The sequence below is a fragment of the Mytilus galloprovincialis genome, chromosome 7 (assembly GCF_965363235.1).
Source record: "Mytilus galloprovincialis chromosome 7, xbMytGall1.hap1.1, whole genome shotgun sequence".
In the NCBI taxonomy this organism is placed as follows: domain Eukaryota; kingdom Metazoa; phylum Mollusca; class Bivalvia; order Mytilida; family Mytilidae; genus Mytilus; species Mytilus galloprovincialis.
The window spans coordinates 11,863,677-12,152,034 of NC_134844.1; the positions used below are offsets into that span (position 1 = coordinate 11,863,677).

The 288,358-nt window shown below is 33.2% G+C and overlaps 6 protein-coding genes and 1 long non-coding RNA gene across 11 annotated transcripts; 2 read left to right on the forward strand and 5 right to left on the reverse strand.

Moving 5' to 3' along the window:
* The first annotated feature begins 21,950 nt into the window (after nt 1–21,950).
* Nucleotides 21,951–43,506, forward strand: LOC143082318 (ecdysone-induced protein 78C-like). Of its 2 annotated transcripts, none has more exons than XM_076257964.1 (8): nt 21,951–22,542; nt 26,452–26,570; nt 31,029–31,170; nt 31,951–32,159; nt 32,567–32,711; nt 33,708–33,871; nt 35,146–35,251; nt 38,866–43,506. In XM_076257964.1, exons 1-8 carry the CDS (start codon nt 22,248–22,250, stop codon nt 39,123–39,125), a joined length of 1,440 nt encoding a protein of 479 aa, XP_076114079.1. In that variant the 5' UTR covers nt 21,951–22,247; the 3' UTR covers nt 39,126–43,506. The 2 variants fall into 2 exon arrangements, with proteins under 2 accessions (XP_076114079.1, XP_076114080.1); XM_076257965.1 differs by having other exon boundaries at nt 21,953–22,485.
* Nucleotides 43,507–44,593: 1,087 nt separating this feature from the next.
* On the reverse strand, nt 44,594–64,796 carry LOC143082319 (transcription elongation factor SPT5-like). Of its 2 annotated transcripts, none has more exons than XM_076257967.1 (25): nt 64,688–64,796; nt 62,093–62,248; nt 61,242–61,337; nt 60,908–60,986; nt 60,269–60,407; nt 59,383–59,514; nt 58,980–59,079; nt 58,358–58,492; nt 57,853–57,969; nt 57,198–57,299; nt 56,658–56,722; nt 56,223–56,328; nt 55,627–55,702; nt 54,869–55,179; nt 53,849–53,946; nt 53,444–53,513; nt 53,062–53,187; nt 49,596–49,721; nt 48,998–49,205; nt 48,692–48,797; nt 48,057–48,284; nt 47,437–47,624; nt 46,438–46,709; nt 45,874–45,969; nt 44,594–45,534 (listed from the first exon to the last, which is right to left on the reverse strand). In XM_076257967.1, exons 2-25 carry the CDS (start codon nt 62,237–62,239, stop codon nt 45,394–45,396), a joined length of 3,264 nt encoding a protein of 1,087 aa, XP_076114082.1. In that variant the 5' UTR covers nt 62,240–62,248; nt 64,688–64,796; the 3' UTR covers nt 44,594–45,393. The 2 variants fall into 2 exon arrangements, 1 of the variants encoding a protein (XP_076114082.1); XR_012980342.1 differs by having other exon boundaries at nt 44,930–45,534; nt 46,398–46,709.
* A 9,409-nt stretch (nt 64,797–74,205) lies between these two features.
* On the forward strand, nt 74,206–92,933 carry LOC143082320 (uncharacterized). 3 transcript variants are annotated; one of them, XM_076257969.1, is made up of 15 exons: nt 74,206–74,606; nt 77,393–77,958; nt 78,689–78,864; nt 79,178–79,455; nt 80,078–80,201; nt 80,701–80,886; nt 81,769–81,877; nt 82,691–82,800; nt 83,238–83,334; nt 83,699–83,876; nt 84,476–85,227; nt 85,672–85,896; nt 86,167–86,252; nt 86,655–86,725; nt 88,826–92,933. In XM_076257969.1, exons 2-15 carry the CDS (start codon nt 77,439–77,441, stop codon nt 90,171–90,173), a joined length of 4,260 nt encoding a protein of 1,419 aa, XP_076114084.1. In that variant the 5' UTR covers nt 74,206–74,606; nt 77,393–77,438; the 3' UTR covers nt 90,174–92,933. The 3 variants fall into 3 exon arrangements, with proteins under 3 accessions (XP_076114084.1, XP_076114083.1, XP_076114085.1); XM_076257968.1 differs by having other exon boundaries at nt 74,206–74,383; XM_076257970.1 differs by having other exon boundaries at nt 74,206–74,383; nt 83,238–83,307.
* Nucleotides 92,934–101,000: 8,067 nt separating this feature from the next.
* Nucleotides 101,001–161,300, reverse strand: LOC143082322 (retinol dehydrogenase 14-like). The gene is made up of 7 exons (XM_076257971.1): nt 161,173–161,300; nt 159,438–159,578; nt 158,127–158,318; nt 157,127–157,288; nt 156,426–156,545; nt 112,902–113,109; nt 101,001–103,103 (listed from the first exon to the last, which is right to left on the reverse strand). The coding sequence occupies exons 1-7, from the start codon at nt 161,243–161,245 to the stop codon at nt 103,007–103,009; spliced, it is 993 nt and encodes a 330-aa protein (XP_076114086.1). The 5' UTR covers nt 161,246–161,300; the 3' UTR covers nt 101,001–103,006.
* Nucleotides 136,628–155,862, reverse strand: LOC143082323 (uncharacterized). Its single transcript, XR_012980343.1, has 3 exons — nt 155,645–155,862; nt 154,341–154,448; nt 136,628–136,779 (listed from the first exon to the last, which is right to left on the reverse strand). It is a non-coding gene; the product is annotated as an uncharacterized LOC143082323 (long non-coding RNA).
* A 4,436-nt stretch (nt 161,301–165,736) lies between the features above and the next one.
* Nucleotides 165,737–183,456, reverse strand: LOC143082324 (receptor-type tyrosine-protein phosphatase gamma-like). The gene is made up of 19 exons (XM_076257972.1): nt 183,201–183,456; nt 182,639–182,759; nt 181,982–182,070; nt 181,461–181,627; nt 180,928–181,015; nt 180,639–180,712; nt 179,221–179,257; nt 178,293–178,390; nt 177,365–177,493; nt 175,097–175,248; nt 174,586–174,721; nt 173,823–173,972; nt 173,382–173,481; nt 171,602–171,675; nt 170,294–170,422; nt 169,347–169,469; nt 168,948–169,084; nt 167,921–168,056; nt 165,737–167,553 (listed from the first exon to the last, which is right to left on the reverse strand). The coding sequence occupies exons 1-19, from the start codon at nt 183,268–183,270 to the stop codon at nt 167,482–167,484; spliced, it is 2,082 nt and encodes a 693-aa protein (XP_076114087.1). The 5' UTR covers nt 183,271–183,456; the 3' UTR covers nt 165,737–167,481.
* Nucleotides 183,457–191,168: 7,712 nt separating this feature from the next.
* LOC143084127 (uncharacterized) lies at nt 191,169–211,853 on the reverse strand. The gene is made up of 5 exons (XM_076260535.1): nt 211,739–211,853; nt 205,558–205,824; nt 197,193–197,375; nt 194,423–194,590; nt 191,169–191,416 (listed from the first exon to the last, which is right to left on the reverse strand). Exons 1-5 carry the CDS (start codon nt 211,788–211,790, stop codon nt 191,169–191,171), a joined length of 918 nt encoding a protein of 305 aa, XP_076116650.1. The 5' UTR covers nt 211,791–211,853.
* Between the last annotated feature and the right edge of the window lie 76,505 nt (nt 211,854–288,358).

The window sequence follows — 288,358 nt, forward strand, 5'->3', positions numbered from 1 at the left end:
CCGATACCTCTGATAACTAATTGCAACACAAACAAACGCCAACATACATAGAAACGGAATATTGCAACTGCCCTATCCCGGTCCTTATTCAAGACATTTTAAGAAAAAACTGGCGAGTTGAACCTGGTTTTATGGCTGGCCAAACCTCCAACTTATATGCCAATGTTACAAAATATCGCATAATTAAGTGACATGTACACCATTTAATGACAATTAACATCTTTCATTAACGACAGCGCATGACTCTACATACAGTGATGCATAATCCCTCTATTAAGGTACATATTCTACCAGGTATTTTTCTCACTGCATTATAATGAACATGTTTTCATTGTTTTAAGCGAATTTGTTTTGAAACATTCGTTTGGTTTGAATAGAGTAAATTTGGAATGACAGATACAGTGATGTCCGATTCAGAGCAGAGAGAAGGGAGGAGCGTAACGGAAGCTGATTACGATGACGTAATGTCCATCCGATCATCTGTTTATGATGAATATGATTATCTCCCCTTCAGTTCAAATCATTAATCAACCAACCAAGACAACGAAGGATATGCTACAATTTTGAATGGACAATTTGTAAGTTATGATTTAAGAGTCGAGTAAAGCTTCATTGAAATGACAAATCAATTCGAGCGTCACTGTTAAGTCTTTTATAGACAAAACGCGCGTCTGGCGTGAATACAAAATTTAATCCTGGTATTTATGATGAGTTTATTTGTAATACAATTTTTTTTTAATTTAAGAAGACGAAAGAAGGATAATGGAAAATAATTATCTGCATTGAGAATAATGTTTTACAGTGATAGATATAACCAGCTTGAAAATCTGATACCTGGTTATTGAGAATTGATATCTGGTTATTGAGAATGATAACATTCGAAATTCAGCTTTAATATAGTTCTATATATAAGGAACAATCAGGATTAACACTGTTAATAGTTCTTGTCATCAATGAGAAGAGTAAAATATACATTATTGAAGCTACAAAATACGGAATATTAAATATAATGTATGTCTTATTTTCCTGTTTCATCTTATGGCGTTTTCATTGCTTTATTGTTACGTGACGCCCACGTTTGATAATAAAATAAGGAGTTAATATGCAAGAGTAAACTCCTTGTAAAGGAACTGATCCAAATGGGAAAATGATTAAACTTTTTGCAAAACCAACCATTCCACAGATAACACAACCTAGAACTTCGAGTGATTTTAACTTTTTTTTATATTTATTTGACACCATCTTAACACTTAACATGTCATGTCCGAACTGATGTATTGGCTACTGGACTGCGGTATCGACTGATTAGTTACAAAGATACAGAACTTATATTTCAATCTGTTACATTATTACAAGACTCATAAATGGGACTCGAATAAATCCAGTCATTAAACGGTTTAACATACTTCAAAAAGATTATTCAATCAGCTTTTTATTCGACATTCGTATTTTAATTAGTTACTAATTTCTTATTGAAAGCGTACCATTGTATTGATACTTAAAGGGGCGGATACGTTTGTTCTGCCTTGATTGAAAACGACGCTATTGTTAACATGGTTAATATGTCGTCAGAAAATAGATATATTCAACTTCAAAATATCTAGTTCTAGGTTTAGTCCAACAAATTTGTTTTTGTAAAATCGTCAGTAAATACCAGTTTTATGTAAGACATGTAGTGAAATTGACATTACAGACATTTTTTTTTAAAGATTTATGTACGTATTTCCACAGGTAAAATAATGATTCTGTACGTTTTAATTCACTTAATTCAAGCCAATTTATAATATGGTGATTTTGGTGGTCGGGCATTTGGATGGTTGTAGTGGTATAGTGAATATAGTGGTACCTATTTATGTAACTAATTCCTCATACATTTTTCACCAAGACTCCTAAACCGTTTCAGAATAATTGGGCACATTAAGAGGCTGTACCCGAGTGTTATGTAAGTTTTAGTGAATTAATCCCTCATTTCCCAGACCTGATTGGAGGATATAAAATTTCCACTTTATTTTACAAATGCATAAAGTGTACATTTTACTAGCGTTGGCAAAACTTAATCAGTGATAAAGCCTTACATAAAAAATGAAGCATTAGCTACGATTTAGAAAAAATGTGTCTCTGTTATGCGTCAAACATATATAAAACCAGAATATTGAAATCATTTTTCCCTACTAGAAGTCAGTATGGTTCAATTTGTCAAAAATACACACCCAAAACATCAATACAAAAATCGTTGATGTATTATAGGCTTCCAAGTCATTAAAGCAATTAATTTGAACCTGTATTCATGCGATCTTTATTCTAACCTTACATGGAGATGGGTTTTGTATGTCTCTTTGTTAAAAAGAAAAGAGTACCAACAAGTGATACAAGGAATCATCAGTTAGAAACATTTCATTGGCCAATTCAAGTAAAAATCATTCTTATAAGACAAAACGATAATTGGTTATTTTGACATTTTTACCTATTATGTCTGTTTGTTCATTCATCGTAGTCAATATAATGGAATTTTATGCGACTGTACCAAGTCAGGAATCTGAAGGTTGTTAACAATTCGTTTTTGTTATCAATATTTATAGATTCCTATATCGGGTCATAGCATTATTAGAAGGTGATCCCGATGGTTAATTAGGTGGCGTCAAGTCTAAAACAACGCATGAAATGCTGATACAGTATAACTTATTTAATTATCATTAATCGTTTATCTTGCATATTTTGTAATTTGATGTACGTTTTAAAATATGTTATATAGCAAATATGAACATGTGAATCATATTTGTGAACATGCATTTCACAGGTCATTCCCCGTTAATATCGTTTTTGATAGATTTTGAAAATAAATTCATTTAGGGTAAGGCTGCGACTCATATTGAATGATCAGATCTAAAATTGGGACTAATTTGTATGATTTGCAGTTATGTATCAATGTATTAAAAAGTTTGAACCTTTGAAACAAATTTGCAAAACAAGAATCTAAATATGATATTCGTATCTAATAGACAAATATCTTATATTTTTTATTACTATTGGATTTTCGAAGTCAATGACTTATTTTCGTACTTATAGGTGGCGTTCTGTTTGGTTTCCAAGGTTGATGGAGGGGAAACTATGGTGACTAGGGCAGGTCGGATCAACAAACAGTTCGAAGGACATGGCATATACAAAGCACTTAAATCATTTATTAAACAATGCCAATGCAATGGTACCGTGTGCTATCATGCTTATATTGCAGCTGACACAAATCAACTGATTTCGGGCGCGATTTCTAGAGGGGAACTTGCTGTGTTGGAGAAGAACGTACGTTATTTATATTTTTATGAACAGGAACTATTAAAATAGAAGTTAACATTGGGTCATGTAAGCTATTTCTGCCACCTTGCGTTTGTCGTCAACCATAGGTTTAAATATCATCAGTAATCTTCTCTTCTAAAGCCACTAAACCAATTCCATCTAAACTTGGCCGAAACGATCATCAATGAATCTTATATAAAATGTGTGTCCAGCTCCAACCAACCAATCAACATGGCTAACATAAAGCATAATGGTAAAATGAATGTTAATGTTTGATGTCTTCAAACCATAAAAGACGCAGAATATATGACGGTTTGTAATGCTCACATTGTCAAGATCAGTAAACAACGTTACATTTCTACCAAACTTATCTGATGTAGCCTTGTGTTTGTTATTGCATTAAATGAGATTTTTGATCAATTTAAACGTTTTAAAATTATAATAGGAAGAAATGGTAAATTAATAAATATATAAGTAATAACTAATATATATAATTACTTACAACCCCTTCATTTGATCTTTGTTCGGTAGTTGTCTCATTCGCAATTATACCACATCTGCTTATTTACATTACAAAAAAAAACAAACAGTAAAGCTTTTAAAAGATGCATGCACTTACTGATAACTACTAGAAGTTCAAAACACTTTTCCACCTGATAAATACAGGTGTATTAAAAGATAAAATACAGGACTTATCATTAATGTTTGTAAGTAACTGGCAACACCATGACTCGTTAGGGGACGACCATTTGATATTCAGGGGGAGGAGGATTTTGAAAATAAGCTTTGATAATCACAAAAATAAATGGTTTGTTCTGTGATAGTTTGAAAATTAATTACCTGACTTGTAATGTATTCTAAATAAATAACTCACCAGGTCTAATCGAAAGTATGAGATGGCACCAGATTCTTCAAAAATTCATTTTTTCCAAACAAAAATTAGTGAAACTCTTCCAAAATATTTTAATTATAAAAGTATAAATATTATTTAAATATACTTGAAATGTCTGAAAACTGATTTCACTTAAATTTTCTCAGGAACTCTTACCCCTCTTTTATTTAACAGGGCCGTAACTAAATCGAGGCAAATGCCTCATGTAGGAAATTTCAAAACCAAACGCTTGTCTCCATATCAAATATTGTGTTCACGGCGAGTGCCTTGCAAGAATCAAGTTCTGTTCTGCCTCATGCAGACGCAGCCCCTGATTTTTCGGGATCAATGGGTCTTATTTATTTGTGTTTTGTTCATTGATTGCCCTTCTGTATTTTGTTAGTGTTGCATTCCTTTAGTATTAAATTTAGTAATTTTGTAATCAACTTGATCATGATTTAAAAGAAAAACAGCAGCCACAGACTTAACTATGTGAAGTACATTTTTGCTTTATCATGTATATTAGTCTTTTGATATTGTCCCAAGAAACTTAAGTCTTACACATTTTTACATTTTTCTTTGAGATCAAAATATTTTCAAAAAAATATTAAAACAGAACTTGAATTTCAGAAAAAAGAAAGAGTCTGTGGAACACCCAGAAAGCATGATTTAGCATCATTTCTTCTATAGCTTCTTGGTCCTTCAGAGGCTCCAAAACCTTAAATTTTGTTCCCTCGCTCCGCTCGGCTAAACATTTTTGACAATACTTATAAAAAAGCTAGTTATAACCATACTTTAATAATGTGTATATATGCAATACATGTATATGCAGTAGGAAGTATAGGAGATTAAATCTGCAGAGGACGATGATTAATTCTGATTAAATGGTACATAATAATTTGACTATACATGTATTATTTATAATAAACAAATAATTAACAAATTGTATGTTTCAGAATATTAAAAATATAGTTGTGAAAATAAAGAATCAGTTCCGAACTTTACTGAAAATGTAAAATCTTGCTTCAAAAGTGCAGAAAATAGATTATGTGTTCTCTTAGTTTACAAAAATAAATAACCAATCCAAATCAAATCCTCCTGCCCCCCCTTTCCGCCCCCTCCAGAATATCAAATGGTCGTCCCCTTACTACCAAATACGTTCATAGTCCTACTGTACACTTAATGTTAAAAAAACAGGAATAAAGATTCGCCTCACGTTTAACTACAGTATAACGTTCTAAATGTGATTACATTCATGTTTTGAAATATAACTCATGGGTATTTTTTTTATTACAAAACACTGTTTTCTACAAGATAGAGGATAATTTAAGAGCTCTCATAGAAGGGATGAACACACCACAATATTCTCGTATCATGTCACCGGCGGATATGGAAGATGTTTTTCAATCTAATGAAGCATGTATAAAACTATTTCCAGAGACGAGAATAATCTGTAATGTAGTACCGTATAGACTTAAAAAATAGAATATTCCATTGATGTTTTCGGACCTTACCTTAATAGTAGGAAGTTATGATTCCGAATGGCATCTTATCACTTGTGGATCATATTCAAAATGTGAAAAGGGGCATGTTTATGAATTGTATGTTTATGGAAATAGCTTTTTCATGAGTGAACACGTAATTATTCATTTGAAAAATAGCTTGAAATACTGTCACATTCATGGAAATCGGAGTATCTGGTTGAAAGCAAATTGAAGTAAAAATATCATATCCGGAACTAAAGAGTACATAAAAGAGAAAATAATATCATATTTACTGCATTTTTATTGATTACAATTACTTAAATAAAACATTGCATTACTTTGGTTAGTTATTCTCTTTTTTTCAATCTGACGAATATCCCTCTTGGTAACACTTAGATGTCGCCACAGTGAAATTGTGTCAACATTTCCAACCTTATAATAATATTTTGAACAACCTTATTCTGAAGTGAAATATATTTGATCTTAATAGTATACATTGTAAAAGAAAGTACTACGAGTTAGACGACCAGTGTTTAATATATATTTAATTCGTTCACCTAAAAAACAAAATAGTGTATATAGCAAAAATATCTCAACAAATATAAAAATATGTCGAACTCCAAGGTCATTTAAAAAAAGGTGGGAGCAGAAAAACTCTGCCAAAATCAAATCTCGACTATATCAAGCAACAGAGCAAAAAAAAAAAAACAACTGTCATATCCCCGACTTAGAAAACATGTAAATGTATTTTCCGAGGAGAAAAAAATGGTGGATAAATAGTATTTTTGCATTATTCATAAGTGAATTGTTTGTAACGAGTCTTTGGGAAATATGACATTTAGCCTTAATCTTATTTTCAAGCTCCATTTTACAGGCCTACGTATAAGAGCACTAGCTGTCAAATTCATGGTCACCGATTTGACTCAAATTCTCATATTTGATTTATAACAATGTAAAACATTTATCCAAACTGTAAAAAGTCTGAAATAAACAGTATACAGAGCATGGGGTAGATAATATATAGGTTCGTTTCGTGTGTATTTTAGTCCAGACGCCATCTAATTAACTATCGATTTGACCTCAGATGACCATATAAGCGATGTAAACATAAATAAAGATATGAATAGGTTTAACCAACACGTGCAATTGGATTTTTATAGGTCTGTTTGATTTTATTTTATAAATTAAAAATAAATGTTTCTCATTGTTTTTAACCGTATAAGAATGATTTCATGTGCATCGAATTAGTAATCAAAATAATTTACCGTAGTTTCACTTTCATTGTTGACATTCTTTTTCTTTAAATAACCAGTACACGTACAATGCATGCGTTGTCAATCTCTAGCTAGGGGTTAAATTGAAGTTCACATGAATACGGATTTAAAGAGGTCGACTCATTCACTTGCAAGTGAATTACTAATTATCAAGTTTTCTTAGCGTAATTTGACAAAATTGAACCTTTTTGGCTGCAAAAAGCGAATTGTTATTTCACAATTTCACTTTCATTATTGATTGAACAGAAAAAAATCAAACTTTAGATTTTTTATGTATCTCGTAGCTAGTGCCTCTTTAAGGACGAGATCATATCAAATTTTATTATGTCAACAATATTTCGTCTGTGCATAGGGTGCAAGAATAGTTTGTCCATTTGAATGTTCTATATTATATTGATATCTATGTTATTCTCTTATGATCTTGATAACGTTGGCGGTCTTCCTTGTAAAAGATAGCCTGCAGACATATTGTAATGAGATATATTCACCTAATGGAATTAATCAGATATGGATTAAAAATTTAAAAGATCTTCCCAAAATCTTCAATCACAGGCTTTACAATTGCATTTCTAAACTACTTATTACAAGAATAACTACATCGGTTCATCAAACAGAGCCTTTTTACAATTCCTTGTATAAAGTAATGCAACATCTTACTTAGCAAGAAACCACACTAATTCCCACAACAAATACATAGAAGATAAAATCATACAAAGAATACTTTTTTTCATTTGTTGAGTTTTGTTGAATTATATTTCTACAAACAGTCAAATGGGTATTATTAATGCACCATTACTTTCCAACCTGCTCTAGTAATCATAAAGCAGAATTCATACAGAACATTTTGAAAGAAAACAATTTAAAGCATCTTTCATAGTTCTTTAATTTTACTTTCACACATATTGATGATGTTGAGCTACTCAACAACTAATTATTCAATAAGTTCTTACTTCTAATACATTCCAGTGAACATGAAATTAAGGATAATAGCGAAAGTTGTATGTCTGCTTCATTTCTAGTTTTCCTCAATATTGATTTAGGTGGGCAATTTAAAACTAAAATATTTAAGACAAACTTTAAAATTTCAACTGCCAAATATCAACTTCCTTATCTAGCAGCAATATGACCTCTCCTCAATCGTATAACATTAACAAAATTCAGTAAATATTACCTTGAACTGACTCTTCCTAATCGACGTATTTTATTTTGCCTTCGGTAAAGTGTTTTAATGACTAGCATGTTGTCCTTCGTAACGGTTGCCATATGATTTGAATGACAATATAAAATATCTGCCTTATTAATGAGTGACAGGGGGTAGTAGTGTATCCTGGTACCTTTGATAACTATTTACCGATGATTAAAATTCAAAAATTCGTTTTCGTTTTTATTTTCATTTTTTGCCAAACAAGGAAAAGATTAAGGGACTCGCATAAAATCCAAATAAGTATTTGACAAATTCAAATTCGTTTTTGCCAGTAAAAATTTCAAATTTGTGCTCAGTGACAATGAAGTATCGTCTTTGAACACCGGCTTTGTCTAGTTCATCTTTAGTTTTCTATGAAATTGTGTATTCATTCTTTGACTTTTTGTCATCACGTTGTCTGTTTTCGACTCGTTGTTTTATTGCATCTTTAACAATTTGTTACATTAAAAAATTTACTAAAACACTCTCTATCAATTTTCATTATTGAATAATTGTTTTATTTTCAATTTATTTGCAAATATTTAAGCAAGTAACCAGCCTGCAAAGGTAGATCTTCGCCATGTATCACCATAAACGATACCTGTTTGTCCACATACACCATCGTTCGCTGTTCTAACAAATACAGTATCACCTTGATTGACATGTGCGACAACTGTAGACGTCGAAGTTTGATGCACATTTAGGGAACCGCTATATGCGTATGCATGTCCATATATTGCCTCGTTGATAAGCAAATTTGTGCATACCTCATGATCGCTTCCCACCATTAGGGTGTATGTAAAAACGTAAACACCAGATGTCGGAACGATAAATATACCAGTGTGTCGATTGTACCCATTTCCTTCGTTGATCTGTACAGTATCAAATGTTAAGATATGGTGGTCGACAACGTGAGCCTCGTTCCTTGACATGTATGCACTGAAAGCGATTACAGACGATACTGTAGTTACTATAAAAATAAACAATAAACATATTAAGAAATGATACATTGTAGGATTTTTTAAAACTAAATATTACTTGAGAAAGTTTTTGTTTCCATGTTAATTTGAAAGTAGGTACATGATTTTTTAAATAAAAATATGGTGTTTAAAGTCAAGTAGGTGTTCAATTGTTCGAACAGAAAAAAATGGGAAATTCGCCAAGATGATTAATTTTCAGTTGCCCACACATAATACATTGGCTAGGTAGACAAGAGCTTACTCCCCCAGGAACATTTTTATATACCTTTTGGTTCTATAGCTCTTCGCATGTTTCGGTTCTTGTATATTTCAATTGTTGGGCTATGGGCAATCCCGATGAAGGTTAATACAGAAAAGTGCATTGGACGCTTACAATCTTCGCTTTTTGACAACTGCAAAAAAAAAAATACTTTCACTGTTGCATGCGTAGGAACCACTCTTAGCATAGTCCCGAATTGTAATTTACCTTTACCAATATGTTATTACCGAGAGTATAGAATTTGTGATAGCACTACATATTTACGAGTACAGATCAAGGAAGTTCACAGATCCATACGATTTGACGCAAATGAACTCTCACCTAAGTAAATTCGTAAGTGTGTCAGTGAGTTGTTGCGACGAGTTTTGGCGAGTTTTTCTACAGATACTTGCGAATGGCTACGATTTGACAACCCGTTAGGACTCTTGAAGAAAATTACGTGTATTTGGAGCATTGCATTAGACTAAACTATCAGTTTAAGCTTGAAAAGAAGAGAAAAACATAAACAGATATCTACTATTACCCAGCAACCTCTTCTGTATATCGCCTGTATTTATTTCTCCGGTCTGTAAGCTATTTGGTAACCCTCCTGTAAAGACCTTTGGATAATTTTCTGGTTTTCTGCTGCTTCCTTCATTATTATTTTCTGCTAATCCATCTCTACTGTCCATCTCAGATTTTTCACATTTAAGTTTCAAACCACAGGTTAATAATTTAGATTTTAAAATCTCAATAATTATGTTTTGCTTGCTGTTTTCTCTTCTCTGACTAGCAAGATGGAATTTAACAGCTTCAAGTTCGTTACCAAACTCATTCAGACGTCTGTTCTGTTCAATAATCAACAACTTCAATTCTTTTAAATCATGGCCGTCAACGATTTCAAATGTATAATGGGTATGAAAACCACACAATGCAATAAAAACTATTATTAAATAAGATCCTAACATTGTTCTTGTATGCCTACGTACATGTAAAGATAACAAACATGTACTAAATGTAGCACACTTAGATTAAAGGATAAGAATATGTGAGGTTAAAGATTAAAATGTGACACTTGAGTATTAAAATTTCCCTATACTTCCATCAGACAAAAAGATACTTTAACTTGCACCACATTTTTTATGTGCATATGCCAGGCTGAATTCCAACGGGTGCCTTTACATTTCCTTTAATTATTTGAATTAAGCTTTTTTTAATTTCTGTCAGTTAAATTACACTAAAATTGCGGTTTGAACTCCTGCATTTCGAGGTTAATCCGTTGATAATATATACCACTAGCGTTTGTGTTCGATTGCATTCAAATACTCGCTTTTTGTTTGAGACTCCTTAGAGAAACGGTGAAGAAAATGCATATGTATTCCATAAACAATGCAACACTGAAACAGTCTTGACTCATTAATAAAATTCTAATCCGGATTCCACTCCTACATACGAGTATGGTGACGTCCTAGAAGATTTAATATTAACTGACGTAGTATATATACATAGATTGTTTAGGGGCGGGATTTTCTGAGTCTCGATGCGTCGAAGACCCATTGGTGTCCTTGTGCTATATTATTCATTTTGGTCGGGGTTTGTCTCTTTGACAAATTTCTATTTTTCATTCTGTATTCTATTACTGCCTCATATCTTGAATTACATCTAGATATTGACAATGAGGGTCAGTTGAAAACAAAAAATTACGATTCCCAATTGTGAACTTTCCATTTCTATGTAGCAACATTCCAGCAGCGCCTGCATACGATACGATATTCCCGGGCTTGTATTTCCTATCACGATTTCCTTAATAGAGGGTTGCTGCTCACAAGGAAGCTATTAAACAAAGAAAAAAGAACATGGTGAAGTTGAGATCGTTCCTTCGTAAATTTTACGGACGCCATCATGAGTTGGATGGCCTTTAATGAATAACCGTTTAACAGATAATATCGGATATGTTCCTTATGTCGTAACTAAGATCCCCAACTTTTTCACGAATGTGACCAACTGAATTAAGACTATTTATATAATTACCGGGTTTGTAATAACATGAGCAACACGAAGGATGCCACGTGTGGAGCAGGAACTGCTCACCCTTCCGGAGTACCTGAGATAATCCCAAGTGTTTAGTGGGATTCGTGTTGCTTAGTCTTTAGTTCTTTATGTTATGTCTTCTGTTCTATTATTTGTCTGTTTGTCTTTTTCTTTTTTAGCCATGGCGTTGTCAGTTTATTTTCTTTGTATGATTTTGACTGTCCCTCTGGTATCTTTTGCCCCTCTTCTATAATTTATATTTTCGTGGTGTTGTTTGAACTATAACTTTTTATGTCTTTTATAATATTTCCAATGTGATGATGTGGCCAGATATTACAGAAATACGCCATATCCTTTTTGACTGTCCTAAATATGCAAATGACCACAATGTTCAAGTTGTCAAACAAGTACAAGCCTTTTTAAAGATATCAAAAAGATTCCTAGTGGTATAATGTTAAAATAGGTCAAACATATATTGTTATTATCATCATCCCTGTCTTTATTACATTTCCTTAATACATTCTACACTCATGTACCATACTACCTCAGTATTTCAATCATAATTGCAGATTCTTTGTCTTTATTTTTGAATATTGTCAATATCCAGTTAGAATTAACTTTGAAATAAAAATAAATCTGTTTGGGATACGGAACACGAAGATAAATAACAGCACAACAATTTTAGATCTAACGCAAATTTTTGGTTCTTTCCTGGCCGAGATTCGAACTCATGCTACTTAGATCTCGTGTCATCAAATCGCCTTGCACTCTGCCTGGCTCGCTAGACCACATGCACGACAACCTAGGCTTAGTGAAACTATGAAATAAAAATGTATATCATCATGTTATTATTATTTATTAACGCATATTACGAAAATAACAAAGAAGGTGTTGATTCATCTTTATTATTTTTTTCTAACCGAGTAACCAGCCAGCAAAGTTGGTTCTTCTCCATGTATCACCACGAATAGAGCCCGTTTGTCCACAACGACCATCGCTGGCAGTTCGCACAAACACAGTGTCACCTTGGTTGACACGTGACACGACTATCGAGGTCGAAGTTTGTATTACATGAACAGGACCGCTAAATCCATATGCATGGCCATATATAGAATCATTTATTATTAAATCGGTACATACTTCTGAACTGCTGTCGATAAGTAAAGTGTAGGTGAAGACATAAACACCCGTTTGTGGAACTATAAAGGAACCTGTATGTTTATTGTAGCCGTTTCCCTCATTAATTTGTACAATATCAAATGTTAAAATTTTATGGTCAACAACATGGCCTTCAGTCTTAGACATGTAGGCACTGAATGCTATTACAGGAGGTCTAGGTGTTACCGTCGTAGCTGCTGGTACTGCAACAAATGAATATAGTAAATATTAGTGAAAAGTGCAATATTACACATTACAATGGTACTGGTGTTAGTGCGTGACTGTAGTTACTAAAACTAGGTGCTCCCCAGCAGATGTTTAGTTACGCGTGTGTGTTTTGTCATATCTTTAGTTTGTTTTTTTATATATATTTTGAACATTTTGTGTTTGAAAGTAGAACTTTATTTCTATTAAATTCATCATATGTTCATATGCTAACCATATCGTAGATGTTTGCTTTTCTTAACAGTGTGGCTATTTCTTCGTGTCTTTTTTTTATTTTTTTTTTATTCATGTACGGTTTTTGTCTTAATAACGATTATCCCGTGTATTCTTTAATCTCCAACGTATAACGTTTAAAAGTATGGAACATAATCATAACAGTTTAGAAAATCTTGAAAAAAATGTAATCGTTGAATGCGGTAGTTGCATCCTTTATATCAAGCAATGATCGAAGCATAGTCAATCATACTATTGGAAGAAGCTATATACATTATTACTTTGATTCATTTGTCGTTTTTCAGTGCTTGTTAAAATGAAAAATACGTTATTTCAGGTTAAGAATTTCAGAAGAACAATCAAAAGACTGTTATCGTATATAAACTAGTTTCTTTACCTAATAACCGTTTTCTGTCATCATCATTGCTTCGTTCCATTCCATGACGTGTGCCGGACAGTCTATAATTTGCCCTTACTGCCTCTGTGTCATTGACGTATCCTTCCCATGACGGAATTTTCTGAATTTCCATTTCTTTGTGTTCCTTAACTCTTGCATCCGATGTCTGCACATTAAGAGCTTTGTCACTGTCGTTCGAATATTCATGCTTGAGTGAGTATGCAGCCAACTTTGCTCTCAGTGCCACTATTTCTGTATCTTGTCTGCTGTTTTCGGCTATTTGTTTTACTAGTTCCTCGACAATTTCATCCAAACGTCTACTTTGCTCAACTATTAAAAGTTTAAGCTCTTTTAATTCATGACTCTCGTGAAATGCATATGAAGTGTATGCCTGAAAAAGATACAAAACAGCCAAGTATGATAAATTCATTTTGAAGTAGATTACATTAAACTTGGCCAATTCAATCTTAGTGCAATGATAAGAGATGTTCCAATTAGATATGGTGTTCTATTGGTAATAATTCAATCTCGTTCGTGGGCCTTCTTAAAAAATATAAAAAAAGAAGATATGGTATGATTGCAAATAAGACAACTCTTCACGAGAGACCAAATGACACAGAAATCAACAACTATAGGTCAGCGTACGACATGTAACAATGAGCAAAGCCCATATTGCATAATTGTGAGCTATACAAGGCACCGAAATGACAACTGCAAAACAATTCAAAACCAAAACAACTAACGGCATAATATATGTACAAAATAATGAAATAAAAACAAATATGTAACAGCAACAATTAAACGACAACCACTGAATTACAGGCTCCTGACTCGGGACACGCACAAACAGAATGTTGCAGGGTTAAACATGTTAGTGGGCGCGAAACCCTCCGCTTATCCTGGGACAGTGGTGCAACAAAACAATACAATAACTGTAAAAAAAAAAAACAATAAACCAACAACGCATCTGATCAACAGCAACAAACAACAACCACTCAATTACATGCTCCTGACTTGCTAGTTGGGATCAGCACACACAGAATGTGCCGCGTTTAAACATCTTAGCGGACGTCCAATCCTTCCCCTAAAATGGGGCATAAGAACAAACTAAAAAAATCAGTTGAAATAGGCTTAACTCATCAGATTCAAATAAATAGAAATGCATCCAACAAAAACACAGTGGACGTGTCCTGGTACTTGTATAACCCAACAACAAAAGGACACTTAGTACAGATCTGAGAGTACTCGCAGTTACTGACATCTAGTTCAAAGCCAATAACAACGTATAGAATAATCATGCATCTAATATTGAAGCATATATATTCATCTATAGAAAATATTTGGTACCGTAATTAATGGGAAAGAAAACACGTTAATTAGTATCTGCTTCTGAATTATCTGAATTTCTTATAATACATAAATAGTCATTCATTGTGTATGAGGTGCAGCCTGATGAAGATATTTTTTTTTATGAAATTGTGATTTTATTTCCATAGATTTTAAGGGCACTAACATTTGATCGCAATGTTTGCCATCGATGCTGTATTCAAAGGGGTGAAAGGTATTTAAATAAGTTCATCCTATGAGATTGAAAAGTTGACGGATTGGTATAGTGTTCCCCATGTCCATGAAAACACTTGAAATCTGTGGAATTCCTTCGTTTTGTTCACATTCATTTTTTGTTTTTCTTAAAACCTAACCACTCCGAAGCACCGGTTTTGTGTTTTTTTTTTTTTTTTTTTTGGTTAGGGGAGGGAGGGGGGGTGTAGATGAGGCTGTAATTTTCGCCTTTTTTCACATGAATTAAATTTATTTTCACAAATACAAATTGTAAGCTCTCATTCACGGAAATTGTGAATTCTTTTTACATCAACACATTTTTCATTGAAGCTGCCACGAAGCCAAAGTTTAAGTTATTGTCTATTATTCTTGCCCATACTTTTTCGGTTTTCTTACTGAAGTGGTTTTGACATAACTGTGGTTAAGATGAAACTGTTATGCGACCCTGCAGTTTGCGTTCTGTAATAATCCTTTAAGATTTAGGACAGTTCGTATTTGGTTTTACCAGTACTCAATCAAGTTTTCATGTTAAAAGTCTCAAATTTTATTACCTTAGGTTGAGAGTTACCATTGATAACTCGAAACAGTTGATGATATGTGCATACCCATACAACAATATAGAGAAATCTCAGATGTTACCTAACATATAAAAGGGACAACTCATGACAGGGATGGGGTAATTAAAAATGTAATGGTAATTAAGTGTAATGCATTACAATTTTCCATGTAATTGAATGTAATGTGTAATTGAGCATTTTTTTAATTACATGTAATGGTAATTTAATTAATTACATTGAAAAAAGTATGTAATGCTCAATTACTTTTGAATTACATTTCAATTACATGTACTTTTATGGTGTTACAGTTAAGGATTTGTGTTTTATAATATAAATTGTAAAATTATATATATTTTTCAAATATTACTATCAATTCTTTTTAATGTATGAAGTCTGTAATTTTTTCTTAAGTTTTTATATATTTTATTTGACCTACAGATTTTTTTTTAATAGTCTTATAATTTAAAAAATGTGATAATTATATATATTAGGGTTGTTCAGTTTTTAAGAAAGATCTTTAACTAAATAGATTGATAAGTAATAAACACCTTGTTAAACACAAACAATGAAATGTGTCACTGTGAAACATCTTTCTGAGACAGTTCATTTAGAATTTAAAATCACTGCATACAATCATTTTGTCAAATTAGTATACACAAAAGGATTATAGAAATAAAAATTAACAGCTATAAAAACAAACAGCAATTAACCAGATTAAAATGTCATGGGGCAATGCCACTATTACAGATATTTTATTTAATTAGCAAAATATTGCTAATATTGAGACATTATATACATTGTTTGTACTAAAAAAAAATTTCAATATTGTGACAAGCACTTTTTTATATTTTTAAAGTAAAATAAAAAAAATTTTTAAATTAATTTATAATTTCTTTATTCATATTATGTTTAATTCAAATGAGTTCATTTCTGAGATGTCAAAATACCCCTCGATGTATTGGCAAGTTAATAGGAACAAATTCCCTCTCCTATCAATATAATGATCTTCTAATCAAAAAACTTCCATGTCCCGATCAAACAATATCTTGTACCATATTAGCTCCTGTCGAAAGACTATTTACAATTGCTGTTTTCAGACCAGAGAGATTCAGAATAATTGACAAAACATTAAAATAACTATATTAAATGATTATCAAATGCAACGCTTAAACTCTGCTTATATGAAAATTTTACACATGCATTATATAAACATGTAAATTATTGTTAAAATATATCATGATGAAATGTAATGTGTAATTTAATTAATTACTTTAGTAAAGTAATTGTAATTTAATTAATTACATTTCAAAAACTGTGTAATGTGTAATTAGTGTAATTGACCATTTTTGCAATGTAATGTGTAATTTAATTAATTACATTCCAATGTAATTGACCCCAAGTCTGACTCATGAGTCTGTTTGGAATAATATCTTATCCAATACGTATTGAGCAAATACAATTTGTTTAAAATAACCGCAATTAGTCATTCATCAAGGTCGTTCAATGTTGAATACTGAATTCATTTTTTTGTTTTTCTTAAAACATAACCACTCCGAAGCACCGGTTTTGTGTTGGGTTTTTTTTTGGGGGGGGGGGGGTGTAGATGAGGTTGTAATTTTCGCCTTTTTTCACATGAATTAAATTTATTTTCACAAATACAAATTGTAAGCTCTCATTCACGGGAATTGTGAATTCTTTTTACATCAATTTTGTGACTATCAATACCATAGCTATATGTACATAGCATACCACCCTCTTTGATGATGACAAAATACTTGACACTAGTTACTTTATAAGAAACATACAAATAAACGTATTTTAGCAATTAACCTATGAAATATGCACAACAAGGCATTGATGTAATGATGATGTTTGCATCGTAAAGCTCAGGATAAGATTATTATAAGTAGATATGTGAAGTAATTCAATCTAAGCGTCAAAACACAATTTCTCTGGTGAAATATCTTTCTCAAACACTGAGGAGTTTGACCAAACGTAATATGCACACAGTGTGTTTGTTTTTATGTCTAGGTGATGAATTCGAGATTCATATTGTTGTTTGGCAGAATCAAAAGGAGAAATAAATCAAGGTGCTTACAAAGACTTATGTCTCAAGTATACAAAGTCATTTCCTTTATCGGATAAACTAGGCCAAGTTTGATAACAGTCAAAATTCCGGATGCAAATGCTATTTAAATCTCAATTTCTCTTTTTCGAACTGATAAAAATCCTAATGACCCTCTATGTTTCATAAAACTTAAGACGTGTTACGTGATGCATTATCATTCTCGGATACATTTAAAACTACTGAATTTAAAATTTAATCATGTTTTATACGTTTTAAATATGCATATTCGCTTTCTATTAGAGTAAAATCTAGCGTTAAGTTTAGTTTCAGATTCATATTTTTATGTTCTTTGTATTCCCACTAAAAAAAATTAATACCAAAGTTGAAAAGTATAAATGCTTGTAAACAAGTTATCTTATTTTACCATGTATCCTTTTTATTGTCGTCATTTGTTTTTTTGTTTTGTCTTTTGATTAGTCGATTGGTTTTATTGGGATTTTTTTAATACTGAATCTTTCAGTCAATAATGAATAATGGTTTTTGGTTTTTCTAAGATGTTGTTTAGGAGATATATGCGAGTATTGAAAAGCTTTATTCATCTGAAATTTGAACAAGACAATCATATGTTGGTGATCATTGCGGTTTTTTAACCCAAATCTCCTTTTTTTTCATATTTTCCGTATTATAACCTTTAATTTGTTGCTCTTTTCTTGACTGACGTTCGTTGATAGCTCACAATGACAGGTCGAATTGTAGTTAACTTCATTTTATTCAATTTTGGACGACATCCTAATGGTTAATTGTGTAGAAAAAAAGTGATACATGTAAAACAGAAAAAAGTAACAAAAACCGCGTATTTCGGCAAAAATCTGTCAGAATAAAATAAACAAAATAAATGAAGCGGAAACTACTGCGGTATCGTAAATATCTTATTCATCAGGAAATTTATATTTGGATTCAAGTTTTTAGAACAGTTAAATTTCCTTATTATGTACATGTTTAAGTTCCTGAATAGTATATATATCAAACCAACTTTCATATTCATTTAAAAATAATAAAGTTTGTATTTTAAAACCTGATAATTCTAAAATTATTTAGTCTTCAGTCTGTTGTTCTCTTTTGAACCATTTTAAGCCATAATTATCAAGTTAGTATATTCAAACGCCCTTGAATTGCTTAACTACATGTTAAAAGTTGGTATAGACGATTAGTGATATAGTTAGATTTGAAATGAATACAAACACATGATAGAAAAGTAACATTAACATGGCACTGTAATAATTTGGAGTCAGTGATTTTTCAGTCGGAAGAAATAACGCTTTATGGTTGTATATAAATACATCATGGTGTGGTGAATTTGAATTAGTTCCTACGTCACAAGATATTTGACTTCTGACCCCTCAGTCGTACAAAAACCGATAGTGATAATGCAAAAACATTATATTTGTTCCTATTCTGGCAATGATATTCTTGGGTGACAAATTGGTCTATTAATCAGATACATGTATAAACAATGCAGTTTTAATTGGAAAACGAATTGGCAACGATTTATCACTTTCTTTTCTGCTTTTAAAACGCCCTCCGTACACCCATTTACTCATGCAATTAATTATATAATATATGCACTTATTTATACAATTTTTAAATAAATGTCTGGTAATTTTCAAGCATTAGGTCGACGTCTATTTACACATTACAACCATTTATTCTGTCGCGAGCCATAATTTTACAGATTTAATTAAGTAAACATTGAAATTTATCTTTCCATTTTAATTTTGTGAAGAAACAATGATTTATCAAACTGAAGCTAATATCAAAGAGAGAGAAGGTCATTAAGGTTGACAAATGAAACAAAATAAATGGTTGATGGTGTTTATCCACCCCCATCTTTATAGTATTAGAGCTTGTTCTGTCCAATAACTTTATTATCTCTCCTTGTTCAAATTACTGTTAAAGTCACCTTCTCTATGTATATTTATATAATGTTATCTTGTTAGTGATAAAGTAATATTTGCTCTGTAGGGGATAACTTCGCGTCTTCACTGATCATTTTTCCGATCCATACTTCATATGGGGAAAAAAACAATGAATCAAATATATATAAACAAACAAATAAAACATTTTTCGATACCCAAATTGTGGGACGTAAATTGGCAATAGCTACGATTTGGACAAATTAATAAGATACCGTACTATTCTTTTTGTTTCACCTGATAAGCGGTACTGAAAATATATTTCGTTATGAGCAGACTGTTCAGCCCAAATTTGTAAAAACAAGCTACAAATCATCGCTGATGCATTATTCACTTGCAAGTGAATAATTAACCCTCAATTGACTTTTCATACAGTAAGTAAGGAAGTAAGATTTTTTTTATTATTAAAGTGACATGTGTAATAACGTTACAGTTTGATAAAGTAAACAAGTATATTATATATATATAATAAAATACACCCGACCAATTGTGTCTACAAGACACTTTAAATAAATAATATGGGGACGTTTTTTTCATTTTTTCATATCAATGAATTATTAAAAATGAAATTGGTCTTGCGTTCTTTCCTATTTTATACTAGACTGATAAATATATATTTTACTCAAAGTTTCATACAAAGGAGACCGGAAAAAGGAAGTACATTGTAGATTTCGGGAATTCAAAACATGACATCAAAAAAATTGAACGATTTTGAGTTTAATAGTACAATGAAAATTTCGGGGAAATTTTCCCGATTTTTTTTTTTATTTATTTTTACATTGAATATGACGTCATAACTTAAAGAACGTCACAGCTAAATCCCTAACATCAGAACCAAAATCGGGAACGTTATGGTATTTCCGTTTCTTTTATCAACATGTTTGAATTTAAAAAAAATAATACATACAGACATCGTCCCCATTCACAGGTTATGCCTGCCTCATATTGATAAATAAGCTTTATTTAGAGTCGGCAAGGTATACAAACATAGACAAAACATAAGCTCTAATGAGCTTTTAACCGACATTAAAGTATTAAATCATAAAACGTTTTTGTGACATTCAATTTAACCCATTAGTGAGCTACCATTTGATTTTTATGGGGGGGGGGGGGGGCAAAGTGTCTCATCCTGCCTTTTTTTTTTACTCAAAACTCCTGTCCTGCCTATTTTTTTCAAATTTCATCCTAGCCAACCCCCACCCCCCCCAAAAAAAAAAAATCAAATGGTAGCTCCCTTAGCTGGAGGTGGGTTACGCATGCACTAGATATGGTTATCAGAGGGACACGAATGACAGTATTAAACGAGACACAAGGGTGGACCATTGTTTTAACTGATTCAATCCACACAAAAGAAAATCATTCGTATGTATACAGGATAAACCGATCATTTACAAATTTTTGGTACAAACATTTTGAAATCAAACAGACCTAGAAAAATCCAATTGTACGTGATCGGTATATGTTTATATATTTATATTCATATTTATGTCGGGGTATATGACCGTCGGCAATCTTTGGAAGTCTTCTCCGGAGGTTAATCAATGGTTAATTGGATGGCTTCCAGACTGACGAAAAGACACACAAAATGCTGCTACATATTATCGGGTCCAGGCATTGTTAATTGTTTATTTTAGTGAATTTGGTATACGTTTTAGTATGTTATAAATCAAATGTTAAAATTTGAGTCAAATCTGTGGACATGAATTTAAAACTATAGATATATAATGCCCCTTTGATAATGTTAATGTGAACAACTAATTGTAATGGTTACTTTCATTTCGTAGCCAAATTTCAATAGTTTAATGAAAATTTATTGAAAACGCACATGTTCTCCTAAAAAAAGTCACATACATGCCAACGATTTTGAAATATTAAAATACACGCTTTTATATGGAGACGAAGTCCCCAATTACGGCAGAAAAATTAATAAAAAAAAAAATCAAAAATTTCAGGAAAATTTCCCGAATTTTTCATTCTACTAATGAACTTTTTTTTCTTTAAATCTACTTCCGTTCCCGGTCTTGTTTACACGAGACTTTGAATAAAATGTATATATATCAACATATCAACAAATATAGGAATGAATTCAACACCCAATCATTTTTAATAATTGTTTGATATGAATAAAAACGTAACCTGGATAACAGCGTTTCTTTGTTTTCATTGAATATGACGTCATAACTAAAATAACGTCACAACTAAATCCCTAACAACAGAACCAATATCGGAAACGTTACGGTATTTCCGTTTCTTTTATCAACATGTTTGAATTAAAAAAAAATACAGACTTCGTCCCCATTCACAGGTAATGCCTGCCTCATATTAAGATCTGTAATGTAAAGTAGTACTTTATACTCTTCGGTTTTGGGATAAGTTTTGTGGGCATTGTTTAGATCCTACTTTCAATTTCAAATGCTTGCGTCATTGAAAATAAAGAATTGCACCCTGGGATAATGTGAATCGCCATGTTGAAAGAATTTACATACACAATTAGAGAAGATAAAAACATAGAAAACAGCGTTATTTTGAATTGAATTGATGAAAGGAATGATAACAAATGATTCTTTATGAACTTCTGAAATCACTCACTCCTAAAAGCATTAGTTCTTTATTCAATTTATATGTGCAATCAAAGGTAAACCGCTGAAGGGTTTTGGTGGTAAAAATCAGCTGATCTGATAAAAAAAATAATAACAATTTTATATAGAACTGATGCAGTTTATTAGAACAGTTATGTAGTCAGTATGGATCAGCCTTCATACAGTGCTGCTAATGTGGCAAGCAGTAGTGAATGCACAAGAGACCAATTGCCATCTATGTTCCTTCATCGTCAACAAAGTATTGAAAATCGGAATTTGTTGTTCAATCAATCTTTCCATCAGCTACAACAGCATGACAACCAACTTTCACAAAGCACTGAGGCATTACATGTAGGATATGAAGATATTGATCAAAAGCCAGACCTTGCCAAAATTTCTAAAGGTATCAAATGTATTGTTTCTGGTGTCATGATTGACATGAATAAAAAGAGATGTGTAGGTAAACATTAAACAATAGTCCAAATAATTATGGCCTCTGTAAAAGTTATTATATTTTTTTATTTGTCTTTGACACCTTACATCACAGGAAGGCGACAAAGCAAAAATATAAAATAGCCTTCGAAGATGTCATAATTATTTTGACTAGGTAAACAACAGCATTGACAGCAGTATGCAACATTACCACTAGCCCGATGCCCCAGGCTAGTAATTTTCAGCTCGGACTAGTAAATTATATTTATGGCTAGCCAGACTGGACTAGTAAGAAATATAGATCCTTTCTATGTTATTTGAAATTTGAACATATTGACAAGTAATGCAGAAAATATTGTCAAATCAATGTGTTGCGAAGTCTAAACTATAGAGATCGATAATTGCACAATTATCCTGAGGAAGTGAAACAGAAAGGAAAACCAGTTGCAATAGTTCAGGTAACTCGATCTGTCTTATGACCAGTAGAAAGTGGACCAACACTGACACATAAGGACGGCAATTGTTTATAAAACGAAAAGACTATCAAGTTTTTCCCCGATTAATTATATATCTTTAATGTTATAAAAATGTTTAAGTTTACTTCACATAATCAATAAAGTTATTAAAATAAATTTATGTCATTATGAGTTATCTCAACAACATTGTGTTGGTACATTTTTTTTTTGGTAACTAGAAAGACCGGAGACCATGTGTATTCAAACGTAAAAATGCTTCAATGTACCGAAGGCTATAAAACAAAAGAGATCAAATGATGACGTTTCTGAACAAAAAAAAATCTGAGGTAACCAGGACCAGAGGGTTTCAACCCCATTGGAAGAATGACCGTCATCTTTAATAAATAAACTCATACTTCAACAACCTGGTGATGGATAAGTTAAGATCTATTGATGATAAATGTAAATTAAATTTGTATAAAGGACTTGATCCAAATCTATTGATCAAACCTTACTTCTCTAACTCAAACTTTGAATTTAGAAAATTAAAGACAAAACTTAAAATCAGTGACCATTCATTATTAATTGAAAAAGGAAGGAATTTTCAAATTCCTCGAGAAGAGAAATTTGCAAATAATGCAAAGTACTAGATGATGAGAAACATTTCTTAATAAATTGTACTCACAATTCAAATATTAGATTAACATATTTTAATTGCATTAACCATGTTAACAGAGAAAATAATTCCTTTGGTAATCTCACTGACAATGACAAAGTTATATATATACCTTAACTTAACCCATCAACACCAACACAAGTGAATAAAGTACATGTAGTATCCTTTATAAAAAAGTCAATGGACCCTGAATTAGTATATATATATTGAGCTACTTAGTTATTTTCTTTATTTGTTATGTTGTTATATTATATGTCACAAACTGTAAAGTTTATATGGCAATAAAACTTTGAATTGAAGTGAATTTTTAATGTCTTGCACGTACTGCAAACTCTGACATTGCTTTTATTATCATTTATGTACACATGACTAAAAATAAATAGTGTCAGAAGTTTTCCTTTTTTAATCATTTTTTGCAAATGTAAAATCCTTAAAATCAGCAAAAAAAAAAATTCAACCAGCTTAAACCCTTTCAGGTAATCAAGGTATGCTCAAAATGCTCAAAATTTTTTTAGGGGGGACATGCCCCCAAACCCCCCTAGTTAGTTCGGGTTGCTTCACGCATGCGTATAGTTGTCTTGACTTCAAGGGGTATTAGATTGAATGGTTGCTCTGGATCAGGGATGGGGTAATTAAAAATGTAATGGTAATTAAGTGTAATGCATTACAATTTTCCATGTAATTGAATGTAATGTGTAATTGAGCATTTTTTTAATTACATGTAATGGTAATTTAATTAATTACATTGAAAAAAGTATGTAATGCTCAATTACTTTTGAATTACATTTCAATTACATGTACTTTTATGGTGTTACAGTTAAGGATTTGTGTTTTATAATATAAATTGTAAAATTATATATATTTTTCAAATATTACTATCAATTCTTTTTAATGTATGAAGTCTGTAATTTTTTCTTAAGTTTTTATATATTTTATTTGACCTACAGATTTTTTTTTAATAGTCTTATAATTTAAAAAATGTGATAATTATATATATTAGGGTTGTTCAGTTTTTAAGAAAGATCTTTAACTAAATAGATTGATAAGTAATAAACACCTTGTTAAACACAAACAATGAAATGTGTCACTGTGAAACATCTTTCTGAGACAGTTCATTTAGAATTTAAAATCACTGCATACAATCATTTTGTCAAATTAGTATACACAAAAGGATTATAGAAATAAAAATTAACAGCTATAAAAACAAACAGCAATTAACCAGATTAAAATGTCATGGGGCAATGCCACTATTACAGATATTTTATTTAATTAGCAAAATATTGCTAATATTGAGACATTATATACATTGTTTGTACTAAAAAAAAATTTCAATATTGTGACAAGCACTTTTTTATATTTTTAAAGTAAAATAAAAAAATTTTTTAAATTAATTTATAATTTCTTTATTCATATTATGTTTATTTCAAATGAGTTCATTTCTGAGATGTCAAAATACCCCTCGATGTATTGGCAAGTTAATAGGAACAAATTCCCTCTCCTATCAATATAATGATCTTCTAATCAAAAAACTTCCATGTCCCGATCAAACAATATCTTGTACCATATTAGCTCCTGTCGAAAGACTATTTACAATTGCTGTTTTCAGACCAGAGAGATTCAGAATAATTGACAAAACATTAAAATAACTATATTAAATGATTATCAAATGCAACGCTTAAACTCTGCTTATATGAAAATTTTACACATGCATTATATAAACATGTAAATTATTGTTAAAATATATCATGATGAAATGTAATGTGTAATTTAATTAATTACTTTAGTAAAGTAATTGTAATTTATTAATTACATTTCAAAAACTGTGTAATGTGTAATTAGTGTAATTGACCATTTTTGCAATGTAATGTGTAATTTAATTAATTACATTCCAATGTAATTGACCCCAAGTCTGCTCTGGATTCCCCACTCAATTGATTAATTTAAAACTCATGGGATCCTTTCTATGTATGTCTGCTATTGAGGGTTATTGTTGTTGCATAGTTTTAAATCATATACATCATTTAAATTAAAATAAATGTAGTCCACATCGTAGAAGTATAATGGAGTCTTCTATATTATTGTTTCGAGTTGTCTTCCTTCAGGAAGTAACTTTCATCAATTCTGAGAGATAAAAAAAGTCCAGAAAAATTAACTTGTTCCGTCGATAAACGTCGTATTCTATTGAAAACGATCGCAATTTAAACCGAGGAATGTGTACGGAAAGGAGTCATGACCACTGACCCAAAGGAAATTAAATATTTAAAGAGTTAGGAATGGGGTTCCTCCAAGAAATAACGTAGGAAAATAGGTGATAAGATACGAAGTGAAAAATGAGGGATATCCTGATAAAGATCATTAATGATAATCACTTGTAATGGTAGATCAACACACTGGACAGGAGAACACTTGATCAAGATACATGTAGAGGATTGATTGCATCATTTAATTATGTTTACCAAATTAAATGTCAATGAAAATTTACTTTAGATTAAAAAATAAATGTTAAATCTAGTAACAAGAAACAGCAATTATCAATAATAGTGAATCACTTTATTAGTTTAAAAAACAGAAGATGTGGTATGATTGCCAATTAAAAGACTCTCCATGAAAGACCAAATGACACAGAAATTAACAGCTGTAGGTCACCGTAGGTCTTCAACAATTGATTAAGTCCCATATCGCATAGTCAGCTATAAAAGGCCCTGAAATCACAAATGTAAAACAATTCAAATGAGAATGTTAATCTTCTGACATCTTGTTGATATATATTAATAAAATATTAAAGTTTGATGACTTTATTTAACAGAAAGTGTTATACAGCCAGCAGACTCCAACACACCAAAACAACAGTTTGTACCATGTAAAGTATGTGGAGATCGAGCCTCAGGGTTTCACTATGGTGTAACTTCATGTGAAGGTTGTAAGGTAATAACAACAGATTGTAATATAAGAGTGGAATTCCTAGACATGATTAACTGCTCATATAAAATAAGCTTGTCAAAAAAAAATATATACAAATATAAAGTCTCATGTACATCGAACAAGCTATATGTTAATGGATTTTCAAATATTTGAGCTTGAGCATCACTGAACAGGGCCGTAACTACATTGAGGCAAATGCCTCAAGTTTTAAATTTCAAAAAAAAAAAAAAAAACTAAAACAAAAGATTGTCTTCATATGATTGTCTTCAGATCAAATTGTTTTCACTGAAAGTGTCTTGCAAGAAGCAAGTTCTCTTCCCTCTCTGATGTCGCCCCTGCATATTTTTCGTAATCCATGTTTCTATTTTACTTTTGGTTTTCAGAGTTGATGGTCTATTGTTTGTACTTCTGTGTCCCAGGTTTGTCTTTTGTTCATTTATTGTCCTACTTAATGACTAGTCTGAGTGTTGATTTTCATTTGTAAACGCGTCACACTGTGTAATCATGCATGTCCACCGATGTCCAGGCATTATGCGAGAAAAATATTTTAAGAATATACGATGCTACTGGACACAGAAAAAAAGTGGTCGTTTCTGCATGGAGAATTGAACTTGATATCAAAGAATACAAAACTGCCTTTCTTGTATATAAAACCATACCCATTTTTTCTTAGTATGGATTTCAAAATTAGGTATTTTCTGTATGTGAGATATGCACAGAAGTGATAGATATTCAAATCAATTTTGTATTATAAATATAGAAAATTGATTTGAATATCTTAATCAACAACAAAATTAAAAAAAATAACTGTTTCATATATCCAAGCGCCTGTGGATAAAACTAGATAGCTGACATGGTTTAAATTAAAGTAAGACCACCAATTTCCCGGTATCAAAAGAAATCATTTGTTGAAAAAAACATCAATGTATTGCCATATGACCTTTTACATTCAAGGGTTAAATTTGCATTAAGTCGTGTTCAGACCCTTTAACAGAAAATAAAGGAATATGAAGTACACTTGCCTGGGAGCTAATCGCACACAATGTCAATGTATAGAAAAAAATACAAATGATCAATGGTCAAAGTTTTTATTCCTGTCTTCATCTTGATAGTTGCTGGAGGGTCTTCAATAATGAGAGAATCATAAATACCGTAAAACAAGGTCAATATGGTCCCTAGTGTCGACTTGAGCAGTACTAGTATTTAACGTATATTACTGCACTAATGACTGTCACTATATTTAAATCTAGTCATAAAAAAATTCAAGTCAGCACAATACAAGACAAGAACAGACAGACAGATCCGGTATTAATGATTATGAGAATTACGATTTTTGCTTTATCCTACATATCGGTTTTTTAATGTTTTGAAGTTCCCTAAAACTTTAAAGTCATAAATAACAATGAATCTATGTTTTTGCTTTGAGACCAGAATATTGTCGAAAAAATAGCTAAAAATGATATGCGTTTCTATGTAAGAAAGAGTCCGGGAAACGCTCAGAATGCACGATTTTGCGTTATTTTTCTCAGAGCTCCTGGGGGCCTTAAGCGGCCCCCTAGACCCTTGCCAAAAATATATTTTGCCTCAGTATTAAAAGGGGCTAGTTACGGCCCTGCTGAAGATACTCATGATATTGTACGTTAATTTTTTAAATGAGCATCTGGTGCAGTGATATCACACCTTCAAATATTAAATCAAATAATATATATATTATATTGCCACCAGATACAAATAGAATATTTGAAACATGAATACTACAGGATAACAACATCTTCCATTTGTAACACTTAAAATGACACATCAGAAGCTAATGCATGAATTAAAGTGTCTCAACAAAATAGAAACCTTAAATATGCATTTAGGTTGCACAGATGTCACTGGCTGTCTTATCAAGTAAAAATCAATCAATATAGAGAATAGTGATGAAGCAGTGATGTGATTATTAGGTCTTTCCACTTTTCTGTGGAAAGACCTATTGTTTTTCTTCTGATTATTTTTTTTTTTTTCTTCCGCCTAATTTTGTTCTTGCGATAAACATTTGTTTCGCAATATGTCGCTTAGATATTTTGTATATGATATCGAACAGTTTATGCGCTTTTGAAATTTACCCTGCGTAAACGAATACTTTTCTTTGTAGGAGTTATCTCCCCAAACACTGTTTTCCTTGTTATGGCATCTCCTGCGCAACCGTTAAAGATTATGACAAATTTATTTTACAAAATTGTTCGTTACATCCTCAGTAATTTTTGGCGTATTTGGATCGAAGCGATTCGAAGAAATTTTATAGGAGTTATCTATCTTTTCGGAATAAATTTGTCGGTATGTTTTTTTAACTCATAAACCGTTAACCGTATAACCCTGGAATGTTTTTATTTGAGTCCCCTGATTCCTAACTTAGAAAATTAGGTCAAGGTCAAAGGTCAAGGTCATATTTTAGATTTTCATATGTCTTTGATTTCCCTATAACTCTTGAACGGTTATAGATACAAAAAAATTAAGCAGTGAAAAATGCTTGGTACTTCAAGGGGCAACTTGTTTTACATTATGACTATATTGATTTTACCATCATGTAAGGGACATAACTCCCATCGATGGTTTTTAAAAGGCCATTTTTAGGCAAAACTCTTAAACAAAAGGTCCTTGACCCATAGGGTCTTTTGCAATGACCTTGTGGAGCAATGACCTTGACGAAGGTTACAAGGTCAAAGGTCAAGGTCATCAAATTATGTGGTTTTGGCACTATTTAAACAGTTTTATGTGTGTTTGAATTTCAACCAACCAACCAACATACCAACCAACCAACCAACCAATCAATCAATCAATCAATCAATCAATCATGATCATGATCATGATCAATCAACCAATAATGATCAATCAATCAATCATGTTTCCGTCTCATGTGTTTCTTATAGGGTTCAACCAACCAACCAACCAACCAACCAACCAATCAATCAATCAATCAATCATGATCATGATCAACCAATCATGTTTCCGTCTCATGTGTTTAATATAGGGTCCAAGATCTTCTTTGTGTCTTTTTCCGTGTTTCAATTGACCCTATCCAATGTGTTTAACCAACCAACCAACCAACTAATCAATCAATCAATCAATCAATCAATCAATCAATCAATCAATCAATCATGATCATGATCAATCAATCATGTGTCCGTCTCATGTGTTTAATATAGGGTCCAAGATCTTCTTTGTTTCTTTTTCCGTGTTTCAATTGACCCTATCCAACGTGTTTAACCAACCAACCAACCAACCAACCAACCAACCAACCAACTAATCAATTAATCAATCAATCAATCAACCAATCAATCAATCATGATCATGATCAATCAATCATGTTTCCGTCTCATGTGTTTAATATAGGGTCCAAGATCTTCTTTGTTTCTTTTTCCGTGTTTCAATTGACCCTATCCAACGTGTTTAACCAACCAACCAACCAACCAACTAATCAATTAATCAATCAATCAACTAATCAATCAATCATGATCATGATCAATCAATCATGTTTCCGTCTCATGTGTTTAATATAGGGTCCAAGATCTTCTTTGTTTCTTTTTCCGTGTTTCAATTGACCCTATCCAACGTGTTTAACCAACCAACCAACCAACTAACCAACTTATCAATCAATCAATCAATCAATCAATCAATCAATCAATCAATCAATCAATCTGTATGACTGTTTAATCATGACAGTTTATTGAAGGAACAAACTCTCAATTATTCAAGAAAAATTGAAATTTAATATTGTTCTTACGTCACTTCTGAAAAAAAAAATCCACATGTTCTCTGAAACTACAAGTACAATCGACCTCAAAATTTGCAGTCAGCAGGGCATACATGTACTAAACGTTTATAAAAAAACTTGGTGCAGATATCTCTCAAAGCTTTTCCTAGAGAAAAGAAATGGCAATGCCGTAAAAATAGCTTGCTAGGTCCGGAAATCTCAGTAAAAACCTACAATAAAATGTCCGCTCCGAGTTTGAAATACTAATCTGTGTTACAAACAGGTGCTGAAAAATGTACATTATCAGAAAATAATCAATAAATGTGTTTTAAAGTTACAGCAGATCAATTAAATCCAAAACATGCACTACTTGTGAACTGTCATCAAAATGTCAATTTCCTACAATGACAAAAGAAATTACATTGTGTACATTCCATCTCTATAGATGTTGTCTGTTTAACGTCCCCACCTAAAAAGAAATAAAAAGAGTATCTTTTCGTTATTATAAACCCGTGTCACGTGATGTGGCGCGCGCGCTGTATCTAAAATAAAAGAAAAACTTTCCAAACTAAACATGAAACTTCTCCGGTAACAATAATATAGACCCCATACAGAAACAAACAAACAAACAAACAAACAAACACCCCCCAATTCAATTAATTTTACAGGGGGAAAGACCCCCTACAATTGCTTTTTTAAAGCAATTGATTTATATTTTATTTTAGGGATTCTTCAGAAGAAGCATTCAGAAACAGATAGAGTACCGATGTTTACGGGATGGAAAGTGTATGGTTATACGTCTCAATAGAAACAGATGTCAGTACTGTCGCTTTAAAAAATGTTTGGCTGTTGGAATGTCTAGAGATTGTGAGTAGAAATTACAGATTCAAAACCACCAAAAAAAAAAGTTACACCAAACTATGTTCACATTAAGAATGTGATAATGAAAAATTTAAAAATCTGTCCATCATGATCTAAAAAAGTACAAAGAAAAAAAAATCCATAAAATTTTGTCACAAAAAGAATCATAAAAAAAATGTCCATCAATATTTTTCAAGTCTAAAGAGAAAAGAGGAAATAAACTTGTTTACTTTATATTTTCATGTCAGCACTTTCCAAAGCTTACTTTACGGTATGGCTTTCACTCATTTTTGAAGGCTGAACATGACTTATAGTTGCTTACTTATCATTATATGAATGGTTATTACCACAGTTGTCTATGGTGTTTTTTTTGGCTCAACATGTACAGTTTTCTATTTTTTCTTACACTACTTGTAAGCCTGAGGCGTAATTGATGCAGGTTATTTCAGGTACAAATATGGGGAGCATAGAAATTGGTACCTTGTGTCAATGTTGTGAAAGATATAAGTAATGCAACCAATTTAAATCATTAACAAAGAAATGTCGACCCCTTAAAAATTCCTGTCACACCAGGAGTGTAGTTGTTTTGTTAATGGATATCAGTATTTGGTTTCTAGAAAATAAACATGAATAAGGAATAGAAAGCAAATGTTTATTTTCACAATGTAATATAAAATAAATATATATTCCTTAAATTTGAGAATGGAAATGGGGAATGTGTCAAAGAGACAACAACCCGACCATATAACAGCGAAGTTTATGTTATAAATGTATTTTGTATTTTAGCTGTGAGATATGGAAGAGTACCAAAAAGATCTAAAAGTGTGGATGATCCATTTGGAGGATCCAGTGACTTGTATCCTGATGATTCTGCAGCAGAAAGTCGCCATCTAGCATTATATGACATCATCCTCAATATCTCTCAGGCACATCATGCACATTGTGCTGTGACAGAGGACAAAATAAAATTACTGCAGCGAAAGCATTCTACATTGGTAAGTGTATGACATGTCTTTATTGACATACATGTACATGAACATAATCATAAAAAATACAAATTGTGAAAAAAGAAATCTAATAACAATAGTCATCATTAACATTGAAATCTAAATGTTTTTGTAAAATCAAATACTTATAGCAAATAGTGACTAAGTAACTCTATTCACCTTTTATAATTTTTTATCAATTTTCTAAGAAAACATAGAAATCAACCATTTCTCAATATATTTAAATTTTAAAATGCAATAACTCATGCAGAAACATTGAATTGATTCTTATGTACTTATACATGACAGAATTGCTTTAAATATTAAATATTATACTTCCCTTTATAATTGAGACAGTATAAAATGTAGGGGTATGATTGGAAGTCTAAATAAAACTTTAATGATTAATGTTACAGATGCAGAGAATATCAATACCGTCCTCTCAGGTAAACTTTACAGACGAGCAGCTGGAGACACAGAAACTGTCCATGTGGTCCTGTCTCGCTCATTCTATTACCCCTGCTGTAAACAGAGTCGTAGAATTCGCTAAAAGAGTTCCAAGTTAGTCAACTTTTGTTTGTAATATTAAGGTTGTTAGGACTAGATATCCTTGGTGTTCTGGTGTTAAATTGATCATTCAGAAGAAAAAAAACTAACTCAGAAATGAACAGACATGGGTTTACTGCAGAATTTTTGGTTATAAATTACTATTAAAAATGTGAAAGGTAATATGGAAAGGATTCTTCCATCACTAGTGATATAGATTGCTTATCCTTTATCACTTGGTTATATTTTCATGCCGCAGGTGTCCAAAAAAATGCAGGAAATGGTGTGCTTAATAATGTAATTTAACATAATATTTGGGTTTCTTGGCATATATTGACACAAAATTCTGCAAATGGTAGGAAATACCAGAACAATGTTACCATTTAGAAATAACCTGTTTATTCACATGTAAAAGCTTTCAAATGGTGATAATTTATTGTATACATTTCCATTAAGGGAGTTCGCTTCTCAGTTTCAAAGTAATTAACTTTTCAAAACACTAGTTTATATTGATAGGGGATTAATAAAGGAATCCAAAGAGCAAAAAAAATATATAGGTCACCATGCTTGTTTTTGATATATTAGCTCATGACTTTTCATAGCTTTATAATTAACAAGTTTAAGTCCCCAAAAACTATTAAAAACTAATTAAAATTCTACAAGATTTTAACAGACAGCTTATCATTATACATGTAAATGAATTATAAATACAAAAATGGGGGTCACCGGGCAAAATTTGTTAAGGCATTAAAATGGATAAAACCAGAGGATTCCGAAAATCTGCCAAAAATTCCAAAACATGACAAGCCAGCTTCCTTAAACTTCATGAGGATTCTGTCTGCCGACTGAAGCTTTGATACTGTCAATTTGTGAGAAGTTTCTGACACAGTAGACATTGCAAGATTATAAAAACTAATATGTAACAGATAATAGCAACAACATTTCCAGTGATTTAAGTTTTAAAATTACAGATTGTAGTGGAATGTTTTTAACTTTTTTGTTTTGTTTAAGGTTTTACAGAACTAACACAAGATGATCAGCTATTGTTGATAAAAGGAGGATTCTTTGAGATCTGGTTAACACGTATGGCAGGAATGTTCAGTAAATTTGACGGGATGCTGACATTTGAAGATGGAAGTATGATACAGCGAGATGAATTGTCTGTAGTATTCACTGTAAGATAACTGCTAAAAGTTGTTCTCTCATAAATTATTATTAATTCTACAAAACTCAACTAACATTTGCGCTTGTCATTTTTTGCCATTTGCAAAACAATAATCAAAAGGTTGTTAATAAAAACACCTCGTCATGTCATTTATCTGATCAGTCAACTTTATTTGTAAAAAGAATCAATCTATATTTGGATTTCAGTAAATTTTCAATGCAATGATCATGATCACACCAGATTCATGATAAAAATAATTTATTGTACAAAATTGTACCATTCTAATAAATGTACAGCTTTTGCTTTTTGGAAATCTGAGTCGGTTGACCTGAGAATCTGTGCCTCTTGAACTATTGAGATCATACAACAATCACTTTTCCATTGTGGCATCAAATTTTGTATTATGATGTCAAAATTTTAAAAGGACCTTTGTTATGTCCAGTTATGGTGGACAAATAGCAATAAGGTGTATTAGAAAATGCCATTTAATTTGAAATCTGTTGAAAATTTAAAAATCAGATGTGTTTCTTTTGTCCATCAATTCTTTTGTTATATCATCTAGTTCTTGTTACAATGACATCATCTTGTTTTCATGTCTACAGAGTTTAAGCCTCTGCCAGTAGGGGATCTTTCAAATATGAGATTTCATTCCAAGAAAGATAACTCAAATTTTATCCTTTTTACAGTACTGGATCTGTCTCAATCCTTATTCTTATTATTATACCCTGACTGTAACGGAGGGGCATTAAGTTTTACCCTTGTCCATTGTATGTACGTACGTTCTAACGTTCCAAAATTGGTTTCCGCTCTATAACTTGAGTTTGCCTCAACCAAATGATATGAAACTTATACACAATACTTATTACCAAAAAACACAGATCAAGTTTAGTGGCATCACTTTAACCATTCTAGGGTTATGCCCTTTATAAATGGAAAAATTTGCTGAATTTTTCGTTTCTGTTCTCTATCTTTAGTTTGCCCCAATGAATTGTTATGAAACTTAAATGCAAACCACGAAATACAGATCAAGTTTGAATTTTGGTGGTGTGACATTAATCTTTTTTGAGTTAAACACAATTGCCTATAAATAAAATGTATTGTCAAAAGCTAACATACAATACAATTTTATATTGTTTTCACTCATACCATGAGTATGGTTATCAGATGGATACAATTCCATTTTAACCAGACACTTGGTATGACTTTTTTTTTTTTAATTTCAAAATAAGATAACAAATCTTTTATTTTTAGCCTGGGTTATCTCTGTTTTATTGTTGTTTTCAGCCTGAGTTTGTAAACAGCATGTTTGAACTGGCAGCCAGTATACACCAGTTAAAATTAAATGACACAGAGATTGGTATCTTTACTGCCATTGTTCTTACTACTCATGGTAAGGTTTTACAACTATTGCAGTGATTTTCCAACCCTCATTTTGGGGCCGAATTTCGGCCCCATTCCCAAAGAGAAATATGCTCTTTTTTTCCCAATTTTCAGCTCTAAAATTCCCAATCGTATATGGACATCGTCGCGAGATTTTGTTATTGTCGTATCTCCGTATCGTGTATTATTTTGTTGACAAATCTCTGAGCGTTCGGGGTATTTCGGGAGTTATCATTATCGTTCACTTAAGACGATGATTGGTTTGCAATCTTTTTTGGATTGCATTGCAATCTACGATATTCTGGTCACATTTGCGCTTGAAACATCCGAATGAATAATTCAATGACAAAGCAAAAAAATGAGACATAATGTAAACAAAATGAACGTAGATCATGTCTCATAATTCCAAATATTACACAAAGAAGCTAAAGGCGGCAGACGGTAGTAAATGCCGGAAGCTGGAAGCTTTTGGATTCAAAAAGTCGTTTCTACTTCCTTCTGATGAAACAAGTGAAAGAAGGAAAAGACCGACTCTCAGATACAGAACTGGAACAACTAGTTGACATGTTTAAAAATAAACATGAAGGAAAACATGGAATTTTAAATAAAACTAAAAAATAAATGCTTCAGATTTCAAATGTGTCTTTTTAGAATTTCTATAGATTCTCATCATTATAAATAGAATCAGAAGGGATAGGTTGAATTTTACCTTTCAAGAGTAAAGTTACAAAGCTTGAGTGCATGCAAATGTGTCCTCAGACACATTCAACTTTTATTTTTAATCCTTTTCCTTAAAAAGATAGCTTATTTTGTAGGCAATTCATGCAGTTAATCCTTTTAGAATGCAGGATTTTGCACCTAATTTTCAAAATTTTCTTGGGGGGGCATGCCCCCAAACCCCCCTAGCGAGGCGCACACGGCATAAGCCGTGTGCCCGCCGTCGTAAAGACCAATCATATTTTTCCCAAACCATAATTTATTTCCCAATTGCATGGGCCCCAGGACCCTTCCCCTAAACACCAGGAAAATCACTGTATTGATTTAATATTAAACATCACCACTTTAATTTGTCGGTGAGATATACATGCTACTTTCCAGGAATTTAAAGACTTTAAAGAGACTGCAATTTTATCAAACTTGTTTAACATGTTGCAACGGCCAGGCAGGCAGGCATTTTCAAGACAATTTAAAATACAGAAATAAGTGATGAGATACAAGCTTGGATCATCTATATTTATCTGATCTCTAATTTCACTTTTCATTATTTCTCTCACCCAGAGCAAAACACACATTGTAACATCAACATTTTATTCATGATGGTTTACATTTATTGACATCCTATACATCAACTTCAGGACACTATAAGAAAAAAGACACATTGGTTCTCCACATGGAGTTTTCAATGAGTTGTATTGCCAGCACTACTGTAGTTACTAAAAATTCATAAATGTTATGTTTTTATTATTGCTAAATTTGTAACGGGAGAGGTGATAAACAAAATTTTTTATAACATTGGTTATTTATTTCTTGGCAACATTTCATGAAATGGAAGTAAATTTTCCCTAATTTGTGGCCATTGATCAACAAAAGTAATACTGAATGCATTGACAAATATCTGAATTGTCAGTTGTTTTTAGCTCACCTGGCCCGAAGGGCCAAGTGAGATTTTCCCATCACTTTGCATCCGTCGTCGTCCGTCGTCCGTCGTCGTTAACTTTTACAAAAATCTTCTCCTCTGAAACTACTGGGCCAAATTAAACCAAACTTGGCCACAATCATCATTGGGGTATCTAGTTTAAAAAATGTGTGGCGTGACCCCGCCAACCAACCAAGATGGCCGCCATGGCTAAAAATAGAACATAGGGGTAAAATGCAGTTTTTGGCTTATAACTCAAAAACCAAAGCATTTAGAGCAAATCTGACATGGGGGTAAAATTGTTTATCAGGTCAAGATCTATCTGCCCTGAAATTTTCAGACAAATCAGACAACCTGTTGTTGGGTTGCTGCCCCTGAATATGTAATTTTAAGGAAATTTTGCAGATTTTGGTTATTATCTTGGATATTATTATAGATAAAGAGAAACTGTAAACAGCAATAATGTTCAGCAAAGTAAGATTTACAAATAAGTCAACATGACCGAAATGGTCAGTTGACCCCTTTAGGAGATATTGCCCTTTATAGTCAATTTTTAACCATTTTTCGTAAGTCTTAGTAATCTATTACAAAAATCTTCTCCTCTGAAACTACATGGCCAAATTAATCCAAACTTGGCCACAATCATCTTTGGGGCATCTAGTTTAAAAAATGTGTGGCGTGACCTGGCCAACCAACCAAGATGGCCGCCATGGCTAAAAATAGAACATAGGGGTGAAATGTAGATTTTGGCTTATAACTCTGAAACCAAAGCATTTAGAGCAAATCTGACATGGGTAAAATTGTTCATCAAGTGAAAATCTATCAGCCATGAAACTTTCAAATGAATAGGACAACCGGTTATTGGGTTGCTGCCCTGAAATAAGTAATTTGAAGGAAATTTTGCAGATTTTGGTTATTATCTTGAATATTATTATAGAAAGAGATAAACTGTAAACAGCAATAATGTTCAGCAAAGTAAGATCTACAAATAAGTCAACATGACCAAAATTATCAGTTGACCCCTTAAGGAGTTAATGCCCTTTATAGTCAATTTTGACCAATTTTTCGTAAATTTTTGTAATCTTTTACAAAAATCTTCTCCTCTGAAACTCCTGGGCCAAATTTAACCAAACTTGGCCACAATCATTATTGGGGTATTTAGTTTAAAAATTGTGTGGCGTGACCCGTCCAACCAACTCAGATGGCTGCCATGGCTAAAAATAGAACATAGAAGGGAAATGTAGATTTTGGCTTATATCTCTGACACCAAAGCATTTAGAGCAAATCTGACTGGGTAAAATTGTTTATCAGGTCAAGATCTATCTGCCCTGAAATTTTCAGACAAATCAGACAACCTGTTGTTGGGTTGCTGCCCCCGAATTAGTAATTTTAAGGAAATTTTGCAGATTTTGGTTATTATCTTGAATATTATTATAGATAGAGATAAACTGTAAACAGCAATAATGTTCAGCAAAATAAGATCTACAAATAAGTCAACATGACCAAAATTTTCAATTGACCCCTTAAGGAGTTACTGCCCTTTATAGTCAATTGTTAACAACTTTTTCGTCATGTTTTTAGGAAATATTTTCCACTGTAATTACTGGGCCAAGTTCATTATAGTGAGAAATATTTGTAGCAACAAGAATGTTCAGTAAAGAAAGATCTACAAACACATCACCATCACAAAAACACCATTTTGTCATGAATTTATCTGTGTCCATTGATAATATGCACATAGACCAAGGTGAGCGACACAGGCTCTTGAGAGCCTCTAGTTTGATTAATTCCATTTCACAATAAGTATATTATTCACCAATAATTATAGACTATTGTGATTTTGAAAGACAGAAAATTACCAAATGAAAAAGAATTACATCAGTTTTTCCCCTAAACGTCTAGCATAAACATGTAATGTTGTCAAAATACAAATATTGCTTTTCGTATAATTATATTGAGTAAATATTAAGTGTTATTTTTAATTCCAGATCGTAGAGGACTGCAAGGACCAAAATATGTGGAAAGTATACAAGACAAATTATTAGAAGCTTTAAAACTACAAATAAGTCGTAATCATTCAACGGAAGAAAATCTTTTTGGAAATACAATAGTTAAATTACCACATCTACGAACTGTTGGTATACAACACAATGAAATATTAGAATGGTACAGATCGCATTGGGAGAAAGTCAAATTACCTCTCCTGTTTGCTGAGATTTATGACATACAGAAGCATGAAGATGAATGAAATAATAGTAGCTAAATATATTTTGTGTAATATATGTCTTAATCTCAGCTGATAAAAAATCCAGTGCAATTTCCGGTGACTTTTTTACAAATATATTCCAAATTATAACAAACCTGGCGGGTTATTTATAAAGTTTTTCTCACATACCGGTAATTAATGCTGAAAATATACATAATTATATCTTAATGAAAAAATTAATTGATTTTGCAATGTTTCAACTCTGTATGAAAATTACCAGAAACTCCCATTATGATAACAATTTATTACTTAAAAAATCATTGATATGTAAACCTCTTCGTCAAAATATTAGTAAAATATAGTAATACCAGACTAAAACTGCATTGAGACACTTGTAGAAACTTAATGAACTATATCTTCCAAATTTCATTCCATGCAACATAAGAGGGGGGCAATAGGGGGTCATTTAACATGTTAACAACACCTTGATTTTGGCAAAAACAGTAAACAACAAATGCAAAAATGCTGATAACAGTTAACAAAGTGGGTTGAAAACAGTTAACAGTTTAAATTTATCTCAGATAACAGTAAACAACACCTTGAAAAGGGCCAAAACAGGTTAAAATCAAAAGGTATTGCCCCCTTCACATAAGCATTAATAAATCTTGTTAAGTTTTTCTAATAGAATATAGAACAAAATAATTTGGCTCATTTTTATCATATTTTTAATTTCCATTCATTATTTCACACTAATTTCAATGTTACGAATGATATTTGCCATGCAGTACAAATTGTATTCTATGTTTCTAAGTGTGAATTTAACAAAGCAATAGATTTCCTGTATACATTAACCTCATTTTGTCTTTTCATTGTAATGTATCATTTTGTTTTATATATATTGTTACTGGTTGGTATTTGTTCCCTTATACCATGTGTTTCTGAAAGGAACTGAAACTTAACATTGAAAACTGTCTGAAATCTGAGCCTTGATTGGCTGAAATCTGAGCCTTGATTGACTGAAGTTTGAGCCTCCGTGGACTGAAATATGATACTTGATGAAATGACATATTACAAGCTTGTGTTTATATCTTCATTTATTCATAGTGTTACTTAGTACAAAAAACTTATTCGAACAAACTACATTTGTAAGAAAAATTCTAAAGCATTTAGTTAATAAAAATTCACTTCCAGGTTCAAATTTCAGTCAAAGAATCTGTTTATGATTTAACTAATAACAACTTTAGTTTGTTACTTTAGTGATGGATTTCAGACCTGAAAAGGCTTATTGTATTTTAGTACTTTATAAAGTTTGTTGTTGGTTTATTTGACAGACAATAGTGCTATAAATAGTTCCGTACATTGCTTTACACATTTTTATGTAGACATGTTGTTTAACTGATGAATTTTTTTTAACAATTTTACCATAGAAACAGCATTATTCTGTAAAATAGTAAATTTACATTGACAATTGTTGTTAGTGCTAGTCCATAGAATTTTTTCTTGAAGTTTGAATTGGGGTTTAAAGGGTAAGATCCCATTTCTCCAACCCGCTCTAAATTCTTATATATTTTTATGTACTAAAGAGGTAAAATAAAGGCCCTCTAATACCCTTCATTATGGGTAGCCTTAAGAATAGTTAAGTTTAATTTTATGAAGACTTGATATATATATGTATATTATCATTCTGTTGAAAGCAGCATCTGATAAATATATCTTGTACTGTAATACTGATAAAGGTACCTTTATAGCTTGCTGTTCTGCATGAGCCAAGGCTCTGTGTTTGATCTATAATGGTTATCTTTTACAAATTGTGACTAGGAGGGAGAGTTGTCACATTGACACTCATACCACATCATCTTATATCGTTTCAGTAAGATATCAAGTCTTTTTTCAAAAGTTGGAGGGATTATTTTCACACTTTTATATAAAGTACAAAATAAGAAAAAATTAAACTAAAGAAAAGTTCTCATTAAACATTACATTGCCTTGTTTAATTGCTTGGTTTAAGTATAGGCCAAAACCCAGTATAAATCAGTAGGATTGCATGTATCAATTCATTGTGTTCATCCCTTCTTATTCTAAGCCATTAAATGCCTTGTTCAACTGTTTTCATTACAATATTCAGGGATGTTAAAGTTTACCTCTTAAAATTATATTTTTGAATTCTTCTCTGTTTACAACTTAGTAAAATTGGTGGTATGATTTTGTTGGATTATTAAAGTCAGTACTAAATGGCCAGTATAACGTTGTACTACTTAGAGTATGTATTATTGATTGTAGATAAAAGATTGAAAGCATTTTTTTTTTACACTAGTTCATTTTCATTATATTGAGGGAAGATTTTTAATAGTCATAGCTTTATAGTAATGTACATTCTTTTCATGCATGAATAGCTGTATGGTGAAGACAAAGGTTATGTTTCAAAAATTAAGGTTAATTTGGTATTTTCTCGCTGTGTTGAAGACTCATTGGTGGATTTTGATCTGCTCTCTGGTTGGGTTGTTATCTCTTTGGCATATTCCTCATTACTATTTTCCATTTGATTGATAAATAGTTTATTTTACCTCGATCTGTGAAAAGTTAGATGTATTGTCTTTCAAAAGTTACAGGATTCTATCAAATTATTTCGGTAGATTAAAGGCAGGGAATTTATCTGGTTTCACCAGACTCAGCTACTATACCAAATGAATATTTTTAAGCCATTCGTATAATAATTCAGATGGAAAATTCTCAGGAAATAAATTTGTATACCATGACGGTTAAAAGCATTCACATAGATTTTATATGTAAGTTGTTTTATTGAGAGATTAGTAATATGTTAGTTTATATCATAATTAGTGTTAATGAATAAAAGACAGATTTTATATTATTGTTCAGAATGTTTGTACAGCAATAACTTGGCCAGCTTTATTGTTTTGTAGACTCAGCTACTTGTTGAGTCAGAGGTAATTTTTTGTGATTTGTAATTTTGTTAAGATTATCTTCATTCAGAAACAATGTTACAGTGTTATATTTGTTTTGTTAATATGATTTCAGAGTTTCAGACTGTTTTTGTTTTCGGAATAGGGCACTTGTTATTTGTTATAAGGTTGATTATATATGATGTCTTATTCAGTTTGACAACTTTAATGTACAGGTGACTTCAGTTTAACTTATCAGATATTATTTTATGTTGCCTTTTCATGGTGAATCAGCTTTTCAGGAAAAGATATCTATGTCTGTGACAATGGGCAGGTTAACAATATTTAAGGTGGTACCTAACACTACAGGGAGATAACTCTGTAAAATCAGCTAAACGTTTTAATCACTTTGTATTGGTAAGGAGATAGTAAGCTTCTCAATGATCAACATTAGTGTTTTGAAACTGTATCCAATGGAAATTTTCTGAGAAAGTGTTTGGTTCAATTTTTTGAAATTTTTATATTTTTTTCAAAGGCTTAAAGTAAATATTTGTCAAAATTTTATAAAAATTAAAAGAGTTAAATTACTGTTAGTCAAGTTGTTCATTGACCCAAATTTAATTTAGATTGTGCAGCAAGTGAGACATTTAAATGCGTCAATTCTTGTGTGTGTTGTTAGTTTTTGTGGTTGTTCAAAATGACAATATTATAAAATAGATTTAAACTAGGCTTATTCTGTCTTCAGAGTAATTGTGTCTTTAGTTCAAAATTAATATAAAAAAGTATTCAAAGTATGTGATTTTTGAAAAAAAATGAAGTGACAGTTTTGAAAATGAAATTGATTTTAAGATTATTCTATCAGGGACAGAGGTATCTTTATTTTCACGAGTCATGTTATATTTATGTGCTGTTGTATATAGTGGAAGCTACCACTTTTGTGATTTAATATGTGAAAGAAAAGTAATAATGGCTATAATTGTTAGCATGTTGTCACTTCATGATGGACTAATTCAGAAATTATTCGGCCACATATTTCCTTCGAGTCAATCTTTAATGTTTATTTATTCACAGGGAGAATAGGAGGGGAAGTTATATTAAAATCTTTTTTTAAAAAGATATGAAAACTATGATAAAGTTTTGACCCCTACTTCAAAAACTTCTAATGAATTCACAAAAAAATGTATTTGCAACAATCTAGCATATGAACAGTATAATTTATAAGGATAGAAGTTGGGATTTCAGAATCAGTCCATTTTGGACTCAAGACTGGCAGTTTTTCAAAATTTTGTTGGATAGAATTTGATTCAGTTGTACGTACATTTCAGGTAGAATTTTATACATTTTTCAGTAGTAATATTTTTTTTATGTCATAAATGTTAATATCTTGTAGATCAAGATGAGATATATTTTGATAAAATGATTTGTAATCCACCTTCATAGTTTAATGGCCATCACAGTGTTATATCTATAGTTGTTAACATTTCACAATCATGTGCTGATCAAATAAATATATGTAATACAAATAGTTTATTATTTCTACAGCCATCAAGGTGAATTAATGTTAGTTTTGAAAAAGTTCTGTTTAAAGTGCTGTTGATTCATTTATTTTTGTGGGCACCAAATTTTATGTATTGAGGAAAACTTGCATATTCATGGATATTTAAATTCGTGGTTTTGGCGAAGTCTGCATACACTCATTAGAAAATTTGTAATTCGGTGAATATTTAAATTTGTGGTTTCTGTGAACCCATGAAATTCATGAAAATTAGTATCCAACAAATATTAATGAATTCACAGTATTCTGAATTACTAATTTCTGAATTCTATCTTTGATTTGACCTATATCTATCTTTTTTATTTATTTGTCAAAACTTGTAATATATTGCTGTCTATCTCTCCATTCGCACTTAGCTTTATGTAACCAATAAATAGTTTTGAGAAATTTAAGAATATACTACTTGAATATCATTAAAACCTCGCACAATAATTTTCACTCACCCACATGAACTATATTTGGTGCATGTAATGATTGTAAGGTGTATGTGTGGCAGGTATCATCTTACCTTGACCTCATTTTCATTTCATTGGACTATATTAAGTATTCATGGTATGGTCTGTTTCTTAGATACTATAAGCAATAGATCAACATTATTTGGTCAAATGATAATTGTAAGGTGTACATGTCTGGTTTGCAGTTCGCATTTGATCAAAACCTCATTTTCATGTGACATGGTCAGTATTAAGTCTCCATGGTATGGTATGTTCTTGGATTATACATGTTTAAGCAATAGATCAACATTATTTGGTCAGATGATAATTGTAAGGTGTACATGTCTTGCACGTCTCATTTGTGTCATCCTCATTATAAAGTTTCTGTGGTTTGGTAAGTTCCTTGGATACTATAAAGAATGGTCAACTATACTTGATGTATGGAATGATTGTAAGGTTTACATGTCAGTCTGGCAGTGTTTATCTGAACTTGATCATGTCAATTTTATATGATACTTCTTGTAAAACCTTTAAGACTTTCAATCGTCGAAAAGCAGACAAGTCAATTACTTAAAGTGTGTGCACTCTTATTATATTTTCATAGAAAAAATGACAAGTAAACTGGAAATAATCTTTATTCCCAAGACATAACTTACATAATAAGCACTTCCAACAAAACAAATACTTATTTCAAACATTTTGGTAAAATAAGATGTTCTATTTACAAAGTATGAAATCATTTTCCATGTCCTTGACATTATACTAATATAAAAATGTCACTTATCAAGATCCTATATAATGCATACCTCATTTCAAAATTCAATTTTCATGTCCTTATCTACCCATATATCATATATATCAACATTTATCTTGAGAACTAATCAAATTATTCATGACTGATTGATTGATGGCTTAAAACTTACACCAATAAAATAGATGCAAGTACATAGATATATGTAGTTCGACCTTCCACTACAACTTAACTGTTCTCTGCTATAACACATCAGACATAATTACTGCCTTAAAAAAGTGAAAAAGGTGAAATGAGTTGGTATAAAAAGCATACTTAAACATGTCAATTGTGTAGATATAAGATGATTTCTATTCCCAAAATCAAGCAATTCCAGTAAATGGTTATGACATTTAATGACCTTCAAGGATGGAGTTTTACAAACTGAATTTCTAGTGTGAAATATTATACAGTATGTTTACTACTAATCTTTCTGTTCAAGCTAACACATAGTACATAAAGAAGCAGAATCTGATGTTCGAATAGTTAACCCACATTCAACTCTTTAAACTTCAGTAATTCCTTATATTACAAATATTCATATGAATAATTTATGTTATTTCACTGTACATGATTGGCGTGTTACTCAATGACCAGAAGCTTTACATATATATTGCTACGGTAACGATCTTCAATGACCGGAAGCTTTACAAAGATATCGTAAGGGTAACATTTTGATCTGTGAGTCCTCTGTTTTCAATACACCTTCTCCACTGTCAATACTGAGCAATGTTCCTACAGTCTCTCTCTCATCACCAGTTATCACTTTAGCCTGTAATAAATATACAATATACAAATATAAAAGTTGTTTAATCTATGACACAAGAAATCTCCTGAGTATTTCTCAAATCCTCACCTACATAGATATGTATGTCACATTGTTTTCTTCAGATTTACATTTTAAATCTTTGATATCATCTTCTCAAATTTTCTAGAAACAATCATGGCATACAAACTGTGTCATGAATGTCTCACATACATAGTTTTCCAGATCTGTTCATTTTTTCTTTTTAAACTAATTTTAGGGTATAAATTTTCTACCATATCTTTTACCAAGTATGGAATAATTTGTGGTCACCACCAAAAAAAAGTAACAAAGGAAGTACATTACCTTATCTCCAACTTCTGGTGGTATTGGTTCTAAATGTTCTGATGCTATGTTAATGACCTTATCCTGCTCTGTCACATATACTGAACACATCCCTCCCTGAAAAGTAAAACACCACATCATTACATCAGGAACATATTTTAAAACTTTAGCATTTCAATGTAATGTGATTCTTTGAAACTAGTACCTAATTTTTTTAGGAAAATTCTTCTATGCATGTGTTTAAGGGTGATAATTCTTAAAAATCAGTAATATGCTAAAATGTTCATAAAAAGTCAGAATCTTTTGTTCAATAAATATCAATAAAAATATTTGTGACTATTTTGACAAGTGAATTTTCTGATAACTAAATTAAATATCTTTATGCAGATTTTTTTTCGTAATCGCAATAATAAGACTCACATTTTTGTCAATTTGTGAAAAATGGCAATAATAAATGCAGGCAATGATTTTGAATTTACAGTATCTTTTCTGGAATATAACTTACCGAAACACTTCTGATTTGTCTTTTCTGGAATATAACTTACAGAAACACTTCTGATTTGTCCTTTCTGGAATATAACTTACCGAAACACTACGAATTTGTCCTTTCTGGAATATAAGATTTGTATCATCATGTGTTTCCTTGATCTTCACTTCTATCTCTGTGGTGTGCCAGTCTGCCATACCATGATCCATAAACATTCCAGGTGTCTGTGGGGTATAAGGTGCCCCTGGTGTCATAGGACTGTACCCCATAGGTGAGGGGGTTCCAGCATTGAAGCCAGGGGATGGGGATGTCTGGTACCCTAATGGACTTGGTGAGCTTCCACCGAAACCTCCACCAGCAGGACTAGGTGCTACAATATCATATGTTTGCTATTATATATAAAATAATCAAAATTCAATAAATGTAAGTGGTTCAAAATTTTACACAAAAACTATCAAATAGCAGTCATTATTTCTTAGGGTAATTCAATATGACAAATTAGGGTAAGCAAGGTATTCTATTGTTAGTCTGTCTTTTTCTTTTTTAGCCATGGCGTTGTCAGTTTATTTTTCTATTTATGATTTTGAATGTTCCTCTGGTATTTTTCGCCCCCCTTTTTTTTTGGTGCATATATGAACATTGGCTAATCTTTGATTGTTTCTTATGAATTTAATCTAACTTTTATACACTCAGAATGATTTAGAGCTTGATATATATCACATGTCTATTGTTGAAGACTGTATGTATCTTGCTAACATATGTTAATTCATTGGTGTATACCCCACATCTCATTTTATATAACAAGATCCTGCAGTCAATTTGAAACACTTATTTCACAAGTTTCCTCATCTTGAATTGTTGTTCAAAATTAATTATAGAATATCATGACCTTTTCTAAGTACATTAATAATATAGAGTGACCAATCTTAAATAATTCTATAAGAGGTTCCTTCTATAATAAACAGAATTTCCAATAATTAAAATTATTAACTTACAATTACATTATTATTCCTTTAGAGAAAGATTTGATATAGTCTACTGTTTGTGCACAGAAGGATTGTTTATCAACCTTATAAACAGATGACCCAAGTACTTACAATGATAGCTCCCTGGAGAAGCCGATGACTGTCCCCCATAGGGAGAATAACTTGTTCCTGGTGTCTGTGGTGTAAAGGGTCCTCCGATCGGACTGGGTGTGTCAGCTGGGTAACCAGGAGTGCCTGGATTAGGGGTGTCAAAATTCCCTGGTGATGGCGATTCAAAATTGTAGTCAAAATCATTTTGTCTGAAAAAGACAAAATTTGCTTCATTTAACTGAGGTTTTGTTGTGTAAAATGACTCAAAGTTAAACTACGAATTGGACTGTACAAGTATGAAACAAACCTTTGATTCTGCACAAACTAACAGTCACCTATAAGCAGTGACCTATAAGCATTTACTGAGTCGAAGTAGTGTCTTTGAAACATAGAACAGCAATAAAAGCACTGCATATTTGCTTTTGTCAAATTTATTGGGGATTTAGTGTTATAAAACAATCCACCATTAGCTTCCATTGTTAATCTTCAAAAGTTTAAATCATGTAATATATATTGATATTAAGACCAACTCTGATACTATAAAATATTGATAAGGATTCATGACCATATTTTGATTATATTTTGTAAATCATCTTATAACATTACAATCTTAATCTCATTTATAAACATAGTTTGTTTACCTAGCTGGTGTGTTGGGGTTAGCTGGATCCCAAGCACTTTGTCCTGGAGTACGATTTCCTGGTTCATGAGAGGGCGTCTGACTACCATAATGAGGTGTGCGTGATCCATCATGTAATGGTGTCTGTGAGCCGTACATGGGAGTACGAGATCCATACATAGGTGTCTGTCCACCATAGACAGGTGTCCTGCCATAGGCAGATGTAGAACCATCTTTTGGTCTGCCGCCTCTGTAAAGAAATAATTCAATATAATGAAAGTTTTCGGGTATTCTACCTTCAAATAAACTTGTACACAGTTTCAAACAATTTTTGATATCTTAAATATTTGCCTGTTATGTATTGACTTCAATAGATACTGACTGCTTGTATTTTATTAACTAAACAGAATTTTATGAAAAATTAGAAACTTATTACAATAAGAAGATTTATTTAAATGAGTAACAAGCAAGATATGTACATAAGAGAAGATAAGAAGATTTGTGTACTTTTTTTTTATATTGGACATCTCAATTATTTTTCTAATCAAACAAATATGGCGGCACTTTGATTTTGGATGTGTAGCTTTTGCCATGTTTGACAAATGCCAGTCAAATTTTGTCATCAAAGAGGAAACATTTACTATTAATGTTACATACGTGAGTGATGCCAGACGATTTTTATCCACCGATATTGTTTTACAACTGGAATGTAGCTCCACTCTAGCTGTGGATTCCGTGGCATCTTTCACAATACCAATATAACCTGTAAACAATCATACATAATCTTATTATTTTCTGTTCCACATCTTTAAAAAGATATTTTTCAAGAGTTTAAAGGATTTAATCAGATTTTTCATAAATGATATCATTTGTTCTCATCCAGAATATGCCAAATAATTGTAAATAGAGAATACACTCAAGCAACAATAAATTAATTCTAACAAAAGATATAGAAAGACTAACCTTTGAATGGACCCTGTATAATCCTAACTGTCTGTCCTATCAGTTCTTTGTCCCTTTTTGTCAAACCACCTCTTCCTGCTCCCGCTCCTCCTCCACCTCCTCTTCCCATACTTGGAGCACCACCTCCACCACTGTCTGGGTGGGCAGGGCTGGACAAACGGGGTGACATTGGTGAGAATCCAGTAACACTTAATGATCCTGTGTTTGTCTGGAGATAAATAGAAATAATGTAACATTAAATCTGCATAGCAAACTAAGAAATTAATAAATAATTCAGTTATAATATCCTTTAAGCCATTTTATATCAAAGCTGCCATAAACCTGATACATTTCAGTTTCAAGTTTATCCACCATTACATGAAATAAAGTATTTAATATAATGTAAAAAATGCATAGCAATAAAAATTACTTCCCTTCACAGATCCAAAGTAATTGTATTCATAATGTTATCAATTTAACATGTAAACATTAAATCGAAGTAAAGCTATGAAAGCATAGAAAATTGCATAATTCTATCACTTTAAACTTCAAAAGCACAATATTACATATTGGTTAATTCTTACAACATGAATGTATTGAGTTCTGTTAAATGAATTACCTTGGAACCACCTGCCAAAACAAGATGTCTTGTCCTACATACAAAGTAGCCTCCATTTTCTGTCATCATCCTTGACAACAGAAAAGCAAAGCTTCTGTATAAATGTTTAATTTCTCCTGATCTACCCTACAAGTAAAAAAGGTTTAAACATATAAAAAATTTGAAAGGTCAAGCAAACCAGATGTTGCATCATAATATTCAAAAATAAATTGATAAATGTACCGGTATTCATTGTTCAAAGCCTGTCATCATCTATATAATTTGAGCAGAATTGTACTTAAATAACTTTTCTCTGTCTTGATCAGCTTCTGCCACAAATAGTAAATGATTTAATTAAATAACTTGTGTCAATGTTCAATCAGTTGATAAGATAGTCATCAAGTCTCAAGTAAAAAGTAATCACAGTGCTTGAAAGCACTAACCAGTTAAGATTGCTTCAAATTATCAGTTGGAAGTAAAATTAAATATTGCATTGGTTGTATCTTTACTTTTAAATGAGAAGACCTCAGTTTGTGTGTCTCTTCTCTTCCTCCAAGGATAAATGAATCATCATGACTCTGTGTTCTATAAGTAACATACATAGTCGCATTTGTCTTCCATTCTTATGATTATTCAGATTGAGTTATTTTTGGAGAAAAACGACAGAAAAGCAGTCTGGATAGTGATTCCAACATCAGACTAACTTTTAGTCATATATAAGACTTCCGGTTTGAAACATGCACAAGTATAACCAATTGTATGATAGAGAACAAAAATGAAAAATAAATATGCCAATCAGAGCGTTCTCCATATCATGGTGTTTAGATCGCAAGAACCACAACTATTATACCTCCTTAGAGAGGACAATTATTTTTCGCATTTATCTACATGTAGACTACGATTATACTACTTTAATATATAGAGACCCTCTGTATTCTGTCTACTGTATTCTTTGAAATGTTTACTATTTAAGGGGTCATACCAGTTGCATATATATTAGAATAAGTAAAACATGTGGAAACAAGAATGTGTCCATAGTACACGTATGCCACATCAGCACTATATTTACTAAGTTTCGAGTTAATTGGACTTCAACTTCATCAAAAACTACCTTGACCATTAACTTTAACCTGAAGCAGGACAGATGGACGGACGAACAGATGTATGAACAAACGAATGCATGGATGCACAGACTAGAAAACATAATGCCCATAAATGGGGCATAACAATTCATTGTTGAAAGTGGAAGTGGTGATTTGGCAAAAATAAAAGTAGGGTAGAGATTAGAGGGAGGCAGGACCTTTTTCGGGATGTCAGAATCGGGTGTTTTTAAGCTCGGGATTTGGAGATATATCCTTACGGGATCCTGGAAAATATTTTTCGATTTCAGGATATGAATTTCTTTAAATTCTGCATCTCGGGATTTCATGTTTTTAAGCCCGGGATTGGATCAGGAACCCCTCCGACCACCCCTCAAATTATCCTAAGTCGGTCTTAATCTTTTATACAAGATTCATATCCTACCTTTGGCATGTTAATTAGGCTCTCAAAAGAAAAAGCAATGATGGATTGTCCTAGAAGCATATTTTATTAGACTAATAATGGTCTATTATATATAAGCAGTTACATTTATTTCATGTTTGAACAGTGCAAATTTTTTATTTAGTTTGACTTTTACCAAAAGATGCATTGTCTATATGCAGCAAAGGAGAAGAATAATTGTGGTCCGAGGCTAGAAACAGAAAATAATTGAACTTAACAGAAAGGAAACAAATATCGGACTTTGGAAAAACAGAGAGGGCTTTTGATACCTTTTATGAAATTCTCCATACATAATATCTATTACAAACAAGAATGTGTCCACAGTACACGGATGCCCCACTCACACTATCATTTTCTATGTTTAAAGGACTGTGAAATTGGAATAAATTCTCTAATTTGGCATTAAAATTAGAATGATCTTATCAAAGGGAACATGTATATTAAGTTTCAAGTTGATTGGACTTCTACTTTATCAAAAACTACCTTGACCAAAAACTTTAACCTGAAGCCAAAAACTTTAACCTGAAATTTGCACTATCATTTTCTATGTTCAGTGAACCGTAAAATTGGGGTCAAAACTCTAATTTGGCATTTAAATTAGAAAGATCATATCATAGGGCACATGTATACTAAGTTTCAAGTTGATTGGACTTCAACTTCATCAAAAACTACCTTGACCAAAAACTTTAACCTGAAGCCAAAAACTTTAACCTGAAATTTGCACTATCATTTTCTATGTTCAGTGAACCGTAAAATTGGGGTCAAAACTCTAATTTGGCATTTAAATTAGAAAGATCATATCATAGGGCACATGTATACTAAGTTTCAAGTTGATTGGACTTCAACTTCATCAAAAACTACCTTGACCAAAAACTTTAACCTGAAATTTGCACTATCATTTTCTATGTTCAGTGAACCGTAAAATTGGGGTCAAAACTCTAATTTGGCATTTAAATTAGAAAGATCATATCATAGGGCACATGTATACTAAGTTTCAAGTTGATTGGACTTCAACTTCATCAAAAACTACCTTGACCAAAAACTTTAACCTGAAGCGGGACAGACGGACGAACGAACGGACGAACGAACGAACGAACGAACAGACGGACGGACGAACGAACGAACGGACGCACAGACCAGAAAACATAATGCCCCTCTACTATCGTAGGTGGGGCATAAAAATCATCCTACAACAGTTCACAAGCTGTATATGTCGTGATTTCACGGGTGTGTTCTAGTTTGATTTAACAGCTATTCTAGACAAAGGAAGATAACTCCAATTTTTTAAGATGAGGTTAACAATAACATAATTTCTTTTTTTAGAACAGATATTAAATTCCTGCACCTTTTTTTTGACAAGTGTAACATTATTTTGTGTTTTGAATATCTGAGCATATATTACTTTGATAAAAGTCTGGAAATGTTCATGGATAGGATGTATAGAATGTTATGATCAATGCACTATATTTTGTGTATCAAAAAGGTAGTGATCAGCCTTGGAGCATTTAGATATCAGGTCTGTTTTGATCTAAGGTTTATCATGTTTGAGTTTTCATCTAGCTCAGAGCTAACAGAAAGTTTCAGGACTGGATTATTCTTATCTTCAAAATCGTTTCCATTTATTACTGATGGGAAATAGTCAGTATGCTTATCTAATGTGTGTATAATCTTAAATTACGTAAAATATCCATAAAATGAGTTTTGAGTGCCCTACATTCTATTTCCATTATTTCAATTACTGGTTGGTTTATGGTCTATGGAGGTTCATTATAAAAATAAGAAGCAATATGATCACTAATGAGATGGCTATCCAACCATCATGTTTATGTTGTGTTATGATGTTTTTGTCATTTTAGTTGTGAAATGTTAGTAGTGTCATTATATTGTGTTTAATGTTTTTGATGAAATTTCACCAGATAAAAGCTTTATTAATTGCCAAACATACTGAATGTGGTCCATCAATAACTTTAACAATATCTTTGACTTGTACATTGTTGTTCTCTGAATCGAGGGCTACAGCATGCTTTGTGTCCTTCTTGCGTGTTATAGAAGCTGGCTTTACATTGATCACCTGAAATAGAAATGTGTATGTAAGCTAAATCACAAATTGGGAAATGGTGGACTCTACTATAAGTTTTTCTGATTTTTTTTTTTTTCATTGTGGAAACTCATTTCAAAGTATCTGTACAATGATAAATTGTTAATTGACTTAACACAAACATAAATTGTGTTCAATTTGTTTCTTCTCAATACAGGAATAGATTTAGAAAAGAAAATTTACTCTTTGTATTTGAATTAAAGAAATTTGCTTCATTCTATATACATACCTTATTGTGCATGTTTAGAACCTGGAAATTCTCTTTCTCCAATCTTACAATACAACCTACTGTTTGTGGACTGAAACAAAACAACAATTTACACTGTAATGTTTACTTTCAGAGTATTTTTTAAATTATTTACTTCTGACAGCATATTTAATTCATACCTTCTATAATGAAAAATCTTTTACCATGCAATACAACCTAAATAAGACAAACCAATTTTTTTTACAAAAATCTCATGTGTGAAAATACTTGAAAGTCTCAAATTAATTAAACATTGCTTTGTAACATACAATCTTAAAATTTTTGAGAGATGAGTGAACAGAATATGTCTACATATTAACTCTCTTTGCAAATTTAAAACCCACTCATAGAATGAACCTCTGTTGTTAAATTAAATAATATACTCACTCAAGCATGACTAAATCACCAAACTGGAACTGTCCCAAAGAATCCACACCAGTTGCCATGTCTGCACAAAGCTGTAAATCTTTAGGTAAGACCTTCAGCTGTAAAATGACATCATAAATAAATGAAAAGCTGACTTTATAATTTGTTATATAAAACAAGGAGATGTGGTAGGATTGCTGAAGAGAGAGCTATTCATTAAGACAAAAGGACATAGATGCAAACAATTAACAGCTGACTGTAGCAGTACATCTTCAACAATGAGAAAACCCCATATTGCATAATAAGAAATCATAGGTCCAATAGATGACAACAATCAATGTTTAAATTTCATAATTTTCTTTCTTTTCACCAGAGCCACTGCGGCAAGATATTTTCATTTTTAATCTTAATTAATTGACAATAATTCTGAGTTTTCTTGCGAAATGTTGGTGGTTCTCTTCTGTGTACTCAGGCCTCTTCCACCAAAAGAATTGGCCACTATGAAATAGCAAAGAGTGCTAAAATTGGCATTACTTTGATATGTAAACAATGGAAAACTTTTTTAGTTAATGAACCATGACTGAATGTGTAGGGCCAAACAACCTCTACAGAAACGAGAAATTCTTATTTAACTAAACTTCACACCAAATATACTTGACTCATTATAACTGGTTTGCTTAAAAATGACATAAACACAAACTTTAAATTGTAAACTCATGCAAAATTATGAAAAAATTTCAATGAACCATAATGAAGGGATGGGGCCATATCAAGTCCATGAAAGTGGTTATATAAGTGCATATGAAGTATTATTGACGTACCATTAATGGTTCCCCTTAAACATGTTAAACTGACCTAATCACAAACTTTAACAAATTGCGGTAGCTGCTGTTACTAGAAACCGCAGGCCTAAATTTTGCATTTGTTGACAAAGATGAAAATAAAATTTAATCAACATTTGTAAGAATACGTGTGGACCTAGTTTATCAGATACTGTTAGGTTAATATTTACAAATGATTTTTGACTTAAAAATACTATACCTCATGCATGGTCAGATCAGAAAACAAGACCACCATATTATCCTCCACTCTGACGATAAGTCCTGTGTCTCCCTCAAATCGTCCCTGTATAACTTTGACATGATCCCCCATCTTAAAGTGTTTCTTCAGTTCACTAGCCTGGAACTCCAGTGGATCCTTCAGATCTTCATGTTTTGGTAACATAGTAATCTTATTACCGTCAATACTGATGATCTTTCCCTGTAGATGGACCAATTCACCTTCACTGACCTCCACTACATCACCAGGGATGAAGTTATGGGTTACCTCTCCTGCTGGCTTCTCCTGTATCACTTTTTATAAGTTAAGGTCCATTTTTAATTCAATGTTGAATGTGGTTTCAATATTTGTTTGAAGGAGGGTATAAAGTATCCTTCCCACATGTCAACTCTAAATAACAACCAGTTACAGTAAATAAATGTCTGAAATTCACAGTTTTGTAGGAAGGGCATAAAAAAAGTTGCAAAACAATTATAAAACATAACAAGAATGGTCCCCAGTACACCAAAAACTTTAACCTGAAACGAACAAACTAACAAAAGGACGGACGTACGCACAGACAAGAAAACATAATGCCCATAAATTGGACATAAAATGAAATTGTTTGAAAAAGAAGCTGAAATGTGCTTCCAGAATAGTAGCTGAAAGGAAGGGGTTTAAATTAGACAGGCATACAGATCAGTACATAGCTACTCTTCACAAATAATAATATTATTTAGGAATTGTAAGTTTAAGGATACATTCTACATCAACACCATCAGGTTGGTCTTCAAACTTTTCTAATTCATTAAGTGTTGGCTTAACACCCTCTGCTATCTGTAAGTACAATGTAAATAGTAAATTGTTTTAAACTATTGGTATACGAGATGAAAACAATATTATTTGTAAACATCAGTTATAATGGTTTGTATGTTACTTACCTTTCCTTATCAAGTACAAGTAGGATTGCATATTTATCTATAATTTACAATTTTATCTTTTTTTACTTAATTAATTTTATTGAAACTTAGTGTGTGTGAGCATTGAAGCCTGAAGGGAAGAGATTGCTTTCAGTTTGCAATATGAACTTAAAATTAAACATTGGATTGGATTAAGCAATTTCATATATTTAAATTTTGAGTTATCTTTCCTTGTTCATTATTGAATATTTGTGGTTGAACTTATTTTTATAACATATACAGTCTATGTAATTTTTTTAAAACAGATTTGGAAACTTATGTTAGTAGACATTATAAAGTTTTGTCAGCTAGACTTAACAGACATAAGGAAAACTTAAAATAGCAGACATTATAACTTTTGTGTATACCAGACTTAACAGACATAAAAAAAAACTTACAATAGCAGACATTATAAAGTTCTTGAAGAGGAATCCTTTTCTGCTGTATCTGTTATTCTCAAACACCAAAAAGTCTCCATCTTGAGTTATTTCCCCTCCGATACCCCTGTAAATTGAACATTAAATATATGTAAAAAATACACAAACAAATAAATTTTATTTTCTTATAACACTATCAATTCTTTTCAGCATTTTTTTCCCGAATATTTTTCTCATTTTAATCACTTACAACATTCATCAGAATCGATGGTGAAACAGTTCATCAAAATATAATATTGTGTAACATTTATCATGTTAATGCAATTTATTCCATCTCAAGTGATGCACTGTGATTAAGGATATAATAGTAAATTTTGTAAATAAAATAACTTGAAATTTTACAGATGATCAAAGATCATAAAAGATAACTTAATTATAAATATGTAAAATTGTTACCTGATAGCATCAGGATCAAATAGTTTCTGTGCAGGTCTTCTCTTCTTTTTTCTTTTCTCAGCTTGCTGTATAATTTATAATATGAAATAATAAGTACCAAAACAGTAAGCTCTGTATTTTCCAAAGATAATGTGTCCACTGACAAAAATGTCATAAATTAGATTGACATCCAGAAATACATGAAAAATAAGTGTTTTTTTACGTACTATAAATACAATGAAATATGTTACTTGCTAACACATCAGCTTTATAAACCTTGTAAAATATTTATGGATCTAGACTTAAAACTTACTTATGGGCGTATTGTTAAAGGACATAGTGACCTATAATTGTTAATTTCTGTGTCATATGATTTGGATTGTGGAGATTTGTCTCATTGGCAATCATACCACATCTTTTTTATATATATAATATATATTATGAAGATATAAAAATATATGTTATTTACAAAAGAAATGAACTAGGTCTTAAAACTTTACTGAAGTCAGGAAATGTGGGGTATTTTGATAGGTATCTTATTTTCAGGGTGTTTTTACTCACATTATTATCTTTAGTTTTAGCAAATCCTCTGGGTTTTGTGTAGTCTATTCTAGGTATCAGTTTCAGATGAACATAATTCTGTGCTGGCTCTACAAAGTCAACCTGTAAAACAATATTTATATCTTTAAAGTCATAACATCTATTATGCATAAACAAATGCTTAATTTAATTACAAATTAACCATTAGGAAAACCAAAGTTCAACAAGAATGCAAATGTTCATGTGCTAAGAATATCCCCATATCATAAGTCAAAGTAATGGCAAACTGACAGAATGTGTCTAACAGATTCCTTCAGCTCTTACATGTAACAACTCATCATTGTAAAGTTGCTGAACCAAATATAAAATCCTGCTATTAAATAGAAAAGTCGAAAGAAAATCCATGTTGAACATAAGAATAGAAAAATAGACAAAGGTGAATGCAGTATAGCCCTCACTCCAAGTTATATATATATTGTTTCTAGGTACTGATGAGTATTGGAACAGGCCATGCAAAAGCATCATGGTAAGTCAAGGTCGTTAAAAAAACAAAATGGATATCTTACCCATCACGTGACCTTGGTTCAAGTTGGATGGTTTACTTGAGGCAAATAATCTTTGCATATAATTTTCATCAATTTGAACTATGACCTTGGTTTAAGTTAAAATGACTTACCTGACCTAAGTCATCTTTGAACACACCTCTTTTCAATCTGACCCATGACCTTGGTTTCAGTTGAGCTGACTCTTTCACAATCTTCATAACATCTGTCATTTCTTTGATGGGAACCATCTATTTAAACATGTTGGCAAATGTTAAATATATCTTTTATGAATAATTTTTGATTTTAACATTATTTGTTAAAGTAAAATACTAAAAGAATAAGAATAGAAATCTGAAATCTCTTTGTATAGAGGTTAAAAGCAACCTTACAAATGCAAAATGAAAATGTTGAATTTAGAGGACTCAATATTTAAAATTAAACATTACACATTCTTATGTCCTACAAATTAAAATCAAACATCCTTTAACATTCATCGCAAAAAAATACTATATAGTAATCTAAGTAATTAGTATTGCTGCATTAATCAGAAAACAGTTGGAAAAACCCTCCTCTTTATCTTTTTAAACCCTGAGTCAAATATAAACTGAATTTTACAAATATCTATAGATGACTTACCTGTTGTGCCCAGATTCCCATCCTAAGATTACCAATTCCTTCAATAGCTTGTTTAACATGGGTCTGTTTGTAAGCCTCAACATAGATATAACCTTTTAAACTCTCCTTAGATATTACAGCCTTTATCTGAAGTGGCTGCAAACAAAATAAAAAACAAATTATATTCAATATCCTTGTTTTCAAAGGAAATTTATCTCATCATTCTAGAAAAGGAATAGTGATTAATGAGTTTAGCTTTATAAAAACAATAATTTAATTGTATTCTCAAAATAAACTTTCTTTAAGGATTCTGGATCAACAATTTATCATTTAGTTTTGAAAAACTGTTGGTCTGATTTAAAATTTCAGATCTAGTGTGATTTGTTTTGGCCTTTTAGCAATTTAATTAAATGGGAATCAATTTTTAAAAACACCAAAAAACAATGCATATTGCATTGAAAACAGGTATATATTAGAAAGTATGCTGTATCAAAAGATTTTTTTTGAACTGTCATGTATAAAATGTCCGCCTTTTACACCATTTCTTACTTAAAATACATTACAAAAAATATTAGCCTCCCCTTACATACAAGATTAGCCTCCCCTTTCATACAAGATTAGTCTCCCTTTACACATATCCTACCTCATCCTCAAACTGATAAGCAATATACTTTCTCATCACTTGTATGGCTGTTGTTCTTTCTTCACCAATTCTACATTTTACTAACCACAAATTGGGATCTCTGTTCAAAAATTCAAAGATTCATAAAATACTGAAAAATTAGAATGAGAATTTGATAGATATTCTTTGGAGATATTTTAAAATTTCCAACCAATCTAGCAGATGATGATTTCATATAAAGAAACTGACTCCACTACCATTGGCTGCCACAAGCATTCTTGTCGTATATTATATTGCATTCAGTGTTCAGAAGGTCAATCATAGCATGAAGTTCTAAATTATTTTAAATTATCTACTTTATTATATATGGTAAATTAATATTTGATTACACCTCCTGAGCTGTGTATGTTGGTAGTCAACTTACTTGACACCAGGTAACAATCCTTGCTGTGTAATTTCATCAGACATTTCTTCTCCCTCTCCATATCTAGCGCTAGCTGAACCCTCACCATATTTCTGTCTGTAGTATTCTTCAATCTCATCTTCTCGCTGAGTACTGTAAAAAAACACACCAATATATGAATATATCTTAATTTTATAACATTTCTGATCTTGCTTTTTTTAAAATAGATATGAGCTCTAGGTTGTCGATTCCTAACTATAGCATTTACTTTTTTTAAACAAGGTTTGTTACAAGTTTCTGCACAATATGTAATCAGACTAATTCTTGCATAGAAAAGATCTTTTTTTCAAATTAGAATTCCAGTGAAAGATAATATAAATAAATCAAGAACTAACAGGAAGTTTGATCAGATCATTTATTAGGAATTATCAAAGTTATTTCTTGCTTCCCAGTTACTATATCTGTTGTAAAATTGTCATTTTTACAACTTTTAAAAAAGTAAATTACTGTTTAAAATTATATAATTACTAATGAGTACATCCCTCTTTATGAAAAAGGTTTTCAACACCGTGAGAAACCTATAATGCCGCTGCATCACACTTGCAAAAAATTATGAGATGTTCAAATTTTATCAACTGTGCTTTATATAATGTCTAAAATGTTCTTTGGATTTAAAATAAAATATAATATTGTTAATAATGTTTTTAAATAAACACTTTAAATGTCAGAATAGACATTTTATATGTAAGAAAACTGTTTTGTAAAAAAAATTTTATTTCAGAATGAACCTATTCATTGATTGATTGTTGTTTGCTTTACGCCGCATTAGCCGCATTAGCACAGAAAGGCTATATCGGGGCGATGAACCTATACATCTTCAAAAATTAATATCATAACCAACAGTTACCTGATCATTTGTTCATATCTACGATTTTCATCGATTTCTCTAGCTGATGGTCCATACGTGGATTGTCTGTCGATCATTGTTTGATCCACGCCATCTTCCCATTCCTCGTCATCGTCTTCGTCACCCTCATCATCCACATCTATCAAAGGATATCATAATTATATCAAATGCCTCACCATATAAAGTTATTCTCAATGGTAGATATCATTACTTAATAAATATTATACATTTCAAAAATGAGGGACACTTAACATTTAAAGTTGAGCATTTTTTACAACATTTTAGGGTTTTAGCGCAATTTTTCTATAAATATTGAAGCCCATTTGCAGTTTCAATTCTATAAATGTCCTCTTAACAACGACCTGTATTTATCAATATGTTGTAGCATATTACCACATGTGTCTTACCCCACATTCTGTTTCATATATTACCACATGTGTCTTACCCCACATTGTGTTTCATATTCATTCTCACTGAACTATAGGATACAAACTTGGTTAGTCCTAGAAATGACTGGTTGTATAATTTCATAAAGACAAAAAAAATGTTGTTTTAAATATGCATATTTGATACAAATTATTTCAAAAAAGTTACAGATAAGAAATTCCATTTTGCCAAAAACTAAGTAAAAACACATACCAGCTTCTTCGATAATGAAGCCACCAGCTCTGGGCTTTCTCTTTTTCCTTTTACTTGCTTGACGATCTACTGCATAGTCCTTTCAGAAAAAATGCAAAATAAAGTTCAAATTACAATTTTATGAAAATAGAAATACAACCAAGATAATGTTATATAGATAGGTTCAAAACAATACATTATCATACTTTGGGACGTACGTACAGGGGTAAAACTTAATGCCCCTTCCTTTACTACATACGTTTTTTAAAATAACTATACTATTTTTTTTGTGATTTTTGTATCATTGTTATATCAGTGGCCTTAAGGTTAACTCATTATCTTTGTCAAATCCTACCTCATCTTCTTCGGAATCATAGTCATCCTCATCCTCTTCTTCATCACTGACCACTCGCTGTTTCCTAACTCTCTTCTGAGGTAAATCTTCCTCTGCCTACAACATACAGAAAATACTATGGGGTGTTCCATTTAAACACACATGGAACCGAGAAAAGGCTATTTCAAAATGAGGTAACCATTTATAGAGGCAAATTGTGAGTTTGTTTATATTTTCACTGTATATGACTACTTCAATATATGCTTAGGTGAGAATTCGTCATGTTTCTTATGCCTTTTCCCCGAGTCCCACGTAAGTTTTTAATGCATAGTCCTAAAACAATAAAGACCTGTGTACACAACTTATCTAAATATACATATTCCACAACAAAGGATCTGACAATACCCCATTCGTCTTTCTGTTCTGATATTGTTATGTCAACCAATGAAATTTGTTTTCCCATTTTGTCAGTGTATTTCAGTCACATTAATTTCATATGTCAAACACCACGAATCTTATACATGTAATAAGGTAAATCACACAAAACATATTACTTGGTAATTATGCTAATCAAGACTTTATAAAGTGTACAAAACACATACAAATAATGTGGAAAACAAAAGTGTGACAAAATCAATGATCAAATACAGATGAAACATTAGAATATCAACCACCAACTGCAATTCATTGGTTTAATACTTTATTTGTAATTGTGATGAAATATCTTGACTGAGATACTTTGGGACTGGGATACAATGACCTCCTTTAATTTGGGAATGTGATACTTGGACCTCCTTTGAGACTGGGACACTATGACCTCCTTTAATTTTGGACTGGGATACTTTGACCTCCTTTGGGACTGTAATACTTACTCCACTTAATTCTTCTCCTCCACTTCCTGCTGGACTCCCGGGACCACTTATACTTCCTGCAGGACTCCCAGGAGGACTACCACTTCCAGCAGGACTACCTGGAGCCGAGCCTGAATATGCACTACCTTCTTCTTCGCTGTCTGACATTCTATATTTCTGAAGGTAAACAAAAACATGATCATGAAAGGCCACTTTATTTTCATACATGAAGCAACACAATGTCCATCTTCTGTTTTGCTGTTAAAGTTATATTTATATTGTCTTCTTCAGAAATGAAATTGACATGCAAAAGACACAAACAATTATTTAATTGCCAAACAAACAAAATTGTGTGTGTAAACTACCATGACTACCTTTTCTTTTCCAAGTGTCGAAAAGGTGGGAGAAAAGCTCAATTTGAAAATACACTGTTGAGATTTAAGTAAGATAAAAAGGCTATGGCAAGATAAAAGGTATATATTTAGAACTTTATCCTTAAGGGTTATACGTCTAAGGAAATCCAAAAGATAATCAGAGATGCAAACAGTTTTTTTTTCCTGTCAGACATTGGGGCCTACAAGGTAAGTTTTGCCAGACTCACCACATTTCTGCCAGACCTATATTTTCACTCAAAATGATCTATGTTTGTAATATTATGAAGAAAAAAAAACAGCCCCCCCCTTTTTTTTCCATTGTACCCACCCCTAGATGTAGAGCATAAAAAGTTTTTATCAGTTTCAACCCAAGAAATTGTATATTTTTCAAAAAATAAATGTTAGCAGTTAATAAAAATGAAATTCTTACTGTTTATAAATAATAATGGAATGTAACTGTTTCCTGATAAGGGGTTTCCCGAATTTTCCCGCCAAAAAGCACATGGCTTTCAACAATTGTAAACAAAGCATTCAATTTGTGATCATAGATAACAGCTTTAATTAATTCAATTTGGATATAGATATTCAACTTAAGGTACAGTCAGCCAATGTTTTTACTTTTTTCTGGATTAAAACTTTAATATTTGAAAGAAAAGTTTAAAAAATAAAATAATCTTTGACATCAAAACAACAGACGATCTGAAATATTCAGTGACCCATATATTTAAGAACTCTGCTACGGAAGTCAAGTTACATAATTTTTCAAACCAATGGTGTGTATTCTCTGTTACAACTAATCAACTGCGTTTGATATAAATATTTCAATAAATTAATTTAACGATGTCAAACATAAGATTTCAAAACTGAAATTGATACTGCAAAAGGTTTACTTTTTATTTTTTAAGGAAGGATATTTGGAAGTTGTGTCAGGCTATACTATTTATCATTAAAACAGTTTGAACTCCCGATTTCTATTATGTAATAGAGGCCTTGCATGTTATTCTTTCTAATCATGCAAGGTGGTTGTAAAATCACAATTTCATAAACAAAATACTCTGCCGGGACCGACAGGGAATTAAGTTTTGGCTGACCCAAGCAGACTAAAATATTGCCAGCAATCAGGTCCTACACAGCAACAAGTTTTGCCAGACTTGCATTAATTCTGCCCCTTAGGTCTGGCAGGTCCGACGATTAGTTGCATCTCTGGATAATCAGTTTTTCTATGATGTAAGAAAAGAGGTAAAAAAGTGAGATGTACATAATACATGTACATCATATGGAGAAAACAGGTAACTGGGGTTTAAAGTTATCACTTAAAGACTATTAATCAATACATGAAGGATCTACAATGTATTACAAAAATGCTATCAGAACTTCAGCTTCCCTTAATACAATCAAGACGTCAACAGGAACGACTGATTTTCTTTTACAAAGCCGTTGTGGGGAAGATACTAGAGCTCCCACCAGACGACCTTATATAATTTCACAGACCAAAACAACAAATTAGAGCAACAACTTTTAACAACGTTATCACTAAGAACATATGAAGAACATTATAGACCAACAAGTCTGTGACAACAAACGAGCACTCATAGTTCCAAACAGAAAGACCACACCCCTTCAAACACTCTATTTTTATGCACACTGCAGTAGATTGGAACCATCTAGAGAACTAGGTAGTGTGCATGATAACTACAACTGAGTTTAAATCAGCACTCCTCAGCAAGCTGAACTTGTGTGCACAGACCAACCGGACCTGTCACACAATAGCCGAAAGAAATCTGTGTAGTACTCATCCATTTACAGAAGTTGGATATACAGATATAGATACCTCAGTTAGGGTTCCAACCAAAATGTTAAGCTTACATTAAACATGTACCACATTTTATACAATGTCAATAACATAAACAAGACATTAAATTCAAAATCATCTCATTCAAACGCACTGGACAACGCCTTTATTTCTGGCTCTGTATAAACTTAAAATAAGTTATCAAACGTACACTTGCAATTAAATGAAAAATCTGTGAAGACTAAAATATAAACATTTAGATGGACTTGAGACAAAGCTGTCCCAGTCTGTTTGTTGATTGTCCTTTTCGGATAGAAAAAGCTGCTTGAAACTTCAGACACACTCTCTTTTTGGATTTTCGTACAGAGGATATAGTGATATTTTTAATAAACGATATTATTTTGTTTAGTGAGACTCAATCAATTAGGAAATCGCTGGTTTTTTTTCTACCTGTGAAGTGTGGCGGCTGAAAATGCCGGAAGTTGAGTTTTAATTTGTACACAATGCCGGGACAAAAAAATCCGCAAATTTCTGCATCTATTATATGTAAAATGACATGTAAAAATATTGTCTTTCCTATTTCTACACAAATACTTGAAAAAATCATGATTTCAAGATATAGTGAATCACAGGTTTACATTCCGTTGTTTTCTTTTTTATTTGCTATTTTGCCGGCCCTGATTTAAATTCAAGCCGGCAAAACAGCCTGTCTATTTCTATAAAATTGAGAATGGAAATGGGTAATGTGTCAAAGAGACAACAACCCGACCATAAAGCAGACAACAACAGGAGGTCACCAACAGGTCTTCAATGTAGCGAGAAATTCCCGCACCCGGAAGCGTCCTTCAGTTGGCCCCTAAACAAATATGTATACTAGTTCAGTGATAATGAGCGCTATTTTATAAACTCCAAATTGTACATAAGAAGTTAAATTAAAAATAATACAAGACTAACAAAGGCCAGAGGCTCCTGACTTGGGACAGGCGCAAAAATGTATACAATGTATAGAATGGCTATTTAACCGGCACTAGCAACAGACGTAGTGAATTTGTTATTTAACAAATTTTGAAAAATTATTACTATGAAAATGTGTACTGTCAACATAAAAGAAAAACCGTGAATACCGATATACCAGTAGTTAAATGGGAAAACAGCTAAACGTTGAAAATTTGAGACATATAGTACAACTTGATATAACAAAGTAAATCACATAGCTTCAAAATTGAAAAAAGCCAGTTTAAATTAAACTTGGTTTTGAAATAATAAATTAATCAATTATTTGAATTGCATATGTGTAAACAAAACAGTGTTTACTGACTTGGCTGCCAGTAAAATAACATATTTTCTATTCGTCATCGCCGGCAACAAACTCACTACTATGTCTGGCGCCGGTAAAATAGCCATTTCTGTATAAATATGCTATTTTGCAGGCATGAAGTAAGATGTTTTAATCAGAGTCGGCAAAATAGCTAGTTCCTCTTTTCTATTTGTATTATGTATGTCTCTAGATTAGTTAAGTTTAACATTTTTTTTTTTTTTTTTTTTTTTTTTTTTTTTTTTTTTTTTTTGGCAAAAGTAGCAAAAGGGATTGGACACAAGTTATACAACATTAGTGACGTCCTCTCTCTGCCAAATCATATCTCTTGCCAAAGTAGAGTATCAAGTTGGGACCAGTCAAACTTTGCCCTAGGTATATATATAAAGAGAAAACAGCTCCGAGGATATACAACACTTAATGCTAAACTATTGCACCAATATCTATTTCATTTCCGCCCGGCCAAAATAATAATCTCAATAGATATAAGAAGATGTATATATATATGCATGGGTTCGAATCCCGGCGAGGGAAGAACCAAAAAATTTGCGAAAGCAAATTTACAGATCTAACATTGTTGGGTTGATGTTTAGACGAGTTGTATATACATTATGTACACAGTTATGTATCACCATCATTGATGGCGATCCGATGGATACATCTGTTGTAGAGTTGTCACTGACTCAGACGTACTTATAAATATAATTATTTTCTGTGACTGTATATTACATTAATTTGTAGGATCCTTTACTATAGATAATTTAGCTGATCTGTAACAATAACATCTTCATGCCTTATATATCATGTACTGTAGTACGCCGCTAGATTAAAACTGACGAAGAAAGGTAACACACGGCCAGCGAAAGCTCTTTTTTTGAGAGCCCAGGTGGTCGTGTGGTCTAGCGGGACGGCTGTAGTGCAGGCGATTTGGTGTCACGATATCACAGTAGCATGGGTTCGAATCCCGGCGAGGGAAGAACCAAAAATTTGCGAAAGCAAATTTACAGATCTAACATTGTTGGGTTGATGTTTAGACGAGTTGTATATATATATGTGTGTGTGTGTCTTCTTGAATGGAAAGGATATCGACAAACTATATGTATATTTACGTGATCTTCGTATAGTAGGGTGTGTATAGGGTCTCGTCTACTCTGTCTGTCATATATACACTGAGCTTTGTTTCAATGTAATATATCATTGTGGCGCAAATGAATTAATATTGTTTGTGGCGCAAAAATGAACAACTAATTAGTTATTTAATTAAGTCATTGCAATTGCTATTTAACTCTTAGGTCCGAGAACACAATTAATTCGTAGTGCATTTCTTTTAGAACATAAATAAAAATTAATAAAATCCCACCTGCGCTTTATCAATGAAATTGCTATTTAACTCTTAGGTCCGAGAACACAATTAATTCGTAGTGCATTTCTTTTAGAACATAAATAAAAATTAATAAAATCCCACCTGCGCTTTATCAATGAAATTTTTACAGTGTGTTGTACTAACTTTGGGACAAATTATATCAAAATTATTGAAATCTTTTGACAGCTTCCGAAGTGCTAATTTTTAACCTTTTCCAGCTGGACCAAATCACTACTCAGTGGCGGATCCAGGGGGAGGGGGGGGGGGTTCCGGGGGTGCGCACCCCCCCTTTATTTTTGCCGATCAATGCATTTGTATCGGGACATATGTTTTGCACCCCTTTGCACCCCCCCCCCCCTTTGCCCTGGGTTAGCACCCCCCCCTTTCGAAAATTCCTGCATCCGCCCCTGCTACTTTCCTTTAAAATTGTGGACCCAAATTTTGTTGCAGTGTAATTTCACCCCCTACTTCCAATTTGAGGCATACAACATGGAGAAATAAATTTGGAAGGGGTATGCAAAATATTGGCAGGTTACCCTCTGTCAACACTAGGGACTATAACAACGAAAATCAAGGGACGACAATTGTGGTACCGGCCCCGTGTCTTTTTTATGTTGTAATGTTACTCTATTGTTTCAGATTAGGGCGAAGGTTGATGCCCATTAAAACGTTTAAATCTGCTCAATTTGTTTGCACCTGTTATAAGTAAGGAACCTGATGTTCAGTGGTTGTCGTTTACTTTGATGACGTGGTTCATAAATGTTTCTCGTTCCTCGTTTTTCGTTTTTTAATATAGATTAGACCGTTGGTTTTCTTGTTTGAATGGTTTTACACTAGTCATTCTATGGCTCTGTGTCATCTTACTGTTCCTTGTGAGCTAAGGCTTTGTGTTGAAGGCCGTACTTTGACCTATTATGGTTTACTTTGATAAATTGTGACTCAGATGGAAAGTTGTCTGATTGTCACTAATACGACATCTTCTCATATCTATTGAGATTATTATTTTGGCCGGGCGGAAATGAAATAGATATTGGTGCAATAGTTTAGCATTAAGTGTTGTATATCCTCGGAGCTGTTTTCTCTTTATATATATACCTAGGGCAAAGTTTGACTGGTCCCAACTTGATACTCTACTTTGGCAAGAGATATGATTTGGCAGAGAGAGGACGTCACTAATGTTGTTATAACTTGTGTCCAATCCCTTTTGCTACTTTTGCCAAAAAAAAAAAAAAAAAAAAAAAAAAAAAATGTTAAACTTAATATATATATAAGATTAAGTGCTTTTATAAATCTTTATATTGTAAGTTTTTGACATTATCACAACTAAACAAAGCTGTTCCACTGTTTCGTATTTTTTAAAATTTATAATTAAAAAAAAAGTTGCAATATTCCGTCTAGAACTGACCAGTCATGTTTAAGCTTCAGGACCCCAAAATTGGTCAGTTGTACGGAATCATTTCCAATCAATTGTTCCATGTATGTGCTTTAGAGGAGATGTTGTCTGGAATTGACCAGTATATAAAAGAATAATGTTTTCCAATCATGGACCACAAAGGGCATAAATATTACAACTAATTTTGATATTGATGTGTTTTATATACTTTTATGTCACGTTAAGTATTTTACCCTTTTGGCCATTGTCAGTTGTTTGTCTTATGAATTGCGACTTTGGTTGTCCCTTGTTATCGTCTTACAACTTTTGTTTAGGGACTTATCATTATTTACCTGGGATTTTTTGATCATCCCCACAAAAACATTTTAAAAAATGTGATCCCCCCGGCCCTCTATTAAACTTGTCAAAATTTTAACATGCAAAATACTTGTTATACCATAGATATAATGCAAACATGAAATATTCTCAGTGGATTGAGTCCAAAAACATATTTGAGGGAAAATTGCCTTGAAATAGGGCTCTTCCATGAATATTTAAAGGTAGGCAGCAAGCCGGTGCTTTGGAAAGCTTAGTTTTTCTGACTTTTTTTTAATTTCCTATATTGAGCTATTGAAGTAAGCTTGTTCCTAAGTGGTTCTGTAAAAAGTTTTTGATACATCAACAACACATTATTTACTAAGTGAGATACATGTATCTATTACCCGCGGTATATGTCCCTTTCTTGGACGCTGTGTAAAACTTTACAGTAGGCCTTATTGAAACCTCCATTGAGTCGGTAAACGTTTATATGGATAGTTCATTCTTTCATACTTACTCATTTATTGACACATTCTATTCATAAATGTGTAATAGAAACCCCAAAATTTTGAATTGTTGGCCTACAAAAATACAGATTTTGAGCCGGGAATGAAAGTTATAAATGAACACAGAGACATCTTATAATGAATTAAAAAACATACCATGATTAGTGATGTTCAAACTACTTGTTTCTTTGTGCAAAAAAATTTGATCCCCCCACTTTGAAATTACAATAAATTTAAACCCCCCTCTTCCACATACAGGAAAAAACTTGACCCCCCCTGTATTTTGACCAGCCCCCCTCCCAGATAAATAATGATAAGTCCCTAATATTCCCTATTCTTTCTCAGATTAATGACTGGGGACTTTCAGTGTTTCAAATTCCAAGCTGGCCGTCCCCGTCGGTATAAACTAATATAATTGTATCTGTAACAGATGCTACACATTTACAAGTTATCACGACGATTCTGTTGTTTAAGAATTGAATGCTTCTTTTTGTAACTTCATTGGGGTGTAAAAGCGTTGACCGAAGTACATTTTAATAAGTTTTATTGATACATCTAATGTAATTATTAAGCGTAATAATTACATTAAATGTATGTTTCATTATACTACTTTATTCTGATTGGCTAACTGCACATCACGTGTTATTCCTTAAGCAATTGCATTGCTCAATAAAACTTATTATTCATGATAACACGTGGTCCCACAATAAAGTTAAAAATTTCATAGTGTAAAAGCGTTGACCGTGTGCACATTTTTAAAGAATGAAGCGCTTCCGCGCTTCATCCAAAATGTACTTCGGTCAACGCTTTTACACCCCAATGAAGTTACAAAAAGAAGCATTCAATTCTTAAATGCAAATTATACAATATAAATAAAGTATTATATTATGTCATGTATTTTTGGTGATAGTTTTGATTCTGTTATTTACTGCATCTGTTGAGCAGTATTTTGGATTCTTAAAATAATACTATTTCATGCTTTTTTTCATAAAACAAAGGATTCAGACAGCAAAAACGAAACCGGCGACCCCCTATAATTAGAAAGTACCTATGACTTTTGATACCTTTTCTGAAATTCCCCAGTCATAAAATCTTTTACAAAAATGCATGGAGTCACTAAGTATATTAAATAGAGAGGGTCTATAGAATACATGTATATCAATGACCGTCGTGGATTGATTAGTAAACTGAGAATTGATAGTAAAAAGCAAACAAACTTTATTTATGGTAATGAATGTTTATAATATATTTCATATTGAAATAAATATAAAACAAAAAATTGGAAATTTTGGGAAAAAAGGATGAGGGGTTGAAAGAAAAACAACCGCCTGTCTCCAAGTACCTATAACTTTTGATACCTTTCCTGAAATTCTCCAGTCATTAAATCTTTTACAAAAATTCATCTTACAACACTTTACATACTTTCAACCACGCTCTAATTGCCCGCGATTTCGCTAGTGTGTTCTAGCATTTATCATCCTTGCTTAAAGTTTTTCAAGGGGGGGGGGCTCTTTACTGTTCACGAAGGTCCCTGATGTATATATATAATATATCAGTGACCGTTCATAGTAAATATAGTGTATATGTATGTTCATAGTATACAGAAAAACAGAAGGAATAAAAATCGGTATTTGGAAAAAAGGGGGAGTGTAAAAAATGTGCCCAGTCCACAAGTACCTTTGACTTTTAATACAGCGCCTGGAATTCTCCAGATATATTTTTTTTACAGTTTACATACGCTCTATTTCCCCGCGATTTCGCGGATATGTTCTAGTACGATATTATTTATGTTGTTGATGCTATAGCATTATTTTATATGATTTGCAATAAACATATTACAATTACAATTACAAAATTCAAAGACCAATATGGGCGCGAACCCCGATGCGTCCGGGTAATGTGTCACGATGACGGTTACCATGTATCTATAGTAAGTTAAACGTCTTGGTGGCTCTGTTTGTCGGTCATATATTCATATCCTCTTACCGTATTCTCGTTTTGATATGCATTTAGTATTTGTCAATGGACCTTAAGGTAAACACCACTTTATTATCATGATGATCATCTAAACATAAACAAATTTTAACAAATAAAAAAAGACTCCTATAGTGGACACTTTTTCACTTTAAACACGACGCATATTGCTGATTTTTGCAGTAAATGTCAACATACATGAACTAAAAAAAAACAACACATTTTTGCGCCTGCCCCAAGATAGAAGCCTCTGGTCTTTGTTATATATAGTCTTGTTTGATTTTTAATTTTGTTTCATAAATAGATATTGCAGTTTAGTATGACGCCCCTATAGCTTATCACTGAACTAGTACACATTTTTGTTAAGGGACCAGCTGAAGCACGACTCCGGGTTCTATTAAACTTGATATTGGTCATGGCGTCATTTCTTATCAACATCAAAGTTCATATGATTTTATCTACTGTGTATCTGTACTTCTGTCGTCCCTTATATATACCTAGCTCTACATTAAAGTTCAGTCAGTGACTTTTTTCTGCCAGGTCATATCTTAAATGCATTATAAAGTCGTTTTGGTTTGCTTATTTCATTGAGGTTTGAATGAATTGGTGTTTATCTACCACAATAAAATTTCTTTTAATATTTAAAATTGATAGTTTTAGATACATGAAGTAAAATATACAAATCTAACACAAATTATAGTTAAAATTTTCGGGAAAGCGTTAATTTGATAGCAACCCAAACACACAAAATAACCACAACATCAAGAGATCCACACATATATATATATATGTCTTTAACAATAGATATGGATCTACACTCAATGCCCATCCTAAGTCCATACAGTCGGGTACATATATATGTTGTGAATAATTACCACTGTTGTTTAACAGACTCCAAACATATCATATGTGACAAGAGAGAGCATCTTACAAACGTCTTATTTATTCAAACTTTGGTGGTTCGTTCGTTCGTTCGTTCGTTCGTCCGTCCGTCCGTCCCGCTTCAGGTTAAAGATTTTGGTCAATGTAGTTTTTGATAAAGTTGAAGTCTAATCAACTTGAAACTTATTACACATGTTCACTATGGTATGATATTTCTAATTTCACAATGAATGCCAAATTAGATTTTTACCCAATTGCACGGTCCATTGAACATGGATTATGAAAGTGCGAGTGGGGCATCCGTGTACTTTGGACACATTCTTGTTTTTTATATGAATATATATGAGAAGGGATTAATTAAACAACTATATTTTTTATAGATCACCCGCGCCTCGTTCTGACAATCATAGACTAACATAATGTTTAATAGATAATCCCAAATCTTTAAAAAAAAAATCAATAATAGACGCCGTACTGTATACCAAATACTTTCTTTGTTTTAATATTACTGAATGTGAAATCCAACTCATTCTATATGATCTGCAGGTCAACAAAACAGGTCGTTGTTTTTCTCTTTTGGGTTGTTTGCATTGTTTTAAGTCAAGCCTTGCATCCGAGACGGGTCCTAAGTTTATAGAGTATTCTATGGCGACCTGCATTAAAAATTGAGAATGGAAATGGGAATGTGTCAAAGAGACAACAACCCGACCATAGAACAAGACAACAGCAGAAGGTCGCTAACAGGTCTCAGTCAATGTAGCGAGAAATTCCCGCACCCGGAGGCGTCCCTCAGCTGGTCCCTAAACAAATATATATACTAGTTCAGTGATAATGAACGCCATACTAAACTCCAAATAGTACACAAGAAACTAAAATTAAAAGTAATATAAGACTAACAAAGGCTAGAGGCTGACTTGAGACAGGCGCAAAACTGCGGCGGGGTTACATCTGTGTTTCACATCTGCGTTTATGGTCCGGTTTGGTGGATAGATGTCAAATTGTTCATCACTCCCCCACCCCCACCCCCCCTTTCTCTAATATTGCATTAATGGAAAATGTCAGTATTGCTGCTAAATTATCATCAAAATTGATATATGTCATTCGTAGACCCCCCCCCCCCCCCAAAAAAAAAAAGAGAGATGAGGTTATTTACCCATAGTAACCCCCGGTCTCCTCGAGGTATATAACGTTTATTGAAATCTGAGAATGTCATTGCAAGCACGCACATTTAGAACGTCAACGAAATGATAAATGTTCTCAGGAAAAATAGTCCCAGTCATCATAATTTTATGATGAAGATTACCATGAATTTGAACATATAACGATCATGGATCATGGATTTAAGAAAGAGTGAGTTGAGAGGGATACATTTCATTTGCAAATTCAAAAATCGACACCAGGATTTTTACGTAAACAAATCGTCTAGATATGTCGCAGGTATTTTAAAGAATATATATGCATCAAGTGGTGTTTTGTTTAACCTGTATAAAATTAATACAAGTTTACCGTTACTAGCTGCCGGTTTAGACAAGCTGTTTTGGTGTACTGTTTTTTATCTATTTTTTTTTACTTTCATACAATTTCATTATTTAAGCATCCGTTCAAAGTTTCTTCTTATACGGGATATCCGATATGCCGCTTTATACTTGAAATAGTTAGCTGAATTCCAAATTGGTCACCGTTGTCGCACCGTCCCGAATTGAAGCCTGAATAGTGCAGAAGTTCATATATTGTGGCCGAACTGAGTCTGAGAGGAAGGAAATCGTCTGATGGAGATTTCCTGGATTGTTGCACATCATAAAAAACAAAACTTATAGATAGAGTCACCGTTTCTTGGTGGCACAGATGCCCATCCCCCTTTTTCACCTCCGAGGCAAAGTGAAAAAAATCCTTCATCATGTATATTATTTCCTTGATGACTGTTGGCATTGAACGGAAATAGCCTACTCGCGAGAGTCTAATTTCTACTGATATTTTATGTCCCTGCATTAATAAAGAAGGACATTTTATAGAGTAGGAATATAACAAAAACTCATCATAGTAGATTTATTGATTTATTTTTCAGATATCGCTTTACACATGTGTACCTCTTGTTTCAAACATGAATTAATCTGCATTCCACAGTTGTTAATCATCAAGACAAGAACGTACTGGTAATTTATTAGACCTTGACACACCATATAATATCTTAGCTACGTGGGCAGATTAATGCACAGACTGTTTGATTATGAATGAGATCACGTGGTTCCCGCAAGGTTATTACGTCGCCATTTTGGTCGATGTAAGGGAATCGTAGTGATCAAACTACTATGGAAATACATTCAAAATCTGGAGATATTCGGACCTGTTTTCCTTACACAATCCGTCTTGTTTAATGCACTAGCCGAAAGACTTCAGTGTTAAAAGATTTTAAACGGTATCTTTCCCAATAACTCGTAATATTAGTTCACAAAAAGTCTTTCTCCTGTGGCCTTTCTCCTGCACAAATATATAAGGTGTTTGGCCACAAGCTCAAGAGCAATCTGGACAGACGAGGAATATATGGGATAATTCGTCAATACAACGAAATATATATAAATTTCTAAACGCAACGTTTAGAACAAAGTTAAAACAAAGGAAAATGAACTCGCACTGGCAAGGTATTGTAAGAAACTATGCATAAATTATGCAAATTAGCTGAGCCATCTTGGAACTAAAATTTTGTGTTGTAACCAAAAGGATGGAATGTAACTTAACGGCACCAATAAATTTTCTAGTGCCTCTAATATTTCAAGTAATTCTTTATATTTCATAATTAACGCCGGGTTATTATTTCTATGTTGTGATTTTTTTGTCGAATGCCCGTCTCTCAAAATATGGTGACGTGGCTCTTTGTTCATCATAAAAGTTTCAACAAAAAGTTAATAAACTTTATTATTTTGCATGAAAAGAATATTTTTAAGATAAAGAAAGATTTTTTTGCAGTTAAATGTATTTAGGGGGGAAGGATGGCTTCAGATTGGGCACTTAAGACTTCAATCCGATTTGATTATACTTCCGGAAAGCTGTGTTGATCACATGACTCACCGCCATTGTTGTGATTAGTTGTCAAGGTAAACAGCGGGCACCTGTGACATAACGTGTTTCTAAAAATAGATCCACTGGATTTCACAACACACAGAAGAGCAAACAAAACAAAAGAAACAAAGTTCCTACTAATTTCCTGGTCCTTTATCCATCTTGAGTATTGAGAATGCTTTGACCTAATGTATCCTAAGTTATGAGTATCCCATCACCCATGTTGTATGTAAATTAAAGAAAGATATTTGCAAGTGATTAAAATGCAAAGACCTCTCTTGTCTGTCCATCATATCCCATTTCTCTTGTGTACAATTTCCTTTGGTCCTGGCAGTTTTTTTGCCAATTTAGTTAATGTTAGATAATGTTTACATTGTCAATGTCTTGTAAACAATTTTGATTTGAAAGGAAACTTTCAGGAATATTGTTCAACAGGTTGAGGAAGTTCATTATAATTGGATATAAATTTACAGTGATTGAAAATTGTAAATTCTGGATTTCTTGAAATTTGCTGTCATATCATTTTAATTTAACATGAAGTTCAATCCATCACTGTAAATTGATACTTGTTTTATTTGGAATCTGTTCAGCTTTGAGATGATTATAATTTACCAGCTGTTTGTTATTTATTAATTACAAATAAAGTTTGTCTTTTTATTATTTAAATGCTTTTGAACCCCCTTCCAAAGACCAAGAAAAGACTGAAAATGAACAATATTATACAAATTTACCCTCATACATATGTCTAAATAAAATTGCAAATGAAAATTATATTTCAATTTTTTTTATGAAAAAAATTTGAAAGTGTTTGTTTTTTTGATTTAAAAATCATTTTGATTTCCTATTAGTGCTGTATATTTATTTAAAAAAAAAACATTATAGTGCAGGTAACCAGGCCATTATGTTGTCCCTTAAATATTTTTTTTTTAATAAGAATATAAGATTCTAAGAATATGTTGCCTGTGCCTTATAAAACACATTAATTTAGGATTTTTCAAGAAATAAATTTTATGACGTGAATAAGTTCAATTTATTTTTCTGGACTTAATAATGCATTTGTCTTCTTTTAGTTCAGTGACAGTTTCCCAGAATAAAAAACCCACTTTTACTATTTTTTACTAAACGAAAGTTGTGAAAGTAAGGACACTAAGGACCTTTTTATTGCAATTATAATTCGTTTTTGTCTTAGCATTTTTTTAGCAATCATGTATACTAGAATTCCTTAATTCAAGTGTATGTATTAAAAAATGTAAATATATATTTTAAAGACTTAAATTTATCTTAATACATGTACCAATTAAAAAATACTGTTAACCTTGTTAAGAAGGAAGTCATAAGTCGTACATGTAAAAATTATTTGACCAGGAAGTTTTTTTTTTTTTTTATGTAAAGGAAGATGTATCATTATAAGTACGTGTGGATGTTAATCATACTCACAGATTTAGTATATCTAAACAATATTGTTGACTATTTTGTCCCCATGTTCATAGCTGAAATTTATTACCATCATTTAAAACCTCTTTTAAGTTGGTTCAGAATTAATTGCATCAAAGCTGAATTAAAGATAACAATTAGGAAAAAAACCTGCCTTAGTCAGTAAGAAAAAGTTTGTCAAATAGTTACTCCACTTTCTTCTCTGGTGGTAAAGGCAGCGCTCTCCCCAGATATTTCATTTAGCATCCTGGTAAACAGGGGGCATTGAAATACCATCTTGTTTCTAAAAATTATAGCATCACATCCATAACATAATCTACAAGAAAACCACTTCAGACAGCATCACATTTAAGATTTACCTTTGTCAATTGTGGAAGTAATACCATCATCTCAGCATGCTCAAAATGTTTTGACAATATTCCTGAAACATTTGCTAAAAAACTTTGCCCGTTTCTTTCAACAACACCATGTTTTGAAATTATAATACATGTCTTTGCAATTCTGGCGCCAAAAAAATACCTTCTCCATTTATATATGTTAGCTCATGGAATATATATGAGATGTGGTAAAATGAAAAGTTTTACAAGAGATTTTCACAATAAGATGTCTCTTGAGCTCTTTAACGATGCTTCTAACATGTCTACATGTAAATAAAAAAAACCACAGAGTACATCATAATTCTAATACTGGTGCCCATTAAAAAATTTCATGCCATCAAAGTTATGTCTGTATAAATGATGTACATACATGTATGGTATGATTGCCAAGTGACAAAGTAGCTAGCTGTCTTTAGAATAGCAAAAGTATGAACAATAAGGTGGTATTTAGCACAATTTATGAAAAAAAAATGATAACAAACAATGTTGCAATTTATTTATTATTCTTGCCATTAGTATGTACTTTGTTTTTACAAAAATGTATTCTATTGTTTCAGGTAAAGCTACTTATGTGATGTGAAAAATCCAATATACTGTGATAAAATGGAACAAGAGGAGGATTATTTTGGTGAAAACAATAATGAAGAAAACGAGAAAAATGACAATGATGAAATGTATGGTGATTTACAAGATGAGCCAAAGGATCTAAAATCTCATTCACCAAAGAAGAGATGGAAAGAAAGACATTCTGGCAATAGTAAAGATTCACAACACCGATCCCCACGTAGAAACTCTGGTGAGAAGCCTAGCCGAGCTCATGACGATGATGGTTATGGCTCTAAAGACTACAGTCGTAGATCAAGTGGAGATTCAAATGATCATCATCATCGCAGAAAGTCTGATGAATTGTCAGATGATGAATCACACAAAAAATCTAGTAGAAAACATGATGAGGAAGATAGATACTTAAAATCTAAACAAAGAAAACTTAAAGAAAAACTCAGGAAAATTGAAGCTGAAGATGGAGAAATTTTAGAAGATGGTGAAATTGAGGAAGCAGAAGAAACCAGCTCCAAAAAACAAGAGACTTTAGATTCTAAAAAACTAGAAAGAGAAATTAGTGGTACTTAACCTTTTTCTTCTTTTAGCATAATAGTACTTGGGTGAAAGATTACATTCATGCAATCAAAACCCTTGTCTGACTGGCATCAAGCGACAATTATCAAGCCTTTATCACTACTTAATAAAGATGATAAATACTTACATGTATGAGATAAAAAAAAGAGAGAAGACATAAAGGTTAAACACAACATAAAAAGTTATTTATACATTCTATCTATGAACATTTCACAAAAATTATCAATGAAATATATACTCAAATATTCAGGTTATAAAATGATGTGTATAACCATACTTGTTAATAAATTACATAGATTTTGAAAGGTGCAGGTTTTTATCTGTAATATTTACAATTGGAGTTATCTTTCTTTGTTCATGGTTGTAGTTGTACCAATTGAATACAATTCATAATATTGCCTTTCAATGATTTTTTTTTATTTCCAGTGCAAAATGAATGCAACTTTTAGCCTTCAGTTCTTGCAAGCTTAACAAACACACTCAGTTACTCAGACAATTTGGCAAAAATATGAAAGTTAATTAGATAAAAAAGAATCTTTCAAGCACTTCTGCACTAGGACTGATATTTCTTATGAAAATAACACCCCCTTTTAGCATCCAATGAATTTGTTGAAGAAATTTTGCAAAAAGTAGCAGAGATGTATCAGATAATATCAAAGATCTATCTCAGATTATAAAGAGTGTTATTTATTATTCATCATTAATTAATTTTTCAGGGAAAACTGATGCTAGTTTAGAAAATGAAGAGAGTGGAGGAGAGATAGAAGATGAAGAGGAGGTTGATAATTCCGAGGATAGAAAGAGGGATAAACATCACGATAAAAGAAGGAAACATAGAGATCATAGGGATAATAGAGATAAAAGGAGGAAATCCAGAGATGATCATCATAAGGTAGGATTACCTATATATAGACTGATCAAACTTCTTCATTCATTTACATCATAAATTCATCAATTTCATCACTCTGGAAATGATATTTGGAAGTAAATGATGTATTTTTAACATTTTTTTAATCTAACAATTAAATAATTTGCTGCAGCCCTATGCTTATGATTTAAAAAAATATGCGTTTTTTGTCCCTCCTCCTGAAACTTCTTTACCCCAGTTCAGAATGTAAAATGTCGGGGGCTAAAAAAAAATTTTAAGTTTATGTTAGGTTACACAAGTTTAACAGATATGTTAATTATCTAGTCTTTGGTTGTAGAAGAAAAAAAGAAGACCTGATTATGTTGACCATGACAAAGTTAATGATGAAGAAATGCAGCAGGCTTGGCCAGGAGGAAGTAAAAAACAGTCACCTAAAGGTGCTCAGAGACAAGATAGTAAACATGCTAGCAGTCATGGTAATCATGGAAAGAGGGACAGAGACAGAGATAGAAGAAGAAATAGATACCATAGTCCTCCAGGTCCATACGACAGTCCTTATGACAGCCCCCCTGGACCTTATGATAGTCCCTCCTATGATGAAGATTCACAAGAAGAGTAAGTATTTTGTTCCTTCATTTTGATGTTAGATATTAGGTTGCATTTCTGTAGATATTGACAATGCATTATCCCATAGGAACTCCCTTTACAGCTAAAACTGTACCACTTTTACTATGAAGTTTTGAAAAAAATCATATCTTAGAATGGAAAGTTTATATGCACTACTTTTTTTTTCAAAGGTCAAAATATAGGGTTGTACGGCATATTTTCAACGTTTATATGCCCCAAACTTCTAAGAGTAATAACTAACACTAAATTTCTTAACTACCCCTACCTCGACTGTAGGGTTACCACAGATTTCAATATAAACAATATTCACATGTATGTTTACTGGTAACATTCCCAAGAGATGCAACATACAGATCAGAACTGGGAACCAGCATGTAAACAAAATTAACTATCCATGAATATTCTATTTCTCCCCAAAAGAGGTGTGGTTTGAGAAACAGCTATATTTATAAAGTGCAACCTATTAGTTTGAAAAAAGATTATGAAAAGTTATCAAAAGTCATAATTTAAAGGCAAAGGATAAGAGTTTTGGTTATTACTAAATATAATGTTTTATTTGATTGTTTAAACATTTCCAATCTTATAAAAAGTTCTTCTCTATAATTTGTAGGTACCAAGATGAAGGATATGATGATTATAAAGATAAAAGGAAACAAAAGAAGAAGAAGAGCATGATGAGTCTAATGCAGGGAGATGAATATTTAGATCCAAGTGTGGCTATTGAAGAAGGGGAGGTAAGTGTTGTATTTTGATATTCTGTTCTAAGGGAGACAACCACTATTTCATTGAAAACATATTATATTGTATATCTTTGATCAGGAATAAATGTTAGTACAAAAACGAAGCAAAAGCTATAATTACTTATCCAAAAGTGATGTTTTAATTAATATTTGCTTCTCATTTTAAATATTCTCAAGCGCCACAGGACACTGGCAGAAATATGATAATATTAAGTAAGCAAATTAAAATTCATATTAAAAGTTAATTTAATTCAAATTTAAAGAGAAATGGGAAGATTGCCATATTTCCTCTGTTAAAATCACTATTTAGTCAATTATAATGGAATTATTATTGATAAAATATCGGAATCAATATGAACTATGTTCTTTTATTATAGTTCATCATTTTCAAATATTTTAATTAAGTTTAGGAATGAAAGATAACACAAAATTATTTTCCTTTTACATTGAATTATACAAAACATGTATTTGTAACTCCTTTACATTTTATTAGAACTTGTACAAAAAAAATAAAGAAGGAGGAAACAAGAAACAAAAACAGAAAAATTACCAGAACAACAAAAGAAAATTTGATCGTCAACATTCAGAACAACAACCACCAAAGAAAAAGCCATTGTTAGATACACCAATGGATGAGAGACCTGTCTGTAGGTTTTATAAGGAGGGAAAATGTCATAAGGTAAGAGATTAGAATTATGATACATGTGTTTAATTACCCTCCGGCTTCCTCCACCAATAAAAACTGGTGATCAGTTATACACGATATATAGCCTTAATGCGGTGCTTAAAAAAATCAAATCAAATTATGTGTTTAAATGTAATTTGTACATTTAGGAAATAGTCAACTTTATGTAGGCTTGAATACACAGATGAAAATGTGATTGGTCAATAACTTTTTTTTCCAATAAGGCCAAATAAAAATATATGTGTGGTTCCAGTAACCCTACCTTCCCGCCTCAAAAATAGCCTACCTTAAAGATTTTATTGTCTTTTTTCATTAAGCACTGTTAAAGTCAGAATGTTGCTCCCATAGACTCAATGTAAAAAAAAAACATAAAAAAAAAAAATCCCTACCTACCTACCCTAACTTTTTTTCAGATGCAACTTGAACCACACATACTTTTTTATTTGGCCTAAAAAGACTATAAAAGATATATTACATGAAAAATTTTCAAAGTTAACAGGAAAGATATTGGATAAATTGAATATTTCCTTTTTAAAATCATATTTCAGATAATCTGCTTTATTACTATCAAATTTAAGCTTTTTAACTTTCCCAAAGGTTATAATTCAAATATTTTTTAAAAAGTATAAACCAATAATCAGTACTCACACTTTTTAGAAACCTAGGGAAAAGGACTTCTCTTTATGAAATTGTAATGGGGAAGTTGTCAGACTTCCAACAATGCTTGTATATGTGTGCTCTCTATCAGTACAATGGTTGTTACAATATTGATATATTTAAGTCTACTCATGATATTAGAGTTCTTACTATTGTAATATGGAATTTTAGGAAATTAAAAAAAAGTTGTATATAACATTCTACATATTTTATTTTTAGGGAGGAGATTGTCCATTTAATCATGAATTTAGTGAAAAGAAGCCAGAATTATGTAAATACTACTTAGGAGGATCGTGTTCTAAGGGAGATAACTGCATTTTTATGCACAATATCCTTTTTGTAGAAAAAAAGCTGGAAAACTGAAATAATAGCCAGCTCTGATTTGACTCTTGATTGGTTTTTGATTACATTGCATATATAATGTAGGAATTTGGTTACACATTATATGTGAAAATTGTGCATGTCATTAAGTAATGAAGTAGAAGTATCAAAACACACAGATTAAAGATACAGACTACTGTTTACAAACAAATGTACAAACTGTAATTGAAAACTCTAGGGGAAAAAAATTGTTTATAAAAGATAATTTTTTAATTAGTTATCAAAGGTACCAGGATTATAATTTAGTACGCCAGACGCATGTTTCGTCTATTTAAGACTCATCAGTGACGCTCATATCAAAATATTTATAAAGCCAAATAAGTACGAAGTTGAAGAGCATTGAGGGTCCAAAATTCCAAAAAGTTGTTCCAAATACGGCTAAGGTAATCTATTCCTGGGATAAGATAATCCTTAGTTTTTCAATAAATTCAAAGTTTTGTAAACAGGAAATTTATAAAAATGACCACATAATTGATATTCTTGTCAACACCGAAGTGCTGACTACTGGGCTGGTGGTACCTTGGGGACGAAACGTCCACCAGCAGTGGCATCGACCCAGTGGTGTAAATAGTTATCAAAGGTACCAGGATTATAATTTAGTACGCCAGACGCGCGTTTTGTCTACATAAGACTCATCAGTGATGCTCATATCAAAATATTTATAAAGCCAAATAAGTACGAAGTTGAAGAGCATTGAGGGTCCAAAATTCCAAAACTTACTTTAACTTTTGTTTGAATTGTATTCCTTAACTTTTTCTACGTGAATATCCATGTAAATTTTACCACACTGGTCAGGAGTGTTACCAAGGTGATAACTGTAAATTTTCCCATGATGAACCAAGTGATGAAACAGCTCCAATTGTGGAAAGGGTATGTTGTTATAATAATAATCAGTCTATCTTTCTTTGAATTGACATAGACTCTTAAAAGCTGATGTTTGTATTGTTATATGTGAACCAAATTAAAATAAAACTTTCGTATTCATATTTGTTTTAAACAGTTGTAAGAATCACACCAGAAATGAAACATTATTGATGATTTACCTTAACGTAGGTTGCAAACAGTATATTGCATTATCACAGTTTACAAATGTTGTATAATTAGGGGACCTCAATGGCCAAGTGATCTAAAGTAGAAACACCACCAATCAATCTGTATAAACAACAGAAGATATGTGGTATATTTTGATTAGACATTGTTAAATATCTCTTGATGAGAGAAAAAACACAGTAAATATGGTTAAACATTAAAAGATGTGCATTTATTAGATTTTGGTATAAATTAAGTGTAAGTGATATATATTTTAGATGAACTCCAGAGGTGATCACCATGGCGAGGAGGAAGAATATGGTCGACAACAGAAACAAGGAGTGCTAGGTAAAAACTTGATGTTTGAAAAGGATAGTTAGTATTAATAATAGTATTTATTACATCTTTAAATATTAATTTAATAGCTTTTACTATTTATTAACTGGTGAAACACTGTTGGACTTTGTAGCCAATTATTGGTTCAGTTTTAATATTTTGTAGACTTTACTTTGATAATGTGATTAACAAACAATAAGTTTTCTGTTTACCAAAGGGTTAGATATAACTAAAAAGGATTTATTGAAATGTGGGATATATTACATTTTGTTTTGTTCCAAATTTTGGACCACCAATGAAATTACTCTAAATTTTTTTAACTGCAATTTTGTTAAAAAAGAATTTTTTTGTGTGTACACCAAATGTTACATTTTTTTATATGGAAATAATTATATATTAACAGGATCCCCTCCTAGACATTTGAAGGAACAAATGGAGAGAATAAAGAAAATTCCATCTTTATTTGACATACAAACATTTCCTCCAGGGCAAAGCCCTCAGAAACCAGGACCACAAGGAGGTCCTATGAATAATTCTCCACAGCAAAGGATGCAGGGTCCAAACCAGGGACAGCCTCCAAGGTGAGTTATTTTTAAACAACCGCAACATTTTTTTTGGGTGTTCTTATAATGCTATGATTGTGTAGTCTTCCGAAGACACATTTGTTACTGGACAAAAACTTAAGTAAAGTGAATGGATCTCTATGAAATTTTAACAAAGGTTTATAACCACTAAAGGAAGGTTGGGATTGATTTTGGGGGTTATGGTCCCAACAGTTAAGAATTGGGGGCCTAAATAAGCATTTTTATTCTAGTTTCCAGACAATAACTTGTGGAACTTGTGTGCTCAGCAAAGCAATTAATTTTGCATTCCCATGACACACTATGCAGAGTACAAATCAGGGACAACCTCTATTGACATGGCGTTCTATAAATTTTTTTGAAACGGAGAAAAGACACTTTTTTGTGTAGAAGAATTCACACTAAATAACTGTTTTTGATTCTTGGAGATGAAATCAGTAAATATAGAATCTGTACTTCCACAACATTAAAGATATCATATGGTAAAAATATTTTTAGTATATACATTTGGTGGAAGGTCTTAACCGACTTTATTATTACATAAGTTGTGACTTGTGTATAATTTGCAACAAATAATTTGAATTATTATTGTCTTTCAGACCAGTTGGATTTTATAATGACACCATGCAAGGGGGAATGAGAGGACCACCACCAGGTGGACCAATGGGTCCACAGATGAACATGCCACCTGGACAGATGGGACCTCAGGGTCCGGGACAGATGGGTCCCCCTGGACCAATGCAAGGTTCACCTATGGGAGGACCACAGGGCCAGATGAATATGCCACCAAATTCTATGGGGCATGGTCCAATGCAGATGGGAGGTCCACCTAACATGATGGGACCAGGGATGCAGCAAGGTCCAATGCAAGGACAGATGGGAGGGCCAATGCCTCAAGGACAGATGGGAGGACCAATGCAACAAGGACAAATGGGGGGTCCAATGCAACAAGGACAGATGGGAGGTCCTCCAATGTCAATGGGACAACAAGGACCACGAATGATGAATCAACCCATGGGTCCTCCAGGGCCTATGGGTGGACCAAATGGAATGAACAACCCAAATTTAAATCCAGCTTTAGCAATAGTTGGTGCTCTACTTCGTCATGTAAATCCAAATATATCACCACAAGTCAGTCAGGCAATGTCAGTCCCAAACATGCAGAATCCTCGACAAGGAATGGGTATACTCAGTCCAAACCATCCTGGAATTGACAGTCAGGACCCTAGACAAAACTTTAAAAATCCTATGATGAATACAGATTCAAGCCAGGAGGAAGCCTACAGTCCAGGAGATGATGAGGATGATGAGATGCCTTATATAAAAACTGAAGAGGATGGCACTAAAGCAGGTTAGTTATAGCAGGGTTATAACTGGGGGGATTTTTTAGTTTTAGCCAAACTATTCTAAAAATATTTTCTCAGCTAAATTTATTCACTTGGTCTCTTTTAAAATTCAGATTTAAAATACTTCCATAATGTCAGAAAACTTTGACTGAAGATATCTCCTACATACCATATTGACATAATGAAAGGAGTCGACTTCATGATGATAGGGTAGAGTGAATAATCAAACTGATTTCACATACACTTGTATTTAGGCTAAGGAACATGAAAATATGTTACCATTCATATAAATAAAACAAGAACCTTTTCACACTTAAATAAGACTTTTCATAAAGCTGTTATATGACTTGAATTGAAATGCAAGAACCATGAACATGATGAAATGTCTTGTTCTTTAACAAGTATAGAAGTTGTGTATAATCATTAAAATTACCTTTATTTTATAAAAGGAAAGATAAAGAATGAAGAAACAGATGAAAATGAGAAAAAGTTGGCACAGATGGGATTAGATCTTGGGTCACTTAGTCAACTACCTGCCAAACAAAGGGAGTTAATGATGAGACTACAACAACATGGGGGCCAGTCAGAGGGAGAAGAGGACAAAACAGTCGTTAAAAGGGAAAGGAAAGATAGCTGTAGCTCTGTCGAGGAAAACAAACCAAAACCTGTTAAAGGTACTGTCATTTAAGATGTCTAAATGTAGATTGTAGTTTTTATTCAGATTTTGATACATAATCATTGGGAGTATTTTGTTTATGTATTTTGTGTTTATATTCAGATTCTTCATATGTTAAATTGTCTTCCTTGTTAATCCAAATTAAGAAATAGAGATATAGAATGAACAATAGAAAAAAAATAGAAGGGTCATAGGAGTCTGCAATGCAAGAATCACTTAATGATACTAGTTACTGTGATGATAACTTTAACATTGTTTTTTTTTTAAGTTGAGGATGACAATTGGTACTCAAGTGATGAAGATGACAGTGCTCCAAAACTTACAGATGTTCTTAAAAATCTGGGCAAGAAGGAGGTAGGACTGATGTACTCATTCTTCTTTCGTATCATAAATAAATTATTAAAATTCTCTCCATGCACCAAAGCTGTTTGTTATTTATGAAGATAATATCCATATTTGGAAGCAGCCAAACAGATGCAAGCTTCAATACTTTTAAGACACTTTCTGCATGAAATAATAGTAACCTTTATTTTGAAATACTTTTACTTGAAACGCGATTTTGGATACTTTGAGACAGCAATATAACAACACAAATAGCTAGAAGACATCTATAGGTCAACATATAAAACCAAAATTTGTGTCATCACCAATCATTTCACTGCTCCTTAATCCAATAGAAAGGTGACCACAAAAAGCTATATTAAAGTACATCATCAGAGTTTCTCGCTATACTACTTTTATTAATTTATATTGTAGACATCCGATCCTTCACAAGGTTCCTCTATTAACGTAATGCAGATGATCAACGCTATAAAGAGTCAGTCTGGGTAAGTACTCTTCTACATTTACATAAAATATATTAATGGCATACCAATAGTTCAATGAAAGATTCTAATTTATTAGAAAAGTGACATATTTTTTCATTTGTGTAATTAACATAATCATTGCAGCCAAGTTATGATTAATGTCAGATTTAAAAAGAAAAGATTCCAAAAACATGGATCAGCGACCCCGCTGGGCATTGTCAATGTCGCAATTTGCGATTTTTTATTTCATCTGGCGACAAAATACGGCTGCTGGCAATATTTCTGGCGCCACCATTTAACTATGTCAAAATTATCTTTTCTTGACTGTAACGGTAATAATATCGATGTTCATTTTATAAATTGGTAAAAGTAATTTTACCTTTGGACAAATTTATGATTTTGTTTATGACCCCAAGCTAATCAAGGGTAACAACAGGTGTCATAATCTGTTGTTACAGCTAATCGGATATGTCACTAATGATTATTAACATTAACATAGAATTGGTTAGTCAGCATTTTTCTTTTCATTTGAAGAAATTTTCAAATGACAACAATATGCAATGTTTACCGTAGTTTCATGAAGAGAACGTAATTAAAGCTATTTTCAACTTGTTAAAAAACATTGTTCTACTTGCTTTCTGTAAAAAATAGCAAATTCAGATGTTATCTGCCTTTGCCTGCTCTCACTTTTCATACAAAAATAACAAAACCGACCGCCACTGTTCATCCAAATTACTTCTACTGTGTACTGCAGTCTGCACGGTTACCCACTAGTCTGATGCCCAAGACTAGTAAAAATTCATTCGGACTAGTAAGAATTTGCAAAACTTTGTTTGGACCAATAAGAAAAATATCAGAATATCGGTCTTCGGACTAGTAGTTGAGGTGCAGACTGAGTGCTGTGTATAATCCTCTAAACAAAAGGAAGCACACCCGAATAAAGAAAGATAACTCTAATTAATTTTTTCCTAGTATTTAGATTCCTACTTAAGATATGTCTGCATACTTCTGACTTTAGAATTGATGTGGTTAGTTGTTTTGAGTTATGGGCAAAGTTAAGAGGGTCTTGGAAGCAGGATGGATAGGATGCTTTGGTCATCATTTTCAGTATGCTTTATTTTTAATACAAATTTTCACTATTCTGTCATGTCTGTCATGTCCGTAAATCTAAACACCCATTATACCAATTTTTTTCTATTCTTTATTATTTGATCAATAAAATAAAAAAACGTTTTCTCTCTTCTGTAGTAGATCTACATGTATATACAGACCATAAGCTAATTAAAATCACAATAGTCATTATATAAGTCCCATTAGCCACTCTTTGGAGACATAAACATTCAAATAAAAACATAAACTATGCTGTTTTTCAATGAATTCTTATACACGTGAAGTACTGACAAAGAAAAACTGAATTACACATGTTTTTTTTTCTTCATGTGTATAAAACCTATGCAATTACTACCTACATGTTAAATGGTGTACAGTGCAGGCTGGGTGCAATCTACGAAAATGTTAAATTGAATTTTGTTAAAAATAAGATGATTGTACTTTCAAAATACTATATGTACCGCATAAAACTACAAGAATTTTTGCCAAATTTAAATGCTTTAAAAAAACTATTTAAAGGAACACTTAAACTTAGAAAAATACATTTCATTTAAAAACCTCTCTGTAGAGGAATATAACAAATACTGGAGTCCCTGGGCCCCTATCAGAATAAAAAATAAATGTTAAAATTTGATTGAAACGCCACTTATGTATATTGCAAGAACACATAAGATTTCCATGTTATAAGATATTTATTTATTTTCAACGTATTATGCACCATCATATATCATGTATATATTCAATTGTTGTTTTATCATTTAATACTTCCTTTGTGTGAAAATGCCATTCTGTATACCTTTGTTCATACATGTTGTGCTAGTCTATTTGTTACAATCATGACAATTAAAGAAAATTCATTATAAAAAAAGAAAGAAATAGTATGACTTCAGCACACTTATTTATATCATACCATTGACAAATTGTGATAAATATTATGAAGAAATTATTTGAAGGAAAGTCCATTTGTTACTATTACATGTTTTTTAAATAAAGACATATTTTTTTTTACAGCCCAGCTACAAATCCTCCTATACGAGACCCAAGACAACGCAATATGGACCCTCGTGCTATGCCCCATGGCAATGATCCTGCAGGTCACATGGGTTTTCCTCATCCTGCAGACCCTAGAACATTTACTAGTGGATTAACTGTGCCACCTGTCAATAAATGGAATAGTGAACCAGCAATAATCAATTCACGACCGGGTGATGCAGAATGGAGGTGTATTATAGTAACTGTAGATCCTTCACGAAGGTTAGAACCACCACAAGGGATTAATTTACTAGATCCACAGTTCAAAAATGATCCAAGGATGAAAAAATTCTTAGATCATTTAAATATGAAAAGTCATAAGGAAAATAAAAATCCACATGAACTTAGTCAGGCAGCTGACATTAAACCTGCAGATCCTAGATCTAAACCTAGTGCTCTATTGCAGGATCCAAGAATGAAAAAGCAAGGTGAACCTAGTGCTAAACCTATAGATCCTCGCTTACAAAGGACAATATCAGAAAATGCCTCAAGTCGAGCAAATGATCCACGAATGCGTGGAATGACAAATCCACCAAGTGGTGTTCATAATCTCCCTGTTCGTCCAATAGACCCAAGGTCTAGTGTTGCTACGTCAAGACCAAACGATCCAAGATTCTCACGTCAAATGAGCCACGATAGCAGTTCAGGAGGAATGGTTATCAATGTACCGAAGCCTAGCGACCCAAGATTATTACCGATAAGTCTTGGTGAAATTGCTAGTCCTTCACCTTCTGATATATTAGCTAGTTTACAATATCCCACTGATTCTGATTCTGAACAAAAACCGGATCCTTTAGGAATTAAGAGACAAAACTCAGTTCGAGATCCTAGAGCAAAGTCAGAAACCCCTATGGTAGAACAAAATACTGACTCACCTAATAACTTAGGTCGACAGATAAGTGGTGGAGGATCTGATTCTGATAGCACATCACAAAGTGGTGACGCAGCAAAAACTAAAATAGACTATAGGAATGATCCTAGATTTAAAGTGAAGATCAAACCAGCAAGCATGACAAGTGAGACTGGACAGAGACGTTATGGGGGACAACGGAAAGGTAGCATGGAGTATAGTTCTCCACTTGATGCTGAAAGTGAACAAAGAGACAACTCTGGATATAACAGTTACAATCGACCACCAGTTAATAATCCTAAACCAGCTGTTAAACAAGACCCAAGGACTCAGAAGATTGACCCTCGTGTTAAAACGGAGCCAGAAAATCTGGCAATATCAGAGTTACCAGACTTTATTCCACCTCCAGTGGAAGAAAACATTAGTACAAAACTTTACTTTAAACAAATGGATCCTACAGCATCACCATTCTGTTAGCTTTTGATCTCCATTGACAAGTTAGATATATTGTACCAGTATTTTACTTTCTGTTCATGTGTAAAAAGTGAAATTAGAGAACTAATTCACATTTAATGGGGCTATTACTTTTCAGTACATGATGCGTATTAGGGTTACTGTTAAATAAAATGTAACCACTATTTTTACTGAAAATTATAGATTTATAAATATAAATTGTCCTTTCAAATTATGCTGGACCAACTAACAAATATATGTAATGGCATGATAACCTTCTGAAATACATATTTACATAAATGAACCATAAACTAAAGTCAATTATAGACTGATTATTGTACAGTGTACCTAATCTGTCAAATGGAGATAGTATTAAACAATTTGTAATGTAAATTTGTTGTCCTGTCCTAAAGTTATGTGTGTGTGTGTGTGTGTTCATAAGTGTTTTAGTATACACGAAGGATATTCAAAGATTTGTGTATACATGTGTATATTTGTGAATATTAAATGCTTGCTAAAATAGAAGTGTATCAATCTGATGAGAACGTAATGAGTTGCAGCTCATGGATTTTGCTTTTCCAATATGTCCTGAGTTGGGTTGTGCATTTGATAGGCAAAACTTCCAGTTTGTCTGATTTCCTGCCTTTAAGAGTAAACTTTAGACTGGCATGTTCAGTTCATCAACAAGGGCAGTTTTGTGTTCAAATTTTTACAAAATTACTTCCATTATGACTGACTCATAAAATTTGAGCCCAACTATTTTTTGGAATACTGAAATAGAAGTTATACACAATTTGACATTAATGACATGGGTTTGATAAATGTTGTCTCTTTGACACATTTCCCATTTCCATTCTCAATTTTATAAAAACTGAACGTTTTCCAAAAAGAGTACACATTTCTTCCCTGGTACTGAGCCAATGAAAGTTATTATAGAAATTTTGAGGGGGTACTCACTTTGGATAGATGGTGAAAACACAATCCATGAGGTGTATTTTGTATGTTGCAATTCAGAAACTAACTTGTTACAAAATAATGTTACAGTTTGCATTTATCATGTATAAATTATGAAAGATATTTTTAATTATCATGACTGTTACAACCATTAACAATTCAATAATCTATGTTACATCTGTAATACCTATTTAAAATTTTTGATTACAGTGTGATGTATAAAGATTTGAAAACTGTTATCATTTAACAGGTGAAAGTAAAAAAATGTAGGTGTTGTCCAATGAAAAATTAAAAAAAATACATATTTAGTTTGAACTTTATATGTTTTAACATTTTAACATTTTTTAAAGAATAATATGATATACATTCAGATTATGTATTACAAAAGTTTAAATTTATATATATGTGAACCTTCATTGTTATGAGAATTTCCAAACTTATCAAGCAATATTACAGGAAGTTTCTATCTTTTATTATTCAGTTAGGGTCTGACTCTGACTTACTAAATTAATTGTTTCCAAGACAGATTTGTTTCACCAGTATAAAATAGAGTTAAGGCAATGAGGAGTAAGGGCAGTTTCATTGAATTCTGTAAGATTACCGGGCAAAGCACTTTAGAGTCGCTACTATCAGAGGTTGTATCAACACTATTAATATATTGCAATAAGTATTGTCCTAAGATAAGTGTTTGTTACTATGAAACAGCTCTGATGTGATTGTTAAACAAAAGAAGGGATTTTATTTGATGACTTTAAATTAAACAACAAAAGTTCCTTCTCTTTGATATATACTTCCTTTGCTTTATTTCTTCTTATCTTGACTTCTTGATCTTTTATTCTCTGAACTGTTATACCACCATCACTGTGTTGCAGTGAGTGTTAGAACTTACTCTAAATGATATACAATGTACATGTTCTTCCAAATTAAGAAAATACATTGAAAGATCTTATGAAAGAATTATTATTGCAAACTATGCAGTTTGATAAAATATTAGAAATATATTTGAATGAACAGAGATGTCTGGAATTTTATGTATTTATATTTATCTTACATGTGTCTTTCTATCAAACTAAATTTGTACTTCAAGTTTTTGGGGAAAAACCTAGATGTTAAGAAGGAATAAGTTAAAGTAGTTGTAATATATATATTGTTTTGATTGAGAGTGTTCCTCAAATCCATGCCTCACTTTTCAATCATTTTAAAATCTTCTTTCTCTTAGTTTTGAATTATAATTGTATGTATTTTATACCACCGATTTTTAATGTGTGATACTTTACTCAGAAGGGTTATTGATTTTCTATGCTTTACTCCATATTTTTATCTTGTTGAATCTCTTTGTAAATATATCATCACCATGGTAATGTCACCATGGAAATGTCACTAATGATTCTAAGTCAAATATATTTATACTACTTACAGAAGAAGAAATTGTTGTTATATTATCTTATTTTAATCATTTAATGGATTTGAAATTTTTGACAAAAACTGCAAAGGCTTGATAATTGTTCAAAAAAAATAATTATATACTTTCAGTGGTTTTAATTATATTTAGTATCAGAATGAAAATTTGCAGTCTGCACCATTAACCACTAGTCTGTTGTTTCAAACTAGTAGTTTAAAAAGTGTTTGATGCAGAACAGAAAAGATGCAAAAAATCAAAGTTTTTAAATGTTGATCAGTACAATTGAGTTGAATTAAATCCATAAACAGTCATGGTAGTTGATGGAAGAATCTGTTGTTGTCTCCCTTTGTTTTGATTGTACATTAGCAGACATTTGTATAAAATAGACTTGTTACTTAGTAACCCTAAAAATAAAATACCAAATACCATATTTAGTTGTTATTTTTAATAGATCATATGAAATTTCATTAATTATATGTTACTTCATGCCAATCTTGAAAGTTTTGAGTAAAAGAGTTTATACAATATGTGGGCATTCATTTTAAAACATGAATGATTGATGGTTATATTGATACACTCAAGACCATAAGCAGTTTAAAATAATTGTTCAAAAACCATTAGGAAATTGTATAAACATATACAGTTGCACTGGTACTTGATGTTTTGTATGCAGTTTGACTTTACAGCAAGTTGGTGAATGGATGTTTTTATTGATATATAAGGTAACAGTTTGCAGTAAGAGGCTACCAAATACAGAGCTTTATGTTGTGGGTTGGCAAGACTTTGCTCTTATTTCCAAATGCAAATTGTTCAGGTAATAAGCTCCAACCCTAGTGACAGCTCACCCTATAGTGATCAGTCTGTCCATCTGTCTTTATCTAATTAAGTCCACTCTTTACCTGGAGAACCATTATAATTTCATACTATAGAATTGAAATGTATATTAACCAACATCAAAGGGTGTGTCAAAATGTCTACAACTTCCAAGGTCAGTATAAAAAAAATACCCCATGTCTTATGGTAAAGATACAAATGTTTGACCTTACACTATTTACAGCAGGACCCAGAGATGGCTCCAATCCCAATGATGTCTAGTTTAGGACAATGACCAATGTTATAGTTAAACCAGATATGGTCTACCTTATGCTACTGCGTCAAAAAAAAGCTTACATGGTCAGTTGAGCTTATATCAGTGGAGGATCCAGAACTTTTAATGAGATGGCGCCTTCTCAAGTCAATCTCCAGTGAGTCCATATATAATCATCCAAACTTTTCCCACAAAAAGGGGTGGCTGGATCCCTTCCCTTAAATTCGCCTCTGTATATGGTTAGATCTGTTGACATTGTGGTTCTTTTGGGAGCTACCATGAGATGAGAAGATAAGCATGGCCAGTTAAGGTTATATTGTTTGATCAGTTGACATTGTGGTTCTTTTGAGAGCTTCCATGAGACCAGAAGATCTTGCATGGCCAGTTAAGGTTATATTGTTAGATCTGTTGACATTGTGGTTCTTTTGAGATCTTCCATGAGACCAGAAGATTTTGCATGGTCAGTTAAGGTTATATTGTTTGATCTGTTGACATTGCCGTTCTTTTGAAAGCTTCCATGAGACCAGAAGATCTTGCATGGTCAGTTAAGGTTATATTGTTTGATCAGTTGACATTGTGGTTCTTTTGAGAGCTTCCATGAGACCAGAAGATCTTGCATGGTCAGTTAAGGTTATATTGTTTGATCAGTTGACATTGTGGTTCTTTTGAGAGCTTCCATGAAACCAGAAGATCTTGCATGGTTAGTTAAGGTTATATTGTTTGATCAGTTGACATTGTGGTTCTTTTGAGAGCTTCCATGAGACCAGAAGATCTTGCATGGCCAGTTAAGGTTATATTGTTTGATCAGTTGACATTATGGTTCTTTTGAGAGCTTCCATGAGACCAGAAGATCTTGCATGGTCAGTTAAGGCTATATTGTTTGATCAGTTGACATTGTGGTTCTTTTGAGAGCTTCAATGAGACCAGAGGATCTTGCATGGTCAGTTAAGGTTATATTGTTTGATCAGTTGACATTGTGGTTCTTTTGAGAGCTTCCATGAGACCAGAAGATCTTGCATGGCCAGTTAAGGTTATATTGTTTGATCAGTTGACATTGTTGTTCTTTTGAGAGCTTCCATGAGACCAGAAGATCTTGCATGGCCAGTTAAGGTTATATTGTTTGATCAGTTGACATTGTGGTTCTTTTGAGAGCTACCACGAGACCAGCAGATCTTGCATGGCCAGTTAAGGTTATATTGTTTGATCAGTTGACATTGTGGTTCTTTTGAGAGCTTCCATGAGACCAGAAGATCTTGCATGGCCAGTTAAGGTTATATTGTTTGATCAGTTGACATTGTTGTTCTTTTGAGAGCTTCCATGAGACCAAAAGATCTTGCATGGCCAGTTAAGGTTATATTGTTTGATCAGTTGACATTGTGGTTCTTTTGAGAGCTATAACGAGACCAGCAGATCTTGCATGGCCAGTTAAGGTTATATTGTTTGATCAGTTGACATTGTGGTTCTTTTGAGAGCTTCCATGAGACTAGAAGATCTTGCATGGTCAGTTAAGGTTATATTGTTTGATCAGTTGACATTGTGGTTCTTTTGAGAGCTTCCATGAGACCAACAGATCTTGCATGGCCAGTTAAGGTTATATTGTTTGATCAGTTGACATTGTGGTTCTTTTGAGAGCTTCCATGAGACCAGAAGATCTTGCATGGCCAGTTAAGGTTATATTGTTAGATCTGTTGACATTGTGGTTCTTTTGAGAGCTTCCACGAGACAAGCAGATCTTGCATGGCCAGTTAAGGTCATATTGTTTGATCAGTTGACATTGTGGTTGTTTAGAGGCAACCAGAGAAGAAAAAAATCTTGCATGGTCAGTAAAGGTTATATGGTTTGATATATTAACAATGTGGCTGTTTAAAGGCCACCATGAGACAAGAAAATTTTGCATGGTCAGTTGAGGTTACATGATTTGATGTTTACATTTGGGTTGTTTTGAGGCTATCATGAGACAAGAAAAGCTAAACATGGTCAGTTGAGGTTACAAAGTTTGAACTGCTAACATATCTGTTTACATTTGTGTTGTTTTGAGGATATCATGAGACAAGAAAAGCTAAACATGGTCAGTTGAGGTTACAAAGTTTGATCTGCTAACATATCTGTTTACATTTGGGGTGTTTTGAGGCTATCATGAGACAAGAAAAGCTAAACATGGTCAGTTGAGGTTACAAAGTTTGATCTGCTAACATATCTGTTTACATTTGGGTTGTTTTGAGGCTATCATGAGACAAGAAAAGCTAAACATGGTCAGTTGAGGTTACAAAGTTTGATCTGCTAACATATCTGTTTACATTTGGGTTGTTTTGAGGCTATCATGAGACACAAAAAGCTTAAAGGGTCAGTTGAAATTATATGATTGTCGATACCACTCATTAACTTCCATTTTATCAAAAACATCTTATCCTTACAAATAATACATATGAATTTTCAACGCATTATAACAAGAACAAATCCGCGGTTAAAGCGTGGGTATCGTATCTGGGTAAATGAATAGCTCACAAACCATCTTATAATAAAGAAGATGTGGTATGATTGCCAATGAGACAACTATCCACAAGAGACCAAAATGACACAGACATTAACAACTATAGGTCATCGTACGGCCTTAAACAATGAGCAAAGCCCATACCGCATAGTCAGATATAATAGACCCCGATAAGACAATGTAAAACAATTCAAACGAGAAAACTAACGGCCTTATTTATGTAAAAAAATGAACGAAAAACAAATATTAAACACATAAACAAACGACAACCACTGAGTTTACTTGAACTTCTTGTATGTCATTAACTGAAGCTAATAGAACACAACTGGCATAGGCAAAACTTATCAGCATACTAGTATATAATTGTTTCTATTGATAGAAAAATTGACATCTAATTATTGAGTTACTGACGGTGAAATGTCAATTTTAGCCAGTTATTGCCGAATTTGGTTATAAATCAATCTTTGAATTTATTATAGAGACGCACATCAATTCTCAAAATGGACAACATGATTAGATTTCATTATTGGATCTCTTGCAAGAGTTATTGCCCCTTAAGGATATTTTCCCTCTATATTGTATTAATTTTTGTGTTGACCAAATTATAGCATCTATGGATAATCTTTGTATAGAAGAAATGATCAGTATGAGTAGATCTACAAATAAGTAATTGACTCTTTTCACGAGTTATTGCCATTTTACAATTTGTTCGCGCATTTTGCAGACATTTCTAAATTTGGAGAGGAACTGTAAATAACAAAACATTTCAACATAAAAAAATCTATTCAACCTGTATGGTCGAATCGTCGATCGATCCCTTAAATATGTTATTATCGTTTAACACGATTTTATCACACAAAAAGCATATACCATGATATATCATTTCAAAAACCTCTTAGTCATAAAAATTAATTAATTTCAAACATTTAAACCTGTCAAAATATTGCAAAAAATTGGGAGCTGACTTTTCACAGTGTTATCAGCTCAGTGGCCATCTTAATCTTCCAAATTGCCAAATAGTTGTCAGGCTCCTTTTTAGGAGTTTTTCCAATTTTTGCACTTTTGTCGAATATGAAAAGAAACTACAAATTGAAAAAAAAATGTTATGGTAATATTGTATGGTTGATTAGTCGACAGGTTGGCAGGTTGACAAGATGACGAGATGACAATTTAATATAGTTGAATTGAAGTTATGTTTGACAGTTTGAAAGAATTTATATAGTGTAGAATAGTATTACTGGTGGCTGGTAGACTGCCTGGCAATTTGACGGAGAGAAATGACAACTGTAATAGACCTATACACTCGACGACCTTTCAACTTGTCGAACTGTCAACTTGTCGACTTTATTACCATTGTCGACCTTTCTGGTATTAATTAACCTGTCAAATTATGTACATCTAAACCTTTTTACTCCTCTGATCTTCCGATGGAACAACGGTACCATTTATCCTACTTGGCCCGGAGTTATTGTTCTAAGGCATTGGTTGAAAATTTTTACCAAATATGAAATTTACTGAAACTATAGTTGATAGAGAAAAAATAGCAAATATGACCATAAAAATGATAACTACAATAAAATTGAGAATGGAAATGGTGAATGTATCAAAGAGACAACAACTCGTCCAAAGAAAACAGTGAACAGCAGAAGGCTACCAATCGGTCTTCAATACAGCAAGAAATATGTAAAATGACCAAAATTACATGTCGAATTGCCAGTGGCTGTTGTAGGAGTTGGAGGGGGCACACAGAGATTGTACGCCCCACCCATTTGATCGACAAATCTCAGTTTGTTTTTTTATAAAACGAATTTCCCCCCTAAATAAATGAATCTAATATCCGTCAATATATAGTCAATAATATTTAATTAAATGCAACGTTTTAAATATCCTTGATCAGCCAGACTAGTTACAAGAGTTTTTGCCCTAAAATATATCTTCTCTTACCCCCCCCCCCCCCCCCCCCCCCCCCGTCCCCACCTACCCAAACATTATAAAAGATAGACTTAAACTCAAGTTAAGTGACAAAAATTATCAGGAACCTAAGATTCTTACAGGATTTTTCTTTACCCTTTAATCACACTTTTAAACCACTTTTTAAATATATCCGTTTATTATCTTACAAGATATAATCAATACACAAAATGATCAACAACAAGACAGATCTTGGGAAAATGTTTCCATTTAACGCACATAATCTTTTTGCCAGTTTTTTTTTTAAATACGAGTAAAGCTAAACGGGCTCCTAGGTGCCTTCAGTTTTTCTTTTTAAAAATCAATTTTTAATTCTACCATTTACAAGATTCAAGATTCAAGATTCTTTATTTCTTAAACACCATAAAGATACAATGGTACAAAGAAGTTCATCAAAAGTCATATAACATAACACAAACACACATGACAAGATGAGATGAAAATATCAAATAATACATGATAAACAGTATAGTAAAGAAGAGTGGTGATTAACCAGGAAGACTCACTTGAAAAGTTATAACCCTGATAAATTTGCACAGCTTTTTCAACTTATTTTTAATTTTTAACTGAAATAGTTATTCAAATTTTAGTATGTTACATCTGTGCAAGAAAAAAGTATCCAAATATTGTGCTCGAAAATTTGCCAAAGAACTACACTGCAAAGTGTAATGAAATTCATCACCAATCTCGTTACAATGACATAAGTTACAATATCTAAGGTTTCGCTCAATCTTATTCCATCTACCAGTTTCGATGGGTAACTTATGGTTACCCGTACGAAATCTACAATATGTTATTCTATCTTTATCATTTAAAATATTCAGATATTCCTCAAATTCAAAATTTGGTTTATACAATTTGTAGGCCAAACCTTTTGGCGAACAGTCAATATAAGCTTTCCATTTCTGTTGAAACTGATCAAATAACTTTTGTTTTAAACTAATACCCAACCACTTAGAATTAAAATTTCCTTGTGACAACCATATATTGCTGTATCCACATTTATCTAATATATCTTTAATGCATTTCAACCAATCTGACCTAAATTGGTTGTCCGAATTTTTCAAGAACACGTATTTGTATAGTATTTTAGCAATCCTGTTATCATCCCCATTAACCATTTTTGATATGTTTGTTCAAATAATGACAACTGAGTATTACACAATGTTGGCTTGGATGGCATAATCATGTTTTCTATCAAAATGATTTAAAATCGTTAAATTGTTTGTCTTATTCAATTAGTGTGACTGATTTAATATCGTTAAATTGTTTGTCTTAATCAATTAGTGTGACTGATTTAAAATCGTTAAATTGTTTGTCTTAATTAATTAGTGTGACTGATTAAAAATAATCACAGCTTACCTATTTTAAATAGATAGTAATTATTATGGCTTGCGTTTGCTCCTATTGACCACTCATTACTTTGACAAGAATCATCATGACTCGTTAGGAGTAATCAACGAAGGAAAGTATAAAACAGACAAAACGACAAGAGCAGCTCATTGTCAAAGTGTCTTCAAACTGCAAACTACGACTATACTGTCTAACATGGCTTATAAACCGAACGCATCCGCAAAGATGCCCTTTAACATTGAAGAATTGTCAAAGAGCAGCAGGGTTTCAGAGACTATCTGCACTGACGCTGTTGTCAACAATATCCACGACTTATATCTACCAAGCAGTAGCCAATCATGTACAGCAGAAATGAACCTTCCACTGACCTACTCAACTAAATACCAGAGGAATCGATTAGACGACTTATCACATTCTGATGATAACAGTTTCTCCTATACAGACTCTACATCAAGAGATTGTACCTCACCCGGTTCCTGCTCAGACGACTCTGTCAAGTGCGACCAACAACCAACGAGAGCCAGAACTATCTTCACAAACTCACAACTGATGGAATTAGAACGATACTACAGCAACAGTAAATACCTCCAGATTGAAGATCGACCAGTGCTTGCCAAGAAACTCAAACTCAGTCAACATAAAATTAAATGGTGGTTTCAGAATCGGCGAATGAAAGAAAAGCGTCACATCAAGAGTACAAGCTACAACGGTTCACGAGAGTTATCACAGTTTGTTGGTGTAGGTAAACCTGGTTACCGAATGCTAACATTGGGATCCAATGAGAACATTAGTCAGCATTCATACTCAACATTCCCTATGTTATCGCCGTATATGCCCGGAATTTCATCTTTTGCCTTTCCTGGTTATACTCAACAGTTCGACAGATGTTAGTCACCACACAGTACACCATTATGTAAAGCTTCTGACAATATAATGTGCTTCAACTTTGTTAAAACATTTGTATTTTTGTGCTTAATTGTTATGCGGTAAATAAATGCAAAATAATCTATTTATATAATGTCTCTTGGTTTTTGTGTTGTTCATGTAGGGAATTATGAGAGAAAAAGAGTAAAAATTGTTATACTTGTAAACCAGCCAAAATTCTAGGATGAATTTTGCCAATAAAAAAAATCGGGTATGAGATATGATCAGCCACTACCAACTAATCTACATCAGTGAAACAACGAAAGTATATACAAGAACGGGGAAGAAAAAACAGGCATGGTAAAGCTCTACTGGCTCAATAACAATGTTTAAAACAGATAACAGAACACAAGTAGAAACAAAACAGTAATAATCAATATAATACCAAAGAATGTTCGCAGTTACTGAAAGCAAGCTCAAATAACGTTGTTTAAATGAAATTATGCATATCATCTTGCAATTGTACATTTTAATAGCAGCGAAGTCATCACATAGAAAATTCATAAACAGTTTAGGAAGACACATCTGGTTCAATTTCAAGATTTGTTTTACAGAATTTCTACACAGAAAATTATCTTCTAAAAGAAACATTTTTTGTTGTTGATAGAATAACAATTTTTAATAATAAAAAAAGAAACCCTAGTGTGAATGCTTTGAATGTAGACACTGTTTACAATTTAATTCTTTATTATTTCAAGCATGATATGCTCATTGGTAAATGGATACAAAACGCATAACATCACATGGTATAATACATCAGAGGAGGATATAAGTGAATACTTATGTTGGCTTGGATGTCATTATCATCATTCAAAAACAATAGTTTAAAATCGTTATTATTGATTATTCATTATTAGGCATCACTAATTTAAAAAAAAACATTGGGCCCGAGTGTTTGTTTGTTTTATTAATTTTGGATTAAAATAAGTGACGCTTTGGTGATTGCCTTGAAAGTACAGTCATTTGTACATAAGCTGACCACATAATTGAGTATGACGCTTAAATAATTCACTGAGACACGTAAACGTGGTTTCATGTGTGGTCTTATGGTTGATTGTTGTTTTTCTGGCCATCCTTTTTTGCTTGTCATTTTTAAGCCCCTTTTTAGTGTTTTCTTTTTTTTTATTAAACAAACCGGTTAAGTGAAGACGATGAGGTGGTCATCATTTTTGACACTTTTAAGAAACTAATGCTATACTAGTAAAACATTTGCCACTGGACATAAAACCCGAAAAGTTTTGCGGAAAACCTATTGCACCTGCCCTGTATATTTAAATAAATATATAATAATTATATGATAAACATGTGTATAAATGAGCCAGTTTTTCATAAACTGAACAGGTAATTACCATGATTATCAGCATAATGTGTGTGTGTGTGTGTGTTTTAAAGCAATTAGTTGGAGAACCATAATATAATGATACAGAAACATACATAATGGATACTAAATTATCTTTTCGATGTTTAAATGTTTATTTTTGTCAGTTGCAATATGAGTGTAGTAATATTTACCCGTTTACTGCCTGACAAGGACAGATAATAAAACACATTTTACTATATATTTAAAGGATGTCATTGGAGTTTAATGATGCATTATAAAGAATTCATATATATAACCTGGTTATCATCCAAACGAGAAACTTTCAACCCATGAATCACATGATTCTTTATAGACTTTAACACAGAGGACGTCGTTGCAGATTTCTCCGTCGGTTAATCTTCTTAGTCCTATTACTTTTATTACAAATATAGTTCAATAGAACTTTCAAATGAAATGCAGCAAGACCCATACATTATCGTTTAAAAAGTACACTCATATTAAAAATTACAAAGATATTAAAAAGTCTTAGATATATATCAAACTTGGTTATGCTCATTGTTGAAGGCCGTACGGGGACCTATATTTGTTTATTTCTGTGTTATTTGGTGTCTTGTGGAGAGTTGTCTCATTGGCAATCATACCACATCTTTTTTTTCTTATAATTTATTCATACTTTGGTATTATCAGACCGTGTTTGCAAAGAAATAAGAGTTGTAGTTTCACTGAACTTCAATAATTTTGAATTCCTGACAGTGATTTAAATCTGCATACTTGCTGTACCTGATATTAACGAATCTAATTCAGTTTGACCAACAGTATTAAAATAAGAAGATGTAGTTTGATTGCCAATGAGACATCTCTTAAACAGATACAGATTAACAACTATTATAGGTCACTGCAAAGCTTTCATCAATGAGCAAATAAACTCATCATAGACACCAGGACTAATTTTATATATACGCCAGACGCGCGTTTCGTCTACAAAAGACTCATCAGTGACGCTCGAATCCAAAAAAGTTAAAAAAGCCAAATAAAGTACGAAGTTGAAGAGCATTGAGATCCAAAATTCCTAAAAGTGTTGTCAAATACAGCAAAACCCATATCACAGAGTAAGATATAAAAGGCTATTTCATTTGAAAACTCTTCTTTGTGTTCGGATAATGTTCAGACTATTTTTAAAATACACCTAAAATATTGCGGTTATAGCTGTTATATATACAAGTAATCAACACCACAGTTCTACATTTGGAACATTGTTTATATCTATAGTAAACTTGTATTTAATTATGTCAATAGGTCATGCTGAGCATAGAGAGGTCTATCCGAAATAGGTTAAAAGCAATACTTCTGCTAATCATGTAAGGCCAACCATCTTTTCCGATAATTCCCATAACTTTTTTGCGACTCCGTCATCTAATGCTTGTTTTCCTGGCATTGTTTCTGAACATTCCCTGAAAATGTAAAAAGGAGAAAATAGGTATACACTTCAATAATTAAGGTCTTTCCTTTTACTAAAGGGAAAGACCTTACTGTATTTCTTCTGATTATTAGGTCTTTCCACTTTTCCGTGGAAAGACCTATTGGTTTTCTTCTGATTATTATTATTTTTTTTCTTCCGCCAACTTTTTGTTCCTTCGCAATTTTTTTGTTTCGCAAGATGTCGCCTTGATATATGGTATATGATATCGAGCAATTAATACGCTTTTGAAACTGACACCGCGTAACCAAAATCTTTTCAATGTAAGATTTATCTCCCCGAACACTGTTTTTCTTGTGATCGCTTAATATTCGCAACCGTATAAGATACCGACAAATTTATTTTACCAAATTGCTTGTTATATCCTCAGGATGATTTGATTTATTTTGACCGAAGCTTTCCGTAGACTCCATATGAGAGTTATTTCCCCTTTTATATTTGATATAAGTGATATGCATTTTTAACTGGAAAACCATAAGTGTTAGAGGCCTAGGGTCTTTTGTTTTGAGGTCCTTGGTCCAAAAAATTGAAAATGAGGTCAAGGTCAAAGGTCAAGGTCATGATCAAAATTTTGATTTTGGCTTGTTATCTCTTATTTTCAGAAATCATATAAGATATTGACAAAATATTTTCATAAAATTGTTAGTTACAACATGTAGTAACACATAAATTTTAGGCGAAAGGGTACGTAGACATTTGACGTGAGTTTTCCCCCTTTTTATATCTAATATCATATGTATGGTAATATAACTCATAAACAATATAAAATAGAGGACTAAAGTCTTTTGATTTGATGTCCTTGGTTGATGACCTTGAAATTGAGCTCAAGGTCATTGGCAAAATTAACGTTCTAGATTTTGACCTTTGCTTTTACCTCATATGTATACATGATAAAGACATGGGACTTTTTGCAATAGGTTGCAAGCAATGTGACCTTGTAAAAGCCAACCGGAAGTGACCTTTTGTTTACCGGAAGTAGCTATTTTTCGTTCTAAATAAATGTAAAAGTATATAGAACCATATATTTTTGGAATCAGTGTCAATTAAACTATCGAACTATACCGGAAATTACGTCGTTTGAACCGGAAGTTAACAATTATCTCCCTTATCTATATCTTTTTCCATAGAAACCATACATTTTTGGAATCAACGTTCATTAAGCTGTCATTTGACGGTTCAATTGACATTTAAAACCAAATTTTTAATATTTTCATATAAAAAAAGATCCATACTGGTGGAAAGACCATCAATAGTTCTCTGAACAATTGGTTTTTAATTATTAAGGTCTTTCCTTTTACAAAAGGGAAAGACCTTACTGTATTTCTTCTGTTTATTATTATTATTATTATTATTATTCTTCCGCCAAACTTTGACGAAGTTAGCAGCCTAAACCGTAAGACGTGTCGCTTTCATGTTCACACTTTGTATCGGTGTCATGAATACCTATCTGGAACTCACCCTGTTAGTCGAAATATTTTGTCGGTTCGGAGTAATCCCTCCGAAACCCAAAAACCTTGTTATCGTTCCAACACTGTAACTGTAATAGGTAGAAAAAAAACAAAGGGTGAAATTTGTTCAGGACCAGACCCCGGTTCTTCGTTACATTTGGATCGAAAAGATTCAACGACTCATTGGTAGGGTTATGCCCCTATGAAAATTAACCAGTGTCGGTTGACCACCAAAACTCAGAAACCGTAAGTCGTAGACACCTAGGATCTTCACCAATCATCATCAATTCATGTATCTTTGTAAAATACCTCAAGGCCATATTTGTATCTTGACCTTGACCTTTGACCTAACACCTTGTTATGGGATAATCTCAGGAACGATTATACTTACAGAAGTTTTAAATAGTGGAAAATGTTTGGGTCATTATGGCGCAACTTTGTTACATTTTGACTAAAAAGATTTGACCTTTTTTTAAGGGGCATAACCCCTGTTTTAGGTTTCTGAAAAGACAAAATCAGGTTTTACTATATAACCAAAGGTCCTAGACCCTTGGGGTTTTCAGTAATGGCATTGGGGACTCATGACCTTGACAAAGGTCAAAAGGTCAAAGGTCAAGGTCATGTCCCAGATAGCGAATTTAGTGTTTTTAACCTTATATAAAGGATTTTTAGTGTTTTTTCGAGCTTTTTAAGGTTGACTTTGACCTTTTCAATACATTTTACGTCTGTTTGAACATGTATTTTACATTACAAAAGGAAAGACCTCTCAATTGTTCAAGAACAATTGACAGTTTAATTATTATTATTATTATTAAGGTCTTTCCTTTTTCTAAAGGGAAAGACCTTACTGTATTTCTTCTGTTTATTATTATTATTATTCTTCCGCCAAACTTTGACAAATTTATCCGCGTTAACCGTAAGAAGTGTCGCTTTCATGTTCACACTTTGTATCGGTGTCATGAATACCTATCCGGAACTCACCCTGTGAGTCGAAATATTTTGTCGGTTCGGAGTAATCCCTCCGAAACCCAAAAACCTTGTTATCGTTCCAACACCGTAACCAGAATAGGTAGAAAAAAAACAAAGGGTGAAATTTGTTCAGGACCAGACCCCGGTTCTTCGTTACATTTGGATCGAAAAGATTCAACGACTCATTGGTAGGGTTATGCCCCTATGAAAATTAACCGGTGTCGGTTGGCCACCAAAACTCAGAAACCGTATGGGGTAGACACCTAGGATCTTCACCATTCATCATCAATTCATGTGACTTTGAAAAATACCTCAAGGTCAAATGTGTATGTTGACCTTGACCTTTGACCTAACACCTTGTTATGGGATAATCTCAGAAACCATTATACTTACAGAAGTTTTGAATAGTGGAAAATGTTTGGGTCATTAAGGCGCAACTTTGTTACATTTTGACCGAAGAGATTTGACCTTTCTGTAAGGGGCATAACCCCTGATTTAGGTTTCTGAAAAGACAAAATCAGCTTTTACTATATAACCAAAGGTCCTAGACCCATGGGGTCTTCAGCAATGACATTGTGGACTAATGACCTTGACAAAGGTCACAAGGTCAAAGGTCAAGGTCATGTCCCAGATAGCGAATTATGTGTTTTTGATCTTATTTTAAGTATTTTTAGTGTGTTTTAAATGTTTTTAATGTTGACCTTGACCTTTGACCTTTCAACTTTTTAGTCGATATCTCAAAAGCGGTTAATCTTACAGAAATAGTAAACAGTGAAAAATGTTAAGGTGACTGAGGCACAACTTTTTTACATTTTGACCGAAAGGATTTGACATATTCTTAAGGGGCATAACCGCCGTTAACGGTTTCTGAAAAGGTAAAATTAGCTTTAACTCTTGAACGAAAAGTCCTAGACCCATGGGGTCTTTTACAATGACATTGTGGACCAATGACCTTCACAAAGGTTACAAGGTCAAAAGTCAAGGTCATGTCCAAATTATCGAATTTGTTGTTTTTGTCATTTTTTAACGGTTTTGTGCGTGTTTGAGAGCTTTTCAATGCATTCTACGCCTATTGGAACATGTACTTTACATTTCGAAAAGGAAAGACCTCTCAATTGTTCAAGAACAATTGACATTTTAATTATTATAATTCTTCTTGTTCCGCCAAACTTTGACAAAATTTCCCTCCGTAACCGTAAGACGTGTCGCTTTCATGTTCACACTTTGTATCGGTGTCATGAATACCTATCCGGAACTCACCCTGTGAGTCGAAATATTTTGTCGGTTCGGAGTAATCCCTCCGAAACCCAAAAACCTTGTTATCGTTCCAACACCGTAACCGTAATAGGTAGAAAAAAAAATGAAGGGTGAAATTTGTTCAGGACCAGACCCCGGTTCTTCGTTACATTTGGATCGAAAAGATTCAACGACTCATTGGTAGGGTTATGCCCCTATGAAAATTAACCAGTGTCGGTTGGCCACCAAAACTCAAAAACCGTAAGTCGTAGACACATAGGATCTTCACCAATCATCATCATTTCATGTATCTTTAAAAAATACCTCAAGGTCAAATTTGTATGTTGACCTTGACCTTTGACCTAACACCTTGTTATGGGATAATCTCAGAAACCATTATACTTACAGAAGTTTTAAATGGTGGAAAATGTTTGGGTCATTATGGCGCAACTTTGTTACATTTTGACCAAAGAGATTTGACCTTTCTATAAGGGGCATAACCCCTGTTTTAGGTTTTTGAAAAGACAAAATCAGCTTTTACTGTATAACCAAAGGTCCTAGACCCTTGGGGTCTTCAGTAATGGTATTGGGGACCAATGACCTTGACAAAGGTCAAAGGTCAAGGTCATGTCCCAGATAGCGAATTTAGTGTTTTTAACCTTATTTAAAGGATTTTTAGTGTGTTTTCAAGCTTTTTAAGGTTGACCTTGACCTTTTCAATACATTCTACGTCTGTTGGAACATGTATTTTACATTAAAAAAGGAAAGACCTCTCAATTGTTCAAGAACAATTGACAGTTTAATTCATATTTCTGATGCGACATATATTCAGTAGATATGAAAAGACTTCAACGTTTATACAATCTAGACGATTTATAGCTGTCTGTCTGTTGTTGAACACCCATTGTAACCTCTACGTGTTTGTTGTTTATTCTTATCTCTCAGTTGCTGTCTAGTTGTCATATACCCTACATCTCCTTTTATCCATTTTAAATAATCCATATGCAGTACATATATGCTGTTTTAAACCATGGCAATGGTATATTTAAAAATAGTTAGAAAATAAATAGTGTACCTAAGCACAGTACTTTTATGCTTTGTACTGCAAGGTGAAGGAACCTATTGGTATCTTTACCTTTAGTAATTGCCCGACTCTTTCTCCAAGGTGAAGGACCCTATTGGTATCTTTACCTGTAGTAATTGCCCGACTCTTTCTCCAAGGTGAAGGACCCTATTGGTATCTTTACCTGTAGTAATTGCCCGACTCTTTCTCCAAGGTGAAGGACCCTATTGGTATCTTTACCTGTAGTAATTGCCCGACTCTTTCTCCAAGGTGAAGGAACCTATTGGTATCTTTACCTGTAGTAATTGCCCGACTCTTTCGTCAAGGTGAAGGAAGCTATTGGTATCTTTACCTGTAGTAATTGCCCGACTCTTTCTCCAAGGTGAAGGACCCTATTGGTATCTTTACCTGTAGCAATTGCCCGACTCTTTCTCCAAGGTGAAGGACCCTATTGATATCTTTACCTGTAGTAATTGCCCGACTCTTTCTCCAAGGTGAAGGAACCTATTGGTATCTTTACCTGTAGTAATTGCCCGACTCTTTCTCCAAGGTGAAGGACCCTATTGGTATATTTACCTGTAGTAATTGCCCGACTCTTTCTCCAAGGTGAAGGACCCTATTGGTATCTTTACCTGTAGTAATTGCCCGACTCTTTCTCCAAGGTGAAGGAACCTTTTGGTATCTTTACCTGTAGTAATTGCCCGACTCTTTCTCCAAGGTGAAGGACCCTATTGGTATCTTTACCTGTAGTAATTGCCCGACTCTTTCTCCAAGGTGTAGGACCCTATTGGTATCTTTACCTGTAGTAATTGCCCGACTCTTTCTCCAAGGTGAAGGAAGCTATTGGTATCTTTACCTGTAGTAATTGCCCGACTCTTTCTCCAAGGTGAAGGAACCTATTGGTATCTTTACCTGTAGTAATTGCCCGACTCTTTCGTCAAGGTGAAGGAAGCTATTGGTATCTTTACCTGTAGTAATTGCCCGACTCTTTCTCCAAGGTGAAGGAACCTATTGGTATCTTTACCTGTAGTAATTGCCCGACTCTTTCTCCAAGGTGAAGGACCCTATTGGTATCTTTACCTGTAGTAATTGCCCGACTCTTTCTCCAAGGTGAAGGACCCTATTGGTATCTTTACCTGTAGTAATTGCCCGACTCTTTCTCCAAGGTGAAGGAAGCTATTGGTATCTTTACCTGTAGTAATTGCCCGACTCTTTCTCCAAGGTGAAGGACCCTATTGGTATCTTTACCTGTAGTAATTGCCCGACTCTTTCTCCAAGGTGAAGGACCCTATTGGTAACTTTACCTGTAGTAATTGCCCGACTCTTTCTCCAACGTGAAAGACCCTATTGGTATCTTTACCTGTAGTAATTGCCCGACTCTTTCTCCAAGGTGAAGGAACCTATTGGTATCTTTACCTGTAGTAATTGCCCGACTCTTTCGTCAAGGTGAAGGAAGCTATTGGTATCTTTACCTGTAGTAATTGCCCGACTCTTTCTCCAAGGTGAAGGAACCTATTGGTATCTTTACCTGTAGTAATTGCCCGACTCTTTCGTCAAGGTGAAGGAACCTATTGGTATCTTTACCTGTAGTAATTGCCCGACTCTTTCTCCAAGGTGAAGGACCCTATTGGTATCTTTACCTGTAGTAATTGCCCGACTCTTTCTCCAAGGTGAAGGACCCTATTGGTATCTTTACCTGTAGTAATTGCCCGACTCTTTCTCCAAGGTGAAGGAAGCTATTGGTATCTTTACCTGTAGTAATTGCCCGACTCTTTCTCCAAGGTGAAGGACCCTATTGGTATCTTTACCTGTAGTAATTGCCCGACTCTTTCTCCAAGGTGAAGGACCCTATTGGTAACTTTACCTGTAGTAATTGCCCGACTCTTTCTCCAAGGTGAAAGACCCTATTGGTATCTTTACCTGTAGTAATTGCCCGACTCTTTCTCCAACGTGAAGGACCCTATTGGTATCTTTACCTGTAGTAATTGCCCGACTCTTTCTCCAAGGTGAAGGAACCTATTGGTATATTTACCTGTAGTAATTGCCCGACTCTTTCTCCAAGGTGAAGGACCCTATTGGTATCTTTACCTGTAGTAATTGCCCGACTCTTTCTCCAAGGTGAAGGACCCTATTGGTATCTTTACCTGTAGTAATTGCCCGACTCTTTCTCCAAGGTGAAGGACCCTATTGCTATCTTTATCTGTAGTAATTGCCCGACTCTTTCTCCAAGGTGAAGGACCCTATTGGTATCTTTACCTGTAGTAATTGCCCGACTCTTTCTCCAAGGTGAAGGACCCTATTGGTATCTTTACCTGTAGTAATTGCCCGACTCTTTCTCCAAGGTGAAGGACCCTATTGGTATCTTTACCTGTAGTAATTGCCCGACTCTTTCTCCAAGGTGAAGGACCCTATTGGTATCTTTACCTGTAGTAATTGCCCGACTCTTTCTCCAAGGTGAAGGAACCTATTGGTATCTTTACCTGTAGTAATTGCCCGACTCTTTCTCCAAGGTAAAGGACCCTATTGGTATCTTTACCTGTAGTAATTGCCCGACTCTTTCTCCAAGGTGAAGGACCCTATTGGTATCTTTACCTGTAGTAATTGCCCGACTCTTTCTCCAAGGTGAAGGAACCTATTGGTATCTTTACCTGTAGTAATTGCCCGACTCTTTCTCCAAGGTGAAGGACCCTATTGGTATATTTACCTGTAGTAATTGCCCGACTCTTTCTCCAAGGTGAAGGACCCTATTGGTATCTTTACCTGTAGTAATTGCCCGACTCTTTCTCCAAGGTGAAGGAACCTATTGGTATCTTTACCTGTAGTAATTGCCCGACTCTTTCTCCAAGGTGAAGGACCCTATTGGTATCTTTACCTGTAGTAATTGCCCGACTCTTTCTCCAAGGTGTAGGACCCTATTGGTATCTTTACCTGTAGTAATTGCCCGACTCTTTCTCCAAGGTGAAGGAAGCTATTGGTATCTTTACCTGTAGTAATTGCCTGACTCTTTCTCCAAGGTGAAGGAACCTATTGGTATCTTTACCTGTAGTAATTGCCCGACTCTTTCGTCAAGGTGAAGGAAGCTATTGGTATCTTTACCTGTAGTAATTGCCCGACTCTTTCTCCAAGGTGAAGGAACCTATTGGTATCTTTACCTGTAGTAATTGCCGGACTCTTTCTCCAAGGTGAAGGACCCTATTGGTATCTTTACCTGTAGTAATTGCCCGACTCTTTCTCCAAGGTGAAGGACCCTATTGGTATCTTTACCTGTAGTAATTGCCCGACTCTTTCTCCAAGGTGAAGGAAGCTATTGGTATCTTTACCTGTAGTAATTGCCCGACTCTTTCTCCAAGGTGAAGGACCCTATTGGTATCTTTACCTGTAGTAATTGCCCGACTCTTTCTCCAAGGTGAAGGACCCTATTGGTAACTTTACCTGTAGTAATTGCCCGACTCTTTCTCCAACGTGAAAGACCCTATTGGTATCTTTACCTGTAGTAATTGCCCGACTCTTTCTCCAACGTGAAGGACCCTATTGGTATCTTTACCTGTAGTAATTGCCCGACTCTTTCTCCAAGGTGAAGGAACCTATTGGTATATTTACCTGTAGTAATTGCCCGACTCTTTCTCCAAGGTGAAGGACCCTATTGGTATCTTTACCTGTAGTAATTGCCCGACTCTTTCTCCAAGGTGAAGGACCCTATTGGTATCTTTACCTGTAGTAATTGCCCGACTCTTTCTCCAAGGTGAAGGACCCTATTGCTATCTTTACCTGTAGTAATTGCCCGACTCTTTCTCCAAGGTGAAGGACCCTATTGGTATCTTTACCTGTAGTAATTGCCCGACTCTTTCTCCAAGGTGAAGGACCCTATTGGTATCTTTACCTGTAGTAATTGCCCGACTCTTTCTCCAAGGTGAAGGACCCTATTGGTATCTTTACCTGTAGTAATTGCCCGACTCTTTCTCCAAGGTGAAGGACCCTATTGGTATCTTTACCTGTAGTAATTGCCCGACTCTTTCTCCAAGGTGAAGGACCCTATTGGTATCTTTACCTGTAGTAATTGCCCGACTCTTTCTCCAAGGTAAAGGACCCTATTGGTATCTTTACCTGTAGTAATTGCCCGACTCTTTCTCCAAGGTGAAGGACCCTATTGGTATCTTTACCTGTAGTAATTGCCCGACTCTTTCTCCAAGGTGAAGGACCCTATTGGTATGTTTACCTGTAGTAATTGCCCGACTCTTTCTCCAAGGTGAAGGACCCTATTGGTATCTTTACCTGTAGTAATTGCCCGACTCTTTCTCCAAGGTGAAGGAACCTATTGGTATCTTTACCTGTAGTAATTGCCCGACTCTTTCTCCAAGGTGAAGGACCCTATTGGTATCTTTACCTGTAGTAATTGCCCGACTCTTTCTCCAAGGTGAAGGAACCTATTGGTATCTTTACCTGCAGTAATTGCCCGACTCTTTCTCCAAGGTGAAGGACCCTATTGGTATCTTTACCTGTAGTAATTGCCCGACTCTTTCTCCAAGGTGAAGGACCCTATTGGTATCTTTACCTGTAGTAATTGCCCGACTCTTTCTCCAATGTGAAGGAACCTATTGGTATCTTTACCTGTAGTAATTGCCCGACTCTTTTTCCAAGGTAAAGGACCCTATTGGTATCTTTACCTGTAGTAATTGCCCGACTCTTTCTCCAAGGTGAAGGACCCTATTGGTATCTTTACCTGTAGTAATTGCCCGACTCTGTCTCCAAGGTGAAGGACCCTATTGGTATCTTTACCTGTAGTAATTGCCCGACTCTTTCTCCAAGGTGAAGGAACCTATTGGTATCTTTACCTGTAGTAATTGCCCGACTCTTTCTTCAAGGTGAAGGAACCTATTGGTATATTTACCTGTAGTAATTGCCCGACTCTTTCTCCAAGGTGAAGGAACCTATTGGTATATTTACCTGTAGTAATTGCCCGACTCTTTCTCCAAGGTGAAGGAACCTATTGGTATCTTTACCTGTAGTAATTGCCCGACTCTTTCTCCAAGGTGAAGGAACCTATTGGTATCTTTACCTGTAGTAATTGCCCGACTCTTTCTCCAAGGACTCGTCAACTGCACAGTATATAATTGTTGATGTACCTTGCTCACTGTCTTTGAAAAGAGGAAGAACCAAATAAAGGTCAATTATAGGTCCAGAAAAAAAATGTTGTTGTCGTAAATATTTGGATATATTTGTTCGTACCACACCTGGATGTAGACTGTATGTTGTTACACCAGTACCTATTGAAAAAATCAATTTCAGCAAAATAATAGAAAACAATCTGTATGTTGTAATACATAATTAAAAAGCCAATAAAATGATATAAAACGACAAGAGCATGAGACATTACTTGCATGCTTATAATTGGCAAATTTGTTAGTGTTGGTGAAAGTCTGCGTACTATATTAATACCTCTAGAAAAAAGCATCTACAAAACAACATCCTGTTCGCAAATGTTCTTGGTATTGTAAAAAAAGAAAAATAAGGACATGTGGTATGACTGTCAATTAGACAACTATCTACCAAAATCAAAATGATAAGGATTACCACAGCTACAGGGTTCCATACAACCATCAGCCTTTATATCGTTAAGTAATCACTAAAAAGCTTTGAATGATAAAATGTTAATAATTAACAAGTAAAACCACAAGGGCCTGAATTATATTAAACAACATTCAAAAAACAATTATAACAAACAACAACAAACAAAAAACGTAACTTAAGTAAAGGTTCCCATCTTGTTTCATTACATGTCTACCAATATGCCAAATGTTTACTTATAAATCAAATATGTTTATTTCCTAATCAAAGGGCCCTTATAGGCATATCAATTACAAACAAATAAATCATAATAGACAGAACATAAATACACTATCATATAAAAAAAGAAGATGCAGTATGATTGTCAATGAGACAACTCTCCACAAGAGACCAAAATAACACAGAAATTAACAACTATAGGTCACCGTAAGGCCTTCAACAATGAGCAAACCCCATACCGTATAGTCAGCTATAAAAGGTCCCGAAATGACAATGTATAACAATTCAAAAGAGAAAACTACGGCCTAATTTATGTACAAAAAATGAACGAAAAACAAATATGTAACACATAAACAAACGACAACCACTGCATTACAGACTCAGAATGTGGCGGGGTTAAACATGTTAGCGGGATCCCAACCCTCTCTCAAACCTGGGACAGTGGTATAACAGTACAACATAAGAACGAACTATAAAAAACAGTTAAAGGCTTAACTCATCAGTTGGTCAGAAATAAATGTTGTCTTTGGATTATGGATACATAGTGATTATCATAAATATCACAGTTGATTTAAATGTGAACCGGACGGTAGGCACTTAAAGTTAACCATCGAGGGACGTTAACTACCGAGGGTAGTAATGAATATTCATCTTTACCGGATGATTGACAGCGATGTAAATAAAAACATGAGAGTGATTACCGTGTGTCAACGTCATATCAAATGAATTCAATTTAATTGTTAGAAATACTGTTTTCTTCTGAAAATTAAAAAATAAATAAAATTGAATGGAATGGAATGGAATGGAATTGAGCTATGTACAATACAGTAAATAATAGCAATTAGAATTAGACGGTAGACAAGCATATTTTGCCTATTGATTCTTTTTTGCATGCCTATTTGGTTATATTATAATGCACTAATCAGTGGCGGATCCAGAAATTTTCATAAGTGGGGGCCCACTGACTGACCTAAGAGGGGCCCGCTCCAGTCACGCTTCAGTGATTCCCTATATAAGCAACCAAATTTTTTCCCAAAAAGGGGGGGCCCGGGCCCCCTGCCCCCCCCCCCTAAATCCGTCTCTGCTAATTGTTTTGATACTGTTTAATGTTTAAATAAGACCAATATGTGAACCATTTATGCACTTTTAATATAAAGATCAGATTCACACAGGATCATACAGTTCGAGCTAACTATTTTATGTACGAGAGCTATTACTAATTATGTAACGGTGATGCTGAGATAATCTCCCTTTGCTAGAATATGGGATGAGGCAAAATGAACTATATCACTGTGCAAGAACGGAATAGCAAAGTGATTATATAAATCAAACTGTATTGGGATGATTTGGTAAACGTTTATCCAACTTACTGGATATTTTATGAAAGATTTTGCCATTTGTATAGAGGAATTATACCTTTTCAAATAAACTTGGGAGAATAATACACTAATTATAGAATTTTTGATAAGTTAAACGAACTAATCTTGTCAAATATACATTTGTTGCGTGCAATTGTTAAATATTTAATGCGATGAGTGTCATTATAGCCTGAAATGAGATTTTGATTACAACGATTAAGAAAAAATCTGATTAATTCAAACGCAATACTTCAAAATGCGAGTCTTAATTATTGTCGCAATAATAAAAACCTCGAATTTACAGACATCTGTACCGTCAGCGTACCGTGATCTGTCAAAGCTTTTTTTAATAGTTAATTCCGGTGTCACTTTGTCTCTTTTAGAGAGTTGTCTCATTGGCAATCATGCCATATCTTCTTTTTTTATATAATAAAACAAAAACCTGAACGACTTTACATTATAAATTAAAATGCATCCTAGTCGTGATGGAAACAGAGTCAAATGAACAAATGGACTAGATGAAACTGAACGAAAAAAAAGAAAGAAAACACCAATTTGATCTGATAGGGGTGAATTCTATTCTTTATTCAAACTCGAGTTTGGTTTGGAACCGTATCTATTGCGATTATTACCCAAGGACAGATATTACATATCTAAACTTCGATGCTCGAATATTGAGACGGGTAGATGGGCGGGGATCGCGAGGGAAAATAGAATATGTACATTATGTAATGAGGGAATAGGGGATGAGTTTCATATATTGTTTATCTGTAAAAATGCTGATGTTTCTGCTCTTAGATCAAAGTTTGTACCAAATCCTTAAATAAAAAATAAATAAAAGTTAACGTTTTGGTTGTTCCCAAATCAACATTACTATGTAATGAATCCAAGCAAGAAGAAATTCACTGGCTTGTTGTCTATATGTAACGTACAAGTTCAAAGGAAATTATCAATTTTCGTGAAGAAAATCATAAAATACTTAATCTAATTATACCAATTGTCTTTTAAAATATACTATGTATTTGTGTTTCGTTTGTCCTGTCTCGCTATGTATTATCTTAATATGGTTGTATATATTATTGTCCTCCTGTACACAAGTATGTGTCTGAGGTTATGAATAAAATCTTGAAATCTTGATACAAGAAAAGATTATATTTGCTTCGGCTTTTTCCATTTGCGCCAATCTGCACTTAATTAGCGCCTATTTTTTTTTATTTCTTTGCGCCAAATTTATTTTCTTCATTTGCACAAATTAACAGGTAAACACAAGTCATGAGGCATATAAGATGTATAGAATTTATTTATATAATAACAAAAATATTCCTTCTGGCCTTTTGCCACCTGCCACTTGCTCACACGTGAGGGGGAGGAGGAGGGGGATTGAAAGCAGGATAAGTTTATTGCAAGTGTACATCACACTTGAAGTAGCACTTTATAAAATAAGATTGTAACAGTTTGACATAAAAAGCACATTTGCATATGCACAAATCTTTTTTAACTGAGTATTGTCATGCAACACTTCTGTTGAACTGCAACCTTGTGATATCTTCCCTACAATAAAGCATCCCCTTTTTTATCAAAATTTTTATAAGTTAAAGCCTGTTTTTTTCTTTATGGCATCGGTTCCATATATGAAAGTAAATGTTCGGGTACCAGAAGTGTGATTAAATAATGATATCCATGATCTCAACATGTGTCTATACACACATTTATCTATATTGTAGCTTGTGTTCATTGAATTGCTGCGTTTGGTTAAACAAGTTTAATTTTATCATCTAAATTTATCAGACCTAACCTTTCGAATCAATTTGGCGCAAATTAAAAAATGTCAATGTGCGCGAATGAAAAAAAAATATGCTTTTTCAAAATTGGCGTAATTGTCATACGTACATTCACCGATCACATATTACTGGTTAGATTAAAAAATAATATACTATTTAGATTAAGAAGTACTTTAAGAAATTGATTGATTGTTGTTTGCCATCAGTACAGCCGCAAATATTTCAGACCAGTTCAGGGAGAAAACTAAATAATGAACACAATAGGGAATGTTACTGTTCAAATAAATGTCATCGGTCATTCAGAGTGAAGTATAGATACGAAACTTTGGACCGTCGATTGAAAATAGTTTGCTTTGATAACAACCGCCGGTAGGTATAGACAAATACGGTTGATAGACGGTATATAGGAGCACTAAATTCTATGTTAACCACCGACAGTAGGTATTAAGAAATACTATTGAAAGACGATATATAAAGGAACACTATATTTTACGTTAACCACCGACGGTAGGTATAAAGAAATACTGTTAATAGACGGTATATAGGAGCACTATATTGTATGTTAACCACCGACGGTAGGTAAATTCAGATACTTTTGACAGACGGTATATATGAGCACTATATACGGACCATATAATACGTTATATTGACCATCGACGGTAGGTATAAATGAAAACTGTTGATAGACGGTTTATAGGAGCACTTTATTGTATGTTTACCACCGACAGTATGTATAGACACATGATTTTAATAGACAGCCTTATATTTTACGTTAACCACCGACGGTAGGTATAAACAAATACTTTTGAGATACGGTATATAGGAGTACTGTATTGCTTGTTAACCACCGATGGTAGGTATAAACAGGTACTGTTGATATACGGTATATAGGAGTACTATATGTCATGTTAACCACCGACGGTAGGTATAGACTAAATACTGTTGATAGACAGTATATAGGAGGACTATATTGCATGTTAACCACCGACGATAGGTATAGACAAATACTGTTGATATACGGTATATAGGTGCACTGTATTGCATGTTAACCACCGACGGTGGGTATAGAAACAGGTTAGAAACATAGTGTTGATAGACAGTATATAGGAGCACTATATTGCATGTTAACCACCGATGGTAGGTTTAGAAAAATACTGATAATAGACGGTATATAGGTGCACTGTATTATATGTTAACCACCGACGGTAGGTAGAGAAAAATAGTATTGATAAACGGTATATAGGAGTACTGTAATGCTTGTTAACCACCGACGGTAGGTACAGACAAATACTGTTGATAGACGATATATAGGAGTACTGTATGGCATGTTAACCACCAACGGTAGGTATAGACAAATACTGTTGATAGGAGTACTGTAATGCTTGTTAACCACCGACGGTAGGTACAGACAAATACTGTTGATAGACGATATATAGGAGTACTGTATGGCATGTTAACCACCAACGGTAGGTATAACAGGTATTGGAATTCCAATGGGGACTAACTGTGCACCACTTATTGCGGACCTGTTTTTGTATTGTTATGAGTTACAATTTATGACTAAAATTAGCAAAGACCCATCAAAACAACATTTGATACAAAAATTTAACAATACTTTTAGATATTTGGATGATATATTGGCTCTAAATAATGACGACTTCAGTATGTATACTAAAGAAATTTATCCTGTAGAACTTACTTTAAATAAAGCTAATGATTACAATGACCACTGCCCTTTCCTCGATCTTGATATCTATATCATAAACGGGAAGCTTAATACAAAAATTTATGATAAAAGAGATGATTTTTCATTTCCTATTGTTAATTATCCATTTTTAGATGGTGACGTTCCCTTGTCACCATCTTATGGTGTTTATATATCTCAACTTGTACGATTCGCTCGTGTATGTAACAATGTATTAGATTTTAGCGAGAGAAATTTATGTATTACTGAAAAATTATTACACCAGGGTTTTCGATATCACAAACTGGTCAAAACATTTACTAAATTTTATCACCGGTATAAGGAAATAATTCGTAAATATAACTCAACATGCAGACATCTTATACGTTCAGGTATTTCACATCCAAAATTTTATGGAAATATTCTTTATAAAGCACAAAAATGTCAGTATTCTCCTCAGAAACTAACAAAACCTTTAAATAGACTTATTAAAAGGGGATATAGTTACGATACTGTTGTCAGGTCATTAAAGATTGCATATTTTGGATTTAACATTGATTCACTGATAGGGTCTTTGCATCGGAACTAAACACATTTATTTCTAAAAAAACAGTTGTTGGCATGACACGGGTTATGTTCTTATCATATATTTTATGATAGTATGATACTAAACCCCTAACGGGAGGGATTGTACCTGATATTCATATGATGAAGACATAATCTTTCAATCAGTTTAATTGAGGTCTGGAGCTGGCATGTCAGTTAACTGCTAGTAGTCTGTTGTTATTTATGTATTATTGTCATTTTATTTATTTTCTTTTGTTACATCTTTTGACATCAGACTCGGACTTCTCTTGAACTGAATTTTAATGTGCGTATTGTTATTCTTTTACTTTTCTACATTGGCTAGAGGTATAGGGGGAGGGTTGAGATCTCATAAACATGTTTAACCCCGCCGCAATTTTGCGCCTGTCCCAAGTCAGGAGCCTCTGGCCTTTGTTAGTCTTGTATGATTTTAAATTTTAGTTTCTTGTGTATAATTCGGAGTTTAGTATGACGTCCATTATCACTGTACTATTATGCATATTTTAGGGGCCAGCTGAAGGACACCTACGGGTGCGGGAATTCTCGCTACATTGAAGACCCATTGGTTGCCTTCGGCTGTTGTTTGCTCTATGGTCGGGTGGTTGTCGCTTTGACATACTCACCATTTCCTTTCTCAATTTTATAGACAAATACTGTTGATAGGAGTACTGTATGGCATGTTAACCACCGACGGTAGGTACAGACAAATACTGTTGATAGACGATATATAGGAGTACTGTATGGCATGTTAACCACCAACGGTAGGTATAGACAAATACTGTTGATAGGAGTACTGTATGGCATGTTAACCACCGACGGTAGGTACAGACAAATACTGTTGATAGACGATATATAGGAGTACTGTATGGCATGTTAACCACCAACGGTAGGTATAGACAAATACTGTTGATAGACAGTATATAGGAGGACTATATTGCATGTTAACCACCGACGGTAGGTATAGACAGGTACTGTTGATATACGGTATATAGGAGTACTGTATGGCATGTTAACCACCGACGGTAGGTACAGACAAATACTGTTGATAGACGATATATAGGAGTACTGTATGGCATGTTAACCACCAACGGTAGGTATAGACAAATACTGTTGATAGGAGTACTGTATGGCATGTTAACCACCGACGGTAGGTACAGACAAATACTGTTGATAGACGATATATAGGAGTACTGTATGGCATGTTAACCACCAACGGTAGGTATAGACAAATACTGTTGATAGGAGTACTGTATGGCATGTTAACCACCGACGGTAGGTACAGACAAATACTGTTGATAGACGATATATAGGAGTACTGTATGGCATGTTAACCACCAACGGTAGGTATAGACAAATACTGTTGATAGACAGTATATAGGAGGACTATATTGTATGTTAACTACCAACAGTAGGTATAGACTAAAACTCTTGATAGACAGTATATAGGAGCACTATAATGTATGTTAACTACCAACAGTAGGTATAGACTAAAACTCTTGATAGACGGTATATAGGAGCACTATATTGTATGTTAACCACCGACGGTAGGTATAGACAAATACTGTTGATAGACGGTATATACACATGTAGGAGCACTATATTGTATGTTAACTACCGACATTAGGTATAGACAAATACTGTTGATAGACGGTATATAGGAGCACTGTATTGTATGTTAACTACCAACAGTAGGTAAAGACTAAAACTCTTGATAGACGGTATATGTAATAGCACTATATCGTATGTTAATCACCGACGGTAGGTAAAGACAAATACTAGTTGACGGTATATAGGAGCACTATATTGTATGTTAACTACCGACAGTAGGTATAGACAAATACTGGTGATAGACGGTATATAGGAGCACTATATTGTATGTTAACCACCGACGGTAGGTACAGACAAATACTGCTGATAGACGGTATATAGGAGCACTATATTGTATGTTAACCACCGACGGTAGGTATAGACAAATACTGTTGATAGACGGTATATAGGTGCACTATATTGTATGTTACCTTCCGACAGTAGGTATAGACAAATACTGTTGATAGACGGTATATAGGAACACTATATTGTATGTTAACTACCGACAGTAGGTATAGACAAATACTGGTGATAGACGGTATATAGGAGCACTATATTGTATGTTAACCACCGACGGTAGGTATAGACAAATACTGTTGATAGACGGTATATACATTGTAGGAGCACTATATTGTATGTTAACCACCGACGGTAGGTATAGACAAATACTGTTGATAGACGGTATATACATTGTAGGAGCACTATATTGTATGTTAACCACCGACGGTAGGTATAGACAAATACTGTTGATAGATGGTATATAGAAGCACTATATTGTATGTTAACTACCGACAGTAGGTATAGACAAATACTGTTGATAGACGGTATATGGGAGCATTATATTGTATGTTAACCACCGACGGTAGGTATAGACATATACTGTTGATAGATGGTATATAGGAGCACTATAGTGTATGTTAACTACCGACAGTAGGTATAGACAAATACTGTTGATAGACGGTATATGGGAGCACTATATTGTATGTTAACTACCGACAGTAGGTATAGACAAATACTGGTGATAGACGGTATATAGGAGAACTATATCGCATGTTAACTACCGACGGTAGGTTTAGAAAAAAATGAAATAATAGACGGTATATAGGAGCATTTTATTGCATGTTAATCACCGACGGTAGGTATAGATAAATTATGTTGATAGGCGGTATATAGGAACACTATATTGCATGTTAATCACCGACGGTAGGTATAGACAACTGTCAATAGACTGTGTAATGGAGCACTGTATTGTATGTTAACCACCGACGGTAGGTATAGACAAATACTGTTGATAGACGGTATATACACATGTAGGAGCACTATATTGTATGTTAACTACCGACATTAGGTATAGACAAATACTGTTGATAGACGGTATATAGGAGCACTGTATTGTATGTTAACTACCAACAGTAGGTAAAGACTAAAACTCTTGATAGACGGTATATGTAATAGCACTATATCGTATGTTAATCACCGACGGTAGGTAAAGACAAATACTAGTTGACGGTATATAGGAGCACTATATTGTATGTTAACTACCGACAGTAGGTATAGACAAATACTGGTGATAGACGGTATATAGGAGCACTATATTGTATGTTAACCACCGACGGTAGGTACAGACAAATACTGCTGATAGACGGTATATAGGAGCACTATATTGTATGTTAACCACCGACGGTAGGTATAGACAAATACTGTTGATAGACGGTATATAGGTGCACTATATTGTATGTTACCTTCCGACAGTAGGTATAGACAAATACTGTTGATAGACGGTATATAGGAACACTATATTGTATGTTAACTACCGACAGTAGGTATAGACAAATACTGGTGATAGACGGTATATAGGAGCACTATATTGTATGTTAACCACCGACGGTAGGTATAGACAAATACTGTTGATAGACGGTATATACATTGTAGGAGCACTATATTGTATGTTAACCACCGACGGTAGGTATAGACAAATACTGTTGATAGACGGTATATACATTGTAGGAGCACTATATTGTATGTTAACCACCGACGGTAGGTATAGACAAATACTGTTGATAGATGGTATATAGAAGCACTATATTGTATGTTAACTACCGACAGTAGGTATAGACAAATACTGTTGATAGACGGTATATGGGAGCATTATATTGTATGTTAACCACCGACGGTAGGTATAGACATATACTGTTGATAGATGGTATATAGGAGCACTATAGTGTATGTTAACTACCGACAGTAGGTATAGACAAATACTGTTGATAGACGGTATATGGGAGCACTATATTGTATGTTAACTACCGACAGTAGGTATAGACAAATACTGGTGATAGACGGTATATAGGAGAACTATATCGCATGTTAACTACCGACGGTAGGTTTAGAAAAAAATGAAATAATAGACGGTATATAGGAGCATTTTATTGCATGTTAATCACCGACGGTAGGTATAGATAAATTATGTTGATAGGCGGTATATAGGAACACTATATTGCATGTTTATCACCGACGGTAGGTATAGACAACTGTCAATAGACTGTGTAATGGAGCACTGTATTGTATGTTAACCACCAACGGTAGGTACAGACAAATACTGTTGATATACGATGTATAGGAGCACTATACTGTATGTTAACTACCGACAGTAGGTATAGACAAATACTGTTGATAGACGGTATATAGGAGCTCTATATTGTATGTTAACTACCGACGGTAGGTATAGACACATACTGTTGATAGACGGTATATAGGAGCACTATATTGTATGTTAACTACCGACGGTAGGTTTAGAAAAATACTGATAATAGACGGTATATAGGAGCATTATATTGCATGTTAACCACCAACGGTAGGTATAGACAAATACTATTGATAGACGGTGTGAAGGAGTACTAATTCGTATGTTAACCACTGACGGTAGGTATAGACAAATACTGTTGATATACGGTGAATAGGAGTACTGTATTGCATGTTAACCACCGACGGTAGGTATAGATAGAATGAAATTCAAAACAGTGTGGCTGTGGCCATTGATTGACACATTAAATTCATCCATTGACTGGGACAATTTACATGAACGTTTGTCTGTAACGACCACTGTTCACGACGTACCTACGATAGACATTTAAACTGTGGGGTCACCAAAGGTTTCTTAACGCCTTTAATTATAAAATAATTCAAAAAATTAATCAGGAATAACCTTTATGTTTTGATTTATATAATTGATATAAATCAAAATATCGTGTTATTTCTGATTAGTTTTTCGAATTACTTTATTAAGTTGTTGAGAACCTTTGGTGACCCCATAGTTTAAGTGTCTTTAAAAAGTACATAGTGAGCAGTGGTAGTTACTTACAAACGTTCACCTTAATTGTCCCAGTCAATGGATGAATTTAATGTGTCAATCAATGTGACAGTAGGTATAGACAAATACTGTTGATAGACGGTGTATAGGAGCACTATACTGTATGTTAACTACCGACAGTAGGTATAGACAAATACTGTTGATAGACGGTATATAGGAGCACTATACTGTATGTTAACTACCGACAGTAGGTATAGATAAATACTGTTGGTAGACGATATATAGGAGCACTGTATTGTTATTGGTTGCTGTCTTTGATATTGATTTTACGTTTATCGTTTCAGCATTAATCGGGCTGTTAGTTTTCGTTTTTCGTCACATCTAGTCAGGAATGGGTTTGAATAGTATTTTACATGAATACATATGTGTAACTCATGGCTGATTCACATTCGTTTGTCTTTGGTGGATAAGTTTCCCATTGGCAATATTACCACATATCTTCTGAATTTTCATTGCATCATCTAAACATGTAAAATTCGTATATAGAAAATATATACGTATAGATAATATATATATAATATAAGAAAGTAGATGTTGTATGATTGCCAATGAGACAACAGTAGTGTTTGTGGGACAGAATGACCCCCATTAAGGGGGACGTCGGACGCTGACGCCATATTCGAAAGTTGGCGCAGACGCCGACGCCATATTTGGGCCTTAAAGCGGACGCCATAGTCGACCCTGAAATCAAGACGCAAACTTCGGGTTGGACCATGTTACTCGGACATCGAGACGCCGACGCCATATTTGGGCTTAAATCCTGGACGCTATATCTTAATTTTTGACCAGGCTACCCTCCAGGGTGGATACTTTTAGTGACCCTAGAAAGAGATTTTCAAGACTTGAGACCTGCTATACATCCATGTAGGTGTTTTAAGATTTTTTTTTCTTTTCTTCTGTTTTTTTTTTTCTTTCTTTTTTCACTATTTTTTTTTTGTATCATTATTTTTCATTTAACCAAATAGAGCTACGAGTTTACTGTCATTCTGAATCGTGTCAGTGGATGAAAAGTTGTTGATAATGTCCTTCATCTCGAGTCCCGACATCTCAATTTGACGTAATAAATGCAATACAGGCCACATGTATCTGAATCATTGGGTTGGATTTGATTGCAAACCACACAGTATTTCGGTCCATTGACGATGAGTACATTTCTGAAATAGCGTTGGTACTTTTCCGGTAATCGTTCTAAGGAGTCGAAAAATTCTGATGGACCCGATGCGGAGAAATGAAATGCAACCCAATGACTCCCCTTTTGATCACAGTTGTCCGTATTGACCACAAACCTTCTACGCCTGTCGCTCACATATCTAGGCAAGTCTTCTGCACAGCAAACGGTCACGGGCAATCCACTCAAAGCATCCTCTACATCTTTCCCGGTCATCGTTAAGGGCAATGCCGTTTTTATTCCCACAACCTTGCTGACGTTGGGCTTCTAATCCACGTAGGTGAGCAAACACTAAGTACTCCACAATCCTGACAGGCGATGAGATCTTTCCGTGTTTCAGCATCCTCTGACGAACTATGTGTTGTCTCGTCGGCAATATCTCCGTCTGATGAGACCGAACTATCGTCTTCAAAAGTATTCGAGAGACGGTCGTCATCCCTCTGTCCGTCTGGTGTCTCTCCTCGACCGACCTGCAAGACCTCTGTGTGCAATCTGGAGGCTTCTGGGGTTCTAGCTTTTAGGTCAACAAGAAAGTACACGAAAGGTGTCCTCTTTGCCTCTTCAAATTTCCGGAGAAAAAAGTCCCCTCGAGAAGGATACATCTGTCGGCCAAGAGTAACGATGGGCTGTCGATCAATGGGGTTATTAAAGAGAATGAGATAATGACAGTTCCGTCTCTGGGTGGGGTCTTTGACAAAGTATACATTCTGATTAAAAACGACGACCGATAAATTCCTATGGTGGCACCCTTCCGTAAACAAATCATTTATTCTGGAGTCTTTGTCCGATGTCGACATGAGGTCATCTAATAGGATCATGTTTCGAATGTTGGGATCGAAAAAATCGTCCCTTTCGAGATCAAAAGGAATTCCACGAATGAATTCAACGCGTGGAAGCACTGCATGTTCGTTGTATTTCCTCGTAAAGAGGTTGCCACCTTTTATACAACCAAACGATCCTGTCTGGACTAGGACTTCACAGTTTTTTTTATGTGTTGAAACAAATAACATAAAATAATATTTATCGCAGGAGGTTGGACCGGACACAATCATGGTAGAAGGGTGTCTAAACACGAAAGCCTTCTGCTGCTGCTTTTGCTGCTGCTGCTTTTGCTGCTGCTGCTTCTTTTTCTGCTGCTGCTGTTGCTGCTGCTGGGTAACACCTGGGTGGTTTAGTGGCTCATCGGAAGAATGCTTACTTCTTATATGTCTTCGAAGATCGTGCGGCCACACATACACGTAGCAGCAAATATTGCAATTAAACATACTCGTAATTTCCTAAATGACAGTGAGTAGTTTCCTCTTATAGATTTACTTCACTTCCTTCGAAAATATAGCAAGAGAAATACATGGTCATCTTTTAGACGACATATTTGAAGATGATCGTATCTCAAAACAAATTCGATGTGATACAATTCATTCCTGGTTACCGTGAAATAGACTGGTTTCCCAAACGTCACGTCCGTAATATCTTCATTTAATCGTATCGACTGGAGAATATGGAGAGATTTTCCCTAACGTACGACTGGTGCACGAAATCGGAACAGAAGTACATACGTCTCGTTTAGGCTTCTAATTCCGGTATGAACGACACCTTCAATGAACATTCCCACGATCCATCCAACGTATAGCGTTTTGCAAGGCGCACTTTGAAATTGCCACGTACGTTATTTTCAAACGATGGATGAAAGCAATTTTCGCTATTAATAAATAAACAAAACTCGTCCATAGTGTTAATTCCAGTGAAACCTTTAGTATCTCTCTTACAGCTTTGTTATACTCAAAACCGTATTTAAGGAAATAAACGGAAATAGTAATTGATTGCTTAACGTCCAGTGGCAAATAATTCATGAATGTTTAGAACACGTTACCATAAATACAATAGGTATAGGTCTTGTAAAAGAGGCCACCCCGCGGGATAAAGGGTATATTGGATAGGAACATAAATTTTGCCTTGCATTAGGCTAAAATGTGTTGTGTATAACTATATAAGTACAGTAGACTAATTTATCTTCTATACGGTTGAAATAATTATTATAGTCAGTACAATTTTTTGTGTTTCTGTATAATTAATGAATCCTCCTGATCATCTTTCTTCCAAAAAAAAGGGAAATTCCGCGATTTTTTACTTATCATCTAATTATGTTCATCTTAACATAAAAAACACATTTGCAAAGTTTTAAATTTATATTCCTTCTAATAACGGAGAAAATCAAGTATTTGTAACTTTTTTGGTTGAATTCTCGAGTGAGTCGTGACGTATTAGCCCGATTTATTGAATTCTGGGAAAAAATAAAATCTGTTTAACTCTTATAGCTTATCGACAATATACGTAATTAAAAGCGCACAGCTGACGAATGGTCGAAGTTATGAACCACAATATAAGAATGAACGAAAATGAATATGCATATACCGTTTTGTATTGATTGAATTAAACTCCTATAAAATTATCTCTAGTAAATGTTTTTGAATAAATTTAATTAATTATTGTTGAGATTTTTTTCATAAAATATTTATTGAACATTTTTACTGATATTGAACTGAAAATATTTCAGTTCTATTTACCGTTATTGTTTTGATAATCATTTCAATGCAACTAATGTGTGAGCAGAGTGTGTATATTATTTTGTAAAGGTCACTGTATATTTCTCGGCTTGAGGTCAATTCGTTTACCTTGTAGCTATTTAGCCGCAGGTGTGAGTTCAACCGTACACAGGTATAAATGTTGTTATTTGGAAAGGATAAACAGAAAGGATTAGAAAGAGTATGCTGTCACGATGTTAATACACTAAGATTTAATACACGATGAGAATAAAGATACAATAATTAAATTGTGTAAATTAATTGAAAATAAAATTCAGATTCGTAATTCCGAAAGTGTATAAAAATAAAAGGAAACAATTTTTGATTACTTTCTTAGCGGCAATTGGCGTAAAGATTCAAATATGAAGCAAAAAATAGTAGTTTTAATCTTTTATAAAAACTAAATGCAATATTACCCAATTTGATATACCATTGTACATCTGTTTGATATCATTGACTTTACCGGAATTTCTTAACTTGTATTCAAATCTGGCTGTGTTTAAATGCTAATAAAACTATTGCAATTTTAAAGTTTTTAATTGACAAAAAAATACAACATACAACATGCATGATTTTTTTTTAGTTTCTTTTTAACATTTTATTCTTACATAATTAAATTCATTTGACAATCATTTACACAAACTTTTTGTGAAAAGAATATCAATTATCTAAGCTAAGGCATTATTTCTTTTGAGGATTGTTGAGGATTTTTTTTTAAATTCTATGATAATATTTGTGCAATGTTGAACATGATAGCCGTCATTAATCCAAATAAGTAATACAGTAGTTGTAATAAAAGTTATATTTTAGTCATGCATAACTGATATTGACGAATTTATAATAGTTCGTCCATACATCGTTGTTCTTGAAACAATCATTATTAGTATAAATGTAAGTTTCCTGACGTATAAGAGCCATTGAGGATGAGCTCCAGAGAAATCAGACTAGTGGCGTTTCCTTCGTTTGTTTGTTGGGAAAGGAGAGGAAATGCAACCGCTTGTACAGATAAACGACAGAATTACCATACAAGCATTTATAGTCAACACAATCAGAAAGAGTTCCCATCGTTAGACGGGGAATATGAAGGCTTCCAAGAATGAACAAGTGACATGTCTAATTCTGAACAGTTAGAAAACAGACTATCGACATCGACCGCTTGTTCTTAATATTTGAAACTGTATGCATATATATACGTATACGTTTATGATATATATAGTGATGAGTTCTTGCGTCTGACAAAAACTAAATTCCTTCATGGTTATATCTTGCCAAACGTTTATATTGGTTTGTAAGGTGATTACTCACAATCGTTATTTGAAAATCCTGTTTGTGAGATGTAGATTCATTTCAATACAGAAATTTCGTCTATATATTTCACAAGTGTATAACACGGAGAAGCTCTGAAGGTCCATTACTCCCATTTTGTTTGGGTGTGAACCATCGATGTTTACAGCAATATCACAGAATAAGATGATGATGGTAGAAAGAACTATGGGCGTCATGTGGCAAATATTACATGCATATCGGACAATGAGTTGTCAATCTGTATGAAAAGATTTCCAATACAACCATATTATTGAAAAGGAATGTTTACATGCTATACTCTCGTACTAGTATTACAGGGTTCTTGTGGCGTTCACCTTAGACACACATCTTTTTAACGATGTTTAAAAAAAAGACAGAACCAATTTAATGTCATATTTCCCTATTTTTTAAATATAACTAAAAGTCTTTTATCTGACAAGAATACCCCTATTTAGCGAACAAGTAATTTATTCTTTTTTCTGTTATTGAATACCAAGAAAGAAAATAAATCCCGAAATTAATTTGAAACTTTGATACTCAAAAGTTTCCCAGCAAAATATTCACATTCCCTGGGGATAATTAGTGTTCGTCCAGTGGCATATATAACAATTGTGATGACGAATTACTTCCTTTGTTCGAGAACAATCTTATTGAAATATAAATCTGTGATTTCACTAGGTCCACAGCTTCAATGAACCAAAGCAAAAGTTATACATCGACCTGTATTTAAATCAAATTGGTTCTCTTCTTCTTCTGGTATACAATAGTCTATATCGACATTCGATGATTACATACTGTTGGCATACGTGGACTAGTCTATTTACAACACTTTTACCCCTATTTATTCAAAATATATGTTTTTTTCTTATGTTCAATGTATACATGTATATATTTTAAATTGCGCTATAGTTCCGTAACTTTCTATCCAGTCGTATAAACGAATCGTCGGCAAGTGCGTACATTTTTTTAAATCAATATTTCTGGTCTGTTCCAATCTGTCCTTCACTATTGACAATGACTATATATTACATTTTCCCAAATTCACCCTTGGAAAAAATATTTAAATAGATTTTAATTTCATCAAATCTTATTTTTTGGGTATTATTTATATGTTTATGAATTATATTCTTTACACCAGAAATGTTATTTATAAACAAGCGTATGAGTTTAGTAATGACAAGTAAGACAGAGTTGTATATTATTCATCTGATAGTTCAAAATGGAAAGTTATAAGTTATAAGTTATCAGCCGTGTACACTGATCAATACCTGCAGAAGTGAAAAGATGCATGAACTTGCAAGCCCGACAGGAAATCGCTTGAATACCTGGACGTGTCACCTCACACCCCTCACAATACCTTTGGAAGTAATACCTTTAGCCATGCTGGTGATAAGATGAGGGAAGATCAAAATATATTTGTTTATTACTTTAAAGAATTATGAACAAATTAGATTTTCGAAAACAATTTTCACGGAACACTTATTTATGATTTCAACTTTGACTTTTCACCTTATTCCAATATCAACAGTTTAAAAACAACAGACCATGGTAATTTAAAAAAAGTAAGAATATTTTTCGTATCAAGTTAGTTAGTCGGATAAAACAACCGTACGATTGACAAGATATCGACACGCAATTACGACTACATCGGTTACTGTAGTTTTGTTTCTTTGTGGTTTATAGACATATCGTTTTTATTAATCGGGAAAGAAGACAAAATGGCGGATCGCAGAGAATTGATACTCTAAATTTAAAATCGATGGTGATCGCTTATCTAGCGGAATAAAACTTTAATATCTATGAATTTGAGCATTTTTATACAGAATGAACATAATATCAATTTTTGATTTTTTGGCGAAGTTTCCCTTTAAGCATTTAGTAATCTTCATCATAATTTTATGTTAAGGACTATATAGACATAAAACTTGTTTGATCGGACCGTATGCTAAGAGCCGGCCACCTACAGAGCCAGAATCATCTCATTTATACCGGTTCAAACCGGTTCTTGTTTCTCTGCACGGACATAATTCTTGCACGTGCACAAACAAACAAAAAATGCTACTGCAATTATATACTGTAACAGTCGTATTTGTTTGTATTCCTTTATAATTTTTTTTATAGTATAACATCTTAATTCCTTATATTTAAGCAGCCGTATATTTCTCTATTCGATATATTTTATCAGTCCCTATTTCACTATTCTTTATATTTATTTTGGTCATATTTCTTTATTCTTTATTTTTCTCGCCCATATCATTCTTTATTTATTTTTTCGTCCATTATTCTCTATTCTGTAAACCCAATCCAAACTCCTTGTATATAAATATTGATTGATTAAATATATTATCCGTGTAATTTTTGAAGATAAAAACCAACTACGACCGTGGAATTTTCAAATATATAGTTAAGATTATGTTAAATGAGAAACAATTTTAAATGACCAGACGTGGTTTTAGTTAATCATTTGGGTTGAAATCCTAATCATATGATAGTAATTATATGTGGTTGAAATGAGTTGGAATGCAATACTACTCAATGTTTACGGTTGTCATGCTTATCTAAAAGATACAGATAATTATTTAATGTCACAGACTATATTTTTATAATTGGTGTCCGTTAAGTAGAACCAAATAAAAAAGTGTACACCTGTAAACATGTTATTGAAAGAAAGTGTATAAAGATACTTATTTTTAATCACCAGATGTGCTTTATCTCTTAATCTAATTATTTGAGATGTCATGTATAAACAGGACCATAGGATATTAATTAAGTGGTTCAAATAAGTCGGAAAACTACGGACGCCCAAAGGACCTCCCACAAATATAATTTGAATTCGAAATCACGAATTTAAATCGTTATTACGAATTTTATAATTCGTTACTGGTATAACATTAAGGTATAGCGTCCAAGCCCAAATATGGCGTCGGTGTCTCGATGTCCGAATCATACGGTCCAACCTCAATTTCGCGTCCCGATTTCATGGTCGACCATGGCGTCCGCGTTAAGGCCCAAATATGGTGTCGGCATTCACACCCAGGTCCAAATATAGCGTCAGCGTCCGACGTCCACCTTTATGGGTTCATTCTGTCCCACAAACACTACTGACAACTCTCCACAAGAGACCAAAATGGCACAGAAATTAACAACTATAGGTCACCGTACGGCCTTCAACAATGAGCACAGCCCATACCGCATAGTCACCTATAACAAGTCCCGAAATGACAATGTGAAACAATTTAAACGAAAAAACTAACGACCTAATTTATATACAAAAAATGAACGAAAAACAAATATGTAACATATAAACAAACGACAACCACTGAATTACAGTCTCCTAACTTGGGACAGGCACATACATAGAGAATGTGGCGGGGTTAAACATGTTAGCGGGATCCCAAACCTCCAATAACCTGGGACTTTGGTGTAACAGTACAACATAAGAACTAACTATAAAAATCAGTTGAAAAAGGCTTACTCATCAGATGGAAAAAAATACAAATATATAAGATCCATACAATACATACAGACCATATATCGAAACCAATATATACTAAGCATTCAGCCAATCAAACAAAATGCATCTTAGAACCAAAGATCATTTTCACACTGTATATGGGTTAGAGATCTTAAAACAGAGTTTTTTTTGGACACTGTATATGGGTCAGAGATACAGTTTGTATACAGACTGTATATAAAAAATTAGACCCATAGATAAAGCATACAGAAAATGCATACAGACTGTATATAAGAGCCACAGGCAGTGCACACACTTTATCTTGCAGTAACAGGCAAAACATACAGACTTTTATTTCAACTTGGAACAACTTACAATGCATACATACTGTGTCTCTGATCCATAGACAGTGTTAACCGACTAAATCTAAGATATACCGACAATAGAAGTATCTTAGACTCATAGTCAAAGCATATAAACAATGTATAAAGACTAAGAACGACGTACAATACATAAACTTAATTTAATTTACAACAAAGAAAATGCATACAGACTGTATCTGGGAAGCACAGACAATGCATTGACTGTGTGTAATCAAAGAATCTTTGTGAGCACGCTCACATACTTCACAGCCCGACATTGTCACTAAGCAAACAAAACTTCAACAGATTATTTAGTTCAAACACGCATGAAATTCTGTTGTGTAATTTCAGAAGATATGCAGAAGTATATTTAGGCCGAAATTCTAAGTTCAGAAGGCATAGTTCCTAATTCTTAACAAGAGTACACACGTTGAAATTTCTCGCCTTATTTATGTTGATAGACCTAAATATAAAGTTTTACTACAATTATCACATAAACTTATTAATAACATGACCAAAGAAAATGAGATCAAGGTCATATGACCAAAATGAGGAATACATTTACACCTTACAATCATTCAATACAAATCAGGTCAAGGTCAGATGACACTTGGCACAAAAACTAAACACTAAACACTGAACAATGAACCTCGAAAATGAGGTCAAGGTCAAATGAGACTTGCGAGACTGACATCATAAGATATTTCCAGACACCAAATAAAGTTGACCTATTGCATATAGTATTAGAAAAAACGAACAAAACTCAAAAGCTTAACTTTGACCATTGAACCAAGGAAATGAGGTCAAGATCAGATGACACCTGCCAGTTGGACCAATACACCTTACAATCCTTCCATACACCAAATATACAAGACATATTTCATATAGTATCTGAGATATAGACTTGACCACCAAAAACTTAACCCTTTTCACTGATCCATGAAATGATTGCGAGGTCAAGTGAAAACTGTCTGATGGGCATGCTGACCAAGGTACGCAAATACTAAACATAGTTACCCATAATATGAGAGAAATTACAAAAACTCTTAACTTTTTTTCAAGTAGTCACTGAACCATGAAAATGAGTTCAAGGACAATGGACATGTGACAGACGGAAACTTCCAAACTTAAGGCATCTGTATTTAAAGTATGGAGCATCCAGGTCGTTCGCCGTCTAAAATATAAAGCTTTTAAGAAGTGAACTAACGCTGTCGCCGCCGCCGCCGCCGGATCACCATTCCTATGTCGAGCTTTCTGCGACAAAAGTCGCAAGCTCGACAAAAACAAGAATGTGTCCATCGTACACCGTTCCCCACTTGCCCTATCATTTTCTTTGTTCAGTGGACCGTGAAATAGGGGAAAAAAACCTTCTTTGGCCTTAAGCTTAGAAAAAAACATACTATTGGAAACATATGTACTAAGTTTCAAGTTTATTGGACCTGACCTTCAACAAAAACTACCTTGACCAAAACATTTAACCTGAAGCGAGAAAACGGACGAAGGAGCAGACGCATAGACCGGAAAACTAATGCCCATTTACTATCGTAGGTGGGGCATAAAAAAATTAATCATGATTTTCTGCCAATATGCACATTTACATAGCATGTCCTAACTATCTAAAAAATTCATGAAACTCTGTTGTGGTCTTTAGACAGATTTTATGACAAACTGTTGTAGGAGTATATACAAAATCAATGAATTGATAATTTCATAATTTCCTCATTATCTACAAAAATTTATAAAACTCTGTTATGTGGTTTCAGAGGAGTTGCAATAACGAGAACAGGACTGACAGACCGATGGATCAAAAACATTGTACCATAAAGAACTTTGTTTGGTTTGGTATAATAAAGGGTCTGCTAAATAATGTAAGGCTGAGATAAATTAGTCATTTGGTCACACCAGTTTTTTGGCGAGGTTCGTTTTGTTCAGTCTGTGATGTTCTTTGTTGTGTTTTGCATTCTGTTGTTGGTTTTTTAATCTTTCTCTTTTTTTTTGCCGTGGTTTTGTCAGTTTATTATTGACTTATGTGTTTGAATAAGCCTTTAGTATCTTTCGCCTCTCTCTTCGGTCAATTTGATTATGTGGGACATACAGATTTAGACCCAAACTTGTCTCTGATTGTTTCGTGATTATTGCAGATGTAAATCATACTATAAAATTGAGTATGTAAATGGGGAATGTGTCAAGGAGACAACAACCCGACCATAGAGTAGACAACAGCCGAAGGCCACCGATAGATCTTCAATGTAGCGAGAAACTCCCGCACACGGAGGTGTCCGTCAGCTGGCCCCTAAACAAATATGTATACTAGTTCAGTGATAATGGACGTCATACTAAGCTCCGAATTATACACAAGAAACTAAAATTATAAATCATACAAGACTAACAAAGGTCAGAGGCTCCTAACTTGGGACAGGCGCAAAATTGCGGCGGGATTAAACATGTTTTTTGAGATCTCAACCCTCCCCTATACCTGTAGCCAATGTAGAAAAAACAAACGCGAAACAATACGCACAGTAAAACTCAGTTTAAGAGAAGTCCGAGTCCGATGTCAGAATATGAAACAAAAGAAAATAAACAAAATGACAATAATACATAAATAACAACAGACTACTAGCAGTTATTGACATGCCAGAACCAGACCTTAATTAAACTGATTGAAAGATTATGTCTTCATCATATGAATATCAGGCACAATCCCTCCTGTTAGGGGTTTAGTATTATACCGCCATGAAATATACAACCCTCTTATTTACAATATCATTTGATCAACACCTATTTACAAGGGTCTATTTGATATGATTTTTCTCATTGCTGAAGGCTGTATGGTTGCATATAACTGCTTACATCCACTTTATTTGAACTTCAGTGGATACATGTAGGCGTCTCATTGGCAATCATACCACATCTCCGTATTTTTACAGTATTGTATCAGTACTGTTACCTAATAACAGGACAAAACAAGACAGCAATTTGACAAAACTAAAGACATACATACTTGATTTTACTTCTCTAAAGATATAAACAAAATTTTCATAGTTCGTATCTGAACATGTACACAGCCATGGGAATTTTAAGGGACTATATTTCAGTGTGCATATATTTAGTAGCTAATCTGGCTACTTCCTGTTTATCAGACCGGTACCTTAGAAAAGAATTGTGACAATATATCCAATCTTTTCAAAAACCAAAGACTAACGTCACTAGGAGCAGCAGTTAGTTGTCATAAATACTCTAGATAGAAAGATAATCTGCCACTTTTATAAAAGGGACTACACATAGTTTTTGAAAGGGTATAATCGGTTTGTGCCGAAACTACTTTCTTTAGTCCAGAAACTCATTTGTGCTAAATGGTTATCTCCACCCACATTTAGGACTGGCAGTTATTTGTAGTTTTTATCAACAGCTTGCACTTTTTCTAAATTATATTTGCTTCTTTTAAGACTGACCAAAACTGTTTTTTTACCATTGTGGTTTGATTAAGGTAGTGTATATCAAACAGCTGTTGGAAATATTTTGGACAACCCTTTTATTTACAATATCATTTGATCAACACCTAGTGGTCTTTGGTGGTATCTCGCATAACATTAATAAGGTCTTTTTTAAAAGGCAACTTGAAATTATTGGTCCCATATTTATGTGCTATAGCAAATGTATGGGCTGCTGATCTGCAAGATTGCAATATATGATAGCAATATATTCTTATGTTTTCAATGACCCCTTATTTCTCACTCCACTTTATAAGATAGAAATAAATGTTATTCCATATTTTATTGGTTTTTTTAAGGTATCATAATTTAGACATAAAGACAAAACTAAGCACAGTGAAAAAAGTCTACTCTGTCCTGTAAAGTTTGAGATGTTTTTGTTGTTCAATCTTTATCACTTGTATGGAAACACTAAATCTTGATAACCTACAACAGAAATATTATCACTTTTATTTCAATTCAATTGTTGCAGTTATCATGCATGTAATAGAGAAAATGATAAATTAGACCAGATCTCCACATTGATAATATCAAAACTAGAGGCTTCAATGAGCCTGTGTCACTCACATGATACTTTTATTTACAATTGATGCATGATACAGAAATTGTCCATACCAACCGTCAGTGTTTACCATACAATACAGTACTTCTACACACTGTCTGTATACAGTATTTGTCGGATTTTGTCCATACCTATCGTCGATGTTTGACATAAAATACAATACTCCTATATACCGTATATCAACAGTATTTGTCTATACCTACCGTCGGTGGTTAACATACAATACAGTCCTCCTATACACCGTCTATCAACAGTATTTGTCTATACCTACCGTCAGTGGTTAACATACGATATAGTACTCCTTTGCACCATCCATCAACAGTATTTGTCTATAACTACCGTCGGTGGTTAACATGCAATAAAGTGCTCCTATATACCGTCTATCAACAGTATTTGTCTATACCTACCGTCGGTGGTTAACATACAATTTAGTGCTCCCATAAACCGTCTATCAACAGTATTTGTCTATACCTACTGTCGGTAGTTAACATACAATATAGTGCTCCTATATACCATCTATCAACAGTATATGTCTATACCTACCGTCGGTGGTTAACATACAATATAATGCTCCCATATACCGTCTATCAACAGTATTTGTCTATACCTATCGTCAGTGGTAAACATACAATATAGTGCTCCTTTATACCATCTATCAACAGTATATGTCTATACCTACCGTCGGTGGTTAACATACAATATAGTGCTCCCATATACCGTCTATCAACAGTATTTGTCTATACCTACCGTCGGTGGTTAACATACAATATAGTGCTCCTATATACCGTCTAGTAACAGTATGTGTCTATACCTACCGTCGGTGGTTAACATACAATATAGTGCTCCTATATACCGTCTATCAACAGTATTTGTCTATACCTACCGTCGGTAGTTAACATACAATATAGTGCTCCTATATACCATCTATCAACAGTATTTGTCTATACCTACTGTCGGTGGTTAACATACAATATAGTGCTCCTATATACCGTCTATCACCAGTATTTGTCTATACCTACTGTCGGTAGTTAACATACAATATAGTGCTCCTGTATACCGTCTATCAATAGTATTTGTCTAAACCTACCGTCGGTAGTTAACATACAATATAGTGCTCTTATATACCGTCTATCAACAGTATTTGAACATACCTACCGTTGGTGGTTAACATACAATATAGTGCTCCTATATACCGTCTATCAACAGTATATGAATATACCTACCGTTGGTGGTTAACATACAATATAGTGCTCCTATATACCGTCTATCAACAGTATTTGAATATACCTACCGTCGGTGGTTAACATACAATATAGTGCTCCCATATACCGTTGATGTCTATCAACAGTATTTGTCTATACCTACTGTCGGTAGTTAACATACAATATAGTGCTCCTGTATACCGTCTATCAATAGTATTTGTTTATACCTACCGTCGGTAGTTAACATACAATATAGTGCTCCCATATACCTTTGATGTCTATCAACAGTATTTGTCTATACCTACTGTCGGTAGTTAACATACAATATAGTGCTCCTGTATACCGTCTATCAATAGTATTTGTTTATACCTACCGTCGGTAGTTAACATACAATATAGTGCTCCTGTATACCGTCTATCAATAGTATTTGTCTATACCTACCGTCGGTAGTTAACATACAATATAGTGCTCCTGTATACCGTCTGTCAATAGTATTTGTCTATACCTACCGTCGGTAGTTAACATACAATATAGTGCTCCTATATACCGTCTATCAACAGTATTTGAACATACCTACCGTTGGTGGTTAAGATACAATATAGTGCTCCTATATACCGTCTATCAACAGTATTTGTCTATACCTACCGTCGGTGGTTAACATACAATATAGTGCTCCTATATACCGTCTATCGACAGTATTTGTCTCTACCTACCGTCGGTGGTTAACATACAATATAGTGCTCCCATATACCGTTGATGTCTATCAACAGTATTTCTCTATACCTACTGTCGGTAGTTAACATACAATATAGTGCTCCTATATACCGTCTATCACCAGTATTTGTCTATACCTACTGTCGGTAGTTAACATACAATATAGTGCTCCTGTATACCGTCTATCAATAGTATTTGTCTATACCTACCGTCGGTAGTTAACATACCATATAGTGCTCCTATATACCGTCTATCAACAGTATTTGAATATACCTACCGTTGGTGGTTAACATACAATATAGTGCTCCTATATACCGTATATCAACAGTATTTGAATATACCTACCGTTGGTGGTTAACATACAATATAGTGCTCCTATATACCGTCTATCGACAGTATTTGTCTCTACCTACCGTCGGTGGTTAACATACAATATAGTGCTCCCATATACCGTTGATGTCTATCAACAGTATTTGTCTATACCTACTGTCGGTAGTTAACATACAATATAGTGCTCCTGTATACCGTCTATCAATAGTATTTGTTTATACCTACCGTCGGTAGTTAACATACAATATAGTGCTCCTGTATACCGTCTATCAATAGTATTTGTCTATACCTACCGTCGGTAGTTAACATACAATATAGTGCTCCTGTATACCGTCTATCAATAGTATTTGTCTATACCTACCGTCGGTAGTTAACATACAATATAGTGCTCCTATATACCGTCTATCAACAGTATTTGAACATACCTACCGTTGGTGGTTAAGATACAATATAGTGCTCCTATATACCGTCTATCAACAGTATTTGTCTATACCTACCGTCGGAGGTTAACATACAATATAGTGCTCCCATATACCGTTGATGTCTATCAACAGTATTTGTCTATACCTACTGTCGGTAGTTAACATACAATATAGTGCTCCTATATACCATCTATCAACAGTATATGTCTATACCTACCGTCGGTGGTTAACATACAATATAGTGCTCCCATATACCGTCTATCAACAGTATTTGTCTATACCTACCGTCGGTGGTTAACATACAATATAGTGCTCCTATATACCGTCTAGTAACAGTATGTGTCTATACCTACCGTCGGTGGTTAACATACAATATAGTGCTCCTATATACCGTCTAGTAACAGTATGTGTCTATACCTACCGTCGGTGGTTAACATACAATATAGTGCTCCTATATACCGTCTATCAACAGTATTTGTCTATACCTACCGTCGCTAGTTAACATACAATATAGTGCTCCTATATACCATCTATCAACAGTATTTGAACATACCTACCGTTGGTGGTTAAGATACAATATAGTGCTCCTATATACCGTCTATCAACAGTATTTGTCTATACCTACCGTCGGTGGTTAACATACAATATAGTGCTCCTATATACCGTCTATCGACAGTATTTGTCTCTACCTACCGTCGGTGGTTAACATACAATATAGTGCTCCCATATACCGTTGATGTCTATCAACAGTATTTCTCTATACCTACTGTCGGTAGTTAACATACAATATAGTGCTCCTATATACCGTCTATCACCAGTATTTGTCTATACCTACTGTCGGTAGTTAACATACAATATAGTGCTCCTGTATACCGTCTATCAATAGTATTTGTCTATACCTACCGTCGGTAGTTAACATACCATATAGTGCTCCTATATACCGTCTATCAACAGTATTTGAATATACCTACCGTTGGTGGTTAACATACAATATAGTGCTCCTATATACCGTCTATCAACAGTATTTGAATATACCTACCGTTGGTGGTTAACATACAATATAGTGCTCCTATATACCGTCTATCGACAGTATTTGTCTCTACCTACCGTCGGTGGTTAACATACAATATAGTGCTCCCATATACCGTTGATGTCTATCAACAGTATTTGTCTATACCTACTGTCGGTAGTTAACATACAATATAGTGCTCCTGTATACCGTCTATCAATAGTATTTGTTGATACCTACCGTTGGTAGTTAACATACAATATAGTGCTCCTGTATACCGTCTATCAATAGTATTTGTCTATACCTACCGTCGGTAGTTAACATACAATACAGTGCTCCTGTATACCGTCTATCAATAGTATTTGTCTATACCTACCGTCGGTAGTTAACATACAATATAGTGCTCCTATATACCGTCTATCAACAGTATTTGAACATACCTACCGTTGGTGGTTAAGATACAATATAGTGCTCCTATATACCGTCTATCAACAGTATTTGTCTATACCTACCGTCGGAGGTTAACATACAATATAGTGCTCCCATATACCGTTGATGTCTATCAACAGTATTTGTCTATACCTACTGTCGGTAGTTAACATACAATATAGTGCTCCTATATACCATCTATCAACAGTATATGTCTATACCTACCGTCGGTGGTTAACATACAATATAGTGCTCCCATATACCGTCTATCAACAGTATTTGTCTATACCTACCGTCGGTGGTTAACATACAATATAGTGCTCCTATATACCGTCTAGTACCAGTATGTGTCTATACCTACCGTCGGTGGTTAACATACAATATAGTGCTCCTATATACCGTCTAGTAACAGTATGTGTCTATACCTACCGTCGGTGGTTAACATACAATATAGTGCTCCTATATACCGTCTATCAACAGTATTTGTCTATACCTACCGTCGGTAGTTAACATACAATATAGTGCTCCTATATACCATCTATCAACAGTATTTGTCTATACCCACTGTCGGTGGTTAACATACAATATAGTGCTCCTATATACCGTCTATCACCAGTATTTGTCTATACCTACTGTCGGTAGTTAACATACAATATAGTGCTCCTATAGACCATCTATCAACAGTATTTGTCTATACCTACCGTCGGTGGTTAACATACAATATAGTGCTCCTATATACCGTCTATCAACAGTATGTGTCTATACCTACTGTCGGTAGTTAACATACAATATAGTGTTCTTATATACTGTCTATCAACAGTATTTATCTATACCTACCGTCGGTAGTTAACATACAATATAGTGCTCCTATATACCATCTATCAACAGTATTTGTCTATACCTACCGTCGGTGGTTAACATACAATACAGTGCTCCTATATACCGTCTATCAACAGTATTTGTCTATACCTACTGTCGGTAGTTAACATACAATATAGTGCTCCTATATACCGTTTATCAACAGTATTTGTCTATACCTACTGTCGGTAGATAACATACAATATAGTGCTCCTATATACCGTTTATCAACAGTATTTGTCTATACCTACCGTCGCTGGTTAACATACAATATAGTGCTCTTTGATACCGTCTATCAACAGTATCTGTCTATACCTACTGTCGGTAGTTGCTCCTATATACCGTCTATCACCAGTATTTGTCTATACCTACCGTCGGTAGTTAACATACAATATAGTGCTCCTATATACCGTCTATCAATAGTATTTGTCTATACCTACCGTCGGTAGTTAACATACAATATAGTGCTCCTATATACCGTCTATCAACAGTATTTGAATATACCTACCGTTGGTGGTTAACATACAATATAGTGCTCCTATATACCGTCTATCAACAGTATTTGTCTATACCTACCGTCGGTGGTTAACATACAATATAGTGCTCCCATATACCGTTGATGTCTATCAACAGTATTAGTCTATACCTACTGTCGGTAGTTAACATACAATATAGTGCTCCTATATACCATCTATCAACAGTATATGTCTATACCTACCGTCGATGGTTAACATACAATATAGTGCTCCCATATACCGTTGATGTCTATCAACAGTATTTGTCTATACCTACCGTCGGTGGTTAACATACAATACAGTGCTCCTATATACCGTCTATCAACAGTATTTGTCTATACCTACTGTCGGTAGTTAACATACAATATAGTGCTCCTATATACCGTTTATCAACAGTATTTGTCTATACCTACTGTCGGTAGATAACATACAATATAGTGCTCCTATATACCGTTTATCAACAGTATTTGTCTATACCTACCGTCGCTGGTTAACATACAATATAGTGCTCTTTGATACCGTCTATCAACAGTATCTGTCTATACCTACTGTCGGTAGTTGCTCCTATATACCGTCTATCACCAGTATTTGTCTATACCTACCGTCGGTAGTTAACATACAATATAGTGCTCCTATATACCGTCTATCAATAGTATTTGTCTATACCTACCGTCGGTAGTTAACATACAATATAGTGCTCCTATATACCGTCTATCAACAGTATTTGAATATACCTACCGTTGGTGGTTAACATACAATATAGTGCTCCTATATACCGTCTATCAACAGTATTTGTCTATACCTACCGTCGGTGGTTAACATACAATATAGTGCTCCCATATACCGTTGATGTCTATCAACAGTATTAGTCTATACCTACTGTCGGTAGTTAACATACAATATAGTGCTCCTATATACCATCTATCAACAGTATATGTCTATACCTACCGTCGATGGTTAACATACAATATAGTGCTCCCATATACCGTTGATGTCTATCAACAGTATTTGTCTATACCTACTGTCGGTAGTTAACATACAATATAGTGCTCCTGTATACCGTCTATCAATAGTATTTGTTTATACCTACCGTCGGTAGTTAACATACAATATAGTGCTCCTGTATACCGTCTATCAATAGTATTTGTCTATACCTACCGTCGGTAGTTAACATACAATATAGTGCTCCTGTATACCGTCTATCAATAGTATTTGTCTATACCTACCGTCGGTAGTTAACATACAATATAGTGCTCCTATATACCGTCTATCAACAGTATTTGAACATACCTACCGTTGGTGGTTAACATACAATATAGTGCTCCTATATACCGTCTATCAACAGTATTTGTCTATACCTACCGTCGGTGGTTAACATACAATATAGTGCTCCCATATACCGTTGATGTCTATCAACAGTATTTGTCTATACCTACTGTCGGTAGTTAACATACAATATAGTGCTCCTATATACCATCTATCAACAGTATATGTCTATACCTACCGTCGGTGGTTAACATACAATATAGTGCTCCCATATACCGTCTATCAACAGTATTTGTCTATACCTACCGTCGGTGGTTAACATACAATATAGTGCTCCTATATACCGTCTAGTAGCAGTATGTGTCTATACCTACCGTCGGTGGTTAACATACAATATAGTGCTCCTATATACCGTCTATCAACAGTATTTGTCTATACCTACCGTCGGTAGTTAACATACAATATAGTGCTCCTATATACCATCTATCAACAGTATTTGTCTATACCTACTGTCGGTGGTTAACATACAATATAGTGCTCCTATATACCGTCTATCACCAGTATTTGTCTATACCTACTGTCGGTAGTTAACATACAATATAGTGCTCCTATATACCATCTATCAACAGTATTTGTCTATACCCACTGTCGGTGGTTAACATACAATATAGTGCTCCTATATACCGTCTATCACCAGTATTTGTCTATACCTACTGTCGGTAGTTAACATACAATATAGTGCTCCTATAGACCATCTATCAACAGTATTTGTCTATACCTACCGTCGGTGGTTAACATACAATATAGTGCTCCTATATACCGTCTATCAACAGTATGTGTCTATACCTACTGTCGGTAGTTAACATACAATATAGTGTTCCTATATACTGTCTATCAACAGTATTTATCTATACCTACCGTCGGTAGTTAACATACAATATAGTGCTCCTATATACCATCTATCAACAGTATTTGTCTATACCTACCGTCGGTGGTTAACATACAATACAGTGCTCCTATATACCGTCTATCAACAGTATTTGTCTATACCTACTGTCGGTAGTTAACATACAATATAGTGCTCCTATATACCGTTTATCAACAGTATTTGTCTATACCTACTGTCGGTAGATAACATACAATATAGTGCTCCTATATACCGTTTATCAACAGTATTTGTCTATACCTACCGTCGCTGGTTAACATACAATATAGTGCTCTTTGATACCGTCTATCAACAGTATCTGTCTATACCTACTGTCGGTAGTTGCTCCTATATACCGTCTATCACCAGTATTTGTCTATACCTACCGTCGGTAGTTAACATACAATATAGTGCTCCTATATACCGTCTATCAATAGTATTTGTCTATACCTACCGTCGGTAGTTAACATACAATATAGTGCTCCTATATACCGTCTATCAACAGTATTTGAATATACCTACCGTTGGTGGTTAACATACAATATAGTGCTCCTATATACCGTCTATCAACAGTATTTGTCTATACCTACCGTCGGTGGTTAACATACAATATAGTGCTCCCATATACCGTTGATGTCTATCAACAGTATTAGTCTATACCTACTGTCGGTAGTTAACATACAATATAGTGCTCCTATATACCATCTATCAACAGTATATGTCTATACCTTCCGTCGATGGTTAACATACAATATAGTGCTCCCATATACCGTTGATGTCTATCAACAGTATTTGTCTATACCTACTGTCGGTAGTTAACATACAATATAGTGCTCCTGTATACCGTCTATCAATAGTATTTGTTTATACCTACCGTCGGTAGTTAACATACAATATAGTGCTCCTGTATACCGTCTATCAATAGTATTTGTCTATACCTACCGTCGGTAGTTAACATACAATATAGTGCTCCTGTATACCGTCTATCAATAGTATTTGTCTATACCTACCGTCGGTAGTTAACATACAATATAGTGCTCCTATATACCGTCTATCAACAGTATTTGAACATACCTACCGTTGGTGGTTAACATACAATATAGTGCTCCTATATACCGTCTATCAACAGTATTTGTCTATACCTACCGTCGGTGGTTAACATACAATATAGTGCTCCCATATACCGTTGATGTCTATCAACAGTATTTGTCTATACCTACTGTCGGTAGTTAACATACAATATAGTGCTCCTATATACCATCTATCAACAGTATATGTCTATACCTACCGTCGGTGGTTAACATACAATATAGTGCTCCCATATACCGTCTATCAACAGTATTTGTCTATACCTACCGTCGGTGGTTAACATACAATATAGTGCTCCTATATACCGTCTAGTAGCAGTATGTGTCTATACCTACCGTCGGTGGTTAACATACAATATAGTGCTCCTATATACCGTCTATCAACAGTATTTGTCTATACCTACCGTCGGTAGTTAACATACAATATAGTGCTCCTATATACCATCTATCAACAGTATTTGTCTATACCTACTGTCGGTGGTTAACATACAATATAGTGCTCCTATATACCGTCTATCACCAGTATTTGTCTATACCTACTGTCGGTAGTTAACATACAATATAGGGCTCCTATAGACCATCTATCAACAGTATATGTCTATACCTACCGTCGGTGGTTAACATACAATATAGTGCTCCTATATACCGTCTATCAACAGTATGTGTCTATACCTACTGTCGGTAGTTAACATACAATATAGTGCTCCTATATACTGTCTATCAACAGTATTTATCTATACCTACCGTCGGTAGTTAACATACAATATAGTGCTCCTATATACCATCTATCAACAGTATTTGTCTATACCTACCGTCGGTGGTTAACATACAATACAGTGCTCCTATATACCGTCTATCAACAGTATTTGTCTATACCTACTGTCGGTAGTTAACATACAATATAGTGCTCCTATATACCGTTGATCAACAGTATTTGTCTATACCTACTGTCGGTAGATAACATACAATATAGTGCTCCTATATACCGTTTATCAACAGTATTTGTCTATACCTACCGTCGCTGGTTAACATACAATATAGTGCTCTTTGATACCGTCTATCAACAGTATCTGTCTATACCTACTGTCGGTAGTTGCTCCTATATACCGTCTATCACCAGTATTTGTCTATACCTACCGTCGGTAGTTAACATACAATATAGTGCTCCTATATACCGTCTATCAATAGTATTTGTCTATACCTACCGTCGGTAGTTAACATACAATATAGTGCTCCTATATACCGTCTATCAACAGTATTTGAATATACCTACCGTTGGTGGTTAACATACAATATAGTGCTCCTATATACCGTCTATCAACAGTATTTGTCTATACCTACCGTCGGTGGTTAACATACAATATAGTGCTCCCATATACCGTTGATGTCTATCAACAGTATTAGTCTATACCTACTGTCGGTAGTTAACATACAATATAGTGCTCCTATATACCATCTATCAACAGTATATGTCTATACCTACCGTCGGTGGTTAACATACAATATAGTGCTCCCATATACCGTCTATCAACAGTATTTGTCTATACCTACTGTTGGTGGTTAACATACAATATAGTGCTCCTATATACCGTCTAGTAACAGTATGTGTCTATACCTACTATCGGTAGTTAACATACAATATAGTGCTCCTATATACCGTCTATCAACAGTATTTGTCTACCTACCGTCGGTGGTTAACATACAATATAGTGCTCCTATATACCATCTATCAACAGTATTTGTCTATACCTACTGTCGGTGGTTAACATACAATATAGTGCTCCTATATACCATCTATCAACAGTATTTGTCTATACCTACCGTCGGTAGTTTACATACAATATAGTGCTCCTATATACCATCTATCAACAGTATTTGTCTATGGTTAACATACAATATAGTGCTCCTATATACCGTCTATCAGCAGTATCTGTCTATACCTACTGTCTGTAGTTAACATACAATATAGTGCTCCTATATACCGTCTATCAGCAGTATTTGTCTATACCTACTGTCGGTAGTTAACATACAATATAGTGCTGCTATATACCGTCTATCAACAGTATATGTCTATACCTACCGTCGGTGGTTAACATACAATATAGTGCTCCTATATACCGTCTATCAACAGTATTTGTTTATACCTACCGTCGGTGGTTAACATACAATATAGTGCTCCTATATACCGTCTATCACCAGTATTTGACTATACCTACCGTCGGTGGTTAATATAAGATATAGTGGTCCTATATACCGTCTATCAACAGTATTTGGCTATACCTACTATCAGTGGTTAACATAGAATATAGTGCTCCTATATACTGTCTTTCACCAGTATTTGTCTATACCTACCGTCGGTGGTTAACATGGAATATAGTGCTCCTATATACCGTCTATCAACAGTATTTGTTTATACCTACTGTCGGAGGTTAACATAGAATATAGTGCTCCTATATACCAAGAGGGATAACGGATCTGCATCTAGAATTTTTGTTTGTGATTAGAAAGAAAATGAAGTGTTGTTACTCTCTCAACAAAAATATGGATTTCGGTTAGTTATACAGGAGATTTTGGAGTAAGATTTCAACAACTGTAAATATTATACTTTTTGAACTTATTGTCTAAATTTCGGAGATCTTGAACCCATATTAGAAGTTTTTGATAACAACGAAACTATTATTTTCACTGAGACCTGTCCTGTATACCCTGGGGGATAAACAGTGTATGTATTGAAAACTGTTCATTAAACATTGAATGAAAGTGGACTTTGGACTATAGTAAAATCAGCTGTTTTATAGTAAATTTGACCTATTCACCTATAAGAACAACCAATCATATCAAAAAGAATGTCGATGAGCGATACGTCGAGGTTGATTAAAGAGAGCCGAAGAATAGTTGACGCTTCCAATGATGTCAATCTGAACTCCGGCACATTGCTTAACATGATTTTGGAAATAGTTACGGGTATCGACTCCACAATGAGACGAATGGAAACAAGTATGGAGAAGCGCCTTGATGTTTTGAAACAAGATTTCTTAACGGTGTCAGCTAGGGTTAGAACATTAGAAGACCAGGCGAGCGATTTCAACAAAAAGCTGTCAGACTGCGAGACTAGCTGCCAAGGTGTTAGCAATCTTTTCGATCAGGTATCTGGACAAGTAAAAACTAACAGACGTAATATAAACAATCATGATACGAGAATTAAGAAACTTGAAGACAACACCATCGTCCGACCGGGTGTTCCATCAGTCATCAATTCAAAGGAAATTGAGTCCTTAAAGACAGCCATTCTTGACTAGCAATGCAGGTCAATGAAAAACAATCTGATCTTTACGGGATTGCATAGAGTTCCGGGTGAAGATACGGAAGAGCTTTTGCGATCTTTTCTATACGATCAGCTGAGGATCGACTACAGGATCGAATTCGGCAATGTCCATCGATTCCGAACAAAGGGGGACAACAGAAGAGCACCGATAGTTGCAAGATTCCTATATCACCGTGATCTTGAATATGTTTTAGCAAATGCTACCAGACTAAAAGGTAGACCATACGGAATACGGGAGCAATTTCCTCATGAAATTGAACAAAGGCGGAAGGAACTGTATCCGGTGTTAAAACAGGCCAAACAGCAAAATAGACAAGCCTCTCTTGTGCGTGATAGGCTATACATAGACAACCAGCTCTACATTCCTAACACGGTACTAGAGGACACTAGAACGGAGCATACCGGCTCTTCATCAACAAACCATGACACGAGCCCAAAAGGGTCTTATTCTAGTGATACCCCTCCTAGCAAAAGACAGCGACAGGGACCGTCCCCTGGACCACCGCACACAGATGATTCACCAAATTCTGGCAGATAGGGGAATGGTGCAAGAGGACAACCTCAAAAGAAATCGAAAAATTATAAAACTGTGAATAAGAAATATACAATTAACAATGATAGTTTAAATATTTGTTTCTTAAATGTTTGTGGACTTAAGAAAAGACTATTGTCTCCTGATTTCATTGAAATTTTGCTTGAACATGATATCTGTATTTTTGTTGAAACGATGTTAACTGATTTAGATAATTTAAACTTACCAGACGATTATATTTATGTCACAAAAAATAGAAAAAAATTTAAAAAATCATCAGGTGGAATAGTTGTTATTTATAGAAAGAGTTTAGAAAAAGAATTGAATTTCTATAATACTGAGAGTCAATTTGTTTTATGGTTTAAACTTTCGAAATCAATTTTGTCACTTAATTCAGATGTAATTTTTGGTTGTGTTTATGTACCACCTGAAAATTCTAAGTATTCTACTATAGAAGCTTTTGAAGAATTGGAAAATGAATTGAATATCCTTACAAACACTGAAAATTGTTATATTGCCCTAGTTGGCGATTTTAACTCAAAAACTGGGTCTTTACCCGATTATATTATACCTGATGAGTCAATTGTTAGTATGTTTGATTTAGATTGTGATGCTGATATATTAGATTATTTGTATGATTATGAGAATCTGACTCGAAACAAAATCACTTTACAAAGAGTGTCTCAGTGTACATGTAGACCTAATAAGTATGGTCATAGACTGTTAGAGTTGTGCAGAAAAAATAATTTATATATTGCAAATTCAAGAGTTGGATCAGATAAAGATATTGGGGAGAAAACATGTAACGATTCAAGTGTTGTTGATTATTTAATTATTTCATCAATGCTCTTCCCTTTGATTGTTCATTTTGAAATTGCTGACTTTATACCGTTATATTCTGATTGTCATTCTTTTATAAATTTTAGACTTCAGGCCACATTTAGTAAATCAGATTCAATTGTTATCAACAATAGAAATGATAAAACTTTTGTCAGGTGGAAGAGTGAACAGAAATCTGAATACGTTGATCGAATTCACAATGATTCCGAAGGTATTTTGACCACTGTTATGAATAAACTGGACAAATTGTCCGTAAATAATGATGCAACTCAAAATGATATAAACAATATAGTTTTAGATATCAGCAAAAATTTTAAAGATGCGGCAGCAGAAACGTTTGGGAAAGTAAATAAACATAAACATTTTTACAAACATGAAAATTCAAAACCTTGGTTTAATAGAAAATGCTCGATGAGTAGAAAAAAATTTCATAAAGCTCGAAAGAGATATAGTTTTTTGAAAAATGCTGAAAACAGAAGTAAAATGAGACAAGCTAGTAAAGAACATAAAATAACATTAAATAAATCTTTTGCAAACTATCAACAGAGAGCTGCTGATGAGTTGCGTAACATTTCTAAAAAGGATACAAAAGCTCTATGGAAAATCCTTAATAATCTAAATGATAGTAAAAAAAAAGATAACAATGACGATATATCTCTAAAAGCATTGTATGATCATTTTAAAATACTAAATGAAACTGTTGAGACAGAAAATGATTTCGAACAAGATTTGGAATTTGATACTCTACCAGACGATGTTGAGTTATTTTTAAACAGTCCAGTAACAGAAGATGAAATTAAAAAAGTTGTTTCAAACTTAAAAAATGGCAAAGCTTCAGGTAGTGATGAAATTTTAAATGAGTATATAAAGAATACAATTGACGATTTAATGCCAATTTATGTTAAGCTATTCAATTTGATTTTAGATACTGGAATTGTTCCTGACAGTTGGTCTAATGGAATCATGATTACTATATTTAAAAATAAAGGATCAAGATCTGATCCCGAAATGTACAGAGGAATCACTTTGAATTCATGCTTTAGTAAAACTTTTTCTGCCATGTTGAATTACAGGTTAAATAATTATGCAGATCACGTAGACCTGATTTCAAAGGCACAAGCAGGTTTTCGTAGAGGATTCTCTACTGTTGACAATATATTTGTATTGTATTCTTTAATTACTATATATTTTTCATTTGGTAAGAAGCTATTTTGCACATTTATAGACTTTAAGAGCGCTTTTGACACTGTATGGAGGTCAGGATTGTGGCAAAAAATGCAAAAATCAAACATTAAAGGTAAACTATTTAATGTGATCTATAATATGTATCAAAATATAAAAACATGTGTCAAGAAAGGAAATGAATTTTCCGAATTTTTTATATCTCATACAGGAGTAAAACAAGGTGAAAATCTATCACCTTTTTTATTTTCTTTGTTTCTAAATGATTTAGAAAATTATTTTGTGGAAAATAATATAGAAAGTCTAAATAATATTTCAAAGCTGTGCTTGGAATCATTAGAAATGTATGTTAAATTGTTTATTATACTGTACGCAGATGATACTGCGCTATTGTCTGAAAGTGCAGAAGGATTACAAAAAAACCTTGTATGTTTTGAAGAATATTGTAAAAAATGGAAGCTTAAGATTAACACAAGCAAAACCAAAGTAGTGATTTTTAGTAAAAGGAAAGTAAAAAGAAATCAGAATTTTATGATATATGGTGAAAAAATTGAAATAGTTGATTCCTACTGCTACCTTGGTGTACTTTTCAATTACAACGGTAGCTTTTGTACAGCACGAAAAAAACTTCTTGTTCAAGCACAGAAGTCTTTGTATGCTCTATACCGAAAAATTAAAAATATATGTATTCCCGTCGATTTGCAGCTAAAACTTTTTGACTCATTGGTTAGTCCTGTTTTATTATATGCTTCAGAGGTATGGGGATTTGAAAATAAAGAAAGCATTGAGAAAATACACCTTCAATTTTGCAAAAACATTTTGAAATTAAGAAGCAGTACACCAAATTATATGGTGTATGGGGAACTTGGAAGATTCCCTTTGGAAACCATTATTAAACGTAAAATGGTGTTGTTTTGGAATAACTTGTTATCGGAAAATAACAAGTTATCTTCCATTATGTATAAATTAATGCTCAAATTACATTTTCAAAACCCCACAAAATTTAAATGGATTACGTACGTTAAATCCATATTTGACGAAAATGGAATTAGTTTTATTTGGCAAAATCAACTTCCATTGGATAATCTGGGATTAAAGAACATTATTTCACAAAAACTGAATGATCAATTCATCCAACATTGGTTTTCACAAATGAATAACTCTTCAAGAGGTGCATTTTATTCATTTTATAAAGAGGAATTTCGTTTGGAAACCTATTTGATAAAGTTGAAGCTGTGTGACAGGATTTATATGGCAAAACTCAGATGTTCAAATTTAAAAATTCCTGTAGAAACGGGAAGATGGTCCGGAATTCCAAAAAATGCACGAATTTGTCATCTTTGTGGAAATGGAATAGGGGATGAATTTCATTATCTTTTTAAGTGTCAAAAACAGGAAATAAAACTGCTTAGAAATAAATATATTCCACAATATTATACTGCAAATCCAACGGAGTACAAATTGAAACATCTTTTAACATTTTGTCATGTAGAACTTTACAAAAACTTAGCAATATTTTTAAAAATTCTTACACGATACTTGTGATTTATGTTGGTTTTTAGTTGAAAGTTATGGTAGTTTGTAAATTGACATTTGCTATATTTTCTCATGTATGTAGCATTATTATGTTTAGTGTGAATGTATTGAGTATAAACATGTGTATACGTGTATATATGATGTCCTCTTGTACACCTATGTGTCTGAGGTTTATTAATAAAGTATTGTCTATTGTCAGAATTTATCATGCTGCCTTTTTTTTTGGATTTTTAAAATTCTTGTTATCCCTCAATTTTTACATTCATCCCAAATAATACAACAGTAGTCAATTAGGGGCAGAACACCCATTGTATTATGTTTTCTTGCAGTTATATAAAAAAAAATGTATTTAAGAAAGATGGTATATTCTGGATGATATATTAGCACAACCTTGGTCAATTTGATTTCTCCAGTTACTTAGTGGGCTGTCAATTTTGAAACTAATATTTTTTCACATGAAGAATTTTGTAATACTTTAATTTATTATCAAGTTTGGTTGAAAAGTCTGAATAGTTTCTGCTTTGTTCCAGTAATCAAACATTTTGTTTCATTTGCATCTATGAACATGTTATTCATTTTACACCACTCTTCAACCCTGTATAAATCTTCTTGAACACCATCATTTATATTTTCTAGATGTTTCCCCCTGATTTATGAATAGTGGTGTCATCAGCATATACAACGATATAGGTCTGTTTCACAATTTTTAATGCATAACGAATGTCATTTATAAATAGCACAAACAATAGAGGACAAGGTATAGAACATTGGGGAACACCAAATTTTACATGTTGTTGTTCAGAGTTAACATTACAAATGTATACCTTTTGTTATTCAGGTACGACTTAAAAAAAACTAACAGTAGTCTCACTAAATCCATACATGTCGAGCTTTAAACAAAGAAAGTCATATTCTACCAAATCAAAAGCTTTTTTTTAAATCTTAATAAAATTGCTAGGTTTAAATTACCATCTTTCATTTCTTGCAACCATGTGTCAATGATATTAAATAAATGTCAAGCTCAATCCAGTATATATTCCAAGTTATGGACAAATGATAATGCTATTAAAAATACCAAATCATAACCAGTGCTTTTCTCTTTTTCTATTTACAGTATATGACTAGGTAATAATGATTACTTTTTTCAACTATTTTCATTCTTTTTTGTTTCCTCTGCTTTTGTATCAAGGGCATAATTGTTTATGGCAAACTAAGCATCTGCATAATCAAACTATTCCTAACTATACTCTACCTCAAATTCTGGAAACTGCAGAATTTTTGTCATAGCAGTCTTATGGTAGCTGAACTATTTCTATTTTTTGTAAATCTGGATTAATAAGTCTTTTGTCACATTCTGGGGCTATAGAAAAAAAACATTACAGAATTATCAAAATTATGTGTGTATAATGTTTGTGTACAGTCATTCAACTAAAAAAGGACAAAAATTATTTTTTTGTGTATAAATAAATAATTGTGATTTTAATGTCTTAATATTATAAAAAAAACTTCAAAAGATTAAATTTAAATTATAATCTAAACATGAAAGAGCACATATAAATCAACCTTTTACTCAGATCTATATCTAAAACCAGTTATAACTAGCTATAATATCTTTGACTTCACAAATATCATCATCTAATTTTACAAATCAGTATTTATTTGGTGGCACTTCCTGCACACTAAGTATGCCTTAGGTTTAATTTTGATGCAATCACATTTCAGAAGGTACATGTCTTGAACTGTTTTAATGAATAAATTACAGTTTTAAACTCAGTTTAGGCTGACCTGAGGTCAATAGTCTTAAACAATGTCATCAAACTGTAATATATTGATATTGTGACATTTATGGGAAAGAGCATATGAGTTAGTCATATTGGTCAATACAATGGAAAGTTTATAGCTGAGACTACTATAACACTATGTGTTATACTAGTAGTCTCAGTTTATAGCTGAGACTACTATAACACTATGTGTTATACTAGTAGTCTCAGTTTATAGCTGAGACTACTATAACACTATGTGTTATACTAGTAGTCTCAGTTTATAACTATGTTAATGTTAATTATATACATGACATAATAATTAAATCAATTAAAAAACTATTCCAAAGATTTCTCTCAAATCATGTTTACATTTTTTTAGAGAAGAGTCTGTCTGAAATATATTCAGGGGTAGTCCAAATAATTATGACTTCTTAAAAAACTATATTATGGGGAAAAAGGGGGGGGGGGTCTATTATGTTTTTTTCATACAGGAGGAAGACGTCAAAGCAAAAAAAAACCCAACAAAACAAAATAAAATAATAGCCTGTCAAGACGTCCTTATATCATAATAATTTGGTCTAATTTTGGGATAATACATTTAACTTCCTTTGATGTCGGGGAGGGGATAAGTTTTGACGATTAATTATTCTTGAAACTAACAATAATTATTTCTTATTGTTACTTTGTTAAGCGAGCGCGATGTGTGGTTCTCGAGTTATTTAAAAAAAAAAGGGGGGGTTGTTACTTTATCAAATTTACCCAGTTTGGAGACAAGAAATATTTAAAATCTAACCATAAACTCCAATGTTCCTGCTTTTTTTTTAGCAGAACAAACACGATGGCATTCTCGTCTCTGTTATAATCAATAGTTAACTCATTTCTTCTTCCAGGTTACTTCTTAATCAATTATGATTATCAGCTGTCTGTTTATGTTAAACTGGTCCGTAATTCCATCGTAGTGTACCGATAAGTGAACACAACAGGGATCCAGTTTATTAAACGTCTGTAAACCGAGGTGGTATATAATATGCAAGGTTCCTGAGTCAGTAACCGTAACTATCACCGTGCTTTGTGCGCATGCGCAATAAACACCAACAACAAGGATAAAACAAAGTACACAGTTCCGTAATTTCGTATATTTTTCTTATCTTCATACTAAAGAGCTCCAAAAGTAGGCGTGCTTAGGTGCACTGGGCGGGTCTAAAAACCGACTCTCGGTGGTTAACGTCTCTCGATGGTTAACTTTAAGTGCCTACCGAACCGGACTACAACAAATCAACTACATGTACTTTTATAGGCAAATGTACATTAATTTTGTAAGTGTATGAGGACACATGCAGGACCCGCTACGTTTGTTTACAGTTGTCCTTAACCAGGAACATGTTCAATGGATGTCGTGTGTTGATGTGGTTCATAAGTGGTTCGTGTTTCAAGGCTCCGTGTTGAAGGCCGTACTTGTTCATATAGTGGTTTACTTTTTACAAACTATGACTTGGAAGTAGATTTGTCTCATTGGCACTCATATCATATCTTCTTATATCTACTTGCTGAATTTTAAATGACTACAAATATACCTTTTAATCGTTTAGACAACTCTCTAGAAAACAAGACATTTGCCAGTTTACTCTGATCGTAACAGACTCTCGGTTCATATTTCTTTTCACTGTTAATATCAGCAAAGTTTATTCTTCCCTCTGAAACAGGCATTAACTATATATATATAATTTGATTCAAAAGTTCTTTTACTGACGACGTGTACATATTGATGATTATTGAAAGATTAACCATAAGTCGACCATGTACGAACGTCTTTATCTTCTAAGAAGGTTATTAAGTTCAAACGCGGCAAGCGTCAAACGATTTTAAAAATGAAGAGTAAACCAACACTGTTTTGATACTTGTTGTTTTCAATAACATTGCGGGAATCGATCCATTGAAAATAAATAGCCCCACCATCCTTTCCAAAGTTGGTCTTAAAAACTTGTATCGGATTTTCTCAAAAAAAAAAAAAAAGATTGCATCGTTTACAGTTGAAAACAAGTCTTACGAACTTTTGTGAAAATATTTTCTTTTGTTCATATTTTAAACAAAATACCAAAAGAAAAAAGCAATCAAAATCCGAGGAACCCTTTTCCTCAATACAATCTTGGATCCTTTACTATTACTCTAAGAAAACAAATATCATTTGCCAAAAAATTTAATAACCGCGAAAGCAGTCAACATGAATAAAGTTCAAAGCTTTTGCATTACTTTATATTTGTGTCATACTACTAACTTTCATGGGCATTAGACGAAACTGTTATAACACGACTAGGTGCGCATTTCTTCAGTAAATCAAGGAGTAAGTTGGTCAAAAGGAAGTGACCCAAATGATTGACACCAAACTGCATCTCAAATCCATCTTCTGTTCTTAAATCATCCGGGCAGTAAAACACACCTGTTAAAAAGTAATAAAATTAAATACTTATGGTGAATACATGATCGTCAAACAATAGTTATGCTCCTATCTGGTATAAATGAAAACATGGTCATACGTCAATTGGACAGCAGATGCATTTTAAAAAGTGCCAGTTGAGTCATTCCTTTGACATCACCAACCCCTACATGTAATTATGAAACTATCAAAAATAACAGCAAATTATAACACTTTATAGAATTCCGGAAATCTTGAATAGCATATAGCAATTCCATACATATGTAGGGATAAATTACCATAAATTCTCGCATATAAGGTTTCTTTTGACATTGTCGTTAAAATAAAGATAGTGACTGGGCGATGTAAGTCTAACAAGTGAGACTTTGTCGACATGCATCTGAACACTCGATTTGGTATTCCTGCAATTAATTTACGGTTGCTTTTTTTACTCTAATGTTTGTCACTTTATGTTTCTTCTGATAATGTTTCAGCTGATGTCGGTATTGCTTTCAAATTTGTAAAAAGCTTTAAAAATTATATTCTTCTGTAGTTCGTTTGGTCTTTATAAGAATTCAAGGAAATAAGAAGTCTATAGGCAAATTCGACAACAACCTGCCAATGCAAAAGCATTAAGCGGATGAATTAACAATATACCAAGCCCTTAGTCTGGTTATGTATTCCATAAATTTGATCAGATTTCACAAAGACTATCAAAGACCAGTCATCAATACCAAATGATGAAGCTTGGTAAAATAATTCGAGGTGTGAACATGTTTACGTGTCATTGAGTGAGTTCATTACGCATAAGGACATTTACTTTACTTCTGTTCAAATCAAAAATTGATACGAGTATACTGACCAGCATTGTTTATCAGTATGTCCAGTCGCTCCTCATTCTGATTGATGTCTTTAGCAAACTGTCTAATTGACTTAAGTGAAGCCAAGTCTAGATGTTTAACACCAATTTTGGCATCTCGTACCTGTCTTTTTATCTCATAAACAACCTTGTTTGTTTTCTCCAAGTCACGACAGGCTAAAATCACTTTGGCGCCTAGAAGATAGAAAGCAAAGCAATGAAAACATCACTTTTATCAGCAAAACAAAGGGAAAATATTTGAATAATTTACCATTATAAATATAATTTTAATAGTTATCAAAAGTACCAGGATTATAATTTTATACGCCAGACGCGCGTTTCGTCTACATAAGACTCATCAGTGACGCTCAGATCAAAATAGTTAAAAAAGCCAAATAAATACAAAGTTGAAGAGCATTTAGGACCAAAAATTCCAAAAAGTTATGCCAAATACTGCTAAGGTAATCTACTCCTGGGGTACGAAAATCCTTAGTTTTTCGGAAAATTCAAAGTTTTGTAAACAGAAAATTTATAAAATTTATCTTGTCACTATTTACATTTTAAATTTAACCAGTGTTACATCTGTATAAAACTAACAAAAATGTAGAACAACGAACTTTATATTTCTTATATGACCATAATTAGAAAGCTCATCTAAGTCTTTTCGATGCCTCAAATAAAGAGAGTGCCACGCTCTTTGCACGTTAAGAACCCTTGCAACAACTCTTTTAGGGGTCCGTAGGTGGCCTGTTGCAAGGCAAAATTTCTGTCCCTATCCAATATATCCTCATTTTCCAGTGGCAGTCCAAATTTCCCCGACCATCATCCCAGATGGCCTCTATTGTATCAACCTACCTATTGTATTTTTGTGAACTTGTTCTCGTCCTGAATATGCATGAACTATTTGCCACTGGACGTTAAGCAACCAACAATCAATCAAACAATAAGTCTTTTCGGGGCCATTCATAGCTAACATATATGAATTATGGGCTTTGCTCATTGTTGAAGACTGTAAGGTAACCTATAGTTGTTAATTTATGTGGCAATCATATCACATCTTCTTTTTTATAATACATTATTGACAAGATAAATTGTATTTTCTACTACATGTATTTTCAATAAATGACAAGCAATAATATACGACGAGTGTCTTGAGACATTTAGTCACGAACAAAAATAAATATAAAAAGATACCTTACCTGAAACAGTAGTGTAACATCACCATAGATCATGTATTCGAAAATTGATGTGTATGATAATGAAAGAGAGAAACAATGCCCTGTCCTCTAACACTTGTGACTTAGTACAATTTACCTCTCTTTGCTAGGTTCTTTGCCACCTCTTTACCTATTCCTGAACTAGCGCCCGTAATAATCACAGTCTTGTCATCTAGTCGTGCTGTTCCGGTATATCTTGTTCCATATAAGTACTGCCGTAGTGCTATGAAACCAATAACTGCCAAGAAAATTCAGTTTATATCATCTATTTATATGTTTTTAAATTCAATTTTATCAAACCATTTAAATGAATGTGTATATTCCTCTAATATCGAGTCTTTATGTTTTTGCAATCATTTTCCCCGACTTTGATTCATATCAAATTAAAAAAACAAAACATCATGCATCTTTTAAAGACTAAAATATCGATCAGTAGAATCCAAAATCTTATGAATGAATTGTAGACGTCATAGCAGTCAGAGAAAAAAACACGAGCTTGTGCAATGCCAACATATAGGTATCAACTGATTGTTGGATCTTGCATGAACATATGTATATAACAATAATATGTATTTTGATTTCAATTTACGGATAATAAAAAATCAGTTTTTGTGCCAAAAAGCACAATAGTCAAAGATCTTATTACAGTGTTGAATTGGTGACCTTTAAGAATAAGTTTGTTTAGCTTTAGATCAATAGCACTTGGATCGTATACGAAATTATAGGTTCAATAAACAACATCACCGTAAAAGTTAGAACGTGCTCTCCGGTTTGTTATAAGTTTCTTCTTTCAATCCAAATCTTCGTATCTATAGAAGCATTCGGTAAAGGCTTTAAGCAATTTTTATGTAATTGCATTACAAGAATATCGCTCAAAGTGATCACAAACGTATGTGGCCTATGTTGAAATTTGTTTTCCTTTTAACCCATTTATCTCACAACATAGCTATGAAGTATTGGAATTCGTTTCCCTTTTCAACGCATTTATTTCTAACAATTTTGTCATGACGTATTGAAATTCGTTTCCCTTTTTACGCATTTATCTCACAATATTGTCCTGAATAGAAAATGTAAAAAATGTTTTTAATGACAATGACAAAAGAACAGGATAATGCCGCTACAAGGCAGCACTCGCACCCGCAAAGTGAAAAGGGAGTTATATAAGTTGCAATCATGTTTCTCAATCCACCAGAAATAAATATATTTAAACTAAACAAGGATCTATAGTAAAAGAGGAGCGAATGATACCAGAGGGACATTTAAACTCACAGTAACAGATGCATTGGTATAATTCAAGTATGAAATCATCTCGGAGACAGAACTTATGGGTGGCGCCTGTGTTTGTCAAATTATAAGTTGACAACATGTAACAATTGTAGATCTCCCCTGACCTAAGACGGAACCCATTGCATATCAAATCTTTCTATTATTGTAATGTTCAAGTCGGATTTGTATGATGATAGTTGATACGACAAATATTGTATAATTATATGTTGTCTATATATATCCGGCTCATGTATATCACGTTCACAGTTGTATAAAATATAACATATATACCAATTATCAATTATTGAAGTGAAAAAAAAATCATTTCTCAATTTAATTTTAAGATCAATTTCCTGCTTTACTTGCTTAACAACATCAAGTGTGTTTTAAATCAACTTATTTATAAACAGCCTTGACTTTACAAAAAATAGCAAAATACTACACATTAAAAAGGAAATTAAAATACAGTATGTTAATTTTTTTCAGTTTTTCAAAGGTGTAAAGTTTAATAAAGAAAATGCAAACTTGTTAAGCATATCAGAGAAAAGATATGTTAATTTACTTACAAAATCCAAAGAATATGTAGAAGACGAATTTGTTTTCATTAATTACATCCTGAATTACACCAAAGACACTCATTGTGAACTAGTGAGGTCTTATTTCGCTTGCTAGCGGTATTTTATTAAAGAAAGAGTTATGTCCCTTACTATTCTATTTCACAAATTATTTCGCAAGTTTACATTGCAACTTTATTGAAACATATTTTATAAACCAAAACCACAATATATCCAATAAGACCAGGGAACAATAAATCGACAACATAACACATTGTTGTGATAATTTTCCTTTATTCTAATAATTTTTTTAGACAAGCGATTCGCTAGATAACGAAAAGAAACTGTTATTAAAATTCTTTAAATTCTCCTCTACAATTGATGTCCTACGATTATTCAATCTTTATGACGGGCAAACGAGGTCTCACAATGACAGAGGTGTGTTCCTCACACAAAATGGACCAACATAGAGTTAAAGAGGAAAAACGATTGAACTTGATACTGCATAAAATATACGTTGATCATTACGAATAATTCGATATGATGTGTATGCGTTTCAACTCACTAGCGTTTTGTGTTCGCGGTCTAAGATCTAAAGAAACCAACAGATATGTCAAAATTCGTGAAATAAAATTAACGGTACCAATTTTCTTGCACCAGATGCGCATTTCGACAATATATGTCTCTTCAGTGATGCTCGTGGCCAAAATATTTGAAATCCAAAACTTATATAAAAGATGAAGAGCTATAATCCAAAAGGTTCAAAAAGTATAGCCAAATCCGTGAAAGGAATCGGAGCTTTGCATGAGGGAGATACATTCCTTAATTTATAATAATTTCTATTATTTTGTAAAAGCAAATTTTAATAACACAAAAAAATCCGTATTTTCATGCCAGTACCGAAATACTGGCTACTGGGCTGGTGATACCCTCGGGGACTTATAGTCCACCAGCAGAGACATTGACCCAGTGGTAGTAATAAAATTAACGGTACCAATTTTCTTGCGCCAGATGCGCATTTCGACAATACATTTCTCTTCAGTGATGTTCGTGGCCAAAATATCTGAAATCCAAAAATTATATAAAAGATGAAGAGCTATAATCCAAAAAGTCAAAAAAGTATAGCCAAATCCGTGAAAGGAATCAGAGCTTTGCACGAGGGAGATACATTCCTTAATTTATAATAATTTCTATTATTTTGTAAAAGCAAATTTTAATAACACAAAAAAATCCGTATTTTCATGCCAGTACCGAAGTACTGGCTACTGGGCTGGTGAGACCCTCGGGGAATAATAGTCCACCAGCAGAGGCATCGACCCAGTGGTAGTAATAAAATTAACGGTACCAGTTTTCTTGCACAAGATGCGCATTTCGACAATACATGTCTCTTCAGTGATGCTCGTGACCAAAATATTTGAAATCCAAAACTTATATAAAAGGTGAAGAACTGTAATCCAAAAGGTCCAAAAAGTATAGCAGAATCCGTGAAAGGAATCAGAGCTTGAAAGTGACACAGTCAGAATGTAGACTCGTATTGCAGGTACTAAATGTTTACCTGGAAACCATTACCCTGTCGACACTCTCGGTCTCGCTCAAATTGGGAATCCCCCACTTTTATGTATTTTTAGTTTTGCTTTGATTTATATCTTCAATATGTTTTGAACATCGATAAACTACTGTTGCCACTGAATTACACCAGTCTTTTACTTACGAAACGATGGATCAACTTCTGGCAACAGGTCAAGAAGGTAGCATTATATTTCTACACATCCAATTGAAGGAAAATGAAAACAGTCACTACATTTTACATTAAAATCAGTAAAACCATAAATATCAGTGGCGGATCCAGAGGGGGGGGGGTTCCGGGGGTTGGAACCCCCCTTTTTTTTGGCCGATCAATGCATTTGAATGGGAGCATATAGTTGGAACCCCCCCCCCCCTTTTACTCTGAGTTGGGAACCCCCCCTTTTGAAAATGGCTGGATCCGCCACTGAATATGTTTCTCTGCTGGAAAGAAGAGGTATGACCAATTTCCCCCTTATTTGATTCATTCACAGGGTCAAACACAGGGACATATTGTATCGAAAGACGTCTCTAATCAAAATCCAATTAAAGTGTATACACAATACAATACGTACCTTCAAAAGCATTTTGATTTTGGAAAAAGGTGTTCTTCTGATTCATTTTTGAGACAAATACTTAATAATGGACAAAAGCTGTTAAAATTGCTGTTTCAGGCGTTTATAATTTGGTGATATGTTAAGAAATGATAAATCATATTGCAAGAACGTTAAGTTAAAAAATATATCATAAATATATGAGTAAAGATTGAATGATTATAATAAATTAGAAATAGATTAAGTGGATATTTGCCTTACCTCCTTTGAAAGAAAGCAAAATGTTCTACTATAATTGGAAGTAGGGAAAAAAAGGGGGAAACTGTAAGTTATTTTTTTTAAAACATACCTTTATTGTTGCAAATCACTAAAAACCCACAACATTGAGAGATAATTAAGACTGATTATCGTGAAATTTCTAGCGAATTTAAAATGCACGTTGACATATTGTTATGTTCTTTTCAATAAATACGAAAGTGTAATCCACTGGGAGAGAAGGTCAAATATTACTAAAAATTTAACGGTACTAATTTTCTTGCACCAGATGCGCATTTAGACAATACATGTCTCTTCAGTGATGCTCGTGACCAACATATTTGAAATCCAAAGCTTATACAAATGATGCTATAAACCAAAAGGTCCAAAAAAGTATAGCCAAATCCGTGAAAGGAATCAGAGCTTTGCATGAGGGAGATACATTCCTTAATTTATAATATTTTATATCGTTTTGTAACAGCAAATTTTATAAACACAAAAAATCCCCTTTAATAGGTTTTTAATAAATCTATTTTAGCATTAACTAGATGGATAAGAACAATAAGAACAATAACAGATTCTGTCTGTACATCATAACAACAACAAAAAGTCTAGATATATATCTGAGAGTTCTCGCAGTTATTGACAACTGATTCAAATCCATTAATAAATAATACAAAAATTCCTGCATCTTAAACTAAATTATCAATTAGCACACTTCGACATCCAATGGATTTAGTGTAAAGACGTCATAAACCGTCAGAAAAAAACACGATCTTGTGCAATGCCAATATATAGGTATCGATAAACTCATCATATATACCAGGATTAAATTTTGCATTAACACCAGACGCGCCAGATTATGTATTCATAAATATGCATATGTATATAACAATCAGTAATACCAATACAACAATATTTTAAAAATCTAATTACAGTTTTAAATGGGTAACGTTTCAGAATAAGTTTATTTTTAAAAAAGGATCGATAAGTTCACCAGGATCGTTTCTAAATTGCCGGACACGGTAAACAACATCTCCATAGAAATAGTAAAATCCTGTTTGAAATAAGTTTTCTACGGGTACATCCAAACTGCAAAACCAAACCGTTACATCTACGGAAGAATTAAGTAAAGGTTACAAAAACCCCGACTAAATAATTTACCAGTGACACATAGATTACGTTCATTACAATCAAAAACGTCACAACAGACACGGGCATAGCGAGAGATGTGAAATATAAACACTGTAAGCTTAAGATGGTGTTAAAGGAACATAATCATTCAAAAATAGGAAAATAAACAATAGAGAACGAAAACAAAGTGTTGTTGAATTTATCAATTATACGCAATTGATACAGGTCTTAATTTAGTTTGGTCATACACATTGATTCATAACAGTACATAAAAAGCTATTAAAGGGGAGCAATTAGTGTCCATACTAATAACCACAATCTACAATTTCATACATTGAGATGTCAAAACATATACTTTCAAAAATATGTTTGGTTTCTATAGTACTATAAAATATGTCGATCAGTTCTTTCTTTGTCCATTGTTCTAGTTCCACCAGGGTCTATGTTTTCAGTCCAGTCATGAGGATTAAATATACTTAATTTACAAATCAATTTTGTTAAAGTGTATTTTTATTTTACTGCGACAATATACACAGAAAAGGTCATATTTTTTGTTTTAATACATACACCAAATTTAAGTCCTTATATTCAGGTGTGCCTGTTGAAATTATCGAAAACTGTTTGAATTAGTAACCACTGTTGGGTAGATGCCACTGCTGGTGGGCGTTTCGTCCCCGAGGGTATCACTAGCCCAGTAGTCAGCACTTCGGTGTTGACACGAATATCAATTATATGTTCATTTTTATAAATTCACTGTTTGTAATAGTATGAATTATTCGATATACTAAGGATTTTCTCATCCCAGGCATAGATAACCTGAGCAGTATTTGGCACAACTTTCTTGAATTTTGGGTCCTAGGTGTCAATACACGACACGATGTAATTAACTCAAAAAAAGAGTGTATGGTTTATAATAAAAGTTTTCTTTCGTATATGGTTCATTTGGCGTCTGCACATTTTTGTTTTCGTTCGCTAAGTGGTAGTATACGTTTCGGTCATCATTCGTTTTGTACTTAAACGTTAAAAGCACTGAAACAAAACAAACAAAAAACATTGTAAAAGAAGAAAATGTTTATTAAAAGCTTTCAGCAATATATTATAAATAACAAATACAGAAAAAACAATGGCAATACATTATTGATAATATGGTATTCCATGTCATGGATCATTGTATGTTATATTTATGTTCAACACTTAGCCACAAGCATGGAATAGTTTGATGAAAAGGACGTAAAGGAAATCATAATTATTCTGAAGAAATTATCATTTGATTTGCAATATTTAGGATATACATATCCGTATTGTATCATAATTGTTTGTCACGATGGTAGCTTTTTTGTTCTTTAATGTTTTTATTTTAAATGCTAGTTACCTCTGAAAATCTTTCAAGTATTAAAAAAGAAACGTTGATAAAGAGGGATAAAGGTGAAGCATAAAATGGCTATCAACTTTAACACACGTAACAATTATATAAAGAGGGATAAGGTGAAGCATAAAATGGTTATTAACTTAAACACACGTAACAATTAACATATTTCAATATTTAAAGGTAATTATGTATATTTTGTGAGGCATACACTGTACGGCAAATTAACCTAGGCTGTCTGAAGTTTTGACTAGTTGCGGTTCAAAGCCAACACAGTTTCACCATCTCCTTAATAAAGGCAACAGTAGTATACCGCTGTTCAAAACTCATAAATCCATGGACAAAAAACAAAATCGGGATAACAAACCAAAACCGAGGGAAACGCATTAAATATAAGAGGAGAACAACGACATAACACTAAAATGTAACACATATAGACAAAATCCCACGAGAATAACAAATATAACATATATATATATAACATCAAAACCAAATATAAAGTAACAACTATAATGGAATTTTATGAGACTGTCATACATGTTTTTTTTGTCATACAAGTGGAAGATTTAGCTAGCTTTAAAGAAAAACCTGTATAAAGTCAGGAATATGACAGTTGTTATCCCTTCGTTTGAGGTTCTCAGCTTTTGATTTTGCCATTTGACTATGGACTTTCTATTTTGAACTTTTCTCAGAGTTCGGTATTTTTATTATTTTGTACCTTTTTCTAAGTCAAAACTAAAATAACTAAAAACAAGTTTACAAGTTTATGAAAACAACTGAATATATTTGTGTTTATAACCATAAAATGTGTTCAAACTTACATATCTTTGTGTCAAAGAGTAAAATAACAAACATAAGTTATCTTAGTTATTTGAAATGGAGTAAAAGACAAAAACTTCCAGCCTATTCACTAAATGTAATGAAAGGGTTTTAGATTTCCAATGCAGTCAGCATACACTGAATTGTCGTATGATTGTCAATGAGACAACTAAAACAGAAACGTCTAGGATGTTACCAACTACAAGTCATCATATGACCTCTATTTAAGAGAAAATATTATAACTTAGATTAATCTTTAAAATACATAAGATAACTGACTGTGAAGAAATTGAAACACCGAAAGATGCCAGTAGACAACCAGCGACATTAACAGAACTAAAATGTCGTTTCCCGGGACAGGTACAATAACATTAAGGCTGGGGTATCAGAGGTAAATAAGATTGTTAATATTTGGAAGACGGATCTCAGAATACAAATGAATGAGTAAATGTAGTAATGACAATAATAAGCAGAGTACAAAGTCCAAATAGATAAATTAAATATGTTCTATTAAAAAAAAGTAAAATTAAAAATATACTTTAAATGAAATGTATTCAATTTTACAAAAGGGCCATTCCTAATCGTATCACGATGTTTATTGTCATCTGTGTAAAATGATTTCTAAATAAATCAGAAATTTTCGTATACGTTTGAGGACACCAGATAGACGTTCAGGGCTTCATAACACAGACGATACTCCTCCTGAAATGAAAAAAAAGAGGACATTTGTATATACCCAATTGATTTACGAAACTAATAAGGAGGAATACCATATTTTCTAAAGGATAACCTGTATATTAAGGCTAAGAAACGAAATAAAATTTTAAGGGAACATTGTCATGGCTTTATGAAAATTTACAAATGCTTTGTAATAATTTCAATGGTAATTCATTTTGTAAGTAGACACATAGAATAGTTACTTAGTAACAAATGTTGATTAAACCTTATGTTTCCAGTCTGTTAAAAAAAAACCGACCGACCCGTCATAATATGCATCTTTGTTTTTAACGCACCCCAAGGATGTTAAAGGCACTTATTAAGATCATAAGGATTAAAAATAGGTACGTACAAAATCTGCAAAGAACTCGGGTCTTCTCAACTGCAACAGTCTGGCAAGTTGAAATATGTTTGCATTTTTATCAATAATCATACTGGAAACAGCATTTGCGAACGTGCAGAAAACCCCACAGGTTGCAGCTCCATCCCTGAAACATTAACAAAATCTTAAGGTCAATTTCCTTTTTTTTCACGAGCAACGCTACCAGTTAAAAAAAAAAACCCGAAATCATATGCACATCCTCGTACAATATCTACAAAATTGCATTTTAATTTACTCTTATGAAATTGCTGCTTTCAACCCTTTTCTCTATTGTTTCGTGCAGTGATAATAATGAATTCTTATGTTAAATTTACTTAACATATATGGCGTTCTTAATTTGGTGAATTATTTACAACATCAGAGTAATGTTTATCTGAACTGCTGACTCACTGCATTTTAATTGTTTTTCTTTCCAATAGAAAGTCAACCTTCAATAGAAATCTTCTCACAACCCTTTTTCAAACACTTTAAGAAACATGTGAATGATATTTTAACTTTGATTTTAGTTGGAAAAAGCGTTCACATAATAAGTATTTCATATGCATCTCAAATGCGCTTAATCCATCATTTTCTACATAAGCCATAATACACCTTCTTTACTAATGTAAACGAGAACGGGATAAGGTACCGGTGTTTGATGTATCTATTAACAGTTGTAAATAGGTTAATAAAATTTAGTTTTAAAGAAAAATAAGAGAACATGTACCAAGTCAGGAATAAGACAGTTGTTATCCATTTGTTTGATGTGTTTGAGCTTTTGATTTTGCCATTCGATTAGGGAATTTCCGTTTTGAATCTCGAAGTTCAGTATTTTTGTGATTTTACTATTTATAGCAGGGTTGAATACCAACTAACTATGGAATACACACAATCTGATTGAATAAGATACATATACACGATGTGATATCAAGTTGTTCCTCGCACGGACATTAATGATTTTATATTGAAAGTTAGTGTATAAATAATAAATAAATATATATTTTCATTTGATACTTACCCGCTTACAACGGTCACTGGATCATTGGACATTCTGACACGAGTAGATATACAATTAACAAGTTTACACAGGACCTGTGGATTAGGAAGTCCATTGGACACTGCAAGATACATGGCTATTTCTCTCGATTGGTCACCCTTTAATGTTTAAAATACTTGAAATAAATTTTTGTTAATTAAATAATTGAGCGATTTAAAAAAAGAAATGTTAATCTTAACAAAAAACTAATTTTAAATCCTGTACATTTACATTAAAAACTGTTACAACATCCGATATATATTTTTGAATTTTGTGTAAAAAGATTGTTGCTTAACACTTAACTCTCAAAACAGTCTGCCATTGTACAACTTGTTATGTACTTATATTTTTGTTTACAAGTCGTATTACATCAATAACTACCTTCTTAGATAGAACGACTTTACAACTTGTAACATCCAGATCTTCTTGTTTTCTCCTTGATATGTCCAAGCTATATTTCCCGCATGTAAAGGTGTCATTTGAAGTTGAGTACACTAAATCAACCTGTATAAATATATCTCATAGGATCAGAATTCAATACTTAAGTTGATCATTTTTCACGAGAAAAATAGGAAATCAAACATTATTCTGCATATGAATTTGAATTTGTTAAGGGAGGGAGTATGACCACTTACAAACACGTTTTCCCCTTCCACGTTCTTTTGAATTTATAATTCAGTGGTTGATTATTGTTGCAAGTTAATAGTTAATTATTTTGTCATTAATTAGGATGATGGGTTTTTGTAGCTTGAATATTGTTGCACATTTGGTCATGTCGGCCTTTATTGATGAATAGAAGACAACAAATGCAAGTTTTTAACGACCTTGACTGGCTATACAGCCCTTGCACGGTCGGTGTGAATAGAAGTTATTTGTTTGTTTGTATGTCAAAGTATACATACCGACTTTAAAAGTGTGAATAGAAGGTATTTGTTTGTGCACTTTTAAAGTCGGTATATATACGTTGACATAAAGTTACTTACATTCACTTCATTTGGACTCTTGTTATATGTATCTCATTAGCAATAATATCGTGTCACCTTCATTCTATGTTGCATTCATTCTTAACCCGCTTTACCTCGTGATGTAGATATTACAAAGTTCAATGTTTGCTATTGGAATCCCCAAAATCATTTGTTTGAAATAATGAATTAAATAGTACATAAAAGCATCGCATAAAAAGAGTATGCAAATTATTCTAAAATTAATATGATAAAAGTAATTAATTTTTGATAATTTCATAGTGAAAGAAATATAAATATATGTAGTATAAATAGAATTAAAACTTATAACGTAGACATAGTTAAATAGATATAAACAATGTATACCTCAGCTGCGTCATTTAGAAACACAACAATGGTTGACGAATTGTGATCTCTCACCATAGTCCAAAAGTCAACTTTGGTGTCAGGTAGTGGTAGCTGTGTTGTCAAATATCCAACGAACTTTGTATAGGACTGTAATTTCAAAACATTATATTTATACATGTTGTTAATACAAGTTGAACCCAAGTTACAATTACATCATAGAATTTGTAAGAAAAACTCGATAATCCAACAGGAAATAATCAGATCTAAGATATTGCCGTATTAACAAATTTTCTGAAAATATCTAAAGTTTACTGCACAAGTTAAGAATTTCGATATCCGATACCATGTACCGTTGATGAGTTGGTGTACCGTAAACGGAATAAATGTCTGTCAAAGAACAGAGCTGTGTCTGAGGGAACCATATTCCTTGATTTAAAAGTGTTTCTTACTTCACAGCGGCAAATGTCAATAAATGTGTCGGCTTTTGTGTGCATATCACTTTTATGATAGTCGCATCAAATTCCGTTATTTTCACAACGATGCGTGTACAAAACAGACATAAACTAATCAAAATATGGTTACAGCAGTCATCACTGTGTTACAATCTCAAGACAAACAAACATATACAAAAAACACAAAAAAACATCTATCAAATTAAAAAAAACCATATTCCTTGTTTTTCGTGTTGGGCGTCAGAAAATGCAAACGTCGTATACAGCTAAGTATCGGGAATTTGTACATTTTCCCTGAAATCTTACTGCTTGATATTTGATTAGACTATGGACACGACTTGCTACTCGAAAACATTAGGCAATTACGTCACGTATCAGTGGAGCAATGACGCGTTATTCATTAATGAAATGCCCGCGACTTCATTAATACAACCAAACTAACAACACGACGTTATTTATGCGCATAGATAGTTCAACACCTTTATTAATTTTCTTCTGTATTCTTAACCAAAACAAACCATTTTGCCAAGACAAATTTCTGATAAAAATAATAATGGCATTTTGATTTTTTGATACGAACTTCATCAGCTCGAATATCAGCTCACCCTTGCACTTTCAATTGATATTCTTTCTAATAAAGTCAGTATAAAAAAATGACATTATTCTATATATATATATATATTTATATGAAGCCCAGGTGGTCTTGTGGTCTACAGTGCAGGCGATTTGGTGTCACAATATCTCAGTAGATCTCAGTAGCATGGGTTCGAATCCCGGCGAGGGAAGAACAAAAAATTAGCGATTTTTTTTGTTTACAGATCTAACATTGTTGGGTTGATGTTTAGACGAGTTGTATATATGTATCTATACATACTGGAGCTTGTACAGCGTTGATATAATCAGTTCTTCCTTTGTCGTATGAACTAAGAAACAGTCTGTTTTTGTCCGCTAGAAAAGTGAGAAAAAAAAATGCTGTGATTTGATTATTAATATTAGTCCAGTTACCGCATTCATTTTGATCCCTCGAGTTAACCACCGGGTTAAGGACGGGATCTTGCTGCACACATTGCTCCGTTCTGTCGAAATTGAAGATGAATCCTAAATACAATGTTAAACTTCGTAGAATCTAAACTTATGATGATATAAGTAGAACTAAACGAGAGTTGTCTCATTGGCATTCATACCACATCGTATATCTATTCATATACAGCTGTTATTAAGTAAAATATATGAAACATCAAGCGTGAATAAATTAAGACGGGTGACACATGTGAAGCAGAATCCGCTTACCCTTCCGGAGCACCTGAGATCATCTCCAGTTTTTGGTGGGGTTCGTGCTGCTCACTCTTTAGTTTTCTATGTTGTTTCTTGTGTACTTTTAGTTGTCTGATTGTCTTTTTCATTTTTAGCCATGGCGTTGTCATTTTATTTTCGATTTATGAGTTTGACTGTTCCTCTGGTATCTTTCGCCCCTCTCTTAAGACAAATGCAACAATTCGAAACAGAAATGCTTTATGAATTGCACTATGCAAAATTTAATATATCAATTTTTAAAAAGTCTATATATGCTCGTCAGTATTTTTATGGATTTGTTTTAAAGAACTTAATTTAATTTCGATAATAATAGATAGCTATATAACCATTTTATCATGATTTACTTTTCTACATTGGCTAGAGGTATAGGGGAGGGTTGAGATCTCATAAACATGTTTTATCCCGCCGCAATTTTGCGTCTATCTCAAGTCAGGAGCCTCCGGCCTTTGTTAGTCTTGTATGATTTTCAATTTTAGTTTCTTGTGTATAATTCGGAGTTTAGTATGACGTCTATTATCACTGTACTAGTAAACATATTTTTTAAGGGGCCAGCTGAAGGACGCCTACGGGTGCGGGAGTTTCTCGCTACATTGAAGACCCATTGGTGGCCTTCGGCTGTTGTCTGCTCTATGGACGGGTTGTTGTCGCTTTGACACATTCCCCATTTCCTTTCTCAATTTTATTTGCAATTAATAATTGTTTTATTTTTTTTATCTATTTTACACAAACATCTTTGATTGTTGCCAGAAAGTCAAAATAACGACAATCCGGTGGAATTCATGCAGATCCGTAGAATTTGGATTATTTTCGAAAAACTAAGGAATTTCGTTCCAAGGAATATGTTTATTAGGAAAAACCTTTTGGAATTATGGGTCTCCAATGCTCTTGAACTTTTTACTTTATTTTTCCTTTTTAACTTTTTTGATTCAAGCGTCACTGATGAGTATTTTTTTCAGACGAAACAAGCGTCTTGCGTACACAATTTTCCCTTCCGGAGCACCTGAGATCACCCAGGTTTTGGTGGGGGTCGTGTTGCTTAGTCTTTAGTTTTCTTTGTTGTGTCATGTGTACTATTATTGTCATTTATGTTTTAGACATGGCGTTGTCAGTTTATTTTCGATCTCCGAGTTTCACTGTGCCTCTGGTATCTTTCGCCCCTCTTTTAGTTCTGGTATCTATAATAAGTTTATAAAGATTATTACTACACTACACACGGAATGAACATAAACTTTAATCACTTTTATACAGAATCTTGAAATCACGGCTCTTAGGACCCTTAATAAATTATATTGTAAAATGAAAAAAAAGAGAAAAAAACAAATAGTTACATATGAGCTTACAAGGAATAATGTTCTCATTTCTGTTCTTTTCTACATTTTCTGGGCTTGTTGCAGCAACATAGTGAGCTTTTTCTTGGTCAGATTTCTTAGCCTCAAGCATCTACAATATAAAAATAACATCTACTTAATTGTATAAGTGTGTATTTAAATTTACTTCATTTGATGCATTATAATATTTGAAATCGAAAATATTCATATATATTTAAGTTTAAATTACTTTAAATCAAGAAGAGGGCTTACTGAAAGAGAAACATGTGATGATCAAAATAATAAAAAAATTAATTAAAAAGGTTAAAAGGAGTGCAGACAGTTTGCCCTGTAAAACAAACAATGTTGTTTTCAAACGTAGAATAGGATCCTTTGAAATGAGATCAAGGACACACCCTCATATGTAAATATTGAAAAACATTATATCACCGCTTTATCCACATATTACTTTACTTCAAACTCTTCATGCAGTCGTCGTCTGTTTGCAGGACCTTTATCTTCTGAAATTTCCCGCCAGATATTTCCAAATTCCTTCTTTCCAACGTTTGTATCCTTCATTGTGAAAGCCTCAAGTAAGGCATAATGAAGACAAACATATTGACCCTACAATAGAAAATATTCATTGAGTATTAGTTTTTCAAATGGAAATAAACATTTATAAATATTATGCTTCCTGGACGTTTTTTGAATTAGCCTTCATCAGAAACACTGTAACCTAAACATTTGAAAACCAGTTATTTATTCATAGGTAAACACTTGCAATCTTATTTCATAAGGAAAGTCTCATGTTTTTCATTTTATACAAAGAATGAAAAGGATATGGTAAATTAATTAAGTTAAACTAAGGATATTAGGTATGATTGACACCTATCAAAGTTAAAAGGAAGTTTATGTTTGCAATTATAGGCAAGCTTCCAACGTTCAACAATGAGAAAACAAAAAACATACCGTATAATCGGATATTAAAGGTCCCGAAATGAAAAATATTAAACTTTTCAATTCGGAAATCGAACGGCTTATTTATAACAAAACTATTTACTAAAGCCAATATGACACACATGAACCAGAGGCAACCAATGAACATAAATGTTTATTGAAGTGTTAAAATTTCAAAAAAGTACTTTAATTTTTGTTTTAGCTATTTTAATATCAGCAGGTACTCTTTTTTAAATTCTAGATTCGACTTTCCAGTGTTACAAACGTATTATAAACTTACTGGTGTTTGAACCATGTTCATCCTGCTGTACCTCATTTTCTCTACAAACTTGACCACATCCACCAACCCAGTAGTAAGTCCTTCTTCATATAAAGCATCAAGTCCGATATATGTCCCAGTTCTGCCGATACCAGCACTGTTGGGAAAACATAATATTATCCCTGTAAATGTACTTAATACATCGTGTGAAAATTCTATTGTTTTTTTTATTGAAATTTTAATAAGTTTTACTCCTTAATGATGACAAAAAAAATTCTTCGAATGCATACAACAAGAAAAAGACTAATCATAATGTGTTAGTGAAATGTTTTTCCTGTAAACAATATTTCAATTCTCCTTAACGTCATGTTGTTGATTGAATTTCATTTCTTTAGATCTATATGAGCAATTTAAAAATTGTTCTGTTTTAAATGCATGAAGATACATTTGATTTATAAGAGAATGTCATGATTTAACATTGTTAAAACACATACACCTGGAAACAAAATAAAAAAATAATGAATTTTAATACCTGCAATGAACAAGCAGTGGTCCATTATTTTCAGTACTTGTATGATCAGATCTGACATGTTTATGAAACAATACAAGGTACAGAGGATCTGGTGTTCCATGATCAGGCCAGGCAGTGAAATGGTACTGGATAATACATCTCTTCTCTTTTGTCTGTAATCATATTTACAAAAAAGTACAAACTATGACATGGTAGATATAATAAAATTGAGAATGGAAATGGGGAATGTGTCAAAGAGACAACAACCCGACCAAAGAGCGGTAAACAGCAACAAGACATCAAGGGTCTTCAATACAGCGAGAAAATCCAGGACCCGGAGGCGTGCGTCAGCTGGCCCCTACACAAAAATGTGTACTAGTTCAGTGATAATGAGAATCAAACTAAACTCCGAAATATATAAAAGAAACTAAAATTAAGTTTTGTAAACAGGAAATTTGTAAAATGACCACATTATTGATATTCATGTCAACATCGAAACGACGACTACTGGGCTGGTGATACCCTCGGGGACGAAACGTCCATCAGCAGTGGCATCGACCCAGTGGTGTAAATAGTAATCAAAGGTACCAGGGTTATAATTCAGTACGCCAGACGCGCGTTTCGTCTACATAAGAATCATCGGTGACGCTCATATCAAAATATTTATAAAGCCAAACAAATTTAAAGTTGAAGAGCATTGAGGGTCCAAAATTTATAAAAAGTTGTGCCAAATACAGCTAAGGTAATCTATGCCTGGGATAAGAAAATCCTTAGTTTTTCGGAAAATTCAAAGTTTTGTAAACAGGAAATTTGTAAAATGACCACATTATTGATATTCATGTCAACATCGAAATGATGACTACTGGGCTGGTGATACCCTCGGGGACGAAACGTGCACCAGCAGTGGCATCGACCCAGTGGTGTAAATAGTAATCAAAGGTACCAGGGTTATAATTTAGTACGCCAGACGCGCGTTTCGTCTACATAAGGCTCTACAAAGTCCATAATAAAACTATATTTTTAATGTTTTTCGAGCACAAAATAGTCAATACATGACTTGTAATATTCTTGATAATGAAAAACTAATTTTGGTTCTATGTCAGTGAGATAATTTGTAAAGTCAACACATCTTGAATTCAATGATTCAAGACCCCGAAACATGCATATTGGAGCTAAAGTAAACCAATCAATTATGGTAACCGTAATATTTCGGTAGTTTTGAATTCGGTGGCTCTTCAATTAAACTCTGACGTGACAGTTTTTGCCCAAAGAACACTCCCCACGATATAACATCCGTAAAATGTAATCATAAAGGCGCGTAAAGTTTTAAGAAAGAGATATAAAGATCATACAAATTTGGTCGCTAAAATAGTACTGGTGACCAATTGTAAATTGACTTCGGAAAGCTGATATTGTCAATTTGTTATTTGAATGTGAGACTCACTGAAATGTGAGAAAAGTGTGCATACATGATGTTCAAACTATTCAAATTCAGTTATTAATTTGCAATATCAAATATTCAAATTAACACAATTGTTTTAAGATATGACAGCTGACAAAAACGGACATTGGCCATTATACGAAAAACTAAGCATATAAATTCCTACTTCCATCTATAAATCCGTACTAAAAATCCGCAAAGAAGGAACAAAATGAAAGAATAACAACAGTTTAATAAATTATTTATCAATTAAAAAATGTCAACCATTATCGATTTTTATCGATCTAAGTTTGCATCTTATTGTACGCATCGAATTACATTTTTTCTTTGCAAACTTTGTCGTTCCGAACCTTTGATTTTTACCTTGAAAGTAGCAAAAAGGATCTTCCGCTATACATTGGTGACCATACATCCAATTGAATTACAATACAATATATGGAATTTGAGCGAACATCCGGTAACGAAAATGCATGACTTACTGACGAACTACATGACTGCCAAGAAAATATATATACCCGCTTTCGCGTAGGTTAGATTTAATGTTTTTCAAAAAGACAAATTTGAAGACATATACCTAATGATGCTCGCTTTACTAATAGATTTAAAAAGCATCGTAGATGCGAAGTACGTTTTATAAGATATATATGTATGTGTATGATGAAACACTATGTATTTATCATGTTTATATCTAAACAATCACGAATCTACACTATTACTGTCTCTGCCAATACTGTTTGTCTTCATTTTAATCTGAGGAGACACTACAATGATATTGGTAATTAGAGCGAATGCGCAAATGATTCGTAGTTTTAATTTCAATCCATATATTTTTTTTCTTTCTGTCATACCTTTTTATCTTCCACTTCTATCTCCCTCGTGATATATGCAGCGCGTTCATTTTCTGTTTGTAAGGTGAGAACAAGGTTACCACAAGTCATTGGTTTTCCTCCTTCTGGCCAGTATCTTTCACATTTCCTCTAAAATCAGGTAAAAATTATGCGAATGAGAAAGGCTGTACGGTAATATTTACTTGCCAACATCCCCGACATCAGAACTCTGATTGATAATTGCCTTATTGGCAAACATACTTGACCTCGTATTTAAAAAAAAAATTGATAGTCATTAGTATATTGACATAAAACTACATAACATAACATATTGGCACCATTTGAACACTATTTTTTTAAATATTTTTTACAATTACCTTTATAATGCTAAGCGTCAACAGAATTGCAAAACTTATCCATTAACCCTGCACTACTAATTCAAATTAAAAGATGTTTATTAAAAGTTGACTCATTGACGTAATATTGTTGCAGCTGCAATAGGATATGTCTGCATACAGAACATAGCAAAAACATTATTTAATCTTTTAATGCACTGATAATTTGATGCATATTTTTTTTATATCTTGGAAGGATTATCAAAAGGAAATTCTTTAAAGTTGATAACATGCTGTCATTTATTTTTATATATTTTTTACAAACGTAAATGCGACCAAAACGACGAAAAGGCAAATAATGCAGAAATGAAATCTTCCTTTTTATTGTTCCTTTATTAAAAAATGATGCTATTTACGATGAAATCAGTATTTTCATAGATAATAAGAGAGGATACCGACTTCTTATCAGAGTTTCCCCAGATTTTTGGTGGAGGCGTGATGCTCAATATGTATTGTTCTGTGTTCTGTTCTGTTCTGTTTTACGATTGCAATTTGTATAATCTCTCGTATCTGGCTATACTTAACTAGATATATTAAAACTGCATTATATTTACATTTGTGCCTTCTATCAGATTTGTGAGCATTATAATCTGTCTTGTATCATTTTGCCAAATCATTCTCCAGTGGTCATTAATAGTATTCTTTAGTGGTCCTGCAAGATGTGAACACATGTAAAATGTTTATACAAAACATTTTATAACTACATGATCATGCAATTTCTTGACAAATTGAAAAAAAATAATATCCTAGACACTTTGATAGTATAAATTGGTGTTTATAGATAAAAGATATAAATTGCCAAAATGAACTTCGATTATTGTGTTTGCAATTCATGGTGTACATTTCACCTGTGTAACTGTAGTGTAGACGGTAATAAGTTGGCCTTTTTTATACATCTTTGCTATAATAACATTTTTGACGTTTTTAGATTTTGTAAGTCTTCATAGTTTAGCAGGGTGAAAAGTAAAATCACAAAAATACTGAACTCAGAGGAAAATCAAATCGGAAAGTCCCTAATCACATGGCAAAATCAAATAACAAGACACATAAAAAACGATGGACAACAACTGTCATATTCCTGACTTGGTACAGACATGTTCAAATGTAGAAAATGGTGGATTAAACCTGGTTTTATAGCGCTAAACCTCTCACTTTGTACGACAGTCTCATCAAATTCCGTTATACTTACATCGATGCGTGAACTAAACACATGCGTGAAATAAATAAAATAGTCAATGTAGTCTTTTGCAATCAGAACCAAGACATAATTGAACATATACTTTGTTTAAAAATGAATTAGGCATTTCAAAACTGGTATCATCCAGGAACTAATAAAGATGATGGATTTTCTGCCCACTATTGGCACGGGCGTATCTGATAACATACAGGTACAGATTTTTTAACAGTAGACTCGTTAATTGGTAAAAGTATTATTTTATCGTAAACTGATATATATTGAAACATGAATTATAACTAGCATACCTTGAGATGCTATATAACATTTTTCCTTTTTGAAACCCTGAAATAAAAGAATGTTAACATATAGAATTTCCACAAAATATATTTGATAAAAATAAGGAGATAAACTAATACCATGCAATGCTTTATAAAAGGCTTCAAATGTAAAAAAAAAATTAAATAAAAAATCACTCGGACTGATATTAGAAAAAAATAAACAAATAAAAACAAGACAGACAGAAACGAACGACAATCAAGGAATTGCAGACGAGAAATTGGAATATAAAGAATAAACATGTTTCTCTAGACCGTTCCTTGAATATTAGACAAAGGTGTAACAGAAGTTTGAATATTTTTTTCAAACGGTTGACGCTGAGAATCACTACGCATCCATACCAACTGGTACCGTTGATGTTTCTACTACAAATGGGTCAATAATTCGGCTGCTTATCAAGATCTATTCGTCCCCTGAAGTTAGACATTGTTACTAAAAATTTACTTTCATAAAGTTAAGGATTTGATTGAAAAAACTCTATTTGATGAACATATTCAAATAAATGTTACAAAAACATTCTCTTCAGATAACCTGGTAACTAATATATCGCTATCTTCGTTTTGAAGAAAGGAATTAAAAATTATCCAGAAACCATTTGTTGATGGTAGGTTGACGCTCTGAAATAAATTATTTGGGCGCTTGATATAATGGCCTACGTTTCAGTTAATATAAATAAAGGTAACAATAGTAAACCAGTGTTCAAAAGTCATCAATCGATTGAGAGAAAACAAAACCAGGGTTACTAGTTATAACTTATCAACTGTAAGAGGAAAACAAATGAAAAACAGGAAAACTGAAGTTCAACAAAAAACCAGCCAACATACGTATGAAAGTGAAAAAAGAAAAGAAAAAAGAAGCTGCTATTATTATCGAGTTGGATGTTAATATGTAAATATTAGGCTGAGAAACATCGCTGATATAGTATATTCTATGAAATGCAAAAAATCTGACCTCCATTAGGTCCGTATGCATGCAAACTTTACATGACCATTAGTTTTGTAGATGATCAGCACGTTAAGTAATTGATAAGAAAAAAATGTCAAAATTGAAGAAAAAAAATATTGTTGCCACCAGGAAGTTATGAATAGAGGTATTTCAGATCGATTATTGATTAACAACCAAACACTCTGTCTGTGTCTATTAGTTCTTAGCTTTGTGGATGAGTTTCATAAGTGTTTGATAAGCAAACTTAAAGTTAAGGTGCGAAAGACTTTGACAGTCGGACGATGGACAATCAATGGCAACACTGAATGCTTCCGTTTCCGTTTACGGTGGGGCCATAACAAAATTATTTAATTCTATATCACATGATAACATTTCAGACATATATTATATTTTACCTAGTACTTATTTCGCACATGGTTAAAAATGATACATGTTTACTTACATCTACATAGTTAGCATTTATATAATCTGAAGACTGTCCATGACCTGGTTCCAACACAACCCGTGAATGGTCGTCTACAAGAAAAATCATGTTTTCTGCAGTATACTCATGACTGTAAAAATACCGTATGAATGTAAGTCAATCGTCAATACTCGTCTTTATCACGATATCCATGCTCTTGTAAGATATACAAATTTGGACATATGAGTTTATCCAACATACGCTTATTTAAAAGAGAAATTTACAAGTTTAAAAAATTAATATCTTTGAAAATCTCACAAATACTTACATGGAAATGTTGTTTTAAATCTGTTCTTTTTATGATTATCTTTTTGCTGAGCCTTTGTAGTTGAGTGTAGATTTCCATACGGTATTTTCTGAGGTGTAAATATTAAAAGGGTTAAACAAACATAAAAGATGGAATTTTAGAGAACAAGTGGTTTTAATTACATGTAAAATTTATTTTAAGTGGCACAAGAAGCACGAGTTCGGTCTGAAACCATCACTGTGGTCTAATTTAAATCTAAGTCGACTGTATTCATGAATAAAATAGCTGATTTTATTTCTGTATGAGTATACAATAAAAAATATAATTTTTATAGTAATCATAATAAAAATGCACCTTGATTCATTAAGATATATGTGACTTGGAGTTGTTTTATTTGTACTCATACCATATCTTCTTATATCTATCGTCCATTATTTTCCATGAATTGAAAGTCGTTTAATAAGCACAACCGATACATCAAAATAAATGTTATGATATAAATAGTTTTATGAAAATGTTTTGATCGCGAAGCATTTAATCATGCTCCTCCTTACCTTATATTCATTGTCTAACTCTCCATTTAGATGTCTTTGGGAAATATAATTCTTCAGCTCATTGACTTTTATACTGTCATGGTCCATGTTCCTGTTGATACGCTCTCCATCTGTAGATCGGTTCGATGTCATCAGAATTGAGGTAGAGGCTTCATCGTCACCCAGTTCTGTAAATGAAACCGGTCCTAAAACCGAAATCCTTTGACAAAAAAAAACCAACAAAAAACCCCCAACTAAATTGATATTGAATTAATAAACGATAGTACATCGAAATATTTAAAGCGACACATCAATTTTTTTCACGTTTATCGTATTCGTGGTTTCTGTATCATAGTAAGAAAAAAACGTACATTTGAAGGTTTGACCATAGTCAAGAGAACAAATATATTGGATGGCAAAACAATGTCGTTTTGTCATAACATTCAGTTTCACATTTCATGGTAGATGACTGTACCCTCATCATATATTCATTTTTCATGTTTATTTCAATTCGAAACTATTTCATTAAGACGAATTAGTACCTGGTCTGTACTGAACGATCTGTTCATCTGTTATTAGTTCTGTATTCACTTTTCGTCCATTTATGTCTTTCTGATTTGAATGTCGTCTCCTTGTTACATACAAAATACATGTTTTTCAAATTGAATTACAGGTAAAATTAACAAACAAAATTGAAAACTGCGAGTACCCTCAAACATTTACTTAGTGTCTTTTTCTGTTGTTGAGGGCTTAGGAATGGATTTAAACCTGGCCACGTCCAGGAGCCTATATTTAAGTGGTTGTCGTTGAATTTCTCGTCTGTAATACGTATCTGTTTTACGTTAATTGTTTTTTTTTATATTAATTAAGCTGTTGGTTTTCTCATGTGTATAATCATGTTGAATTTTATGTAAGGCTGATTTAAGCTGACTTTACAATATGTGAATTGTTCTCACTATAGGTCCTTCTGTAGCCTATAATTGCCAACATGCACTTCGTTTAAGTTTTGGTGAATAGTCGTCTCATTGACAATCATACCACATCTCCTTATTTTTATATATCTAAATAATCATATCTGTGTTGATTATTTGCATAAAAATTACAGATTGGGCACCAAAATTCGGAAGAAAAATTCACTTTATATTAAACTAAACTGAGTTATTCAATACACAGTGTACTTTCAAAATCAAATGCTTTACCGTTTGAGAACAATGCAAATGATGAATACAGCAACAAATACAACTATTGCTCCTATTCCACCACTTACGATTGGGACAATCTGTACAAATAGTACTAAACCATCACCAGTCTTCTCTTGATCTGAAAAAAGATTAATAAATTACTAGTTATTGAAGCACTTTAAAAATAAACTTAGAAATCATTGATTTGTATGTAAATGAATACATAATATTGATGACAGGTATTTCGTAGTCTAGGATAACTTTATCTGTACCGTTTTAAACATGAGAAGATCACGAGGACCATGTACTAATCAATAAATGAATATAACCTTTTGGCGTTATTGGGTTGTTGTGTTGTTTTATTATTGATGCACATTCCTTAAATATAAAAAAGAAGATGTGGTATGATTGCCAATGAGACAACTCTTTACAAGAGACCAAAATGACACAGAAATTAAAAACTTTAAAGTTCGCCGTTAAAGTATAAATATCTGTTGTAAATTGTATAAAACATATGATCACAATCGAAAAGTCTTTTAATTACTGATTAAAAAAACATCTTTAGTCTTAAATATTTTACCTTTTATAGTGAGTTGAATCTTGCTACTGTATCCGATTCCTATATCATTGACTACGCCACACAGATACATCCCTGAATCTAATTGTTCCGTGTTATAAATAGTTAAAGATGGTTCATTAATTGTACTTCCGTTATATTTTGAAACAGATACATTCAGGTTTTCACCATTTCGTTTCCAGAATACAGCGGAAGGTTCAGGGTATGACTCATAGACGCATTTTAGATGAATAGTATCACCTGTATAAGCTTGAATATTATCAGATGTTTGATATACAAGTGGAATATCTGTAGGAAAAAAACAATGAACACACATTTTGGCAACTGTTATCTAATAATTTCGTTTTGGTGTGTGTTACATTATCGTTTGGTTTTTTGTTGCACCTTAGTGTTTCTGTTGTTTCTTTGTTTTCTTCTTGTAGTTGATTTGTTTCCATCTGTTTTAGTTTGTATCCCTGATTTGTTTTCTCTCAATCGATTTATGACTTTCGAACAGCTGTTTACTGTCACTATATTACACAACCTTTGTACCCTACTTCGTTGTATGTACAGACATAAACCTAAATGTCAGATGCAAAACAACCATCATTATTCAGTGTATGTCCATACATGAACTTAGATTTCTGATACAAATCAATTTTCATCCTTCATTCCTGAATTATTTATTTTTGTGTAATGAGTTTTAAGATACAAAATGTTTCTTGAAAACGTTATTATTCAACAGATAAGTTACTTATTTCTAATTTAATCATTTAGAGTAAAACAATATTTGTTTAGACGCATTTCATTACCTTTCACAAACAGTTCAATTGTTTTCTTGCTTGTCACTTTAACAAGATCGTAAGAGGTTTCACATGTATAGTTCCCCGTGTGGTACCTGGTTACATTTGTGATGGTTAATGATGGAGTGTTTACAGTACCTCCACTGTATCTCAAACTACTGGTCGTATCAATGATCTGATTGTTTCGACGCCATGCTACACTATTACCACCAGTGACAACACATTGTAACGTAACAGTTTCATTTGCCTTGATATTCAAGTTTACTTGGTCATCCACGTGAACAGCTGAAATAGGTATCAAGTACACAGCACCAGTGAGTAAGTTTCTAAAAACTTAACTTTAGTTTGTCTCTAACAATATGTTACAACCATATTAAACATGTCAAGAAATAACAAATCAGGTTTTGATGATGTTGTTGTTATAAGTGAGCTTTTATTTAGATGATTTATTTTGATTTATTTCCTGAAACAACATTACCTTCTAATAAGTTGTTTTGTTGGTTATTTTTTCCTTATCCAATTGGCTATATTGTGCTTATACACTAATAATTACATTAGATGTATGTTTCATTATAATACTTTATTCTGATTAGCTAACAGCACATCACGTGTTTTTCCGTAAGCAATTGTATCACTCAATAATACTTTTCATTCATGATAGCACGTGGTCCCACAATAAAGTGCACAGGTGAATTAAATAAAAACAATATAAAATTCGTTTTTTCTTGATCATAGCTAAAAAAATGTAATTATAAGTATTGAATGCTTCTTTTTGTAACTTCATAGGGTTGTAAAAGCGTTGACCGTGCGCACATTTTTAGAATGAAGCGCTTCCGCGCTTCATACAAAATGTACTTCGGTCAACGCTTTTACACCCAAATGAATTTACAAAAAGAAGCATTCAATTCTTAAATGAATTTCTAACTTCAAAACACACAAAAGGGACATGTTATGAAAATCATTGAACTTTGAATTGTCAGCTGATTTTTGGAATGTAACAGTATAAAAAAGTCATGGAAAATATTCTTATTTGGGGACACTGAATGTGACTTAATAAGTTATATTTCGTCTACTTACACAGAACTTTCAATTCAGCAACGTCCTCAGAATTTCCAAACTGATTTTCCAATTTACATGTGTAATTACCGGCATCATTGTTGTCAATATTCTTGACAGTCAATGACTGTTTACTTAGTGAGCCACCACTATATTTACTGCTCAAATACAGTCTCAGGTCTTTTCCATTTTTGAGCCAGTAAAGCTTCTTATTTGACGGGTCAGTCTTTATAAGACATTCTAGAGTGATGTCTTGTCCTTTTATTGCGACATAAAATTCTTTCAATATGGTTGCCTGAGTTATATCTACAAAGGTATTATAAAAAAGTAAAAGAAATGGTCAAATACTTCCTGTGTCTTCTGCTAAACATAAATGCATACTGTTAATGATATACATGTTCTAAGCTAACACACAGTACCTATAATGTCCTGCTGAGATTGTGTTAAAATAACATCAATTCAAATCTTTTTACTATAAGTACACATCTATATTGTATAATAAAAAAGAAAACAAAATTGGTATATAATGACTATAAATTTTTATTTGCATCCATTAGTGTGCTTGTATTTCTTCTTTTTATTTAAAATACTGAGCCTTCACTTAAATCAGTATTTATTTTAGATTTTAAACATGACTCCGAATTTTTTAAGTTTTAATTGGTGGGGGAAAACAAATGAGGAATAATGAACATCTATCTTTATAATTATCATCCATCGATATATATAGATTCTACCAATGCATCGAGTGTAATACGATATTTATCCACTCGAGACAGTTAAATTTTCAAAACGCGAGGCTTGCCCGAGCGTTTTAAATATTTGAAATTTAACAGTCGAGAGTGGATAAATATCGTATTACACGAGATTTGGTGGTGGAATCTGTTTCTCTAATGATTTTCTAACATTATGCAGGCAAACTTGTTCCTTCTTTTCGAATGATCTGCAAAAAGATGTGTTCTTTCTATGTGACATCATCAGGCATGGTCGCCTTTTTTCATGCCGTCACAATAGGAAATTCAGAGGAAAGCAAGAAAATTCGACGTCATAATCGGATTTTAACCAATGAAGTACTGAGATCAAACGAAACACACGTTGATTATTTTTTTATAAGAAAGAAATATATATATCACACCATATATAATTAGTTGAATAAAGTATAATTCATCTGAATAAATGAGAAATTTTAATATCTCAGAATGGGGTGTATAACAAAAATATGTTACCACAACATATAAAGCTAGTTTTGTATTACAATAACATAATGTGGATTCATTTTGTTTGTTGTTATACTTGCATATTTGTGGATATTTGATTAGGTGGCTTTGCAAATTCTGCATAAATTGCTATATTGTTATAGTTGTATAACATAAATACTTGACTGCGTCAATCAAAACTGACCTTATGTGTACCTTAGTATAAAAATTATTTTGTGGTATAAATTAGATCAGTAAATGTACATGTGTAACTGAGGATAAATAATATTATACAAATTACAGCAACATTGAAACACACCACTATTAAATTTGTCAGCATTAATCGAGAAGGCCAACATCTTCTCTTTGTATTCAAAACACATATTCGTCAATAAAAATCACAAGTTTTCATATCTTAGGAATGTAAACGTTTGCATAACAGAACCAAAATTTACCATATATATACGTAATGACTTCAATTGTCAGCTCAACAATGTAAAATCTGCAATCCAGCGGAAGCAAATGTTTATTTCCCCCGGCGAAGATATCGAGAATACGCTGCCTGCACTGGGTTGAGCGCTCTGTACCACTAATATGTGTTTAATCGTGTATCACATTCATTGGTAAAAATCAAATGGCGGTATTTATTAACTTAGTATATTTCCTTTAATCAAAACGGGTTGTATATTATTAAAAAATATATGTAAACTATACTAACTTCCAGTGAGCAGCGTGGTATTTGCAACTGATGTACCTTCTGTATTCTTGGCATTACATGTATATACACCACTGTCAGAATCCTTCACAGTAATAATGGTTAGATTGGGATTATGTATATTTCCGCCAATGTATCTGAGTTTGTCAGTTATAACTTGTGCCTTGTTATCAGTCCACCAGACCTGACTTACTTGTGGGCTACTTTCAATATTGCAGACTAATGTGACTGTTGTTCCGCTTTGAACAAAGTGTGATGGGCGAGATATTGTAACCTTTGGTGAACCTGACAAAATATGTAGAGATTAAAAATGATGTTGCAAAGAAAAGTGAACAATAATAAACAAATTGTCACATGCAGTGATATATTTCACGAAGATAAACTACATTAAGGAAACAAAACTTAAAACGAATATAGTTGTAATCTTATGTGCCATCTTGTCTAAGGACAATCATAGAGTAGGGCGCCCATATTCGCCATGTACACATTTTCGCAGTTTTTTTTTACTGTGATAGCGCGTGTATTTCCGTGTTTTTTTGTTTTTTTTTGTCAAAATGGAAGCTAAACGCTGACAACTTTTGCTCCACATGAATATATGATAGATGCATGTTATTTTATCAAATTTTGCAATTGTATAATGTAAGTATGATCGATAGGACATCATTGACAATAACAATACACCTTATCGCTATTTGTCCGCCATTACTGGATATCACACAGGTTCCCGTAAAATATTAACGTCACAATACCAAATATCTGACGCCACAATGGAAAAGTGATTGTTGTATGCGTCAAAAGTTCAAGCGGCTGGGTCAGCAGGGATTAGCGATAAGGTGTATACAAATCTAATCACGAAAAATATCTTTAACAAAGGCTGCTTTGGCTTTGCAAGCGAGTTTGCAAGTCATTTCATGAACGTCATGAAATGGCTATAGCCTATAGGTAACCAGGAATGAAAAACATATGCATGGCCCAGAAAACACTTTTATACATAAATAAATTTATTTGTCCTCTACTATCAATTTCTATTTCTAGACGCCAATGTTTACAACTGACGTCATTGTCAGAGTTAACAACGGAACACTCATGAATTTGATTCCGGGAACACTTGATTTGGTATGATCGTATCATAAGAATGATTGCACCATTCCAAATGATTTTTTCCCGGAGTATAATCCTTTATCAGGGTCGAGGCGAATCATATGAGGATTGGAGAGGGATGAACAGGCACAAAATCTGAGTTGCAATAAAAGAGGGACTGGGTGAAAAAAATTAATAGTTCAGCCAAAACCTCGGAAAGGGGTAAGGGCCACTTCACTACATCAATAAATACGTGTTTGGATTGAATAGACTCTGGTGCTTCTTAAAAAATTGAAATAAAAACCCGTTTTGCTTCACATTTTATATAAAAAAACGATCGCAAAGAAAAACAAAAGATTGGATGAACAGCAGTGAAAACAAAATAAAAACAAGAATGTGTCCATAGTACAAGGATGCCCCATCGGCACTATCATTGTCTATGTTCAGTGGACCGTAAAAAAGGAAGGAAATATCTTATTTGGCATTAATTTAGAATGATCATATCGTAGGGAACATGTTTACTAAGTTTCAAGTTGATTTTACTTCACCAAAAACTTTAACCTGAAGCGGCACAGACGGACGAACGAACGGACGGACGGACGCACAGACCATCAATAAAAAAATAAGAATGACAAATAATAGTAAATGAAAGAAGATAAACAAAATTAAGGAGAGAAAAAATGGATATGTGGTATGCGCACTTTATAATGTGCTATATTACACAATAAGAAACCTCTTAGACTCTTTAATAAATTCATTCTTTCCAATTCTTTCATTTTCACCATTAGTTTAAGACGTATCGCCGGAGGTTAAGATGTTCAAATTGAGTAGAGAGTTATCTGGTAACCAATGTAGATTATCAAATAATTTGTTCTTATATTCGAATAATTAGGACAATAAAAAAAGAAGTGACGTAAAACTTCACACTTAGCACCACACCTACAAGACGGATCTGAAATAATGTTGACTCTGTTAAGATCATAATTCAAAAAAGAAGCTGAGCACCAAGTTGTATCAACATAATATTGAGTTTATGATTGCCAAAGTCATAATGTTTTGGTCCTTGGGCTTTTGAATTCATTTTAAGATTTTTTAGTTCGATTTTAAATTTACCTAAAGAGTCAATGTTGCTTGTCACCACATAAAGGTTATTCCACAGTGGTATTGTTGAAGGTATGAAGGATTCTTGGGTTAATGAAAGTCTACAAAAAGGGTATATTATATAATTCCCATTACGTAATGGATAAACAGCTGTACTTTGGATTGTTGGTGGAATTGAATTGCAAAGATAGGCTGGTGCATTATTATGTTGAATATTATAGAATAATTGTAACTTCCTTCTTTCTCTTCGTTCAGCTAGAGTTTCCCAACCGATCTCATCATAAATAATTCTATTACTTGTAAAAATAAGAAGACCTGTAACAATTCTGGCTGCCTCAAGCGGCAGCTGTTCTACTTTTTTTTTTACAATAACCCACACCCATATTATCCCAAAGTTCACATGCATATTCGAGTAGCGGTCTAATAAAAGTCAAGTAAAGCTTTTCTAAGTTGCTCCTACTTATCCTGTACTTTAATTTTCTAAGTACATTCAAATGTTTAGATACATTTTTCATGATATTTTCCACATGGGTGTTCCATTTAGCATACCTAATAAATGTAACACTCAAGTGTTTGTGGAAGTCTGTAACTTCAATGCTCTTACCCTTGAAAGTGAAATTCATTTCTGGAGTTTCAATGTATGAAAACAACATTATTTCTGGGTTTTTTTCTGGGTTAAAGGACATCAGCCATTTCTTAGACCAATCGCTCAGCTCACTCAGGTCTTGACTTATCACTGTTTGTATTTGTGTCGTGTCACGACTAGAGTAGCCCAGAGATGTATCATCTGCAAATAATCTACATCCTGACTTGGTACATGCTCATAAACGATGTTGCAGAGTTAAATATGTTTCTAGAGCGATAATCCCTCATAAAATGCTCTACTAGGTGCAGCTCGATACGACCGCACAAACCAATCCAAACCTTCCTGTTGGGGTACCTTGTACAATTTCAAAACTCATTACACTTATTGTTATACTCCAGTTATTGTCTGGTAATCAAATATCTGTAGACGACAACGATGGTGAAAGCTGACAGCATCATAACATAATACGAACGCAAAATATTTGCGGTCGTATAAAAATATGTTGAAAAGGGCAATGATAGATCTGAACAAAGCAAAATATATTTAATAAAAAACACAATTAGAGGATAATTTTACATCACAACAACACAACAAAGACACAAGTACAGCTCTAAGAGTACTCGCAGTTACTGACAACTAGTTCTAAGTCAAATAACAACTAATAAAAAATGTCATGAATCTAAGCCTAAATTGCATGGTTTGATTGTTTTCCCATTTGAATTTTTAAATATATGCTTTGAATAACAATACAGTAAAATATTTTTGTAGATGGCTAAATATGAACAATATACGGAAGAGCAGCTTGCCACAGCAATCAACAAAGTAAAGACCGGGTTAATTTCGAAATCTAAGGCTTCCAAAATACAAAGAAAAAGATTGTCAGATATTATATGCTTGGTAACAGTAACAAAATCTCAGGATTCCTCCTTAGCTAATTATGTTAAATATATGAGTGAAAGAGGCTTTGGATTGACCAGAAAGGTTTTGCAAACATTTGATATGTCAGTTACGCAGAAATCATGTTCCTCAGTACATGACTGAAAAGGGTCTCGTTTTTCATACATTCTGTAACTGATGTGACCGCTTATGTCGAATTCGAGGCATACATATGAAAATGAGGCAGAGGAAGCTCTGTTTTTTTTTTAAATATTTTTAGCTTTGGAGGATATATCAATGAAACCTAAATCACAAACGTTTGGATTGTTAATGTACAGAACATCCGAACTGAAATTAAATTAGAATCTAACTAATATGGCTTCTTTGATCTTCTTGTTTTTGAAAGGTGCACGAAGGGACTCATATGAAAAGGTCGGCCTTGAGATTTTATAAATTTGGTATTTTTTGTTATACATTTTCCCAGTTGATCTTATTTTAAATTGACGTTAAGAGTGACTACTAAATCATCAGTTAATATCAGTTATGCCTATATGAGCCAAATAGGTTATCATTTCCCCTTTTCTACTTACCAAGAACTGTAATCTCTGTGTAATTTCCAATAGTAGAGTATAGACCATATTTCCATGATTCACACCTGTAATGGCCATTATCGGTGTACTGCAAATTTAGTATTTTCAGGTTTGCAGAGTATATTCCAGTATATTTATTTCTGTTATGCGTTATATAACCCCAATTTTCGGATTTTTTCCAGTATAGTCCAACAGTATTTAACAGATCACATGTAATTGTCAATGAACCAAATAATGTACCTATAAACGGAATAAACATAATGATGTTGTTGTTATTAGATTTATCTAAATATCAGCTCACTCCTTTTTAACATGCGTGAAAGGATAATATTTATCTACACATATTCTCGTGAACTGATCAAACTTATTTTAATATTCTCCTTTATCCACGCAGCTAATTAAGAAAAGTTGATCATTCAATAATCTCGACATAACTTTTTAGGGCCAGGATGATACTATTGTATTTACATCCTCATTTAACGTTCTACAACTGTGTAAAAAAATCATCAATATCCTTGTTTTCCCCCATTTAGATGGCAAGGCAAACATACACACGGACAGACAGACGGACTACCAAAAAATAAAAGTAATTCAAATGAAAACTAAGACATATTTTAAGTGTTTTGTTTCCTTTTTTTTATATGTCTGCTTATTAGAACGAATACTTGATCAGTTGCGATATATCTTTGTAGATTCATATTATTCCTGTTATTTTTCATGTCTTACCTTTAAGGGGGTTCGCGGGTCTAATTCATTTATAGGACTTCTCTATATTTTTCTATAAATGAACTTTATCTAATCGTTATTAGAAAAATAAAATAAAAAAATGAGGTCACCGTTCATTTGCGCTCACAATCTGCCTTCGAAAGAAGCATAAAAGTGGTGTTTTTCTGTTGAATTAATAGGAGAAACAAGGTTAAAATCGAATTAAAAAAAGAAATTTATTACAGAAATCGCTCAAATTTTACAATAATTTAGTTTAAGTACAGCATATATCAAAATTATATTAAAAGATATAGGTCACCGATGAGTTAAAAGAGATATTTCAATTTTAAAGCCAAAAAATGGCATTTTTCCACCAAAGGGAGATAATTTGGAACTTTTTCAATGATGTTTACATTTTAAAAGTCATCTGTGGCCAACACGAATTTATTGTTTTGAATGTTTTTTGTATCATATGATAAAGTAACAACTACAAAAGGTAATAAATAAAATTTGTAATGAAAAACAAATGTTTAATTTTTTTCTGAAATTTTTATACCCTCGAGCCTCCTTAAAGGCTTTAATGTTGGTATCATTACATATTGATGTTGAAATTGAAAACGGGTATATTTCTCAATTCGCACATCTATCAAACTTAATCATATACGAATTATGCAAATAAACTCATCATAGATACGTGGACTAAATTTTGTATATACGCCAGACGCGCGTTTCGTCTACAAAAGACTCATCAGTGACGCTCGAATAAAAAAAAAGTTAAAAAGGTCAAATAAGTACGAAGCTGAATAGCATTGAGGACCAAAATTCCTAAAATGTTTTGCCAAATACAGCTACGGTAATATATGCCTGAGTTAGAAAAGCCTAAGTATTTCAAAAATACTCAATTGTAACCTTTATTGACATGTTGTAAGTTGACTTTTATTTTTTCAATTATCATAGGCCATCAAAAGTACAAACATCTTTTGTGTCTTCGTTCTCTTTACTCGATACTTTTAGTAGTCAGTGCTTTATGAGACATGATCAATAAGATACCGTTCCGTAATTTCCCGTTTATAATTCCACGTGTATCTGTATTTATAGATCATTGGGTTTATAAAATATGGCTTGAGCGTTCCTGATTGAGGTTAATTCAAAATAGCGCTTAGTGCACATGATATTTACCAAGAGATTATTTTCATCTTTATATCAATATGTCGATATCGCTTCTAATTAACGTTGAGACCCCGTAGGTATCATTAGCTCAGTGTCCAGTCTTCGATACTTTCCTTTCTAAAATGTTTCGTTTACACATAGAGAAACTTGGGTTCCATCTCCCTTAAGTAGATCTACAATTATCTTATTTCACTTTTGGTCTGACGTTATATGCAGAGAAAAATTGCCAGGGGAAATTGGCTTCGATTGTGTTGAACCCTATCTTAATGCCATGTTTACAAAATCAAAAAAAAAACCCAAATCCTAGCTGGAGCTATACCTTTACAACCACCTATTACATCCTTTTACGTGTAAATCAGGAAGTCTTTACCTTAAATTGACACAAAATAAATTTTGACCAATTGAAACATGAAGACTTCTATCTTGACAACTGTAAAGGAATGCAAAAACTTTGAACATTACTAATTTAACAAAAATGACAACTTGACTGAAACCATCATCTGACTCCCAATTAGAAATAAACTCTTTATAAATTGTACTCTTTAAGTTGGGATTGTCAATGACACAAATAGTTTGTTACCAATTTCACTTTCACTTTCTAGAGAGGGGCAAAAGATACCACAGAGACAGTCTAACTCATTGAAGATAAACTGACAACGCCATTGCTAAAAATAAAAAGACAACAGACAAATAATAGAACAGAAGACAAAACATAACGTCTGTGTATATCAAACTGATATAGACAGACGGTATACACTTGAATTTGACTATATACAATATGTACACAATAAAATATTATGCAATACAGTATCATCAAAAGTGTTCTGTGTCTGTAATTCAGTGGCTGTTGTTGAATGCTATATGTCATATGTGTTTTTATTACTGATTGGTGTAGCCTTAACGGGGCCAGTGATTCTCTTGTTTGGATTGCTTCATAATCTGTCATGTATTTTATAATTATTTAAAGGTATCACCCAATCCCCTTTATAGGAAACTTAATAATATTTATGTATATTTCTGTATGGAGGTTGAAATAGCGAGTAGTTACATCCCTGTCCTTCGGTTTAGATTAATTGGTATTAGTCTCATTAACATTTCCGTTTAAAGATACTAAAAAAACATTTCACAATAAACAAAGGTTATCTCTAAAAGCGCAACGAATGGCCTCTACCATAGGCTAGCATTTTTTTCAAATCACTCAAAAAGAAACAACCATCCTGAAACTAAAGAAACATAATTGAAAAAACTTTGTATGACCAAAGTAGAAAATCTTTTATAAAAGATTAAAACATTACAATAATGTATTCTTCATATTTTGACAATAAGCTCACGGTTAAATTAGGACGAGGCAAAGATATTTTTTATATTTACCTGTACATACTATGACTGAACAGTTTTCAGTTTCATTTGATAAACCCATGCAAAATCTGTTATTTAATGGCTCACAAGTTTTACTTTGCTTGCAATTACGAAGACGCGATCTCGTCCCGTATCCGCAGTTTGCAGAGCAGGCTGTCCACGATCGCCATGAGGTCCATTCTAAAACGAAGAAATATTAGAAGATAAATTGAATACTCAAAAGGTGGCAAATTGACAAGATAAATATAATTCTTCTTCTTCTTCTTCTTCTTCTTCTTCTTCTTCTTCTTCTTCTTCTTCTTCTTCTTCTTCTTCTTCTTCTTAAAAGCATAGATTGAGTTGCAGGATAAAGCAGTTGGTGATAGGCTGCTCCATAATATGATGGTGTCTAGGAAGAACAAGTGCTAGTCTATAGCTGCATTCTTGCAAATTGACAAGGAATCTTTGTTTGTCTCCTCTAAAGTTTGCTGCTGCAATTAAGTACGATGTTGATATTGCAACCAGATGGTTGGCTTTGCAATACATCATTATGACTCTAACCGTAGCTCCGAAATTTTTGAAGGATTGACTATTGCTGTTGTTGAAAAAGGTTTGTCACACTAGACATCACCAGTTATTCACCTCGCCGCCCTGTGTTGTACCTTTTCCAGTATATGAATTTTACTAGCAGTGTATGGATTCCATATTGATGTAACTTCAGTATTGTTTTTCGTTATTGCTTATCAGAGAAATCAAGTTGATGAGTTCGAATCTTGAAGAGTGAAGAACAAATTGATGATCAAACATTATTGTGTTGATATTTTAAGTAATTATTTATATATAAATAATCTACTAGTTACATGATTAGTTTTTATAATATACACTTACAAACCAACGTTCAAATCCTTCTTCTTCGTCATTGTATCCAATATATTTCCCCTAAATAGTGCTAATACGTATTTTAGAATCGCGCTTAAATCATTTTTCGATAAAGGTACAATGCATACGAATACTGTACCGAATATAACAATCAACGCACCAAGTCTGTATGTTTCTTTGAATTCTTCTTCAACTTGGGACTTTTCAATGTACCTCGTCACCAACTTATTCAGGTTGATTCTCTTCAATATGAAGCATTTAGTATGTTTTTATATAATACTATTACCTGTACCTGCTTCAAGATTAAAACTCCTGGATTAATTGATAAAATGTTATAAAAAAAATCAAGAAAAAAAGAAAAAAAACCCTAGTGAAACTGCAAGACATTGCACCATGAAAACAGGAAGTTGTTTAGTGATGCATCTGAAAACGCATCAAACGGTAAAGCTGACTTATATATAAACCCTGAAACCAAATTTCAGAAAATAAGTTCTTGTGAAGAATGTAACGAAAAATTTCAACATGGATGTCATATGTAAAATGATGTAAGTGTTTGGTAAACAGGAAGTTGGTGATTGGTGATTGGTGAATCAGAAAACGCATCAAACGACAAAGCCGTCTTACATAAACCCTAAAATCAAATATCAGGATTCCTTGTAATGTAGTTCCTGAGAAAAATGTGATGATAAATGTCAACTTGGATGTCATGTTTTAAAGATGTATGTGTTCGATAAACAGGAAGTTGGTGATTGATGAATTTGAAAACGCATCACACGGTACACCTGCCTCATCAGAAATCCTTGTTAAGTAGTTCAGAGAAAGATGCGATCTTTTTCAGGTAGTTTATTTATTTCCGTTTGACCAGAAATTAGCACACCTATCTTCCTGTTTTACCTCACCTGCCCCAAAGGACCAAGTGTACTTTTCTAATCATTTGACATCCGTCGTCCGTCGTCGTCGTCGTCCGTTAACTTTTACTAACATTTTCTCTTCTTAAACTACTGGGCGAAATTCAATCTAAATATCTCTAAAACTAAAGTCTTTAGAGCAAATCTGACAGGGATACAAATCTTTATCAGGTCAGGATCTATCTACGCAGAAATTTTCAGATGCATCAGACAACCCCTTGTTGGGTTGCTGCTCATAAATGGGTAATTTTAGTGAAACCTTAAAGTTTTTTGTTATTATCTTGAATATTATAATAAATAGATTACCTATAAACAGCAAAATTGTTCATCAAAGTAAGATTTACATATAAGTCAATGTGACCAAAAATTGTCAATTATTTGAACCCATAAAGAGTTATTGCCCTTTAAAGTAAAATTTTCACATTTTTGAATATATTATAATTATAAAGGAGACTTTCATCTCTTAATATTTAATATGATGTATATTTTCTATGATAAAACACACAAAATAAATATAATACGTAGCTATGGTATGATCGCAAATGAAACAACTCGCCATCAGAGACCGATTCAAGTAAAACTTTAAATCATTAGTCATCTGACGGTCTTCAACAATGAACAAAACCCATAATGCATAGTAAACTTTAAGGCCCCGATATAACAAATGTAAATGCAAAATGAATAGTCTGATTTATGTACACAATAATTAACGAAAGGCAAGTTTGACATACATCAACAAATGATAACCATTTATTTTCAGACTCATAACTAGGGACAATCACATATAGAACGAAGTTGGTTTATACATGTTTGATTGCATCAAAGCCCTTTTCCCGCACCATAAGAAATGACGTAACAGTACAACACAGGACCCAATTTTAAAACTTATGGCTTAATTCATCAGATTGATATGTATTTGTGTTTAATAATCTGGCTGCAGCGGCATTGCCATATGTGATATAACTGTGAGTCTAAATTCAAACAAATACAGTTTGCAGCTGTATTTAGAAGCTTACCTGCTGGCAGATTTGTAGTAGTTGGAGTCGTCGTAGTTGTAGTAGTTGGAGTTGTTGTTGGAGTTGTTGTAGTAGTTGCAGTAGTTGGAGTTGTTGTTGTAGAAATTGTAGTAGTTGTGGTAGTAGTTGTAGTTGTTGTAGTCTTTGATGCAGTGGTAGTTGTAGTAGGTACAAGAGGACTTTCTACAAATTAAGTTTACGACATGTAAGCTTATATATGGCATGTACACAGTTTTATCTTGGGGCCAGCTGAGGCACACCTCCGGGTGCAGGATTTTCTCGCTACGTTGAAGACCCATTGGTTGTCTTCGACTGTTATCTGTCCTTTGGTGGGATTGTTGTCTCTGGGACATATTCCACAATTCCAAATCTCAATTTATTAAACAGCTTTATTGTATTAGCTATAGTATCTGTTAAGTAAAATTTGCTTTTACATTTAGGGGCTTGTGATATTAATATGAACTCTTGCATATCTAACTATGAACACAGCCTCATATTTCATCGATATCAATCAAATGTACAAAAAAGATTCCAGAGTTTGTATTCAGCATGGTTAATGTGTATTTTAAGTTGTAAGACAGTTCCTCGGTATTAGTTGGATTTCATTGAATCATTTAAACTGTACATTTACAGTTAATAAAACGTATTTCACTTAACTAAGGATTCGCTCATGTAAAAGAAGACGTTATGGTTGTCCGTTTTGTAACTAAGCATAACCATGTACAACACTTGACAGGGTTATAACTAAACATAAACATAAACAATACATGCCAAGATATAACTAAACATAACCATAAACAAAACATGCCAAGATATAACTAAACATAACAGGAGTTATAACGTATTAAACAAGATGATGTGGTATAATTGCTAATGAAATAACTATTCACCAACGTTCCTATCAAAACGGTTACATCAATTTTAGACAATCATATGGCCTTCAACAATGAATGAGAAATCTCATACCGAATAATCGGCATTAAACATGAGAAACTATTCAATTTAGTAAAATAACGGCCTAGTTTATAACAGAAGATTTACGGCGAACAAATATGACAGACAAACCATAACGACTGAACTACAGGATCCTGTTGGAACATGAACACACAAATTTGTAAATTTTTACCAAAGCCTTTTTCTCTGAAAATACTGGGCCAAAATAATTATAGATAGAGATAACTGTAAAAAGCAAGAATGATAAGTAAATTCAAATCTTCAAACAAGTAATCATTACCAAAACAGAGAATTTTTTAAGAATTATATTCTTAAAATAGATATAGGAAGATGTGGTGTGAGTGTCTGTAATCTGTGTCTTTTGTTTGATATGCAGATAGCCCCATGTGAGTGACACAGGATTCTGAGAGCCTCTAGTTTCTTTAAAAAGAAGATATTGAATATTGTTTACAAAAATTTATAGGAACCTTAGCTTGTGTTCTTTAACTTATCTTGAATTTTATGACATCAAGTCAACAACCACCCAAAAACTACAGCTACAAGCTAAATAGAACTATTGTGTACGGTCCTAATATGATATAGACATTTATGTAGATAATTAACATTTACAGGGCAATAATTTTTCATTTATCTACTTTTGCTTTAGCCTATCGTAAAATGAAGCACTAAATGGGCGAAAAAATGTATATTTAGAGATAATTTGAGTGAGTGAAACGTTATAGTCCGGAGCACCCTTCATTTGGCATTGGTGCCGATTATATTATTACTTGTTAACCACTTTAAATCCAATACTGTCCGTTTAATAATCCATAAATTACTATAAATTATCTAAAGATGTCAGGCAGTATAAGCCAATGGCCTTTATAATTTTGTAAGAAAACATCCAGAAACAAATTAGAAAATTAGAATTGAGACGATTTTACCTTTTAGGCTCATCAATCGTAGCTTAAAAAGTATGCAAAATAACGAATCATAATCAAAATAGAAATAAATAAATATTTCGTACAACAATTAACATTGTTTAACAATTGTAATCACGTAAATTGACAGTGGTATAATTTAAACGTCATTTATTCATTCATATCTTTTTCATATTTAGTTATTTCACAACCATATTCATGTTTGTTTTATATACTAGTATTTCTTTACCAGTAAATGGCACAGCATTGAAATCACCTAATTGTCAATGGTGAAAAGGATGGGATTGGATCATAATCATTGCTAGTAGAGATTGCATTATAACAATAAAAAGTTTCTTAACCATTTGATACCGAAAACTATCAGGAATACAGCATTTTCATGAAAAAATTGAAATAATTTTGCATGAAAGGTTAATACGGATATTTTAGTCATCCAATGTGTAAATGTTAATGCTATCTAGGTGGACTTTATATAACTATGCCCCGTAGAATAAGTGAATATCGGAAATTGGCAACACGAGAAGGTGAAATAAGGAATGACAATTTGGGATTTTCATCGATTCCAAAGGGCCACAATTCTTTTATTACACCGAACTAGCAATGGATGGGCATTTTGAATATTGAAATAGCACTTACTATATTCTTTAATATTTTAAATAATTAGTAACAAACATAAGTTGACGTTCAAAAATACATTTGTGTCCTAGAATTTCTCGTACAACCAAGATAGAATCTTTTGTAAAATATTGATGACCCTGAAAATGACTGTTTATATGAGATAACAACGACACTAGATGCATGTCCAAAACCCTATTACATAGTCTCTCGATGAGCTTCCTGTAACATGAACGTTGTCATTTTGTTGTGAAATAAGTCGTGTACAATTCAATAAACTCAAAAGGTGATTCCCCGGTGAATAATAGGGTTATTCGTCCTTCCTTGCAATTAAATGAAAATAAACTGAATTTGTCCATTTCACGTGATTACGTGCTACCCAATAGCATTGTTTGTGATAAATGTAATGTATACTAATATTAGATAATTTGATCTTGAGATAAAAAAGGTATATTGCCAGAATTATTTTGTACGCCTACTCTTAAAACGACTAGATAATTTTCTATTAATATATATGGGTTTCAATGTTCAATAAAATATAAGAACAAGGGTAAAACGGTTTTGATTATTTCTTGACAATTATAGGTTTTTGTATTTACAAGTCGTACTATGTATCCGACCAAAAAATTTTTTTTAGATTTGTATGCTATGTTTATAAAGGAGCTACGAAGGTTTATGAATGAGAACAAAACAGTTTCTCAAAATGTATTTTTCATAAAGTTAAAACGATTGATATAGTTGATGGAAATTTTTTTTATTTTATATTTTATCATATTCTGTGTATTTTCCTGGATACTCAACAAGTATTTCACAGAGATACTTTATTGAAGCTTGGACAATGAAGAATAATTGTAACAAGCAATCTGAAGAATAAAGAATATTTATTTGTTGTTAAAAAAATTAAAAAAAATTGTAATAAACACAGTTGGAGCGTATATTTTGGCTTTTAGTGTACAACAAATGGAAGTTATTAACGACCTTGACTAGCTATACAGCCATCGCACGATCGGTACTCAGTGCATACCTTACTAACATTAATCAAATTACCTGGACATTCATTTATCGAACTGTTTTGTTCACGCATCGTAAATATAATGGAAATGGATACGACTGTCATACAAGTGAAAGGTTTAGCGCTTTAAAACAAGGTTCAATCCACAATTTTCTACATGAGAAAATGCCTTTACCAAGTCAGGAAGATGACAGTTGTTATCCATTTGTTTGATGTGTTTAAGCTTTTGATTTTGCCATTTGATTTGAGTTTTTATATAAAATATAAATGCGAGGAAATCATTACTTCGTTAATTTTACGGACGAAATCACGAGTTGGTTGACCGGTATGGAATATCCGTTATACATTTGAAATCGGATATGTTCTTAATGTCGTAACTACGATCGCGTTCCTTTGTCACGAATGTGACCTACCGATTTAGACTATTCTAACTAAAAGTGCGAATGATATTAATTAATCATTCTGAATGAACTAATTGAACACAGAAAATTAGAATATTTTTAACTCGCTCCTAAAACATAACAAATTGTTAAAACGTCTTTATTTAGATAAACAAATATAATATTAAAGAAAAGAATGAATCGAAATGTCGGGTACAGGTCAAATGGATATAAACCAATCGCACAATAAAATGGTAAGTCCCGATTCCATCCTCAACAACTCAACAAGCCAAGCGTCTAAACCATACATGTAAGTTAAACTCGACAGGAGTTTTATATTTTTTGCAAATAGATTAAAACACGAACAACTCCTTAACTCTTAAAAGAAAGTACTTAGGTTTATAAAACCAGTAAAAAGGTATAACAAAAACAACTTCAAGGTAAATGAAAAAGGAAGAACTTCCATACATAACTACAAATGAAAGGTTATTTAACAACAGAAAGAACGCAAAAACAACTGTCATATTTAAGATTTGGAAAGGCCATTTCCAAAGAATACGGCGGATTAAATCTATTTTTATAGCTAGCTAACCCTCAAAATTTTACAACAGTTATTTATCGTTCCGATAAGATGACAAAATTGGGTGAGTAACTCAAACAAACCTCTACGGTTATTGTGACAATAATTGGGATATAATAATAGTTGATAGTTCTGTTTGTAGTTGAGAGTACACATTAACATGTTTTGTTGTCGTATTTATAGTATAGTTGATAAAAAGAATTTAAGTAAAATATAAATGCGAGGATAAAATAAAAGATTAAAGCAAAACAGACAATAAAAAACACAGGTACATGTATTCATAAACCTGTTTTGAATAATACCAAATTAGCTTAAAATGTACATTGTTAGTAAAAGAAATGTCAGAGTAAGCAACCTGCCGATACACATATCATTGGTCCTACACTGTAAAATTTACAACTATTCGTTTTCAGTCTAGGGAAGAAACAAATCGATAATAATGTTTCTTATATGAAATAAGGAGATTGTCTTATATGAACGAGTTGCATTGTGGGAAATTTCAGCCGAATGTAAACATTTGTATGAAGAAAGGAAGATTTCTCGGTATAAAGTAATGAATATTATTTAAAAAAATGTAATATAATAACAAGCAAGTTGTATCAATACGAGAAATTTGAATTATTGATTAAATGAAACATAAATACACGATTTATCCATTTTAGATGTACACATTCAATAAATATCATGTAGCAAAATTAATGGAATACAGTTTCGATAAATTGAATTGTTTTCTAAGCCAAAATCACCTACAATTCAATGATACCGTTATATTTTATTATATCATTGCGATATTTTTCTAATATGAAAGCCATGTGATTATAATATGAAAAATTTGTGTACGCAATATTTTTCTAATATAATTACTTTTCTCATATAAAGAGAATACGACAACAAATGACAATGTATGTCAAGAAATGATTCTCAATCATAGTTCATGGCTGGTTAAATGTTTAGGCCAAATATCACTAAAATTTCGTACCTGTAACAAAATTAACGCTTACATGAACTAATCATTTCGAAAATGTTGTTTGACCCTATCGATACTTGACAGTGTTAACAACCTCCTTTGTCCATTGATTTTGATCATTTAGTTCTTCCGACTAGTTCTTATTGTAGAGATGATGTAATGGCTGAATTTAAATGTGTCTACTGTAAATAGTCTATCGACCTATTCGATTCTATTATAGGTCAAGCTATGATAGCCTATGGAACGCCAACACTGTCTTGTTATGACCATTTTCATTATATGATGTGCATTTACCTTTATATGATGTGCATTTACCTTTATATGCTGTGTTTTTACCTTTATATGATGTGCACTTGTCATTATATTATGTGCACTTGTCATTATATGATGTGCAAACACCTTTATATGATGTGCAAATATCCTTATATGATGTGCAAATATCCTTATATGATGTGCAAACATCATTATAGTATGTGCAAACATACTTATATGATGTGCATACATACTCATATGATGTGCAAATATACTTATATGATGTGCAAATATACTTATATGATGTGCAAACATTCTTATATGATGTGCAAACATTCTTATATGATGTGCAAACATTATTACATGATGTGCAAATGTACTTATATTATGTGCAAAGATCCTTATATGATGGTTAATATCGAAATAGACAAACAAAATATCATTACTTAAAAGAAAAGAAAAAACATTTTACAAACAAATCCAATACGGTTCTAAATTACACTTGATAATGAATATTTAAATGGAAAAATACATATTCCAAACAAGGAAAAATGTACAAATACTGTTGTCCCGAACTTTGAAGATACCATTAGTTATCCAAATAAAAAACTTAAAACAAGTAACGAAAATCCAATTGAGCAGCCTCAGACTATAAATGAAACAACTTCAGATACAATGTACCACGAATGAAAAATGTTTTCAAACAGAAGATGTATTAATTATTAACATGAAACAAAACAGTTCTTGTTGGATATCAAAGACGTTTCTCGTTGGCAATTCGATATCTCTATAAACATAATCAGCTCGCCGTTTGGACGCTTTTAACATCGTGATGAACATTAGGGCATTCCGATGTTTTGTTGCCACAGAGATTTGACTTTCGTTTTTGACTGATAACCGATAACCCGTATAAATATGCGGACATTGGCAGGTGCAAAATGACATTCCTTATCGCTTGTTAATTATTCATTTTGTTAATGATTTATCATAAAACATTTTTTTATAACACAAATTAATGATACGAAAATACTTTGATGTTAGAAATATATATATAAGTAAAAAAACATAAATATCTATGCACACGATCAGAAAAATTGTGTTAATACATGCGGAAGGATATCTCAGGAACGTTTTGCGAGAAAATATGAATTCCTATTAAAATCCAATCGGTTATAGAAATCGAATTATTACAGAAGAGTGTCCACCATGCACATGCACTACACTTTTATAAGAATAGTAGAATAGATTGATATACAAATGGATGAAAATTATATAAACAGGTAACTGTTATATACACATATTAATATAATTTTATATATAACAACAACTCAGAGTATACTGATTTGTATCATAACAATATAATAATAATTATCACGATGAGGTTGAATTCCCTGTCCCTTATTTATGATTCAAGCACGACATTGTCTCCGAAAAAATATATCTCGGTACATTAATATCACTTTCGGGTATTAAGATGTGATTTCTGTTCTGAGACTAGTGTTTGTGGTCACTCACAATATTGTGGTCATCGGATGTTCCGTATATAGTACTTTGATTTTTAGATACCTTGCCAATAACCTCTCCTTTTTAAAACATCGTATCAGTTATTTTTTTATTTTGTTACCTGGTTCACTACTGAAAATGGATGTGCAATGCGAAACAATGAAGTTAGATGGTTCTGGAGGACTGAAAAGCAGCCATTAAGGGGAATTTTTAAAGACTTATAGATATAAGAAGATGGGGTATAAGTTCAAATGAGACAACTTCCCATCCATGTAACAATCTATTAAAAGTAACCATTATAGATCACAGTACGGCTTAAAACACAGACCCTATGATCACACCAAACAACACGCTCTATAGGACCCAACAATAACTAGTGTTAAACCATTCAAAGAGGAAAAGAAACGGTCTCATCTGTATGAAAAACGAGATTCAAAAGGACAGGCCAGATTTTGTCGAATCTGTTTGAACGAGAATAGATTGATCTTTGGCACAAGTTAGTTGCATTGATCCAAAAAAAAAAGTCTCCCAAGCGTGTGTAGGGAGAATATCGAATATGTATTATTTCGATGCGTTCATAAATACATTTAATAGATTTATATATGTCAACAATAATTTTGATACTTGGCTATTTAATTACGATAATGTTTATAAAACCAATTAAGAAAGAAATGCTTAATAACATACAATACTACTTAAATTGACATACCAAAAATACTTCTACTCATATTTCAAAAGTATCGCATTCATAATAGACTTTATAGCATTTTTTTTTATGTACATAAGAAAAACTTAACACGTCAAATTTTACATCTTAATCAATTTCAGAAAAAAAACACCATAACCTTGAATAAATGCCAACAATGTTTTCAGGTTAATTATGTTCAACAAAATGGTCAACATTGTGACAAAGGACATGATACCGTAAGTATCAGTAAAAAGCAAAATCACAAAAATACTGAACCCCGAGAAAAATTCAAAACGGAAAGTTCCTAATGAAATAGCAAAATCAAATGATAAAACACATCGAATAAGTGTTATATTCCTGACTTGGAACAGAAAATTTTCAAATTGCAATGAAGTAAGGAATTCTTTCAATATTCTAATGGGTTGAATATATTTGGGATTGAAGTATTATGGAACAGAATATATATATTTTTTTATCACTTATTCGTTATGTACCTGGTAACTTCACTGATATATTGGAACCATATTTCAGGGATGATCCCGTATTGTTACCAAATGAAAAACAACGATAAACTCCGGCATCATTTGTATCAACGTTTTTAATGGTTAGATTAGTTCTTTCATAGCCTTCGTATTTTCCTTTGTATTTGTCTGAAAGAAGAAGTGACCATCCTTCACCACTGTTTCTTTTATGCCATCCAAATATACTTCCTCCTACATCACAAGCCAAATTCACTGTGCAACCCAGGGTTGCAGTCACGTCTACAAAGAAAAAGACACAATAATTATTATAAAAAATCAAAATAGTAGATTCTCCTTCAAACAAAATGAAAACATCCATTATGAAAAGCTTGATATTATAAAAATCTAAATTTGATAAAAAATTTGGCAGTATGTCATTACAACAACCTTAATAGAGGATAAGTGCGTTGAAGCCAATAAGAATATGATGTTAATCATGCATATATAGCTTAACTCTTAGCAAGCAAAGCATCAAACGATGTTTTCATAAATTTTGCAAATTATGTTTTCGAATATTAGCCAAATAAATTTAAATCTCAAAGCAAATTGTTCATTCCTACATATACGCTTGAATAATTCACGACCAAATGAACTTTATTTTTCATTTATAACCAATATATATTATGCATTAATTTTATCTGGTTGAAAGATTTCACTTTGCGCTTGATAATTCGGCCACGGAATAACATCGGGAATCTTAACATTCTACATTCGACCTAATCAAAACAGAGAATCAATATCGCAAATAAGCAATACAATACGTAAGAATAAGAAGACAGTAAGAATCAGAGCAATTATGGCATTTCATGAGTTTAACAGAATTTATTCAATTTCTACCATTACACAGTTATGAAACTCTAATACTGATTTACATACACTCCTTACTATTGGCAAAGAGTTACTAATAATTTTAGATGTTACAAGCTCGATTCGTTTACATTGTAAAATAATCAAAACAGACGAACGACTACTTAATTGAAACAAAAGAGATTTAGAGCATTGAAAAGTAAATAAAACTTAGCAAAGTTGTATCAGATACTACTAAGTCTATTATGTAGAAGAAAAACCTTTTAGTTCAGACTTAAAAAAATATCGTACAAGTGACTAATCAATATTGTTTTGAATCAACACTTCAAAGGGCTGACTATTGGGCTTGTGATACAGTCTGGGACGAAACATCTCTCGGGGTGGTGCATCGACCAAGTAAAAGTAGCTATAAACACTCGCCATATATACCAGAATCATAGTTTGGGACACTGGACCAATCTGTCACGTAAATCCTCGTAAAGTAAGACCAAACAACTCGTAAAAATACAAAACGCAGTTGACGTGCATTGTAACAAAAATTTGAAAAATTTTGCCAATTCGACTAATAATCTGACTTTGGGTGGACTAACACCAATGTTTTGAAAAACTCATAAACAACAAATTTACAGAAAATAAATGTCGAAATTTTGTTTCATTTAAACGTTACAGTACTGGGCTGATGATAATTAAAAAAACCAGTTGTCAACAGGAATAACCACAACATGTTTTAAGTAGAACTGAAACGTCATGGTAATTTTGTTTACTCTTAATGCAATTTCATGATTGACAATAAATGACCTTTCAAATTTCACATATGCGAAAACATTCTTACCAATTAATTATTTCAACAAAATATTACTAAAACCATCATTATTATTATACTGTAACTGAACTTATTTTCGCGATGATTTATATTCACGAATTTCGCAGTAAGTATATTATCGCAAAAAATAAATATACGAGGATATATATCAATCCTTTAGTTTGAAAATTTACTATTCATCTATGAGTAAACATAACGTCGATAACATGAAATGTTTGTTATCCTGTTAATCCGCTAAATACACAAGCCAGTCAACAGGTGACAAGTAGAAAGCAATTAAAGACCAAACGAACCAATTATAACAATGTATAATGATTCAAAATTATTATAAATCATATGACTTTTCTACTGCAGTTTTTATAGATTGATTTACAAATATGTACATGTGTATAAAGTAGCAGACAATGTTTTTGAGAGCTTGACTGTAAAAAAACAAAATAAAACAAGCACAGATAAATATACAATACGATTATTTACAAATTGACGCACGAGAGAATAATAATAACTGTTGAACAGTTTTGAAATTTAATTTTCGGTAAAAATCGCGGACTTATTTGAAATTCCAATATGCGAAAAAAAGTAAAATTACATTACTATTAAATCAAACACATTTATCGAATTTCAAAGCAAATAATTCCCTATCAGTGGCATGTGTTGTGTAGCTCAGCGTAAATACAATTCGGTTCGGTAAGGAGTCTCGTCAGATGGTGTCACACTGTACAACAAGAGATCGTGATTTTTGAAACGACAAGTTGAACAAATTCTATTACTGTGAAAACACTTGTGATCAATTTCGTTAAACGTTCAAATGAATGACTTTAATATTTTAAATATTTTGAACCTCTATCATGTAAAGTATGAAAGAAAACATTGGAATTGTGCTACATAGAAATTAAAGGTTCACCATATCCTTTTGTCGTAAAGTCTGGGAAAGGTTATATCGTTACGTTGTGTCTTTTGTCATAAAGTTAAATGTTTTTTTTTGTTTTTTTTTTGTTTCTATGCGTTTCTTGCTAATCTGATATCAAACCATTTTAAAGTTTGTTATAATGTTGTACTGTTACACCGCTATCCTACGTAAAGTGAACGTTTGGATGAAAACAACCCTGTTAAAAAATAAAATCTGTATATGCCTGTCCAAAGTCAGGAGCTTGTTTTTCAGTTGCTGCCGTAAGCTGCTGTCTGTAAAATCTGTTTATTTAAAAGTTTCGTCATTTATCAGAATGTAGATTTTTCTCGTTTGTATTTTACCCCATTTTGACATGTCGGTGAATCTTTTAGATGATAGTAGGGTATTTTATTTGCATTTGTTTAAGACCTCACGATGAAAAATTGCTTAAATCTACTTCAGTTGTACTCTCTGGGATAGTTATCTCATTGGCAAGCATATCACAACTTCCTAGTTTATCAGTTGAAAGGAGTTTTATATATTCGCTGTGATAGATTCACCAGTCACCAAATTTTGAATTATTGAGAAAACATTATATACATCGTGGAATGTAATGCCGAAGTAAAATATTATTTTAATTTGATTCTAACTTATATCTGACCGGTATGATTGACAAAACAAGTCGAAAAGAAAAAGAGCACAGCTGGTAACAAAAAGAGTCACGATTGTTTGTGAAAAAACTTACAACTGATTTTTACTGTTCGTTCTTATGTTGTACTGTTATACAACTGTCTCAGGTAAGTGTGAGGGGGAATCCCGCTAACATGTTTAACCCCGCCACATTATTTATGTATGTGCCTGTCCCAAGTCAGGAGCCTGTAATTAAGTGTTTGTCGTTTGTTTATTTGTTATATATTTGTTTTTCGTTTATTTTTATGTTTTTATACAAATAAGGCCGTTAGTTTTCTCGTCTGAATTGTTTTACATTGTCATTTCGGGGCCTTTTATAGCCGACAAGTGGTATGGGGTTTGCTGATTGTTGAAGACCGTACAGTGACCTATAGTTGTTAATTTCTGTGTCATTTTGGTCTTTTGTGGAGAGTTGTCTCATTACCACATTTTCGTTTTTTTTATATTATCTTCAAAACGGAAAAGATATGTAGTCAATAACTTTTAAAAAAAAAAAGTTTTCTGCTGAATTACGGGTTTTAAAACATGATTTTTCTCTTTCTTCTAAATTATATTTGCAACTGTGTTGGCCATTCTGTTTTTAAATGAATTAAAGTAAGACGACTTGTTTCAATATACCCTGAAGTTTCTAATAGAGAATATCAGGGCGAAGGGGAAAATTCAATTGAGTGTACATTGTTGAAGGGAAAAGAGATTTAGATTGTATAAACTCTAACAAATGTTTGGATTGAATAAGTATTCACTTCTGATTTACACATTCTTTACAGTAGGAATTCTATCAAAACAACTGATAAGTTATTATCAGAGACTTAGACAGAGAAGCATCGGCAAAAGCATCAAGGAATTTATCATCGAAGTTACATCGTTTATATGATGGCCGTTAATAGCTATTTTATAGTTTCGATACGAATAGAATAAACTTTGTGATATGACCCAACGTAATTCAGTGGTTGTCGTTTGTTTATGTGTTACATATTTGTTTTTCGTTCATTTTTTTACATAAATAAGGCCGTTAGTTTTCTCGTTTGAAATGTTTTACATTGTCTAATCGGGCCTATTATAGCTGACTATGCGGTATGGGCTTTGCTCATTGTTGAAGGCCGTACGGTGACCTATAGTTGTTACTGTCTGTGTCTTTTTGGTCTTTTGTGGATAGTTGTCTCATTGGCAATCATACCGCATCTTCTTTTTTTTTTATATAAATCTGTTGTTCTTTTGTTCTTTTTTTTGTATATGTTTTCTACCATTTTGCTTTATTCATGCAAAATTATTTTCAAACCCAGTATTTGACTTATATATTTTTTCTCAATTTGATAAAAAAAACCCATTTTATTTGCGTACAGTATACATAGATGTATAAACGATGTACAAGTTTCTTACTTCATAGATGATCGGAAAATATTTACAACTGTTGCTAAACATATATATGTGATACACATTTCCAGACTAGATTTATATATATGACATATGATGATTTAAAAACAGGAAACAGTTAGTTCGTTTCTGTGTGTGTTACATTTTAATGTTATGTCGTTGTTCTCCTCTTATATTTAATGTGTTTCCCTCAGTTTAAGTTTGTTACCCCGATTTTGTTTTTTGTCCATGGATTTTTGAGTTTTGAACAGCGGTATACTACTGTTGCCTTTATTTAGCCGAATTAAAGCAATGCTAATATTTATTTTTTCATTTTCTTATTTACTTCGAGCTCCAGTTTACCTACAAAAAGTGATACGGGTGATACAGGGATATTTTTTACAACTCGTTAACGATAATGTACGGTTGATGCATGATGCTATTCGTCATGTCAATCAAGTTATTTCTAATTTTCCAATGTTTGTATTCTCAATAACTTACATATTCGTTAAATAAAAGTTTATTTTATTTCTACATTGTGTAGATGTCGTGAACAAGTTGCGATTTTGTACAGGTTATAACATGTACAAAATTGTGTACATGTTATAATTTGTACAATGCAAAAATACAAGTTAGAACATGTACGAAAGTACCTCATACTTGTTATAACATGTACAAAATATTGCTTAAAAATGGTTTTAACTTGTACAAAATTTGAAAATAAAAATATGTTTCTATTATTACAACACATGCCATTAACCTAAATCATATTTCTATCATTTTATTCTTTTATTGTCCATTCAAGTTAGTGTGATACTTTTCTTATTTCTTCCATATAAAAAGTTTTTATAATTACTTCATACAGATGTACCTTAAAGACTTTTAAAACACACATGTAGTTAATAAACATTACTTCGTATTCTAACCTGGTATTCAAACAGAAAAAGACTTAGACGCAATACCTGGAGCAAGTCCAGAATCCAATAATACTGACAGTGAATCGATATAGGAAGATATGGTATGAGTGCGAATGAGACAACTTTACATCCAAGTCACAATTATAAAAGTAAACCATTATAGGTTAAGGTACGGCAATCAACACGGAGAATACCATTTTACCGAGACAGAACAGCATACCGACACTGAAATTGAAATTGATAAAACAATGTCATAGACGGACATTATTACTGACAAAAACACTGAAACTTACGGTGAATTAAATGTTCATGGTTCAGTAGACAACAATGAACAAACTATTGAGTTAGAAAAGAAACGATTTGATTATGTTTTTTTTATTATTTGATTTTCAATCGTAAATGTATATTCTGCTCTATTATTTTTTTTAAATTTTGTACAGGTTAAAACCATTTTTAAGCAATAAATTGTACATGTTATAACCTGTACGAGGTTCTTTTGTACATGTTGTAACTTGTATTTCGGCATTGTACAAATTATAACGTGTACAATATTTTTGTACATGTTATAACCTGTACAAAATTGCAATTTGTACACGACATATACATATATTCATCATGCATACATGTAAGTTTAAATTCAATAATGGCATTCAATAGTTATAATTATACACGTACCTGCAGCAGAAATGTAGAAATTAAAAATCAGTACGAGAATTATTCCTAACATTTTCTTTCCTTCATTTCTGTATAGTAAATAAGGAAGTAGTTACTGTATTTGTAACTGACCTAGTATAACGAGTTTAATAATGTACCGGAATGACGAAGTGTGGTAAATTGTTTGAAATGATAAAAAACGATGTCTATATTTTAATATCCGCGTGGCCATAAAGATTTCCTCGCTAATTAAAATAATAATAATAATAAAAAAAATAAACAGTTAAAGGAATATCCGTTAATACGTTATTTTTTTGACTGTCCGTTGAAATAAGAAAAAAAACAACATCTTTTGTACAATTTCATGCTATTTTCTCAAAAATTTTCGATGAAATTATCATGCAGGGTCATGGGAATGCATTAGATATATTCACATGTGCAGTAGGATCTGTATACTCTTTTTGGGAACTCAAGATCATCCCCAGCTTTAGAGGGGTTCGTCTTGCCAAGTCTTTAGTTTTCTATGTTGTGTATTGTCTGTTTGTCTGTTTGTTTTTGTTTATACCTTGAAATGTGAGTTTGTTTTCGACTTGTGAGTTTAAATGTCCTTTTAGTATCTTTTACCTCTCTTTTTCTCCTTTTAATATACCATTGTTGAACACAATCATCAAAATTTAATTCATATTTTTTTAAATCAATTATATGCGTACGTTTCTTTGAAAGCAAAAAAAGTAAAATACCAAGAATACCAAACCCCAAGGAAAACTGAAAACTTCAAAGGCCCTTGTCAAAAGGCAAAATCAAAATCTTTAACCATCAAACGAATGGATAACAACTATCAAATTCCTGATTGAGTACAGGCGTGTTCTTTTGTGGAATTGGTTTGATAAAACGTGGTTTTATAGGTTGGTAAACGTCTAACTTGTATGCGGTCGCCTTTAATTCTTTTATATAGACACCAATGAGTGAACAAAATTAACAGACATAATAGGTTAAAATTTTAACAATAGGGCAACGGCACTCAACATTATGTTATAATCTTAATCACAAAAACCGTTTATTGTATCTGAGTTTCAAAACAATTATAATGAGATACATTTGATAATTTTGTTTTAAATCAAGAAGTAAAAATGTCATTCGTTTTTTGATAACGAATGTTTCATTTCCGTCAATCAACTCCATTTATAACTTTCTTGTCAAAATTTAAAAAATATATTCGTGCCTTCATCATATTCTGAACATATATATAAAATACATGTTTAATTGAAGTTGGAAAAATTCAATGAATTCCCCATAAACATACTGATATAACAAATTTAGGCAATTTTACTTAATTGTCATCTCTGTATAAACGTTAGCTTTATACGTCATTGACCCCAACTAACCTATTAGCCCCGCCTACTTACCGGAACTACCGGATTTCATCAACAACGTCACGTCACAACCATGACAACGTGTAGTAACAATGGTCAAACTTTTATGAATTTAAACTTGTTATGTCTTCAAATTGGTAATTTATATACCATGTTTATCAAATGTTATTAATAAGTTCATTTTCCCTTTCTAATTCTTTAAAATGTCAATGTCTTACCGCCTGGACTACGCTCATAGGGAAATACCCCAAAATGGTACCCAACAGTTTTCCCGTTTCTATTCGGCACGAAACGGGAAAATGCTCAGTAAAACCTCGCATTTTCCCGTTTCTAAGCCTCATACAAATAAATTTCATATTTCAAGACACTATAAGTATATTGTCTAATTATGTCTGTTTTTTTTGGTCACAGGTTGTTGTTAATATAATTGAATTCAATGCGATAGTGAGAGGTTAAGCTAGATAACAAACTATATATGTTCAATTCATATAACTGAACAGAACTTGGGAAGTTGGTATATGAAATAATATGTCTCCGTATGATAAGAAACATTATTTAGATCTGATACCTCTGTCATGATCTTAAAAAAATTGCCTCATGGCAGTTGTTATCCATTCGTTCCATGTTTTTGAGCTTTTGATTAGGAACTTTCCTATTAGAATTTTTCTAAGAGTTCAGTATTTTTACTTTTTGCTTATTTCTAATGGTAACGTTTGTGCCAGTTTAAGTGGAACCATGGTTATTTTTTTTTGTATGCAGTTATATCAGTAAGTTGCTATCCAATGCATTAAGATCAGAAACATATCTCTGTCAACTTTAAAAAAACCAACCAATTTTTGCTTCCAAATTTATACGGGGAAGCAACGTTTATTTCGAATCGGAGGCTGGTGATTTATGGTCAAGTTAATATATGACGAAAGTCGTAAACATCAGTTACATTGCAACAAAAACTACTTGAGAGTTTGTGTGTCCAGGATGTTATTATATACTGCCGGACTTTAAAAACGCACATTTTGGTAACTGTTTATACCAAATCATGATTGATCCTCATATAACTTCTTATCATGCTTGTCATACTTTTTTTTTGTTTAGAAACAATCCTAATATCTGACTTACCTGAGGTTATTAAACATACCAGATTATTTAAGTCGCACTAACTTCTGAAAGAGAAAGGTTTTTTTCTTCATGATACAATTGTTTTAGTAATATTGTTACCTACACTTAAAAAAGCTTGAAAATGTTTCATCTCCATGTTGTCGAGATTAAGCAATGAAACTCTGAATCAGTCAATAAGGAAAACGTGAACGTACTGAAACCATACACATTCACGTCGGGTACTCGTCTAACTCTCTATCCTTCAAGGATACAGACAGACGGGATTTGTTGTTGCCCATCAATGACCAAATGATAATGCAGTGACAACGCCATGTCAATAGAATTTGATCAAGCAACATCATTTGCAAATCACGTTGCCGAATGAAATGATAGACAGATGTATGTCATAAATGTTTCCCATATACTAAAATGAAAATTGGGTCGAGAAAAACATTTTAAACCCTAAAGTGAAAACCGCATAATTGTCAAAACACACTGTAATGGTTAACCCGAATAATCACGTCGTTAATCATAGATTTACAATGACTTTAAAAAAGTAAACAATTTTATAAAAGAAAATTCTATAGGCATTACTCTGGTTGACGGCGATTTCAATGACGTGTTGAAGACTTTAGATAGGAAAAGCTTAAATAAAAATACGAAATTTTCTGAGCCTGTTAATAGTTTAAAAATGATTTTATAGATATTTGGCGTATTTTACATAAAAGCACACAACAGTTTACATGGAAAAGAAAGGATAAGACACAAGCTAGTAGGATAGATTTAATTTTAATTGTAAAAGAATTTCAGACTCTCGTTGAATATTGTAAAACTTGCCGGCACTGATTAAAGTGACTGACCATCAAGGGATAGTTATAAACTTTAAGACAGGGGCTTCAGAAAAAGGGAATGGATACTGGAAACTAAATAATTCTATTTTAAAGGATATTGAATATAAAAAAGCAATCAACAGAGTAATAAATCAGTTCAAAAATCGTATGATAAATAGTGACAGGAGCGATATTCGTCTATTATGGGACAATCTAAAAATTGAAATTAGAGACGAATCTATTCTATACTGTAAAAGAAAATCGTAATTTTCAAGGTAGATAACAAGAAAATTAGAAAGCGAATTAGAACACTTAACGACAATTAGAGATGAACAATTAAACGGAGATGAAACACTAACAAATAATATAAAACAATTAGAATTACAATTAGACACAATTTATGAATATAAAGCGTAGGGGGCTCAAATTAGATCAAGGGAGAAATGGTTAGTACTAGGGGAAAAGAATAATTCTTACTTTCTGGGATTAGAAAAAGAGCGACAAGTCAGAAAATCTATTATCAAACTCAAAAATGAAAATAACGAGGAAACCACAAACCGAAAACAAATTTTAGAAATGATTAAAAACTATTGTAAAATATTATATACAACCACGGCTCCAGATAAAGATCTACTGCCTAAATATGTAGGTGATACTGTTATGGAAAGGGAGATAAATATAAATGACTTTAAAATTTGTGATGGGGAGGTTACTATAGATGAATGTACTAAAGCTATTAACACGATGAAGCTAAATAAATCACCTGGTCTAGATGGTTTAACATTAGAATTTTATAAGACGTTCTGGGAAAAACAGTGTTAGTCAAAGTTCTAAATAAGGGACATGAGGGGAAACTTCTTTCATATACACAATGAACAGGTGTTCTTACTTTATCATTCAAGAAAAATGATCCATTATCTTTAGAAAATTATCGTCCAATATCATTATTAAATGTAGATTTGAAAATACTATCTCATGTTTAAGAACAGAGACTAAAAAAACTTCTTCCTAAATTAATAAATGAAGATCAAACCGGATATGTAAAATATCGTTTTAATGGATCTAATTTACGGCAAATCCAAGATATAATGGACTATGCAGATCAAACGGAATAGATAGGGCTATAATATTTGTTGATTTTACAAAAACTTTTGATTCTTTGGAATGGGAATATATATTAAGTGTTCTAAAACATTTTGGTTTTAATAAATCATTCATATCATGGGTGGAAACATTATATAAGGGAATACAAGACTAGTGTAATAAATAATGGATGGGTATCCGAAATTTTTGAAAACTCTAGAGAAATCCGTCAAGGGTGTCCTTTATCGGCTTTACTTTTTGTTTTATCGGTCGAAATTATGGCCGAGCGATTGAGGCAAACCTCAGACATTAAAGGTTTTCGTATTACTATAGCTCAAAATATCACAAATAGTTGATGATACAACTCTGTTTTGTAGTTCAAAATCAGATATATCTAAAGCTATGAATATAATTGAAACATTTGGTTTTTTTCTCAGGATTGAAGCTAAACCATAATAAGACAGAAGGAATTTAGATTGGGGCGCTTAAAAACAGCGTAGATAAGATTGAGGGCATACACTGGACAGACAAAACCGTCAAAGCTTTAGGCATTTATTTTGGTCATGATAGACTTCAATGAGGAAAGTTAAATTGGGAACCTAAAATAGATAACATGAAATCATTAATTAAAACTTGGGAAAAAAGAAAATTAACAATGGTTGGGAAAATATTGATCATAAAATCTTTTATATTAAAAAAAAAACATTTCCTTTTCAGGCAAACAATAAGATTTTATCATCATTTCTCCTAAAAAGGAAACCAAAATTTCGTCAAATATAACTCTATTGTCCACAAAACAAACACAGTTTGTTACGGAAACAGATAAAATTTCATTACCAGAAATAACTATTGTGAATCTAAATCTAAGATTTTTATCAGGTGCTCGCCGAAAACAGGGAAAAAAAATTTAAATTGAAATACAATGCAGTAATGATTTATTTTTATCAATACTGTCTCTTGACAAACAAAATGTTTGATACGCAAAATCTTAGTCTTAAGCTTTCTATAAAAAATATCCAAAATTTGAAAAAAAGTAAATCAAATGTAATGTGGCAAATCCTTTGTAAAAGTATGTATGGATATGACTTAAATTTCGTATAGTTATGTATTAATTGTTCCATATGCTGAGAAAGAGGAAGATGCGAGTTTTTTTTTATCAAGATTCAAATTAAATGTTGCCACTTAGAAATGGAAAGTTCATACTTGGAAAGCTGAAATCATCTCTTTTGTCGTTACGTTGTGTTTTCAACCGGGCCTCATGGTTAATTGATAATGTATTGGTAGTATTATCTAACGTACAGATAAAATACAAATAGCGTTTAGTGACCCCGAGACGTCTTACATAAAGTAATACAAAACCTTGCAATAATGTGTATGTGCCTTACGAGAAAATTTTATTAAGAAATTATAATTTCCCTCCACTTTATCAGCAATATACCAATTCCAACTTGATATGGTACTAGTATATGCATTTTTCTAACTCATTCGGTATCCAAGAGATTGCAGCTGCTACTCAGACTCTATAGACTTAACATGCCACAAAACGAGGGGTCAACTCACATTTTTGTCTTTCTTAAAATGCCCTGTACCAAGGCAGGAGGTCATGATAATCATCTATTTGTCCAATGCCAGCTGTTTATATTCATCAAGATTTGAAATTATTGTATAACAAATAATTTTTGTTGACTATTGATTGCTTAATGCCCTGTGTCAAATATTTCATCCATATTGAGAGCGAAAATAAAACTTGCATTTAAATAGTTTCATACAGTAAAATTCATCTTTAACTATTTATTAAATTATATTGTACTTATATACCTCGATGATGCCTAACTATCTCAATCATTAGAAGATAGCACGGACTTTGTTCTACATTTCTGATATATCTGTTTTAAGAGTAACTTTCTCATTTGTATAATAGAAAAAAAACTTAGGTTCCTGTAGTAATACTGATTGGATTTATACATTTTTAACATTTGGGTGTTTTTAAGCTATTGACACGATAGGGTGTGCATAAAATGGAGACATCTATGACTCATTAGACCCGTTTAGGTGTTTTTTTTTTAATAAAATATTTACCAAGAAGATAAGTTTTTTGCTTTCCATTGACGACATAAGACGGTAAAATAACACGTTTGGGATGGAAACGTTTCTGAGTGTGCAATATGTTGTGATAATTTTTTCAATGTTAGTCAATAAAATTGAGAATGGAAATGGGGAATGTAGAATGTTAAAGACCATAAAGTCATTTTTTAAGTTGAAATATTTCGCATTAATACATTGTTGTTTATTCTTTAGTTTTCTATGTTGTGTCATTTGTACTATTGTGTGTCTGTTTGTCTTTTTCATTTTTAGCCATGGCGTTGTCAGTTTATTTTAGATTTATGAGTTTGACTGTCCCTTTGGTATCTTTCGTCCTCTTTTGGAACATATTGAGCGAAAAAATCAATTCAAATTACTCATTACGTTTTAAAAAGTCGGTAATATATACTTTTCAGGACTAATGGATCTTGATTGTTTCAAAGCCCCATTTTTTTTTAGTTTGGTGTTTCTATAGAATATTTTGGAAACTTGAGATAACATGGTTACTTACGCTTAAAACAGGAAGGAAAAAGGTGAAAATTGGATTGATTAACTTCCAATTTTTCAATTGTACTGGACAGGATAAAACTTTACTCATGCCAAGTATTTGCTCATTTGAAACAAATTTAACTTCTGCACATATTTTTAAATAGTGCAAATTTAAAACAAAGGCTAAAAGGGGAAATCAATGGTGGTATTATACCTATAAGAAATCAATTGTATGGGTTTTCGTATCACCGTATCGTGTGTTCCTTCCTTTATTATTTTTATTGTTTTGTTTTTATATTACATTTTGTTATTGTTGTGCTGAACTATATCTTGCATAACTAAAATTGTATATCACTCCTAGACCATTTGTTTTGTATCAGCCTCTTTTCCTGAGTTCTTATAGACAAGACATAAATATATCAACGCATATTTTCAGGAATCCATAATCATTTGCACACATTGGATTTTATTCATTATATTAAATTGGTTTATTTTTGATCCTTGATAAATCTCTCACAGCCAATCAATCGGACACCCCATTTTGGTAAGGATTTTACAGCCAGTTGAAAGAAGACCTGTCGTGACCCTGTTTCTATTCCCCTGCCACCTTTAAATTTTGAACTTTGTACATGGAAATCTGGATGACATGTTTTAAACTATTCGTATGTTCCGGATCAAGATCAAGATGAAACATTGTATTCAAATCGACTATGAATATATATTTCAACCATTATTTATGAACCGGACAAACTTGTAAAATTTGCAATTATTGTAGTTGTAATTGAAGGAAAACTATCAAAGTAAAAATAAGATTTCACAGACTAACACGGTACTGAAAAAGCAGTATATCCAAATCGAATGGTATCTGTATTTAATTTCATTCTCATTGATACTTTGAACCAATTGTTAAAGCCCAACCTTAATTACCAAAATTCCCAACACTTACGGAAATTCAAAACAGAAGTCCTTTTCTTGTAAAATCAAAACATCACACATATCAAACGCATGGTCACAACGGTCTTGGTCATGGAATATTCAACGTTTTATAAATAAAGGCAACAGAAGTATATCCTGTTCGAAATTCATAAATCGATAGAGAAAGTAAAAATCCGGGTTACAAACTAAAACTGAGGAAAACGTATCAAATATAAGAGAACTACGACACAACAGAAACACAACATTAAAATGTAACACACACAGAAACGAACTATAATATAACAATGACCATTTTCCTCACACAGAAACGAACTATAATATAACAATGGCCATTTTCCTCACACAGCAACGAACTATAATATAACATCTAATAAATTGACATTTGAAGCACTGGAAAAACGTTTTTGGTTTCTTAAGTGTGCTTCACCTCCATTTGAATTAAAAAACCCCAATAATAATCATATTATTAAAAAAACCGAATAAAACCGTTGCTAATAAAGATATATTTGTTTTATGCATTATCTTTTGTCTGTGTTATTGGTAAACAGAATACTATAATTTCATCTTTAACTTTGGATAATGTAGCATGTCTTTGACACTTGTCTATACGATAACAATACATTTCCGCGAGATGCTCTTGGATAGCGGCTTTTTAATTTTTTTATTTAGAATCCTGCAAATAAAACTGTACGTCTATAATGTGACCTCCATTACTGATTGAACATTGCGGTAAAATTAATTGACTTGACGGAGGACATGTTATCGCTACAAAATCTAAGACGTTCTTGCATTTAAGCAAACATGTTTTTGCGAATAACAATTATAACATACATTTTGTGGATGCTTATTTAAAGCGATCTGAAATTTCAAGGATACATTCGGGAAAAATGGACACGTTTAAGTGTATCTGACACGTTTGGGGGAATGTACAAAATATAATTGAAAAATATAATTATACAAAATATAATAGGCAAACGTATTTATAAATACAAAATAAAATTGAAAAACATATACCAGTATACACAAAATATAATAGAAAACAAAGAATAACGAGTGACAAAGAAATATATCTGTTGTTTCTTCATATCAAAATCACAGTTATGCCTTCTATTTGTAGGATGACTTTTCTTTTCATTACAAGCCCAGGATCGACACTATAACAGGTTTGATCGGAACTTTTAGCAAAAAGTCAAAACGCGTTATATGTGTGCAAGTGCTTGTCATCGTTATTGTAATGAAACTACATCCTGTATATACACAAATATTGACTTCATATTTATATAAACAAAAGTTGGCATGTTATTCGATAATCGAATATGTATGAAGTGTCTCCAAGTACTGTGCTATCAATTTGTAACAAAACTCATAATCATCCTGAAATGGAAACAATAGAAGTATGAATGGTTAGACTATGAATATTTAAAGTGAAAACGACCATCAAATTAACTTCAGAAGATTGATGTGTAACTTGTATACGTATACTTTGTGAGATTCTATATTTTTTTAAAACACTTTTGGATTGTGAAAACCTTTAGAAGTATAAAATAAAGAATAATGGGGAATCCGAATTATTCTCAGAAACGAAACGCTGATAGAACCTCCAACTGTTAAGTTTATAGTGCTACATATAGGAAAAACAAGTGATGCTCATTATCGACTCATTGTTGGAACCTCTACATCTTAAAAGTATAAACACATTGTGAGAACCACAAAACATTCGATGGCAACACATTAAGGGATTTGTTTATGTTTAGTAGCAAACAAAGAACGTCTCGTCCTTTAAAAAAAAGTTCATCGGAAGATATCAAGAATTTGTTTATAAATATTCCGTATCCACTTCTGAGAAAATACACGATGGTCTTGAAGTATGATTCTAGGTACGGAAGTTTTTTTAATCATATTTATAACGTATTATAGAGTTCTTGGTATTTATACATCCCGCCGTTGTGTTATTGTGCTATTTTTATTCTTGACATTCGTTTTTTTGCATGTGCTATTTCTATAGAGTGTCTACATCCTCTTGTGTTTTTCTTTGTTGACATACATGTTGTTTTATATTATAGTGATTAAGATTTTAACAGAATGTTGACTGCTGTCCCCCATTTGTTAAAACCTTTTTACCTATTATCAGTCTTTCCACTTTTCCGTGGAAAGACCTATTGCTTTTCTTCTTCTGATTATTATTTTTTTTTTCTTCCGCCTAATTTTTTTCCTTCGCTGTTTTTTTGTTTCGCAAGATGTCGCTTAGAAATTTGGAATATGATATCGAACAGTTTATACGCTTTTGAAACCAACTCTGCTTAACCGAATACTTTACCATATAAGAGTTATCTCCCCGAACACTGTTTTTCTTGTTATCTCTAAGGCTTCGCAACCGTATAAGAAACCGACAAATTTATTTTTCCAAATTGCTCGTTATATCCTCAGGATGTTCTGTTTTAATTTGACCGAAGCCGTATCGAGATTCCATATGAGAGTTATTTCCCCTTTTGTATTTGAAATTTTGAAATGTATTTTAAACTGGAAAACCATAAGTGATAGAGACCTAGGGTCTTTTGATTTGAGATCCTTGGTCCAAAATAATGAAAATTAGGTCAAGGTCAAAGGTCAAGGTCATATTCTAAATTTTGATTTTGGCTTATTTTCACTCATTTTCATAAACCTTATAAGATATCGACAAATTATTTTTACTAAATTGTTAGTTGCGACATGTCGTAACATAATAATTTTGATTGAAAGGGTGCGTAGACAATGACTGGGAGTTTTAGCCCCTATCATATCTAAAATTATGCGTAAAGTGATATAACTTATTAACCATACATATTAGAGACCTAGGGTCTTTTGATTTGAGATCCTCAGTTTGTGACCTTGAAATTGAGGTCAAGGTCATAGGTAAATTTGACGTTCTAGATTATGACCTTTGCTTAAAATTCATATCTTTACATCATAAAGCCATAGGAACTGACATTTAAGACTGATTTTTAATATTCTAATATCAAAATAGATATTTACTGGTGGAAAGACCTTCAATTGTTCTCTGAACAATTGGTTTTTAATATTTTTTTTGTATTTGTTCACACATAAAGGAATTTCATGCAACTATCGTATAAGGGAGAGGAGTATCTATGTATAAAACCAGATTTAAGTAGTTGTCAACATACCTGAGAAATACCTGTACTAAAATAAGAGACAGTTGGTTTCCATTCATAATGTTTTTATTCAGGTTTTGATTTTGCCATTTGTGAAGGGACAATCCGTTTTGAATTTGCCTTGGAGTTCTGTATTTTTATTGTTATACTTATTTGTAAACCAACGGATGTACAATAGCAAACAATTCTAAGATCCTGTTGGTTTGAGAAACGTATTGGTGTCAAATAACAAACTAAGGAATATCAATTTTGTTTGCCAAAAGTGTTTGTGTTGTCTTTAGTCAGTAGAAAGAAAGCAGTATCCGAAAGTCGTTTTTTCGGAATAAGTAGGTCTTTTTACAGAATAAAATTAATTCCGTGGAATTGGACAATTCGAACTTCTTTTGTAAATAGAGCTACAAAAGATTTTGCTAAAGTGGTTTTAATTGTTTAAAACTTCTGCGATTATTAACTGATTTCTTTGTACATGTTGTAAGTGTCTCGGTATTGTTATATGCAATGGAGTTACTAAACAAGTTTATAATAAGTAACTTTCTCTAAACCTTAATGATATTGAAGGTGAAACAGAATTATCTAGGGCTGACAAGTGTATTCCTTGAGTGGGTACTGTAACCTGTCACGTTATAACTAGGTTATTAGAAGAAAAGACAATTATATATTTAGGACATAAAAAACTTACAAATACTTTGATGAAGTCGTCTTCAATTCTTTTGAGTAATGTTGCATATTCCAACAATGAAAATGTCGTCTCTTTTTCGATTGCTCTGACAGAATGTAGACACAAACTGACAGCAGCGCAAACAGAACAGCCTTTACCTTTGCTATAAAATGTATATTAAAGAATACACATAGTAATAAAGCAAATGTAAAATAATTTGGTTAAATTAATTTAATCGATTATACAAGCTTCTTGGATTTCAGATTATAATGTACACGATAATAAGAAAGCTACTCAAAACATACATATATGGACGCAATTTTACTCTTGTGGAGAGTTGTTTCATTAGCAATTATACCACCATTTCTTATTTCTATATTGCATAAGCTAGTATAATTTAAATTTGTACTCGAATGAAACAAGACTTGTCATATTGAACCTGCATATCTCTATTTTCATCATATGTTCAAGATCTCTAACTGTTTTTAGTCGTTGAATTACTGGCATGTTTCGTATTATCTACCATTCATTAACTTACTTGTAAGTTCTTACATGAAGTTATCAACATTACATGGTTAACGGAGCGGGATTGGCTACAAACACAATTAAAGTGGTTTATATGTTCACACACCGCACCTTTGCGCATACATGTATATCCCATATACACATGTGTAGTAAGGAGTAAAACAATAAAACATAAAGACATTGAAAATAGGAATCAACAAAAAATGTTGTAACAGTATGAATCATTAAAAATAATTGAACACAATCTGAATTGAATTACATTGTATGTTCAAGGTGTTCTTTTTTTTATAGCAATATTGGTCTGTTCACAAATGTGAATATTTTGCACTGTCGTTCTAATGGGCAGGGTGCGATAAGAGCATTCTTTCCGTGTTTATTTTGAAAACTTTATATTTAAGAGTTCAATTTATGTCTCTTAAACTTATGAGGTTATAAACAAAAGAAAATGTATAGCCTTCTTAGTCATTACATGCTTAATGAATGGTATCATCTACAAAACTGATCTGTGCATTAACATTGCTCGAGTTTGAAGAAGTATTTGAAAGATACATAAGTATCAACTACGCTGCCAATTAAACATTCTTTATGAGATGTTAATCCCCCATATGCCTCTAGACAAATTCACATCATTAACGTGATTAAGCACAGAAAAACGCACGTTTAAAGAAGTCCGAGTCCGATTTCAGTATAGGTATCTATGATGAGTTTATTTACAACAAAAAGTGAGCAAAATGACAATGATAAATAAATAAACAAAGAACTACTAGCAGTTACTTACTTGCTTGCTCAAGACATCAATTCAATTAATTGAAAGATTATGTCCTCACCATATGAAAATCAAGCACAACCCCTGCCGTTAGTTAAAACATATTTATTTTAACATATTTATTTATGGTGGATTGGGAAACAAGTTTTTAAACATATATTAATCCCTTTTCACTTTGCGGGTGCGAGTGCTGCCTTGTAGCGGCATTAGCCTGCACTTTTTCGAAATCTACAAGGGTGTCTTTTACTTGCAAGATATATGGCTCTCTTTAACATGGGTCAGCCATTTATTGTCCCCTTCCGACGGACTATCATCGTTTCCCCCAGACCTTATTCGCAAATGGTGCCAAGGGAGAGCCGAAAATTCTGACATTTTCACTCCGGAACGGGAATCTAACCAGAAACCTTTGTGTTAGTAGTCCGATGAACTAGCCACTACACTACGGCCCTCCCTGCCGTTTGGGATTGAGTATCATACATAAACTAAAAGAACCATCCAAGGAATCTGTTTTTGTCCCGGCTGATAAAGCTGCTAATAATATCATTATTGTTTGACGTAAATTTTATATAGAGGTTCTGCAAAAGGAAATCAATTACTTTTGGAGTGTCAAAAACTCGTTGGAAGTACTTGATAAATTGCATGCATATATTGGTGGTTTTGAATCTGTTCAAAGTTTTGATTTTTCTACCCTATATACCACTTTGCCTCATATGCTAGCCAAGGAATTTGTTTTTGTCCCGGCTGATAAAGCTGCTAATAATATCATTATTGTTTGACGTAAATTTTATATAGAGGTTCTGCAAAAGGAAATCAATTACTTTTGGAGTGTCAAAAACTCGTTGGAAGTACTTGATAAATTGCATGCATATATTGGTGGTTTTGAATCTGTTCAAAGTTTTGATTTATCTACCCTATATACCACTTTGCCTCATATTCTAGCCAAGGAATTTGTTTTTGTCCCGGCTGATAAAGCTGCTAATAATATCATTATTGTTTGACGTAAATTTTATATAGAGGTTCTGCAAAAGGAAATCAATTACTTTTGGAGTGTCAAAAACTCGTTAGAAGTACTTGATAAATTGCATGTATATATTGGTGGTTTTGAATCTGTTAAAAGTTTTGATTTTTCTACCCTATATACCACTTTGTCCATATTCTAGCCAAGGAATTTGTTTTTGTCCCGGCTGATAAAGCTGCTAATAATATCATTATTGTTTGACGTAAATTTTATATAGAGGTTCTGCAAAAGGAAATCAATTACTTTTAGAGTGTCAAAAACTCGTTGGAAGTACTTGATAAATTGCATGCATATATTGGTGGTTTTGAATCTGTTCAAAGTTTTGATTTTTCTACCCTATATACCACTTTGCCTCATATTCTAGCCAAGGAATTTGTTTTTGTCCCGGCTGATAAAGCTGCTAATAATATCATTATTGTTTGACGTAAATTTTATATAGAGGTTCTGCAAATGGAAATCACGAATTCACCAACTGACTTCATTTTCAGAAAACGACATCTGTAACAAACACAAACTTTTACCTACTTCTTTTCAACAGAACCAAATACAATGAACGTCCCAACTATGTACTGGCTTCCGAAGCTACACAAAAAATCTTACAAATATAGATTTATTTCATCTTCAAGCCATTGTTCCACTACCAAATTGTCTGTTTTACTTACTAGTACACTTGGTACAATAAAAAACCTGATAATAAATTGTTCAAATAAGGCCTTTGAAAATAGTGGAATTAATTACTTTTGGAGTGTCAAAAACTCGTTGGAAGTACTTGATAAAATGCATGCATATATTGGTGATTTTGAATCTGTTCAAAGTTTTGATTTTTCTACCCTATATACCACTTTGCCTCATATTCTTATTAAGAAAAAATTCACATCCCTAATTAACTGGGAATTTAAAAAGTCAGAATGCGAGTACATATGTTCAAACTCTTTTAGGTCATTTTTTAGTAGCAATAAACAAAAGAACTATGTCAATTGGACATGCTTTGATACTATATATGCGCTTGGATGTTTACTTGATAACATTTTTGTTCGCTTTGGAGATTCCGTATATCGTCAAGTTATTGGAATTCCAATGGGGACTAACTGTGCACCACTTATTGCGGACCTGTTTTTGTATTGTTATAAGTTACAATTTATGACTAGAATTAGCAAAGACCCATCGAAACAACATTTGATACAAAAATTTAACAATACTTTTAGATATTTGGATGATATATTGGCTCTCAATAATGACGACTTCAGTATATATACTAAAGAAATTTATCCTGTGGAACTTACTTTAAATAAAGCTAATACTAACAATGACCTCTGCCCTTTCCTCGATCTTGATATCTATATCATTAATGGGAAGCTTAATACAAAAATGTATGATAAAAGGGATGATTTTGCATTTCCTATCGGTAATTATCCATTTTTAGATGGTGAAGTTCCCTTGTCACCATCTTATGGTGTTTATATATCTCAACTTGTACGATTTTCTCGTGAATGTAACAACGTTTTAGATTTTAGCAAGAGAAATTTATGTTTTACTGAAAAATTATGACACCAGGTTTTAACTATTTGTGCAGTGATTGTTATTAAATAATCCAAGAAATCGTCATTTAATGAAGATTTTTACAGTATTTTGCCAAAAAAATTACTTTAAAATGCATTCTCATGTATTTTTACCACTTTGATATTGTAAACTGTATCAATTCAAAACATATACACCATACTTGTTATTTTAACCATTTGTGCAGTGATTGTTATTAAATAATCCCAGAAATGCTCATTTTATGCAGATTTTTACAGTATTTTGCCAAATATGATTTTAAAATGCATTCCTATGTATTTGTACAACTTTGATATTTTTAACTGTATCAATTCACAACATATGCACCTGTCTTGTTATTTCAACTATTTCTGCAGTGTTTGTTATTAAATAATCCCAGAATTCCTCATTTAATGAAGATTTTGACAGTATTTTGCCAAAAAAATTACTTTAAAATGCATTCTTATGTATTTTTACCACTTTGATATTGTAAACTGTATCAATTCACAAACAGATGCACCAGTCTTGTTATTTCAACTATTTGTGCAGTATTTGTTATTAAATAATCCCGGAAATCCTCATTTTATGTATATTTTAATGGTTTTTGCCCCCAAAATGACATTTGACTGCAGTTTAATGTCAATAAGAAACTCTGATATAGTTGTTGGTGTTGTTATATAAAATATGCATAATTGGATACATTTAACTTGTGTTTAATAAATTTGTTAATACTGAAATCCAGAAATTCTCACTTTTTCTTGATTTTTTTTACTTTTTTTGCCCAAAAATGGTAAAAAAATGCCCAAAAGTGTAAGAAAATAACATTTTAAGGCAAAGTCATGTTAGTTTCACCAGGAAATCCTTTACAGCACTAGTTTTGAGATTGGGCCAAAAATGGCCCTTAATGACCTCCTTTATGATAAAAGAGATGGTTTTTCATTTCCTATTGTTAATTATCCATTATTAGATGTGACGTTCCCTTGTCACCATCTTATGTTGTTTATATATCTCAACTTGTACGATTCGCTCGTGTATGTAACAACGTATTAGATTTTAGCGAGAGAAAACCAGGGTTTTCGATATCACGAACTGGTCAAAACATTTACTAAATTTTATCACTGGTATAAGGAAATAATTCGTACATATAACTCAACATGCAGACATCTTATACGTTCAGGTATTTCACATCAAATTTTTATGGTAATATTCTTTACAAAGCACAAAAATGTCAGTATTCACCTCAAAAGCTTACAAAACCTTTAAACAGACTTATTAAGAAGGGATATAGTTACGATACTGTTGTCAGGTCATTAAAGATTGCATATTCTGTCTTTAATATTGATTCACTGATGAGTCTTTTGTAGAAGAAACGCGCGTCTGGCGTATAAACAAAATTTAGTCCTGGTATCTATGATGAGTTTCTTTATAGGGTCTTTGCATCGGAACTAAACACATTTATTTAAAAAAAAACAGTTGTTGGCATGACACGGGTTATGTTCTTCTCATATATTTTATAATAGTATGATACTAAGCCCATAACGGGAGGGATTGTGCCTGAAATTCATATGATGAAAACATAATCTTTCAATCAGTTAAATTGAGGTCTGGAGCTGGCATGTCATTTAACTGCTAGTAGTCTGTTGTTATTTATGTATTATTGTCATTTTATTTATTTTCTTTTGTTACATCTTTTGACTTCTCTTGAACTGAATTTTAATGTGCGTATTGTTAAGCGTTTACTTTTATACATTGGCTTAAGGTATAGGGGGAGGATTGAGATCTCATAAACATGTTTAACCCCGCCGCAATTTTGCGCCTGTCCCAAGCCAGGAGCCTCTGGCCTTTGTTAGTCTTGTTTTTGGCGGGAAAATGGTGAAAATGGGTGAAATGTCATTTTGAGCCTTTAACAAATATACATAATTTTTTAATTTCATAAATTTGGGTTTTAAGGCAAAATATATTTTTTTCCTTATCGGTGACCTATGTTTTTTATTTGCTCATTATTTGAAGCTATATTTTAGCTTTTTATATTACAGTTTTGGACCAAGTGTTACAGAAAGTTTTTTTTTTTATATTCCGATTAAAATATGTCCACACCTCTATTTTCGCTATCATTTCATTGAAACATGGTCCCTTTTACATACCTGTTTTAAAGTAAAATTTTGAGCTTAAATGTTCTGTGACCCCCCAACCTTTTTTTCGACCAATTTGTTTCACTTTCTGTAAAGAATAAAATAACAAAAAATACGGCACTTTGGATAGAAACTTCGAATAGGCCCGAGCTACATGTAGACTCGGACCTTTCATTTTTTTCTGTGTTTATATTGCCGTTATTTGTTTACTATCAATTTACAAGTCTTTTGGGATGCTTTTATAAATCCTTAATTACCACTTTTATTTTATTTTATCAATATTGTATCTTTATAAACATTATGTTTGATATGTTAGATCATAGTTAGTTTTCTTAAAAAAAAATATATCAAAATTTGAGAAGTAAATAGACTCATCATAGATACCAGAATTGAAATATTTGTATTTGTGTCAGATGCAAAATCACATATATATCTTGTAGGAAATCTCCGTTGGAGAGATTTTGTAAAATGTATGTATGGATATGACTTAATTTTCATATAGCTATATAAAAAAGAAGATGTGGTATGATTGCCAATGAGACAATTATCCACAAAAGACCAAAATGACACAGACATTAACAACTATAGGTCACCGTACGGCCTTCAACAATGAGCAAAGCCCATACCGCATAGTCAGCTATAAAAGGCACCGATAAGACAATGTAAAACAATTCAAAGGAGAAAACTAACGGCCTTATTTATGTAAAAAAATGAATGAAAAACAAATATGTAACACATAAACAAACGACAACCACTGAATTACAGGCTCCTGACTTGGGACAGGCACATACATAAATAATGTGGCGGGGTTAAACATGTTAGCGGGATCCCAACCCTCCCCCTAACCTGGGCAGTGGTATAACAGTACAACATAAGAACGAACTATAAAAAGCTATGTAATACATTGTTCAAGATACCGAGAAGGAAGAAGAAACAATAATTGTTGATGCAGATTCAGTAGAGAAATTGTAACTGTAAAAGTTAGGCTATTTATATATGTAGCTGTTTATTGGAAACTCTGGCCCTTGTTTGATTATTTTTGTTGGTTTAAATATAAACAATAAGGAGATTTGGTATGTCGACCAATGAGACAATTATCTATCATAAAATGCTGACGTGAATGTTATCAACAATTACTGTAGATCAACATAAACAGGCCTTCATCAATAAACAAACACAATACCGGATCATCACCTATAAAAGATAATGAAATGATAAACCCTTCCTTAACTTTGGACAGTTGTGTCATAGATCAATAGAAAGAATATAATTTAAAAAAAACCAGAAGGAAATGACGCATTTATCAGATTCAGAGAAAGTAAAAACAAAATCAAAGTTCAACTAAGGTAGGTCAAAGGACGCAGAGCAATGTAATTAGATAATTTTGTAATTTCGTCAAATGAATATACATGAAATTTAAACATTCGAACATTTTAATGGTGTACTTTAGAGTCGAATATATTAATAATCGAGTGTGAGTTATAATGTAGAATGTTAGTCAATATCTGAACAGATCATCGTTTACACTATTCTTAGACATAATAATTGGATTTTTATTCAGTTAAGTTCCTTTAAAGACGACATTTCGAAGATTTCATACAAAACATTGTCTAAATCCAAAGATTTCAATGTTTACTTAAGAACTGAATGCTCTTTTTTGTAAATTTATTGGGGTGTAAAAGCGTTGACCGAAGTACATTTTGTATGAAGCGCTTTCGCGCTTCATACTAAAAATGTGCGCACGGTCAACGCTTTTATATCCCTATAAAGTTACAAAAAAAAAGCATTCAATACTTATAATTACGTTTTTACCTATAGGATCATGAAAACACGCCTTTTATTAAGTTTTTATTTCATTTACCTGTGCACTTTTTTGTTGGACCTCGTGTCATCATGAATGAAAAGTTGCATTGTGTAATGCAATTGATTAAGGAATATCACGAGATTTCTAGTTAGCCAATTAGATAACGTATTATAATAAAACATACATCTAATGTAATTTTTACTGCAACAACGTTGATAAACAAGAAAAGTAGCTTACATATGTATGGTATACATGTGTCCAAATTCAAACTCATATGTCGAAGATTAACTGACAACGCCATACCTCTTTGATATAGAATGTGCAAACTATTACTGTGTGACAGATCCCAATGGACAGTTATTTAAGCTTGTTCGTGTTAAGATAGAAAGATTCTATCAATTGAAAGGGTTTATTTCGGTACAGAACGACAAAAAATCAACTAAAGTGATTCAAGATAAGCCATGTTTGTAATATACGTAACCCAAACATCCACAACGTAAAGAATACACAATATTAAGAAGCGAAATAAACTCGAGTACAACAAGGTTAACCACATATATATATATATATATTATACACAAAAATATAGACATAGTCAGTTCAAACTAAGCAATCGTTTGCTTCGTTACATTTGTTGTTTTTATAGTGATTTAGATGATAACACAATGTTGACTGTTGTACCCCTATTTTTTGCCAAATACATCTAAAGTAATCTATTCCATGAGGTACAAAAGCCTTAGTTTTTCAAAAATTCAAAAGTTTTGTACACAGTTAATTTTTAAATATGACCATATCATTGATGATTCATGTCAGCACAGAAGTGCTGACTACTGGGCTGTAAATACCCTTGGGGAATTTAAACTCCAGCAGCAGTGCATCGACCCAGTGGTTGTAAATAAACTCTTCATAGATACCAGGATTATTTTTTTTTATTTATGCTAGACGCGCGTTTTGTCTACAAAAGGCTCATTAGTGACGCTCTAATCCAAAAAAGTAAAAAAAAAAGGCCATATGTTTTGTTTAGAATATCATCATTATATCTTAGAATAAACGTCTAATCTGTATTTGATGTCAATCAATTTTGACCTTTTTCGAATGTGATATTTTACTGACTAAGGATTGGCATGACGGACGCATAACATCAGACGTACCAAGTTTCGCTAGTTTCATTCTTTTCGATTCCGTCGGTTGTTTTTGTTACCTTGAATCGTCTTAATCTATTAATGACATTTGAAAATTGGAAAACTGCCGTCATCGGGATATAGGTATTCTCAAATGTTTTCGCGAAAGTACAAGTAAAGCAAAACAGAAAACAGAAAATAACACAAACTTTTTACAAATTTCATGAAGTATCATCATATGAACTCATCAACTTTTGACATTTTTAGATATGTTGGGTTGATGTTTAGACGAGTTAAATATATATATATATATATATATATATATATATATATATATATATATATATATATATATATATATATATACTAACTAATTGCTACCAAAGTCCCGATGCGTTAAAACAGCTACTAAAGTAAGCATGATTCAGCATTTTCAAAGAATTTAAGAAATCGGTTATTATCGAAAATCTTGATGTTATATTAATATTGTTTGGACGTACAATATGTTTTTTATAACAATTTAAGATAAATATGTTACTTTAAACTTAATAAAAAATCGGGAAATGTGTAAACTCGGCCTCCAAAATATATACGTGCCTACTTTAAATTTTGTGCCTTCTTATACAATTTTAAAAAAAAAATATTGTTAAATTACTACTTAAGTCGCAATCACCGGAACATCTCTTGATTTTGTATTTAAACAAGTATAAGGTCGTTAAAGTCAGCGTATATATTAAGGATAAGAATAACATTTCTTTTCGGAAGTCTTTGTTAATAAACAAACAAAACGGCAGTTCTGTTGGCAAGGAAGTTATATTTGTAGAAAAAAATTAAATGTAATCAAAAACTTTCAAGAAATTACGAGTAGTTTGTCTGAAATTAAAAATACATAAGGAATATCAAAATTATATGTTAAATTGGAGTTGACACGTGCTGCAAAAAAAAGTGCACTGGTATATAAAAGAAAAACTTGTTCAAACTTTTGTGTTGTTTTATTAGCATAGAAATATAATTATAAGAAATGAATGCCTCTTTTTGTATTTTTTTTTTTTTTGGTGGTAAAAGGGAAGGGGGATTTTATATTGTTGATCGTGTGCATATTTTTCGAACGAACCGCTTCGTACAAGTTGTGCTTCAGTCTACACTTTTACAACTCAATTAAATTATTAAAAGAAGCATAATTTCTTAATTGAAAAATCTGATTCTAAACATGTGATACGCGTTTTAAAACCCTAGACGGCTATATTATAATAATATTTGCATGTACATTTATATTTTATAACTGACTAAGCGGTATGGGCTTTGCTCATTGTTAACGGCTTACGGGGTGACCTATAGTTATTATTTCTGGGTCATCTGGTCTCCTGTATAGAATTGTCTCATTTCTACATAATGTACATGTTATTTAAACCCGTCCCCTTACATCTATAGTCTTCTTTTTTCTAAAGCCTGCATATATTCTGGGTTTCTTTTTTACGATTGAATGTTGTTAATTGACAGGTAGTTTTTAAGAGTTTTAAATATTCTTCCCCACATATGATCAGATCAATGTTTTCGTACTTTATATATGCATGAATATGTACTATGCTTGCTTTCTCAATTAAAATTGTGATGTCACAAAAAATTAATAGCACGAAAAGCCCATGAGATGAGGATATTCTTCAGTTTTAACTTGATAAAATTTATTTAGTAAATTTAAAATGTTCACTGCTGTGTAGATATTTATAAAACTTCGAAGTAGTGATCAATTTCTTCACTAATTGCGATAATTTCACGTTTCTTTCCCGATCCAATTTCCTATTATTTAGGTACCAAGAAACAACATTTATAAATAGTGCTTTTCTGTGTATTGGTTTTTCTAAAAATAGAATAATCCAAAAATACGCAATTCTACTTTCTATTGATTTACCTTCTTTTCTTCGTATGAGCTTCCTCTGTTAGGAACACCCCTCTTTTGAGGGTAATATGGATAAAAGTCATTAAGTATGTACACACTCCGTGAATATATATACACTTGCTAAAATCTAAAATAAACTTTAAATAAGTGAGTGATAATTGTCAACAGCCATTATTGTTGTTGTTATTGTGCTGGTAAATTCCTCCGTTGACTTCGGAGCACCCTGTCGTAAACAGGTATAAGGTTACCAAATGAAAAGATTGGTGGTGGTGTTCGGAAAAAGAATCAAATATATCACTAAACGTTCCTTTGTCTAAACTATTGTCTCACACGATATAAAGTTCACAGATTGTTATTATAAGTCGATCCGGCCCAAGTCGATCCGGCCCAAGTCGATCCGGCCCACGTCGATCCGGCCCCAAGTCGATGCGGCCCCATAATAAAATATGAATAAACTATATTCACTATATGGAGTAATTTGTGACAAAGAACAAATGCACTATATTACCGCAAGGCCGTAGCTACCCTTGAGGCAAGTGAGGAAATTGCCTCACTAAAATTTCGACACTGGTTATTTTTTTTTATTCAAATATATAAATATAATGGTCATTTTTGTTGTTCTGTCTCAACCTTAATTTCTATAACTTGTCATCCTTCCTTTTAAACTATTCTTCCTGGATATAACTCAACATTTCGTTTCTTTATATTCGGGTTTTCGGAATCGGACACAAATTATTCAATTTCAGAGGCGGATTTAGGGGGGGGCAGGGGGCCCGGGCCCCCACTTTTTGGGAAAAAAATTGGTTGCTTATATAGGGAATCACTGAAGCGTGACTGGAGCGGGCCCCCTCTTAGGTCAGTCAGTGGGCCCCCACTTATGAAAATTTCTGGATACGCCATATACGGATTAGCGCTGATAAATGAAACAACACCACTGATAGCACAACCTTTGTCATACATGTAACTTTTAACTGGCTTCTCCATTGTGTCAATCTTTTGAGATTCCCTCCTATGTTACATCCATCAGAGTACCTATGGTATAATGTGTATTACACCCTCCTATGTTATATCCATCAAAGTTCTTATGGTATTATGCGTATTACACCCTCTTATGTTACATCCATCAGAGTACCTATGGTATTATGTGTATTGCACCCTCCTATGTTACATCCATCAGAGAACCTTTGGTATTATGTGTATTACACCCTCCTATGTTACATCCATCAGAGTACCTATGGTATTATGTGTATTACACTCTCCTATGTTACATCCATCAGAGTACCTATGGTATTATGTGTATTACACCCTCCTATGTTACATCCATCAGAGTACATATGGTATTATGTGTATTATACCCTCCTATGTTACATCCATCAAAGTACCTTTGGTATTATGTGTAGTATACCCTCCTATGTTACATCCATCAGAGTACCTATGGTATTATGTATATTACACTCTCCTATGTTACATCCATCAGAGTACCTATGGTATTATGTGTACTACACTCTCCTATGTTACATCCATCAGAGTACCTATGGTATTATGCGTATTACACTCTCCTATGTTACATCCATCAGAGTACCTATGGTATAATGTGTATTACACCCTCCTATGTTATATCCATCAAAGTTCTTATGGTATTATGCGTATTACACCCTCTTATGTTACATCCATCAGAGTACCTATGGTATTATGTGTATTGCACCCTCCTATGTTACATCCATCAGAGAACCTTTGGTATTATGTGTATTACACTCTCCTATGTTACATCCATCAGAGTACCTATGGTATTATGTGTATTACACCCTCCTATGTTACATCCATCAGAGTACATATGGTATTATGTGTATTACACCCTCCTATGTTACATCCATCAAAGTACCTTTGGTAGTATGTGTAGTATACCCTCCTATGTTACATCCATCAGAGTACCTATGGTATTATGTATATTACACTCTCCTATGTTACATCCATCAGAGTACCTATGGTATTATGTGTACTACACTCTCCTATGTTACATCCATCAGAGTACCTATGGTAGTATGCGTATTACACTCTCCTATGTTATATCCATCAGAGTACCTATGGTATTATGCGTATTACACTCTCCTATGTTACATCCATCAGAGTACCTATGGTATTATGCGTATTACACTCTCATATGTTACATCCATCAGAGTACCTATGGTATTATGCGTATTACACTCTCCTATGTTACATCCATCAGAGTACCTATGGTATTATATGTATTACACCCTCCTATGTTACATCCATCAGAGTACCTATGGTATTATGCGTATTACACCCTCCTATGTTACATCCATCAGAGTACATCAGAATTGGGCGTATGTAAGTTACATTGGTCCCTCAAGTGTTGACCAATATGATCTATAAACATCCAACCCTCGTGAGTACTAATGTATGCAACCATTAAAACTTTGAAAATGCTTTGTCTTCTTGACGTACACATTAACTGTACCACAAGTACTGACCATTATTATCTACAAACATTAACCGAAGTTAATATATGAATAGCGGTTTAGGGCGACCAGAGGTAACCATCGTCAATATATGTGTTTGGTGACCAGAAGTAACCAAAGTGAATGATTGTGTTATGTGAGCATTAATATAAGGTGACAGAGGTCAACATAGTGAATATATGTACAAGGTGACCAGAGGTAACCAAATTAAATGAGTGTGTTATGTGATCAGAGCATCATTGTAACTGGACCAGAGGTAAACATGGTCAATATGTGTCCAAGGTGAGCAGAGGTAACCTAAGTCAACATATGAAGAGCGGTGTAAGGTGACCAGAGGTAACCTCAGTCAATATTGGTCAGGGGACACATTTATCGTCCATTGATTTTCATTGTCTACGAATATAGTACCTATAGTGCATGTAGTGTGAACAGTGTGTTACTTGCTATATTTTTATACCCTTTCCAAATTTGTTTCTTCATGTTTTATACCTCAAATAGCAAGTAGGGGGTGTGAATCTGAACTGTAAAAATATTTGGGTCATGGATTTTGAATTAAAGTAATCACTCCTTTTGTAATAGTATACATGCATATTTGAGTACAGTATTGCATATTGCAATTCAAATGCAACAAGTAATCAACAACAAATAGAAAACTAACGATTAAGTAGAATAAAGATGGAAGGGAAATTATAAGTCAATCTTGACGCATTTCTTGTTGCCTAAAATTTCCTTTTTTCACATAATTATGTTGTTTTTATTTGATTTAAATTTCTGTTACATAATAATTGTAGAGAATATATTTTGGTTGTGGTTAAGTTAAATATGATCATTTTTCACTTTATCATGTTTTTTCATTACCATATCTTGATTTATTCTGAAATTTGTCGGATTAGTTATGAATGTTCATCCTATCTTTCCACAGTTATTTGATTCAAGTTATTGCCAAACAAATATATCATAAAAATTTCCAAAATAACCTTGACCTCTGAAAAGCAAATGGTTATTCCTTCATCATACTCAAAAATACACAACCTTTATTTTCTTGGCAGCTTTTAACTATTTTCATTGCATACTTTATGCAGTTTACAACTTTTTTTTTATCTATATAGAATTATTACCAAAGAGGAGGGGCTTGTAAAATTTAATAGCTTACCGAACTTCATTAGCTTCTCTTTTTGATGAGGAAATTTTACTAAGCCTAGTAAAGACATCGCTTTTTTCAACAATGTTGCTGAAATCTTCAGCCAAGTCTTTTGCCTCTCCTTCTGAAAAGCCTGAAAATAGGCTGATAGAAGTCTTGATGTTCCTTCTTATTACAATTCCTGGTGAAATGTTTGCCACTGATCTGCTCCTCTGGAAATAAAACAAATAGTACGTTTTCAAACACGTTTTTATCCTTTTTAACTTTTTCTTACCAAAATAATTTGTATGGGAAGATAAAGAATTGAAGCAGTGCTGATATAGTCACAACAAAGCCAGGAATGACTTCACAAGTAACGTAGAGCTAAAAGGGTACTAATGAATTGATTAATAAATATAATCAATGAAGAAGAAAAAAATATATCGAAACACTGTACCTTGGTGAAATTCCAATATTTAGTTTCCACCTTTTATTTAAATTACAATTTGTTTTAACATGTTTCAATACCTTTGTGTGATCTGATATTGTGATTTACCAGTTATATACCCTATACATCAATGTCTGATCTCTGCCTACCTTTGTTGTGATCTGATGTTGTGATTACCAGTTATATACCATATACATCAATGATTTTTGCTGCCTTTTTATCTACCGTGTCCTTTGAAAAGACATGATCGCATATGGCTACATGCTATAGATTCGCTTTTTGTATATGTTGTTCGTAAACAAATTTAAACTGCAATGGTGACTGAGGTATAGAAATGTGACAATTTCCGTTTTTTACCGGCAGTCAAACCATTGCTAGAGCGGGTGGTCAATTTGACTGTGTGTGATGATTGAATTCAGAAAGCTAGGAGACGTGAAATCTAATGCCTAATGTTTTGAGATTACCATACAAATCTGTGTATTTTGAATAACCTCTGAAACAACTTTTTGGGTGTCCGTAGAAACCCGGGGTAGGTACCCAGTTATAATGCTAAAAGGAGTAGGTCCGGTAAGGACTCATTTTGGCCTCAAATTTCAGTTTCATCTGACGAAAGATTTTGACCATGTTTTAAACACTTAAGTGTCTATTTCACTCAATTCAATTAGTTTATGTGAAAGATTTTAACTGATTAAGTCATTAAAAACGATCCGATTGAAGCTCAAATATGAAAAATCTCTCAAATATGCCAAAAAACGTCACTTTTCAGATGATTTTTGTCAAAAATGAAAGTGGCCGCATCCGTGTTCATCCACAACCTTTATATATGTTATGTATTATCATAAAATACAACTTTCATTGCAATATTAAGGATGAACACGAATGCGGCCACTTTCGTTTTACACGGAAACCGTCTAAAATTTAACTAAAATGATAGAATTTTGAAGATTTCAGTAATTTACCATGACTTAATGGTGATACAACCCTATATATGTGCATTGTATTGTCAAAAACAGCCCATATTTATGTAGCAGAAGCATTCAACTGTCCAATAAATAACTAAAAGTTTACATTTTAACAATTTTGTAAAACTGTTATATTTTTGGGCCAAAAAGGGGCCTTACCGGACCTACTCCTTTTCCCGACCTTCAATGCAGATATATACCTATTGTACTCTTTCGTCCTGATCATACGTGAAATACTTGGCACTGGACCTTTCCTACTTAATTGATTAGGATTGTCAGTTTTCCTATCAAAGGTCGGTGGTTTTCTCTGGGCACTCCGGCATCCTCCACTGACAATAATAAAAACTGGCTGCCACGAAATAACCAATGGTATGCCTGGGTGGTGCTTGGGGAAGATGTTCACTCTTATGGGTAGTTGCCTTTATGTTGGTTTTCTAGGCTTTTATGATGATTTATCGTGTTTTCCGCTTAATGAAGCACCTATTTATGTTGGAAAACACATGTTAATGTTAGCCAAGGCCTTTATGATGAAAATGACACCTTGTATAGACCAATAATATGGTCAGTTTGGTCACTAGGGTGAAAAGATCCGGGGTTGGTATGGTCAATATTGGCGTCTGGCTATCCAAATTGAGGGTAGGGTCGATTAAAAAAATTTTGGCCTACGTCCACATATTTTTGTATTATAAATAAAGATTCAGGCATGTAAAAGACACTATAAGCATTTGTTTGGGCTATACCTGTAATATACACAAATGCCTGGGTGGTGCTGGGGGAAGATTTTTACTCTTATGGGTAGTTGCCTTTATGTTGGTTTTTCTAGGCTTTTATGGTGGTTTATCGTGTTTTACGCTTAATAAAGCACCTATTTATATACAAATACAAATATACAAATATTTTATTGGCACAAACACAATAACAATAATTGGGAAAGGCCCATATTTCAGTGCATTACAACAATGAATACAGCATACTAGTAGTTAAATATATATATAAGAACTCTATTGAAAAGCACATGTTAAAGTTATCCAAGGCCTCTACGATGAAAATGACACCTTGAGATTCATTGCTAGAAAAAAAAGACCTTTTAACGAGTCGTATATATCGGTTTATTAAATATATCTTTTTAACTAAGAAAGTTGGTTTTATATAATTTAACCAAAAATAAAGGTATTTTACACTTTATCTTTTTCATAAATAAAAAGCAATATATATATATATCAGTTTAATTGAGATATATTATATATGATTAAAGACTGTGCACTCTTAAGTTATATGTTTGAAGCAAGCGCATAGGTCATCATATATACATCTTCAAATTTCAAAGTGTCAGCATTTTACAAAAAATAACGCAATTGAGCTAATTTTTGGTGCATCTGAAAGATAATGTAAAAGCCTTTAAGGATAATACCATAATTTAATGAACAAATAAGTTTTTTTCATAGAAAAATATATCGTTAAAGTTTATGTATGCAGCGAAATGCATACTTAAACCCCGTGCCTACTTTGGTGAAATGATGACTTATACGGAATTTATAAATGTATTGGTTGTTCTAAAAATAGAATAATCTAAAAATATTGTATCTATCACACCTTTATATATAATGTCCTATCTAACAGCCATGTCATGCCCTTGTAACACCCTAGTCAGGCATTTATGACATTCTAGTCATACACAATCAACTATATAATACATACAGACAACATATCTTTGTAATAATTGTTCTACTGTATCTATCACACCTACATGTATAAGGTCTGCATCTAACACCCCAGTCATGCCCTCATAGCACCCTAGTCAGGCAGTTGGGACATCCTAGTCATACACAATCAACTATATAATACATACAGACAACATATCTTTGTAATAATTGTTCTACTGTATCTATCACACCTACATGTATAAGGTCAACATCTAACACCCCAGTCATGCCCTCATAGCACCCTAGTCAGGCAGTTGGGACATCCTAGTCATACACAATCAACTATACCGTACGTACAGACATCATATCTTTGTAATAATTGTTCTATTGTATCTATCACACCTTCATTTTTAATGTCTTCATCTAACACCCAGTCAAGCCCTTGTAACACCCTAGTCTGGCATTTGTGACATCCTAGTCATACACAATCAACTTTATAATACGTACAGACATGATATCTTTGTAATAAATGTTCTATTGTATCTATCACCCGTTTATGTATAATGTCCTATCTAACACCCATGTCATGCCCTTGTAACACCCTAGTTTGGCATTTGTGACATCCTAGTCATACACAATCAACTTTATAATACGTACAGACATCATATCTTTATAATAAATGCTCTATTGTATCTATCACACCTTTATATATAATGTCCTATCTAACACCCATGTCATGCAGTTGTAACACCCTAGGCAGGCATTTATGACATTCTAGTCATACACAATCAACTATATAATACATACAGACAACATATCTTTGTAACAATTGTTCCACTGTATCTATCACACCTACATGTATAAGGTCTACATCTAATACCCCAGTCATGCCCTCATAGCACCCTAGTCAGGCAGTTAGGACATCCTAGTCATACACAATCAATTATACCATACGTCCAGACAACATATCTTTGTAATAATTGTTCTATTGTATCTATCACACCTTCATTTATAATGTCTTCATCTAACACCCCAGTCATGCCCTTGTAACCCATTTGTCTGGCATTTGTGACATCCTAGCCATACACAATCAACTTTATAATACATGCAGACATCATATCTTTGTAATAATTGTTCTACTGTATCTATCACACCTACGTGTATAAGGTCTACATCTAACACCCCAGTCATGCCCTCATAGGACCCTAGTTAGGCATTTGGGACATCCTAGTCATAAACAATGTTCTATTGTATCTATTAACCGTTTATATATAATGTCCTATCTAACACCCATGTCATGCCCTTGTAACACCCTAGTCTGGCATTTGTGACATCCTAGTCATACACAATCAACTTTATAATACGTACAGACATCATATCTTTATAATAAATGCTCAATTGTATCTATCACACCTTTATATATAATGTCCTATCTAACACACACGTCATGACCTTGTAACACCCTAGTCAGGCATTTATGACATTCTAGTCATACACAATCAACTATATAATACATACAGACAACATATCTTTGTAATAATTGTTCTACTGTATCTATCACACCTAGATGTATAAGGTCTACATCTAACACCCCAGTCATGCCCTCATAGCACCCTATTCAGGCAGTTTGGACATCCTAGTCATACACAATCAACTATACCATACGTACAGACAACATATCTTTGTAATAATTGTTCTATTGTATCTATCACACCTTCATTTATAATGTCTTCATCTAACACCCCAGTCATGCCCTTGTAACACCCTTGTCTGCCATTTGTGACATCCTAGCCATACACAATCAACTTTATAATACATACAGACATCAAATCTTTGTAATAATTGTTCTATTGTATCTATCACACCTACATGTATAAGGTCTACATCTAACACCCCAGTCATGCCCTCATAGCACCCTAGTTAGGCATTTGGAACATCCTAGTCATACACAATGAACTATACAATACATACAGACATCATATCTTTGTAATAATTGTTCTATTGTATCTATCACACCTTCATTTTTAATGTCTTCATCTAACACCCCAGTGATGCCCTTGTAACACCCTAGTCTGGCATTTGTGACATCCTAGTCTAGACAATCAACTTTATAATACGTACAGACATCATATCTTGATAATAAATGCTCTATTGTATCTATCACACCTTTATATATAATGTCCTATCTAACACTCATGTCATGCCCTATTAACACCCTAGTCTGGCATTTGTGACATCCTAGTCATACACAATCAACTTTATAATTCGTACAGACATCATATCTTTGTAATAATTGTTCTACTGTATCTATCACACCTACATGTATAAGGTCTACATCTAACACCCCAGTCATGCCCTCATAGCACCCTAGTCAGGCAGTTGGGACATCCTAGTCATACACAATCAACTATACCATACGTACAGACATCATATCTTTGTAATAATTGTTCTATTGTATCTATCACACCTTCATGTATAATGTCTTCATCTAACACCCCAGTCATGCCCTTGTAACATCCTAGTCTGGCATTTGTGACATCCTAGTCGTACACAATCAACTTTATAATACGTACAGACATCATATCTTTATAATAAATGCTCTATTGTATCTATCACACCTTTATATATAATGTCATATCTAACACCCATGTCATGTCCTTGTAACACCCTAGTCAGACATTTGTGACATTCTAGTCATACACAATCAACTATATAATACAAACAGACAACATATCTTTGTAATAATTGTTCTTCTGTACCTATCACACCTTCATTTATAATGTCTTCATCTAACACCCCATTCATGCCCTTGTAACCGCCTTGTCTGGCATTTGTGACATCCTAGCAATACACAATCAACTATATAATACATACAGACATCATATCTTTGTAATAATTGTTCTATTGTATCTATCACACCTTCATTTATAATGTCCTATCTAACACCCATGTCATGCCCTTGTAACACCCCAGTCTGGCATTTATGACATTCTAGTCATACACCATCAACTATATAATACAAACAGACAACATATCTTTGTAATAATTGTTCTACTGTATCTATCACACCTACGTGTATAAGGCCTACATCTAACACCCCAGTCATACCCTCATAGCACCCTAGTCAGGCAGTTAGGACATCTTAGTCATACACAATCAACTATACAATACATAGCATGCATAGAGACAACATATCTTTGTAATAATTGTTCTATTGTATCTATCACACCTTCATCTAACACCCCAGTCATGCCCTTGTAACATCCTAGTCTGGTATCTGTGACATCCTAGTCATACACAATCAACTTTATAATTCATACAGACATCATATCTTTGTAATAAGTGTTCTATTGTATCTATCACACCTACATATATAAGGTCTACATCTAACACCCCAGTCATGCCCTCATAGCACCCTAGATAGTCATACACAATCAACTATATAATACATACATACATCATATCTTTGTAATAATTGTTCTTCTGTATCTATCACACCTTCATTTATAATGTCTTCATCTAACACCCCATTCATGCCCTTGTAACCCCTTGTCTGGCATTTCTGACATCCCAGCCATACACAATAAACTTTATAAAACATACAGACATCATATCTTTGTAATAATTGTTCTATTGTATCTATCACACCTTAATTTATGATGTCTTCATCTAACACCCCAGTCATGCCCTTGTAACACCCTAGTCTGGCATTTGTGACATCCTAGTCATACACAATCAACTTTATAATACGTACAGACATCATATCTTTATAATAAATGCTCTATTGTATCTATCACACCTACATGTATAAGGTCTACATCTAACACCCCAGTCAAGCCCTCATAGCACCCTAGTCAGGCATTTGGGACATCCTAGTCATACACAATCAACTATACAATACATACAGACATCATATCTTTGTAATAATTGTTCTATTGTATCTATCACAACTTCATTTATAATGTCTTCATCTAACACCCCAGTCATGGCCTTGTAACATCCTAGTCTGGCATTTGTGACATCCTAGTCGTACACAATCAACTTTATAATACATACAGACATCATATCTTTGTAATAATTGTTCTATTGTATCTATCACACCTACATATATAAGGTCTACATCTAACACATCATATCTTTGTAATAATTGTTCTATTGTATCTATCACACCTTCATTTATAATGTCTTTATCTAACACCCTAGTCATGCCCTTGTGACACCCTAGTCTGGCATTTGTGACATCCTAGTCATACACAATCAACTTGATAATACATACAGACAACATATCTTTGTAATAATTGATCTACTGTATCTATCACACCTACATGTATAATGTCCTTTCTAACATCCATGGCATGCCCTTGTAACACCCTAGTCAGGCATTTATGACATTCTAGTAATACACAATCAACTATATAATACATACAGACAACATATCTTTGTAATAATTGTTCTACTGTATCTATCACACCAACATGTATAAGGTCTACATCTAACACCCCAGTCATGCCCTCATAGCACCCTAGTCAGGCATTTGGGACATCCTAGTCATACACAATCAACTATGCAATACATACAGACATCATATCTTTTTAATAATTGTTCTATTGTATCTATCACACATTCATTTATAATGTCTTCATCTAACACCCCAATCATGCCCTTGTAACATCCTAGTCTGGCATTTGGGACATCCTAGTCATACACAATCAACTATATAATACATACAGACATCATGTCTTTGTAATAATTGTTCTATTGTATCTATCACACCTACATATATAAGGTCTACATATAACACCCCAGTAATGCCTTCATAACACCCTAGTCAGGCATTTGTGACATTCTAGTCATACACCATCAACTATATAATACATACAGAGACATCATATCTTTGTAATAATTGTTCTATTGTATCTATCACACCTTCATTAATAATGTCTTTTTCTAACACCTCAGTCATGCCCTTGTAACACCCTAGTCTGGCATTTGTGACATCCTAGTCATACACAATCAACTATATAATACATATAGACATCATATCTTTGTAATAATTGTTCTATTGTATCTATCACACCTTCATTTATAATTTCTTCATCTAACTCTAACACCCCAGTCATGACCTTGTAACACCCTAGTCAGGCATTTGTGACATCCTTGTCGTACACACTCAACTATATAATACATACAGACATCATATCTTGTAATAATTGTTCTATTGTATCTATCACACCTACATATATAAGGTCTACATCTTACACCCCAGTCATGCCCTCATAGCACCCTAGTCAGGCATTTGGGATATCCTAGTCATACACAATCAACTATACAATACATACAGACATCATATCATTGTAATAATTGTTCTATTGTATCTATCACACCTTCATTTATAATGTCTTCATCTAACACCCCAGTCATGCCCTTGTAACACCCTAGTCAAGCATTTGTGACATCCCAGTCATACACAATCAACTTTATAATACATACAGACATGATATCTTTGTAATAAATGTTCTATTGTATCTATCACACCTACATATATAAGGTCTACATCTAAAACCCCAGTCATGCCCTCATAACACCCTAGTCAGGCATTTGTGACATTCTAGTCATACACCATCAACTTTATAATACATACAGACATCATATATTGTAATAATTGTTCTATTGTATCTATCACACCTTCATTTATAATGTCTTCATCTAACACCCCAGTCTTGCCCTTGTAAAACCCTAGTCAGGCATTTGTGACATCCTAGTCATATACAATCAACTATATAATACAAACAGACATCATATCTTTGTAATAATTGTTCTATTGTATCTATCACACCTTCATTTATAATGTCTTCACCTAACACACCAGTCATGCCCTTCTAACACCCCAGTCTGGCATTTGTGACATCCTAGTCATACACATTCAATTTTATAATACATACAGACATCATATCTTTGCAATTATTGTTCTATTGTATCTATCACACGTTCATTGGTAATGTCTTCATCTAACACCCGAGTCATGCCCTTGTAACACCCTAGTCAGGCATTTGTGACATCCTAGTCATACACAATCTACTAAACAATAAATACAGACATCATATCTTTGTAATAATTGTTCTACTGTATCTATCACACCTTCATTTATAATGTCTTCATCTAAAACCCCAGTCATGCCCTTGTAACATCATAGTCTAGCGTTTGTGACATCCTAGTCATACACAATCAACTTTATAATACATACAGACATGATATCTTTGTAATAAATGTTCTATTGTATCTATCACACCTTTATATAATGTCCTATCTAACACCCCAGTCATGCCCTTGTAAAACCCTAGTCAGGCATTTATGACATCCTAGTCATACACAATCTACTAAACAATAAATACAGACATCATATCTTTGTAATAATTGTTCTATTGTATCTATCACACCTTCATTTATAATGTCTTCATCTAAAACCCCAGTGATGCCCTTGTAACATCATAGTCTAGCGTTTGTGACATCCTAGTCATACACAATCAACTTTATAATACATACAGACATGATATCTTTGTAATAAATGTTCTATTGTATCTATCACACCTTTATATAATGTCCTATCTAACACCCCAGTCATGCCCTTGTAACACCCTAGTCAGGCATTTATGACATTCTAGTCATACACAATCAACTATGTAATACATACAGGCATCATATATTTGTGATAATTGTTCTATTGCATCTATCACACCTACATATATAAGGTCTACATTTAACACCCCAGTCATGCCCTCATAACACCCTAGTCAGGCATTTGTGACATTCTAGTCATACACCAGCAAGTATATAATACATACAGAAACATCATATCTTTGTAATAATTGTTCTATTGTATCATTCACACCTTCATTTATAATGTCTTCATCTAACACCCCAGTCATGCCCTCCTAACACCCCAGTCTGGCATTTGTGTCATCCTAGTCATACACATTCAACTTTATAATACATACAGACATCATATCTTTGTAATAATTGTCATATTGTATCTATCACACCTTCATTTATAATGTCTTCATCTAACACCCCAGTCATGCCCTTGTAACATCCTAGTCTGGCATTTGTGACATTCTAGTCGTACACAATCAACTTTATAATACATTTGTACATACAGACATCATATCTTTGTAATAATTGTTCTATTCTATCTATTACATCTACATATATAAGGTCTACATCTAATACCCCAGTCATGCCCTCATAGCACCCTAGTCAGGCATTTGTGACATCCTAGTCATACACAATCAACTATATAATACATACAGACATCATATCTTTGTAATAATTGTTCTATTGTATCTATCACAGCTTCATTTATAATGTCTTCATCTAACACCCCTGTCATGCCCTCATAACACCTTAGTCAGGCATTTGTGACATTCTAGTCATACTCAATCAACTATATAACACATACAGAAATATCATATCTTTGTAACAATTGTTCTATTGTATCTATCACACCTTCATTTATAATGTCTTCATCTAACACCCCAGTCATGCCCTTCTAACACCCCAGTCTGGCATTTGTGACATCCTAGTCATACACATTTAACTTTATAATACATACAGACATCATATCTTTGTAATAATTGTTCTATTGTATCTATCACACCTTCATTGATAATGTCTTCCTCTAACACCCGAGTCATGCCCTTGTAACACACTAGTCAGGCATTTGTGACATCCTAGTCATACACAATCAACTAAACAAGACATACAGACATCATATCTTTGTAATAATTGTTCTATTGTATCTATCACACCTTCATTTATAATGTCTTCAGCTAATACCCCAGTCTTGCCCTTGTAACACCCCAGTCTGGCATTTGTGTCATCCTAGTCATACACATTCAACTTTATAATACATACAGACATCATATCTTTGTAATAATTGTCATATTGTATCTATCACACCTTCATTTATAATGTCTTCATCTAACACCCCAGTCATTCCCTTGTAACATCCTAGTCTGGCATTTGTGACATCCTAGTCGTACACAATCAACTTTATAATACATTTGTACATACAGACATCATATCTTTGTAATAATTGTTCTATTCTATCTATTACATCTACATATATAAGGTCTACATCTAATACCCCAGTCATGCCCTCATAGCACCCTAGTCAGGCATTTGTGACATCCTAGTCATACACAATCAACTATATAATACATACAGACATCATATCTTTGTAATAATTGTTCTATTGTATCTATCACAGCTTCATTTATAATGTCTTCATCTAACACCCCTGTCATGCCCTCATAACACCCTACTCAGGCATTTGTGACATTCTAGTCATACACAATCAACTATATAATACATACAGAAACATCATATCTTTGTAATAATTGTTCTATTGTATCTATCACACCTTCATTTATAATGTCTTCATCTAACACCCCAGTCATGCCCTTCTAACACCCCAGTCTGGTATTTGTGACATCCTAGTCATACACATTTAACTTTATAATACATACAGACATCATATCTTTGTAATAATTGTTCTATTGTATCTATCACACCTTCATTGATAATGTCTTCCTCTAACACCCGAGTCATGCCCTTGTAACACCCTAGTCAGGCATTTGTGACATCCTAGTCATACACAATCAACTAAACAAGACATACAGACATCATATCTTTGTAATAATTGTTCTATTGTATCTATCACACCTTCATTTATAATGTCTTCATCTAATACCCCAGTCTTGCCCTTGTAACACCCTAGTCTGGCAGTTGTGACATCCTAGTCATACACAATCAACTATATAATACAGACAGACATCATATCTTTGTAATAATTGTTCTATTGTATCTATCACACCTTCGTTTATAATGTCTTCATCTAAAACCCCAGTCATGCCCTTGTAACACCCTAGTCTGGCATTTGTGACATCCTAGTCATACACAATCAACTTTATAATACATACAGACATCATATCTTTGTAATAATTGTCATACTGTATCTATCACACCTTCATTTATAATGTCTTCATCTAACACCCCAGTCATGCCCTTCTAACATCCTAGTCTGGCATTTGTGACATCCTAGTCGTACACAATCAACTTTATAATACATTTGTACATACAGACATCATATCTTTGTAATAATTGTTCTATTCTATCTATTACACCTACATATATAAGGTCTACATCTAACACCCCAGTCAAGCCCTCATAGCACCCTAGTCAGGCATTTGGGACATCCTAGTCATACACAATCAACTATATAATACAATAGACATCATATCTTTGTAATAATTTTTCTATTGTATCTATCACACCTTCATTTATAATGTCTTCATCTAACACCCCAGTCATGCCCTTCTAACACCCCATTCCGGCAATTGTGACATCCTAGTCATACACATTCAACTTTATAATACATACAGACATCATATCTTTGCAATAATTGTTCTATTGTATCTACCACACCTACATATATAAGGTCTACATCTAACACCCCAGTCATGCCCTCATAACACCCTAGTCAGGCATTTGTGACATTCTAGTCATACATCATCAACTATATAATACATACAGAAACATCATATCTTTGTAATAATGTTCGATTGTATCTATCACAGCTTCATTTATAATGTCTTCATCTAACACCCCAGTCATGCCCTTCTAACACCCCAGTCTGGCATTTGTGACATCCTAGTCATATACATTCAACTTTATAATACATACAGACATCATATCTTTGTAATAATTGTTCTATTGTATCTATCACACCTACATTTATAATGTCTTCATCTAACACCCCAGGCATGCCCTTCTAACACCCCAGTCTGGCATTTGTGACATCCTATTCATACACATTCAACTTTATAATACATACAGACATCATATCTTTGTAATAATTGTTCTATTGTATCTATCACACCTTCATTGATAATGTCTTCCTTTAACACCCGAGTCATACCCTTGTAACACCCTAGTCAGGCATTTGTGACATCCGAGTCATACACAATCAACTAAACAAGACATACAGACATCATATCTTTGTAATAATTGTTCTATTGTATCTATCACACCTTCATTTATAATGTCTTCATCTAACACCCCAGTCTTGCCCTGGTAACACCCTAGTCTGGCAGTTGTGACATCCTAGTCATACACAATCAACTATATAATACATACAGACATCATATCTTTGTAATAATTGTTCTATTGTATCTATCACACCTTCATTTATTATGTCTTCATCTCACTGTTCTAACACCCCAGTCATGCCCTTGTAACACCCTAATCAGGCATTTGTGACATCCTAGTCCTACACACTCAACTATATAATACATACAGACATCATATCTTGTAATAATTTTTCTATTGCATCTGTCACACATACATATACAAGGTTTACATCTAACACCCCAGTCATGCTCCATAACACCCTAGTCAGGCATTTGGGACATCCTAGTCATACACAATCAACGATACAATACATACAAACATCATATCATTGCAATAATTGTTCTATTGTATCTATCACACCTTCATTTATAATGTCTTCATCTAACACCCCAGTAATGCCCTTCTAACACCCCAGTCTGGCATTTGTGACATCCTAGTCATACACATTCAACTTAAAATACATACAGACATCATATCTTTGTAATAATTGTTTTATTGTATCTATCACACCTTCATTGATAATGTCTTCACCTAACACCCGAGTCATGCCCTTGTAACATCCTAGTCAGGCATTTGTGACATCCTAGTCATACACAATCAACTAAACAATACATACAGACATCATATCTTTGTAATGATTGTTCTATTGTATCTATCACACCTTCATTTATAATGACTTCATCTAACACCCCAGTCTTGCCCTTGTAACACCCTAGTCTGGCAGTTGTGACATCCTAGTCATACACAATCAACTATATAATACATACAGACATCATATCTTTGTAATAATTGTTCTATTGTATCTATCACACCTTCATTTATTATGTCTTCATCTCACTGTTCTAACACCCCAGTAATGCCATTGTGACATCCCTAATCAGGCATTTGTGAAATCCTAGTCCTACACACTCAACTATATAATACATACAGACATCACATCTTGTAATAATTGTTCTATTGTATCTATCACACCTACATATATAAGGTCTACATCTAACACCCCAGTCATGCCCTCATAGCCCCTTAGTCAGGCATGTGGGACATCCTAGTCATACACAATCAACTATACAATACAAACAAACATCATATCATTGCAATAATTTTTCTATTGTATCTATCACACCTTCATTTATAATGTCTTTATCTAACACCCCTGTCATGCCCTTCTAACACCCCAGTCTGGTATTTGTGACATCCTAGTCATACACATTCAACTTAAAATACATACAGACATCATATCTTTGTAATAATTGTTCTATTGTATCTATCACACCTTCATTGATAATGTCTTCATCTAACACCCGAGTCATGCCCTTGTAACACCCTAGTCAGGCATTTGTGACATCCTAGTCATACACAATCAACTAAACAATACATACAGACATCATATCTTTGTAATAATTGTTCTATTGTATCTATCACACCTCCATTTATAATGTCTTCATCTAACACCCCAGTCTTGCCCTTGTAACACCATAGTCTGGCATTTGTGACATCCCAGCCATACACCATCAACTATATAATACATACAAAAACATCATATCTTTGTAATAATTGTTGTATTGTATCTATCACACGTTCATTTATAATGTCTTCATCTAAAACCCCAGTCATGCCCTTGTAACATCCTAGTCTAGCATTTGTGACATCCTAGTCATACACAATCAACTTTATAATACATACAGACATCATATCTTTGTAATAATTGTTCTATTGTATCTATCACACCTTCATCTATAAGGTCTACATCTAACACCCATGTCATGCCCTTGTAACACCTTAGTCAGGCATTTATGACATTCTAGTCATACACAATCAACTATATAATACATACAGACATCATATCTTTGTAATAATTGTTCTATTGTATCTATCACACCTTCATTGATAATGTCTTCCTCTAACACCCCAGTCATGCCCTTGTAACACCCTAGTCAGGCATTTGTGACATCCTAGTCATACACAATCAACTAAACAATACATACAGACATCATATCTTTATAATAATTGTTCTATTGTATCTATCACACCTTCATTTATTATGTCTTCATCTCACTGTTCTAACACCCCAGACATGCCCTTGTAACACCCTAATCAGGCATTTGTGACATCCTAGTTCTACACACTCAACTATATAATACATACAGACATCATATCTTGTAATATTGTTCTATTGTATCTATCACACCTACATATACAAGGTTTATATCTAACACCCCAGTCATGCCCTCATAACACCCTAGTCAGGCATTTGGGACATCCTAGTCATACACAATCAACTATACAATACATACAGACATTATATCATTGTAATAATTGTTCTATTGTATCTATCACACCTTCATTTATAATGTCTTCATCTAACACCCCAGTCATGCCCTTGTAACACCCTAATCAGGCATTTGTGACATCCTAGTCCTACACCATCAACTATATAATACATACAAAAACATCATATCTTTTTAATAATTGTTCTATTGTATCTATGACACCTTCATTTATAATGTCTTCATCTAAAACCCCAGTCATGCCCTTGTAACATCCTAGTCTGGCATTTGTGACATCCTAGTCGTACACAATCAACTTTATAATACATACAGACATCATATCTTTGTAATAATTGTTCTATTGTATCTTTCACACCTACATATATAAGGTCTACTTCTAAAACCCCAGTCATGCCCTTACAACACCTTAGTCAGGCATTTGTGACATCATAGTCATTCACAATCAACTATACAATACATACAGAAACATCATATCTTTGTAATAATTGTTCTATTGTATCTATCACTTCTACATATATAAGGTCTACATCTAACACCCCAGTCATGCCCTCATAGCACCTTAGTCAGGCATTTATGACATTCTAGTCATACACCATCAACTATATAATACATACAGAAACATCATATCTTTGTAATAATTGTTCTATTGTATCTATCACACCTTCATTTATAAAGTCTTCATCTAACACCCCAGTCATGCCTTTGAAACACCCTAGTCAGGCATTTGTGACATCCTAGTCATACACATTCAACTTTATAATACATACAGACATCATATCTTTGTAATAATTGTTCTATTGTATATATCACACCTTCATTGATAATGTCTTCATCTAACACCCCTGTCATGCCCTCATAACACCCTACTCAGGCATTTGTGACATTCTAGTCATACACAATCAACTATATAATACATACAGAAACATCATATCTTTGTAATAATTGTTCTATTGTATCTATCACACCTTCATTTATAATGTCTTCATCTAACACCCCAGTCATGCCCTTCTAACACCCCAGTCTGGCATTTGTGACATCCTAGTCATACACATTTAACTTTATAATATATACAGACATCATATCTTTGTAATAATTGTTCTATTGTATCTATCACACCTTCATTTATTATGTCTCCATCTAACTGTTCTAACACCCCAGTCATGCCCTCATAGCACCTTAGTCAGGCATTTATGACATTCTAGTCATACACCATCAACTATATAATACATACAGAAACATCATATCTTTGTAATAATTGTTCTATTGTATCTATCACACCTTCATTTATAAAGTCTTCATCTAACACCCCAGTCATGCCTTTGAAACACCCTAGTCAGGCATTTGTGACATCCTAGTCATACACATTCAACTTTATAATACATACAGACATCATATCTTTGTAATAATTGTTCTATTGTATATATCACACCTTCATTGATAATGTCTTCATCTAACACCCCTGTCATGCCCTCATAACACCCTACTCAGGCATTTGTGACATTCTAGTCATACACAATCAACTATATAATACATACAGAAACATCATATCTTTGTAATAATTGTTCTATTGTATCTATCACACCTTCATTTATAATGTCTTCATCTAACACCCCAGTCATGCCCTTCTAACACCCCAGTCTGGCATTTGTGACATCCTAGTCATACACATTTAACTTTATAATATATACAGACATCATATCTTTGTAATAATTGTTCTATTGTATCTATCACACCTTCATTTATTATGTCTCCATCTAACTGTTCTAACACCCCAGTCATGCCCTCATAGCACCTTAGTCAGGCATTTATGACATTCTAGTCATACACCATCAACTATATAATACATACAGAAACATCATATCTTTGTAATAATTGTTCTATTGTATCTATCACACCTTCATTTATAAAGTCTTCATCTAACACCCCAGTCATGCCTTTGTAACACCCTAGTCAGGCATTTGTGACATCCTAGTCATACACAATCAACTAAACAATAGATACAGACATCATATCTTTGTAATAATTGTTCTATTGTATCTATCACACCTTCATTGATAATGTCTTCATCTAACACCCCAGTCTTGCCCTTGTAACACTCTAGTCTGGCAGTTGTGACATCCTAGTCATACACAATCAACTATATAATACATACAGACATCATATCTTTGTAATAATTGTTCTATTGTATCTATCACACCTTCATTTATTATGTCTCCATCTAACTGTTCTTAGACCCCATTCATGCCCTTGTAACACCCTAATCAGGCATTTATGACATTTTGTCATACACAATCAACTATATAATACATACAGACAACATATCTTTGTAATAATTGTTCTATTGTATCTATCACACCTTCATTTATAATGTCTTCATCTAACACCCCAGTCATGCCCTTGTAACACCCTAGTCAGGCATTTGTGACATCCTAGTCCTACACACTCAACTTTATAATACATACAGACATCACATTTAATAATAATTGTTCTATTGCATCTATCACACCTACTCAGACAAGGTTTACATCTAACACCCCAGTCATGCCCTCATAACACCCTAGTCAGGCATTTGGGACATCCTAGTCATACACAATCAATTATACAATACATACAGACATCATATCTTTGTAATAATTGTTCTATTGTATCTATCACACCTTCATTGATAATGTCTTCATCTAACACCCCAGTCTTGCCCTTGTAACACCCTAGTCAGGCATTTGGGACATCCTAGTCATACACAATGAACTATACAATACATACAGACATCATATCTTTGTAATAATTGTTCTATTGTATCTACCACACCTACATGTATAAAGTCTACATCTAACACCCCAGTCATGCCCTCATAGCACCTTAGTGAGGCATTTGGGACATCCTAGTCATAGACAATCAACTATATAATATATAAAGAGACATCATATTTTTGTAATAATTGTTCTATTGTATCTATCACACCTACATTTATAATGTCTTCATCTAACACCCCAGTCATGCCCTCATAGCACCCTAATCAGGCATTTTATACATCCTAGTCATACGCAATTAACTATACAATACATACAGACATCATATCTTTGTAATAATTGTTCTATTGTATCTATCACACCTTCATTTATAATGTCTCCATCTAACACCCCAGTCATGCCCTTGTAACACCCTAGTCAGGCATTTGTGACATCCTAGTCATACACAATCAACTATATAATACATACAGACATCATATCTTTGTTATAATTGTTCTATTGTATCTATCACACCTTCATTGATAATGTCTACATCTAACACCCCAGTCATGCCCTTCTAACACCCTAGTCTGGCATTTGTGACATCCTAGTCATACACAATTAACTTTATAATACATACAGACATCATATCTTCGTAAAAATTGTTCTATTGTATCTATCACACCTTCATTGATAATGTCTTCATCTAACACCCCAGTCATGCCCTTGTAACACCCTAGTCAGGCATTTGTGACATCATAGTCGTACACAATCAACTATATAATACATACAGACATTATATCTTTGTAATAATTGTTCTATTGTATCTATCACACCTACATATATAAGGTCTACATCTAACACCACAGTTATGTCCTCATAGCACCCTAGTCAGGCATTTGGGACATCCTAGTCATACGCAATCAACTATACAATACATAGAGACATCATATCTTTGTTATAATTGTTCTATTGTATCTATCACACCTTCATTTATAATGTCTTCATCTAACACCCCAGTTATGCCCTTGTAACATCCTAGTCTGGCATTTGTGACATCCTAGTCGTAAACAAACAACTTTATAATACATACAGACATCATATCTTTGTAATAATTGTTCTATTGTATCTATCACACCTTCATCTATAATGTCTTCATCTAACACCCCAGTCATGCCCTTGTAACACCCTAGTCAGGCATTTGTGACATCCCAGTCATACACAATCATCTATATAATACACACAGACATCATATCTTTGTAATAAATGTTCTATTGCATCTATCTCGCCTTCATTTATAATGTCTTCATCTAACACCCCAGTCTTGCCCTTGTAAAACCCTAGTCAGGCATTTGTGACATCCTAGTCATATACAATCAACTATACAATACATACAGAAACATCATATCTTTGTAATAATTGTTCTATTGTATCTATCACTTCTACATATATAAGGTCTACATCTAACACCCCAGTCATGCCCTCATAGCACCTTAGTCAGGCATTTATGACATTCTAGTCATACACCATCAACTATATAATACATACAGAAACATCATATCTTTGTAATAATTGTTCTATTGTATCTATCACACCTTCATTTATAAAGTCTTCATCTAACACCCCAGTCATGCCTTTGAAACACCCTAGTCAGGCATTTGTGACATCCTAGTCATACACATTCAACTTTATAATACATACAGACATCATATCTTTGTAATAATTGTTCTATTGTATATATCACACCTTCATTGATAATGTCTTCATCTAACACCCCTGTCATGCCCTCATAACACCCTACTCAGGCATTTGTGACATTCTAGTCATACACAATCAACTATATAATACATACAGAAACATCATATCTTTGTAATAATTGTTCTATTGTATCTATCACACCTTCATTTATAATGTCTTCATCTAACACCCCAGTCATGCCCTTCTAACACCCCAGTCTGGCATTTGTGACATCCTAGTCATACACATTTAACTTTATAATACATACAGACATCATATCTTTGTAATAATTGTTCTATTGTATCTATCACACCTTCATTTATTATGTCTCCATCTAACTGTTCTAACACCCCAGTCATGCCCTCATAGCACCTTAGTCAGGCATTTATGACATTCTAGTCATACACCATCAACTATATAATACATACAGAAACATCATATCTTTGTAATAATTGTTCTATTGTATCTATCACACCTTCATTTATAAAGTCTTCATCTAACACCCCAGTCATGCCTTTGTAACACCCTAGTCAGGCATTTGTGACATCCTAGTCATACACAATCAACTAAACAATAGATACAGACATCATATCTTTGTAATAATTGTTCTATTGTATCTATCACACCTTCATTGATAATGTCTTCATCTAACACCCCAGTCTTGCCCTTGTAACACTCTAGTCTGGCAGTTGTGACATCCTAGTCATACACAATCAACTATATAATACATACAGACATCATATCTTTGTAATAATTGTTCTATTGTATCTATCACACCTTCATTTATTATGTCTCCATCTAACTGTTCTAAGACCCCATTCATGCCCTTGTAACACCCTAATCAGGCATTTATGACATTTTGTCATACACAATCAACTATATAATACATACAGACAACATATCTTTGTAATAATTGTTCTATTGTATCTATCACACCTTCATTTATAATGTCTTCATCTAACACCCCAGTCATGCCCTTGTAACACCCTAGTCAGGCATTTGTGACATCCTAGTCCTACACACTCAACTTTATAATACATACAGACATCACATTTAATAATAATTGTTCTATTGCATCTATCACACCTACTCAGACAAGGTTTACATCTAACACCCCAGTCATGCCCTCATAACACCCTAGTCAGGCATTTGGGACATCCTAGTCATACACAATCAATTATACAATACATACAGACATCATATCTTTGTAATAATTGTTCTAGTGTATCTATCACACCTTCATTGATAATGTCTTCATCTAACACCCCAGTCTTGCCCTTGTAACACCCTAGTCAGGCATTTGGGACATCCTAGTCATACACAATGAACTATACAATACATACAGACATCATATCTTTGTAATAATTGTTCTATTGTATCTACCACACCTACATGTATAAAGTCTACATCTAACACCCCAGTCATGCCCTCATAGCACCTTAGTGAGGCATTTGGGACATCCTAGTCATAGACAATCAACTATATAATACATAAAGAGACATCATATCTTTGTAATAATTGTTCTATTGTATCTATCACACCTACATTTATAATGTCTTCCTCTAACACCCCAGTCATGCCCTCATAGCACCCTAATCAGGCATTTTGGACATCCTAGTCATACGCAATTAACTATACAATACATACAGACATCATATCTTTGTTATAATTGTTCTACTGTATCTATCATACCTTCATTTATAATGTCTTCATCTAACACCCCAGTCATGCCCTTCTAACACCCTAGTCTGGCATTTGTGACATCCTAGTCATACACAATTAACTTTATAATACATACAGACATCATATCTTTGTAATAATTGTTCTATTGTATCTATCACACCTTCATTTATAATGTCTTCATCTAACACCCCAGTCATGCCCTTGTAACACCCTAGTCAGGCATTTGTGACATCATAGTCGTACACAATCAACTATATAATACATACAGACATCATATCTTTGTAATAATTGTTCTATTGTATCTATCACACCTTCATATATAAGGTCTACATCTAACACCACAGTTATGTCCTCATAGCACCCTAGTCAGGCATTTGGGACATCCTAGTCATACGCATTCAACTATACAACACATAGAGACATCATATCTTTGTTATAATTGTTCTATTGTATCTATCAAACCTTCATTTATAATGTCTTCATCTAACACCTCAGTCATGCCCTTGTAACATCCTAGTCTGGCATTTGTGACATCCTAGTCGTACACAATCAACTTTATAATACATACAGACATCATATCTTTGTAATAATTGTTCTATTGTATCTATCACACATTCATTTATAATGTCTTCATCTAACACCCCAGTCATGCCCTTGTAACACCCTAGTCAGGCATTTGTGACATCCTAGTCATACACAATCAACTATATAATACATACAGACATCATATCTTTGTTATAATTGTTCTATTGTATCTATCACACCTTCATTGATAATGTCTACATCTAACACCCCAGTCATGCCCTTCTAACACCCTAGTCTGGCATTTGTGACATCCTAGTCATACACAATTAATTTTATAATACATACAGACATCATATCTTTGTAAAAATTGTTCTATTGTATCTATCACACCTTCATTCATAATGTCTTCATCTAACACCCCAGTCATGCCCTTGTAACACCCTAGTCAGGCATTTGTGACATCATAGTCGTACACAATCAACTATATAATACATACAGACATTATATCTTTGTAATAATTGTTCTATTGTATCTATCACACCTACATATATAAGGTCTACATCTAACACCACAGTTATGTCCTCATAGCACCCTAGTCAGGCATTTGGGACATCCTAGCCATACGCAATCAACTATACAATACATAGAGACATCATATCTTTGTTATAATTGTTCTATTGTATCTATCACACCTTCATTTATAATGTCTTCATCTAACACCCCAGTTATGCCCTTGTAACATCCTAGTCTGGCATTTGTGACATCCTAGTCGTAAACAAACAACTTTATAATACATACAGACATCATATCTTTGTAATAATTGTTCTATTGTATCTATCACACCTTCATCTATAATGTCTTCATCTAACACCCCAGTCATGCCCTTGTAACACCCTAGTCAGGCATTTGTGACATCCCAGTCATACACAATCATCTATATAATACACACAGACATCATATCTTTGTAATAAATGTTCTATTGCATCTATCTCGCCTTCATTTATAATGTCTTCATCTAACACCCCAGTCATGCCCTCATAGCACCCTAGTCAGGCTATTGGGACATTCTAGTCATACGCAATCAACTATACAATACATACAGACATCATATCTTTGTAATAATTGTTATATTGTATCTCTCACACCTACATATATAATGACTACATCTAACACCCCAGTCATGCCTTCATAGCACCCTAATCAGGCATTTGGGACATCCTAGTCATACGCAATTAACTATACAATATATACAGACATCATATCTTTGTAATAATTGTTCTATTGTATCTATCACACCTTCATTTATAATGTCTTCATCCAACACCCCAGTCATGCCCTTGTAACACCCTAGTCAGGCATTTGTGACATCCTAGTCATACACAATCAACTATATAATACATACAGACATCATATCTTTGTTATAATTGTTCTACTGTATCTATCATACCTTCATTTATAATGTCTTCATCTAACACCGCAGTCATGCCCTTCTAACACCCTAGTCTGGCATTTGTGACATCCTAGTCATACACAATTAACTTTATAATACATACAGACATCATATCTTTGTAATAATTGTTCTATTGTATCTATCACACCTTCATTTATAATGTCTTCATCTAACACCCCAGTCATGCCCTTGTAACACCCTAGTCAGGCATTTGTGACATCATAGTCGTACACAATCAACTATATAATACATACAGACATCATATCTTTGTAATAATTGTTCTATTGTATCTATCACACCTTCATATATAAGGTCTACATCTAACACCACAGTTATGTCCTCATAGCACCCTAGTCAGGCATTTGGGACATCCTAGTCATACGCATTCAACTATACAACACATAGAGACATCATATCTTTGTTATAATTGTTCTATTGTATCTATCAAACCTTCATTTATAATGTCTTCATCTAACACCTCAGTCATGCCCTTGTAACATCCTAGTCTGGCATTTGTGACATCCTAGTCGTACACAATCAACTTTATAATACATACAGACATCATATCTTTGTAATAATTGCTCTATTGTATCTATCACACCTACATATATAAGGTCTACATCTAACACCCCAGTCATGCCCTCATAGCACCCTAGTCAGGCATTTGTGACATTCTAGTCATACACCATCAACTATATAATACAAACAGACATCATATCTTTGTAATAATTGTTTTATTGTATCTATCACACCTTCATTTATAATGTCTTCATCTTACACCCCAGTCATGCCCTCATAGCACCCTAGTCAGGCTATTGTGACATCCTAGTCATACGCAGTCAACTATACAATACATACAGACATCATATCTTTGTAATAATTGTTCTATTGTATCTATCACACCTTCATTGATAATGTCTTCATTTAACATCCCAGTCATGCCCTTGTAACACCCTAGTCAGGCATTTGTGACATCCTAGTCATACACAATCAACTATACAATACATACAGACATTATATATTTGTAATAACTGTTCTATTGTATCTATCACACCTTTATCTATAATGTCTTCATCTAACACCCAACTCATGCCCTTGTAACACCCTAGTCTGGCAGTTGTGACATCCTAACCATACACAATCAACTTTATAATACATACAGACATCATATCTTTGTAATAATTGTTCTATTGTATCTATCACACCTACATGTATAAGGTCTACATCTAACACCCCAGTCATGCCCTCATAGCACCCTAGTTAGGCATTTGGGACATCCTAGTCATAGGCAATCAACTATATAATACATAAAGAGACATCATATCTTTCTAATAATTGTTCTATTGTATCTATCACACCTTCATTTATAATGTCTTCATCTAACACCCCAGTCATGCCCTCATAGCACCCTAGTCAGGCATTTGGGACATCCCAGTCATACACAATCAACTATATAATACATACAGACATCATATCTTTGTTATAATTGTTCTATTGTATCTATCACATCTTCATTTATAATGTCTTCATCTAACACCCCAGTCATGCCCTTGTAACACCCTAGTCAGGCATTTGTGACATCCTAATCAAACACAATCAACTATATAATACATACAGACATCATATCTTTGTAATAATTGTTCTATTGTATCTATCACACCTACATATATAATGACTACATCTAACACCCCAGTCATGCCCTCATACTCATAGCACCCTAATCAGGCATTTGGGACATCCTAGTCATACACAATCAACTATACAATACATACAGACATCATATCTTTGTAATAATTGTTCTATTGTATCTATCACACCTTCATTTATAATGTCTTCATCCAACACCCCAGTCATGCCCTCGTAACACCCTAGTCAGGCATTTGTAACATCCTAATCATACACAATCAACTATATAATACATACAGACATCATATCTTTTTTATAATTGTTCTATTGTATCTATCACACCTTCATTTATAATGCCTTCATCTAACACCCCAGTCATGCCCTCATAGCACCTTAGTCAGGCATTTGGGACATCCCAGTCATACACAATCAACTATATAATACATACAGACATCATATCTTTGTAAAAATTGTTCTATTGTATCTATCACACCTTCATTTATAATTTCTTCATCTAACACCCCAGTCATGCCCTTGTAACACCCTAGTCAGGCATTTGTGACATCATAGTCGTACACAATCAACTATATAATACATACAGACATCATATCTTTTTTATAATTGTTCTATTGTATCTATCACACCTTCATTTATAATGTCTTCATCTAACACCCCAGTCATGCCCTTGTAACATCCTAGTCTGGCAGTTGTGACATCTTAGTCGTAAACAAACAACTTTATAATACATACAGACATCATATCTTTGTAATAATTGTTCTATTGTATCTATCACACCTTCATCTATAATGTCTTCATCTAACACCACAGTCATGCCCTTGTAACACCCTAGTCAGGCATTTGTGACATCATAGTCGTACACAATCAACTATATAATACATACAGACATTATATCTTTGTAATACTTGTTCTATTGTATCTATTACACATTCATTTATAATGTCTTCATCTAACACCCAACTCATGCCCTTGTAACACCCTAGTCTGGCAGTTGTGACATCCTAACCATACACAATCAACTTTATAATACATACAGACATCATATCTTTGTAATAATTGTTCTATTGTATCTATCACACCTACATGTATAAGGTCTACATCTAACACCCCAGTCATGCCCTCATAGCACCCTAGTTAGGCATTTGGGACATCCTAGTCATAGGCAATCAACTATATAATGCATAAAGAGACATCATATCTTTCTAATAATTGTTCTATTGTATCTATCACACCTTCATTTATAATGTCTTCATCTAACACCCCAGTCATGCCCTCATAGCACCCTAGTCAGGCATTTGGGACATCCCAGTCATACACATTTAACTATATAATACATACAGACATCATATCTTTGTTATAATTGTTCTATTGTATCTATCACACCTTCATCTATAATGTCTTCATCTAACACCACAGTCATGCCCTTGTAACACCCTAGTCAGGCATTTGTGACATCCTAATCAAACACAATCAACTATATAATACATACAGACATCATATCTTTGTAATAATTGTTCTATTGTATCTATCACACCTACATATATAATGACTACATCTAACACCCCAGTCATGCCCTCATAGCACCCTAATCAGGCATTTGGGACATCCTAGTCATACACAATCAACTATACAATACATACAGACATCATATCTTTGTAATAATTGTTCTATTGTATCTATCACACCTTCATTTATAATGTCTTCATCCAACACCCCAGTCATGCCCTCGTAACACCCTCGTCAGGCATTTGTAACATCCTAATCATACACAATCAACTATATAATACATACAGACATCATATCTTTGTTATAATTGTTCTATTGTATCTATCACACCTTCATTTATAATGTCTTCATCTAACACCCCAGTCATGCCCTCATAGCACCTTAGTCAGGCATTTGGGACATCCCAGTCATACACAATCAACTATATAATACATACAGACATCATATCTTTGTAAAAATTGTTCTATTGTATCTATCACACCTTCATTTATAATTTCTTCATTTAACACCCCAGTCATGCCCTTGTAACACCCTAGTCAGGCATTTGTGACATCATAGTCGTACACAATCAACTATATAATACATACAGACATTATATCTTTGTAATAATTGTTCTATTGTATCTATCACACCTACATATATAAGATCTACATCTAACACCACAGTTATGTCCTCATAGCACCCTAGTCAGGCATTTGGGACATCCTAGTCATACGCAATCAACTATACAATACATAGAGACATCATATCTTTGTTATAATTGTTCTATTGTATCTATCACACCTTCATTTATAATGTCTTCATCTAACACCCCAGTCATGCCCTTGTAACATCCTAGTCTGGCATTTGTGACATGCTAGTCGTAAACAAACAACTTTATAATACATACAGACATCATATCTTTGTAATGATTGTTCTATTGTATCTATCACACCTTCATCTATAATGTCTTCATCTAACACCACAGTCATGCCCTTGTAACACCCTAGTTAGGCATTTGTGACATCCCAGTCATACACAATCATCTATATAATACACACAGACATCATATCTTTGTAATAATTGTTCTATTGTATCTATCACGCCTTCATTTATAATGTCTTCATCTAACACCCCAGTCATGCCCTCATAGCACCCTAGTCAGGCTATTGGGACATTCTAGTCATACGCAATCAACTATACAATACATACAGACATCATATCTTTGTAATAATTGTTCTATTGTATCTATCACACCTACATATATAATGACTACATCTAACGCCCCAGTCATGCCTTCATAGCACCCTAATCAGGCATTTGGGACATCCTAGTCATACGCAATTAACTATACAATATATACAGACATCATATCTTTGTAATAATTGTTCTATTGTATCTATCACACCTTCATTTATAATGTCTTCATCCAACACCCCAGTCATGCCCTTGTAACACCCTAGTCAGGCATTTGTGACATCCTAGTCATACACAATCAACTATATAATACATACAGACATCATATCTTTGTTATAATTGTTCTACTGTATCTATCACACCTTCATTTATAATGTCTTCATCTAACACCCCAGTCATGCCCTTCTAACACCCTAGTCTGGCATTTGTGACATCCTAGTCATACACAATTAACTTTATAATAAATACAGACATCATATCTTTGTAATAATTGTTCTATTGTATCTATCACACCTTCATTTATAATGTCTTCATCTAACACCCCAGTCATGCCCTTGTAACACCCTAGTCAGGCATTTGTGACATCATAGTCGTACACAATCAACTATATAATACATACAGACATCATATCTTTGTAATAATTGTTCTATTGTATCTATCACACCTACATATATAAGGTCTACATCTAACACCACAGTTATGTCCTCATAGCACCTTGGTCAGGCATTTGGGACATCCTAGTCATACGCATTCAACTATACAATACATAGAGACATCATATCTTTGTTATAATTGTTCTATTGTATCTATCAAACCTTCATTTATAATGTCTTCATCTAACACCTCAGTCATGCCCTTGTAACATCCTAGTCTGACATTTGTGACATCCTAGTCGTACACAATCAACTTTATAATACATACAGACATCATATCTTTGTAATAATTGCTCTATTGTATCTATCACACCTTCATTTATAATGTCTTCATCTTACACCCCAGTCATGCCCTCATAGCACCCTAGTCAGGCTATTGGGACATCCTAGTCATACGCAATCAACTATACAATACATACAGACATCATATCTTTGTAATAATTGTTCTATTGTATCTATCACACCTTCATTGATAATGTCTTCATCTAACACCCCAGTCATGCCCTTGTAACACCCTAGTCAGGCATTTGTGACATCCAAGTCATACACAATCATCTATATAATACATACAGACATCATATCTTTGTAATACTTGTTCTTCTGTATCTATCACACATTCATTTATAATGTCTTCATCTAACACCCAACTCATGCCCTTGTAACACCCTAGTCTGGCAGTTGTGACATCCTAACCATATACAATCAACTTTATAATACATACAGACATCATATCTTTGTAATAAGTGTTCTATTGTATCTATCACACCTACATGTATAAGGTCTACATCTAACACCCCAGTCATGCCCTCATAGCACCCTAGTTAGGCATTTGGGACATCCTAGTCATAGGCAATCAACTATATAATACATAAAGAGACATCATATCTTTCTAATAATTGTTCTATTGTATCTATCACACCTTCATTTATAATGTCTTCATCTAACACCCCAGTCATGCCCTCATAGCACCCTAGTCAGGCATTTGGGACATCCCAGTCATACACAATCAACTATATAATACATACAGACATCATATCTTTGTTATAATTGTTCTATTGTATCTATCACATCTTCATTTATAATGTCTTCATCTAACACCCCAGTCATGCCCTTGTAACACTCTAGTCAGGCATTTGTGACATCCTAATCAAACACAATCAACTATATAATACATACAGACATCATATCTTTGTAATAATTGTTCTATTGTATTTATCACACCTACATATATAATGACTACATCTAACACCCCAGTCATGCCCTCATAGCACCCTAATCAGGCATTTGGGACATCCTAGTCATACACAATCAACTATACAATACATACAGACATCATATCTTTGTAATAATTGTTTTATTGTATCTATCACACCTTCATTTATAATGTCTTCATCCAACACCCCAGTCATGCCCTCGTAACACCCTAGTCAGGCATTTGTGACATCCTAATCATACACAATCAACTATATAATACATACAGACATCATATCTTTGTTATAATTGTTCTATTGTATCTATCACACCTTCATTTATAATGTCTTCATCTAACACCCCAGTCATGCCCTCATAGCACCCTAGTCAGGCATTTGGGACATCCCAGTCATACACAATCAACTATATAATACATACAGACATCATATCTTTGTTATAATTGTTCTATTGTATCTATCACATCTTCATTTATAATGTCTTCATCTAACACCCCAGTCATGCCCTTGTAACACCCTAGTCAGGCATTTGTGACATCCTAGTCGTACACAATCAACTTTATAATACATACAGACATAATATCTTTGTAATAATTGTTCTATTGTATCTATCACACCTACATATATAAGGTCTACATCTAACACATCATATCTTTGTAATAATTGTTCTATTGTATCTATCACACCTTCATTTATAATGTCTTCATCTAACATGCCCTTTTAACACCCTAGTCTGGCATTTGTGACATCCTATTTCTCCGTCTATTTGAACATCCTAGGTATAACTCGTTTTTATGGCCGAATATGATAGTCAGAATTAATAATTAATACAAAAATAAAATGAATGAAGAGAATTCTTTAAACCCTTCTTATCTAAGATGTAGAACAGAGTAATTACAAATTGACAACACAAATATCACACAAAATGGAGTGATTTCACTGCTGGTGGACATTTCGTCCCCGAGGGTATTACCAGCCCAGTAGTCAGCACTTCGGTGTTGACATGAATATCAATTATATGGTCATTTTTATAAACTTGCTGTTTACAAAACTTTGAATTTTTCGAAAAACTAAGGATTTTCTTACCCCAGGAGTAGATTACCGTAGCCGTATTTGGCACAACTTTTAGGAATTTTGGGTCCTCAACGCTCTTCAACTTTGTATTTGTTTGGCTTTTTAACTATTTTGATCTGAGCGTCACTGATGAGTCTTATGTAGACGAAACGCGCGTCTGGCGTATAAAATTATAATCCTGGTACTTTTGATAACTATTTAATGGAAATGATATTTTTCAATGTTTTCAAAGACAAAAAGTAAACATCACATTTTTTTAAAGCATTCATATGTGATATTTTTTTTCTAAATTCTATATCGATTCTCTTTATTTTTATATCTCCAATGACCAGTCAGATATTCAAAAAAAAAAATGCTACGTTTCTTATTTATGTTCATATTACATTCCAAGTGTGATAAAATTACTGGTTTTTAAAATTAACTGTACATAAAGCCATTTACTAATACCCCCCACCAACCCAAACTGAATCATATGATACACCTGCTCTTATCTCTTATGTTCTCTTTGGTAAATAAGTTTAAAATTCTCAAAAGTTGTTTAACAATAGACAAATTTTATTTTAGTTTTTAACCAGTATAGACATGATAATAAACTCTTATCTTTAAACATTGTTTAATAACAAAGAGAAGAAGTGTCATTTATAAAACATAATTAAACATCATATCATTCTTTTAAAATTGTCAGGTTTAACATCTAAATGATATCAACAACAAAAGTGAAAATCAAACATTCCCATATTTCCTAATTTAACACTGTAAAGGTAAAGTAAAAAGCACAAGAATATATCTATAAAAGTACCAATAATATAAATCTCATTCGCTGGAAAACGTACTTAAAAATCAAATTAATTAAAATCAACCCTTTATTTGATTCAAAGTATTTATAACAATGATTCAAATTCATTTCAAATTCTACATTCATGATTCCAACACATATAATAAAATTAAGAAGAACATTATATATATATATATTTTTAAACAAGTACACAAGGTGCTTAAGTGCTAGACTGTTATAAAAATTTTGTAGACTGCAATGTTTGTAATTTATTCTATTTAAAAAATATAACAGCTAAGGATTGTTCAATCAAATTAACTTATATTATATTCAATATAAAATAAATACAAAATCATACATTGACATAATATTGCTACCTTTTTAAGAATGGTACAGAATGAAAAAAGAACTTGTTCATTGGGATTACAATTTTGTACTCATTACAACAAAGGTATTAAAAAATAATGTTTGTCAAAATAGAACTTAAAATAAAAAATAACAGTAGGTCCGAGTACACAGTTATTTCGTAGTGCATTTCTTTTAGACAATAAATGAAAATTAAAAAAAATCCCACCAGCGCTTTCTCAATAATATTTTTACAGTGTGTTGGACAAATTATATCAAAATTATAGAAAACTTCATCAGCTCTAACTCAAAATATGGACAATTTTATGTTAAGGGGGTCTTGAAATCTTTTGACAGCTTCCGAAGTGCTAATTTTTTACCTTTTTCAGCTGGACCTAATCACTACTTTACATTGATATTTATGACCCAATTTTTTTTACAGTGTCATTTCACTTGCTATATGAACTTGCTATATGAGGCATAAAACATGAAGAAATAAATTTGGAAGGGGTATAACAAAAATTGGCAAGTAACACACTGTCCACACTAAGGACTATATTCGTGGACAACGAAAATCAAAGGACGATAACTGTGTACTCGGACCTAATAGGATAGAAAAAGTTGACCAATCTTAATAACACTTGGTATGACTAAAGCTTAATATATTATAAGACTGCTTACAAAGTTTCATAGCAATAAGATATATATTATGGACAATATGATTAATTCTATATTCAACTTTGCGTGTTAAATTTAGACGTTAAAATTGAGAAATTTCAACTATCAACATTTGGGGCTTTTAAAATTTAAATATTGCAAAAAATACTTTTAAAATGCCTTAATATATAATATATCATGTATTTAAAGCAATAGAGTACTCATTTGATATATCAGACTTAGCATAATTATTCAAAAGTCAAATTTATATGAGCCTGTGCCTAAAAATGGAGGTTTTCCAATGAAGGGGAGCCTTACATAAAGATGTAATATTTTCCAGCAATTTTAAATTTGTGAAGCTTTTTGATTATAAATAATCCTTACATATGTATTTAATGTACTTTAAATGGAAAGAAAACTTACAAATAACATATCATATTAGTTTAAAAGGGTCTTAGGCCAAGTAAGACTAAAAATAATTTAGGGTCAATTTAGGCCGTAGCACATATTTACATTAAAAAATGCATATTGAAGCTATAGGAAATAAAAATTTGTGTCTTTTCTATCATTTCTATACTCAGGTGACATGATACATAAATCTGAGCACAAAAAGGCTCTTACATTCAACTTTTTTACCAGACAGTATGGTCTGATACAATGATTGTTCACTTTTTAGTGAAAAACTTGCATGCAATTTTAGTCTCAACAGGCTTATATTTGAACCACATGCTATCCTACAGAAGTAAAGAAAGATATTATGTGAAATGAAACAGGTACAAAAGACATTGTTAAGTGCTTTTTATACAAATTTAGTGAGGGCTTTATTATGGACTTCAACTTTTGTGTGCCATGCTCCTCACATTTAACTTGATTCAAACAGGGCGTTAGACCTCGGGTCATTTATACAACACATTTTGCTCATATTGTCTGAGATAATCTTCTTTTCTGTAGATTCAGAGTTCACAAATGAGTAATTAAACTGGATTAAAGCATAGAAACACAAAAATTGACACATGAAAACATGTCAGATAGAAAGTCAAAATGCCACTTATGCATCAACATTGAAAAAGCTATGAAATGCTTATTTTGACCATATAATGCCAAAATTGGTCATTTTTGCAGAAATTCTATCAAATAAAAGTTTAAATCCTTTAGTTTTATGCTATTTGACAAATTGACACCACCAAATCATTCAGGGAAGTTGCCAAAGTACAGATTCTATATTTCCTGATTTCACCTCTTAGGTCCGAGTACACAGTTATTTCATAGTGCATTTCTTTTAGACAATAAATGAAAATTAAAAAAATCCCACCTGCGCTTTCTCAATAATATTTTTACAGTGTGTTGTACTACTTTTGGGACAAATTATATCAAAATTATAGAAAACTTCATCAGCTCTAACTCAAAATATGGACAATTTTATGTTAAGGGGGTCTTGAAATCTTTTGACAGCTTCCGAAGTGCTAATTTTTTACCTTTTTCAGCTGGACCTAATCACTACTTTACATTAATATTTATGACCCAATTTTTTTTACAGTGTCATTTCACCCCCCAACTTGCTAAAATTATGAGGCATAAAACATGAAGAAATAAATTTGGAAGGGGTATAACAAAAATTGGCAAGTAACACACTGTCCACACTAAGGACTATATTCGTGGACAACGAAAATCAAAGGACGATAACTGTGTACTCGGACCAGAAAGGGCAAGATTTTAAAACTGAAACAAAATCAGCCAGTAAGCACCATGTATATCAATTGAGCACACATACAATATAGATTTTTATATACAAATCACAAATTATGATCTAACAGCACACCAAGAGTTTAAGGATGTCTGCTTGTCATGTTTTGGAATTTTTGTCAGATTTTCGGAATCCTCTGGTTTTAACCATTTGAATGCCTTAAAAATATTTTGCCGATGAACCCCCTTTTTTTCTTTTTATAAATCTTTTACGTGTATAATTATAAGTCATTTGTAAAAGTCTTATAAAATTTTATTTATTTTTTAATAGTATTTGAGAACTTCAACTGGTCAATGATAAAGCTATGAAAAATCAAGAGAAAACATTTTCCCTCCAAAATTACAATGGCTAATATCTCGAAAACAAGCACATTGACCCCTAAATTGTTTTTGCTTTTTGGATTCCTCAATTTATTCCTTATCAATACATACCAGTTTTATGAAAAGTTATTTATTTTGAAATTGAGCAGCGAACATCCTTAATGACTCGGAGTGAAAATAACTCTTTGTTTTCTCTTTCTTTTTAAATGTCTGATAGGCGAATCAATGCTTTGGTTTCTACCTAAAAAAAATGAAAATAATTGTTACATTTCATATTTAGATTAGCATTGCTTTTCTAGTGGTGTTTCTTGAATATGTTATTAAAAACATATTGCACTGGCCACAAACAAATTATCTGTGACAAATATCCAGAATGAATGTCATGTATTTCAGGTATAACATATAGTATGCTTAAAGAGTCAAAGAAATCAGGTACTATCAAGTTTTACTAGGATTCAGTCAGTTAACTAAATTAGTAACTAAAACTGTTAACATTACTTTTCAGAACTTATTGTATATAGACATACCTTTTTTTTGGCATACAAATAAAAAAAATTGGACTACTTACCAAGTCTGGCAATACATGGTTAATAATATTGCAAAAAACAAAACAAATTTCCTATTAAAGAGAATTCATCCCGTCTTAAAAAATTGGACAAGGGTTCCATTGACTATGGCTAATATGCCAGGTCGTGTGGGGGCACATGCAAATTAATATAACTTTATTTTCTTGAAAAATTCTGATATGAGAGATTCTTATTCAATCTTCTAATAACTGTCAATTATTATAAATTCTTCAGGGTCTTGATTTCTTGTCTATTTTAGTGCCAGGGGTTCCCATGACCATGACTTAACTATCAGGTCTGATAGCATTATAAAAATATTCCTACACAAGGAATGAGCTGTTATTTTAAAAGGGCCAAAATTGAAGCCAATCTAGAATATACAAGACTCACGGTGTCCATAGTACACGGATGCCCCACTTGCACTATCATTTTCTATGTTCAGTGGACCGTGAAATTGGGGTCAAAACTCTAATTTGGCATTAAAATTAGAAAGATCATATCATAGGGAACATGTGTACTAAGTTTCAATTTGATTGGACTTCAACTTCATCAAAAACTTCCTTGACCAAAAACTTTAACCTGAAGCGTGACAGAGGGACGGACAGACGGACAGAGAGTTGGACGAACAGACGAACGGACAAACGAACAAACGACCATGAACAGATGGACGAACAAACGCAAAGACAAAATAACATAATGCCTCTAGGTGGGGCATAAAAACAACAAAACTCAAACTCAAACTGGAAAATTTCATTTCCAACAGCCTGGTTATTAACTCTTACCATGTGCTGAATGATTTTAGAAAGTGGCCAATTTTCCTATATTTGCGAAGATATGCAAATTATCTGCAAATAAGTCATATCATGCTGTTTATGGTTACTGATGGAGATAATTTAGGTGATAATGGACCAAGGGTTGGGCTGGGTGGGTTGGTGGGGTGTGGAGATAGGGATTGTGGACTTCTTTCTGCCCCAAAGTTGATCATCTGGTATGAAAAGCATCAATTTTGACAAATTCCCATCCTATTTCTGGACTTGCTAGACCAAGGTATGCATGCTGAAAAGTGTATCAAACTGTAATTTGCATGGACAATGGACCCCTGAGAAGACATGAATCACAAATAATCTGTGGTTCATCAAAATTTATCAAACTGGTCTGAACCAATTTAAATAAAAACACAATAACCATATGAAATTGGTTTTTATGATGTAGGAGCAAAGCATGGTTACGATTCGAAAATAATTATGCTGGTAGTTTACCTGGTAAATTGATTTCTGGCTCTTCTGTCCCTGTCGTGGACTCTGTACTTTGCATCACTACAACAAAAATATAAAATGATAGTGATTGTTACCTTGTTAGAAGTCCTAAAGTTTTTTTTTAAGAACAAATGAAAAAGCAAGATAGATCACAGTAGTCAATATAAAAACGAGAAGATGTGGTATGATTGACAATGAGATCAAAAAAACTTATAGTTAACCAATGAACCATCGATGAGGTCATGGTCAGGTGATACTGGCTAGACAGACATGTACACCTTACAATCATTCCATACACCAAATATAGTTGACCTATTGATTATGGTACTTGAAAAACAGACCGAAACACAAAAACTTAACATTAACAATTACAAATGAACCATGAAAATGAGGTCAAGGTTAGATGAAACTTGCCAGTCTGACATGTACCTCTTACAATCATTCCATACACCACTTATATACATATATATATATATAGCTGACCTGCTGCTTGTAGTATCTGATAAACGGACATAATCACGTAACTTTAACCTTGATCACTGAATTCCATGAATTGAGGTTGAGGTCAGGTTAACCCTGTCTGACGGACATGTAGACATTGCAAGGAACCAATATACCAAATATAGTTATCCTATTTCTCATAATAACTGAGAAATTTACAACAAAAAACTGTATTTTTTTCAAGCAGTCACTGAACCATGAAAATGAGGTCAAGGACAATGGGCATATGACAGGTGGAAACATCATAACATAAGGTATCTGCATACAAGGTATGAAGCATCCAGGTCTTCTCTCTTCTCAAATATAATGCTTTATACAAATAGTTTAGGCTGCGGCTTCCGCTGCCACCACTGCTGCCGCTGCCACCGCAGCTGCAGCCAGATAGTAATACCTATGTCTCTCATACTGAAACTATCTTTGCAGGTGAGACAAAAACTGTTAACAATACTTTCTTCAGAACTTATTGTATAAAGACATACCTTTTTTTGGCATCCAAATAAAACAAATTGGACTACCATCCCAAGTCTGGCAATACTTCTTAAAGAAAGTTCATCCCGTCTTAAAAAATTGGACATGGCTTCCATTAACCATGACTATTATGCCAGGTCTGGGGGCACATTCAAATCAATATAACTTTAATTTCTTGAAATAATCTTATATGAGATACTAATTCAATATTTTGATAGCTTTCAATTATTATCAATCTTGATTTCTTGTCTATTTTGGTGCCAGGGGTTCCAATGACCATGACTAACCAATTAGGTCTGATCAGGAATTCTGAGCTGTTGTTAAATTGACACTAAACACCATTTTTCTGTATTTTGAAAGGCTCTTTCAGGCTGTTTTGACCTGCCACATTATATGGCTATTTTCCAATCTATCAAGGACCATAACTCAGGCACGACAAAAAAAAACAATTAAAATTGAACTTGACCTCCATTTTGTCATCAGTAACAACATGTTATAATTTGAAAAAAAAACCTAGGAAACAGGGTTCAAGAGTCATTGAACAGAAAAGGCATAGAGTGCCATTTTCCAAAATATCAAGAACCATGCATTACTCCTGAACCTTGACCTCAATTTTGTCAACATTTAAAAAATAATTTGAAAAGCGTTGTTTAAATGGTTTATTACTTATTGCACAGAAGCTGCTCATTACTTCACCAATTAAATAACCATTTTTTCCTTTGAAACAGGGTTAAAAACAAGAGGCTCTCAAGAGCCTAGATCACTCACCTTTAATTTTTGCTGAAATCTTTCATCAATGATTATTTTTGCTTTTCAATATATATTAATGAATGGCTTAAAAATGCCATTTAAATGTTCTTTGGTATCTTTAAAAACAGGTCCAAAATATGTCTATAGGTCACAGTATCCTTATTGTTACGGGATAAATCATCGGACTGTGATAGATTGACTCTTACACCATGTCTATAGGTCACAGTTTCATTATTATTACGGGATAAATCAACTGACTGTGATAAATTGACTCTGACACTATGTCTATAGGCCACAGTACCATTATTGCTACAGGATAAATCACCTGACTGTGATAGATTGACTCTGACACCACGTCTATAGGCCACAGTGCCATTTTTGGTATAGGATCAATCATCTGATTGTGATGGATTGACTATGACACCATATCTATAGGCCACAGTACCATTTTTGTTACAGGATAAATCATCTGACTGTGATAGATTGACTCTGACACTATGTCTATAGGTCAAAGTATCATTATTGTTACAGGATAAATCATCTGACTGTGATAGATTGATTCTGACACTATGTCTATGGGTCACATTATCATCATTGTTACAAGATAAATCGTCTGACTGTGATAGATTGACTCTGACATCATGTCTATAGGTGACAGTATTATTACCGTTACAGGATAAATCATCTGACTGTGATAGATTGACTCTGACACTATGTCTATTGGCCACAGTACCACTAGTAGTACAGGATAAATCATCTGACTGTGACAGATTTACTCTGACGCCATTTCTATTGGTCAAGGTATCATTATTGTTATAGGATAAATCATCTGACTGTGACAGATTGACTGTGACACCATGTATATAGGTCACAGTATCATTATTGTTACGGGATAAATAATCTGACTGTGATAGATTGACTCTGACATCATGTCTATAGGTCACAGTATCATTATTATTACGTTATAAATCATCTGACTGTGATAGATTGACTCTGACATCATTTCTATTGGTCAAGGTATCATTATTGTTATAGGATAAATCATCGGACTGTGATAGATTGATTCTGACACTATGTCTATAGATCACAGTATCATTAATGTTATATGATAAATCATCTGACTGTGATAGATTGTCTCTGACATCATGTGTGTAGGTGACAGTATCATTATTGTTACATGATAAATCATCTGACTGTGATAGATTGACTCTGACACTATGTCTATTGGCCACAGTACCACTAGTGGTACAGGATAAATCATCTGACTGTGATATATTCACTCTGACGCCATTTCTTGTGGTCAAGGTATCATTATTGTTACAGGATAAATCATCTGACTGTGATAGATTGACTCTGACACCATGTCTATAGGTCACAGTATCATTATTGTTATGGATAAATCATCGGACTGTGATAGATTGACTCTGACACTATGTCTATAGGTCACAGTATCATTATTGTTACAAGATAAATCATCTGACTGTGATAGATTGATTCTGACACTATGTCTATAGGTCACAGTATCATTATTGTTACAGGATAAATCATCTGACTGTAATAGATTGACTCTGACATCATGTCTATAGGTGACAGTATCATTATTGTTACAGGATAAATCATCTGACTGTGATAGATTGACTCTGACACTATGTCTATTGGCCACAGTACCACTAGTGGTACAGGATAAATCATCTGACTGATAGATTTACTCTGACGCCATTTCTATTGGTCAAGGTATCATTATTGTTACAGGATAAATCATCTGACTGTGATAGATTGACTCTGACACCATGCCTATAGGTAACAGTATCATTATTGTTACAGGAAAAATCATCTGACTGTGATAGATTGATTCTGACACTATGTCAATAGGTCAAAGTATCATTATTATTACGGGATAAATCATCTAACTGTGATAGATTGACACTGACACCACGTCTATAGGCCACAGTACCATTTTTGTTACAAGATAAATCATCTGACTGTGATAGATTGACTCTGACACTACGTCTATAGGCCACAGTACCATTTTTGTTACTGGATAAATCATCTGACTGTGATAGATTGACTCTGACACTATGTCTATAGGTCACAGTATCCTTATTGTTACAGGATAAATCATCGGACTGTGATAGATTGACTCTGACACTATGTCTATAGGTCACAGTATCATTATTGTTACAAGATAAATCATCTGACTGTGATAGATTGATTCTGACACTATGTCTATAGGTCACAGTATCATTATTGTTATAGGATAAATCATCGGACTGTGATAGATTGACTCTGACACTATGTCTATAGGTCACAGTATCATTATTGTTACAAGATAAATCGTCTGACTGTGATAGATTGATTCTGAAACTATGTCTATACGTCAAAGTATCATTATTATTACGGGATAAATCATCTGACTGTGATAGATTGACACTGACACCACGTCTATAGGCCACAGTACCATTTTTGTTACAGGATAAATCATCTGACTGTGATAGATTGACTCTGACACTATGTCTATAGGTCACAGTATCCTTATTGTTTCAGGATAAATCATCTGACTGTTATAGATTGACTCTGACACTATGTCTTTAGGCCACAGTATCCTTATTATTACAGGAAAAATCATCTGACTGTGATAGATTGATTCTGACACTATGTCTTTAGGTCAAAGTATCATTATTGTTATAGGATAAATCATCTGACTGTGATAGATTATCTCTGACATCATGTCTATAGGCCACAGTACCATTTTTGTTACAGGATAAATCATCTGACTGTGATAGATTGACTCTGACGGTATGTCTATAGATCACAGTATCATTATTATTACAGGATAAATCATCTGACAGTGATAGATTGACTCTGACACTATGTATATTGGTCATAGTAATATTATTGTTACAGGATAAATCATCTGGCTGTGATAGATTGTCTCTGGCATCATGTCTATAGGTGAGAGTATCATTATTGTTACAGGATAAATCATCTGACTGTGATAGATTGACTCTGACGGTATGTCTATAGATCACAGTATCATTATTGTAACAGGAGATATCATCTGACTGTAATAGATTGACTCTGATACTATGTCTATTGGCCACAGTACCACTGGTGTTACAGGATAAATCATCTGACTGTGATATATTTACTCTGACGCCTTTTCTTTTGTTCAAGGTATCATTATTGTTACAGGATAAATCATCTGACTGTGATAGATTGACTCTGACACTATGTCTATAGGTCACGGTATCCTTATTGTTACAGGATAAATCATCTGACTGTGATATATTGACTCTGACAGTATGTCTATAGGTCACAGTATCATTATTGTTACAGGATAAATCATCTGACTGTGATAGATTGACTCTCACACTATGTATATTGGCCAAAGTACCATTATTGGTACAAGATAAATCATCTGACTGTGATAGATTTACTCTGACACCATTTCTATTGGTCAAGGTATCATTATTGTTACAGGATAAATCATCGGACTGTGATAGATTGATTCTGACACTATGTCAATAGGTCAAAGTATCATTATTATTACGGGATAAATCATCTGACTGTGATAGATTGACACTGACACCACGTCTATAGGCCACAGTACCATTTTTGTTACAAGATAAATCATCTGACTGTGATAGATTGACTCTGACACTACGTCTATAGGCCACAGTACCATTTTTGTTACTGGATAAATCATCTGACTGTGATAGATTGACTCTGACACTATGTCTATAGGTCACAGTATCCTTATTGTTACAGGATAAATCATCGGACTGTGATAGATTGACTCTGACACTATGTCTATAGGTCACAGTATCATTATTGTTACAAGATAAATCATCTGACTGTGATAGATTGACTCTGACACCATTTCTATAGGTCACAGTATCATTATTATTACGGGATAAATCATCTGACTGTGATAGATTGACTCTGACACCAAGTCTATAGGCCACAGTACCATTTTTGTTACAGGATAAATCATCTGACTGTGATAGATTGACTCTGACAGTATGTCTATAGGTCACAGTATCCTTATTGTTACAGGATAAATCATCTGATTGTGATATATTGACTCTGACAGTATGTCTATAGGTCACAGTATCATTATTGTTACAGGATAAATCATCTGACTGTGATAGATTGACTCTCACACTATGTATATTGGCCAAAGTACCATTATTGGTACAAGATAAATCATCTGACTGTGATAGATTTACTCTGACACCAATTCTATTGGTCAAGGTATCATTATTGTTACAGGATAAATCATCTGACTGTGATAGATTGACTCTGACGCCATGTCTATAGGTCACAGTATCATTATTGTTACATGATATCTCATCTGACTGTGATAGATTGACTCTGACACTATGTCTATTGGCCACAGTACCACTAGTGGTACAGGATAAATCATCTGACTGTGATAGATTGACTCTGACACTATGTCTATTGGCCACAGTACCACTAGTGGTACAGGATAAATCATCTAACTGTGATATATTTACTCTGACGCCTTTTCTTTTGTTCAAGGTATCATTATTGTTAACAGAATAAATCATCTGACTGTGATAGATTGACTCTTACACCATGTCTATAGGTCACAGTTTCATTATTATTACGGGATAAATCATCTGACTGTGATAAATTGACTCTGACACTATGTCTATAGGCCACAGTATCATTATTGCTACAGGATAAATCACCTGACTGTGATAGATTGACTCTGACACCACGTCTATAGGCCACAGTGCCATTTTTGTTACAGGATAAATCATCTGATTGTGATGGATTGACTATGACACCATGTCTATAGGCCACAGTACCATTTTTGTTACAGGATAAATCATCTGACTGTGATAGATTGACTCTGACACTATGTCTATAGGTCAAAGTATCATTATTGTTACAGGATAAATCATCTGACTGTGATAGATTGATTCTGACAACTATGTCTATGGGTCACATTATCATCATTGTTACAGGATAAATCGTCTGACTGTGATAGATTGACTCTGACATCATGTCTATAGGTGACAGTATCATTGTCGTTACAGGATAAATCATCTGACTGTGATTGATTGACTCTGACACTATGTCTATTGGCCACAGTACCACTAGTGGTACAGGATAAATCATCTGACTGTGACAGATTTACTCTGACGCCATTTCTATTGGTCAAGGTATCATTACTGTTATAGGATAAATCATCTGACTGTGATAGATTGACTCTGACACCATGTATATAGGTCACAGTATCATTATTGTTACGGGATAAATAATCTGACTGTGATGGATTGAGTCTGACACCATGTCTATAGGTCACAGTATCATTATTATTACGGGATAAATCATCTGACTGTGATATATTGACTCTGACACCATTTCTATTGGTCAAGGTATCATTATTGTTACAGGATAAATCATCGGACTGTAATAGATTGATTCTGACACTATGTCTATAGGTCACAGTATCATTAGTGTTATATGATAAATCATCTGACTGTGATAGATTGTCTCTGAAATCATGTGTGTAGGTGACAGCATCATTATTGGTACAGGATAAATCATCTGACTGTGATGGATTAACTCTGACACCATGTTTATAGGTCACAGTATCATTATTGTTACAGGATATATCATCTGACTGTGGTAGATTGACTCTGACACTATGTATGTTGGCCACAGTACCACTAGTAGTACAGGATAAATCATCTGACTGTGATAGATTTACTCTGACGCCATTTCTATTGGTCAAGGTATCATTATTGTTACCGGATAAATCATCTGACTGTGATAGATTGACTCTGATACCATGCCTATAGGTAACAGTATCATTATTGTTACCGGATAAATAATCTCACTGTGATAGATTGACTCTGACACTATGTCTATAGGCCACAGTATCCTTATTGTTACAGGAAAAATCATCTGACTGTGATAGATTGACTCTGACACTATGTCTTTAGGTCAAAGTATCATTATTGCTACAGGATAAATCATCTGACTGTGATAGATTGACTCTGACACCATTTCTATTGGTCAAGGTATCATTATTGTTACAGGATAAATCATCTGACTGTGATAGATTGACTCTGACACCATGTCTATAGGCCACAGTACCATTATTGCTACAGGAAAAATCATCTGACTGTGATAGATTGACTCTGACACTATGTCTTTAGGTCAAAGTATCATTATTATTACGGGATAAATCATCTGACTGTGATAGATTGACTCTGACACCATTTCTATTGGTCAAGGTATCATCATTGTTACAGGATAAATCATCTGACTGTGATAGATTGACTCTGACACCATGTCTATAGGCCACAGTACCATTATTGCTACAGGATAAATCACCTGACTGTGACAGATTTACTCTGACGCCATTTCTATAGGTCAAAGTATCATTATTGTTACAGGATAAATCATCTGACTGTGATAGATTGATTCTGACAACTATGTCTATGGGTCACATTATCATCATTGTTACAGGATAAATCGTCTGACTGTGATAGATTGACTCTGACATCATGTCTATAGGTGACAGTATCATTATCGTTACAGGATAAATCATCTGACTGTGATTGATTGACTCTGACACTATGTCTATTGGCCACAGTACCACTAGTGGTACAGGATAAATCATCTGACTGTGACAGATTTACTCTGACGCCATTTCTATTGGTCAAGGTATCATTACTGTTATAGAATAAATCATCTGACTGTGATAGATTGACTCTGACACCATGTATATAGGTCACAGTATCATTATTGTTACTGGATAAATAATCTGACTGTGATGGATTGAGTCTGACACCATGTCTATAGGTCACAGTATCATTATTATTACGGGATAAATCATCTGACTGTGATATATTGACTCTGACACCATTTCTATTGGTCAAGGTATCATTATTGTTACAGGATAAATCATCGGACTGTAATAGATTGATTCTGACACTATGTCTATAGGTCACAGTATCATTAGTGTTATATGATAAATCATCTGACTGTGATAGATTGTCTCTGACATCATGTGTGTAGGTGACAGCATCATTATTGGTACAGGATAAATCATCTGACTGTGATGGATTAACTCTGACACCATGTTTATAGGTCACAGTATCATTATTGTTACAGGATATATCATCTGACTGTGGTAGATTGACTCTGACACTATGTATGTTGGCCACAGTACCACTAGTAGTGCAGGATAAATCATCTGACTGTGATAGATTTACTCTGACGCCATTTTTATTGGTCAAGGTATCATTATTGTTACCGGATAAATCATCTGACTGTGATAGATTGACTCTGATACCATGCCTATAGGTAACAGTATCATTATTGTTACGGGATAAATAATCTCACTGTGATAGATTGACTCTGACACTATGTCTATAGGCCACAGTATCCTTATTGTTACAGGAAAAATCATCTGACTCTGATAAATTGACTCTGACACTGTCTTTAGGTCAAAGTATCATTATTGCTACAGGATAAATCATCTGACTGTGATAGATTGACTCTGACACCATTTCTATTGGTCAAGGTATCATTATTGTTACAGGATAAATCATCTGACTGTGATAGATTGACTCTGACACCATGTCTATAGGCCACAGTACCATTATTGCTACAGGAAAAATCATCTGACTGTGATAGATTGACTCTGACACTATGTCTTTAGGTCAAAGTATCATTATTATTACGGGATAAATCATCTGACTGTGATAGATTGACTCTGACACCATTTCTATTGGTCAAGGTATCATTATTGTTACAGGATAAATCATCTGACTGTGATAGATTGACTCTGACACCATGTCTATAGGCCACAGTACCATTATTGCTACAGGATAAATCACCTGACTGTGACAGATTTACTCTGACGCCATTTCTATAGGTCAAAGTATCATTATTGTTACAGGATAAATCATCTGACTGTGATAGATTGATTCTGACAACTATGTCTATGGGTCACATTATCATCATTGTTACAGGATAAATCGTCTGACTGTGATAGATTGACTCTGATATCATGTCTATAGGTGACAGTATCATTATCGTTACAGGATAAATCATCTGACTGTGATTGATTGACTCTGACACTATGTCTATTGGCCACAGTACCACTAGTGGTACAGGATAAATCATCTGACTGTGACAGATTTACTCTGACGCCATTTCTATTGGTCAAGGTATCATTACTGTTATAGGATAAATCATCTGACTGTGATAGATTGACTCTGACACCATGTATATAGGTCACAGTATCATTATTGTTACGGGATAAATAATCTGACTGTGATGGATTGAGTCTGACACCATGTCTATAGGTCACAGTATCATTATTATTACGGGATAAATCATCTGACTGTGATATATTGACTCTGACACCATTTCTATTGGTCAAGGTATCATTATTGTTACAGGATAAATCATCGGACTGTAATAGATTGATTCTGACACTATGTCTACAGGTCACAGTATCATTAGTGTTATATGATAAATCATCTGACTGTGATAGATTGTCTCTGACATCATGTGTGTAGGTGACAGCATCATTATTGGTACAGGATAAATCATCTGACTGTGATGGATTAACTCTGACACTATGTCTATAGGCCACAGTATCCTTATTGTTACAGGAAAAATCATCTGACTGTGATAGATTGACTCTGACACTATGTCTTTAGGTCAAAGTATCATTATTATTACGGGATAAATCATCTGACTGTGATAGATTGACTCTGACACCATTTCTATTGGTCAAGGTATCATTATTGTTACAGGATAAATCATCTGACTGTAATAGATTGACTCTGACACCATGTCTATAGGCCACAGTACCATTAATGCTACAGGATAAATCACCTGACTGTGACAGATTTACTCTGACGCCATTTCTATTGGTCAAGGTATCATTACTGTTATAGGATAAATCATCTGACTGTGATAGATTGACTCTGACACTATGTATATAGGTCACAGTATCCTTATTGTTACAGGAAAAATCACCTGACTGTGATAGATTGACTCTGACACTATGTCTTTAGGTCAAAGTATCATTATTATTACGGGGTAAATCATCTGACTGTGATAGATTGACTCTGACACCACGTCTATAGCCATAGTACCATTTTTGTTACAGGATAAATCATCTGACTGTGATAGATTGACTCTGACACTATGTCTATAGGTCACAGTATCCTTTTTGTTACAGGATAAATCATCTGACTGTTATAGATTGACTCTGACACTATGTCTTTAGGCCATAGTATCCTTATTATTACAGGACAAATCATCTGACTGTGATAGATTGACTCTGACACCACGTCTATAGGCCACAGTGCCATTTTTGTTACAGAATAAATCATCTGACTGCGATAGATTGACTCTGACACTATGTCTATAGGTCAAAGTATCATTATTGTTACAGGATAAATCATCTGACTGTGATAAATTGATTCTGACAACTATGTCTATGGGTCACATTATCATCATTGTTACAGGATAAATCGTCTGACTGTGATAGATTGACTCTGACATCATGTCTATATGTGACAGTATCATTACCGTTACAGGATAAATCATCTGACTGTGATTGATTGACTCTGACACTATGTCTATTGGCCACAGTACCACTAGTGGTACAGGATAAATCATCTGACTGTGACAGATTTACTCTGACGCCATTTCTATTGGTCAAGGTATCATTACTGTTATAGGATAAATCATCTGACTGTGATAGATTGACTCTGACACCATGTATATAGGTCACAGTATCATTATTGTTACGGGATAAATAATCTGATTGTGATATATTGACTCTGACAGTATGTCTATAGGTCACAGTATCATTATTGTTACAGGATAAATCATCTGACTGTGATAGATTGACTCTCACACTATGTATATTGGCCAAAGTACCATTATTGGTACAAGATAAATCATCTGACTGTGATAGATTTACTCTGACACCATTTCTATTGGTCAAGGTATCATTATTGTTACAGGATAAATCATCGGACTGTGATAGATTGATTCTGACACTATGTCAATAGGTCAAAGTATCATTATTGTTACAAGATAAATCATCTGACTGTGATAGATTGATTCTGATATCATGTCTATAGGTCACAGTATCATTATTGTTACAGGAGATATCATCTGACTGTAATAGATTGACTCTGATACTATGTCTATTGGCCACAGTACCACTGGTGTTACAGGATAAATCATCTGACTGTGATATATTTACTCTGACGCCTTTTCTTTTGTTCAAGGTATCATTATTGTTACAGGATAAATCATCTGACTGTGATAGATTGACTCTGACACTATGTCTATACGTCACAGCATCCTTATTGTTACAGGATAAATCATCGGACTGTGATAGATTGACTCTGACACTATGTCTATAGGTCACAGTATCATTATTGTTACAGGATAAATCATCTGACTGTGATAGATTGACTCTGACACTATGTCTATTGGCCACAGTACCACTAGTGGTACAGGATAAATCATCTGACTGATAGATTTACTCTGACGCCATTTCTATTGGTCAAGGTATCATTATTGTTACAGGATAAATCATCTGACTGTGATAGATTGACTCTGACACTATGTCTATAGGTCACAGTATCCTTTTTGTTACAGGATAAATCATCTAACTGTTATAAATTGACTCTGACACTATGTCTTTAGCCATAGTATCCTTATTATTACAGGACAAATCATTTGACTGTGATAGATTGATTCTGACACTATGTCTTTAGGTCAAAGTATCATTATTGTTACAGGATAAATCATCTGACTGTGATAGATTGACTCTGACAGTATGTCTACAGGTCACAGTTTCATTATTGTTACAGGATAAATCATCTGACAGTGATAGATTGACTCTGACACTATGTATATTGGCCAAAGTACCATTATTGGTACAAGATAAATCATCTGACTGTGATAGATTTACTCTGACACCATTTCTATTGGTCATAGTATCATTATTGTTACAGGGTAAATCATCTGACTGTGATAGATTAACTCTGACATCATGTCTATAGGTCACAGTATCATTATTGTTACAGGAGATATCATCTGACTGTAATAGATTGACTCTGACACTATGTCTATTGGCCACAGTACCACTGGTGGTACAGGATAAATCATCTGACTGTAATAGGTTTACTCTGATGCCGTTTCTTTTGATCAAGGCATCATTATTGTTACAGGATAAATCATCGGACGGTGATAGATTGACTCTGACACCATGTCTATAGGTCACAGTATCATTATTATTACGGGATAAATCATCTGACTGTCATAGATTGACTCTCACACTATGTATATTGGCCAAAGTACCATTATTGGTACAAGATAAATCTTCTGACTGTGATAGATTTACTCTGACACCATTTCTATTGGTCAAGGTATCATTATTGTTACAGGATAAATCATCTGACTGTGATAGATTGACTCTGACACCATGTCTATAGGCCACAGTACCATTATTGCTACAGGATAAATCACCTGACTGTGACAGATTTACTCTGACGCCATTTCTATAGGTCAAAGTATCATTATTGTTACAGGATAAATCATCTGACTGTGATAGATTGATTCTGACAACTATGTCTATGGGTCACATTATCATCATTGTTACAGGATAAATCGTCTGACTGTGATAGATTGACTCTGACATCATGTCTATAGGTGACAGTATCATTATCGTTACAGGATAAATCATCTGACTGTGATAGATTGACTCTGACACCATGTCTATAGGTCACAGTATCATTATTATTACGGGATAAATCATCTGACTGTGATAGATTGACTCTGACACCAAGTTTATAGGCCACAGTACCATTTTTGTTACAGGATAATTCATCTGACTGTGATAGATTGACTATGACACTATGTCTATAGGTCACAGTATCCTTATTGTTACAAGATAAATCATCTGACTGTGATATATTGACTCTGGCACTATGTCTATAGGTCACAGTATCATTATTGTTACAGGATAAATCATCTGACTGTGATAGATTTACTCTGACACCATTTCTATTGGTCAAGGTATCATTATTGTTACAGGATAAATCATCGGACTGTGATAGATTGATTCTGACACTATGTCAATAGGTCAAAGTATCATTATTGTTACAAGATAAATCATCTGACTGTGATAGATTGATTCTGATATCATGTCTATAGGTCACAGTATC

Bases quoted from the DNA above. Each gene is read 5' to 3' on its own strand.
- LOC143082320 (XM_076257969.1), top strand. From the start codon at position 77,439: ATGGAACAAGAGGAGGATTATTTTGGTGAAAACAATAATGAAGAAAAC. The intron at 78,865-79,177 runs GTAGGATTACCT...CTTTGGTTGTAG, and splicing joins CCAGAGATGATCATCATAAG to AAGAAAAAAAGAAGACCTGA. The intron at 82,801-83,237 runs GTATGTTGTTAT...TATATATTTTAG, and splicing joins CAGCTCCAATTGTGGAAAGG to ATGAACTCCAGAGGTGATCA.
- LOC143084127 (XM_076260535.1), bottom strand. From the start codon at position 211,790: ATGTTAGGAATAATTCTCGTACTGATTTTTAATTTCTACATTTCTGCT. The intron at 205,825-211,738 runs GTACGTGTATAA...TTTTCTTTGTAG, and splicing joins TTTCTACATTTCTGCTGCAG to ACGTGACTGCAACCCTGGGT. The intron at 191,417-194,422 runs GTAAATATAAAA...TTCCGTTTATAG, and splicing joins TTCAGTCATAGTATGTACAG to GTACATTATTTGGTTCATTG.
- LOC143082318 (XM_076257964.1), top strand. From the start codon at position 22,248: ATGGATCAGCCTTCATACAGTGCTGCTAATGTGGCAAGCAGTAGTGAA. The intron at 31,171-31,950 runs GTGAGTAGAAAT...TTTGTATTTTAG, and splicing joins TGTTGGAATGTCTAGAGATT to CTGTGAGATATGGAAGAGTA. The intron at 33,872-35,145 runs GTAAGATAACTG...TGTTGTTTTCAG, and splicing joins AATTGTCTGTAGTATTCACT to CCTGAGTTTGTAAACAGCAT.
- LOC143082324 (XM_076257972.1), bottom strand. From the start codon at position 183,270: ATGTATCTGTGTGGCGTAGTCAATGATATAGGAATCGGATACAGTAGC. The intron at 173,973-174,585 runs GTAAGTTTATAA...TTTCTATTGTAG, and splicing joins TGAACATGGTTCAAACACCA to GGTCAATATGTTTGTCTTCA. The intron at 169,470-170,293 runs GTATACATTGTT...ATATTTATACAG, and splicing joins TTCTAAATGACGCAGCTGAG to GTTGATTTAGTGTACTCAAC.
- LOC143082322 (XM_076257971.1), bottom strand. From the start codon at position 161,245: ATGAGTGTCTTTGGTGTAATTCAGGATGTAATTAATGAAAACAAATTC. The intron at 158,319-159,437 runs GTAAATTGTACT...TCTATCTTCTAG, and splicing joins AAAGAACCTAGCAAAGAGAG to GCGCCAAAGTGATTTTAGCC. The intron at 156,546-157,126 runs GTTAGTAGTATG...TGCCTGTTTCAG, and splicing joins TTCGTCTAATGCCCATGAAA to AGGGAAGAATAAACTTTGCT.
- LOC143082319 (XM_076257967.1), bottom strand. From the start codon at position 62,239: ATGTCAGACAGCGAAGAAGAAGGTAGTGCATATTCAGGCTCGGCTCCA. The intron at 57,300-57,852 runs GTAAGTCATTTT...ATTGTTTTACAG, and splicing joins TCAAAGATGACTTAGGTCAG to GTTGACTTTGTAGAGCCAGC. The intron at 49,722-53,061 runs GTATGTTTGGCA...TTTTACTTGTAG, and splicing joins TTATTGATGGACCACATTCA to GGTAGATCAGGAGAAATTAA.